Here is a 240,971-nt window from a genome sequence, read left to right on the forward strand (position 1 = left end):
TGAGCTGTAGCTCACAAAAGCTCATGCTCAAATAAATTGGTTAGTCTCTAAGGTGCCACAAGTACTCCTTTTCTTTTTGCAAATACAGACTAACACAGCTGTTACTCTAAAAAACCCAAAGAGGTTTGTGCATATATTGTTTGTTTAGCTGATGGCAACAGCTGATTTCCTTCGTTTTTCTTTCTCAGCTCTTCCTTGGGGGCAGTGAAAGGGCCTGAGGGTACCCCACAGGGAGAGATTCCCAAGTGCACTTTCCTGGGTCCAAAGGGGTTTTTTGCAGTTGAGTGGTGGCAGCATCTACCCACCCAAGGTCAGAGAGAAGCTGTAACCCTTGGGAGCTTAATACAAGTCTGGAGTGGCCAGTATTAATTTTTAGAATCCTTGCGGGCCCCCACCTTCTGCACTCAAAGTGCCAGAGTGGGGAATCAGCCTTGACAGGGCAGTTGGGGTTTTTGGTACCTTGGAGATGTGGGTAAGTATATTTGCTGTGTGTTTCTGCTGCAATCAGCAGCACTGAAGTAGCCAACCATTTATCTATCTTCATGTTTCACAAATGACCTCCGCTCCTATGAATGGAGCAGGCCACACCTCCGAGGTACTGTTTCCTGAGGCTGCAGACAGCCTGAAGACACCACCACATCTTTTCCACTCAGTTCATGTTTTCAAGGTTTTCTTTGCAGTCAGATGATTAGGAACATAGGGCCAGATCCTCAGCACAGGAAAGGGGGGCCATCAGGGTTCTTCCTACACCCCTCTCATTCTCAAACTGGTGCTGCTTCAGCCCTGGAGTAATTTACAGCAGCCTAGAGGAGTTTCTCATTTATGGCTCCTGGCTATATTCTTTGAGTGACCCTAAACCAGTGGAGAACTAGCGGAGCAAAGCTGTGCTTTGTTTCACTCCACTTCACCTTAGTTCCAACACACACCCTTCTGATCAATTACACTCCTCCTCAGTTCAGGTTTCTCTCTCTCTTCGGGCTGGATGTGGTGCCCAGTATCCCATGTGGCCACACTACAGCAAGACAGAGGGTGCCAATTACTTCCCCACTGTGCTGTGTTCTGCCTTTGTGTAAGCAGCTCGTAACAGCACAACCCTCATCAACTGTGTCCCACTCTCTCCTTTCCAGGGAGGGTCTATGGTTGGGATTATTTTCCCCACACATGCACTTGTTGAAATTTACCATCTTATTTTGTTATTCTCCTCTAGTGGGGCCCTATTTGCACCATCCGCACTAGTGCTCACTGAGGCCTCCCCTGCCTCCACTTGTGCAACAACTGCAGCTGAACCAGTGCTAGTTTGTAGTTGGCTTCACTTGGAATGCAGCTGTGTTCAGCTGTCCCTGTTGCTGACACCTGCTGGCAGTAATCGGTAATGGCTGCAGTGTAGACAAGCCAATAGCTGGCACATAGGCCACCCTCTAAGTAACAGACAAAGAGGCAATTGATCCTCTCTGCCAACCAGCTTCCTCAAAACTCTTCTTGACGTCCCAGTATTACAGCCCCCTGCTACCGCAGGAGCCCTTGCCACAACCTTCAGTTGACTCTTGTCACTGAGCTAATGCTGGTCACAAGTGCCGCTGCACGCAGAGCCGTGACGCTGGTGCGAAGGTGGGAGGACTCAATAGAGCACCATGTCATCAGCACTTTCACAACATTTTAATGAAGGCACGAGGTGTTGATGAACAGAATTTAAAAGCACTCTCCTTAACCTGGGACCAGCTGAAGGACTAAGAGTTCATGCTTAAGAACACCTTGGGCTGCTGGCAGTCCAGGGTTAATATAAACCCCAGGGGCAGAAGAGCTTGGCCTGCAGGCAGCCTGCTGCGAACTTCAAACCCATGGGGGAGGAGACTCGCTGGATAGGCCAGTGGAGAAGCATTCAGCCCTCAGGGGTCCTCCGGTCTGGCTCCAGGGCCTTTGGCCTGTATTTTCTCTACAGCAGTGGTGATGATATATCAGAAGTTTGCTTTCTGTTGCCAGCATTCTTTCTGCTTGTGCTGCATCTTGCTTTCCCATTTCTGTGTCTCGCACTTGGAAGAAGCCACTTGTCAGGACTCCATTCCCATGAGCTCCAACAGCTGGAGTTGAGGGCAAGAAGTTTTGTACAAAGGGACCTGGGCTACAAAGTTCCGCTATGGAGCCAGAAATCTCATATAAAGGCCTCTCTCCCTATCTGGAGAGCGCCAGAGATCTGGTATTTGCCCTGTTCTCCCTGGTGTCTCAAAGTTACTGTGTTTCATCCTACCCGAAGAACAGAACCGGCAACATATCAAATGGGTCATTAGCCCCCTTTGGCTTGAGATGTGGTGTCCAGGACCAGTGGCTGAACTCTGAGGTCAAACATCAAGAAGGTACAGTGAGTTCTGGGGGACCCAACTGCTCCTTAGGGAGCTCACCAGAGAGCTGATGAGCTCTGTAAAGTTTGCCACAGTGCTGACCTCACCCACATCCTCCAACTCACCCACTGGAGGGTTTGGTCCCATACAGCTGCAGGTAATGACTCCACATATGTTGTACCTGGAGGAGAGCCTGTCCTGGTAGAGTACCCAAAGGGATTGGTTTTAGTACTCAAGGCATATTCAGGAAGCCAGTTAAGTCCAAAGTTCATCACTTTTGTTCTTTTCATGTGCTAGAGTTGTGATTTTACTCTATGGGGTTTGTACTCATGACACCATAGTGCCGAGATTAATGATACTTGTCTAACTGTTGGTGCCAGTAACCTTCATGAAGAATGGGGAACAAGGGCCCTGGTACATGTGTCTAATCAGAAACTGGTGAAGTCGACTTTCTGTGGGCTCTCCCAGATCAAGGGGAGGGCTGCTAAGGAGATTTGAAAGGCATGGATTTCTAGGGACACAGAGAAAACTGCAGAGAGACAGGGAAACTGTTTATAGCAGGAAGCTTGTGATTTGTGAGCAAGCTATGGGCAGACTTATTTGCAGCAGTATGAGGAACTCACACATCACAGCATGAGGGGGTGGTGCTGCTAAACTCTCAATAACTGCCTAGAGACAGGTGTGAGCCCTGCCTCACTAATGAGCAGAAACAGAATTCTCTCATGAGTTGGATCAAACATCCTGGTAGGGGTGAACTGCAAACCTGACTCACCCAGTGCAGCTAGCAGGACACAACAGGTCAATGCACAACCTACACCACGGTCTCAGGCAGCCCCCTGGGCTAAACCTGTGCAAGCAGAATCACTGCTCTGATGGGGACCAGCACAGAAAAAAAAACAGTTACTGCAGGAAGTGATAGATGGTATCCCTTCCCCTCTGCCCCTATGTTAGCACTACCCCCCACTACCCTAACACTCAGAAAGGGGTACTGTGTGGCTACTACCATCTTTGGGAGGAGCTATAAAACAGGGCTAGAGCAATTATGATCACTGCAGATCCCACAGCACATTTCACAACTGTAGGGAAATTTACTTCTGTAGCCTGGACAAACCCCAGCCTGCGTAACTGCATCCTACCCACCCCTCAGCTACAACTGGGTATTTCCTATCTATCTATAACTATAAAATCATGGGGTCTAAATTAGCTGTTACCACTCAAGAAAGAGATCTTGGAGTCATTGTGGACAGTTCTCTGAAAACATCCACTCAGTGTGCAGCGGCAGTCAAAAAAGTGAACAGAATGTTGGGAATCATAGGAAAGGAACAGATAATAAACCAGAAAAGATCATATTGCCTCTACACAGATCCATGGTATGCCCACATATTGAATACTGCACGCAGATTTGGTCACCCCATCTCAAGAAAGATATATTGGCATTGGAAAAGGTTCAGAAAAGGGCAACAAAAATGATTAGGGGTTTGGAACGGTTGCCATATGAGGAGAGATTAATAAGACTGGGACTTTTCAGCTTGGAAAAAAGAGGACAAAGGGGGGATATGATAGAGGTCTTTTAAATCATAACTGATGTGGAGAAAGTAAATAAGGAAGTGTGATTTACTCTTTCTGATAACACAAGAACTAGGGGATCAGATTTAAAAAAACAAAAGGAAGTATTTTTTCACATAACGAACAGTCAGTCTGTGGAGCTCTTTGCCAGAGGATGTTGTGAAGGCCAAGACTACAACAGGGTTCAAAAAAGAATTAGATAAATTCATGGAGGATAGAGCCAGGATAGGCAGGGATGGTGTCCCTAGCCTCTGTTTGCCAGAAGCTGGGAGTGGACGACAGGGGATGGATCACTGCATGATTACCCGTTCTGTTCATTCCCTCTGGGGCACCTGGCATTTACCACTGTCGGAAGACAGGATACTGGGATAGATGGACCTTTGGTCTGACCCAGTGTGGCCGCTCTTATTTTCTTATCCAAGTTCCTCTGAGTAGCACCATTGTGCACTGCTGAGCAGCCACCGTGGTCCTCCACAGTGGTGGTTCCATTCCAGCGGGGGATGAAGCAGCCCCTACCCACAGGCCAAGACACCCACATTATTTCAATAGGATTTTAAGATATCCAAAGATATGAACGGTTTACCCCATCAAAAGAAAGTTAAAGTGACAGCTGCTATTTTACTGCAACATATAAACAAAGGATAGTTTAATTCCTAAAGAATGTCTTAAGAACCTGTACAACACCAAATTCCTGGGCCTTTCCAATGAGGCCTTGGAAGAATTTGCATCCAGCCGTTTTTAAAACAAGAACATGGCAGGGACTGTTTTAGAGGATACGCAAAATCTTTTATTCGTGTTTTGAAAAAAAGACCCTGTCACCTCAATGGGTCAAACTACAAACTGGAGGGGGTTATTTGCAGCCAGGAGCAGCACCGACCGAGAGAACATTTGTGCAGGCACTTCAGAAATGAAGCTCAGCTTCAAAATACAAAACACAACATTTGGCTTAGACTTTTAATACAAAAACACACCGATGTACGAAAAGGCTAAAATGTGACAAGCCATTGGAAATACTGTGATTAACATTCTTCCTTACACAGTAAAAAAACAAACCCAAACTGCTAAGAAGCATTGAAATGTACATTTTCCTTTCTCACCACACATCAGGCCATTCTCTACTCAAAAATCTTGGTTACAAAAAGCATGGCATCTTCACTAGGAACTTCACTGCAACAGGACTACTCTCGATGGACCAGCACAAATAAGCCCAGTAAAAAGAGGACGGCATACTGAAAAACAAAGCAGCAGGATCACGACTCAGAATGTGCGTTCAGCTCTACAGACTAACCGTAACAATAAACATGCTTAGAAGAGCAGCCACTAAGTACAGTTTAGCTTGTGTGTGTAGAAGCTTCCCCAGCAAACCAACAAGAAAATCATTTCCTAGTGTAATGTGACAAAAATAAATATGTCATACCTTAAATTTTGGGTAATCGTTCATTAGAATAGTCACAATTCCAATGTAGGGGACAAATCTACAAGAGAGAAAAAAAATCACTTATTTCAGACAGTTTCCACTGAAGATTTCACAGGCTAGGTTGTGCCCTGAAATACGCACAAAGAAATTGCCAGACTGGAAGACAGGAGCGCTCCATCAAGCACAGGATACTCTCTATGAACAGTTGCTTCAGTGGAAGATGCAAAGCCTCCCCTAGGGAAAACTTCCCCCTTAACCCTCTTTAGATAAGAGGCTGGGTTAAGCTCTGAAGCAGTCAGGTTTCCTCCCTTCCTAAGTTCTTGGTTTTTGTTTTAAATCCCTGGTATTATATCTTGGGGTATTCTTGTTGTCCATAAATCTCCAACATTTTTTGAATCATGTGAGTTCCTGGCCTCAGTGATATGTTGGGGCAATCAGTTTCTCCAGCTAATTATGCAGTGCTAAAAGAGAATTTTTCTTCAGTTTCAAGTTTGCAGCCTCTCAGTTTCACTGCATGTCCCTGTGTTCTTGTATCATGAGACAGGAAGACAGAGTTCCTCTTCTACTTTCTCTATAGCATTCATCATTTTGTATAACTATCATGCCCCTTCTTATTCTCTTATGCTAAGGTAAGCAACCACAATCTCTGCAGTCTCTTCATATGGGAGTTTTTCCAAGCTTCTAACCATTCTGGTTGCTTTCTGAAGCCCCTCTATTTCCGCTTTCCCCATTGTGATAGAAATCAGTGGTCCACATTCTATAATGTCATTAGAACACAGGCTCTCAAACTACATTGCACTGCGACCCCCTTCTGACAACAAAAATTACTACATGACCCCAGGAAGGGGGACCGAAGCCTGAGCCTGCTTGAGTCCAGCAGCCCCAGGCGGGAGGGCCAGAACCTAAGCCTGAGCCCTACTGCCCTGGGCAGGGGGACCAAAGCCCAGGGGCTTCAGCCTCAGTTGGGGGTCTGTAACCTGTGTCCTGCCACTCAGGGCTGAAGCCCTTGGGCTTTGGCTTCAGCACGGGCTTGGGCCCCAGCAAGTCCTACCGACCCCATTAAAAAGGAGTCCCGACCCACTTTGAAGTCCCAACCCACAGTTTGAGAACTGCTGCATTAGAAGATCTTCATTGTTATTCCCAATCCCCATACATTTGCTTCTCTGACTGCTGCTGTCCATTGAGCAGAGATCTTCACTGAACTGCCCGCAATGATGCACAGGACTTTTCTCTTAGCAGCTGGCTATTTTAGAACCCAACAGGGCATAGGAGTAATTCAGATTATTCCTCGTTATGCACATTACTTGGCATTTGTCAACAATGAATTTCATCTGCTCCAGTGAGCCCATTCACCTCTTCTGGTTGGGTCCTTTTGAAGCCTGAGCTTTGACCAACCTAAATAATTGTATAATCCTGCAAATTCCCACTTTGCTGCATACACATGGGCAAATCTGTACCTAAAGCAACAAAAACGGATGTGTGGTGCACACCAAGTTAGTTATATCAGAAACAACCCACGCCACTTGCACTGTGAGCTGAGTGACATGGTTATCAGTACCCTGTTCACAATGAAAGTACTCCTCGATATACAAAGGGACGCACTACTTGTGGAGGGCATAAGGAGTGCAACGTCACACCCTCCTCCTGAATGTTCTGCGAGAGACTTGGACACTGCCCATGGCGGAGGCAGTACATTTAAAATCCCTGTTCGTCTCTGGTCACGCCCCCTTTTATAGCTTTGCAACTTGATGCCATTCAGAGGTGTCGTAGCAAGATTCGGGGTTCCTGGTCCCCGGGTGCCTGAAACACGTTGGGGTGTAGGACTGCTAACAGAATGCAGGTAGCAGTATCTGTTAAAGTGTAGGTGTCTTGGCATTTAGCCACCAATGCCATGAGGCAGTGTGCCTCAGTTTCCCCTTATACACAGTAGCGTAGGCCTGTTATGCTTTTGCTGCTGTGCCAAGCTTCCAGCCTGTTTACAGGTATAAGCTGAAAAGTAACGTGCTTGTGGGACTGTCTTGTCACCATCTCTAGCACGTACAGAAGTTTTTCCCAAAAATTAGGTATGTCACACATCTTCAAAGCGTTTACCATTAGTATTAACTCCTTCGTCCTGACCCATAGGTGGAGTAACAAAAGATACAAGATAACCAGCCACTTTATGGCAGACAGACTCTGTTCACCCAGTCTGGTTTGTTCAGTGTCTACTGCATTTTTCAATTCCTTTGTGTACCATAGTAGGCATTCAGATACAGATTCTCCTGTCTCTTTGGAGAAGGCTCTTAATTCAGGTATGTGTGTGGGGTTTTGGCAAGGAAAGGGTGCACTGCAACCATGCCTGCCCTCGGCCCCTCCCTCTAGAATCTCTGTGTCGGGCCCCATCTGCTCGTGAAGCTTCCCAAATGCAACTTCCTCCTGCTGTGAAGAGACAATGTTATGTCTTGCAAGCATAGCAGGAACAGCATCCTTCAATGGAGTGCTTTGGATTGGTAAGATCCCCCCAGTCACCCCACTCTCTGTTCCCAAAAGGTCAGCTGGGTGGACTCTCCTGTGTCCCCCAAAAGGGAAGGTGACTCTGATCCAGCTGTAGCTGTGAGCCCACCAGCCATGACAGACCCTTCCACCGGCCAGGAAAATCCGCCCCCTTTCACTCAGGTCGAGCTTGCTTCCAGGTACATTCCCCTCCCCCAGGGAGATGATCACAGGACAGGCGCTGGCTCTACCCACCCCCTCCTGCAGGGTCCTGCCTTGAGCCCCAGGGCTACAGGAACTGGCCTCGACCATCCCTGCCCCCAATGGCCCATTTTCCACTGCTACCGAGGAATTAAAGAGACACTCTCCTATTTTTCCAGCAGCACATGTGACTTCACCCTCCCCTCTGGGACTTTCAGCACAAGATTCCTTCTTGCTGCTAACGAACCTAAAAAGATCTATCTGGCTTTAACATTAAACCCAATAAGTTTATGGAGGAGATGGTATGATGGGATAACATGGTTTTGGTAATTAAATATTCATGGTAAACAGGCCCAGTGGCCTGTGATGGGATATTAGATGGGGTGGGAATTGAGTTACCCAGGAAAGAATTTTCTGTAGTATCTGGCTGGTGAATCTTGTCCATATGCTCAGGGTTTAGCTGATCGTCATATTTGGGGTCGGGAAGGAATTTTCCTCCAGGGCAGATTGGAAGAGGCCCTGGAGGTTTTTTGCCTTCCTCTGTAGCATGGGGCACGGGTCACTTGCTGGAGGATTCTCTGCTCCTTGAAGTCTTTAAACCACGATTTGAGGACTTCAATAGCTCAGACATAGGTGAGAGGTTTTTCGCAGGAGTGGTGGGTGAAATTCTGTGGCCTGCGTTGTGCAGGAGGTCAGACTAGATGATCATAATGGTCCCTTCTGACCTAAATATCTATGAATCTATGAAACCCTGGGACTGATTCTGCCACATCAAAAAAATCATTCCCTAGTAGAAACGGTGCAAAATTGTGTGCCACCGCTGCAACAGTTAGTGCAGCCCGCAAATCACCAGTTTCCATGTGTATCTTAACCAAAGGTCCAAGGACCTTATAACCTCCCACCAATTCTAATTCTGCCATTTTTTCCTGGTAACAAATCCTTCTCCTGGATCAGGTCCCTCCTGACCACAGAAATCTCTACACCAGTATCCCTCCAACCTTGGAGCACTGTGCCATTAAGCTTAACAGCATGCATATGCTCACTGCTTGGTTGTGTAGAAGCAACCTTTACAAATCCTGTGTGGAAAGAGGCAGTAGCCTGGGATACCACTGTGCTCCGAGAAGCAGCAGCTTCATGTGTTACCTGCTGCCTGTTTCCACTCAGCCAAGGACACTTATTCCTCAGGTGCTCAGTCAACTTACAATGATAGCACCTTCTGGGCTCCTCCGCTTGTACAGGAGACTTGGGACGAGTAACAGGAGAATGGGGAGGCGAACGCCCCGCCTCCTTTTTCCCAGGGGTAAAACGGTGATTCTGTTTTCCACCAACCCTCTACCCCTTTGTCAGTGGTTTATGTTTAATTGCAGCTTGTGATTGCTCATAAGAGTCTGCAAACCCAGCTAATTCCCCCACTGCATCCACCTTTTTGTCCCACAAATACTGTTTTACATCATCACTGCCCATATTCAGGACCTGTTCTTGAGTAACCAAATCACCCATTTCTTCAAAGCTTGTAATGCCTTTTCCCCTCATCCACTTGTCTAACAAATCTCTCATTTCATCTACATAGGCCACATTACTTAATCCAGATCCCCTCTTAAGACTCCTGAATTTTACCCTGTAGGTTTCAGGTGTAATCTGAAAATGTTTCAAAACCACTTGCTTAAATTTACCACAGTTTGAAGCATTAGCAATAGGCATCTTATTGAATACATCCAGAACTCTCCCAATCAATTTTGCAATCAAAGTAGTCATTTTTTGATCCTCAGGAATCGCATGGAGAGTGCACAGTCTCTCAGATGTGATGAAATATTTGGCAATATCACTGGATTCCTCATATTGCAGGCATAACCGTTCCCATTTGTGGATTTTTGCGGAAGTGGAGCTAGCTGCCGAAGAGTTTTGTCTCTTCCACTCCATTACAGCCAGTTCATGCTTCTGGGTTTCAATTTCGGCAGGTCTCTGGGCCTCAATTTCTTTGTCTTTCAACTCCCCCAGGGCTAGCTGCCTCTCTCTTTCCTTCTCCTGAGCTTGCTGCCTCTTTCTTTTATCTCCAGTTCTTTCAGTTGCAATAATCTCTGGTGCTCTCTCTTCTTTTCTGCAACTTGCAGCCTAAAAAGTTCCAACTTTGCAATCGCTTCACTGCTTTCACTCATTTTTCTGTTCCTACTTCCCTTTCCCAAAATAAAGGAACAGAAAACAACAAACCAGTAACCACTTTGTCTGTTCTCCAGCCACCACACTTAAAACTCACTTAAAATCACTACCAGTGTCTCAAAGCAATCAGATGGAACAAAGTAAGTCACCAAGCAAAATAAAGCAAAAACATGCAAGTCTAAGCCTAATACATTAAACTGATTACAGGTAAAATCTCACCCTCAGAAAAGTTCCAATAAGCATCCTTCACAGACTAGACTCCTTCCTAGTCCTGGCCCATTCCTTTCCTCTGGTACAGTCGTTGTTTGTTTCGGCAGACATCTTAGATGGAAAGCAGGGGTGTTCTCATGACGGGGTGTTCTCATGACTGGCAGCTCCCTTTGTTCTATTCCACCCCCTTTTATAGCTTTGGCATAAGGCGGGAATCTTTTGTCTCTCTTGGTCCCCCCCTTTGGGAAGTACCAGATTTAAGATGGATTCCAGTGTCAGGTGACATGATCACATGACCTGAGAGACCCCAGCTTCCATTCTTCCTGGGCTGGCCCACAGGTACACAAGAAGGTTGGTAAGTAAACAGAGCCATTTACAACCAATTGTCCTAGTCAATGGAAGCCATCAAGATTCTAAACCACGATTAATGGCCCACACTTTGCATAATTACAACAGGGCCTCAGAGTTGTACTTCATATTTCTAGCTTCAGATACAAGAATGATACATACATACAAATGGGAGGAATATATTCAGTAGGTTATAACCTTTGTTATGATACCTTACAAGAGACCTTTCGCATAAAGCATATTCCAGTTACATCATATTCACACTCATAAGCATATTTCCATAAAACATATGGAGTGTAACATTACACTACTATGAAGTGAGTCTAAGACACCAGGAAGTTTTGAGACAGATGGACTCTACATAGATTTGACACCAGAAGTAGAGCCAGCGTTTGCCATTTTGGGGTGGGCCTGTGAAATGAACTTTCTGCCCCTATTGTCCCCTGGGACACAAAAGACAGGACTGAAGATTTTAGAGCTCTAGCAAGGAGATTCTTTGGGGGACACCCAAACTTTAACTAGCTCTTCAGGTCACCATCTGGGTCCAGCTGTAGGAGAAGTGAAGCCTAAGGCCTGTGCTGCGGGTCGTGCATACTTTAATATTTAGACTGGCTCTGTAAGGGACAATTATCCAGGTAAGGCAGGGATCTGAGGACAATGCACTCCAATCTGCCAGACAGTTGAGGTGAACATTCAGGTAAAGTTTAGCACTTACAGCTGGCCCCGGCATGATCCGACACACCGGCCGCTGTTGGCACAGACCCCGGGGTGGCCCTGGAGCCAGCATCACCGGCCACTGCTGATGTGGCCCTGGAGCCAACTGCTCAGATGGCTGCTAGGGCAGCACTGGGGGCACCGGAGCAGCAGCAGTCCCAAGGGCCACCCCGGAGGCCGTGGGAGCAGTGGTTCCCAAGGGCCACATAGAAGCAAGTGGTGGGAGGCAGTCAGCCCCCGCCGCCAGAGCAGGGGCCAGCTGTTGGCCCCATAACTCCCCCAGATCAGAGGTGTCCCAGGGCCCCAGGAGCTGTGAAGTTTGAGTCAGGGGTATTTATAGTGAAAGCCATGGACAGGTCACAGGCCGTGAATGTTTGTTTATTGCCCATGATCTGTCCATGACTTTTACTAAAAATACCCATGACTAAATCTTAGCCTTAATTATGCCTTCCAAAGTTCAGTCAGCCAATCATTTCTTTTAATCAAGCTAAAATGATTAATTTGATAGGAAAATATAAACACTCTTCAATACACCAGTTCAGCGTATGCTTTTCCTGAAAGCAACAAAAAGCTTTTAGTATTTAGCATCAACAAGTCGTTAAGCTATTTTGATCTTCAACTCCAATCAAAAGATAGTTTTTCTACTCCTCTTTGAAAATTTTCATCCAAGTACTACTGACATTAACTTGAAAGTGATTTTCTTTTGTTTCTTTTTAAATGTTAAGCTTGTGCCTTTACTTGATTCTTTATGGTGGGTAAAAGAAGCCTGAAAGCTTTCTATTGTAATTATCAAAAATATTCAGTTATGGATCCCTAGTTTTTCTGAGAACGTCTTTGGGCTCTCAGGGATGTTTCTTGAGCTCTTGTACCTTAACTGAAAGAAGCATTGAACCTTTAGCAGAGATGGCCTTTCTCCCAACTGTTCATTAAGCCGTAGAGTTAAACAGACATTAACTTTAAGCAGTCTGACTAAAAAATCCCCGCCATCTTCAGTTGCTGAACTTTCATTGTCTTAGCATTTGTGCCAAAACTGCACCAGGTCCCAAGTCACCAGGCAGGCAATACCTGAATTTTGAATGTAAAAAGCCTTTCCAGCCTTCTTTATCCATTATAAAGCAGTGAAAGGGTACGCTCCCACTGCAGATCAGCTTTAATCGAGTTCCAGAAGGGGCTACATGACAACTCATCCACCTCCAAGACAGGAAATGAGCAGAATCCTGGAGGACAGTTCACACATGGCTACCTTTGGTCAAGGCAAGCCAAGAAGTGAACTTGCCTTTGTTACTCAATTCCACACATTACCTGCTGACACGCCACTTTAATCAGAAACTCCAACAGGGAAGAACTCAACAGAAGAAAGCATTTTCCAGTTCACACTGGAGACAAGCACTGGTCAGAGCACACCCTCCTCTGCTGGATAGCTTTACTTACCCTCTCGCTCGCCCCACCACGTCTTTCTTCTCCAGCCAGTGCTGCCCTTGTTTGTACAGCCCTCTGTCATCAACAGCATTGTTGTCTCCCTTTGTCAAAAATTTGATGTCTCCATTTTGCCTTACAAAGAAAAGAGACCACAGGTCACAGATGAGCCACTAACAGATATTCTAAGCAAGCACAATGACTTCAGGGACTAAGATACACAAACATTTCAAACACACAGGTTTGTCAGAGGTCCCAGTCAAGAGGAGCCCTCCCCCTTCAAAGCATTTTTGGAAGGGCAGATTAAATATTTAGAAACATTTAAAACACGAGAGAGAGCGAGCGCTCCTGGCCCCACTAATTCCAAAACATTGATGTTCTTTCCTAGGAGTTTCTGGATGGCACTGATGGGATGTGTGATTGCTTCTCTCTTGGTAATTCTCTCTCCTGCTTCTGATCCTTTTTGCCTCCCTTTCCACCTGCAGTGTCTCCTGATACTTCCTTCCACCTTTCTAGAGCTCCCAAGTGATGCATATTTCCAAGTGGCATCCACAAAATGGTGCTACCAACTGGTCTTCAGTGCATTCCAATCACTTGTGAATGGTCCCTTGAAAGCATGTGCCAACTGGAGCTGCTCTTATAGCTTGGTTCAGCATGTCATGAGCTTCCCAGTCTGCAGGCCTACTGTCAAATCAATCGCCTGAAGGAAAGGACGTGGAAGCTTTTCATTGTGTGCACTCCCTCCACTGCACTCGAGCCTATGGGTGCTCTGACACAGTCTGCAGCCAATAAGCAGAAAGTCCAAGAGGAACACAGAGCCAGCTGCATTAGAGTAGCAGCAGGAGTGTCCTTAAAGTGTCTTAGATAAAGACGGCCTTGTCACAGGTACAGTACATGAAGCCTGCCTCAGACAGCTTATTGCTGCAATTCAGCAACAAGTGAGAATGTCAAAATAGGAGTGTACAGTGCAGGTCTGCTACTCTCAAAAAGGATTCGCAAAAAGAAAAGGAGTACTTGTGGCACCTTAGAGACTAACCAATTTATTTGAGCATAAGCTTTCGTGAGCTACAGCTCACTTCATCGGATGCAAAAGGATTATGCAACAGTGGCTTCTTCTTGCAGTGCAGATCTGAACCCTGGAGATACTAGCTATCAGAATAAGCAGGTGACCTGAGTGCCAAACATAAGTTGCCACTCCTTCTCATCCTTATTAGCCCTGCAGAGTCCCCAAGCTCTGGGAGGGGGAAACTGGATTCTAACCTGTCTCACAAAGTGACAGAACTGTTAGAATTTACTTGACAGCAGAATCTTTACCTCTGGAGGTAGAGAATGAATCCAGTTTAGTTCTTAGTCCAGAAGCACTTTGTAGGGCTGATGGGTAGAACACACTTTCCTTTATAAACAAAGGAGATTTGATCTGGAGTCAGAGGAAAATATGAATCTGCGCATTTTTGGTTTTCAATAGGCTACAGAGTCTCATACGGACAGCCCATTACTACACAATGGAAATTGTAAATCAGGAAGCTAGAGGTTTTGGCCACTGGGTAGAGAACAGCTGAGCGTTTTGGTATCCAGGGAGAAACAGGAGGCAGCTTAAGTCTAGGGTAAATACTCAAACTCGCTGCTGGTGATGGCAGAAATGTCAAAAATTAAGCAGTTATCTTTATATGTCAGAGTTAACACCCATTGAAATGAATGTGGCAGGTCAGACCTCAGACCTGTTGCTTCAGGCTGTCTGCTCTGCTTCACACTGCTCATGGTTTTAAAGGTTATCTTTACAAACAGGAGGACTAGATTTAATACTAAATGTAACCTGAGATTCTGGGAAAGACGGTGGATTCCACAGAATGCAAAGCACAAGGCCTTGCCTATAGTCCATTCATCCCTGGCCATCTCAACACTCAGCAACAGCTGAACAGATTCATATAATTCTTTAAAAAAAGTTTAGCTCTGAGGTAAAGCCAAGGATGGGAAGTTTGGGAAGGAAGAGGAAAGTTTAGTAAAGAATCCACATCTCAGCCTTAGCGACACCTGAACTGGTTGCATGCAGGAGAAGACTGGATGACCTCACAGGTTTTTTCTCTTCTAGCAACTATCTGTCAAGGCAGTGCAAAAATCTAGTAGTATGTATTAATAAAAGAAAAAAGAATGAGAAGGACCTCTTATGTGGGTAAATTTCACAGATTAATCTTAAAATACTGTACATGCAATGTGACATTGGAACCACCAAGACATCCATATTTCCCTATTTTATTTTTAAATTCAGGATGTCCAAGTGCAGTTCTACTCTGAGAAGAGACTAAAAATATCACAATGGGTTTTCTTTATTGATCAAGATTTGTGTATAAATAAATAAATAGCAAAGAGACTGGTCCTATTAACTAGCAGATCTGGAACCCACCCTGAAAGGAGAGTGAAGCGGGGCTGCCCAAGGACAGCAGCTGGCTGAAACTGAAGTCTGGCAAGACAGATCACGCTGGTGGGGAGGGAAGCACTTTGTAGAACTCATCACGACTAACATCACCCCCACCATTGAAGCATCCTACCCTCCAGATGTTGAGATGATTCACAACTTTGGGGTCATTCTACACCCCAGTTTCTAGGTACCAACATAGCTGTAGCTACTAGAATTGCATTGAGGCTGAAGGTGAAAAGCCACGCTATCTATCAAAGCGATTTGGCTGTGGTAATCCTCGCACATGTGACTTCTACACTCCATTACTACAATTCATTGTGTCTAGGAATGACTCCATCAGTCCTGATAAAAGCTCCAGGTTATGTAGCACCACCACCTACTGGGAGCCCATCACCTCTAGACACCACTCTCTGCCTTGGCTCTCCATGGAATATAGGATCCAATTTAAGAGTCTCAAATCCCTCTACGGGACTGTCCCAAATTAGCTGAGGAACTGCCCCCATGTGTGACCACCACCACATGCCACTGGAAACATGGAAGAGGGAGTCTCATGAACACAGGATGGAGTTTTCTTGGAAGCTGGCTCAGAACTGCAGAACTTGCTCAAGGAAAAAATCAGAATGACCATCTCACCCACTTCAGAACAAAACGCAAGACTCACTCTGGCTCTAGGTTTATAGACAAGGAATGATACAGTCCAGGTAACCAGGACTTCCTAAGGTAGATATACCCTGTCCCAGAATGAGAACAAGAGAACTGGCATATTAAAAACCAACACGTTTTAAATTAACACCCTACATATATCTAAAGGATCCCAAAATGTTAAATATATAGAAGTCACTTCACTCACCACTGAAATGCAATCACCTCTGGGGCTATATAACAGAGATATGAACCCTATCCAGCAGTATGGGACAGGAAATGAACAGTACTGTATTCCAGTAACGTTGCAGAGGAAGTTAAGGGAGGCAGAATTGCCCATAGTTGGTCAGGACTCCAGGATTAGCCCCGAACTTGTGAAAAATGGCAAGAGATCTTTAGCACAAGTTATAAGGACCTGACAGTAATTCACCTGAAGACCATTCCAGCAGCACGCTATTTCCTGGCACTCTGGTAGGACACTGGGTGAGTGCTGAGGTAAGAGCCTTCACAGCACTTCCTGCAGAACCCAGGCTTTCCTTGATGTCTCCCATCCACTTACCAACCAGACTATTTTTTGAGATAAGCACAGCCCAAGGTACATGGCTATAGACATTTGCTATACAATTACCCCAGACGCGATACGTACTTTTCATGAATTTTCAAGACTCGATGAACTATTGGAATTTCCCTTCCTTCTATCCTAAAGACCACAATTTCTCCCACCCTGATGGGATCTTCAATTCGGTTGGTTAAGAACAGGAGATCTCCTCTGTAAAAAGCAGTCTCCATGCTGCCACTGAAAGACAAGGAAAATAGAAATTATGAAACAAGGGCATTTGAAAAACTAGAATCAGTGTTTGAAATCTATATGGTTTCAAGTAAACCCCAGGAAATCCTCCCTTAGGAAAGAGCCCCTGAGGAAAACAATCAAAATATTGAAATCACTGAGATGCTTTGATATAGACAAAGTAATCCCATAGTTGTAAGACAATCAAGACAAATATATACAGAGGATCATTAAATTACATCCCCTCTCCTCCACTTGGCCCTCCTTTCTATTCTCTTAAGACTTTATCCCTTCCTTTCCCTACAAAACATACAGCTTCACCCCAAAAAAACAAAAGGTTAATAGGAATCATTACAAATGTACACACGCCTTGTTAAGGTCATGTTTAAATAATTTTGGAAAAAAGGGAATGTTAATGATAAAACAAGATATGATCAATATACAATATGTTACTTAACACAGTTAATCTGGTATGAAGATATGCACCTATATATCAAGACAATGTAATTGTAATATCTTATGGCTCATCACCCAAAGTATCCATAGTCTACCCCCTCGCTCCCCCCTCAAAACTAAGAGTCCCTGAGGAAAGCAGTTGAAGCCAAGACATTTCAGTTTCACCCACACTCTGCTTTGATTTCCCACCACTGGCAGCCATCAGCTTTACCACCACCATGCCAACCAGGCAAGGCTCTCTGGTATCCAGACTGACTCTTAGTGGTAAAGAGACTAGTGGCCACCAGCAACTTGTTTCCCCGCACTGCTAGAGCTGCACCAGGACTACTGCAATGGTGGGAAATTTTCGGCCATGTCTGTGCTACAGACTTTGATTGATGCAAGTTTTGTCTGCATGCAGTAGCTGAAATTAGCACATTGCTTTGGTGTGGGCATACTTGGCTGCTTCCATTGGCGCTACGCATATTCACCCAGAAAACTTGTGCAAAGTGCAATGCAGTGCACCACAAGTATGTATCCAGTGTGCCATCTGCTGCAATGCCTTTTGGGGGATTTTTGCAATGTGTTGTAGGATAGTAATGACTCACCCAAGGATCTGCAGGAGCTAGCAGTTTTCAGCATGCAACTTTCTCCATCCCATAATGTCATCCATATCCCACAATTTTCTCACCTTTGTAAAAAATCCCACTCTGACAGAAGCACAGAGCCTGCAGAACTCTGCACTGTTCTCCCAAATGTTGCAAACTCAAGATGTGCGATTCTCCTGTACTTGCAGACCCACAGAAAGTACAGCAACAACGGTGGACACGAGGATTTCTTTGAGAACAGTTTGCTGAGCAACATTGCAAAGAATAGTTCAAGGTTGTTGGTGACATTCATGGAGCAGCTGCAGATGGTGGAGAGCAACTTTTGGGCCCCCAAAAGGAGCACTGACTGGTGGGATCACATCTTAATGCAGCTTTGGGACAATGAGCATTAGCTGCAGAACTTTTGGGTATGCAAGGCCACATTCTTGGATCCGTGTGCCAAGCTCATCCCAGAGCTCCAGTGCATGGACAACAGAATGAGAGCTGCATTGACAATAGAGAAGCAAGTGGCAATCATGCCCTGGAAGTCTGCAATGTTGGATTACTACTGGTCAGTGGGAAATCATTTTGGAATTGGGAAATCCAGTGGGGGCTGTTGTGATGCAAGTGTGCAGGGCTATTAATAGTCTTCTGCTATGCAGGACGGTGACTCTCAGCACTGTGAAGGACATAGTGGATGGATCTGCAGCAATGGGATTCCTGAACTGCCCGGGGGCGGCAGACGGCATGCACATCCCTATTTTGGTACCAGCTCGCCTTGCCCCCGAGTACAGCAACAGAAAGGGCTACTTTTCTATGATTATGCAAGCGCTGGTGGATCATCAGGGATGCTTCACAGATATCAATTTGGGCTGGTCAGAGAAGGTGCATGATTTCTCCCATCTTGACGAAAACAGGACTTTTGCAAAAACTGCAACCAAGGACATTCTTTCTTGACCATTGGATTACCATTTGGCACTACTGAAATGCCAACAGTGATTCTGAGGAACCCAGCCTATCCCTTGCTCCACTGGCTCATGAAGTTGTCCACTGGGCATGGGGACAGCACCAAGGAAATATTCAACTACCATCTCAGCAGATGCAGAATGACAACTGAAGGGGCACTGGTGGTGTTTACCCAACAGATTGGGATATTTTTCTCATGGAAAACCCATTATTATAGCTGCCAGTTGTGTTCTGCACAGTATCTGTGGGGCAAAGGGAGAAAAAAAGCTTCCATCAGAGTGGAGAGCAGGCTGTCTACTGACTTTGAAGAGCCCAACAACATGGAGGTATGCAGTTGAGGGAGGCTTTGAAAATTCACTTTAGTGGTCAGTTACAGCAGTGTTTTGTGTGGAAGCGTTCTCTGGGCCTGGAGCTTTGGGTGCTGCAAAGAATTGCATAGTGCTTGCTGTACATTTATAACTATGACTGTTCATTTTACTGAAGCTATGAGTTCTGTGGTGCTTGGTTTGCATTTACAAATATTGTTTGCTTTGACTACCACTATGCATTCTGCATTTGTGAACTAAGATAATTTGGTTCTCCATAAACAAAACTTTGAATGGGAATAAATAGTGCAGAAAATCAATGTGCAAAAACACCCCACAGGCAATGTTATACAGATTTTTAACCTAACTTAAAGGGGTGAAAATTTAAAATTATAAACTAAGTAAACACACGTCCACTTGAGTGCACAAATGTTGTTCATTGTGGGCCCACATACACCAGCCGTTGTTCTTGCAGGTCAGTATGTGAGGCTGTGGTCTTCTCTGTTGTCTCCCAGGGTGGAGTGGTAGGCATGTGCCCTCATGATGCCATGAGTATGTTGGAGGGTGTAGGGAGCAGCAATCACGGAGTTCTCCAAGTACTGCAAAGGATAGAGTGTCCAGGAGTTATGGACCAGTAGTCTTTACATTTGCTACCTGAGAAGACCCATAATGTCTTGGAGTATTTTCCCCACTCCTTGTCTTGCTGGGACTCTTGGGCCTTCCTACTGTCCCCTGTCCTTTTCCATGCTGTTCATATTGGCCCTCCAAGCCTATTGTTCCTTGTCTGATGCAACACTGGCTTGTAGGACTTCATTGGACATGTCCTCCATAGTCCTCTTCTTTCACCTCGTCCTCGGGGTCAGGCATTCTGCGGGTGTAGAGGGCACATCCTTCAAGGCTGCCATGACAGAAGCTACTGATAAAAAACACAGATGTGACATTGGATTTACAGGCACATCCATTATTCACATAAGCCCTTAAGAAATGCTTATTAACACTTCAGCTTTGGATCACCTTGGTACAGCACCACTTTCCGGCCCCAGCCACAATAAATATTATCACCAGGTGTGGGGAGAAGAATCTTCTGTTGTATGAAGATATAAAAGTTCATTCCCTATCCCATCAGTATGAGTATAGGGCAGGGGTTCTCAAACTTCATTGTACCACGACCCCCTTCTGACAATAAAAATTACTACACTGACCTCAGGACGGGGGACCGAAGCCTGAGCCTGACCAAGCCCCGCTGCCCTGGGTGGGGAAAAGTCAAAGCCACTGCCCCAGGCAGGGAGCCAAAGCCCAAGGTCTTCAGGCTCGGGTTTGGAGGGGGGCTGGTAACCTGAGCCCCACCACCCACGGTGGAAGCCTTTGGCCTTTGGCCCCAGGCAGGGGGCTTGGGCTTCAGCCCCGGGCCCCAACAAGTTTGACACCAGCCCTGGTGACCCCATTAATATGGGGTCCCAACCCACAGTTTGAGAACTGCTGGCATAGGGCAATGGTACTGAACACTGGCACTGTTTTCCACAGGCAGTGGTAATTTTAGCTGATCTCCCCCAAGGCTCACAAAGGCACAGAGAACACAGCTGCTAATGGCATCCTAAAACCACACTGGCCTATATTCTGCTAGCCTGTTTACTACAAAGGTACGAGCCAATCTCATCGAAGAGCAACTTGGGAAAGCATCCTACCTTGGAGGAAGGAATAAAGCAGCCATTCCTAGAAATCTCTGGGAGAAGACTGCAGAGTATCTCCATGAAAGTTTCATTGAAATCTTTCCAGAGGACAAAAGGGACATCCCTATGCACATAAAGCATGCTGCATGGCCCACCCACCATCTAACCCACCGGGGAATGAAAGACAGATGACAACACTACCTCCTCTTGTAGGAAAAGTTGTTCCTTTTGCCTTTCTTCTTAACTTGGGGATGGGCCAGGCACCGTCCTTACATTTAAACATTGCAAGGAAAGGTATGCACACACTTATCCGAGTTCCCTTTCCCTTCATCAGGCTCATCCACACTTGCCAGGAGGGACTGTGGCGGAGTCTCAAGCAGTTCCTGGTTTGTAGCATGGCCAAAGTCCTGGCTGTGTGTCGTCATCCTCACTTTGCACAGTTGTGGTCGGTCTCAGACTTTTCCAATGTATCCGCAATGGTGTGCGGGGTGCTGGTGGGGTCTCTGCCAGGTATGGCATGCAGTCTTTGAAGAAGCGGCAGATCTACCGCACAACACCTGGTCCATTGTTGTGCTCCCTGGTCTCGTGGTATCCCTGGCAAAATTCCTTAACTTTCACACAGCTGCCGATTCCAGTCGTACCTTTTGCCTGCGTTCCCCATGCAAGCTGCCTGTAGATGTCCATAGCTGTGCTTGCACAGCCTCTTCTTCCCACAGGCCTGTGAGATCCAATACTTCCCCTCTACTCCACGCAGGAGCACATCTAGTACTCCTGTGTGCATGAAGCAGACACAGTTAGTTGGGCACCTGCACACAAGGGTGAGCTGCTAGGTGTGCTTGCCAAGGTGGGCAATCAGGAAAAGGGATTTCAAAAATATGCAGGGGGTTTTAAGGAGGAGATGATTCTGGTCTCTGTTAGCCCTGCCCAGTGGAGTTTAAAATTGTGACCAGAGCAGTCACTGTCACAGGGAATGGGGCATTGTGGGACAGCTGCTGGAGGACTGTTAGGGTTAACACAGGTCATGCAGCATCTACACTTGCACAGTGTTGACCTCAGAGGTGGTTTTACTGCATGAGTAAACAGCGTGCTTACGTTGACCAGAAAATTTGCGTAGTAGATACGTACACAAATAGGTCAATGCAACGTAACTTACGTCAACTTAACTTCGTAGCGCAGACCAGGCCTTAAGGTCAGTTTAGACACATTCTTTGTGAATCCACATTATGCTCAAAATAGAAGGGCTCTCAAGTTCCCAGACAGACTGTGCTGGAGATCGGTTCTTGTGATTCAGCATGTCTCCTCAAACAATCTCACTGCAAGCACTCCTACTCAAATTTTTTCTTGTAAATGGCAGAACATTACAGCATCCCTAACCTTTTTAATTGCAAATAAAATCATCATATAAGGAAATGAACTTCAAGCACTACATGTATTCCCATTGTGCCTGGAGATACTAGGCGAAGGTTGCTTGTCAGAAGAGAACATAATTTCACTGAAAAGGGAAAGTGAGTTTATGGCCTCCCATCTTACTCAATGGGAAGTGGGTGAAGTGCCTCTCATCAGCACTCTGAGGAATCAGCAGTAAGAGAGAAGTTTCACTAGTTTGTTTTCAAAAGTGACGTGATGAAAAAGAATGACAAGCTGCATAGCCAATGTCCCCAGAGACCTGGACCTGTGAAGTCAGTACATGTACATTCTGGGGAAGCCAGTACCTGCAATAGGTACAGTAGAACCTCAGTTACGAACACCTCGGGAATTGAGGTTGTTCATAACTCTGAAATGTTCGTAACTCTGGTTACGTCATGGTTGTTCTTTCAGAAATTCACAACTGAATATTGACTTAATACAGCTTTAAAACTATGATACAGAAGAAAAATGCTGCTTTTAACCATCTTCATTCAAATGAAACAAGTACAGAAACAATTTCTTTTCCTTGTCAAATATTTTTTAAACCCCCCACCCTTTTCTTTTTTTAAGTAGTTTACGTTTAACACAGTACTGTGCTGTATTTGTTTGGTCTCTGCTGCCACCTGATCGCGTACTTCCCATTTCAAATGAGGTGTGTGGTTGACTGGTCAGTTCGTAACTCTGGTGTTCGTAACTCTGAGATTCTATTTTATAGCCACTGCCGCAGGAATTTCAGCAACAGGAAGCTATTTCAAGTCATAACTTGCTGACACCAGCCCCACTCATTTCCTATTGCATTTCTTAGCTCACACAGATGCCATGTGAAAGAATTTCCCATTGAGTCATATGCACAGTGTTCAGCAAAATCTATGGAAGTGGGAAGGACAACTTGCCGAGTAGTCTTAGAGCTCATCAGATGGCCAGAAAATAGATCTCTGGGCATGGAACAGAGTGGTCAGCACACTCCTAGCCTTGTTACAAGAAAGCAGCACAACACGTTCAATCGCAAGCCAAGACACTAAACAATTCTGTTCACATTTGTTATACTCATAGCAATCATAAGTTTCCCTGCTGAGTGTCTCCATCTGTTACATTGACTTCCTCACGATATCAATTTCACTGCCATTAAGAGCTCGTCATGTACTTTAAATATACATGTAGCAGCAAGATGGAAAACAATGAAGACGGGGGAAATAATGCATTTATATTTTCTGTTGTATTCCACAATTTAGTTTCAGTTCAAGTTGCTATCCTTTTGAGAAGATAATCTTTATAACATAAATAGATGCACCGCTGTAATGGTAACCCAATCTTGCTGAGAATCAATAGACACCCCCCACCCCCTCTACTTTACCTATGACCTCCCTCCTTCGTCACTTCTTCCAGACATCTTCATGCTCACTTCTATGCTATCCCTTAGGCCTGGAATGTCTGCACTGAACCCATCCATAAGGCCACTACACTTTCTTCCTTCCGTGGCCCACAAAGTCACAAGACCTCCTTGTCATCCCCCAGATCAACCTAAGGAAGCTCAACGATGGTGGTGGGTGATCTGCAACTCTGGGGCCTGCATCCACTGGCTTCTTGGACTCCTCTGAAGAGCAGTGGGCTGGAAGAACAAGAACTAGACTAAAAGAAAGTCTGGCTAAAAATATACAGGAGATGCTGAACATTCAAACAATATATGAATGAATACTTCTCAGCCAAGCCATCTTTAAGCCAGTGTTGCTGAAATTCTATAAAGACTGAATCATTTGTGTTCCTTCCCTGAATGGAAATGTTCAGCCTCCCCTCCTCTCAAAGCCAGATCCACGTCATGCCCCATTAGCCGCACTTCATGAGAAATCTGAAAGTCAAACGATTTTTACCTGAGTACCACTACAATGGGACTTTCACTTCCTGTAACCACCATTAGCCCCTTCCAGATCATTAAAGCTGAGGAGACAATCATCCCAAAGTTCAGCACCTGATAGTACAGCTGCAATAAGAAAAAGACACTAGGTTAAGGGAGCACAAACATGGACATGTAGTAACCTTATAGGGGTGATGTTGTGGAGAATGAGGAAAACAGATTTCCAACAAGTGAGTGACTATGAGGCAATGCCTTTGTAAGTGTGCTAGGTCTGAAGCAGTGGCAGATTTACTGTGAAACAGTATGTGCCCTGGCTCGGGTCTCGCGGGCCAGGCACTTGGGCAGCCCGCTCCATGGGGGGAACTGCAGGGGCAGAAGCTGTGGGAGGCAGTAGAACAGGGAGGGAGGGAGACTCACCCGCAGCCTCAGGGGAGCAGGCGGGAGGTGCGGATGGCGATGAGAGATGCAAACACACGCCAGAGGATGCAGGAAGAGTACAGGGTTGCCGCACAGCTGGCCGGAGAGAAGCGGCTGTTTGGAGGTGAAACTGCCGCTTCTCTCCAGCTGCGTGGCTGCCCCCTGCTCCTCCTGCCCATGTTCGCGCTGCTCGCCGCTGCCTGGTGAGTGGTGGCTGGGCGCAGCCCACCGCAGGGGGGAAAGGCCAGGGGATGGGCGATGTTCCGGCTCTCCTCCCGACCAGACAGGAGAGCTGACAAAGCACGAAAGGGGGGGGGGGGGGGGAATTTGCACTCTTTCAAAGGCTGCAGTAAATGACTTCCCTCCAAAGTTGTGGGCAAGAGAGCAGTGAGAATCTGAGTCCAACTCAGTTCCACTCAGGGCTTGTCATGGGTGTACAGCTGCATGCTGCCTGTTACTCAGAGATAAATGCACAATCAATCACGAGCTAGCCTCAGACGGTAAGCTCTTTTGGCACAAGGATGTAGGCTTAATATATTTTTGTGTAGTGCCATGTCCTGTATGGCACTTTATAACTAATGAACATGAACTATAGGATGCATATATACCACTTTTAAGCAATCATACAGAGATTTAGGTAATTGGAGCATTTAAATCCTGAGCTAAAAGGTTTTGATCTGGAATTTCCCAAAGCATAGCACAGAGTCAGTTAATATAATGTTTTCGTCTAAGCTTTGGCCCTTCAGTTGTGGTGTAGTCTTTTTGTGCTCTGCTAAATAGCTGCTGTGTTCTACCACAGAGGTAGCTACCTTTCAGGAGTGGCGAAGTGATTTCTCTATACTCCTTATCCACCCAACAAGAATATTCAGAGGATTGATTTAGTTAAATTTAAAGCAATTTCTGATCATCAGAAAATAAATATTTTGAAAAACCTTCCCCTTGGAGTCTGGCATGATTAGGAGGACAGACAGTTTATAGTTAACCTTAAACTTCTGAAAAAAAGAATGAGGGGGGGAGGGGAGATAATAGAGAATGTTCTTTTTCTTGGCTTCAGAGGAACAGCCGTGTTAGTCTGTATTCGCAAAAAGAAAAGGAGTACTTGTGGCACCTTAGAGACTAACCAATTTATTTGAGCATGAGCTTTCGTGAGCTACAGCAAGGTGCCACAAGTACTCCTTTTCTTTTTTCTTGGCTGCGTCCCGGGAGAGCGGGGGGCAAAAATGAAGCTGAGCACAGGGCCCCACTAACTCTAAATCTGCCACTGGTCTGAAGCCCAAGAACGGGATGCTCCTCCACTAATGGGCCACTCGATAGACAAAGGAGTCAGAGCAGGGGGGCAGCGCGCTGCAGCGACACTCAGAACGAATCCGTGCGACCCCCCAGGGCCACTGCCAACCTGCTCAGGCCTGGGGACGAGCGTCGGGGACTCCAAGGCTAGTCACTGCGGTTCCTCACCGGCCACACGAGCCAAAGCCCGTCCCCACGCCCCTCACCCGGCTCAGCTCCGTGGGCGGGCGGACTGAGACGCTGGCCGGAAGGAAGAGGAGGCGCCGGCTCTTACTCCCCCCCCAGACCGCCGGGCTCCCATGGGCCATGCTGGGCAGCTCCACGGCCTGCGGCAACAGGACGCCCCAGGCCAGGGCTCCCCACGGGCGCCTGGTCCGGGCCTGCAGGGCAGGCTGCGCGTGACCAGAGCCCAGAGCCCCGCCAGGCCCGGGCGCTCCGAGGGGGGAGGGGAGCAGCAGGAGCGGCCAGGCCACGCCAGCCCCAGCGCTGGGGGCCTCACCTGCCGCTTGTTCATGCGCCGCACATCGTCCAGAAAGTCCAGGGAGAGCATCGCCGGAGCCTCCGGCACCGGCCGCCAGCGCGCCACTTCCGCTTCCGGTCTACGGCCCCGCTTCCGGCGGCGGCTGCCCCAGACCCCGCCCACAAAGCGCTTTGCCGCCACTGGCCCCGCCTCCGTCATCACCCCGACCTCCCCCCTCCAGCCCCGCCCACATCCCTTCATCACCCAACCCTGCCCCCCGCCCAGCCCCCCAGCCTTCATCTCCCCTTCTCTCTCAGGAGCATCTTACCGAACTTTCACGGTAGAAACGTGCAGGACCCCCAGACAGGGGGTAGCTAAACACATGAGAATTATTTTCTTCCCTCTTGCACCCTTGAAGGTATTCGCTATAGCAGGTTTAAGGCTTGGGGTGTAAACTACTGCAGACTAGATAGAACATCTGCCTTTAACAATCACTTTTCTAAAAATCTTCAGTCATGCTGTAGGGAACCCATCATCAAAAGAAGAGACCATGAGAAGCCTCTGGGGTGAGAAAGCAAGCCCTAGAGCAGATGATCTCAAATGCGGTTGGGATCCCAAAGTGGGTCACAACTCTGTTTTAATGGGGTGACCGTGGCTGGCTTAGACTTGCGGGGACCCAGGGTCAAAGCCCAACTGCCCGGGGCCTAAGAGCTTCAGCCCTAGACAGCATGGCTCAGGTTACAGGCCCCCTGCCTGGGGCTGAAGCCCTTGGGCTTCAGCTTTGACACCCCCCAGGCTGGTGGGGCTGGGCTTTGGGGCAGTGGGACTCAGGTGGGCTCAGGTTTCCGTCCCCGCCACCTGGGGTCATGTAGTATTTTTTGTTGCCAGAAGGGAGTCACAGTGCAATGAAATTTGAGAACCCCTGCACTAGAGTATGTGTTAGGAAATGCCTGAGGGGCAAGCTGGCCCATGTACCTTGCACTGGCTTACCCACCCTGCTTAGAATAGAATGGAGCCTATCCGCATGTTCTTGGATGCTTTTATTTGAAATAGTTTGAAGTAAACATTATAGCAAGGCACAAATGCCACTGCAGATTAAATAGATATGTGATGGTTTGGGAGTGACCCCTGCTATTGTTACTCTACATAGGCTACCTTGTAAAACATTCCCTAGGCTAATGTACACAGTATCAAAAAATACAAAGAGTTCCAAACTGGTTGTATCAAAACACATCAAGACAAGAAAGTAAGCAATTCAAATCCAATAAGATAAATAGTTTTTAAATTAGTTAAACGTCATAGTGAACAATAATGAGCGGGATTTTGTCTCAACATAAAAAGTGTATTGAAGTAATTATATTACACAAAGCATGTGAAGAGAACAAATAAGGAAACAGCACGGAAACAGTGAAGAGTCAATATGACTATACGGAAATAAAAAGTCTCCAAAGTAATTTATAAAATTGAGTAAAGATGGGAGATCTGCTATCAAAGGAGCTAGAGTACTGGAAGCATTACAGTATGGTGCTCTCTCAGTTCAAACACCTTTATGGATGCTACTCTCTTCCTTGCCTCATCATGTGTCTGGAACATTCCATGCTACTGGAACGGCTGCTAGTAGTGCTAGGAGTCTGATTTAGTTATATGCTGCACAGAAGGATACACACACTGGTGTTAGACTAACTTTTCTTACTGTAATCACAGTATCTGCTTCAGTATCTTTTTCTCCCAAACAAGGAGCTAACAACCTACAGCAGATTAAGTACATTTCTCTTGCAGAGTTTCTCATTCCTGTGATTGAAAGTATATAGTCTGTACCACTCCAGCTGATACAGCAACAGGCAGGTTCTATTTGTCTATCCTGGGAATTTCAGCTGTCCCTGGAGTACTGGTGCATCCTCCCTAGTGCAGACAAGCAAAGCTCTTATGTGCTGCAATATGCACTGTGCAGATTATTCTTGTCTGAAACCGGGACAAACTGCACAGGTGCTAACTGAATCTTATACTGGCTCTGTCTTCAGCGGGGTTTGCAGCAGTGCAGCTACATTGGTGTCTGGCCACCAAAGGCTTTAACTGTGGCAACTCCCCAGTTGATGGCCTTTGTTGGTGTGTGAGATGTTGTGCTTTGTAAATCACTTACAAGTATAGATGATTTAGCAATATTTATATAAACAATTAAAAAGATGACTGAGGCTGCAAAATAAATCTCTTCTATGGTGATTTAAATTTATAACACAACTTGATTCAATAACATTCATGGAAAGACTAGAAGATGAACCTGGCATACTTCTAGGGCAAAGGTGGGCAAACTACAGCCCGGGGGCCATATCTGGCCCTCCAGAAGTTTTAATCCAGCCCTTGAGCTCCCGCCAGTAAGTGGGGTCTGGGGCTTGCCCCGCTCTGGCGCTCCAGCTGGGGAGCAGGCTCGGGGTCTTGGTCCACTCTGCATGGCTCCCGGAGGCAGCGGCATATCCCTACTCCGGCTCCTATGCATAGGGGCAGCCAGAGGGCTCCACACGCTGCCTCCACCTGAAGCGCCACCCCCCACAGCTCCCATTGACCAGGAACCACAGCCACTGGGAGCTGCAGGGGCAGTGCCTGTGGACAGGGCAGCACACAGAACTGCCAGGCCACACCTCCACATAGGAGCTGGAGCGGGGACATGCTGCTGTTTCTGGGAGCTGCTTGAGGAAAGTGCCATCCAGAGCCTGCCACCCTGACTCCCTCCCATGCCCCAAGCCCCTGCCTCAGCAATGATCCCCCTCCCGCCCTCTGAACCGCTCGGTCCCAGCCCGGAGCACCCTCCTGCACCCCCAACGCTCATCGCTAGCCCCACTCCAGAGCCCACACCCAAGCTGGAGCCCTCCCATACCCTAACCCCCAATTTCGTGAGCATTCATGGCCTGCCCTATAATTTCCATATCCAGATGTGGCCCTCGGGCCAAAAAGTTTGCCCACCCCTGTTCTAGGGCAATGAAAAAGCCATGGTTTGCATCTGCTGCATGATGGAAGAGTATTTAACGTAGGTTTGTACTGTCCTGACAAGTGTATTTGGTTGACACACAGTCTTATGGATTTGAGTGATAAAGCAGAAGGTTGGAAGGGGAATTTAAATATTAGAAGAAAACTAAAAGAAAGGAGGCAAGGCTAGCGCTCCAGGCAGAGGCAGTACATACTCAAGGAAGAGAGCTCATTTTCAGAAAGAAAACTGCAGCTTCAGAAAGTGCTCCTGCATCCTTAGGAGTCAGACAAGTTCCAGTGGGGATTCTTGTCCTGCTTTCTCTTTTCACCTCTGATCTGGCAGAGATTCAGTGCTATGGAGGTGGAAGCAGTTTTTATTTCCCTTACAAATTAAAAAAGTTAATGGAAAGCACAGTCCAGCCCAAGAAATAAACAGGATATTTCAAAGATCTGCTTGATTTCCACCCAATATTTTGAGTAAAAATTTTTCTTTTCTTAAATCTTAGTAGCATTTGAATGATTGTTCTGAGAATTGCTACTGGAATCCTCCATGCCACACCTCTGACTGTGTGCACAAAGCACTGAGTCACTCTTGCACATTTTGCATTTCAAACTATTTTCTTCTTCCACTGTAGTGTTCATTTCTCTATTATACTCTTCATGTCCATTCTCATTTGTCTCTGTCTGTAACTTTTCCCTTTCCTCTTCCTCCTCCTCCTCCTCTTCTTCTACTGGATCTTTTACTTTATGAACAATAAAGAGGTGCCTGTTCAGAGAGATGTGAGATGTATAACACAAGCCACAGAGCAAGCATTGAGCAGTGGAGTTGTCCGCCTTGTGCTGAGGTATGTGTTCCTGAAATTCAGTACTGATATCTGTTGCAAATCCACATTTAGCACATTTCCAATGTGCCTTCAGTTTTTTGGCTGGTGGAACTTCAGTGGTTTCCATCTGTCCTGGAGCATCTGCAGACACTCTCTTTGGAGATTTTGCCTAAAAAAATGTTAAAAACGTCTTTATTATTATATCCACTTAAGAGCAAGAACTTTGGCTTGCTGAATTGACTGACATGGCTACAACAATACTGGTACCTTTCCCAGACCCAAAGAAGGACTCTGTGTAGCACAAAAGCTTGTCTCTCTCACCAATAGAAGTTGGACCAATAAAAGATATTACCTCACCCACCTTTTCACAGTTAGAATTAAACAGACACCATACAGTTTAAAGGAACATGAAGGACAGGTTAAAGGCTCTCTGGAATTATCTGAAGGAGATGTAGCGGTGTGGTGCACCAGGGCAGTGAGTTCTATGCACATGGGTAGAACAGAAGATGCAAAGATGAAAGTGGGAGAAGGACACAGGAAACAGCTGCTTGAGGTAGAAGTGCAGGCTTAAGGAAGGCTTGGGAGGAGTTAGAAGGAGAGTAAAGAGAAATGAGAACAGGGATGGAAGACAGGTCTAGAGCTCTGAAGGGGGAAGAATTTGAACTTGATGTGGAAGACAAAGGGGTTTGAAAAGGAATGTAACGTGATCAGAGGAGGGGGGAGGTATGTTATTTTATCGATAGCATGTGGGATAGACTAGCAGGGTGAGAGGTAGAGAGGACCATGGAGGAGGCTGAAACAGCTGAGGAAAGGGATGATCAAGGCATGGAGAAGGGGTTTGGTCAAAGGGCTTCTCTAGAGACATTGTTAAGGAAAAAACAGCCTGATTTGACCAGCTGGACTGGGAAAGGGAAGAAGCTGAAGATGGCAAAGATGAATGGAAATAGGTAAGGCTGCAGAGGAGACTGGAATGTAGTCCCACTGAATGCCTGCTAGAATCATTCTCTCCTCAGCGTGTGATCTTAGGGAAGAAAAACTGCTGGAAGCTCAGCCAGCAGGAGCAAAGACAAGCAGCTGAAGCAGAGAACTTGAGATGTGATGACATCATTCGCTCCTGGCAGCTTTTTACAATTTTTACTCTGGACATTTTCTTCCCTCTGCTGATCGGCTGTTTGCTCCAGCTCCTTCTCAGCCTCTCCACTTCAGCCTCCCTCCCTACTCCTCTCCCCCTCTCATCTCTCTCAGCAGCTAATCCCCTCCCAACAAAACCCCACATGGCAAAATTATAAACAAAAGCAAAAGGAACCAACAAAATAACTCGCACTATCATGTCATTTGCATACTATCACAATGTTCATTCCGCTTGTATATTACATCCTTTCCACCCAACCTTTTGTCTGACTTATCTATTTAGATCTTAATCTCTTCGGGACAGGGACTGTCTCTTATTCTGCACTGGTACTGTACCTAGTACACTAGAGGTCTGGATCTGGGTTGCAGTCCCTAAGCACTACCCCAATGCAAATAAAAGAAACAACTGCAACTACAGCTCAGCACAAATCTACCCCACTTTTTAAGACTGTAACAGTTAAAAAAATATAATGAAATTGGTTGAATAATTTATACAACAAATATAACTTACCCAGCTCTAACTAGGGGAAAGAAGCAGCCCTCTTTCTCCTATTGCAGGGATATTAAAAGTATTTCAATAGGAAAAAATAGTCCTTTTAAAAATGGAAGTGATGAGAGAAGAAAATAATGAAAAAATTCAAGCTAAGTTATGTTTGGGGAAATAATTTAGAATACAAATATTTAATGGAAGGGAGAAATTTGTGTGTGACAACAAAGTAAATTGGACCTGAGACTGCAGTGCAATATGGTTGTGCAAAATAAAATAAAAAATTCCTGGACTGTGTTTGTTATAGACTAGAAGGTGTAGACATTAAGGAGACGGTATTATTTAGAGTGTACATAGCTATAACTAAGAGTAATGAGATAAAATACAGAGAATCTTTAGGCAGAGATCTGTGGTTCAGGAGGGGGAGTGCTCCACAATCAAATTCCTGGACTGTGTGAGTGTGTACAAGAGAGGTGCACAGGCGTTGAGGGGGTTTTGGTGTCTTCTGTTGGCTTCTTAATTGAGCGTTCAAGCCAGAAAACACTGAGTTTGTACATTCTAAATACAGAGACCTCAGGAAGTGAAAAAGTTAAGGCTCGTATATCATTCTTAATTCACCCATAGGGCACATACATTTGATATTTTGGATTATTGATTAGACTGTTAAATATTAATTTACTATACAGCAATGGTTCCCAAACTAGGGGTGCTGCTTGTTCAGTGAAAGCCCCTGATGGGCTGGGCCGGTTTGTTTACCTGCCGCGTCCCCAGGTTCGGCCAATCGCAGGTCCCAGTGGCCGCGGTTCGCTGCTCCAGGCCAAGGGGGGCTGCGGGAAGCGGTGGCAGCACATCCCTCGGCCCGCGCCGTTTCCTGCGGCTCCCATTGGCGGAAAACGGCGAACTACGGCCACTGGGAGCTGTGATCGGCTGAACCTGCGGATGCGGCAGGTAAACAAACGGCCCGGCCCGCCAGGGGCTTTCCGTGAACAAGCGGTGCCCCTAGTTTGGGAACCATGCTATACAGCGTATTCCATGTGGGAGAGTCATTACCACTATAAATCCATTAATATTTGCTTCCAAAGTTTGAGGTTTTAAAGATCAGCCATTTTTAAGGTGTGACCCATCCCACCTACCAAAAAACAAAAAGGAAAACCAAATGTGAATAATTGTTTATAAGGTGAGAAAAGGTATTTTACTTACCCACTAACTTGATTGCTCCTTAACAATAATTTTAAAACGGCTGAACAGAAACTTTCCAGAAAAATTCTACTTTTGGCAAAGCCCCAGTATGGAAAGTTACAGCAGTAAAGCAGAATTCTGTTTTTTCCATTAAAATTATGTAAGAGTGAAAACGGCGGTATAAATTTTGCCTCCCTAACTCTGAGTTTTGGTTCAAACACAATACTTCTGGTTGTTCTCTGACCTACACTGTTAACTAAGACAATACTCTTGTAAATAACCCTGGCTGCATACACTAGTTTCTAGGATATAGCTCAAAAAACCCTGTAAGTATATATAGAGGTGGCCAAACTTAATAACCCTCCAAGCTGCATAAGATAATCTTCAAAAGTTTGAGAGCCACAAGACATGCCCAACCTGCCCCAGAGGGCAGTGCCTGTTGGGGCGCAGTTCTTGTGCCCTGATGCCCCCTGCGAGGCTAAAGCCCCGAGTACCACCACCCTGCTGTAGGATATAAACCCCAACCTCCCCCGCAGTCTGGTAGGTGGATAATGTGGGGGCGGAGGGGGGTAGAGGACTTCACAAGCCACTATTTATTTTTCAGTATAACCATGTAAATTACTTTTGTTGAGTCACACTCTGGAGCTTTTGCTTTGGACATCTGGGACAGGTCTGGGTTTTTGATGCCATGCATAAGGCTGATGTGATTCTCCAGCATGGAAGGCTGAGGAAATGTCCGATTTTCATCTGTGCAGAACCTTAAAAACATAAAGGAAGAAAGTTACTAGCGAAGTGAAAAGCACATTTCTGCTGATTTAATTGTAGGCAGCCTGTTGGTAATGCAGAATTGTGAGTCAGTAAGAAATGTCACTGGCTACAGATAAAGGTGTTTTTAGTCTCCGAATTCTGACTGATTAGATCATCTCAGAAGATGCAGGAGTGCTCCCTACACTACATAGCATTTTATTATTTATTAGTATTTCTGACAAAATACTTCATCTACTTAAAGTTACGTTTGCTACAGTAAGTAACCAGCAAGATTCCCAAGTATGAAAGGTACTGAAATGACAAATAATGAGTATCAGAGAGTAGCGGTGTTAGTCTGTATCCAAAAAGCATCAAGGAGTGTGGTGGCACGATAATCCGTTCTTTTATATTCCAGTAGCAAACTAGAGGCCCCAACTGAGATCAGGGCCCCACTGTGCTAGGTCCTGTACAAACAGTCCCTGCCTCAAAGCATTTACAATGGATAATGATTGGCTGCCATGATGAATTGAAGGAACCATCTGTGGGCAGGGTGTATTGTGATGTGAAAATACATGGCTTGGAGGTCGAGGACTGAGAATCAGTCTCCCCGTTCCAGTGCTAGGATAATGGTGGAGAGGGTAACCATCTTGAAGTGTAGCAGTTTGACAAATTTGTTTAGGTTTCAAAGGTCTAGGATCGGTCTTCACCCACCAGATTTCTTTTGGATCAGAAAATAATGGGGATAAAAACCCTACCGCCTGTGCTGAGATAGGACTGGCTCTATGTCTCCCAGTTGCAGAAGGTGGTTTATTTCTTCTTGTAGAATGCATACATGAGAAGGGTCCCTGAAGAGGGACAGGAAGGGAGCAAGGGTGGGTGGGATAGATAGGAATGGGATGGACAATCCTTCCTTGATGATCTTTAGAACGCACTTGTTGGAGGTAATTAGCTGCCATGATGGAAAGAAAGGGTCTAGATGGTCACCAAACTGGTGGGATGTTGGAGACAGTTTTTGTGACTGGACCAGGGGGAGGGTTCTCAGGGCCTCAACCACACCTTCAAAATTGTTTGACCAAAGATGTGTGAGAGGTAGCCCCTTGAGGAGTTGTATGTCTATGCTTGGTAGGGGATTTCTGTCGTACTGTTGATAGGGAGTGTACTGTGGTGGTCAGGATTGCAGGCAGGTTGATATTTCCCCGGTTGTCTCTTCAGCGCTAGTGGGTAAATGTTGAGAGAGTGGAGAGTTGCTAGAGAGCCCTTAAGTGAGTGTAGGGATTCATTCATATGCACTGCAAATAATTTTGGGCTCTCAAAGGTAGGTTCTCGATGATGGTTTATACCTTCTTAGGGAGGCTGGACATGTGCAAGCAGGATGCCTGCCTCAGGACTACGGCAGTTGCAATGGAATGGGCAGCAGGATCTGTGAAGTCCAAGAAAGTCTGTAAAGCTCTATGGCCCAAATGGTATCCTTTGGATATGAGTGTCTGGAGTTGCTCCTTTTTGTCATCAGGAAAGTCTTGGCAGAGTTTCTGTATTTTGGAGTAATTGAGATAATTGTATTTGGCCATGAGAGCCTCTTAGTTGTATATTCAGAATTGGAGCATAGCAGATGAATAAGCTTTGCAGCCAAATAGAACCAATTGCTTCCAATCCCTGTCATAAGGGGTGGATCGAGGTTGGCATTGACAAGTAAGGAATCTGGAGCGGGGCGAGAAAAAAGAAATTCCATGTCCTTTGCAGGACCATAATATTTTTTTGTCTGCCCACTTGCAGGTTGGTGGGATGGACGCTGGGTCTGTCATACCACCTTGGCAGGATCGAGAAGGGCCTCATTAACTGGGAGGGCTATTTTGAAGGAGGAGGATGTCTGCGGGACGTCGAGCAGTTTATACTGTTGCTCTTTCACTTCCTCCAAAGGAATCTGGAGGGAGTCTGCTATCCTGCGAAACAGCTCCTGAATGTGTTTAAAGTTGTTGGCTGACGTAGGGGGTGGAGCCAGGATAGCCTCATCAGGGGAAGAGGGGGAGAAATGGAGTGGCAGTGGAACTTCTTCCTCTGTTTTTTCTTCCTCGTCCACTATAAGGAGAGGCTCAGTCTTTGGTGGTCGAGAGACCGATGGAGATGCCCAATGTGTAGGCCTTTGGCTTTGCTCCATGGGAGGCCTCTCAAACTGTGCTCTGTACATGGCCCACGGATCCCAGTATGGCCAATGTCAAGGGAGTGGCACATGGGGTTACATCCATGGCAGGCCATACCAGGGCCCTAGTCCGGTTGTGGGGATGTATAGAGGACTCCTTTTCTGTCTGTCCCGAGTATGAGGGTGGGACGGAGTACTTATTAATTAACCCAGAGTATGTAGTAATACTTGGGGGTGGGGTGGGGGGAATAGCTGTGCATCTCTCTCTATCAGTGTTACAGAGGGCGAACAATTTATGAGTTTACCCTGTATAAGCTTTATACAGGGTAAAATGGATTTATTTAGGGTTTGGACCCCATTGGGAGTTGGGCATCTGAGTGTTAAAGGGAGGAACACTTCTTAAGTTGCTTTCAGTTAAGTCTGCAGCTTTGGGGTATGTGGTTCAGACCCTGGGTCTGTGTTGCAGCAGAGTAGCGTGTCTGGCTCAGCAAGACAGGGTGCTGGAGTCCCAAGCTGGCAGGGAAAGCAGGGGCAGTATTAGTCTTGGCACAGTTGGCAGTCCCAAGGGGGTTTCTGTGATCCAACTCATCACAGTGGCGTAGAATATAAATTGTTCGCCCTCTATAACACTGATAGAGAGGTATGCACAGTTGTTTGCCCCCCATCCCCCAGGGATTAATATATACTCTGGGTTAATTAATAAGTAAAAAGTGATTATATTAAATACAGAAAGTAGGATTAAAGTGGTTCCAAGTAGTAACACAGAACAAAGTGAACTACCAAGCAAAACAAAATAGAACACGCAAGTCTATGTCTAAGAAAACTGAATACAGATAAAAACCTCACCCAGTAAGCTTCCTTTTACAGACTAGTCTCCTTCTAGTCTGGGTCCAGCAGTCACTCACACCCCCTGTAGTTACTGTCCTTTGTTCCAGTTTCTTTCAGGTATCCTTAGGGGTGGAGAGGCTATCTCCTTAGCCAGCAGAAGACAAAATGGAGGGGTCTCCCAGGGGTTTATATAGACTTTCTCCTGTAGGTGGACACCCTCCTCTCCCCCTGTGTAGAATCCAGCTACAAAATGGAGTTTTGGAGTCATGGACAAGTCACATGTCCATGTATGACTGAGTTTCTTACCAGCCAAGCCACATGCCTGGGAAAGCTCACATGTGGATTGGCATCTTCAAGATCCATTGTCCATTAAGTGCTTCTTGACTGGCCATTTAACTTGCACGTTCCTTTCTCGAGAGACTGACCAAATGCTTACTAAGGCTACTTAGAAATAAAGCCAGTACACAGCCAATATTCATAACTTTGAATACAAAAATGATACACGCATACAAATAGGATATATAGATTCAGTAGATCATAACCTTCACAGAGATATGTTACATGGCAAATGTAGCATAAAACATATTCCAGTTATATTATTCATATATACACACACACACACATTCATAAGCATATTTCCATAAAGCCTTATGGGGGGCACCATCACAATAGCATTTTACACAGACTTCACACTGATTTTCCACAAGTGTACCTGAGTACACAAGGTGCAAGGCCACGAAGTGTTAGCCAACATTCATGTTTGGTTAGTCTATACCATATTATATGAATCCCTGGTTAGCTGTAAGAGCTAAACTGACTTATTTTTCCTGAATTCTGTTCACTCATGCTAAGCTGCATCCCACAATACGCTGCAATAGTACAACTGACCATAAACATATAATAAATTCTATGTCTTAGTACAAGCTAGGGAGGTACCTTCACAGACCAGTACCTGGAATTGTAGTGTCCAAAACAAAAATAAAGAAAGGTACAGAACAAGTTAAGGAAATGGGATAAAATGATGGGCTGGATTTTAATGATAGGTAAAGGGTTTTGTAACTTGTAAAATCATCCTATAAATACTCCTAGCTGAAATGTGTAACTTTGGGAGCACTTTGTCTGTGTAAGATGAAGGTAACAGCACTGCACAAGACAGCTTCCCAGAGACTGGTATCACATTGAAACTTTTCCCTGTACTATAGCATTATTGAGTTTTAGTCATAAACCTGACTGATACTGGCTATTTTGTCTCTTGAATATCAGGGTGGATAAAAATCAATGATTTAAAAAAAAATCAGATGTTTTTAATTTAAATTGGATTTTTTTGATAAAATGCTTTTTGAGGGAAAAACCTATCTATAGTTTTAATTAAGATACATTATAGCTCAAAGATATCTCATCACGGAATAGGGATTATAAATTCTAATTCTATAGTATGAGACAATATATTCATGTAATGTTTAAGAAAAGTTTTGTAAATGAGTTCTAATAATTCACCGATTAGAGACCCAATCTTAATGGGGTTCCAGGGGCTTCGGTATAGATTATTTAAGTTACTCTATCTACCCAAAGGGACTCAGTGTTCAGTCTAGAAGATACCATCAGAGATGCTTAGTTTTGCAGTTCTCAAACCATGGATGTGTGTCTCCAGAGATAACGTGCTTGTTAACAGCAAAAATGTTTTTAAATAAATACATAATATATAGAGGTGAGAAATGACAGACCTCAACCCTACTGACCCTCTGCAAATTTGTGTATACAGAGTTAATCCCTTACCTCTCTCTAAAAGTGCAAAGTTTCAAAAAGTTCAATGAATAGAAGATTGTTGGGGACGGAATAGATCTGGACAAGGAGAAGAAGTCTGGAGATGAATGTGAGAAGGGAAGGAGAGGCAGGAGAAACAAAAGTGAAACTGTTTGAGCAGCATATTCCAGAAGTCTTGAGGTCTTTCTGAGTGCAGCCTTCCTTGATTTGAAATCTACCATACCATTCTCTCACTAGAAGGGAAAACCTATAATGGCAGCAGGCCATAAAAGAGACCCAGTTTGGGAATATTTTAATGAAGTTCATCTACCTGTGGGTAAGACAGACATGTGTGAAAAATGAAACCAGTGCAACAAAGAAATGCAAGGCCTGGTTGCCCAAATGAAACATCATCATGAGAAGCGTTCCTTCTCAGGAGGAAGTTGCGTTGAAGATGATGAAAGGAACATGTCTGAACATGCAGAATCTTCAGGTTGGTAAACTTTTTTATTTTATCCTTCTTTCTTAAGGACTGCCTGTCTTCCTTCTGGACTATTCTTCAATTCTCATGTTTGAGCAAAAAATATAGGTGTTACTCTATGGTACTATCATTTTAGATACAGTTGTGATAAAAAATAAATAGCTGAAATAGGCAGATCTTCCTTTTACAATTTCACCTTTAAAGTAGTACTGAGCGTCAGGGAATGCAATGAGCAGTACTAAATGAGCAGTATGGTAATAATAATTAAATAACTGCATTGACTTAGGAGACTCTATCCTCAACATACAGGATTCTGAAGACTATCCACCTTCAAGATCACCATCATTTTCTATAGTTGCAGAGTTATCTGCCAATGATAGTGTTTCAGTCACATCATGTATGTCACATAGCCACAATATATCACCTGTAGTAAAAAGGAAAAAAAATCTCCGTCATCCAGAAACAACCACAGATAAGTTGGTGATAAGAACCGGCACATTACAAAAAAAGATAATTGTTGAAAAAATTGCCCGGTTTCTTTATGCAACAAACTCTCCTTTCCGTATGATTGAGAACCCACACTTCATTAACATGGTTCAGTCATTAAGACCAGGATACAGTCCACCCAACAGAGCAAATGTCACAGGCAAATTGCTGGATAAAGTGTATGAAAGAGAAATTGAGCAGTGTGCAAAAGGTCTAGAGGGTAAAATTGTTAACCTGAGTCTTGACGGGTGGAGCAATGTCCACAATGATCCTGTTGTATGTGCTTGTGGGACAACAGAAGAAGGAAACGTCTTCCTTACAGATACAATTGATACATCAGGAAATCCACACACAGCAGAATATTTACAAGAAGTAGCAGTAAAAGCTATAACAAACTGTGAAAAAAAATTCAAATTTCTATTACGCAGCTTGGTCACAGACAATGCTGCAAATGTATCCAAGATGAGAAGAAATTAGTTAGAAGAGAGTGAAGAGCGTCCCAAGTTAATAACATACAGTTCCGGTGCTCATTTGATGCACCTCCTAGCCAAAGACTTCAGTGTTCCAGAAATAAAGGCTAATGTTGTTGAAATTGCAAAATACTTCCGTAACAACCACTTTGCAGCAGCTGCTCTGAAAAAAGTGGGAGGAACCAAGCTAACTCTCCCCCAAGACGTGCGATGGAACAAGAACTGGCCTAAACTGATGACAGTTTGTGAACAAAATCATGAAAAAATAGATGGCACTGTCACAGCCAAAGTGCTCAACGTTGGGCTTAAGAGAAATGTTGAACACATGCTGAGTATCCTGAAGCCTATTTCTGTAGCCTTGAACAAAATGCAGGGAAACAGCTGTTTTATTGCTGATGCTGCTGAAATTTGGAAGGAACTGAGAGAGATCTTTTAAAAAGATGACAGAGTTAAATTACAAGCATTAAAAAAACAAATGGGACAAGCACTGTCTCCAGCTCATTCTCTTGCAAATATTCTCAATACTCAGTACCAGGGTCAAACCTTAACTGCTGAAGAACAGGAGTTGGCTATGACACTGACATCTGGCAATCATCCCTCCGTAATGCCAACTATAATAAACTTCAAAGCTAAGGGTGAACCATTCAAGAAAGTTTGCTGATGATGTTTTAAAGGAAGTCACACCAGTGAACAGGTGGATGTCACTTAAGCACTTGGATTCAGAGACTGTTGAAGTGATAATCTCACTTTTAACAGCAGTAGCTTCTTCTGCTGGCGCAGAAAGAATATTTTCTTCTTTAGGAAGAATTCATTCCAAGTTGAGAAATCATTGGGGACCCGAAAAAGCAGGAAAGCTTGTTTTCTTTTCCAGATTATGAACAAACAGGAAAACGAAGGTGAAGACGACAGACTTAGCTGCAGAAGCCAATATTTTAAGTTCCTCATGTTGACCTGGCTGACATAGTCAATTTAATTTTTTTTAAAAAATATTTCATTTAACTATTTTAGCTACAAACAATTTTAAGAAAAACAAACCTGATTTTAAAAAACTTGAATGTTTAACTCAATTCAAAAAATCATATGCTTGTTTTGTTAAAATATTACATGTTTGCTGTTGAAGAAAAAAATCCAGAACATTGATGTTTTAGTTAAATAAAACTATTTAAATGTCTGTCTGGTGATGTTCTCCTCCTAATACAGCATGGCAAGAAAATCCTCCAAATATTAACGAGTAAGCTGTTGAATTGGAGATAGTTCACCTCCCAATGACTTCATAAATATCTGCTTCAATTACTTTTGGTAAATGAAATAACCAATCGTTCATTTTCTGTTATAGCTGTAAAACTAATCTGAAAAGTTTTCAAAATAAATCACTTTAAAAATGTATAGTGTGTACCTTCTAAAAATGAAACCTACATCTATCTCTGAGTTGTGAAGAATATGTATTAAGGTAACAATCAACAGCAGTGCACTTTTATGTAGAAATCCATGATTAAAGCAAGTTTTCCTGACTAGTGATTTAAATCGTGATTTAAATCAATTTGATTTAAATCAAATCCACTCTGTTGAATACATTTCAGAATGAACCAAAGGGTGGCCAAGCAACTGACCATACAATTTATCAACAGGAGAATCAGGCCCAGTGTTTCACTGGCCATTCTGCAGGTGTGTGAGACTGTACTCATAGATACATCTGTAGAACTCAGTTTTAAACCTCACCCCAAGTCTCCAGGAACACTGCAATCAAAACGAAAGACCTATCTTAGCGAAAAAGTCACTCATGTCTAACCTTTTCCTCTTCTTACTCTTCCACAGTGTAATTGGAGAAAGTACAAGGAAGTGTTATTTACTCCTTCTCATAACACAAGAACTGGGGGTCACTAAATGAAATTAATAGGCAGCAGGTTTAAAATGAACAAAAGGAAGCATTTCTTCACACAATGCACAGTCAACCTGTGGAACTCTTTGCCAGAGGATGTTGTGAAGGCCAAGACTATAACAGGGTTCAAAAAAGAACTAGATAAATTAATGAAGGATAAGTCCATCAATGGCTATTAGCCAGGATGGGCAGGGATGGTGTCCCTAGCCTCTGTTTGCCCAAAGATGGGAATGGGCGACAGAGGATGTACCACTTAATGACTACCTGTTTTGTTCATCCCCTCTGGGGCACCTGGCACTGGCCACTGTCAGAAGACAGGATACTGGGGTAGATGGACCTTTGGTCTGATCCAATAGGGCCGTTCTTATATTATGTTCTTATGTAATTTACATTCTAGAGTAGACAGGAGAAGACATGATCTATTACAAAGGGCTTTTAAACATGAAAGATGAATTAATCTGTGGGAAAGCTTGGAAAGCAGTGTTAGGTACTCACCAGCAAGTGTAAACTTTCTTTGCTGTGTCATGGTTATTGCGAATATGTCTGCCCAGACTGCTGAAGTCGTTGAACGAATGCTCACACTGCCGACAGGGATATCTCTTCACAGACTAGCAGAAGAACAGAAACATCTTTTAACAACTGAAGCCAGCTAGCTCCTTTTGTCTACTTGACTCAAATGAAGGGATGAATAGCAAGGGAGACGCACAGTGCCTACACCCAGAGAGAAACACCTTTAACTGAGGTACCTCAAAAGAACAATTTCAAGATTTTTGGGATCCCCAAGTTAGCCAGCCTGAAAGTGGGCTGTCCTCATTGATCTCACCTTTAAACAGGTAAAGATCAGAAGCAGCTCAAGAACAATCTGACTTTAAAAAAAAAGTATTATTAATTACTTCTGCTACTGGGTACTGATTTAACTCTCTTCACTTATTGGTGACAAGAAGAAACCTCCTCATGCTCCTGAAGAGAGGGGGGAATTGATGAGAGTTTCCTCCTTAACAACAGAAGACCACCCTTACTGCTGAAGGAAGAAGATCTGGTTTAACTAGAAGACCTGTAGGGATAGGACACCATTATCTGCAAGCCCAGACAGCCACCTTGGAGTCAAGAGATAAGGTCCTTGATAGAAAAAGAGGCTGACTTCACTATAGGATTCTACGTGAAATTAATCCACTGACCACCACCGCACTCCTGTGCCCATCCTACACCCAGTCCTCTCAGAACTATGTGCTTCTCTGGTCCGCACCAGCTCTTTGTGCTAATGCTGGCAGGGGAGAGGGAAAAGTATCACCTTCTCCTGTCTCCTCCCTTCTCAGAGAAAGGGATGAAAGCAGGCACTGGCAAGACTCAAAACCACCTACCCATTCTCTTCTCCCAACAGCAGCACCAGGAAAAACAGCAGGCCCAAGGTAGCATTAGCATCACACTATGAGCCATATCCATTAATGACTCCAAATCCCCCTATACATTTGTTTTCTATCTGGCATCCTTCACGGTGTAAATCTGTTTGGGATTACACCCTTGTTATCATCTGCATTTGCCAGAGTTAAATCTCATCACATATATTAGCTCATTTCTAAAAAAACAAAAACAAAAAAATCTTCAATACTTAATGAGGATTTCCATTCCCCACGTTGTGTTTATCAAATGGGACAATCCACCACTCCCATCTTTCCCCTTCTTGTATTTATGAATTGGGACAATCCAGACCTTCTTGGTCGCTGTTCACAGGGCTCCAGTTACGTGTGACGCAGCACATTAATGACTCAGTACATTTACCTTGAGGTATTAAGAGTTTGGCTGTACACGAAAACCTGGCCTATGTTTCGTCAATGAGCTGGTGCTAGCCCTGAAATGCCCATTCTAACACTAATCTGTGTAAAAACCCATGTCAATAGAACACAAGATTTTAGGCACACAAAAGTGAGAAAATTCAGATTTATGGTTCCTAAAGCAACCTCACCTCTGCACCTTGCACAAATTCATTACAACAGAGTCTCTCAGGGTTAGATACCTAAGAGCAGACAATTCCCCATACTGTTTAGCAAATAATAAAATATATTGAGGAAGTGCCTTTTCCTCTTCATCTTTAAATGCATATATAGATGGAGGACAGTCTCCATCTGAACAACAATGTTGCTTCCAATTACTTTTACTCAAATTGCTATCTATGTTGTGCTGAGTTGATTAGCAGAGTGGAACTGCTATTGTCATGGACAGATCACAGTGCTAAGCGAAGAGTATTGGCAGCTGCTGAGGGAAATCGCAAACACAAGCCAACAGCAATCAATACAAAACCTGGAATCCCAGCCAGTGGAGCTGTCAGACCAGTGACTAGAACAGATACAGCTCTCCATTCATTTACCAAAGTATGTGAAAAAGGAAACTGGATGTGACATGCAGTGAGGGAAGGAGCAGAGGAAAGGGTGACATGCCAAAGTATAGATCATACTATTCAAATAGACCCAATATGCTGACAGCAGGTCAGGTCAATGTTTTGTTTCTGGCTATACTTTCACTCCAACAGTGCTGGTGAACAGCTACTGGGTTTCCATTTGATCAAAATATTAATGACTAGTAGTTCCATTGCCAAAAGCTTATAAACAGGAAGAAACATGCCTGAAATACTTAGTCCTGCCTTGAAATGCAGGGGACTAGACTAGATGACCTCTTGAGGTCCCTTCCAGTTCTATGATTCTATGAAAGGTATCATTTGGCTCCTTACCTTTCCATGGCTTTTCTTCATATGGGACACATAGTTTTCCCGATCAGGGTTCCATTGTGAACACTCTCTACAAGTCCAACCAACACTTTTCAAGATGGGTTTTGATTCTGAGTTGTTTTCCACTCTTGTGTCCTTCCTTGGCAAAGCAGTGTGGGAAGTACCATTGGCTACTGACAACTCCTTTGGTGGTGCAAGAACTTGGCTGCTGGACGTTGTCTGAGGCTTCTGTCGAAGGTTAGAGACATCCTCAGGATATGGGGGGACCCCATGAACAGCCTGATTAGTAATAAGGGAATTGAGCATCAGAATCAAAAACAGTTTAAATAACATAGCACTGAGGTACTCCTAAATCCCCACCAAGCTTCTGCCCCTGAAATAGGCTGGAAAGTTCTGCCTGACAGAAGAGTTGTTCGAGTAGCATTGCTAATAATTTACAAAAATACAACACTTCTATATTTGGCTCCGCATCTTGAGATCGTAACGTGCCTTATGAGCATGAATAAATTAATCCCCACTACCCTGCTAGGTAGGTCAGTGTTGTTAAACCATTTTTAATATGAGGAAATTCAGGCACATGGAAGTGCAGTGACTAGAGCGCAGAGCCAGTAAAAGAACCCGGATCTCATAATTCCCAGTCTTGTGCCTTAATCTATTCATTCAAAGGCACAAAAGGTCTTCAAATAATTGGTTCCATTTTCTAATCAGCAAGCAAAAGCACTTTACAATAGTTAGCTAACGGTACAAACAACATTTGGAAGATCATTAAGTGGTCCACCGAGACCCTCAGCAGTTTTCAAGTGGTGCGTGGAAAAAAAGTTTGAGAACCACTGCAATACAGTATGAACAACTTGCCAGGTGCATTATGGGGATGGGGATTTGCCACTCCCCATGTAATGTGATGAACCAATACAAACAAAATAGGATGAACCAAACCCCTTCTTTTTATATAAATGTAATGTACAAGGAAAGTAATCACAGAAAATATGAAATACCAGTAGAAACAGAAATGTTTCTAAATGGAATAGGTTTCCCACTTTTCAATCTGTCCTCATCAGCTCTTTAAAATCTTCCCTCTTAGTTACACGTGAAATATTTAAAACATTTGTGCTTTTTTTTTTGCTTCAATATAAAACAACTGCCAGTCAACCTGTGACATTACTGACATAACCTGTGACCGTATAGATCATTGTTGCAACCACTGTTATATATCTGCAGCAAATATTGTACAAAGGTTGTCGTGTAAGGTGTCTATGGAAAGGTTATGATTTGCTGGGCATGATTATGCTGTCTGTATGTGTGTATCATTTTTGTAGCTGAAGTTATGAATATTGGCTATGTACTTGTATCTCAATGTGTTTTCATTCTAAGTAACCTCAGTGAAGCACTTGGTCAGCTTCTTGAGAATATTCTCAGTAAGTGCCCAATCAAAAAACACTTAATTAACAATGGACTTTGGGAGACGCCACATCTGAGCTTTCCTGGGAACGTTCAAACTAACATGTAAACAATGGAGTTGGCCTGTAAAGAACCGAGTCATGCATGGACATGTGACTTGCCCATGTGACTCCAAACTCCATCTTGCTGCTGTGATCTTCCACGGGCAGAGAATATAAAAGGCCTTGAAAACCGCCCCGTGTTGTCTTCAATCCTGCTTCTGACCTCTAGAGAGACTTTGCTACAATCTGAAGCTCTGAACAAAGGACTGAATGATCCATCCCAGCTGTGGATGTACTCCAGAGACTTGATTTGAACCTGCAGTTTACTCCATCACTGCTACAAGCCTGAACCAAGAACTTTGCCATTACGGTTTGTAATTGATTCCATTTAGCCAATTCTAGCGCTCATCTATCTCTTTTTCATTTTATGAATAAACCTTTGGGGCTTGGTCCTTTGGGATTGAGAGAACCTTTTTTCTTTTACTGGTGTATTGTTTTTAATAACCAGTCATCCCCATAGCAAGTGGCACTGGTGGTGATACTGGAAAACTGGAGTGTCTAAGGGAATTGCTTGTGTGACTTATGGTTAGCCAGTGGGGTAAAACCAAAGTCCTTTCTGTTTGGCTGGTTTGGTTTGCTTTAATAGTAAAGGAACTCCAGCTTTAGGCTGTAACTGCCCTGCTCTAAGCAATTTGTCCTGAATTGACACTCTCAAGGAGTGTCCCACCAAAGGCAGCATTGTTTTTTTTTTTTTTAAATACCGTCTCAAGAGATAGAACAAACAACAGATGAGATACCTGGCTGTATCATTACCTGATCTACCTAAAAATGTCAGTGCTGTAAAAAGAGAGGTTACTGATCTTGTCTAGTAACTGGAGTTCTTTGAGATGTGTGATCCCTGGGTAGTATTCCACTGTGAGGGTATGCATGTCTTCCATGCACCTGAGACAGGAAGATTTTTGCATGAAGTGTCTGTTAGGCTTTGTCTACACTGGCAAGTGAAAGGCAAAACTTTTCTTTTTCAGGAGGTGTTAAACACACACAAAAACAAAAGTTCTGTCGACGACAAGCACTGGTGTGAATAGCGCTTTGTCAGCAGGACCGCTCTCTTGCCAACAATGCTAATGCCGCTCGTTGGGGGTGGAAGTTTTTGTCGTTAAGAGAGCTCTTTCCTGCCGACAAGCAGCAGCTACTCCATGCGCCTTTTAGCAGCATGGCTGTAGCGGCACAGCCATGTCACTAAAAGTTGCGTAGTGTAGACATAGCCTTAGTCTGTACCCGCGCTCCTCCTCTCCTCATGCTCCGGACTGAGGGCAGAAGGGGTGATGTGGACCAACAGCCAAGAGGTTCTTTCTCTACCACAAGTAATAAGTACAGAATCTGAAGCAGAGAGAAAGAAGGGCGGATAGTGGAATACAGATAGTGACCACAGAACTCAAAAACTCCACTTGCTATAAAAGGTAAATAATGCTGCTTCTGTGAGTGCTGGTTCCTATGTGTATTCCACTGTGGGTGACTGAGAAGCAAAGCCCATTTAGGAGAAGGGTGAGAGAACCTACATGGTATTGATGACTCAAGTACCATCAATCTAAAGGATGCATTTGCTGCAGAGGCTTGAATAGTGAATAATGTCTTGTGAAGGCAAGTATAGAGCTCTATACTATTGCCTTACAGATATCAATAAGAGGCACTTCATGAAGTGAGGCTAGGGAAGCTGCCTTGACTCTGGTAGAGTGGGCCCTCACACCTTGAAGGGGAGAGCTATCAGCTGACTGACAGAGCAGAATACAGCTTGAAATCCACTTGGAAAATCTCGGAGAAGAGATCGCTTGTCCCTTCATCCATTCTGCCAATCCAGGCAATTTCCTAAATGAATTTGTTCTTTGTAAGTAAATGCCAATGCCCAGCACACACCCAGGGAAAAGAGGCTCTTCTCCTCCCTTCATTAGTCACACGTGGCTTCGGCAAAGAAAGGTGTATTGTCTGGTTTAGATGAAAGGCGGAAGAATTTTGGGTGTAGTCTCCATGAACCTTTTCCTTATGGAAAATTGTATAAGCTAGAGTAGCCATTAGGTCTCCTAGTTCTCGAACCCTTCTAGGTGACCTGATGGCCCCTAGAAGGGAGAATTTCATAGATAGATAGAACAGCAAACATGTCAGCAATGGTTCAAATAGTTACTCAAATAACGCTGAGAGTACTAAGTTAAGATCCCATGTGGGAGCGTGTTTAGTTTCAGGAGGGAAGGTTCTAATGTGATGCTTTAGAAAATGTACAGCTGCTGGATGGGTGAAAATGAATGGTTATCAAGGGAAGTGGCAGGCACTAACTTCAGTTAAGTGCAATCATAGGGAGCTAAGGGAAAGACCTGAGGTCTTCAGGGTCAGCAGATAGTCCAGTTCTTCTGGAGACATCTGTTGATGCTGAACCCAAATAGAAAATCTCTGCTTAGCAAAGCAGAATTTTTTGGTGGATTCCTTCCTGCTATTATGAAAGATGGCTTGAATTGCTACTGAACATGTCTGCTGTAGGTTCAATGCCCATCCAAGTACCAAGTCTTGAGGTAGAGAGACTCCAGATTAGGATGTCTGATCTTGCCCCTGTCTGTGTCAAGAGGTCTGGGAAAGATTGGATATTGATGGGTGGATGTGCTGATGGCTGGAGAAAGTTGGGGAACGAATACTGTCTAGGCCATTTGGGAACAATAAAGATGACCACTGCCCTATTCTGCAGAATCTTCCTGAGGGCTCGAGATAAGAGAGGAATGGTGGGAAAGGCATACCTTAAGGGTCCCATCAACAAGATTAGAAAGGCATCCTCTTTGGAGTCCTGACCTTGCGCCCCTTTGGCGCACTATATCTTGGATTTCCTGTTTTCTCATGACTGTGATCCTAACAGCACCCCAGTGCAAGAGACTCACATATCTGGCAGTGAGTTTCAGCTGGCCTGACCAGTTCAGTGTACCCCAACTCATTAATATCATAATCTATATTTAAAAGGAGTCACGTAATATATCAATAGGAAGCTAATAACATACTTATTAATACTATTGTGTGGTGTATTGGGAATTATGTTCTTAAAGTGTCTCTGCTAGGCAGTGCTGAAGTTACCCCACCCTAGATAAACAAATGTGGTTCTGCCACCTTGAAGGTACTTCCAAGGTACATTGACAGACAATGGGAATGTATTTACATAAAAGGAAAACAAAACCATGAAGTCAACAAGGGGAGGAGATAACCACTCAGCTTCATGGCAGGGGGAGGAGATTGCAGGAACAGATCAATTTGTGTTTTAGAAAACACCAGTGCAGGAAGAAACCAGCATGGAATTTCCTTTACCATGAGACTCCAAATCTCCTTCCTCACAGCTTGAATGAACTTTACTTTGGGGGGTAACTTTCAGAAGAATCCATTACAAAGGTGCGCTGGAGTATGAAAGAGAAAGGCAAAGAACTCCAAGGTATCTTTTATCTAAGGAGACAAAAAGAACCAAGCACTCTGGACTTTGTGGGAGAAGTAATTGTAAACAGGGAACAGTCATAAAGTGTTTCCAGTGGGGTCATTCAGGGTTCAGTTCTTGGCCATATATTATTTAATATTTTTTTCAGTGACCTGGAAGAAAATTAAATCATCACTGATAAAGTTTGCAGATGACACAAAAATCGGAAGAGTGATAAATAATGAAGAGGACAGGTCACTGATTCAGAATGATCTGGATCCCCTTGTAAACTGGGTGCAAGCAAACAATATACCCTGTAATACGGCTAAATATAAATGTATACATCTAGGAGCAATGAATGTAGGCCATATTTACAGAATGGGAAGCAGTGACTCTGAAAAAGATTTGGTTTTGTGGTGGATAATCAGCTGAACATGAGCTCCCAGTGTGATACTGTGGCCCAATAGCTAATGCAAACCTGGGCTGGATAGACAGGGGAATCTGCAGTAGGAATAGAAAGGTTATTTTACTTCTGTGTTTGGCACTGGTGCAAAAGCTGCTGGAATACTGTGTCCAGTTCTGGTGCCCACAATTTAAGAAGGATGTTAATAAGTTGGAGAGGGTTCAGAGAAGAGCCACGAGTACAAAGCCTGCTATGTAGTGATTGAATTCCTAGAGTCTATCTATCTTGACAAAGAGAAGGTGACTTGATTACAGTCTCTGGGCACCTACGTGAGGAACAATTATTTAATAACAAGCACTTCAATCTTGCAGAAAAAGCTCTAACATGATCCAATGGCTGGAAATTTAAGCTAGACAAATTCAACCTGGAAATAAGGTGTAAATTTTTAACAGTGAGAGTAACTAACCATTGGAACAATACATTAAATGTCATGGTAGATTCTCTATCACTGACCGTTTTAAAATCAAGATTGGATGTTTTTCTAAAAGATTGATCTAGGAATTATTTTGGAGAAATTCTATGGTCTGTGTTATACAGGAGGTCAGACAAGATGGGCACAATGGTCCCTTCTGGCCTTGGACCCTTGGAATCTATGGAGATGATGATACTCCTATCGGCCCTGGCAATACTGCTAGATCTGGCTCTTCCTCCTCCTCTTCCATGGGCTGCTGAGGGGGCTCTGGCTGATCTCTGGGGGGAAGAAAGGGAGAGAGGGATGGTGAGATTCCCAATGAAAGTGGACTGATTCAGGATATTGTAATATGGATCCCATAGTCCCTTGTAAAACCAGTAAGAGGGATCCAATATAGGTTGAGGAGATCTTCAAGGCACAGTTTAAAAACAGTCCTGGGGGGAAGGGTATCCCATCTTAGGAGGTCATGGCAGTGCCTAGAGGATCCAGAACCTTCTATCGGGGATGACATCTCCTAGTGGAAGTGATGTCAGTCCTTCCCCCATGTCAAATTCCCTGGAAGAGGAAAATATGGGCTCCAGTTCCAGTGGCTGTGCTGCCAGTACCATGACTAAAGAAATGCCCCAACTGGTAGGAAGAACTTCTCTCATAGCATTCATGGACTAATGGTGTCAGAATCTACCTTGTAAGGACCAGGCCCAATAGGAGGCAATGTTCTGGATCTAGAAGGATGATGATATCCTCTGAAGTGAAGTATCTATTGCCACTCATCGGTGTGAAGAGTCTTCTTCCTATGTTCCTTTGGAGCTGGCATGGAAAGACTCTTGGAAGCCAGTGTTTCATTATGCAAGCTTGTGGATAAAAATGGAGCAAGAGGTTCTCAGGTGTCCCTTGCCAGTACTGGTGGTTGTCCAAGCCTTGACTCCCGTCTCTCCTTGCTCGGTACCGGTGGTTCTGCTCCTGTCAACAGTGCCAATGCAGGGGCACCCTTATTTTTCAAAACCTCTGGGTTGTTACCGTGACCCCTATGGGCTCTTGAGCCTCCTGGGATCCAGAACATTGTCATTGTGAAGTGTCACCTGATTGAGAAAGTGTTGGGTAAGCAGCCCTCCTCTTAGAGTGGGATTTCTCTTTAGGCTTCTGAAAGTGCTCCCTACCTTCATGGTAAGCCTGGGAAGAGTCTTGGCGCTACCTTTCCTTGCCCCTGTATTAGATGTGCGAGAGCTAGGCCTTGCCCAGTATACAAGATGGTGTATGCCTGGTCTGAATTGAACTGAAGCCTCATAGTATTGTCCACTAGATGTCTCCTACATCTGAACTTCTATTGATTGGGAAAGGAGCGGAAGATATAGCATTCAGGTATGAGCTTTTCCAAGACAGAAGAGGCTCCCCTCAAGGTCATCATTTACCAAGAAGGACTGGGGCAGGAGATGCCATTCCTGAAGGTCAGATTCCTGGGCATAATCTGCATTCCATACCTGGAGTGGGAGGAGGTAAAAGGGGGCAGAAGGGACTTGTTCAAAATTCTAACTAACCAAAATAACTCAAACTAATACTTAACTAACAAAAGGTTTTATTTTACAATATTTACAGATTCAAAGTTGGAGGGACAGTTCTGGGGACACTGGAGGGTTCCATCTCAGATCATGTGGTGGCAGAAAGGAACTGGCAGTCAGGCCCCACTTAGACCAGAGCACAAGGAGAGAAAAAGCACAGGTGTGGACCAAAGACAAATCCCACCAACAGCAAGTAAAGGGCTTCAGTTTCAGATGCATGGAGCACATGTGTAGCCCACAGTGGAATATACAAAAGGATCAGCATGTGAAGGAGTACTGTGTCCAGTTCTGGGTGCCACACTTCAGGAAAGGTGTGGACAAATTGGAGAGTCCAGAGGAGAGCAACAAAAACGATAAAAGCTTTAGAAAACCTGACCTACTAGGAAAGGTTGAAAAACTGGGCATGCTTAGTCTTGAGAAAAGAAGTCTGAGAGGGGACCTGATGAGTCTTCAAATATGTTAAAGGCGGTTATAAAGAGGATGGTGATCAACTGTTCTGCACGTTCACTGAAGGTAGAGTAGGATGTAATGGGCTTAATCTGCAACAAGGGAGATTTAGGTTAGATATTAGGAAAAACTTTCTAACTCTAAGGAGAGTTAAGCACTGGAACAGGCTTCAAAGGAAGGTTGTAGAATCCCTATCCTGGAGGTTTTAAAGAACAAGTTGGACAAATACCTGCCAGAGACGGTCTAGGTTTACTTGTTCCTGCCTCAGCACAGGGGGCTGGACTTGATGACCCCTCAAGTTCCCTTCTAACCCTACCTTTCTATGATTATATAACATCACTACTACATATTTTTGTTATAAAGTGAAATTTACTAGTGTTACCCAAACTTGCATAGTGAAATTTTACCTTACACCACAATGCCCCCTGGCAAAAATTAATTACATACATAAAATAAAACCCCACCACTTCCTTCCATCTCCTGCCCTCAGAGTCACTTCTGCCTGTATACAGACACACACAAAAAGGGCTCTGTGCTATCAGTAAGTCAGATTCAGCTACCTACCTTGACATGCTGCATTAATTGTTGTTTCTGCATATACACTAATTGACACTGCGGACACTTAAATACTCCCACCAACAGCTTGTTGGCATTCTGTTGGAAGTGCTCCTGGAGCAGCTTCTTCTTGTTAAAGACAGTCTCACAAGAACATTTGTAGATAACCCTGGAACAATTTAAAAAAAATAAAATTCATGCTCAGTATATTGACTATTTTGAAAAGACACTAGATAGAAGAAAACTCTATGATTTAGTCTTAGAAAGGGAAGTTACTTATTAGTGAATGGAGTTCTTTCAATGTGCTGCCTGCACATACCCATGCTTTTTGGTTATACCCCAAACAAGCTGCACAGGCCCCAGAACCGTTTGAAGCAATTAGCTGGAGGGGCTGAATGCATCAGGCACATATTGAGTGTTCTAAAAAGAGGATCCATTAAGCCCTGGATAGATTGGGAGGGTAACCATGGATATACAGAGGTAATTCATTCAGAGAACACCAGCTACCTGTTACTTTCAACCCAATCCAATTCCCCCCACCCATGCACCCACAAGCTCTTTCAGCCATGGCTAGAGGGGAAAAAGAAGAGGTTGCAGAGTGGAGAACACAAGACAATTTCTCCAGCTTCTTTAGGCAATGGCACCCCGAACATCCAGAAGCCAGAGGAGGCAGTTGTAGTGCAAAGTCCTTGTCAGTAGATGCCACTCTTACTCATGGGCAGGCAGGGTGTTGCAGCTGAGACTCCTCGCTGCAGCTGCTCAGCTCCCTCCCTATCTCTCCACCCCCAATCTTATGAGGCTCTGAGTTCAGGGCAGGGAACTTTGGCTTGGCAGAGACTAAGCCCCTGGCAAACAGCAAAAGCAGCAGCTTTTCCTCTTCCTCCTCTGACAGAGACAGGCAAAGGAAGGAGATGTGGGGGTGTGGAGGTGGGAGGGAATGTCAGTTCCAGAGCGATCCAGTGGCTAACACAGTTTACACAAAACATTGGGCAAACAGTGTAAATGCTTCCAAACGCTAAGGGCACTTACTGAGTAGTTTTGTGAGGCTCTTCTGGGTGCTGGCTAGTAATATGGGCAGTGGTACTGTCCGCAGATTTGAAAGCCATTGGACAAAAAGAACATTTGTGGAAGACTTCGCAGTGTTTCTCGTGAATGTGCACTTTCAGCATAGCTAGCGACATAAAGACAACTCCACAGTGGATACACCTGGAAGGCAGAGGGGAAAAAAATCTGCATTAAAATACACCAAGCACTGCCTCTCTTCAACTTCCAAAGGGAAACACAAAAGTGAAGAGTGGAGGACACCAGAGCATGGTGTTAGCTCTCACTTGACCCCCTCAGTAGTGATCTGGAAGAGGCAAAAAGCAGAATGTTAATGGAATTAATGAATCTTAAGGCTTTGCCCATGCATTGAGGCATGGAAAGTAAGGGGTTAACTGATGCCGCTCCAAAATCATCACAGGCATTGGCTAGCACCAGCTCATTAGTCTCCCCCTTCAATCTAATCCCCAGCTCCCCGTTTCATGTTCAAATATTCTAAGCAGATGGGAGAGAGCTCTCCCATCAACTTACTTCAGCCCCCATGAGTGGTGGTAGCTATGTCGGCAGGAGAAGCTCTCCTGCTGACATGGTGCCATCCACACTGGTGCTTAGGTTGCTGAAACTTACGTCACTCAGAGGGGTTGCTTATTCAGACCCCTGAGCAACATAACTTATACCAACCTAAACTGTAGTGCGTACATAGCCTAAAACAAAGGGAAGGGACAGTAGGGGCAGCCAAGGTCCTATAGGCAAGGTTCTCCCAAACTTTCATCATTTCATCCATTCAGTCAGTCTCTCCTCGCAATTACAGAGACCTAGAAATACTGCCCCCAGTGAGCTGGCAACAACTGCTTGCACTTAACCTTCTTTCCATCCATCCCACCTTTTTTCTTATTCAAAACACACAAAAACACTATTCTGTGTATCAGTTAAGGGTGCTCTACACATAACATGCCTATGACAAAACCTCAAAAGCAAGGAAAGGAAAAGGTAAGCCCTTTAACAGCACATGCCCTCTCCTCCTCCACCCAGATATATGCACCTGGCACAAACAACTATACACCACAACCTTAGGGCTTGTCTACACTGACAGCACTCCTTCAGTGCAGATACTCTGCTGTAGCGCTTAGTGAAGAGGCTACTTATACCAATGGGAGAACTTCTCCCATTGGTGTAGGTATTCCACTTCCCTGAGAGGTGGCAGTTATGTAAATGGAGAAGCCCTACCATTGACATAGCTCCGTTTACACCAGGAGTTAGGTCGTTATAACTGCGTTGCTGAGGGGTGCTGATTTTCCATGCCTCTGAGCGACATAGTTAAACTGACATAAGTTGGTAGTGTGGATCAAGTCTAATTCTGAGGCTAGGATGCCAGCCCTCCAGCAATCCTTCTCCAAACTCCTACCACCACAAATAAACCAGACTATCCCATTCTCAACTGTCCCTTCTGCACTGTTCTGGGAAACGACATTCACTCAGATTTGGGATCTGAGGTTGTGCATCAGATATGTTATGTGTAGACCCTGAATCTAACAGTGTTTGTGTGTAGATTTCCCAGTTTTCTTAGTTTTAGAAAGGATCTCTGACATACCAGCAGCTGTCTTGAAACAGGATCTTCATGACAGTAACCAGCCACTCAGGAGCTTGTGAAAATAGCTTTCCTCAAAGCTCCTCCTCTCCAGTGCACAAGAATGCTGCTGGAGTAGATCTCTTAAGCAGCTGGTGTGCTGTGACCACTGCTTTCCATGCTGGACAGTTTGGGCTCATTGCTTCTCTGTGCTCCTCTTTCGTTGTATCCATCTGTTGTCTTTTGTCTTGTATTTAGATTTTTAGCTCCCTGGGGCAGGGAGTGTCTTTTTGTTCTTGTGTGGTGTGTACAATGCCCAGCACAGTGCAGCCCTGGTTTATGATTGAGGTTCTTAGCTGCTACCACAATACAAATAAATAATAAAAAATAATCCCAACACCAAAGAAGAGGAAGGGATATTGACAGAACTAACAGTGACTACTGTGGCCACACCGCTCCCCTTCTCCTACAGCCAACTAGGCACTTCACAAAAATCCTGTCCTTTGTAAAAGGAGCTGCCACTTTGTCAAAGATCCTCCCCATGACACAACACAAGTGATGCTGAAGTACAAAACTCCCTTCCTCTTGACTATGGTAAGCCCTGACGTGGGGATATTACCATGGAGCATCTAACAAAAGGTAGGTGCTCTCCTAAAGCGTTCAGGATATATTCCAAATGTCACACTGGAGAATGGAGGCAGGGGATGAAACATGTTATTTGACAGCTCTCTGTTCCAAGTTTTCAGTTATGAGAAAAATGCCAATTATTTTTTCCTTTTTGTTAATGAATTTGAAAATTTTTACCAGTACCCTGTGAATTCTGCAGCCATGAAAACTGCAGCAGATTTCACCCCGCCTCAGAATTGTGATCCAGAATCTCAGATTTCATGTAAAGTTTCTAACCCTCATGGTTAGAAGAAAAAGCTTGAAAGAGTAATCTGAGTGAAACAAATGCAGTGATGGCTGCCTGAGTTTGCAGGCAGCCTGAAACGTTATCTCTGAGAAAAGGAACCGAGTCATTCATCTTAATGGGCTGTTAACGCTGAAACTTAAAGATGGTGGCATATTGCTGAAAACTAGAGTGTAGGGACAGCAAAAAAATAAAGTGAATTTAATATGAAAACAAACAATAGAGGAATGCAATGAATGTACTATTTATTTTTATATTTAATTCAATAAAAATCTCCATTTTATAAATGTATTGGAAACAGCTACAGAATTTCCAGAGTGCTGCAGAATCTAAGGACGTTGTCAGAGAATTTAGGTCCATCTTGCCATTGAGCACATGGGGCCTTGTATTATTGCAAGACACACTACATCTCACAGAGCAAGACTTTCTACTGTATTCCAGCAACCCAAAGGGACTAAAAAGCTGTCAGGTTTGTCCAGCTGAGAATTCTTCCAGTGTGAGGGAGCTTCCAGCTGGCATGAAGATGTATAGCTGGTTCCTATGTGAACCACTCACCCCACATGCAAGAAAGGAGGTAGAGGAGAGCATAGCTGGGATACTGCTGCACTCTGGCATTCTGTGGTCTGTTGGGGACCACAGTTAGCGGTCTTAAGTTTGACCAGCCCTTAGATTACTCTAACCTATGCCAGGGCCAGTACAAATATGCAAGGAGAATCTGGGTATGTCTGCACAGCAAAGAAAAACCTGCAGCTGGCTTGTGCCAGCAGACTTGGGCTGTAGACTTCTGGGTTTGGACTGGATGGGACGGTCCCAGACTATAGGCTCCAGAATAAGCCTGGAAGTCTACACAGCAATGAAACAGACCTACAGCCAGAGACGGCTGTCACGGGGCAGCCAGGTGATTTTCTTTGCTGTGTAGACATACCCTCAGGGAGCTATAACCAGCTCCTGGATATGCACTTCATTGCACCAAATAGCTTTTATAATCTTGCAAAGATCTATATACTACCCTATCTTAAAAGCAGAATTTTCCTGCAGATTTGTGGGATCTCTCCATTTTGGAGAGCGTGGATGTGGTGTTAACTTTCCTAGAGATCAACAATAGGACCTGGGTAAGGCACTTATCGTTCTAAATAGAAAGCTGACAGTAAAAATAAATCTAAGCTTGAGTGGGTATAAAACTGGAAAGATTTCAGGGCCAATATTTTCAAAAGTCACTAATAATTTTGGGTGCCCAACTTGAAGTTTATACAAATTGGCCAATTTCTTTTCTTTTCTTCTTCTTCTTTTTTTTTTTTTAAAAAAGTGAGCTCAAATTCATTTGAGCACTCAGAAATGCTTTCTAATAGTTTTTATTTACTGTAATCTTCTTCTTGTTACATTAAATATTTTTAAATCTGCTTTGCTGTTCCAGAATGCTTTCCTTCATTGGGATGTGTGAGCAATTATCAACCCAAATAAATAGACTTTATCCATTTCTCAAACTGCGAGGTGGAAGTGATTTTTATGCTATCAATATATTTAAAACAATCTTTCAGTGGGACTTTGGATTCAGCCCTTGCACCTCAATCTGCCAAATTTTCTGTAACAGGTAATAAAAAAATCTGTCTTTTTTCCCCCAAGAGCTGAAATAGTCCCCCATTCTTCCTCACATCCCCAGACAGACCCTTATAAACAGCACAAACCTGTATCCAACTTTGCGAGAGTAATGTAGGCAATTTTCCTTGACATGGGTTTGGAAATGGGCTGATCGGCAAAGTATCCCGCACTCTGGGCAGCAGTAAGGGGACTTGTGAGTATGGATTCTTTGATGAGCACAGTAGCAGCATTGGTTAGGCAGCATCATCTGGCACACTTGACAAGTCTAGAGAAAGAAAAAAAGAAATCACATTAACCATTTATTCTACACATTTTTTTCTTAAGTGACCTAATTTCATCCTAGAATCATTCAGATTGGAAGAGACCTAAACAATGCCTGGTTTTGCCTACTATCTCTCTATTGATGGAGATTCCACAGCACCTTGGCAGCTTCTTCCACTGGTGAACTCTTAAAAATTCTGAAGTTAGGAACTATTACAGTGGGACCATGTCTTGTGTCACTCATAGTTCTTTTAAAAACTTTCACCTATTCGTCTGAAATTTTCTATATTTGGTCTCTTCCTCAAAGTAAATTGTTCTGGAAAACTTCAGCAAAAACCCTTCAGTCATTTTTTTGCGTAGGAGGCAAGAGGGAGTAAAATAATTAATGTTTCCCATTATAAAAAACCCTTGCTTTTAAAAACACCTTTACTGCTGAAGTCACTCTGGTAAAATGTTGGAATTTGGTAGAGAAGTAGCCTGCACGGAGAAGTGCATTTGAGTGTCCCTTGGAAAACTGCTTTTGACTTTGACCAAGTTATGACCCTTCAAAACTTACATGCAACCCGTGCTGTACATTTTGCAAGGTTTTTCTTGCTAATCTTGTATAGTATGAAACTAAGGAAGGCAAGAATACACACACATAATTTGGCTACACTTTGAAGGAGCTCCTTTCTCAGTTTCTGCAGACCTTATGGAGTCCAGCACTCCTGCCCGTGCAACTGGAAGGAAAGGCCACTACTGTGTGTTGTAGAAGTATAGGTTTGTAGGGAAAATGTCATGAACATGGTATGTAAATTTTCTACATGAACATGGTTTCAACTCCGATGGCTCCAAAACCCCGGCCCCCAGGCTCCAGCAACCCCAACTCCTCTCACTTCCCCCAACAGATTCAAGAGATGTCTGACAATCTAAGGAGAACAGTAGGGAAATGCCTGAGCAGGTGTACAGCTGCGGTAGACATCTGCTGTGCAGAGCCCTGTTCTGCTATGTTTAGTGGCTCTCTATGCATATACTCCCCAGCTCTTGTTTCACGGGTGAAAGACCCCCTCATAATGTGCTTGGGAGTGTTCTGATTGAATCCAGCTAAACTGCTCCAGATCAGGGAATTCTTATGTACTAACCTTTTTCTTACAAAAGCCTTGATAACCTCATTCAAGAAAAAAGTGACATTAAGAGGGCACAATGAAACTCTTATAAGTAGGCCTGGCAGAATTCAGTATTTGTTTTTTTATAATTTCAACAGATAATTTTGACACATTGTTTCTATTTTTACCAATTTAAATTTTCAAAGTTGAGCAAAATTATGGGTTTTAACCTTTTTAAAATTTTTATCTATTTAAATTTTCACAGTGGTGGGAAACGTGGAGGGATGAGAGAAAAATTATTTAACAACAGTAGACATAGAGGTTCAAAAAATTAAAGCTTTATGACCATTAACACAAATTATCAACAGTACATGTCAAAATACATAAGTAAATATCCTTAAATCAAAGTTCTCAAGCAGCATTTTTCTTACTTTGCCTGTCTGTAAATTACAAAGATCATCAATGGAAATATTTTTTGTTGGATTTGTGTGTAAACTGAAATTTTCTTTTACCAACATTTACGAATAAAAACTGAATCCTTCTAAGCCTAGTTATAAGTCAGTGTCCAGATCAAGTTAAGGCTGCACACACTACCTTATCCATGCCTCCTTGTGGATGGGTATGGATCTGTACTTATACCACATGCTATTTCTACAGTACAACATACAATAGTTATTTCCTACATCCTTAGTCCTGGTCTACACTATGAGTTTAGGTCGAATTTAGCAGCGTTGGATCAATTTAACCTTGCACCCATCCACATGACGAAGTTTTTTTTTTTTTTTTTTTTTTTTTTTACTTAAAGGGCTCTTAAAATCAATTTCTGTACTCCTCCCCGATGAGGGGATTAGCGCTGAAATTGACCTTGCTGGTTCGAATTTGGGGTAGTGTGGTCACGATTCGACGGTATTGGCCTCCGGGAGCTATCTCAGAGTGCTCCATTGTGACCGCTCTGGACAGCACTCTCAACTCAGATGTACTGGCCAGGTAGACAGGAAAAGGCCCGCGAACTTTTGAATCTCATTTCCTGTTTGGCCAGCGTGGCAAGCTGCAGGTGAATGCAGATCTCATCAGCAGAGGTGACCATGATGGAGTCCCAGAATTGCAAAAGAGCTCCAATATGGACTGAAGGGAGGTACAGGATCTGATTGCTGTATGGGGAGACGAATCCGTGCTATCAGAACTCCGTTCCAAAAGACGAAATGCCCAAACATTTGAAAAAATCTCCAAGCACATGAAGGACAGAGGCTATAACAGGGACCCGCAGAAGTGCCGCGTGAAACTTAAGGAGCTCAGGCAAACCTACCAAAAAGACAGAGAGGCAAACGGCCGCTCGGGGTCAGAGCCCCGGATATGCCGCTTCTATGATGAGCTGCATACCATTCTAGGGGGTGCAGCCACCACTACCCCACCCCTGTGCTTTGACTCCATAAATGGATTATCACACAATAAGGATGTGCATTTTGGGGACGAGGAAGATGATGATGAGGAAATTGAAGATCGCTTGCTTGCTGTGCGCTGAGAAACCATTTTCCCCGAGATCCAGTTTCTCACCCTGGGCTGGAGCCAGTACTCCCCGAACCCACCCAAGGTAGGCTCCTGGACCCACCAGGCGGAGAAGGAACCTCTGGTGAGTGTACCTTTGTAAATATAATACACGGTTTAAAAGCAAGCGTGTTGAACGATTAATTTGCCCTGAAGACTTGGGATGCAGTCGCGGCCAGTACAGCTACTGGAAAAGTCTATTAATGCGTCTGGGGATGGAGCGGAAATCCTCCAGGCACATCTCCATAAAGCTCTTCTGGATGGTCACCTGGTTGAAATAGGGTAATTTTATTAAGGGGACATTTAGAGGTGGCCGTTCCTGCTGGGCTGCATGCCTGTGGCTGAAAAGAAATATGCCCCGCTGTTATCCATGCAGTGGGGGGAGGGGTGAAGCAATCATCCCAGAGAATTGGGGGGGTGTTGGGGGGGGTTAGTTGGGTTTCTGCTACACAGTAACCCGAAAACCACAGCCCCTCCTTTTAAATTGCCAACCCATTTTAAATGGCCAACCCAAAGGCTGCTTGGTATGGGAAATAAGGGGGCTGCTGTTTGAAACCATTCCCACATGTTATGAAGGTTAAAGAAGCCAAAAGGAGGGGGAGGGATAGCTCAGTGGTTTGAGCACTGGCCTGCTAAACCCAGGCTTGTGAGTTCAATCCTTGAGGCAGCCATTTAGGGATCTGGGGCAAAAATTGGGGATTGGTCCTGCTTTGAGCAGGGGGTTGGACTAGATGACCTCCTGAGGTCCTTTCCAACCCTGATATTCTATGAAAAGACTGTGGCTTACCATGGCTGCCTGCAAGCTGAATTCGGTTGCCCGGCCCTGTGTGTGTGTGATCTCTCACACCAAACCGGAAGACCCTCAATATAAGACGCAAAACGCAACCTGGTACTGAAAGAACATGTGCTATGTAATGTTAACAGCAAGGCTCACTGTGAAAGAGTCTACACATTGTTCTCTAAAATGTGTCTTTTAACTACTACTCTCCCTTTTTTTCCCCTCCCGCAGCTGCAAATGTTTCAACGCTCACACTATCATCTCCATCCCAGAGGCTAGTGAAGATTAGAAGGCGAAAAAAAAGCACTCATGATGAAATGTTCTCTGAGCTCATGCAGTCCTCCCACACTGAAAGATCCCAGCAGAATGCATGAAGGCAAGCAATGTCAGAGTCCAGGAAAGCACAATATGAATGCAAGGACAGGTGGCGGGTTGAAGATGATAGATGGTGTCAGCTTGCTGACAGAAGGCAGGAGGCAATGCTGAGGCTACTGGAGGAGCAAACGGATATGCTCCAGCATATGGTTGAGCTGCAGGAAAGGCAGGAGCTACAGCCCCTGTGTAACCAACCGCCCTCATCCCCAAGTTCCATAGCCTCCTCACCCAGACACCCAAGAATGCAGTGGAGGGGGCGGCCTCCGGGCACCCAAGCACTCCACCCCAGAGGGCTGCCCAAGCAACAGAAAGCTGGCATTCAATAAGTTTTAAAGTGCAGTGTGGCCTTGTCTTTCGCACCCCAACCAGTGCTTCCCTCCTCACCCACCCCTCCTGGGCTACCTTGGCAGTTATCCCCCTATTAGTGTGATGACTTAATAAAGAATGCATGAATTTGAAACAATGATTTTATTGCCTCTGCAAGAGGTGATCAAAGGGGGGGAGGGGAGGGCGGTTGGCTCACAGGGAAGTAGAGTGAACCAAGGGGGCAGATTCTCATAAAAGGAGAAACATACGTAACTGTCACACCGTAGCCTGGCCAGTCATGAAACTGGTTTTCAAAGCGTCTCTGATGCGCACCGTGCCCTCCGGTACTCTTCTAACCGCGTTGGTGTCTGGCTGCGCATAATCAGCAGCCAGGCGATTTGCCTCAACCTCCCACGCCGCCATAAACATCTCCCCCTTACTCTCACAGATATTGTGGAGCACACAGCAAGCAGTAATAACAATGGGAATATTGGTTTCATTGAGGTCTAACCGAGTCAGTAAACTGCGCCAGCGCGCTTTTAAATGTCCAAATGCACATTCTACCACCATTCTGCACTTGCGCAGCCTATAGTTGAACAGCTCCTCACTACTGTTCAGGCTGCCTGTTTATAGCTTCATGAGCCATGGGAGCAAGGGGTAGGCTGGGTCCCCAAGGATACATGTAGGCATTTCAACATCCCCAACAGTTATTTTCTGGTCTGGGAAGAAAGTCCCTTGCTGCAGACCAGAGTTCCTGAAGATGCAAGCATCATGTACCTTTCCCAGCCATCCCACGTTGATACTGGTGAAACATCCCTTGTGATCCACCAGTGCTTGCAGCACCATTGAAAAGTACCCCTTGCGGTTTACGTACTCGCTGCCTCGGCGGTCCAGTGCCAAGATAGGGATATGGATTCGGTCTATCGCCCCACCACAGTTTGGGAAATGTGCAGGTCATAGTGGATGGCTTTGCTGCAATGGGATTCCCTGAGTACTACCCTTGATAGCAGCAGCTCAGTGATTGTGTTGGCTACTTGCATCACAGCAGCCCCCACAGTAGATTTTCCCACTCCAAATTGATTCCCGACTGACCGATAGCTGTCTGGTGTTGCAAGCTTCCACAGGGCTATTGCCACTCGCTTGTGAACTGTGAGGGCTGCTCTCATCTTGGTATTCTTGCGCTTCAGAGCAGGGGAAAGCAAGTCACAAAGTTCCATGAAAGTGCCCTTACACATGCAAAAGTTTCAAAGCCACTGGGAATCGTCCCAGAGCTGCAACGCTATGCAGTTCCACCAGTCTGTGCTTGTTTCCAGGGCCCAGAATTGGCATTCCATGGCATGAACCTGCCCCATTACCACCATGATGTCCAAATTGCCAGGGTCCGTACTTTGAAAGAAGTCTGTGTCCATGTCCTCATCACTCTTGTCACTGCGCTGCCGTTGTCTCCTTGTCTGCTCTTGCAGGTTCTGATTCTGCATATACTGCTGTATAGCACAGGTGGTGTTTACAACGCTCATAACTGCTGCGGTCATCTGAGCGGGCTCCATGCTTACCGTGGTATGGCGTCTGTAGGAGAGCAGAGTGGCAGCAGAAGTGGCGGGTGGATGACGACACTGACAGCAACATGGCGCCCACATGGAAAAAGGTGCGAAACTATTGTTGGCCGTTGCTTTCATGGAGGGAAGGAGGGGGGAGCAAGGGGTAGGCTGGCAGAAGACGATGCAGTATGACTGCTAGCCATTGTGGTCTTCTGGGTGCTCGCCAGGAGACAGTGCAGAACAACTGTAGCTGTCATCGTTTCCAGGCAGACTGAATCGCCATGAGATGAAACTTAAATGGGAGTGAATCTAGGTCATTCTCTTATGTCCAGGCACCCCTGACAGACCTGCCAGGAGCACCCATGTCTGCCCAAGTGCCCCGACCGACCTCACCGAGTTCGTCCAAGAGCACCCAGGAGACGACGACGGCTACCAGTCGTACTGCACCGTCTGCTGCCACAAAGCAATGAGCTGCTGCAGTGTAGCAATGCAGTACCGCGTCTGCCAGCATCCAGGACACGTACAGTGACATGCTTGCCGTGGTATGGCGTCTGCATGGGTAACCCAGGAAAAAAGGCACAAAACGATTGTCTGCCATTGCTTTCACGGGGTGCAGGGTGGGAGGGCTGACGACATGTACCAAGACCCACCCACGACAATGTTTTTACCTCATCAGGCATTGGGATCTCAACCCAGAATTCCAATTGGCGGCGGAGACTGCAGGAACTGTGGGATAGCTAGCAACAGTGCAGTGCTCCGGAAGTCGATGCTAGCCTCAGTATTGTGGATGCACTCCGCCGACTTAATGGTCTTAAGTGGGGACACACACAATCGACTGTATAAAATCGATTTCTAAAAAATCGACTTCTAAAATTAGACCTAATTTTGTAGTGTAAACATACCCTTAGATACATATGCGTAACATTAGCATTGTGCACTATGCTGTGTGTATGCCAGAGTCCTTGAAAGTGATTTATGTGAGAAGTATACAGTAAGCCACATTTACCTACCATGACAGGTTTCACAATAACAGCTGTGTTAGTCTGTATTTGCAAAAAGAAAAAAGAAAAGGAGTACTTTTGGCACCTTTTCTATTTACCTACCATATTTCAGATTAAGTATAAACTATAGCAATAGTGAAAATGAACTGGTATATACAGTCCACCTAAATTGATAGCTATGTTAGTGTCATAATTAGCTGCCTCACCTCTTGAACTGCACCAAAGGAAGGCTGTACTATATGGCAAGCTCTCTAGAGTAGCTCACAAGCATGAGTGCCAACCTCAGGGTAGACTGTCAAGGAACAGGGCAAAAACCACAAACTGGTTGTATGTTCTATAATTAGATTTCACCAACCAAGTATAAAGTGTGAATGTCTCAAGCACTATAACAGCTTTAACATGGAGGCAGTCCCCTTGGGCACTCCGGTCTATCTTGCCACCCAGGCAAGTCTGCCTTTGCAATAGATGGTCCCTTACACTAAAAGTCTCAACAATATTCAGGTTACTACACCTAGTCTCAAAGCTAAATTGTACCTCAGAGATCTTTCTCCAAGGATAACACTTGCAGTCAATCCTGAAATAAACTAAAGATTTATTAACTAGGAAAAAGAGTTATTTGCAAGGTTAAAGCAGGTAAATACACACACACGAGTTACAGTCTTAGGTTTCAAAAGGAAATAGACACTGCTGTAATATGTAAGCTGTGTGTGTCCTTTAGGGCTAACTCAAGTTAAGCAGCTTGGGGATCCCTTGCTTATGCTTAGAAATATTGCTCTCTCTGAATTTCAAGCAGCATAGAAAGAACCATTTTTCTTGACAGGGATTTTTATCCCCCTCACTCAGAGCTCAAGCTGATGGGACGAGGGTTTGCGCATGACTCCACTTCATGGGTGCGGGGGGAGCAATCAACAAAGTCTTTCATCCACAGATGTTCCACAACGGCTTGTCTGATGTCAATAGGCTCTCTTTTGTTGGGCAGAAGATGAACCCTTTCATGGTAAACTCGTATTTCACACTTGATAGTGCTTTTCTCCTGACAGTGAGGGTTTACAGTTTTAGAGCAAATACTTTTTTAGTTACAAAGCAAACACTTAAATATTACCTTATGACATAGGATACAGATTTATAAGTGAGATTAATGCATGCAGCAACTTAGAAGCATTTCATAAAGTTTAAACACAGTATTATTTTAACAATACTAACACACAGGTGAATCAGACTGGTTTCCAGCTCTGCATTTATTTGTCAGTGTTCAGTGATGCCTAGGGGCTTTGGCATAAGCTGGCACCTGGCGTGCCAGCACCACACACACACATATAGTATGGGGTTAGTGACAAAATAATTAAATACATACAGTAGACAACAATGTATCATATAAAAAGTTTAACTCAGAAAGATATTAGATCATTACAATAATGAAATTACTGTAAACTTAACAGAATGAAAGAACATTACAAGATGCTGTACATACATATGTAAAGTTATAAACAACTTTTAAATATTATATCATAGTTGAGAAATAGCATGAACTTATGTAATTAAATACGGTCTCACATGGCACAAGGAGGTAGAGATAAAATTGTTCTATCATTTTCTGACTTTTGAGGCCTTAAACGTGCACCTTTAAAATACTCTTATGTAGTTTTAGTTAATGGAATTAATAGCGCTATAGTTAAGGCCTAACATTTTCCATTAAATGACCCTTGTTTTCAGTTGCTCATAACTGAAACTAATTGTTAGGGCTGAAATTTTCTACGTTTAGTCTTGGACTCAGGTTAGATTGGTTAGGAAAGTTTGAGGAAAAAATGGTGCAGCTGTTTTCAAGAATGTTAAAAGAAACTGACTGCCTCCCCCCCCCCCTCATCATCCCCAACTGCAGACCCTCCATAATTGGATAGTGAATTTGCAGTGGGAAAGTGCATAGTCCCTAGGACTTCAGCAACATGCAGAGTACTTTGGCTCTGATCCAATAAAACAATTTTAAGCACAAGATTGGACCCACTGAATGGGCTATTCACGTGCTTAAAGTTAAGCATGTGCTATGTGCTTTGTTGGATCAGTGTCAGAGCACTCTACACGCTGCAGGATTAAGCAGAAACTCACCATTTGCATATGTACAGCAGAACTTGCTCAGCACTGCTCTCTTAATATTTTTAATGTTCCAACTGAACTGGCCTGGCCATCCCTCTTACATTTACATATTAACATGTAAACTGTTCCTGCTCATCAACAAAAATAGCCTTTGGCCTATCAGAGAGGGCACTGGGCTGGGAGTCAAGGAGACCAAAATGGCCTGAGAGGTTCCACCAGATGATTTTTGTCAGAGGTTTGGAACAAAACGCATGTCTGTAATAAAGCTGCACTAAGTCTTATCCACATGGTCACAATACTTCTCAGAATAAATATGCCAAATCTATGTGCTTAGTTATGGAGAAATGGTATCCTGTCTGACAGTGTCTGATACCAGATGCTTCAGAGGAAGGTGAAAAAAACCTTTAAGTTGTCAATGATGTAGTAACTTCCCCAATGATTCCTCAAAGCTTCGGTCAGAAATTGGCTTATGCCCTAACTTTGTTTTCGTTCATTTGTTTTAATATTATTATTGTAACTTTGAGTGCTCTCATTATCTATATAAATGTCTAGCCCATTTTTTAACCTCAATGTATGGCAGTGAGTTTCACAGGCTAATTGCCCTTTCTGTTAAAACTCGTAAAAATACTTTTTTAAACCTGCCGCTTTTCAGTTGCATTACATATCCCTTTACAGAGTTACACTTACATAGATCCTAACACCAAAAGGGCCAATCATAATCATCTAATCTGATCTCCTCCACAACACAGGTCATAGAATTTTGCCTAATTCCAGCATCAAGCCCAACAAGAATTTATGATTGAACTCCAGTATATCTTTTAGAAAGACAATCAATCATGATTTAAAGACTTCAAGTGAAAAAGAATTTATCAAGAATTTAAGTTCTTCCAATGAGTTATTATGCACCACATTGTCCACACTAGACTTTTTACTGAGTTAATGGATTGCCAACTGCTTGTAAAAGACAGTGTTGATATTCCTCAGACATTAGTTTGTTACCTTAGGAAATGGACTGCATGCAGCTTATTATAACTATTTCGGTTAGGAGGGTGTGACTTTTTGATGGAAATACTTGTACACCATTTAGAGTGAACACAGTTTTATCAGGATAAAGGTGCCTCGTGCTTCTATAAATTAATCCCCTTCCCATATGGGAATAAGCACTTTTATACAGGTGTAACTGCACCTACACTAGGGGGAACATATCAATTTGAAGTGGTACAATTTATGTGGAGACAAGGCATGGGGCAAAGAACAAATGTTTATTTCCTAGAACAAATATTTGGGGAACGTTCACACTAGCCTTTAAAGATTCATAGATACTAAGGTCAGAAAGGATCATTATGATCACTTAGTCCAACCTCCTGCACAACGCAGACCACAAAATCTCACCCACCAACTCCTGTGAAAAACCTCTCACCTATGTCTGAGCTATTATCTACCTTTAGTTAACTGGCAATCAATCAATTTGAGTTAAAAAGTGTAGATAAACCCACTGTTAAAAAGGTGTGTCTTATTTCCAGTCTGAATTTGTCTAACTTCAAACTCCAGCCATCGGATCTTGTTTTGCCAGTTCTCATTCAGCCAGTTCTGCTCTCACCCAGCTCTCTTCCCCTTCTGGAATGCCAGCCCCAGGGCTACTTCCCTTGTTCCAGGCACCCACCACCAGAGTTAGTGCCACTCCTCTGTAGTTCCACTTCCCAGGCACAGCCTGCACAATCACTCCTCTTCCCCCCCCCATGGCAAAGCAGACTTGACTGCATCGTCTATAGCTGCCACCAACTATAATCCCTAAATACCTAGCATTTTATATTCTCTCGTTCTGCCCTGCGTCTTTCAGGTAATGCAACAACACCTTCCTAATACCACACTTTTCCCCAATATTTTTACTAAATTACAAAGTTACCTTATGCCATTTAAATTCCTCAAACAGCTTTTCCCTTTCTTTCTCAAAGCCCTTACATACCCATAACAGGTAATCAATTGTTTCTTCTACCAGACAGCATGCACATAGTCCATCTTTGTGTTTACTGATTTGATTAAGATTTTCATTAAAATCATAATGGCCAGTGAGTATTCTAAACAAAATCACTTCATTTTTCCTATCCGGGCCCCGAAGCATAGCATTATCTTCAACTCTAGTAGAGCACAATTCAAAAAAATAATCCCCCTCATTTTTCGTTGATCTAAATTTGCCATTCCTCTTTTAAATTTTGTGTACTAGGCTTTCGAATTCCTGTTTACTCAACGGCATTTCTATTGAATCTCTCTATTTCTTACAGCGCTTTTAGCTGCTTTTTGAGCCAATTTGTTCCATTATCCTGATACGTGCTGGGATCCAAGCTAATGCTACATGTATCCCCATCTGTACTAACTTATTAGAAATATAATTTCATTGATTAAATCACTTCTACTTATAGATGCACCCTTTTTATTGCCATATGATCTGATTGAGTCTGAAAAAATGACCCTCGCTCCAGTTTAAAACTGGCATTATTGCTACTAGTTTGGCTGTCATGACAGCTACAAAATTGGATATTCTTTTACATGCACTAATTCCAAATTTTGGTATACAATATGCTCTCCCTATTCTTCCTATTTTTTTTTCTTTTTTGGACTTATCGGTATACATTTTCAAAAACAACTCCACTTTTCCTCTATATATCGGAACACTTCATTTTTTATACCTATAGTCTACTTTTTAACTCTTACGTTTATAAAATAACTCGAAATCCATATTTGGACCTGTGCTTTCATCCATAACTAATTTTCCCATGACTAAAAGTTTTGAGTTCATTTAGCTTTTCCTTATCTTTCAGCTCATGCATCCACATTTTAACTCGAATGGCAGGCATATGGAGTTCTAACACTGCGTGCCTATGAATGTCCAACAACCCTCATAAATTTGGGTGGTACTTTCATCATTGCAATTCCCTTTAACTTTGGCCCAGGAAGTTAGGTCCACTAGTTTCAATCGTAGTGTTACTGGCATTTCACTAGCAGCTCTGTGTAGCGCGCCTATGGGTGTTGTAATAAAGGCACCTCACACGACTTTTAGTGCCTGTGCATATACTAAGTCTAATTTTGTAAGTTTGAATTTGGTGCTGACCCAAAAGCTTGCCAGCCATAGTTGATAACTGGTATGATTAAGGCTCTCTCTGTATACTTTTCCTATTAGCCCCCCAATTAGTCCCAACAATATTTTTAAAGCAGGTTGATCCTTCCTTTGCATTTATCTTTAACATAGTCTGTATAACAGTGTGGATAAAAATCAATGATTAAAAAACAAAATCAGATTTTTTGGATACTTTTTTTCCCCTCAAAAAACATTTTAACTAAAGATAGCTTTAATTAAGATACATTATAGCTCAAAGATATCTCAACATGGAATAGGGATTATAAATTCTAATTCTATAGCATGAGACAATATATTCATTTAATGTTCAAGAAAAAAGTTTTGTAAATGAGTTCCAATAGTTCATGGAACTATTTTATGGGGTTCCAGGGGCTTCTGTATAGATTATTTAGGTTAATCCTTCTATCTACCCAATGGGGCTCAGTCTAGAAGATACCATCAGAGATGCTTAGTTTTGCAGTTCTCAAACTGTGGATTTGTATCTCCAGAGATAACAGCAAAAATGTTTTTAAATAAATAAATACATAATATATAGAGGTGAGAAATAAGACCTCAACCCTATTGTCCCTCTGCAAATTTGTGTACACAGAGTCAATCCCTTACCTAGCTCTAAAAGTACAAAGTTTCAGAAAGTTCAATGGCTAGAAGATTGGTGGGGGTGGAATAGATCTGGACAAGGAGAAGAAGTCTGGAGATAAATGTGAGAAGGGCGGGACAGGCAGGAGAAACAAAAGTGAAACTGTTTGAGCAGCATATTCCAGAAGTCTTGAGGTCTTTCTGAGTGTAGCCTTCATTGATTTGAGATCTACCATACCATTCTCTCACTAGAAGGGAAAATCTATAACGGCAGCAGGCTGTAAAAGACCCAGTTTGGGAATAAGAACCATTCAAGAAATACATGTTTGCTGATGATGTTTTAAAGAAAGTCACACCAGTGAACTGGTGGAAGTCACTTAAGCACTTGGATTCAAAGACTGTTGAAGTGATGATCTCACTTTTAACAGCAGTAGCTCCTTCTGCTGGCGTAGAAAGAATATTTTCTTCCTTAGGAAGAATTCCTTCCAAATTGAGAAATCATTTGGGACCTGAAAAGCAGGAAAGCTTGTTTCTCTTTTCCAGGTTATGAACAAACAGGAAAACAAAGGAGAAGACGACTGAGTTAGCTACAGAAGCCAATAATTTAAGTTTCTTATGTTCACCTGGCTGACGTAGTCTATTTAATTTTTGGGTTTTTTTTTTAATATTTCATTTAAGTATTTTAGTTAAAAACAATTTTAAGAAAAACAAATCTGATTTTAAAAAACTTGAATGTTTAACTAAATTCAAAAATTCATGTGCTTGTTTTGTTAAAATATGTTTGCTGTTGAAGAAAAAAATCCAGAATACAGAACGTTGTTGTTTTAGTTAAATAAAACTATTTAAATGTCTGTCTGGTGATGTTCTCCTAATACAGCATGGCAAGAAAATCCTCCAAATATTAATGAGTAACCTGTTGAATTGGAGATATTTAGGAAGTCATTGGGAGGTAAACTATCTGCTTCAATTATCTTTGGTAAATGAAAAACATTCATTTTCTGATATAGCTGTAAAACTATTCTGAAAAGTTTTCAAAATTAATCACTTTAAAAATCTATAGTGTGTACCTTCTAAAAATGAAACCTACATCTATCTCTGAGTTCTGAAGAATATGTATTAAGGTTATAACAACCAACAAGAAGGCACTTCTATGTAGAAATCCATGAGGAAGAGTCAATTTAATCACGGATTAGTCACTGAGTCATCTATCTGCCGCCCTGACCGGGAAAACCGAGAAGTCTGCTGCTTGCCAGGGGCTAAGATTCGCGATGTGACGGAGAGACTACCGAGACTCATCAAGCCCTCGGATCACTACCCCTTCCTGCTTCTCCACGTGGGCACCAATGATACTGCCAAGAATGACCTTGAGCGGATCACTGCGGACTACGTGGCTCCGGGAAGAAGGATAAAGGAGTTTGAGGCGCAAGTGGTGTTCTCGTCCATCCTCCCCGTGGAAGGAAAAGGCCTGGGTAGGGACCGTCGAATCGTGGAAGTCAACGAATGGCTACGCAGGTGGTGTCGGAGAGAAGGCTTTGGATTCTCTGATCATGGGATGGTGTTCCATGAAGGAGGAGTGCTGGGCAGAGACGGGCTCCATCTTACGAAGAGAGGGAAGAGCATCTTTGTGAGCAGGCTGGCTAACCTAGTGAGGAGGGCTTTAAACTAGGTTCACCAGGGGAAGGAGACCAAAGCCCTGAGGTAAGTGGGAAAGCGGGATACCAGGAGGAAGCACAGGCAGGAACGTCTGTGTGGGGAGGGCTCCTGACTCATACTGAGAATGAGGGGCGATCAGCAGGTTCTCTCAAGTGCTTATATATGAATGCACAAAGCCTTGGAAACAAGCAGGGAAAACTGGAGGTCCTGGTGATGTCAAGGAATTATGATGTGATTGGAATAACAGAGACTTGGTGGGATAACTCACACGACTGGAGTACTGTCATAGATGGTTATAAACTGTTCAGGAAGGACAGGCAGGGCAGAAAAGGTGGGGGAGTAGCACTGTATATAAGGGAGCAGTATGACTGCTCAGAGCTCCGGTACGAAACTGCAGAAAAACCTGAGTGTCTCTGGATTAAGTTTAGAGGTGTGAGCAACAAGAGATGTAGTGGTGGGAGTCTGCTATAGACCACCGGACCAGGAGGATGAGGTGGATGAGGCTTTTTTCCGGCAACTCGCAGAAGCTACTAGATCGCATGCCCTGGTTCTCATGGGTGACTTTAATTTTCCTGATATCTGCTGGGAGAGCAATACAGCGGTGCATAGACAATCCAGGAAGTTTTTGGAAAGCATAGGGGACAATTTCCTGGTGCAAGTGCTAGAGGAGCCAACTCAGGGGGGAGCTTTTCTTGCTGCTCAGAAACTGGGAAGAATTAGTGGGGGAAGCAAAAGTGGATGGGAATCTGGGAGGCAGTGACCATGAGTTGGTTGAGTTCAGGATCCTGACACAGGGAAGTAAGGTAAGCAGCAGGATACGGACCCTGGACTTCAGGAAAGCAGACTTCGACTCCCTCAGGGAACAGATGGGTAGGATCCCCTGGGGGACTAACATGAAGGGGAAAGGAGTCCAGGAGAGCTGGCTGTATTTCAAGGAATCCCTGTTGAGGTTACAGAGACAAACCATCCCGATGAGTCGAAAGAATAGTAAATATGGCAGGCAACCAGCTTGGCTTAACGGTGAAATCCTAGCGGAACATAAAAAAGAAGCTTACAAGAAGTGGAAGGTTGGACATGTGACCAGGGAAGAGTATAAAAATATTGCTCGGGCATTTAGGAATGAAATCAGGAGGGCCAAATCGCACCTGGAGCTGCAGCTAGCAAGAGATGTCAAGAGTAACAAGAAGGGTTTCTTCAGGTATGTTAGCAGCAAGAAGAAAGCCAAGGAAAGTGTGGGCCCCTTACCCAATGAGGGAGGCAACCTAGTGACAGAGGATGTGGAAAAAGCTAATGTACTCAATGCTTTTTTTGCCTCTGTCTTCACTAACAAGGTCAGCTCCCAGACTGCTGCGCTGGGCATCACAACATGGGGAGTAGATGTCCAGCCCTCTGTGGAGAAAAAGGTGGTTAGGGACTATTTAGAAAAGCTGGACGTGCACAAGTCCATGGGGCCGGACGAGTTGCATCCGAGAGTGCTAAAGGAATTAGCGGCTGTGATTGCAGAGCCATTGGCCATTATCTTTGAAAACTCGTTGCGAACGGGGGAAGTCCCAGATGACTGGAAAAAGGCTAATGTTGTGCCAATCTTTAAAAAAGGGAAGAAGGAGGATCCTGGGAACTACAGGCCAGTCAGCCTCACCTCAGTCTCCAGAAACATCATGGAGCAGGTCCTCAAAGACTCAATCCTGAAGCACTTACATGAGAGGAAAGTGATCAGGAACAGTCAGCATGGATTCACCAAGGGAAGGTCATGCCTGACTAATCTAATCGCCTTCTATGATGAGATTACTGGTTCTGTGGATGAAGGGAAAGCAGTGGATGTATTGTTTCTTGACTTCAGCAAAGCTTTTGACACGGTCTCCCACAGTATTCTTGTCATCAAGTTAAAGAAGTATGGGCTGGATGAATGCACTATAAGGTGGGTAGAAAGTTGGCTAGATTGTCGGGCTCAACAGGTAGTGATCAATGGCTCCATGTCTAGTTTGGCAACTGGTGTCAAGTGGAGTGCCCCAGGGGTCGGTCCTGGGGCCAGTTTGTTCAATATCTTCATAAATGATCTGGAGGATGGTGTGGATTGCACTCTCAGTAAATTTGCGGATGATACTAAACTAGGAGGAGTGGTAGATACGCTGGAGGGCAGGGATAGGATACAGAGGGACCTAGACAAATTGGAGGATTGGGCCAAAAGAAATCTGATGAGGTTCAATAAGGATAAGTGCAGGGTCCGGCACTTAAGATGGAAGAATCCAATGCACAGCTACAGAGTAGGGACCGAATGGCTAGGCAGCAGTTCTGCGGAAAAGGACCTAGGAGTGACAGTGGACAAGAAGCTGGATATGAGTCAGCAGTGTGCCATTGTTGCCAAGAAGGCCAATGGCATTTTGGGATGTATAAGTAGGGGCATAGCGAGCAGATCGAGGGACGTGATCGTTCCCCTCTATTCGACATTGGTGAGGCCTCATCTGGAGTACTGTGTCCAGTTTTGGGCCCCACACTACAAGAAGGATGTGGATAAATTGGAGAGAGTCCAGCAAAGGGCAACAAAAATGATTAGGGGTCTGGAACACATGACTTATGAGGAGAGGCTGAGGGAACTGGGATTGTTTAGTCTGCAGAAGAGAAGAATGAGAGGGAATTTGACAGCTGCTTTCAACTACCTGAGAGGTGGTTCCAGAGAGGATGGTTCTAGACTATTCTCAGTGGTAGAAGAGGACAGGACAAGGAGTAATGGTCTCAAGTTGCAGTGGGGGAGGTTTAGGTTGGATATTAGGAAAAACTTTTTCACTAGGAGGGTGGTGAAACACTGGAATGCGTTGCCTAGGGAGGTGGTGGAATCTCCTTCCTTAGAAGTTTTTAAGGTCAGGCTTGACAAAGCCCTAGCTGGGATGATTTAATTGGGGATTGAGCACGGGGTTGGACTAAATGACCTCCTGAGGTCCCTTCCAACCCTGATATTCTATGACACTTCCCTGAAGTGTACCATTTTTATTATATTTATTGGGCATAACATTCCCAACTCTGACCTACGTGGTCCATTTACTCAAAAATTCTCTAATCCATCCATTCTTCTCCTTATCAATATTGTACCTTCTTTGTACAATATGCCTTCCCTCCACAATACATTATACGCTTCTCCAATATCTAGGACAGCTAACATGAAACCTTTGTTTCTCATACTTTTTTGTATTTCATTTCCATGGTCGATGGTTCCTCTTTCTCTCCTAAAGCCATGCTGCACCATATGCCATTGTTTTCCAAATAGGCAAACAATCTTTCATTCACAATTCTCTCTATAATTTTACTGAGACAGGGCATAATGGCAATTGGTCTATAGGTATTCACTTTTGCAGACAGTTTGTCTGATTTTCTTACTGGAATTACTGGAACTTCATGTTTCCACCCTACCAGTATCACTCCTTGTTTCCATACATTATAATATAATTCCAAAAGAACCATCAAACTGCCGTCAGGAAGGTATCTAAACATTATATTACATATATTATCTTTACCTGGAGATGTATTTTTGGTTATATCAATACCTTTCTCAAGTTCCTGCATATAAAACCTTTAATTCAATACAGTATCTTCATGTTGTCACAAATTACATAATAGTTCATGCCCCTCTTCAATGAATTGTCTTTTAATCTGGCAAAAAACTGCACTTTGTTTTTTAACATTACTCACCTCTCAGAAAGTTTCTGCTTTCTTGTTATCAGAACTTCTAACTATTTTGTCAATCCCAGTAAGACCTGGCATGGAACTACTCTTATTCTGAATTCCATGCATTCTTCTAATTTGCCTGTATATTTCTGATGTTTGGGTATCTTTATTTAACCTCCCACAATACTTCTTCCAACTCTTCCCTTGTTTTTTTCATAACTCTTTGTACTATTGCCTTAATTCTTTTATATTTCATGAAAAATACAATGAATAGTGAAGATTTAATTTTCTTATAGGCTTTGTTCCTTTCTTGAACTACCATTTTCCATTCCTCATTCCACCACGGAAGTCAGTTTTTAGTTTGGGGGTACTTCAATAGCTTAGTATAGCTACAATGGTTGCAGCTATTACCCTCTTTATTACGTTGTTGCTGTAATTCTCTATGTCCTCACTCACACAGTGTTCATTCACAAATTCAGCACAATTACTTGTCAACCAGTCCCAGTTAGCTTTCTTAAAATTCCAGGTGGATAATCTTCCATTATCTTCAACCTTAACTTGCCCTTGAAAAGTAGAAAGTAGAGTATAAGGAAATGATTTCTCCCCAGTCCTTCTTCCTTATATATATTTCCCAGATGCATTTTCTCGCAATATCTGCCATTATAATTCCCACATCTAAGCAAGAAAACCTACCATCCGCTACAATTGGGGTGCCATCATTTAAAACACTAGATTATCAACACCTATGAACCTTTCTAGGCATGTTGTTGTTCTTTCCCACAGCTTCTTATGGCTGTTAAAGTCAACACATATAAAAATGGTCTTTCAGTGTTCTTCACTATGTTTTGTAATTCTGAGCTTTCTAATTTCCCACACGAGTTACAGAGATTATAAATTCTTAAAGAAATATTTCTCTTTTGTATTGGAATTTCAACAGCATTATATTCAAGACATACTTCTTCATTCTCTACTTCTATGTAGTTTAATGTTTCCCTTAGGAAAATACAAACACCTCTTCATCCACACAGTTTTTGGTCTTGCCTACAGGCAATACACCCTGGAATTTCAAAACCAAGATTTTCAACCAACCATGTTTCATGGATATATATATCTGGTTTAGTTCTCATTTCCAGTATATTTTCTTTTAGTTCTTGACCATGTGCTCTCAAACTGCGTGCATTCCAATAAAAGATTTTGGTTCCCATGTGTATCATATTTCTCCACTACCCTCATTCAAGATTGCTAGCATACAAGTATTTTTCCACTGCCCTTGCTATCATTTTTTCAGATTTTTTCTGTTTGATGTGCAGTTTATAACTTCTGTCATAAATGCAATAACACTTTTTTTAACTACTAATGTATCACCTATTCCTTGTGCAGTGTTTCTCATATTTTTTTTTTAATAGAAGGAGCCTGTAGCTGCAATTCCCCTTTTCCTGTGTTGCTTTTCTCTTCCATTTCCGCCTGAGGTTTTGAGAGTCTCCTAAGAGTATCCGCATAAGGCAGGTTATTAATGATTTTTATCTTTTGTATGTCTTTAGCTTGTCTTGCCGCAATAAATTCTCTGTATGCTGGACTATGACTCCCACCGCAGTTACAACACTTGACCTGGGTCCTTTCTATACAATTTTCATATGAGTGTTCACCCCCACATTTATCGCATCTCATTTTCCCTTTACAAACATGCTACATGCCCATACCACTGGCACTTAGAACACCTCAGAGGAGAGGGATATATCACTTGGTTCTAAATATCTGATACCCTAGTATTACTTTTTTAGATAAAGTCCTTACTTAAATGTAATCCGTACAGTTGCTGTACGGCGTATTTCCTCCTCCTTTTACTAATCAGCCACTTACTAATACTGTATCTTCACCTATGCTTTGTGTTCTCTCAGCATTAGTCAACTCCAATCGTACCTCTGATATTGCCCCCTTTGTTTCAGGCAAATACTTTGGAAGCTGGCAACTGTCTTAACTTTTATTGAAGTTTTACTTTTTAGCAGTTTATCAATCTGCTCCTTGTTTTTACACTCAAATATAAAGAGTCCCATCTTGCAACTTCCTGGCTCTTACTATATCTCCTATGATTTTTTTTTTAAATCCAGTCAGTTACTTTCACAGGATTAATGCCACTTAATTTTTAAGGGGGAAGTGGGTGTGGAGGGGCTTGGGATTTCACAATTATAACATTCTAATATATTTCCTTCCTCAGCTTTGCTTATTTTACTGATATCATCTGACTACACCTCTACTTTTTTATTCTCCCCTCTCCCTTGCATCCATTCCCTATCTCTAATAGGCTTTGCTTTAGTTTCCAGGGTGACTTCATTTGGGGTCAGAAAATCCTCCATTTCTCCCCCCCAAAAAACAATGCTTTTTTGTCTACTGCTGCTCCTGCCTGCCTCTGCCCTCTGACAGGTCTTTATAGCCCCAGGTGTAGTAGCCCTGCCCCCTTTAATTGGCTCAGGTGGACACACTTGCTCTGGACTTCGTCTACTCAAAGGGACTAGCTACCTGTGATAATAGGGAAGGAAAACAGTCTAGTGCATAGCCACTATCCTGAGACTCCTGGAAAAGGCTTCCTGTGTGATCTTGGGCAAGTCATTTAATCTCTCTCCATCTCAGATCCTCACCTGTAAACTGGGAATAACATTTCCCTACTTCAGAGGGGCGTTGTGAGGATAAAATCCATTAAAGATTGGGAAGCACTCTCATACTATAGTAACAAGGGACATATAAGTACCTAAGACAGACAAATCAACTAGATTTCAAATCGTGATATTACTCTGACATATTTTCCATGAAAACATAATGGTTGGTATTGATATCTCTCTGTTTTCGGTTCTTCCAGTAGGGTCTTGTATTAGACATTTAATTATTTTGCCTGAGATCAGCGTCAAGCTGAGTTACAATTACTCTTTTAAAATACTGGCACGATACTGACTTTTTCCAATCTTCTGAAACTTCCCCAGTTCTCCCAGCTTTATTAAAGATTAACATTACCAGTCAAGAGAGCTTCTTAGCCAAATCTTTTAAATCTCTCATAAGAACATAAGAATGGCCATATTGGGTCAGACCAAAGGTCCCTCTAGCCCAGTATCCTGTCGTCCGACAGTGGCCAATACCAGGTGTCCTAGAGGGAATGAACTGAACAGGTAATCATCAAGTGATCCATCCCCTGTTGCCATTCCCAGCTCTCTGGTTAGATTTTCAAACCTTTTCCACTTCTATTTAGGCACTGGCAACAAGAGGGTTAATGAGAATCTGTGGGCCCAATCGGCCACACTCCACTACACCTGCAGCAAATGTTAGGCATCAAGAAGGGAATTAAAAGGAGATCTAGCCCAGCCCAGGAAGGAGAGCAGAGCTTTGCTGCTCCTGATGTGACTGAAGATTAGCTGCAGCCCACAAACTGAGCTGAATTACCAGCTGGATGAGACCAGAGACTGAGCTGGCTCACCAGCTGGATACGCCCCTGCTAGGAGGGATGACCAGATTCTGGGGGCTTTAGCTAAAATATGGGACAGGGAGAAGGCAAGCTCTGAACAGAAGGGTGGGTTCCACCAAGAATTCATTGGATAACCTCGCTGTCAGCTTTTTTGTGTTAATTTGTGTGTGGAGTGGGGGAGGTTGTTCCTCATTTCCTTTCAGACAATAGTACCCCACAAGAGATAGCACTGAAGTGTTCCATGGCCAGAGGGCCAAAGCACCACTACCTTGGACCTCAGAGAGACCATGGCTGGGAGAGTTGTGCCCTAATGGCCACAAGGAGATGCCACAGATGGAACCTGGTCACAAATTTGGTCTTGAATGTGGGCATAGATCTAACTCCCCCCTTGAAGGGAGCAGGTCAGAACTTCACACACACACACAGAGAAAGGAGCACCATGGCAGCACAGACATGGAGGAACTGCTGAAATGGATGGTGGAGCAGAACACCCAACAGCAGCTCCTACAGCTGATGGCCACCAGCAACTGATCTGAAATTTAGCTGCTCAACAGCAACAACAGTTGTTGCAACAGGTCATGACCCTACTGTAACCTCCCACAACAGCTGTGTCCTTCACTATGGCACAAGTCCAGCAATGCCTACTGGGCCAGTCAGACTCTCAGAGATGGAGCCTAGAGATGATCCAGACCCCTTTCTTGAAACTTTTGAACAGATGGCAGCTGCAGTAACATCCAGGGATAGGCTCCCTAGAGCTCAGGGGTCACCTCTAGGGGACTGAAAACTTGCCTAGGGTGGCTGACGTCCCGAAGACCCCCTTGCCTGGAAAATCATGGTGGTCAACCCTATCTCAGAGCAGGAACTGCCACAGCCCAGGCTGGTTCTAGGATTCTCGAGCTATGATCTAATAAGGGCAACCCCTGGCAGCTGGAATGGAGATGGCATACACAGAAGGGTCTATCTAGGGACAGGTCCCAATAGCAGCCACCAGGCTCATAATGTCTGTGTTTCCTGTGGCCAATCTGGGCACAGGTATGGGGACCATCCATTCATGGAATCTGGTTATGGGCAAATCTGGACTGCGGAGGCCTGAACACACCAACCAAGGCCACTTAAGTTGACTATCCCTGTTAAAGTAAACAGCATAGAATGATGGCCCACTAGACTCAAGGTGTGGCCAAACCCTTCTAAGGGACTCTTTGGTACTGACTCCAGGAGCTCCCTGGGACATTATCTAAATACAACGGGTGTTAGGGAACCAGCTTTACATCACACTAGATTAACACACATACTAGAGGAGATGTTCATATTATAAAAGTCTCTCTGAATTGCCATCTACCATTCCCAACTGGTGGGTTGGTAGAGTGCTTCAAAACACATTAAAGAAGCTTGTTTCCACAGACCCCCATGACTGTGACCAGTTACTGCTCCCCCCTCCTGTTTATGCTGTGTGAGGTGCTGCAGTCATCTATGGACTTTTCCCCCACTTGAATTGCTGTGTGGGAGGCAGCCTTGGGGGATGCTGGATTTAGTATAGGAAATGGGGGAGGAGCAACCTCCCTGGGCTGAACACATTTAATAATTTTATTAAGATGTTAAAATAAAAAAAATGGTACAGAGTTTAAGCGTAGAAGTTTCTGGTTATCAGAGAATAAGGTACAGATCATCAAGCGGTGCAAAGTTCAGTTTAGGATCGGATGTACAGTCGTTCTCACCCACTGCAAGAAGCTAACAACCTAAGGCACCTTTGCAAGGGAAAAATCATCTGAATGCCCAGAGTGCTCAAGAGACTGCCTGCAACAAAAGGGGCCCACCTGGGAGTGTTCAAACCCAGGGATCAGGTGCCTGTTACTCCCTAGTTTGGAATCAAAACTCTTGGCCCATTGGCTGGGCCCTTCCAAAATAATTCACTAAGTAGGGCCGGTAAATTATGAAATTAGCCTGACAAAAGAAAAAACAAGTTTATCATGTCAATCTTTTAAGGCCACAGAAAGCCCAGGAGGGCCTATCTATAGCTCTCTAACCTCTGGAACCAGAGTTAGGACACAGCTATCCAGCATCTTAGGCTCCAGAGCAGTCTGTATTGGAGACAATCTCACACCGCACAACAGAAACTCAACAACTGATAGCCACATTCTCTATTTTCTCTACCTGGCCAGGATGAACCCACCTCACCTCCCCCCACATACAAATTGAGCCTGGACACTGTGCCAGAGAGACCCTGTGGCATCTTCCACAGAAGATGGGAGAAATTATGAAGCAAGAACACCAATCTATGCTGGACCCTGAGGTGTTTGAAGAATCCCACAGCAACTAGAAGAGTCCAGTTGTGTTGGTCCCTAAGCCGGATGGGACCACCTGATTTTTCACTCACTTTGTAAAAGTCAACCAATGCTGTCTCAAAGTTTGACCCAAACCTCATGCCTTGTGGATCAACTGGATAAGGCAAATCCCACTCAGTCTGGAGCAGCAGTTCTCAAACTATGGGGCGGGCCTCCCAAGGGAGGCACAGAAATCTGTCATGGGAGACGTGAGCTGGGTGCTTTTGGGGGTTGGGAGAGGAAGAGCTGTGGCTGTCAGCCCTGGGTGGTGGGGCTCGGGCCGAAGGGCCATCCAAACCTGGGAGGCGAGGATAAAGGGGACAGCCAGAGCCCTGCCATTCAGGCTCAGGCTCTCCCCCTGCACCCTCCCCATCCTCACTGGAAGGGAGTCCAGGATCAGGCTCTCCTTCCCCTCTGCTTCCCGCCACCCTCACCTGGAGATGGCGGGGCTCCAGCTGTCGGCAGCAGTGCAGAAGTAGGGGTGGTAATGGGGCACTAAGTCTGTTGTGAAAAGTGATATTGAGGAATATCATTTTTCACATTGCCACCCTTACTTCTGAGCTACTGCTGATGCAGCTGTGCCTTTAGAGCTGGGTGCCTGGCAAGCACCTGCTGCTCTGCTTTCTGTCGTCAGAGCTGGGTGGTGGTATAGGTATTGCGGCGGGGAGGGCGCTAAACAACTACAGACACAAAGAAGGGAGGCCGGATCAAATAAGTGAGAACCACTGCTCTGGAGTCCCCCCCACAAACCAAAAATAAAAATAAAAAATAAAAATAAAAAAAAATCAGCCTTTGACACCCCTATGGCCTACAGAAGTTCTAGAGTATACTGTTTGGCTTATATGGGGCTCCAGCAACACTGCAACAGCAAATGGACCAGGTCCTCTAGCCCCTCAGCAGTTATGTGAGGCCTCTCTCACCAATCTCCTCAAGAACAGCAGCCCAAGAAAGATCCATTGGATGGAAGCTACTGAGGCCATTCAGACACTAAAGGCTCACCTCCATAGGGGACCCATTTTATACAGCCTGGACTCCACCAAGGAATTCCTCATACAAACTGATGCCTCTGAAGCTGTGTTGGGAGCTGTCTTCACCCAGGTGGTCAATGGCAGGGAACATCCTGTCCTCTAAGGTGCAAACTGTTCCCAAGAGAGAAGGCCTATTCCATTATAGAAAAAGAGGGCTTAGCAGTGAAAGGGGTCATGAAGGCAGCCTTGGGGGATGGTATTACCTTCTCAACAATAAATCCACTCTGGTCACAGATCACACACTTCTATGATGGCTCCATGCCATGACGGACACCCCCAAGTCATGAGGTGGTACCTGTCCGTCCCTCCAGCCCTTCTTGTTCAGTGTCCAACATAGAGCTGGGAGCATTCCCTAAAATGCAGACTTTTCTCTCAAAATTGAGGTGAGCTGGTGGGGGAAGACTAGTGTCCCAACTAAGCACCTGACAGAGAGAATGTGTGATGGGTCAGATAAGCCCCACCACTAGCAACAAGCGGGGTAATGAGAGCCTGTGGAGCCAATTGGCCCTGCCCTGCTACACCTGTTGCAAATATCAGGCATAGAGAGGGGAATTTAAAAGGAAATCTAGCCCAGTTCAGGGATGCCCAGGAAGAAGTGCAGAGGTCTCCTGCTCCTGTTCTGAGACACATCTGCTTGCAGCTCAAAGACTGGGAAGGCTTACAGATTGGAGCAGCCACTGCTATAAGGGATGACCAGATTCTGGCGGCTTCAGATGAAGCATATACTGTGTGAAGACAAGCCCTGAATAGGTGGTGGCAGATGACAGAACCAGGAGCAATGGTCTCAAGTTGCAGTCTAGGCTGGATATTAGGAAACACTATTTCACTAGGAGGGTGGTGAAGCACTGGAATGGGTTACCTAGGGAAGTGGTGAGTTTTGCTCTGATGGTCCATATGGGGGCATTACAGAGGCAACTCAGTCACCTAAATGAAGTGGCCAGATTTTCAGAAGCACTCAACAACTTCCATTGTTCTCATTAAGTTTAGGAGGATTCAGTGAGAATAATGGGAGCTTCTGGGTGCTGAACAATTTCAAAAATCTAGCCCAGTTGGGAGCTGGCTCTGTGGCTGCAAGTCACTGTTTAATTTTAACAGATGCTGTTTAACATCCTCCTTAATTACTGTTGGAATAGAAAGTATTTCATTGTTATAGGATATCAATCATCCAGCTTTGCTCCAAATACAGAGTAGAAATATATAAAACTCTTCTGCATTATTGACAACTGTAACACCAAATGTAGATACGGATCTAGACCAGGGGTAATCAATTATTTTGTGTCAAGGTCCAGATGGCAGAGAAAAATACAAAAATAATGATAAGTAAATAAGATTTTGCGGTCCATTCTAAAGCATCTGGCGATCCGGATTTGGCCCGCAGTCCATCTATTGACTACACCGATCTAGACCAATGTTCGGATTCTTTTTGTTCCTGATATATATTTAAAATACCTTTTTTAATCATAGAATATCAGGGTTGGAAGGGACCTCAGGAGGTCATCTAGTCCAACCCCCTGCTCAAAGCAGGACTGATCCCCGACTAAATCATCCCAGCCAGGGCTTTGTCAAGCCTGACCTTAAAAACTTCTCGGGAAGAAGATTCCATCACCTCCCTAGGTAACGCATTCCAGTGTTTCACCACCCTCCTAGTGAAAAAGTTTTTCCTAATATCCAACCTAAACCTCCCCCACTGCAACTTGAGACCATTACTCCTTGTTCTGTCATCTGCTACCACTGAGAACAGTCTAGATCCATCCTCTTTCGAACCCCTTTCAGGTAGCTGAAAGCAGCTATCAAATCCCCCCTCATTCTTCTCTTCCGCAGACTAAACAATCCCAGTTCCCTCAGCCTCTCGTCATAAGTCACGTGTTCCAGACCCCTAATCATTTTTGTTGCCCTCCGCTGGACGCTTTCCAATTTTTCCACATCCTTCTTGTAGTGTGGGGCCCAAAACTGGACACAGTACTCCAGATGAGGCCTCACCAATGTTGAACAGAGGGCAACAATCACGTCCCTCGATCTGCTGGCAATGCCCCTATGTACACATCCCAAAATGCCATTGGCCTTCTTGGCAACAAGGGCACACTGTTGACTCAGATCCAGCTTCTCGTCCACTGTAACCCCTAGGTCCTTTTCTGCAGAACTGTTGCCAAGCCATTCGGTCCCTAGTCTGTAGCGGTGCATGGGATTCTTCCATCCTAAGTGCAGGACTCTGCACTTGTCCTTGTTGAACCTCATCAGATTTCTTTTGGCCCAATCCTCCAATATTTGTCTAGGGCCCTCTGTATCCTATCCCTCCCCTCCAGCGTATCTACCACTCGTCCCAGTTTAGTATCATCCGCAAAATTGCTGAGAGTGCAATCCACACCATCCTCCAGATCATTTATGAAGATATTGAACAAAACCGGCCCCAGGACCAACCCTTTGGGCACTCCACTTGATACCAGCTGCCAACTAGACATGGAGCCATTGATCACTATCCGTTGAGCCCGACAATCTAACCAACTCTCTATCCACCTTATAGTCCATTCATCCAGTCCATACTTCAACTTGCTGGCAAGAATACTGTGGGAGACAGTGTCAAAAGCTTTGCTAAAGTCAAGGAACACCACGTCCACTACTTTCCCCTCATCCACAGAGGGAGTTATCTCATCACAGAAGGCAATTAGATTAGTCAGGCATGACTTGCCCTTGGTGAATCCATGCTGACTGTTCCTGATCACTTTCCTCTCGTCAAAGTGCTTCAGAATTGATTCCTCGAGGGCTTGCTCCATGATTTTTCCAGGGACTAGAGGTGAGGCTGACTGGCCTGTAGTTCCCAGGATCCTCCTTCTTCCCTTTTGTAAAGATGGGCACTACATTAGCCTTTTTGCAGTCGTCCGGGACTTCCCCTGATCGCCATGAGTTTTCAAAGATAATGGCCAATGGCTCTGCAATCACATCCGCCAACTCTTTTATCACTCTAGGATGCAGCACATCCGGCCCCATGGACTTGTGCTCCTCCAGCTTTTCTAAATAGTCCCGAACCACTTCTTTCTCCACAGAGGGCTGGTCACCTCCTCCCCATGCTGTGCTGCCCAGTGCAGTAGTCTGGGAGCTGACCTTGTTCGTGAAGACAGAGGCAAAAAAAAGCATTGAGTACATTAGCTTTTTCCACATCCTCTGTCGCTAGGTTGCTTCCCTCATTCAGTAAGGGGCCCACACTTTCCTTGACTTTCTTCTTGTTGCTAACATACCTGAAGAAACCCTTCTTGTTACTCTTAACATCTCTTGCTAGCTGCAACTCTAGGTGTGATTTGGCCTTCCTGATTTCACTCCTGCATGCCTGAGCAATATTTTTATACTCTTCCGTGGTCATTTGTCCAACCTTTCACTTCTTGTAAGCTTCTTTTTTGTGTTTAAGATCAGCTAGGATTTCACTGTTAAGCCAAGCCATATTTACTATTCTTTCTACACATCGGGATGGTTTGTCCCTGAAACCTCAATAAGGATTCTTTAAAATACAGCCAACTTTCCTGGACTCCTTTCCCCATCATGTTATTCTTCCAGGGGATCCTGCCCATCAGTTCCCTGTGGGAGTCAAAGTCTGCTTTTCTGAAGTCCAGGGTCTGTATTTTCTTTAATCTTATTGGTCACAGATATTTAATCAATACCTTTAAAGTTCCCTTATCAACTACCTGCATTTAAAAAAACCTTCTAATTCATGTTATTTACTATCAATTTTCTTTTTCTATTTGTTTATATATTTACTGCTGTTTCTACACACTCAATCTTTTTTTTTTTTTTACCAAAGTAACTTTCTGTAACTGAAGAATTGTGGCTATTTGGGAATCTAATATGGTGTTAAACTTTTTTTTGTTCACACTTCTGTTTTTAAAATTTTTGCTCCTAATCAGTTTTGATCATAATCTATTTTTAGTTTTGATAGATGGGCCTTTTAAAGCATCAAGTATATATTTCACTGGCTGGGAGTGTATTTTGCTTACAAAAACAAATGTAACCAGGGCATGGTCAGTTGTACCTAGGCAACCACTAAATTCAGTGATTAATTTCTCTCTATCCATCGGAATGAGGTCTAATAGTGAATTACTCCATGTTGGTTGTAATAATTTTCTAATATAAAAAGGGTCTATAATTTGTAGAAAATTCTTTGTTCTTGTATTAAAAAGGAAAGATAGATATACCTCCTCTAACCATTCTTTATTCTGTTTATTTTTAACGTGTACACTTTTACTTGTCTCCTATGTAAACTAAACACACTCAGTCTTTCAAAGTGTTCCTATGGAAGTCTGTTCATGTCTCTGTTCATGCTTGTTTGTAAACCCACTCTACTGGGGATATTTTATTTATATATAAATAAAATTTATATAAAAATAGGCAATAGAATTGCCTAATAAGATTGCCTGACACTTCTCATTAAGACACTGTTTTCAGATGCTTTTAACTTTGCCAAATTGTAACTATTTGGACTGAAATTTTCCATGCTGCGTCTGCCTTAGAATGATTATTTTTCTAAAACTTAGGACAAAGCTGTTCAGTCACTTCCGAGAATGACACTAGGGAAAAACAGCCAATGTTGTTATTACATTCTACTGGCCTTTACTTTGAAAGGCTCTAGTGCCACCATGCTTTGGAGGAATGGAGAACCACTTTGACACTTCAGTTTTTCACAATCAGCAATCAGGGCTTGCAGCAGGTCACTTACTCTTCTGGCAGATGTTATGGTTATAATTAAGGCTGTAAGAAAAAATCACAGGCTGCAATTTTGTTGCAGAAACCATAACTTTTAAACACACACTGCAACTTTTCATAGTTGCCACAACTTTGAGAGGTGTTGCGCCCTGGCACATTGGCCCACACCAAAACTGCAACTTTAGCAAACTGTAGCCATAACTTTTGAACCATACAATCACTACTTTCTCACAGCCTTAGCTTATTGTTTTTATTGACAGGTGAAACAGCAAACATTTGTTTAGAGGCTCAAAAGGAGAAACTGAGTAAAAACTAGGTTAAGATCCCATTATAGAGCTGTACCTTTGACTGGTGGATAGATATCCACTAGATCCTTAAATCTCTTTACTGTGTCATAAGCAAATAAAGTTCCATTATCAATTAGCACGTGATAAGCAGATGTAGCTACTAAATAAACTTTCACAGACAAAGGCAAGACCATAAAGTTTCAGGTGAAGCATGCATTCAAGTATACACTGGACTAGAGCTGAGGTTGGGACTAGGATACTCAGACTTGAAACTTTTTCCCTAAGATCACAGTATTTGTGAATGGATTGCTTCCTGAAATTTATCAAGACATGTTGCACTTCCAGTGAACAGGATGTCTCTAGATCTGTCAGAAGCCTATGAAGATCTAGGTGATAATTCTGGCTGTTCTGAGACAACAGGTCTATGCTCACAGAGTGAGGTCAATGCTCCTCTCTAGAGGCATGCAGGTCTGGAAATCAGAAGCAACCAAAATTATTTTGGCTTTGCCTTGTTTTAGATCTATTTTATTACTCTTTGGATGAGAGTAAATGGAAGAAAAGCACAGAGGAAACCTACTCCCCAGTTAAGTAGGACCTGGGAATGGGCTGACTGTCTGCTACTGCTCTTGAGCAGAACCTCAGGCATTTGAATTTTTGGACTTAATTCAATTTTTTTTGTTAACTCCTGAGAGAAAATATCTTGTCCATCACCGATACCTTTAGAGGCCATTCAGGCTCTTCCCTTCCATCCATGCTCAGTTGATTTGGTAGGTTGTTGTTTTGACCATCAGACGCAGGGCAACGAGGTAAATGTGATTAATACGTCAGTCCCTTAGCACCACAGCTTCCTTGCCCTGCTAAGTGAAATGAGCTCCTCTTTGCTTGTCCATAGCACATGGCTTGTGTTGTCCATAACAACTTGAACTGCGTCATGTTGCAAATAAGGAAAGAAAGGCTTGAGAACCCAGCGAAATGCCCTCAGTTCTTCAGAGTATCAGCAAGGATAGTTGCTGATAGAGCTGGGGGGGGTTGAATGTTACTCATTTCAGGACATTGTGACTCTGTATCCACCATGAGAGGGATAGGAGTAACTTCTCTTGGAGGAGTCAATTTCAAGCCCATGTCTGAACTTGGCTAGCAAAACACTATCTGCCAATGCTGGAGATCTCTCATCTTAAGCCAAGCATACAGTGTCACGTAGGCAGCTGAGGCCATGAGGCTCAGTCTGAGGAAGAGGATGACTGTCTCGTTGGAGTTCTGCCCCCTTTGTTGACTTTAAATTCCCTGTAGGCCACCCGCGCTCCTGCCTTCAATCATAGCTTGCTTGCAAAGGAAATAAAGTCACTATCATTTAAAAAAACATGTATTCTTTACTAATTGATTATAAAAATAGGGAGATAACTCACAAGGTAGCCTGGGTGGGGTGTGGGAGGAGGGTAGAAGGGAAGGAAAAGGCCACTTTAAAACTTGTTGAATGACAGCCTTCTGTTGCTTGGGCTATCCACTCGGGTGGAATGGTTGGATGCCCGGAGCCTCCCGCACCCCCGCGTTCTTGGGCATCTGGTTGAGGAGGCTATGGAACTTGGGGAGGAGGGAGGGCGGTTAAACAGGAGCTGCAGCAGCAGTCTGTGATCCTGCTGCTGTTCCTGAACCTCCACCAGATGCTGGAGCATGTCCGTTTGATCCCGCAGTAGCCCCAGCATTGCCTCATGCCTCCTCTGATCTTCCTGCCACCACCTCTCCTCATGTTCATCAGCCACTTTCCTGTACTCTGCTATTGTGTCCCTCCACATATTCTGCTGAGCTCTGTCAGTGCCAGAAAACTGCATGAGCTCAGAGAACATTTCATCGTGTGTGCGTTTTTTTCGCTGCCTTATCTGAGATAGCCTTTGGGACAGAGGAGGGAGGCCTGAAACATTTGCAGCTGCTGGAGGAAAAAAAAAGGGAGTGAAGATACATTTTACAGAACAATGGCTATACTCTTTCACGGTGAACAACACTATTCACATTACATAGCACATGTGATTTTGGAACAAGGTAGCATTTTGCATCTTATATTGAGTGCCTGCAGCTTTGGTGTTAGAGATCACACACGCAGTGCCGCGCAACAGATTTCGGCTTGCGGGCGGCCATGGTAAGCCATAGTATTTCGGCTTCTGCAATCTTCATAACAGCAGCGCCTTTCTCTCCCATACCCAGCAAAGCCCATTGAGTTGGCCATTTAGTGCTGCGGTTTTCCTGTTAATGTGCAGCAGCAGAAACCAAACTAACCACCCCCTGTCCCCCACCCACCCCCTGGCAATCCAATTCTCTGGGATAATTGCCTTACCCCTCACCCCACCGCGTGGCTGGTATCAGGGAAGATCCCTGCTAGCCAAACGCAAACATCTCAGCACCAATGCCCCTCCCCCTGCCCCCCACGACGTGGCTAACTGCAGGGAGGATTTCTTTTCAGCCACAGGCAAACAGCCCAGTAGGAACGGACACCTCTGAATGTCCCCTTAAGTTAAATTCCCCTATTTCAACCAGGTTACCATGAACGATTTCACTCTCCTGAGGATAACACAGAGAGATAAAGAACGGATGTTGCTTGAATACCAGCAAACACCGGGACCATACGCTGCCAGGCTTTGTCATGCAATGATACCAGATTATTTGCTACTAGCATGGCGTGGTAAAGTGTCCTACCATGGAGGACGGAATAAGGCTGCTCTCCCCAGAAACCTTCTGCAAAGGCTTTTAGAGTACCTCCAGGAGAACTTCATGGAGATGTCCCTGGAGGATTTCCGCTCCATCCCCAGACATGTTAACAGACTTTCCAGTAGCTGTACTGGCCACGAATGCATCCCAAGTCCTCAGGACTACTTGATCATTAAAAAACGTTGGCTTTTATAACATGTATTCTATTTTAAAAAGGTACACTCACCAGAGGTCCCCTCTCCGACTTCGTTGGGTTGGGAGGATATTTCAGTCAGGGAAGATAAAAAGATCCTGGCTGTCAGGGAGAATGGTGTGCTGTGTGCTCTCCTCAAGCTTCTCCTCCTCTTCCTCCTCCTCCTCCTCCTCATCTTCCCCGTCCACAAAATCCTCAGGCATGGCAGAGAGTACCCCATCATCGGAGTCCACAGACAGGGGTGGTGGTGGCGGCCCCCCCTAAAATTGCATGCAGCTCAGCGTAGAAGCGGCATATCTAGGGCTCTGTCCTGGAGCATCCGTTTGATTCTTTGGTTTTCTAGTACGCTTGTCTGAGCTCTTTAAGTTTCAAGCGGCACTGTGTTGCGTCCCTGCTGTAGCCTCTGTCCCTCATGGCCTTTGAGATTTTTTGAAATGTTCTGGCATTTCGTCTTTTGGAATGTAGTTCTGTTAGCACGGATTCCTCTCCCCATACAGTGATCAGATCCAGTACCTCCCGTTTGGTCCATGCTGGAGCTCTTTTTTGATTCTGAAACTGCATGGTCACCTGTGCTGATGAGCTCGCCTGGCCAAACAGGAAATGAGATTCAAAAGTTCCCGGGCCTTATCCTGTACACCTGGCCAGTGCATCTGAGTTCAGAGTGCTGTCCAGAGCGGTCACAATGATGCACTGTGGGATAGCTCCCGGAGGCCAATACCTTCGAATTGCGTCCACACTAACCCTAATTCGAAATGGCAATGTCAATTTCAGCGCTAATCCCCTAGTTGGGTGGAGTACAGAAATCGGTTTTAAGAGCCCTTTATGTCAAAAAAATGGCTTTGTTGTGTGGACGGGTGCATGGTTAATTTGATTTAATGCTGCTAAATCCGACAAACTCTTAATGTACACCAGGCCTTAGTCTTGCCCAGAGGGAGGCACCTATCTCCACTTGGGATTCACAGCTGAGTCTCCTCTCCTGGAGTTAGGTGCCTGAACCAGGTCAGTACTTTTCCAAGGGGGGGAGGGGGTGGAAGGAGGTAATGGTGTCAGTGCCACCCCCAGGCCCATAACCTTTAGCCCAGTGGCATTCACCAAGGTTGATATCTTTTATTTATAGAGTTTATTTTTAAAAATAAATATTTAAATAAAAATATTTAAAATGAAATTATGACAATATATGTTAAGGCCTATGATGAACCATTTCAATGATTTATTAAAATTAGGGCTGTCAAGCAATTTAAAAAAATTAATCGCTCTGTTAAACAATAGAATACAAATTTAAATATTTTTGGACATTTTCATATATATTGATTTCAATTACAACACAGAATACAAAGTGTACAGTGCTCACTTTATTTTGTTACAAATATTTGCACTGTAAAAAATAGTATTTTTCAATTCACCTAATACAAGTACTGTAATGCAATCTCTATCAAAGCTGAACTTACAAATGTAGAATTATGTACAAAAAAACTGCATTCAAAAAACAAATGTAAAACTTTGGATTGTAGGCTCTAATCAGTCCTACCTCTTGTTCAGCCAATTGCTCAGACAAACAAGTTTGAGTTTACATTTGCAGAAGTTAATGCTGCTTGTTTCTTGTTTACAATTGTCACCTGAAAGTGAGAACAGGTGTTTGTATAGCACTGTTGTAGCTAGTGTCGCAAAATATTTACATCTCAGATGCACTAAAGATTCATATGTCCCTTCATGCTTCAACCACCATTCCAGGGGACGTGTGCCCATGCTGATGACAGGTTCTGCTTAATAAGCATCCAAAGCAGTGTAGACCAACATGTTCATTTTCATCATCATGAGTCAGATGTCACCAGCAGAAGGTTGATTTTCCTTTTTGGTGGTTTGGGTTCTGTAGCTTCTGCATCAGAGTGTTGCTCTTTTAAGACTTCTGAAAGCATTCTCCACACCTCATCTGTCACAGATTTTGGAAGGCACTTCAGATTCTTAAACCTTGGGTCGAGTGCTGTAGCTATCTTTAGAAATTTCACATTGGCATCTTCTTTGCATTTTGTCAAATTTGCAGTGAAAGTGTTCTTAAAACGAACAACATGTGCTGGGTCATCATCTGAGACTGCCATAACATGAAATATATGGCAGAATGCGGATAAAGCAGAACAGGAGACATACAATTCTCCCCCAAGGAGTTCACTCACAAATTTAATTAACACTTTTTTTTTTAAACAAGTGTCATCAGCATGGAAGCATGTCCATTGGAACGATGGCCAAAGCACAAAGAGACATATGAATCTTTAGCACATAAGTAGCTGGCATCACAAGAGATAACAGTGCCATGCTCTCTCACTTTCAGGTGACATTGTAATTAAGAAGTGGGTAGCATTATCTCCCGTAATGCAAACAAAACTTATTTCTCTTAGAAATTGGCTGTACAAGAAGTCGGACTGAATGGACTTGTAGGCTCTAAAGCTTTATATTGTTCTGTTTTTGAGTGCAGTTATGGAACAAAACCCCCTACATTTGTAAGTTGCATTTTCATGATAAAGAGATTGCACAACAATACTTGTATGAGAAGAATTGAAAAATGTTTATCATTTTTACAGTGCAAAAATTTGTAATAAAAAATAAAGTGAGCACTGTATACTTTGTATTCTATGTTGTAATTGAAATAGATATATTTGAAAATGTAGAAAAACATCCAAAATATTTAATAAATTTCAGTTCATATTCTATTGTTTAACAATGTGATAAACCCAGATTAATTTTTTTAATCACATGAGTTAACTGATTAAATCAACAGTTCTAATTAAAATAATTTATTTTAAAATAATTAAGCAGTACTTGTTTGCTGCCAAAGTTTTAAAAAAAAGTAAATCCACTGAACTGGAAATCACTGTCTAAGTACCTGGAACCAGAGTTTGCTGAGGTGTTAAACCAGCTTTTGACAACAGTAGCCTCTTCTGCAGGTGCAGCTTTCAATATTCCTCATGGTTGTAAACATCACCTTGAGAATGTGAACTTACTGTAACCAATACAGTCATAGCTGCCTGATAGTAAATGTGATAAAATATTCTAGAGTGGAGGTTTGAATGCTTGATAGTTGTGGTGTGATCTGTGGAGTCCAGTTGTTAGGATAGTGGTAAGGTGCCTGTGCGTGGGGGAAGAGATATGTAGTAGGTAGATTTTGACACTTCCTGGCCTTTGTGACTGTGTCTCACATATGTTGTGTTCAGCAACCTAGTTTCATTTGTTTTTTGTGTAAAATTTTCTAGTTTTTTTTGTAATACACAAGTACCTGTTGTCTCACCTACATGCTGGGGGATATGGGTGGGCCCAGAAACGTCACTGAAATAGACGTAACTTAGATCTACTCACCACAGCGTCTTCACTGTGGTGAGTCGACAGCTGACACTCTCCGGTCGACTCTGCCTGCGCCTCTTGCTCCGGTGGAGTACCGGAGTCGACGGGAGAGTGGTCGGCAGTCGATTTATCATGACTAGACGTGATAAGTTGACCCCACTGGATTGATCGCTGCCCGTTGATCCTGCAGGTTATGTAGGCAAGCCCAGGAGTTGAAAAACACTGAGTATCAGTAAAACTCTCCCCCCAGGAAAAAAGTTTTAAACACAGCACATCTTGTTTCAGCAACTCCTCAGTTTCCTCCACTCCCAAGACCCCTCAACAAATCTCCATTTTCTGGTTTAAGCTGCAGACAGGTGTGTTCTCAAGCCACTGCCCCTTCCTCGTTGCTTGTCCAGTTTTCTTCTTTACAGTGTTGTTATAGCTGTGTTGGTCTCAGGACAAGACCAACACAAGCTTCTCCCTCCCACCAACAGAAATTGGTCCAATAAAAGGTATTACCTCATCTACCTTCCACCCTCTTTTGAATGGGCAGTCCATCTGGTGATATTTCTGATATAATTGTCTTTTTCCTCCGCCTGCAATTTTGCATGAGAGCCAGAGTGTTGGAAGTGAGTCACTCAGGGATCAGCAAGCTATGTGTCCACAAAAAGATGTTCCTTTACGTAGGATCTCAAGTCACTGTGCTCCTTTTAAATTAATCTTTCTCATCACCTCTTTGTTCATAGGGTTCATTATACAATTAACTAAACATTCTTCTAGAAAACCAGAATTCAAATGTTCTGAGTTTGATCTGTGTCCTTTTTAAGTGTCCAGCTCTCACATCCATACAGGAGAGTTGACCATATGTAGCCCTTCAGCAATTAAGTGCAAATATTCAGTTTTGACTTTCAACAATGCAGGAGCCTTTGAAAATTACTGAATACATTTTTAGAAGCTTGATTACTGTGTCATCTCTTTCATCTGATGTTGTTAGACTCCCTAAACAGGGATATCTATTCGCTTGTTCCACCATTCAATGGCCAAGGTATAGGTGTTACCTAATTTGTGCATCACTATGTTTACTTATTATCATTATCATACTTCCTCACTCCATATTTCCTGCTGATACTGTTCATGGCAATAAGCATGTTCTGTTTTGCATTGCTTCAACTAGGGAAGATCTTCAGATTATTCATGTATCTGTTGTTGATTTGTAGACTTGTATGTCCAGATAGGTGTCTTCTGGACCTCATTATACCTTCCTACCTATATATTAAACAGTTGGAGACAAAGTGCAACCTTGATGCTGCAGTAGTCAGATGATTTCATTCATTCACATTGCTGCTTTCTGTCCCCAAATACAGGATTTTTATCTTGAGATCAGTTACATTCTCAAGAATCAGAGTAGCAGCTGTGTTAGTCTGTATTCGCAAAAAGAAAAGGAGGACTTGGGGTACCTTAGAGACTAACAAATTTATTTGAGCATAAGATTTCATGAGCTACAGCTCACTTCATCGGATGCATTCAGTGGAAAATACAGCGAGGAGATTTATACACACACAGAACATGAAAAAAATGGGTGTTACCATACACACTGTAACGAGAGTGATCACTTAAGGTGAGCTATTAACAGCAGGAGAGCGGGGGAGGGAGGGCTTTTTGTAGTGATAATCAAGGTGGGCTATTTCCAACAGTTGACAAGAACGTCTGAGGAACAGTGAGGAGGAACAAACAAGTGAGGGGGAATAAACAAGGGGAAATAGTTTTACTTTGTGTAATGACCCATCCACTCCAAGTCTCTATTCAAGCCTAAGTTAATTGTATCCAGTTTGCAAATTAATTCCAATTCAGCAGTCTCTCGTCGGGAGTCTGTTTTTGAAGATTTTTTGTGGAAGAATTGCAACCTTTAGGTCTGTAATTGAGTGACCAAAGAGATTGAAGTGTTCTCCAACTGGCTTTTGAATGTTATAATTCTTGACGTCTGATTTGTGTCCATTTATTCTTTTACGTAGAGACTGTCCAGTTTGACCAATGTACATGGCAGAGGGGCATTGCTGGCACATGATGGCATATATCACATTGGTAGATGTGCAGGTGAATGAGCCTCTGATAGTGTGGCTGATGTGATTAGGCCCTATGATGGTGTCCCCTGAATAGATATGTGGGCACAGTTGGCAACGGGCTTTGTTGCAAGGATAGGTTCCTGGGTTAGTGGTTCTGTTGTGTGGTGTGAGGTTGCTGGTGAGTATTTGCTTCAGGTTGGGGGGCTGTCTGTAAGCAAGGACTGGCCTGTCTCCCAAGATCTGCGAGAGTGATGGGTTGTCCTTCAGGATAGGTTGTAGATCCTTGATGATGTGTTGGAGAGGTTTCAGTTGGGGGCTGAAGGTGATAGCTAGTGGCATTCTGTTATTTTCTTTGTTGGGCCGGTCCTGTAGTAGGTGACTTCTGGGTATTCTTCTGGCTCTGTCAATCTGTTTCTTCACTTCAGCAGGTGGGTAATGTAGTTGTAAGAATGCTTGATAGAGATCTTGTAGGCATTTGTCTCTGTCTGAGGAGTTGGAGCAAATGCGGTTGTATCGTAGAGCTTGGCTGTAGACAATGGATCATGTGGTAACACCCATTGTTTCATGTTCTTTATGTATATAAATCTCCCCACTGTATTTTCCACTGAATGCATCCGATGAAGTGAGCTGTAGCTCACGAAAGCTTATGCTCAAACAAATTTGTTAGTCTCTAAGGTGCCACAAGTAATCCTTTCCTTTACTCTCACGAATGGGTGGTATCCTGTGTTGGATTTTATCAAATGCTGTCTCGCAATCTACAAACCATATATAAAATTTCCCTTTGCACTTTTATCACATGCCTGCATAAGATCCTCAGGGCAAAGATTGCCACTCTGGTTTCTACTTCAGTGAGGAAACCAAACCGACAACACTTTTCAACAAAACTTTACATGAGTGTCTTATCAGATCTACAGTTCAATGTTGTTCACAGTCTCTGGCATTACTAACCTTCAATACAGGAATAGAGACTAACCTTTTAAAATACTCCAGAAGTTCTCCTTGTGTTCATATCTGATTACAATTTTTAGCACACCCTACTTTTTCAGATTAACACTTTAACATTCATTACCATGTAGATAATTTTTTTTTTCCATTTTCATTGTTTAATACATTTAACAAGTGGATGGAGTGTAACCAACGCAGTGTTGAAGCACTGGACTTCCCCCTCCAGTCTCATTTCCCCACATCCAACCTTTTGCACACATTCCTCTTCTACCCACTACTACCCCTTCACTCACCTCCTCTGCCTCACCAACAGCTATTCATCTCACAGAGCAAGGAATGAGTGGGGATCGGGGAAGTGATGAGTCACAGTAGGATCAGGGTGGTGACCATTGTCAAGGTTTTCTTCACAATCGTTGAGGACCAGCCACTAGAAGGCATGCAACACACTCTCTCCAAACAGTTTGTACAACTGTTTCCTATGACAGCAGGAGAACAGTGGTAACAGGATTCCTTGATTCTGCTCCTAGCTCTTAGAAGAGAGTATGGTCTAGAGGTTAGAGCAAGGCCTGAAAGGATTTCGAAGTTGCTATTTGCTTGATGATATCTGCATTTAAAGTATACATTAATGTTTTCAAAAGGCTTTGTGAAGGTGGGTAGCCCCATTTTAAAGATGCACAGGCAAGCTCACATTTGTCATTCCTTCTGTGAGGCAGTATAGATAAGTGTCATTCAGTTAGGTCTGCTACATTACAGACCTGGGTTGTATTTCTTACTCTGCCAGAAATGATTAAAAAAAACAAACAACAACAACGTGTCTCAGATCCTCAGTTACCTCATCCGTAACATGTTGGGGGAAACAATACTTGACTGACCTCCTGAGGTCAGGCTATGAAACCTTCCTCTCTACACAGAAGGGCACAGATTTATCATCATCAGTGACACAGGTAAGACGAGAACTCAGCCTCCTAGCCTAGGCCAAGAGGGCCTATTTAGTCAGTGTTCCAACTACTGCTCCAGCTCTATGTCGGTCACATGCATACAATGCAGAAGGGATAAAGTGGAACATAAGCATTATGCTGCCCCTCTGCACAGAAGTGAATTTCACCCTAGAGCCTCCATGGTTTTTTTTCTTTCCAAGACCTTTTAAAAAAAATAAAGACCAAGAGATTGAAATTAATTCCCAAATGCCCTTTTCATTTCTCCAATATACACCCAGTTTGAAAAGTCATGACAAAGATCTGGCAGCAGTTTAAGATATTCATTTGTCAGTAATTTCTGATGCACATGACTGAGAGCTGCTACCTTATATATGGTCAAGTTTCCTACATATTCCCCTACCTGCTCTTTATCAATAAGATTTTTTAAACAAACCAGTACTTAATTGTCCATAATGCTTTATTTTTCTTTCTAAAGACAGATTACAAAAAGCAGATGAGTAGCGCAGTCCTTTTAGAATCATGAATTTTATCCTCCTTTACTTATTAGTTTCCCAGAGAAACAAAAACCTCACTGAGCTAGAGTTAAGGTCAAAAATAAATATTACCTGTAAAACCTTATCAGATGTGGCCCTGTGGTTGTAAGGGTGTTTGCAAGTCAGGAAATCGAAGGCTAAAGTATAGTTCCACTCTGAAAAGTGGCAGTGTAAAAATGGCATCATTGGGCTTCCTGTTTCAATAAAACAATTGTCAAAATGACTCAGTATCAGAAGAAAGAAGATAGTTTTACTAACTGTCAGCTCTGCAAAGAGCTTTGGAACAGTCAGACCAGGTTCTTTCCTACTCACCCATCACCATCAGCTTCCTGTAGGCCACACAAAGCCCTCAGTGTCTATAAGCATGTGGGGCATGGTCTTCGTTGATACACAACTGAAGTTTCAAAATTATTTAATGATGATGATATGCGATTAAGTAATTGCAATGCTTTTTTTTTATAAACAGAACCTCTTTAGTACTGCAGGACCTTTAGAAGGTACTGTTAAAATTAACATTGACCCTGGCACCTGTCCACTGATAACCAGTAGCTGTATGTATAGAACACTTGTACAAACTGTACCAAAGTGACAGCAGAAGATGAAGGTATATGCTAACTATAAAGGGCAGTGTGACGTTACACTCTATGTTTATGGAAATATGCTTATGAGTATAAATATGACATAACTGGAATATGGTTTGTGCTAGATATGTCATGTAACATAACTTTTCAAAGGTTATGATCTACTGAATATATTCATCCTATTTGTATGCATATATAATTTTTATATCTGAAGTTATGAGTGTTGGCTCTATGCTTGTATTTGAAGTGTTTGCTGAAGGAAACACATAAGGGAGGTTTGGCCAATATATTGTGACGGGTCTATTCAAGTAACTGGGAGTACTTAACTAACAATGCACTTTTGGAGACGCCAATCCACATCTGAGCTTTCCTGGGAACGTTCAAACTAACATGTAAACAATGGCATTGGCCTGCAAAGAGCTGAATCATTCATGGACATGTAACCTGCCCAGGTGGCTACAAACTCCATCTTGTTGCTGTGATTTTGCACAGAACAACGAAGGGATTTCTGCCCACAAGAGAGAGAATATAAAAGGACCGGGAAGCCTCTCCATTTTGTCTTCAGCTGGCTCAAGAGATGGCCTCTCCACCCCAAAAAGATGCCTGAAAGAAACTGGAACAAAGGACTGTAACTACAGGGGTGTGAGTGATTGCTGGACCCAGACCATAAACTACAACGTTGGTCTGAAAAGGATTGTACACAAGAGAACATCTAGGGTGAGAAGTTAGTATTTGTAACTAGATCCTTAGTGTATTAAGTTAGCCTTGCATATTTTGTTTTATTTTGCTTGGTAACTTACTTTGTTCTGTCCGTTATTACTTGAAACCACTTAAATCCCACTTTTTATATTTAATAAAATCACTTTTGTTTATGAATTAACCCAGAGTAAGTGATTAATACCTGGGGGACCAAACAGCTGTGCATCTCTCTCTAATAGTGTTATAGAGGGCAGACAATTTACGAGTTCACCCTGTATAAACTTTATACAGACTAAAATGAATTTATTTGGGATTTGGATCCCATTGGGAGCTGAGTGTCTGAGCACTGGAGCACTTCTTAAGCTGTTTTCAGGTAAGTCTGCAGCTTTGGGGGTATGGTTCAGACCCTGGGTCTATGTTGCACCAGGCTTGTGTATCTGGCTCAACAAGACAGGGTTCTGGAGGCCCAAACTGGCACAGAAAACAGGCTCAGAGGTAGTCTCAGCACATCAGGTGACAGTCCCAGCTACAGGCATTTCTACTGCTTCAACAACCTTAATTCTGAATTTCCTGCTAAATCCTCTTCTTCCTCTCCTCACAATCCTCCACCCTTACTGGATTCCATGATGTCCCTTCTGACCCTTTAGCTTCCCACCACCCTGAAACCTGGGTCAACAATTCTGTTTGCTAAAATAACCACTCATTTGACCATATTCACCAAACTCTGCTTCTCTAACCTCTCCATTTCCACATTCCCTCTCTGCTCACCACCTCCATCCTCTTTAGCTATGCCTCAAATCTGCCCCTTTGTGACCGTCAATCCATTTACTCTATGCCACTCAGTAGGTTCCTACCCACACTTTCTTCTGCTGACTGTTCTGAATCCTTCCATTCCACACTTTCCTCCACCCTCCTGTTTTTTTATTCTTCTGTCCAATTGCAGAGTTCATCTTAAGACCTCCCAAACCTAGCTCATTCTAAACTTCCAGTTCCTCTGCTCCTGATCCCTGAGTGCCTCTGAGGAAACTCCCAAGACCATACAAGCTCTCTTTCAGTTTGGATATATTCCTCACTAAACAGCACTATTTCTGCACCTTTATAAGCGCCCACACCCAATACCCCAAACCCAGCCAGAGGCCCAGTAGTGGTATGGGTTGATTCCTGGTTCCCAATAGGTAGTGGCAATCGTGCTGTGAAGCTTGTTCCCTTTCCTGCAAATAGGTTCCTTCTTCAAAACTATTCAATCCACAAGCCTATGCAAATAGCCAAGGGACTCCCAGAAACATCCAAAAAGGGGTAGCAAACTCACCCCATTAAGATGACCCAATCAAAAGACAAATTGAGTTATGTCCACTTCTTTCTATTTCTGGAATCTCTCAGCTCACTGTTATTCCAACCTGTGTCCACAGCAGAAACTTGAAGACCTCTAGTCAGTTTTCTTAGCTCAATACACATCCATTTGGTAGCAGTCTGCCTATTGTTTATTTTATATAACAGGCCAAACTGGATTTGTTATCTTTGACATACTTTGGACAACTTCGGACACAGGCTTTTGCATATATTAGCTCAGTGGTTTGCGCATTGGCCTGCTAAACCCAGGGTTGTGAGTTCAATCCTTGAGGGGGCCCTTTAGGGATGTGGGGCAAAAATTGGGGACTGGTCCTGCTTTGAGCAGAGGGTTGGACTAGATGACCTCCTGAGGTCCCTTCCAACCCTGATATTCTATGAAAATATTTTTCCATCAACCTCAACATGTCATAAAAATGCTTGATCATTTCTCCACAAACCTCTCCAACTCCCCACTTTTAGTCAGCCTATAAGATGGGAGTTCTCAGACTCCTCTCTCATTTTCTCTAATAATCCAAGCTGTATCCAAATCCTGCTGCTGCTGCTTCCAGAACTGTTAAGGTCCTGTTTTTTATTTTTGGTCCACACAGATGAGACTCATTTAGGCCCTCATGATTTATCTGGATGGGTTTTTCCAAGTTTACCCATCATTGTAGTATTAGAGCAGAGGTGGGCAAACTACGGCCTGCGGGACCGTCCTGCCCAGCCAGAGCTCCCAGCCATGGAGGCTAGTCCCCAGCCTCTCCCCCGCTATTGCCTTTCCCCTGCAGCCATGCTGCTGCGTGGGAAGCATGGCTTGCACCCGCCCACCTTCCAGGCTTTCCAATAAGCCTGTCCTGCTGCTCTCAGTGGTATGGTAAGGGGGAGGAGGGATTGGATATGGGGTAGGAGCTCCCGGGGTGGGGGGGGCAGACAGGGGGCAGTTGGATGGTGCGGAGGTGGCAGTCAGGAAACAGGGAGGGTTGGATGGGGGTGGGGTTCTGGGGGGACAGGGGTCCCAGGAGGGGGCGGTCAGGGGACATGGGGGGGGTGTGGATAGGGGTTGGGGCAGTCAGGGGATAGGGAGCGGGGGGGGGGCGGTGGAGGAAGGGAGGATTGGATGGCTTGAGGGTTCTGAGGGGGGGCACTCAGGGGGCAGGAAGTGGGATAGGCCCTCCATACCATTTTGCAACCCCGATGTGGCCCTCAGGCCAAAAATTTTGCCCACCCCTGTATTAGAGTATCTTCCACAAAGAAGTTAACACAAGTCTCTTCCACACCTACCAGTTATTGCCTTTTTTAGAAAAAATAGGCTATATGAGATGCAAGTATGCTGCTGCATTATGATTGTTACCACAAGAAAGCCAAATTGAAGTGAGGGGTATTGCATTTAGTTCTGAACTTGGAGAGGGCAGAGTTAATTCTTTTTTAGTCTGTAAACAAGCTCCACAGCCTTCACCTGGCTCCTGTAAGAGCTCTTTCTCCTGAAGATCGGAGTCTTTTCCAATTTGGAAACAGTTCCATTTTTCCAATTATGTGAAGCCATCAGGTTCATCACCACAGAAAAAGGCAGCTCTAACTACCTGAGAGATCACCAACACCAAGCAGGGCTTTAAAAGTCAGTACAGTGAAAATGAACTGAACTGTGTCCAACGGAGAACCAGAGTGGGAAGCTATGAATTAGGATGATGTGTTCTTGGTAATCTGCATTACCGAAGAGACAATCATTATATTCTAGACCAATTTAGCCTCCTCAGGGTATTGAATTTTACTGCTAAGTATAGAAAATTGCAATAATCACGCCATCTTGATTACTGTAATCCTTTCTGGCAACTCTGACATCCACATCATTCTCCTCCAACAGCTACTAAGGCCAGGTCTACATCAGAAGAAGCTTGGCAGTAAAGCTATATCAGCAAAACTTCTGAGTGTACACAGAGCTTATACCAGCTACAGAGTGCTTATACGGTTTGGCAACATAAGCTATACTGGCAAAGGCACTTTTACGCCAGAATCACCGCATTTGCAGTCTGGCTCTTGCTGGTATACAACTATCACCACTCTCACGCCTCACAAAAAAACCCACCCCAACCAACACTGCAATACCAGCAAAGTTTCTAGTGTACAACGGGCCTATGACCATCTTCTTTGTTCATCTCTCTAGCCATACCTGCCTTGTTCTGTTTCAATCCATTCATCAACTCCTTTTATTATCTCATATTCATGCAGAGGTGTGGGAAAGTATCCAACTGCAAAGGAAGAAATAAGGCTGCCATCCCTAGAAACCTGAAGAGGAGGATTGCAGAGGACCTCCATGAAAATTTCACTGGCATCTATCAGGAGGATTCTAGGGATGTCGCTGTGTACAGAAACAAACTGCTCTGTATAACTCTTCAGAGGAATGAAAAGCAGATACCTATCTGTGTCTCAGATATTCACCAAACTCTGCACTCTGACCCTGCCGAGGTATCCACCATGGCCTAGGTGGTGGTGGGGTTTCTGCCAAGTATTTCATGTAGTTCTTGGTAAAAGCAGCAGGTCCATGGCTTAACATTGGATTGATTGTTGGCATCCATGGCCTTCTGGTGTGCCAACCACAGTTCCTTGGCTTTCAGATGGCACTGCTGCTGATCCCTGTCGTACCCCTTCTCCTGAATCCCCCATGCAATCTGCTCATAGATGTCCACATTTCTATAGCTGGACCATAGCTATGCCTGTACAGCCTCTTCTCCCCACAGTCCCAGGAGATTTGGTATTTCCTGTCTACTCCAGGTCAGAGCGTATCTGGGATGCATAGCCGGAATGGTTGGCTGGGCAGTTGCACACAACAAGAGAGAGATGCTAGGTGTGCACACCAAGCTGGACAATCAGGAAAAGGTATTGCAAAAAAATTGCTGGATTTTTAAGTGGCGAGGGGCAGCTTCTGGTCTCCGTGACCCCTGAGCAGTGGAGTTAACAACTGTGACCAGAATGAGCCATTTCCTTCACCCCTGGTGGGCCATACTCACTATGGCTGGTGCTATGCACAAACACTCCCAAGCAGAATGGTCAATAAGCACATTTTATTTCAAACTTTAGGGGAGCAATGGAAGGGAGTTTTGAACCTTAACTTTTGCTTTCCATTGCAACTACACTGACAATGGTACCTCTGTGTTTTATCTCTAGCTGTTGCCACTGCAACCATGACAGATAAGGAGAAGAAAGAAGAGGACTGAAGATAACATGTTCAGCAAGGCCATGCAAGCAAGTGCTGCATCAGACCATGAGCAGAAGGGCTTGGAGGGTGAATACTGCAGACTGTGTGGGAAAGAAAGAGCAGACAGGACCAGGAGAAAGGCCCACGAGTCAAAGCAGGAAAAGGAAAGGGAGTTGCACCCATACATAATGGGTCTTCTCTAGAAGCAAACAGATGCTGCAGACTCTTGTGGAACCTACAGGTTCAACAATCAAAGGCTTCCCTCCCTTTGCTATCCATGGAGAACTCCAGTTTAGCACCTCCTTACACATACAATCAATGTTCCACATGGCACCACATTACCCCTCAGGGTGGATAAAAATCAATGATTTTTTTTAATCGGATTTTTAAAATTTAAATTGGATTTTTTTGATAAAATGCTTTGAGGGAAAAACCTATCTCATCATGGAATAGGGATTATAAATTCTAATTCCATAGCATGAGACTATATATTCATGTAAAGTTTAAGAAAAGTTTTGTAAATGAGTTCCAACAGTTCATAGTTTAGGGACCCAATCTTATGGGGTTCCAGAAGCTTCTGTACAGATTTACGTTAATCTTTCTATCTACCCGATGGGGCTCAGTGCTCAGTCTAGAAGATACCATCAGAGATGATTAGTTTTGCAGTTCTCAAACTGTGGATGTGTGTCTCCAGAGATAACATGCTTGTTAACTGCAAAAATGTTTTAAAATAATTAAATATATAGAGGTGAGAAATAACAGATCTCAACCCTATTGTCCCTCTGCAAATCTGTACAGAGTCAATCCCTTACCTCTCTCTAAAAGTGCAAAGTTTCAAAAAATTCAATGAATAGAAGATTGTTGGGAGCAAAATAGATCTGGACAACGAGAAGTCTGGAGATAACTGTGAGAAGGGAAGGACAGGCAGGAGAAACAAAAGTAAAACTGTTTGAGCAGAAGTCTTGAGATCTTTCTGAGAGTAGCCTTCATTGATTTGAGATCTACCATACCATTCTCTCACTAGAAGGGAAAACCTATAACGGCAGCAGGCCATAAAAGAGACCCAGTTTGGGAATATTTTAATGAAGTTCCTCAACCTGTGGGTAAGACAGGCATGCGTGAAAAATGCAACCAGTACAACAAAGAAATGCAAGGCCTGGTTGCCCAAATGAAACATCATGAGAAGTGTTCCTTCTCAGGAGGAAGCTGCATTGAAGATGATGAAAGGAACATGTCTGAACATGCAGGATCTTCACGTTGGTTTTTATTTCATCCTTCTTTCTTAAGGACTGCCTGTCTTCCTTCTGGACTATTCTTGAATTCTGTTTCAGCAAAAAATATAGGTGTTACTCTATGGTACTATCATTTTAGATGCAGTTGTACAATTTCACCTTTAAAGTAGTACAGGTACTGAGCGTCAGGGAATGCAATGAGCAGTACTAAATGAGCAGTATGGTAATAATAATAATTAAATAACTGCATTGACTTAGGAGACTCTATCCTCAACATACAGGATTCTGAAGACTATCCACCTTCAAGATCACCATCATTTTCTATAGTTGCAGAGTTATCTGCCAATGATAGTGTTTCAGTCACATCATGTATGTCACATAGCCACAATATAATCACCTGTAGTAAAAAGGAAAAAAAATCTCCGTCATCCAGAAACAACCACAGATAAGTTGGTGATAAGAACCGGCACATTACAAAAAGAGATAATTGTTGAAAAAATTGCCCGGTTTCTTTATGCAACGAACTCTCCTTTCCATATGATTGAGAACCCACACTTCATTAACATGGTTCAGTCATTAAGACCAGGATACAGTCCACCCAACAGAGCAAATGTCACAGGCAAATTGCTGGATAAAGTGTATGAAAGAGAAATTGAGCAGTGTGCAAAAGGTCTAGAGGGTAAAATTGTTAACCTGAGTCTTGACGGGTGGAGCAATGTCCATAATGATCCTGTTGTATGTGCTTGTGGGACAACAGAAGGAGGAAACGTCTTCCTTACAGATACAATTGATACATCAGGAAATCCACACACAGCAGAATATTTACAAGAAGTAGCAGTAAAAGCTATAACAAACTGTGAAAAAAAATTCAAATTTCTATTACGCAGCTTGGTCACAGACAATGCTGCAAATGTATCCAAGATGAGAAGAAATTAGTTAGAAGAGAGTGAAGAGCGTCCCAAGTTAATAACATACAGTTCCGGTGCTCATTTGATGCACCTCCTAGCCAAAGACTTCAGTGTTCCAGAAATAAAGGCTAATGTTGTTGAAATTGCAAAATACTTCCGTAACAACCACTTTGCAGCAGCTGCTCTGAAAAAAGTGGGAGGAACCAAGCTAACTCTCCCCCAAGACGTGCGATGGAACTCAGGAGTGGACTGTTTTGAGCACTATATCAAGAACTGGCCTAAACTGACGACAGTTTGTGAACAAAATCATGAAAAAATAGATGGCCCTGTCACAGCCAAAGTTGCTCAACATTGGGCTTAAGAGAAATGTTGAACACATGCTGAGTATCCTAAAGCCTATTTCTGTAGCCTTGAACAAAATGCAGGGAAACAGCTGTTTTATTGCTGATGCTGCTGAAATTTGGAAGGAACTGAGAGAGATCTTTTAAAAAGATGACAGAGTTAAATTACAAGCATTAAAAAAACAAATGGGACAAGCACTGTCTCCAGCTCATTCTCTTGCAAATATTCTCAATACTCAGTACCAGGGTCAAACCTTAACTGCTGAAGAACAGGAGTTGGCTATGACACTGACATCTGGCAATCATCCCTCCGTAATGCCAACTATAATAAACTTCAGAGCTAAGGGTGAACCATTCAAGGAAGTTTGCTCATGATGTTTTAAAGGAAGTCACACCAGTGAACTGGTGGATGTCACTTAAGCACTTGGATTCAGAGACTGTTGAAGTGATAATCTCACTTTTAACAGCAGTAGCTTCTTCTGCCGGTGTAGAAAGAATATTTTCTTCCTTAGGAAGAATTCATTCCAAGTTGAGAAATCATTGGGGACCCGAAAAAGCAGGAAAGCTTGTTTTCTTTTCCAGATTATGAACAAACAGGAAAACGAAGGTGAAGACGACAGACTTAGCTGCAGAAGCCAATATTTTAAGTTCCTCATGTTGACCTGGCTGACATAGTCAATTTAATTTTTTTAAAAAAAATATTTCATTTAACTATTTTAGCTACAAACAATTTAAAGAAAAACAAACCTGATTTTAAAAAACTTGAATGTTTAACTCAATTCAAAAAATCATATGCTTGTTTTGTTAAAATATTATTTGTTTGCTGTTGAAGAAAAAAAATCCAGAATATATAACATTGATGTTTTAGTTAAATAAAACTATTTAAATGTCTGTCTAGTGATGTTCTCCTCCTAAGACAGCATGGCAAGAAAATCCTCCAAATATTAATGGGTAAGCTGTTGAATTGGAGATAGTTCACCTCCCAATGACTTCATAAATATCTGCTTCAATTACCTTTGGTAAATGAAGTAACCAAACCACCATCCATTTTCTGATATAGTTGTAAAACTAATCTGAAAAGTTTTCAAAATAAATCACTAAAAATGTATAGTGTGTACCTTCTAAAAATGAAACCTACATCTATCTCCAAGTTGTGAAGAATATGTATTAAGGTTATAACAACCAACAAAAATGCACTTTTATGTAATAATCCATGATTAAATTGAGTCTTCCTGAATAGTGATTTAAATCAAATCCACGCTGCTACTCCTACCATTCCACACCAGGATAAAGTAAGGACAACTACAGCTTCATATACACTGACCTGTGAGAGCCACATTTGTTGTATGAGTAGCCAAAATGGACATTAATGGAACAGAACTTAACAAGAGGAAAGAACATTCATTTATTAAGTTTTTAAATGTATTAGCTTTTAACTTGTACAGATTTTTTGGCACACTGGTTATGTTACTCATAATTATATTTTTTGGAAAATAATTCATCTTTAATTCCCAACATACACTGCAGAATGCCAAGTGGTACTGAAAGCACCCACTTACTTGTTACTGTACAGTGTGACAGCTCATAGGATTAGTGACAGATAGTGTAATATTTCTAAATGTACAGCAAGCACCAGAAAATTAATAGGTGCACTGACATTGTATATTCATAGACATACACCAAAACACCCCTCTGTTACGATATAGGTATTCAAGCCTGTCTGTAAAGACCTATACTTTAAGAATTTAGGTATATGTTTATCATTTAGCTAGTTATAGAGGTATAAAAGAAAGAATCTGTTTAAGGGCCTTCTCTCACTGTGACAGTCTGAGGCCCTGTTCTTAGGCGAAGGCCTTTGGCTAAGCAGCAGAGGCAGCCATAAGCTGGGAAGCATATGATCACATCCTCACATTCCAAACTCGTCATATTGAAATAAGGCAATCTGGGGCTGTTGAAAAGATGATCCCTTGCTATGGAGGTAATAGATCGGAAGAGCCTAGAAGATGTAAAAGGAAATTTACTTTGATAGTTTTCTGTCTGGTAAGAACTCAATCTATCAATAGACAGAGGTGGGAAACCCTTTTGTCTTTATAAATGTAGTTGTGAAATCCTCACTTCTGTAATGTTTTGTCATAATAGTTCCTCCTTTATGACTGTTTATTTGCATGGTCTCTGTCTGGTTCTGTGATTGTTTCTGTCTGCTGTATTAATTTTGCTGGGTGTAAATTAACAAGGTGGTAGGATATAATTGGTTAGCTAATCATGTTACAATATGTTAGGATTAGTTAGGTAAATTTCAGTAGAATGATTGGTTACGGTATAGCTAAGAATATTACTATATAAATTAGGGGCAAACAGGAAGTAAGTTGAAAGAAGAAAAGGAGTACTTGTGGCACCTTAGAGACTAACCAATTTATTTGAGCATAAGCTTTCGTGAGCTACAGCTCATTTGTGTAGCTGTAGCTCACGAAAGCTTATGCTCAAATAAATTGGTTAGTCTCTAAGGAGCCACAAGTACTCCTTTTCTTTTTGTGAATACAGACTAACACGGCTGCTACTCTGAAACAGGAAGTAAGTTGGGATTTGAAAATAAGGAAAAAGGAACTTGGATTTAAGCTTGCTGGAAGTTCACCCCAATAAACATTGAATTGTTTGTACCTTCAGACTTCGGGTACTGTTTCGCTCTGTTCATACAAGAAGGAGCAGGGAAGTGGGAGGGTGAAGGAATAAGCTCTCTAACACCCTCTATTCCTAATAGGCCTCAGAATTGCAGGGCAAGGAGGAACAGTTCACCAAAACACTTTACTGGGGCTCACTATTATAGTGCTTTCTCAAGGCCTTCCTCAGCCATATATCTCCACGTTGAGCTCATTTAATACCCCTTGTGTCTGACTGTTCAAACCCAGCAGATAGCCAGTCCACCTCCATGTTCCACCCCGCCAGCAACTTTTCTCCCTTTGCCTCACAGATCCTATACAGGATACAGCAGGCAGCTATAATTATGGAGATATTTTTCTCAGAGATCCAATCTTGTGAGTAAACAATGCCATACTTCTTTTAGCCCACCCAAAAAGCACATTTAACTGTCATTCAACTACAGGATCAATAGGTGAAGAATCTTTCCTTGATGCTGTCAAGCTGGCCACTATACAGCTTCATAAGCCAAGGGTAGGCTGAGCTCCACAGGATCATTACTGGCATTTCAATATTCTCAATGGTAATCCACATGTCAGGAAAGAAAGTTCCTGCTTGTAGCTTTCTGAACAGTCTTGTGTTCTTAAAGATGTGAGCATCATGCACCTTCCCTGACCAGCCCACACTGACGTCGGTAAAGAGTCCCTGGTGATCCACTTGCATAACCACAGAAAAAGTAGCCTTTTCTGTTGATGTACTGTGGGGCAAGATGAGCTGGTTGCCAAAATAGGGATATGCATGCTATCTTTCACAGTGCTGCAGTTTGGGAACCCCATTACTGCAAATCCATCCACTATGTCTGGCACAGTGCCAAGCGTCAGTACTGCGTACCACGAGATGAATAACAGCCCTGCACATTTGCATGACAGCAGCCCCCACAGCGGCTTTTCCAACTCCAAAAATGATTTCCCACTAATGGGAAACAATCCGGCGTTGCAATCACCACTCACTTCTCCACCGCCAGTGCAGCTCTCATACTAGTGTCCTTGCGCTGGAGAGCTGGGGTGAGCTCAGCACACAGATCCAGGAATGTGGCCTTTCATGTCTGAAAGTTCTGCAGCCAATGCTTGTCATCCCAAAACATGTACAGCAGAACCTCAGTTATTAACACCAGAGTTACAAACTGACCAGTCAACCGCACACCTTATTTGGAACTGGAAGTATGCAATCATGCGGCAGCAGAGAGAAAAAAGCAAAGACAGTACAGTACTGTGTTAAACGTAAACTACTAAAAAAAATAAAGGGAAAGCAGCATTTTTCTTCTACAGAATAAAGTTTCAAAGCTGTATTAAGTCAATGTTTAGTTGTAAACTTTTGAAAGAACCACCATAATGTTTTGTTCAGAGTTACAAACATTTCACAGTATGAACAATCTCCATTCCCAAGGTGTTCGTAACTCTGAGGTTCTGCTGTATTATGATGCAATCCCACCAGTCAGTAATCCTTTCTTGGGCACAGAAGCCCACCAGCTCCAGCACCACCACCAGCCACCTTGAATTGGTTTTCACTACGCCCCCACAGCAATCTGTCCTCCATGAAACCATCATGCTCTCCACTGATGCGGTTCTTCTTGTGACTCTGCAAATACCAGAGGATCATGCATCCTGTGCTTGCAATGCTCAGAATAATAGCACAGAGCCGTGCAGGTTCCATGCTTCTGTCAGAGATGACTGATAGCGGGGAGGGCAGAGCATATTCACGCAATTTTTTTTTTAAAAAGGCACTAAAATTACAGACCTTGAATGACATTATGGGATGGAGAAAGTTGCATGCTGGTACGCTGACCCCTTGCACCACTTGTTTCTGCCCCACGATATATTACCAAAATTTCCCAAAACACAGTGCGCTGGACAGTCGCAATCTGCATACCGGGATATCTACTCATGGTGCACCGCACTATGCATTGACAAAAGCATCTTAGGTAGTATATGCAACGCTAATGCAAGGATCCAAGTGTGCACATGTACAAGCAATATACTAAATGCAGCAACTTTATACCAACGTAACGTGCGTTAGCAAAATGTGTAGTATAGACAGCTTATGTCCACAGAAGAATGCTTCCATCAATGTAACTAACTTTGTTTGGAGAGGTGATGTTCTTATACTAATGGAAAAACCTCTTCCATCAATAAAGGCTATATCTACAATGCAGGGTTATGCTGGCATAGCTACATCAGTATAGCTATTTTGGTATAGTCTCAGCAAAGTAGACATCCCCTTAGTGCTAACTGCAGAAAAGAGCTGTTAAGCTTCAGCAACTCTCCAAAAAAAGGAAAGTCATCCCTCAGAAGTGTGAATAACTGAATTATTTAAACATGCTTTATTAGAATCAACTCTCCAATCACGAAAGAAGGTTTCGTGAGGAGGTGAAAGAAGCAATAAGATATAAAATGGGGAAGCTGACAGCAAAGGATACAAATTTGCATTTCCTGACTGGTGACAACTGATAGGGATGCTAAAGGCAGCAACAACAAAAAGGCAAAGACCAGCAGGGTTAAGGACAATAAGAAGGAATTCCTGAAATATATTAGGAACGAACAAAATCATAATGATATACGTCCAAGACTAGATAAGGATAACTGCCAAGTCATGATGCAGAATAGGCAGAAATTAATATTTCTGTTCTGTATTTGGATACAAGCAGGATGATATTTATATCAGACACTGATAATGAAATATTTTCCATTCCATCAATAACTATGGGCCATGACAAACAGCAACTATTAAAATTAAACATTTTAAAATCTGGAGAACCCAATAATTTGCATCCAAGAGTATTAGAGGAATTGGATGAAGAGCTCCCTGAATCATTAATGTTAATTAATGGTCCTAGAATACTGGAGAAGCTCCAAAGGACTGGAAAAAAACTAATATTGTCCCAGTGTTTAAAAAGGAGTAAAATGGCATGTTCTACAAAGTATATGCTAGTTAGTCTGATGTCATTCCTGGACAAAATAATGGAAAGGTTGATCTGGAATGCAATCAGTAAAGAATTAAAGAACAGTGGTATAATTACTTCCAAACAACATGGTTTTACACTAAATAGGTCTTATCAAACAAAAAATTCTGAAAAGTTTGGTAAGTACACAAGTTTGGTTGATAAAGGTAACTAAGTTAATATACTTGGACTTCTGTACGGCATTTGACCGGCATTTTGATATAAAACTAACACTATATAAAAATCAATGTAGCCATATTAAATGGCTAAGGACTAGTTAGCTGACAGATCTCATAAAAAGTAAGTGTACACAGAAAAACAACACTCAACAAGAGAGTGTTTCTAATGTGGTTCCACAGGGATCTGTTCTTGCCACCAATACTATTAAATATCAATGATCTGGAAGAAAATACAAGATCATTGCTGGTAAAACCTGCAGATGACAAATTGGTGGAGTGGTAAATAAAGATAGGGCCTGGTCAGTTACATACCCCGAAGTTGATCACTTGGTAAAGTGAACTCATTCAAACTAACATCATTCATTTCAAACACAGCCAAAAGCAAGATCATACATCTAGGAACAAGGACCATAGGTCGTACAAGATGGAGGACCATATCCTGGAATGCAGTGACATTGACTAGGACTTGGGGATAACAGCGGATAACCAATTGAACATGAGCTCCCACCTGTGCTATGCTGTAGCTAAGAGGGCAAACACAACCCTTGGATGTATAAGCAAGGAAATATCAAGGAGTAGGGAGGTACTGTTACCTCTTTATACAGCATTAGTGAGACTATTACTGGAATACTTCGTCCAGTTCCTGTGTCCACACATCAAAAGGACATGGAAAAATTACAAAGAAAAATGCTACAAGATTGATTTGAAGCCCAGAGACCATAATTTATAACAAAAGGCTTAAGCAGCTCAGTCTGTGTAAGCTTACCCAAGAAAAGGTTAAAAGGTGACCTGATCATCATCCACAAGTACTTACATATGTAAGAGATTTCTGGTAGTAGATGGCTCTTTAATCCAATGGTTGGAAGTTGAAGTTAGAGAAATTCAGAATAGAAATAATGCAAAAAATTTAAGTCAGGATAACTTATCAGTAGAACAATTTACCTAGGGATAGAGTGGATTCTTCATCACCTGAAGCTTTTAAATCAAGAGTTCCTATCTTTCTAGAATATATGTTCTCGCTCAAATCCAAGTTACGGGTTTGAGGCAGATTTTACCAACTGAGGTTCTTTGGCTTGTGTTATGCAGGTCAGATTAGACAATTTTAAGGGTCCCTTCTGGCCTTAAAAATCAATGAATCTTTGTCTAAGATTAGAATACTGGATCAAGTAATCCATTCCCTGCATGCAATAGAGGTACTGAAGAGAGAAGAGAAAACAGAAGAAAGAAATTATGGCACCTATACTGGGCCAGAGCAAGTCTGAAACTCAATCTTAGTGCTCCCAATATTTGTTTAAATTAAATACAGTTCTAGGTGGAACACTCTAGTGAGAGATTTGTAGCTGTATACTCCAGATCATTCAATGTGTCCATGCTAAGAATGGTCAGCCATGCTTCCAGAGCCTCCTGTCAGCTTGTAGTCTTTGTTTATGGATCTAATTAAGGGAATTATATCTGGGGCCTGCCAGCACATACAACTTAATAAATAATTTTGGCAGCCAAAAATACATGGAAGGCTTTGCCTTTTTCTAAAGAGTAAGCGAGGAAAGATCTCTCCTTCTATTCAACTATGGCTGTTTGAGTATTTAATAAGGATGTTGTATGATCGATCAGACCCTCAAAGAATCAGATGGCATGATCTTAGTGTGCAAGAATGGAATGTCCCCCTCTCCTTCATACCTATGGGGAGGGCAGGCAAAGGAGAGGTAGAACTGCATAGATTCTCAGGGTGGCATTCCTTAGAATTGGAGATCAGTGCTCACTCAGAGGGAAGAAACCCAGGAGAAAAGCAGCAGGGCAGTAGCTTCTTCAATTACATAGGAAACTGAGTCCCTTGCTGACGAGCAGACTGCACTGAAGTGCTAAGCCACTTCTTTAATGTCCCACCAGAAGCCCTAGCCAGGCATGGGCCTCATCACAAGACAGCCAAGAAGAGGCTGTCACAACTGTCAGACTGATGCTATTGCAGATACTGCACCTGCCTCTCAGGGTATGTGTACGCTGCAATTAGACACCAGCAAATGGCCCGTGCCAGCGGACTCAGACTCACAGGACTCAGGCTAAGGGTTGTTTAATTCTGGTGTAAATGTTTGGGCTCAAGCTGCAGCCCAAACTCTGGGACCAGCTCAGGCAGGGTCCTCAAGCCCAGGCTCCAGCCTGAATGCCTATACCACAATTAAACAGCCCCTTAGCCAGAGCCCCATGGGCCAGCTGCAGGTTTTGAATTGCAGTGTGGACATATCCCCAGTCTCTCCTTTTCTATTTATGCCTTGCTGGGCTGCATGTGTTACCAGGGTCCCAGAGTTCAAAATGCTGCACAAACAAAACCCACCTCAAAACGTTACAAAAACCAGAAATTAAATACGATCACATGACTCCCAACCTGGTTCTGAATTTAAAACCCTGTTAGAATTCAAAATGATCTTGACAAATTAGAAAAGAGCTCTGAAATCAAGATGATGAAATTCAGTACAGACAAGTTCAAAGTACTTCACTTAGGACAAATCAAATGCACAACTACAAAATGGGGAATAACTGGCTATACGCTAGTACTGCTGAAAAGACTCTGAGAGGCTATAATAGATCACAAATTGAATGAGTCAACAATGTGATGCAGATGTAAAAAAGGCTAATATTTTGAAGTGTATTAACGGTGTTGTATTTCAGACACAGAAGGTAATTGCACCACTCGGCACTGGTAAGAACTCAGCAGAAATACAGCATCCAGTTCTGGGTGCTACACTTGAAGGAATATGTGGATGAACTGGAGAGAGTCCAGAGGAGAGCAAAACAATGATAAAAGGTTTAAAAACCTGATCTATGAGGAAAGGCTAAAAAAACAGGGCATGTTTAGTCTTGAGAATAGAAGACTGAGGGGGCACCTGACAACAGTCTTCAAACATGTTAAGGGATGTTATAAAGAGGAAGGTGATCAATTGTTCTCCATGTCCACAGAAGGCAGGACAAGTAGTAATGGCTTAATTTGCAGCAACAGAGATTTAGTTTAGATATGAGGAAAAACTGTCTAACTCTAAGGATAGTTAAGCACTGGACCAGGTTACCAAGGGAGGTTGTGGAATCCCCATCTTTGGAGGTTTTTATAAACAGGTTGGACAAACATCAGTAAGGAATGGTCTAGGTTTACTTGGTCCTGCCACAGTGAGGGGACTGGACTAGATGACCTCTCTATGTCCTTACCAGCACTACATTTCCAGGATTCTAATTAATCTGTGTAATTCATCCTATAGTTTACACTCTCATCCTTCAAAGCATAGACAGTGAGTAACTAGTCAATAGGTCTGGTATTCATGTGCTCAGAACTGAAGACCAAACTTGAGAGCAATCTCCCCAGAGCCACAGAAAAAATCACCATCTTTGCAGTCCATGGCGCAGTGCTGTTGCATACCTAGCCCAAAACTTCACTGGCAGCTGCTTTCTATTTTACTTTCCACCATCATCCCTACAATTATGACACAAGATACACTGACATACAGACCCCAATACAAAATTGAAGCTTAAATAATTCACTTCCACCATGATGTCTAGTCTCTTTCTTTTTCAAATGGTAGTTACATTTCTATTGGGTTTAAAGGAGTTAAGATTTTAAAGAATTACTTACCAGTCCCTCATTATCTTCCGAGGTTCTCTGGAAGTGTGCTGCTAGAGCAACATAATCCTGTGCCTGCTTGTTACATTCAAGACACTTTAGTCCATGACGGATTAGTCTCAATGGGTCTGCATACAGAGGCATGGCTGGGTGAGTGTTGATAGAGGTTCCTGTCCCACTTCCTGATGTGGCACTGGGTTTACATGAAGGAGCTGGGAAATGCAAAGTCTGAGGGGCCAAAGACACTGAAGAGTTTGTAGGAGAAGGTGAAAACATTTCATCTAAGGAAATTGGTTTCATTAACAGCTGAGAACATTGCATAATCAATCCTTTGCTCTTGTGCTCTCTCGCATGTTTAAGCAAACTACACTTGTTAAAGAACAGCAGCAGAGTTGAACACTGAGTACACATGACTTCAATGTGGACACTTCGCCTACTATAGTGTTGAGTTAGGCTTTTTTCTAAGGCAAATGAATCTCCACATTCAAGGCAACAATACCCAGATGCAGGTAACTGAATATTACTGTCAGGTGGTGGGCTGAGGTTTGGAGAATACACTGACACAAGATTGTTACTGTTTAGTACTTTATTAAATTCCTCCACAATTACAGGAGCAGCTTTCTTTACTTGATGCACCAGTGGCACTGACATCTGGGTTAGCTGAGGCTGACTTCGCCTTTGCACAGACGATTTTGCTGTGACAGAAGCAGCAACACTGTGTGGAACTAAATTGAGATTTGCTAGATGTACGGCTTTGGGAAGGAGGCTGGAAGTGGTGGGGTTAGATGGCTGCGTCACAATACCCTGATGCTGCCTCTTGTTGGGCTGCTGCCCTACATTACCTATTTTTGTGCCATCACTGCCACAGTTTGGCAGTGGAGACGAAGACACTTTGGGTGTGCTGTTGTCAGCAGTCTCTGTTTTCATATCATCTATACAGGGGCTTGCAACATTTGACACTTGAATAGCTGTGGCAGCTGCATTTTTGGTGGAACCCTTGCTTGCCTCATTTTCCATGACTGCACTAGTATCAGGTGAAGGGAAGGACTTAGTACACTCTTCTGCGGCCAAACCTTCTGCAGAAGACTCCTCAGGAGATTTGCCCAACTCTTCTGCTTCTGGCAAGATTCTAGTTACAGTTCTTTTAATTTCACCAGAAGACATCTTAATAGTTTTTATTCTAACTTTGGGAATAGCTGGTGGAGAGCCAGCTGCCACGGATGGAGAGCCTTTTCCACTACTATCACTGCACACACTCCGAGGACTCTCAGGCTGCTTGTTGGCCTTTTTTACCACCTCTAGGGGGCTTCTTGGGCTCTTTGGTGACTTAGGCATTTTGGGGCTTCCTTTCATGCCATCTTTCAAATGGCCAGAAGGTTCTTTTGTAAGGCTTGTTTGATCTTCTTTTGGAATACATGCAACTTTTTTGGCCTGAAGAGCTACTAATGCAGCAACACAAGATGACAATTTTGAGTGAGCTGGCTTTAGACGTTGGCGAGGTGGGATTGATGAAGAAAAGTTCACCTCAGGCATAGACCCTCTGCTTTCCTTCAAGTTATTGTCGTGGAAGCTTCCAAACGCCAAGCCTTCTCCAAGGAAGTTGTTGGTATCTACTAGATCTTTGCTGGATTCTACTAACTTCTCTGCTACTCTGTCTTGTTCTTTTCTGCTCAATTCCAGCCTATTTTCTTGCTGGCTATGAATCTCCATCTTTTGTTCTTTTTTACAATATTGATCAAACATACTCAATTCTGGCTCTGGTACCTTCCTAAGTGAATCTAGAACTGAAGCCGCAGATGGAATATACATTGGAGTTGGTGGGAAATATGGAGTTTGGGCATGTTTTGGTTTATTGTCAATACTGTTTTCTTTGAAAGCATCCTCCGGTTCAGGGCTGGAGATAGGGCTGAACTGACTGAATGTGGGTAAAGGTTCTGACTTCGACTGGTCCAGTTTTTCAGAATAGTTTTTCAAACTATCACCATTAATAAAAGCAGAATCAAATTTCCCATAATTGTGCACTAAGTTGTGAGCCTCTGATGGCAGATCAGACCCACGGAACCCATTGTGTAACAGACCAGTTCCAAGGTGATTCCCCTCCTTCTCTGCTTCAAAGGACTCCTGACGACTTGTGTTCTTCACAATAACACTCACAACAGGGATATCAGGAGCCGGCACTGATTGGGACAAGGACACATTTTCATCTATACAAATTCCTGATGGCTTTAAGTGATTTTCGTTCTCTTCACCAGTTGACTGTATGGTCTCCTTGGCATCAAGGCTAGTTGGGTCTGGGATGTCAAAAGCAGCCAAAAGGTCATCGAAGTCTGGGGTTTTCATGTCCCCCATGATGAAAGCTGCAATTAAAAGCGAAACACACTATCAAAGTTTGTCTCTGGGAAAAAAATCTATTAAACTCTTACTTGGATTTACTCTAACTAATGAAGAAAAAAATTAGGACTCTAGCCACTACAGGGAAGCTAGGATGGGAAGTTTCAACATGCTATCACTTAAACTTCCAGTTTAAACACTGTGGGATTTTATTGTTCATTTGTAGATGGACTAACTCAGTGCCATTCAGCCTTTCTGGCCCCAGGGCCTAATGTGTTACCTTAAAAGGCCAAGGAGCTGCAATCAAGACTCTGGGGCAGATCCTCTACTGTTCTGCTCCCTATAGACTGCTCAGGCAGCACAAGCCACCTGCAAATACCCTGTTGTGGATTCCTAACATAGAGTAGCCTCCAGTCGGCATCCAGCTGTCTCCTACACTCCCCTAGCACAGCTGTGCCAGGCTGGGAGGGGATTAGCTGCAATGTGCTGTGCTCTGGCTACCCCACTTGGTGCATGGTTCCTTGGGACTACTGGCAGCTGGTGCAAGTTAGAACAGCTGGAAGTCTACCTTAACCTGGGCTGGGAGAAGAATCAGGGAGCTGTAAGTTAGTAGTTGTTCTCAGTTTCTCTTCGTGCCCCATTCCTATACTGCCCTGGGTGGCTATGTAGAAGAGGGGCACATCCTTTCCTAGGTGCCCTCTACATTCAGCCAAAGTCAGTCAAATTCCAACCCTGCTCTCCCTAGAGCTCCCATAGCCTGAAGGGGAAGCAGGTAATGAAGCAATTGATGCTACTCTCCCCTCCCTCCTGTGCAACCCAACAGGGAGCCAGTGGGGTAACTGCAGCAGCTGCTGCTCCTGGAGCTACAGGGAAAGCTGTGGAAGGCAGTGCCCCCTACCTCCTCCTTCCATAGGTACAGGGCTGATCCAAACACTTCAGTGTAAAAAATAAAAATCACAGGGCATGGCTCAGGGAGCACTCTTCAATTGACCAAACAGAGTCACGCTGAAGGACCACCAACATAAGGCCTCAAGGATCACAGAATGGATACCTCTGGACAAACTCAAAAGTGAAACTAGTATGATCTGCAAATAACAGAAGCTGTTACTTCCTGGAAAGGTTTCAGAGTAGCAGCCATGTTAGTCTGTATCCGCAAAAAGAAAAGGAGGACTTGTGGCACCTTAGAGACTAACAAATTTATTTGAGCATAAGCTTTTGTGAGCTACAACTCACTTCATCGGATGCATGCAGCAGAAAATACAGTGGGAAGAATTTATATACATAGAGAACATGAAACAATGGGTGTGACCATACACACTGTAACAAGAGTGATCAGGTACAGAAAGCTATTACCAGCGGGGGGGGGGGGGGGGAGGATGGATGGACGGACGACGGGACTCCTTTGTAGTGATAATCAAGGTGGGCCATTTCCAGCAGTTGACAAGAACGTGTGAGGAACAGTGGGGGGGGGGGGAGAGGAGAGGAGAGGAGGAATAAACATGGGGAAATAGTTTTACTTTGTGTAATGACACATCCATTTCCCTGGAAAGGGTACAGTGTAGCCAGACCTCAACTATTTAGTACTGTCAATCACCTGGAGAAAAGCCAGAAGCAATTGGCCAGCCCAAGAGAAACAGCATTGAAAAACGAGGTTCCAGGTTTCTGCCAAAGCAACCTAAATAATAAAAAAGTCTTTACCAAATATTTTAGTATGTTGTGTACAGCACCTGGAGCACTCAGTTGTGGATTACTGTATAAGAGGGCTGATCCTATAGTCCTTAATTAGCTAATAAAATCACTGAAGAGTTTTGCCAGAGCACAGAATAAAGAATCATGCCTAAAAATCATAATCCAAACCAAAAGTTTCTGAGCATTTCTTTGGTTATAACTGTCTACAAAGGAAGGTAAAGATTACACAGGCACTGACTGCAGCTTCACAGTTAACATTATAATTGAGTTTTCATTATACACCTTCTCCAACACAGAAAAGAGATTTGTTATTACTGTAAAGGACTATATCCTCCCCCAATAGTTGTACATAAATTCATGAAATATTTAAATTATACCATAAAAGGAGACCTTTTTGAAATTTTTAAGACAACTCATGTTTTTTCAGCCACATCTAACTTGAAAATGGCAAGTTTATGAATCCAGAACTGGTACATACTGTATGCACAACAACACTTATGCAGAGTTCTTTTGCCCCGGGGGGGGGGGGGGGGGGGGGGGGGAGGAGAGAGAGATGGGTAAATTAAACAAAGAGATTGTTTCTATTTTTCATTACTAATGACTAACACCTTCTCATAGAAGCCACCACTTAACATTTTAACAGTTGAAAGTCACATTTAAAATATATTTCCTTCCAGAAAGCTGCTACAAGGAACAACTTCTATGTGAACTGACAACTAAACACTACACTTTGTTACAAAACAATGGAACATACCGAATGGTCTCTGCTCTCTATTCGCCCCACTCTATCACTTCTGTACTAAGAAGAAACTAAGTTAATCATTAATCACATTAATTATTGCGGGGCCTCAGGACCAATCAAGAATTGGTCCTCTTTGTGCTAGACTCTGTACAAACACTGAGTAGCAGATGGTCCCTGCCCCAAAGTTCTAAAAACTAAATAGACACGAGACACAGACTGGGCAGAGGTGGGGGTGAGGAAGGGATATCACACAGAAGCAGAGTGAACAATATGATAATGGAAAACGTCATTTTAGTGTCAGGATTTTTTGGCTACAGTCCTCTTTCCACACTACCTAACTGGTTGCTCCTCAAGCACAGTTACAAAATTTACGGCTTGTCTACAAACAAAGAGCACTGGTTTAATTAAAAGGTTTTAAAATGTAGTTTAAGCCAGTGAAAAGGCTTTATGGATACTTCTTTTGCTTTAAGAATGGCTAACTTCGGGTTAGATTAAACCTGTTCTAATTGACCTAAACTAAACCAAAATAAGAGCATCTACACAGGGGTTTGTACCAGTTTAAGACCATACCTTTAGTTAAATCAGTGTAATTCTGTATTTAGACAAGCCCTTGAAAGTTCAGAAGATGATCCATAAAGTGCTTAAGAAGAGTGCCAGTCTATGGAGAGTTATCATGCACCATAAGGACTACAGCTGCTGGCAAGAAGCATCGATGTAGGACCTTCCACTTACTTTTGGAGAGAAAAGTCTGTGCCAGCTGGAAGAGAAGACTAGACATCCTTCATTTTCTGGCACACAAGTAATTATACAACGAAGACTGTTCATTCCTTACAGCAGAGATCGGCAACCTTTGGCATGCGGCCCACCGGGCCGGTTTGTTTACCTGCCACATCCGCAGGTTCGGCCAATCACAGCTCCGACTGGCCGCGGTACACCGCTCCAGGCCAATGGGGGCTGTGGGAAGCGGTGGCCAGCACATCCCTCGGCACGCGCCTCTTACCGCAGCCCTCATTAGCCTGGAGCGGCGAAACGCGGCCAGCCGAACCCGCAGACGCGGCAGGTAAGTAAACTGGCCCAGCCCGCCAGGGGGCTTATGCTGGCGAACCACATGCCAAAGGTTGCTGATCCCTGCCTTACAGCATAATGCCCATGTCTTTATGCACAGAAGGTAGATCACCACATTATTTTAGGCACATAAAATTTCTATGATTAAAAGATTTCGGTGCACCAAGACTTATATACAGAATGCTTTAAACAAAAAATTTCATGAACAGCATGGTACGCAGTCCAACCTGTTACATCTCCTTTTCCTAGCCTCAGCTAAATCTGCAGATTGCAGTCCACCAATTTATACTGAGAACTGGAATGTTTCAGAGCACTGAATTTGGCTCCATACGAGTCAGAAGCACCACACAGACTGGGCTCACTAATAAGCAATGCAGACAAAGATTAGCTGAAAATAAGTCTGCAGAGAGGGGACCAAGGGCCAGACTTTTTAAAAGGATTTAGGTGCCTAGTAGGATTTCCAAAAGCACTTTAAAAGCTTTTGGAAATGTCCCTAGGCAGATAAAGAGGCAGATAGGTGCTGGCGTACTTTTAAAAATTTGGTCCTAGATAACTACAGTAGGACAAGAACTGGGACTCCTCACCACATAAAGCTTTATGGGAAATAGTCCAGTGTTTGCAGGACAGTCTGTGTACATATTTAAGTCCCACAGCAGCTTAATTTATGTACTCTCTCTGTTGTACAGAGTATAAGTCTCTCCTTTGCTCATATTGCAATATTTCTTCATAAAAGTTTATTTTAAGATGATATAAAGTTATATTTTCTCAGAGTAAAGCAGAATCAGACTCAGGATCTGGAGAAAACTCTACAAACATTTCCAGTTAAAAAGATTTTAAAATAACCAAAATTTTAAAGAGAAGTCAATTGTCGAATATTTCTGTGTATTCCTAAATATTGAAAAGAGAATCAAGTTATAATTCAATGTATTGAAGTTTCTATTGTACCTTCTGCATTATAGAAAAATAAACATTTGTCATTCTTATATAATGTGAATGTTTGTCACTGGAGTGAGTGAAAAAAGTATGGGTACAGACAAATTTTTAAATTACAACTTAAAAAAAAATTGAAGAAGTTGAAATTTGCAAAGTGTAACAGGTCATCAAACAGGCTGATAAATGACAATTACTTGCACAATAACCAAGTATGTATATGTTTTGTTGGCCAAAAACCAACCAAGCAAGAATATACATTTCAACAAGAAGGCACAGGGGAATGAAAGGAGACAAAGATCTTAGCTCTTAACTCTCTAGGGCACTGAAGGAACTGTGGGCCAGGTAGAACTGTAAACTCACAAGGCCCTTTGCTACATCTACGCTCCAAGACACACTGAATTCCAAAGGAGTTACTGTAATATCAATGCCCCACATGCACACTACATTCACTTTTCATTGGGAGTATTATTTCTGTGGACTTTTTGAGATCTGCAATAGGTCCAGTAGACTTTACAACAACATGAAACATTCTGTTCAAAGAAGAAGTTCAAGATTGCCATCTAATATTAGAGTATGAAAACACAGTTATACAAAGGTCAGTTACAGTCCTAAAAAGCTAAGTATTTAGAAGTATGCAAGTGAAGGGACAATAGAAAAATACCCCAAAAGCCAGGCTTAATTTTTAGACAGGACAGCGTGGGAAAGCAAAATCTCTTTGCCAGCAGAGTACTTTCAGAGAACTTGAAGATCAGGCTCATGGACTTAGTAAACACAGAAAGTGTACAACAACTGGCAGTAAAAGATGAAGCTGAGTTTGTCGAAGGAGACATTTGTCTAGGGAATGTCAGGAGAGAGTGGGTTTTGGGATGCTAAAGGGACAGAAAGATTAGCCAGCTAGGAGAATAAATTGGAGGCTTCCACAACACATAGGGGTGGATTCAGGCTTCAAAGTTTTAACATACAGTAAAGTACAGGAAACACAGAGTAGAAGAACAGAGTAGGCAGGTCCCAAAACAAACTCCGTGGACAACTTAATTTACATGGCTTGGTGTGAATGTGGCCTGTTGATTTACTGTACAGGCTGGGTAGACAGTTGTGCTCTAGGTCAGCAGTTCTCAAACTAGGGTCCAGGAACCCCAGGGGTCCTTAGAAACTGCACATGGGGTCTGCAAAATGTCAACCATCAAGCCAAGGATAGACAGATTCTCCAATAAGAAGCAGGTACACCCACCTCACTGACATCTGTAAATGCTCTTATACTTTTTTCTTAAAGCATTACTAACAGTACGTGTATATGAAGTACACATATACCTTTGTCAATCAGTTTCTCAGTCGTAGGTCCGTGATTAACATTGCATTTGAAAAGGGGTCCATCCACAAAAAAAAGTTTGAGAACCTCTGCTCTAGGTAACCAAACTTTGGGCTGGAAGTGGCAATTTCTGGGCTCTATCCCTTACTCTGCCAGTGACTTGCTGTGTGCCTTTGGGCAAGTCACTAAAACTACTCTGTGCCTCTGTTTCCCCACTATGAAGCAGGAACCTCCCACTTACCTATCTTCATCAAGAGCTTCAAGATCAAAAGAAAAAAGAGAGACTAACCCCCAGAGCAATACTGTTAGGCTAAAGCCAACCCCCAGGATCCAGACGGGCCATCCCGGAGGGAAGGCCACACACACTGCTCAGTGGCCTTCGTCCCAGGCGGTGAGGGAGAGGGGAGAAGTCTTCTGCCCCCAGCTGGCAGCAGTGCCTGTCCCACCGGCAAGGGAAGATCTCTGTGGGGCCAGGCAGGCCAGGGTACAGTCACAGCCATTCCCTGGGGCGGGAGGTGCAGTCAGTCCGCCCGCCCGCCCGCCCCATAGCGTGGGCAGGGCAGGCTGTCTCCTGTCCATGGGGCTGGAAGTGCTTTGTGGGGCTGGCGGGAGCCGGCCTGTCTATGCGGCCCCATGGGGCAGGCAGGAGAGTCACGTCAGTCTGTCTGTCTGTCTGCTCACCCAAGGGGTCGGCAGGGGGGTGTCAGCCTGCACCGCGGACTGGGGGAGGGGAGCGGGCAGTAGTGAGCCCCACGGGGGGGTACTGGAGTCCGGCTGTCAGAGCAGGGAGCTGTGCGTCTGAGCGGGACTCGGTCCGTCCGCGGGGGTCAGTGGCCGGCCCGGCCGAGCCGCACTTACCAGCGCAGGCAGCTCCTCCAGGGCCCGCACAGGCCTCACCCAGCGCCGGGCAGCAACGGCCGCAACATGGCGGCGGCGGGGCGGGGCCGGGCCTGGGAAGACCTGCCCCGCTCCGCCCCTTTGGCCCCGACTCCGCTCCCTGCCGCGCCCCCAGGGACCGCCCCGCTCGCGGCTCTCTGCTTTGCCCCGCCTCCCCCCGGAAACCGCCCCGCCCCCTTGGCCCCACCCCGCCCCCAGGGACCGCCCCGCTCGGCCGCCTGCGACGCGGTGCCCGTTCCCGCCCCGCCCGCCCCTGCGCGCGCCGCCCAGGCCCAGCTCTCGCTGCGCTCCTCGGCGCGCTCCCGCTGCTGCGCAGCCCTGGAGCCCTGTCCTCCGCGCCCACCTCTCGCGCGCGCCCGGGCCCCGCCGCCCGCGCTCGAGCCGCTCCGGGGCGTTACACGGGCCGTGAGAGGCCCAGGCGGAGGCCCGGGTGCGGAGATTCACACCATCATTCCGCGGGCGCGCTTGCTGCCACGGGCGGTCCCGCGCCAAAGGGGCGCCCGGCGAGCTGGGCTTGGGCCTGGGGGCGAGTCCCGGAGCACGGCTCCCTCGTGCTGGGGTAACGGCTCCGGCGTTAGGAGCGGGGCGCTCGCTGATCGCGGGGTTGGGCTGGGAAAGCTGTGTGCCCTGCCCCGGCCCGCGCTGCTGTGGCACGGAGCCTGGTGCTGTGTCTGCGCTGGCCGAGCGGTGTGCGGGCCTCGAGAGCCGTTCCCGGGGCTAGGTGCCTGGCTGAGAAAGCCGAGAGGAGGTAAGGCACAGGTGGTTTGTGTACCGCCTCCTCCCCCCAGCTGGCGGTCACCCCGGGGAAAACCACAGGGCCTTGTCTCCAGCAGCCTGTCACAAGAGAACTACTCAGCTGTGCGGCCTCCCTGGAAATACACACCTTTGTGGCACTGAAGACAGCGCCTCAGTCTTCAGCGGGGAACAATAGGCACAATCCCCCAGTCAGTCAACACCATTGCTGGGTATATTTGTGCCCTGAAGACGGGTTGAATATAGGACCCTGAGACTGCAGTTCAGGCGAGGGGTGGGTGCTTTTGCTGGAGCTCTTGAAGGCACTGTGGTGACATAATGAGGTGCCAGCCTCAGAGGGTGCAGACCTTCATATTACGATCATCCTTCTTTTTTTCTTGTGTGCTTTAAAAATGACCTGCAACACTGTTGAATCTTTCTCGCAGCCTTCGCTTGTTATTAGCAGGTAGGTTTTTAAGACCTCCTAATAATTAAAACAGCAAAAAAACAACCTTCTGTCTTTTATTTCTCTTTGTAATTTGCCTTTTGGATGCACCCTGTCCCATCAGCAACTCATGTAATTTCTGTGAAATAGTGACATCGCAAATCTGAGTTCCTACTAGTGTGAATTTTGTGCCCTCCCATGTTTTCTGGACCAGGACACAACAATGTAGCAATGTATAGGTGTGATAGGTTTCCCCTGGGGTGCCACTTTGAACTGGGGTACTACTGAGGCCGCGTGACCCATGAGCCTGGGCTCCCTTTAACTGTACTGCTGTGACAAGCTGCAGACCTGCTCCTGATCTCTCACTTTCACCAGCCTACATAAGGGTAGGGACACACCCAGCTGTAATAACAGGCTTTCTGACTAGCCCCCTGCATGGGAAGGCTTCAGCTAAGGAAGTGCTCAGATACTCAAGTGCACACCCCCCTCTGGAGTGCAAATCCAATATAGTATTGTCTTGTGCTGCACAGAGAACTATACAGCATATGTGATGTTGCACTCCATATCTTTATGGAAATATGCTTATGAGTGTAAATATAATATAACTGGAATATGCTTTATGCAAAAGGTCTCTTGTAAGGTATCATTGCAAAGCTTATCTACTGAGTGTGTTCATCCTATTTATATGAATGTATCATTCTTGTATCTGAAGCTAGAAATATAAAGTATTACTCTGAAGTTCTATTGTAACTATGCAAAGTGTGGGCCATTAATGGTGGCTTGGAATCTTGATGGCTTCCATTAACTAGTACAATTGGTTGTAAATGGCTCCTTTTCTTTTTGGGAATACAGACTAACACGGCTGCTACTCTGAAATCTGTTTACTTGTAAGCCTTCCTGTATACCTGGGTGCTAGCCAGTGAGTAATGAAGTCTCACAGGACATGTGAACATGTCACATGATACTGGAATCCATCTTAAACCTGGTGCTTTTCCATTTAGAAGGAAGGGTGGGAACCCAGAGAGAGAGAGACAAAGGATTCTCGCCTTGTGCCAAAGATATAAAAGGGGGTGGAACAGAACAAAGGGGGCTGCCAGTCATGGAAATCCCCTAGTTACCACCTGAGCTGGAACTAACAAGAACAGGGGAAAGGATTGGGCCCAGACTAAGAAGGAGTCTAGTCTGTGAAAGAAGCTTATTGGAACATCTGAGGGTGAGATTTACCTGTATTCAGTTTCTTAAATGTATTAGGCTTAGACTTGTGTGTTTTGTTTTATTTTGCTTGGTAACTTACTTTGTTCTGTTTGTTTTTACTTGAAACAACTTAAATCCTATTTTTTATACTTAGTACAATCACTTTTGTTTATTAATTAACCCAGAGTAAGTGATTAATACCTGGTGGAGCAAACAGCTGTGCATATCTCTGTGATGGGTTGGATCACAGAAACCCCTTGGGAGCTGCCACCTGATGTGCCAAGACTACTTCTGCCCCCGCTTTCCCTGCCAGCTTAGGACTCCAGCACCCTGTCTTGCTAAGCCAGACACACCAGTCTGTTCCCAACACAGATCCACGGTCTGAACCACGTACCCCAAAGCTACAGACTTAACTGAAAGCAAGTTAAAAAGTGTTCCTGCCTTTAATACTCAGATGCCCAACTCCCAATGGGATCCAAAGCCTAAATAAATATGTTTTACCCTGTATAAAGCTTATACAGGGTAAAGTCATGAATTGTTCGCCCTCTCTGACACTGATAGAGAGATATGCACAGCTGTTTTCCCTCCCCGCCCCCAAGTATTAATACATACTCTGGGTTAATTAATAAGTAAAAAGTGATTTTATTAAATACAGAAAGTAGGATTTCATAGAATCATAGAATATCAGGGTTGAAAGGGAACTCAGGAGGTCATCTAGTCCAACCCCCTGCTCAAAGCAGGACCAATCCCCAACTAAATCATCCCAGCCAGGGCTTTGTCAAGCCTGACCTTAAAAACCTCAAACGAAGGGGATTCCACCACCTCCCTAGGTAACACATTCCAGTGTTTCACCACCCTCCTAGTGAAAAAGTTTTTCCTAATGTCCAATCTAAACCTCCCCCACTGCAACTTGAGACCATTACTCCTTATTCTGTCATCTACTACCACTGAGAACAGTCTAGATCCATCCTCTTTGGAACCCCCTTTCAGGTAGTTGAAAGCAGCTATCAAATCCCCCCTCATTCTTCTCTTCCGCAGACTAAACAATCCCAGTTCCTTCAGCCTCTCCTCATAAGTCATGTGTTCCAGTCCCCTAATCAGTTTTGTTGCCCTCCGCTGGACACTTTCCAATTTTTCCACATCCTTCTTGTAGTGTGGGGCCCAACACTGGACACAGTACTCCGGATGAGGCCTCACCAATGTCAAATAGAGGGGAACGATCACGTCCTTCGATCTGCTGGCAGTGCCCCTACTTATATAGCCCAAAATGCTGTTAGCCTTCTTGGCAACTGTTGACTCATATCCAAAGCAGATTTAATTGGTTCCAAGTAGTAACAGACAGAACAAACAATTACCAAGCAAAATAAAATAAAACATGCAAGTCTATGCCTAGTACAGTAATAAAACTGAATACAGATAAAAACCTCACCAGTTCCAGCAAGCTTTCTTTTACAGACTAGTCTCCTTCTAGTCTGGGTCCAGCAATCACTCACACCCGCTGTAGTTACTGTCCTTTGTTCCAGTTTCTTTCAGGTATCTTTGGGGGTGGAGAGGCTCTCTCTTTAGCCAGCTGAAGACAAAATGGAGGGGTCTCCCAGGGGTTTAAATAGGCTCTCTCGTGGGGGGAGACCCCCTCCTCTCTCCTATGCAAAGTCCAGCTACAAAATGGAGTGTTGGAGTCACCTGGGCAAGTCACATGTCCATGAATGACTGAGTTCCTTACCAGCCAAGCCACATCCCTGGGAAAGCCCAGATGTGGATTGGCGTCTCCAAGTTCATTTTTGGCTTAAGGGCTTCTTGATTGGGCGCTTACTGGGAATAGTCTTTTCTCAGGAAGCTGACCAACTGCTTCACTAAAACCTACTCAGAATCAAACAAATATGCAGCCAATATTCATAACTTCAAATACAAAAATGGTACTTGCATACAAATAGGAGTAATAGATTCAGTAGATCATAACCTTTACAGGGATATGTTACATGGCATATGTAGCATAAAACACATTCCAGTTATGTCATATATACATTCATAAGTATATTTCCATAAAGCTTTATGGGGGGCACCATCACAATCTCTTTGAGTGTTATGGAGGGTGGACAATTTACGAGTTTACCCTGTATAAGCTTTATGCAGAGTAAAACTGATTTATTTGGATCCCATTGAGAGCTGGGTGACTGGGTGCTGGAGATAGGTGACTTGCTGAGCAGTTTTTGGTTAAAGTCTTCAATTTTCAGGGCATGGACCAGACCTGGATCTGTGTTGCAGCAGACTAGCATGTCTGGCTCAACAAGGCAGGGTTCTGGATTCCCAAGTTGGCAGTGGAAAACGGGCTCAGAGGTAATTCCAGTACATTAGGTGACAGCCTCAAGGGGGGTCTCTGTGACTGAACCCGTCACAGCGTAAGCTCATTGAAATTCACCCCCTCCCTCAGTGTGGAGGAAGATATGCACAGCTTTTTGCCCCCCCCGTCCCCATTATGAATTCCACAGACTGGTTTTAGAGACAACAAATACAAGTTTATTCGCTACAAAAGATAGATTTTAAGTGATTATAAGAGTTAGCAAACAGATCAAAGCAGATTACCATAGGAAATAAACAAAACCACAAACTAAGCTTAAGATACTAACAAAACTGGTTACAAGTAACAAATTCTCACCCTAAATGTTGTTTTAGGCAGATTGTAGAGTTTCTTGAAGGCAAGCTGCTCTTGCTTACAGCTTAAAACTCCATGTATTTCTTTCACAGGCCCCACCCCCTCTAGCCTTGGGTTCAATCCTTCCCCCCCCCCACTCTTTGTCTTTGTTTCTTATGTTTTCAGCAGTCATCCTGGGTGGGGATTCAGTGAAGAAGGAATCCTGATTATGGCACTCCTCTGCCTTAAATAGGTTTTTCGTATGGCTGGAATCTTTTGTTTTCCAGTATGTCGTTCCCCGCTGCCACCAGTGGAAAAATACTGGTATTCTATCATGGAATCCAGGACCAGATGACTTGATCACATGACCCTGCAGTGTCAAAGGAGCCATGAGGCAGAGGCTGTTTGTAACATCCCAGGAAAACTTCTCAGGAAAGTGGGAGATTAGTATCTTCAAAGACCTATTGTTTTCCCTAATGGTCCATTGACTTGTTTCCAGCTAGCCAGCCAGACAGATTGCATTTGTCTGGTGGGCGTTTCCCAGGTGCAAACACTTTTGTAGTATAGATATATAGTCAATATTCCTAACTTTAGATACAAAAAAGATACATGCATAAAAATAGGATAATCATAGTCAGTAAATCATACCCTTTCGAATGATACCTCACATGATCTATCTTGCATAAAATACATGATAATTATGACATAATCATATAATATTACTATGAAAATATGGCAAGCAGTGTAACAATAGGTAAAGTGATAGAGGGGAGAATGCTGTTTGTTTCTGCTTGGCATGCAGATAGCAGTGATGTTGGCAGGGCAGAATAATTTTTTAGAGAAAGGCAGAGCTAATATTTTTCATAAAAATAAAACAGGGATTTTGACAAAAAAGCAGAAATTGATCTTCACGAACCATGGGCACCTGCAACGGTTTGTCCAGTGGTGAGAGCACCACACAGGGTGAGATCCACACACTGTTCCTTCTCTCCCACAAACAGCCTGTGTCACCTTGGGCAAGTCACTCAGGGCTAAATCAACAGAAGTACTTCAGTGTTCATTGGTGCAGGGACTTAAGTTTCTTATATCCCAGCTGAGTACCCTAATCGCTGGGCAGTAGTTAGTCTCTCTCTCTGGCCCACTGAATATTTTTTTATACAAAGTATAAAGCTTCAACAGGAGAGATTGAGAGAGCCTAACCCAGAATACCCCAAAAGCATACTGGTGGGGGCACTCCCCTGGGATATAGGAAACCTGGGTTCAGACCCATTCTTCCGATCAGGCAGAGCGGAGATTTGAACTTGTGTCTGCTAAAGCCTAAGTAAGTGCATGAGGCGCACACACATACCCACCCTGAAAATTCATGACCTGCTTCCCCATGGCTGCCTTGTGTTTTAAACATGGTCTGAGAATGCCTATGGGATCAGACTCCACTGGCAAGATAGGTGGAGGGAATGCGTAGTTTGAGGGGGCCACCAGCCCTTTATTGAGGGCTTCAAGAGCTTGTTAGTTATCTGGCAGTGTTAGCATTTAGGTGGCTTTGCACACATGTACTGGTGGAAGAATAGGCACCTACAGCCACTGAGTGGTGGTTTTGAGAATGTCAGTGGCACCTAAATGTTGGACTTAGGCACATAAGTAACTTCGTGGATCTAGCCTTTCATCTCTCTGTGCCTCAGTTCCCCCTCAGTAAATGGGTATAACAGTATTTCCCTATCTCACAAACATGTTCTTGGGATAAATACATTAAAGATTGTGAGATGCTCAAATACTGTGGCGATGGGGGCCAAATAAGTACCAAAACTAGATAGAGTCCCAAGCTGAAAAAGTGAACAAACGCAAAAGCTTTGCAGATCACCTTGAGAGTATGTCTTCACTGAAGTTAACTTGTGTGATTGACACTTGGGTTGGCCTAGCCCAGATGTAAGCAGATAGGCTGCAAAGCCCTTCCCGGATGACTGTGTTCTGACAAGTGTTGCATTCTCCAGGTGTGTGTCGCTAGGACTTACGGGGGCATAGCCTATGGTTTTTTGTGGTGCAGTAAACTGAGCTGCTCTATGATTCTTTTGCAGTGAATTGTGAGAGAACTTGTCTGTCCTTCTGGGCAAATGGGGGGAGAGGGAATCATGAGACACTGGAACACTATCAGCACCTGAGTGATGTGGCCTCCTCCAAAATGGGTGGGTTAGCCAGCCAACTGAAAGCAGCATCCAGACTTTAGCCTACAGCCCCACCCAAGACAGGTGGCTGGAGCTGATAACATCACTAAATTGGGGTCACAGTTTTCATAGAATGTGAGGCCAGAAGGGACCATTAGATCATCTAGTCTGAACTACTGTATAACACAGGCCATTAAATTTCACCCAGTTACCCTTGTGTTGAGCCTAATAACTATAGTTAGACCAAAACATTTTAGTCCTTAAGAACATTGGTCAGACCAATGATCCATCTAGCCCAATATCCTGTCTTCCAACAGTGGCCAACACCCGGTGCTTCAGAGGGAACAAACAGAACAGATAATCATCGGGTGGTCCATCCCCCGCCATCCACTCCCAGCTTCTGGCAGTCAGAGACTAGGGACACCCAGAGCATGGTTTTACATCCCTGACCATCTTGGCTAATAGCTAGGACCCTACCAAATGCATGGCCCATTTTGGTCAATTTCACAGTCAGGATTTTGAACATCGTAAATGTTATGATTTAAGCTATTTAAATATGAAATTTCACAGTGTTGTAATCGTAGGGGTCCTGACCCAAAAAGAAGTTGTGGGCGTGGTTTCACGGTTGTGGTACTGCTACCCTTACTTCTGTGCTGCTGCTCGTGGTGACGGTGCTTTCAGAGCTGGGCAGCTGGAGAGCAGTGGTTGCTGGCTGGTAGCCCAACTCTGAAGGCAGAGCTGCTGCCAGCAGCAGCACAGAAGTAAAGATGGCATGGTATGGTATTGCCACCCTTCCTTCTGCGCTGCTGCCTGCTGAGCTGGGCCCTCAGTCAGCAGCCACCACTCTCCAGCCCCCAGCTCTGAAGGCAGCAGGGCAAAAGTAAGAGTTTCATGGTAGGGTATTGCCACACTTACTTCTGCGCTGCTGCTGGTGAGGTGCTGCCTTCAGAGCTGGGTGCCCGGCCACCAGCCACCGCTCTCCAGCCACCCATCTCTGAAGGCAACACAGAAATAACGGTGGCAATACTGCAGCCTCACTAAAAACATTGCAAGCTCCCTGCAACTCCCTTTTGGGTCAGGACCCCCAATTTGAGAAATACTGGTCTCCCATGAAATCGCTATAAGATAGGGTAAAAGCACTCAAAAGACCAGATTTCATGGTGGGAGACCAGATTTCATAATCCATGATGCATTTTTCATAGCTGTGAATTTGATAGGGCCCTACTAATATCCATTGATGGACCTATCCTCCATAAACTTATCTACTTCTTTTTTGAACCCCGTTATGCTTTCAGCTTTCATGACATCCCCTAGCAATGAAGGCTAAACTGTTGTGAGCCACAGGCAGAGAACAGGAGATCCCAAAGTGCCACCAATGTCTGAGTCCCCTGTAATGGCAAGGAATTAGGTAGGGTACACCCAGATGTTTCTAGCAGACAATCTATGCCCCATGTTGCAAAGGAGGGCAAAAACCCTCCAAGGTGCCTGCCAATCTAGCCTGGGGGAAAATTCCTTCCTGACCCCTAATCTGGTGATCAGTTTGACCCTGACCATGTGACCAAGACCCACTACCTCTGCATCTAAGAATAAGGATTCTCTCTACCACCTCAGCACTGGTCCACCCCATCTAGCGTCCCACTGCCAGCCACAAACAATCAGACAAACACCTGAATACATCCAGCCGATGTGGGGGGAGGGGAGGAAGGGGGAGAAGTCAGTGATGGGTTGAATCTCTGAAGCATGAGATTGGATTATAGTCATTGTATTAATACAGAACTGCAAATGTCATGACCATGTGGAGAGCAATGCAAGCGCTCCTATTCTCTGCATAACCCTTGAAGGAAGGGGTTGAACCGGGATGCATAGATTCCAAGGCCAGAAGGGACCACTATGACTGCCAGTCTATAGTTGCATGGGTCATCCCATTTTATATATTGGACCTACTGTTTTCCATGGGACCCCTGTATAGAATGGACAGTGAACAAGACAGGGTTTTGTATGGAGTCAGATGGGATCTGGAGGAGGGGGAAAAAATGCCAAAAACTTGATCTCGTCTAGTCCTCAAGGCTAAGATAGTCTGAACGTTGTGTTAATTTACATAGTAGGTAAACCTCAGACAATTAATTCAAATTGCCAGGAGTCAAATGTAATATAGCCACAAAATCAGGAGTGTTGGTGGTTTTTGCTAGCAGACCAGAAAAGGAAAAGGCCAAAACTCAAGAATTTAGGATGCCTGGGCAACCTTTATTTGGCCCCCTGGTGCATATGCATAATGATACACTATTACATGATCACACAATATTTTTTCTACAGGACCCCACCTCATTCAGTGCACAGGATGGACAGTGAATGAAGTCGGGGCTGCAAAAAGGAAAGATACTCTTGTGCCTCAGGCACTGTAGCAGAACCAAGAAGAGTTTGGTTATCTCTGGCTCTACCACTGATTCCCTATGTGACATGACACAAGGCATCAAACAAGTATTCTGAGGAGATGCTAATTATCAGTGCCCAGCTGGACACACCTAGGGCCAAGTTTTCAGAAGGGTCAACTCCTGCTGAAGTCATTGGGCGCTGTGGGTGCTCAGCACAATTTAAAAAGACTTCAGGTGTTAGGTTTGACACCTGCTTATTGAGGCATTCAAAATTAGTGGACATTTTTGAAAAGATTGTCTGTAATCTCCCTGTGCCTCATTTGACATTAATAAAATGGGAGTGCTGTGAAGATAAGTCCATTCATGTTTGAGAGGTGCTCAGACACTGTGATGAGGGGCACCAGAGACAATTAATCATTCTGTATTCAGGACAAAGTTTGAATCTTGTGCAGTAAATAAGACCTGGACCAATCAGTGAATTTTGGGGAGAAAAAGAAGCAGAAGGAGGAGTGCCTCATTCTTTGAGCACCATCCATCTTGAGGAAGGGTTCTTGTGGAACAAAAATGTGTCTCAGTCTCACACTAATGAATATTTTCAGCCCCTCAGCAAGGATTTATTTATGCCCCTGTGGTGCACCCATCACTGTGGTATCCAAGTACTTGTTTTACTAGGGCCTTATCCCAAGGAAAGATGACACAAATTCAGAAGAAAATGAAAAAAAATTCTTCTCTACCATAGCTCCAACTAATAATGAATAAAAAGGGAATTATCTTGATCTCATCTTCCTGTCTCCCATGACTTCATCTAAAAATTAATTAATGCCCCGTGTTTGCTTTCACAGCCTGTTCCATTTCTTCCAGAGTTGTTCTTTTCTCAGTTTAGCAAGTGACTTGCTGCTGTATGATTGATGCTGCTGCATAGACAAGCTATTGCAGCCTCTGTGTCTATCACCACATCTGATCCCTCCTTCCGACAAGCTGCAGAGCTTTGATTTCCACATAGTCACGCCATTCTGATCAGACAGGCATACTAGTATTGGGAGAAGAGCTTTATCATAGACCCTCAGCAACCCTTCATGGGAACAGATCAGCTCCACAGCAATTCACAGATGGTGCATGCTGTCAGGAGAAGGTGAGTATTTAACAACATTCATTACTTCCCTAAAGAGGTAATAGCTTTCAGTAACACCTGGGATTCCTCTAACTCCTAGGATGAAACATTATTGGTCCATGGACTCAGCAGCTTGTGATTCCAAAAGCTGCTTTCTGTTTTAACAATGACTTTCTCTTAAATATTCTCCTGACCCCCAAAGAGAACCCTAAAAGTTTATATTCTCCCTCTCTTCCCCATCTGTGCTTGGGTCCTATCCTACGCACATCAGGGCTTCAAATGGAAAAATATGCTGGCATGCTCTCCAACCCTTACTACAGGGATAGGAAGCCTGGACATCCTAGTGTATCCCCTCCTTCGATGACAATCTTTCCCCCACTTTCCATCTCTCCAGGGACTAATGCTAGATACCCAATCCATGGTCAGTACATAAACAAAAGTTTTTATTCCCAACTCTGGAATTCAGCAACTACCTTTAGGTATTTACATTTGAAAATATTTCCTATAGTTTTAAGTTTAAAAGTGGCCAAATAAATTTTGTGTGATTTCTGACTCCCTTCAAGTCTTGTGAATTTGAGATGGAGCTGTGGACCAGAACATTTTCAGCCTTACATTCCCCAGATCTGGATAAAATTTGCCTTTACTTCCTGGTAAAACGTGAATATCCTGGTGTCAAAAGATACTTCCTTCTCTTATGGCAGAATGTGTCTCGTTAGATTTCTAGCCCACACAAATGGCTGGTGGTGTTAATGGGGGAGAGAAAGTGGAACAGAGAATCAAGGCACACAATCTCAGTAAAAGCTGCAAGGGAGAAATACCATTTTTTAATACCAAACTCCAGGATAAAAGAAAGAAAAGACATTACAAGGGCTGTGGAAAAAAGGTCTTTCAGGTAAAACAAAATACAGGGCTTATTATGAAGAATTCTTTTTCCCAGGAAAAATGTTAGGGGATGTGACGATGAGAACAGGAAAGGGCTGTACAAGTGAAATCAAAAGCCTTTTGGAAAGATAGTGGTGACAAATCGGCAAACTGTGGAATACTAACTGTGGATGTGAGAGTGTTTTCCTCCCTTTTTTTATACTGCTAGGCACTCACTTGCCATCAGTTATGCTGTCCTACCAGTCATAGTACTACTGTGTTGTGCTGTGGCTGCTCTGAAGTGCCAACATAAGATATTAAACTGTAGGACAAACAAATATCAGCTTTTAAATGCTGCATGCTTTCTGACTCATGCAGTCACGTTATATATGCATAATGTTTTAATTAGTAGCTTGCAAGATGTCCTAAAATATATTTCCCTAACCAGCCTGCTTGCAAAAACCTGGGCTTTCCAAGCTGTGTCTTAGAAAAAAAGCATGTACCACTTATTTTCAGAGCAGTACAGCTGTTGAAGAGCGAGGTCATAGTGACAAAGAGAAAGTAGCTAGAAATTGTTTGACACTCATTTCACTGTTAGGTGAGAACCTCCATACAACGAATGCCAGTGACAACAAATAGAAAGGCTGATTACCATATTGCAGCCAAGGGCTTAGTATAGGTCAGGGTGAGCAAACTTTTTGGCCTGAGGGCCACATTGGGGTGCAAAACTGTATGGAGGGCTGGGTAGGGAAGGTGGTGCCCCCCAAACAGCCTGGCCCCTGCCCCCTATTCACCCTCTCACACTTCTCGCCCCCTGACTGTTCCCCTCAGAACTCCTGACCCATCCAATCCCCCCTGCTCCTTGTTCCCTGATTGCCCCCTCCTGAGACCCCTCCACCCCAAACTGCCCCCCCGGGATCCCACCCCCTATCCAACCCCGTTCCCTGACCGCCCCAGAGCCTCCGTCCTATCCAACCGCCCCCTGCTCCCTGTCCCCTGACTGCCCCCCAGAGCCCCCCGCCCCTAGCCACCTGCTGCTCCCGACTGCCCCCTGAGCCCCCTATCTACCCAACCCCCCACGCCGCTGCGTGCGCTGTCACCATCCCCTTACCATGCCGCTCACAGCGGCAGGAGCTCACAGTCCTGGCTGCCCGCGTGGCAGCAAGGGAGGGGGGACGGGGGAGAGGGGCTGGGGGCTAGCCTCCCAGACCAGGAGCTATGGGGCTGGGCAGGACGGTCCCGCGGGTGATAGTTTGCCCACCTCTGGTATAGGTAGATGCCAAAAGGGACTAGTGAATTATATCTATAAACAACATCCACCGTTACATTAGATAGGATACAATAATAAGCCTTCTCCTTCAGCGTATGAGCCAGACTCTAAATTTTCCCTTGGGAAGGTTTTTCCATAACTTCTTCTTGCACCTTTCTCTGAAGCATCTGGTACTGGTCACTGTCAGAGGTAGGATACTGAGCTAGATGGCCCTCTGCTTTTATCCTCCTTGGCATTTTCTATGTTCTTGTATTCCCTCTCCTGATGGTGATGTTCGCAGAGTAGTTTGTAAGTGTCATAATGCAATGTTCGTCAGTCTCTAATATGGCAACGGGTGTTCCCATTTCTTTAAAGAAGTATCACACTTTCTGGCCATCTTGAGAGCTTTTCCAGCTCCATAATATTTTAAGCTGTCTACACAAGTTAAGATTTTTTTTTCCCCCTCAGAGTGTCCACTGTAATGTAACAGAAATAAAACAATGGGAATTCAGAGGCACTTTCTGGCAATGGTGCTGGGACTATGGCTGCAGTGTATTCAGCGTAGGGCTCCAAACCTTGAGTTTCTCTGCTATCCCAGATACTGCACACCTGGTTATAAAAACTCACGCTGAGCCTGCTTCACTCAGACTTCATACTGCTCTTGGTGTCTAAGCACTTCTCCCTAGAGAAACACCTCTAGAGAGAACACTGATTAAAACATCAGTAATAAAACAAACTACCTGATTCAAACTCTCGTTCATCACAAATTGAAGAATAGCAGGTGAATCTAACGCATCATATGGCATCTTGTCAGTGGGTATTTACCACAACATTCTATGCAATGCCTTATGAAGTGTTCCTCACAAAGCATTACATCATCATCATCATCGCCCCTAGGACTCCAGTAATAGAGTTTAAGGCCAGAAGGGACCAGTAGATCATATAGTCTGACCTGTATCTCACAGGCCACCAACACCACCTTATGATAAACCCAACAACCAAAATGAGACCAAAGTAAATAAGACCCACAGGAGACTAGACTATTATGTGCCACAGGCAGAGAATAGGAGGAACCAAGATCAACCAGTGCTCAAGGTCCCTCTAGTGACAGACAAATGATTAAATGAGATATACGCAGATAATCCTGGCAAGTGACCCACACCCACATGCTGCAAAAGGTGGTTAAAAAAAAAAAAAACAAATCAAGGTCAATGCCAATCTGATGTGGGGAAAATTCTTTCCCAACCCCATATGGCAATCAGTTAGACCCTGAGCAAGAACCAGCCAGCCAAGGACCTGAGAGAGAATGCTCATTGCCACCTCAGAGACCTTGCCTAGTATCCCATCTCCAGCCATGGTGTCAAGGCTAATTCCCCGCTCCTACACTTGAACATAGGACATAAACCAGAGTGAGCCCCAGGGCTGTTGAGTCTACTCCTGACTATTGCAAGCAACTCTGTCATACAATCACACTCAAATCTGTCCAGCTCTCTCAAAGTAATTAAGTTGCTTGCCTCCACAACTCCTATTGGGAGGCTGTTCCAGAACCTCACTCCTCTGATGATTACAAACCTCCTTCTAATATCCAGACTGACTTTGTTCATGGCCAATTTATACACATTTGTTCTTGTGCCAAGAAGGAGATTAGGATGACCATGAACCTCAGCATCTTCAGAACAAATTGCAAAACCCACTTCCTTGTCCTGCCTTCCCATATAACAAAACCCCATATAGTGAAACAGCAACAAATTCTGACTACAGAGTGGGGAAACGAGAGGGAGAGAGAGACATAGGGAACCTCTTTTTATCACCTGAATTTGTCAGGTGTCTATCACCCAGCACCATGTAATTTAGATAGATCTAAAACTGATCCTTGCCGAACCCACAAGATACCCATCATTGTCACTGGTCTGAAGATGCAGAGGTTCATGGTCATCCTAATCTTCTCCAGCACTGAGCTCTAGATTCCCAGGCTGAGTGCCAAGACACAATTGTCTCCCGCACACCCGAATCTCAGTCTTGAGGGTGACATTTTCATTGTTCCCAGGGACTGTAGCTGCCATGGAAGGTCACGATCAAGCATGGAGAAGCCATCCTGTGGTAAACTTGGGAATAGAAGGCTTTAAAGACAGGACCAAACCTTTCAATTTCACCAAATACTCAACGAGGAGCTAGTGTAGCGAGCAGAGCACAAATCACAAATTTATGGTCCAGTCTGGATAAGTCTGAATCTGACCGAAGGGTTGCAGTCTCCTGCCCAGTAGTAGGTGGCAAAGGACATTTTGCATCCAGGCCTGTTTGGTTATCAAACCTTTTTATTAATGATCTGGAAGAGGGAGAAAACAGAACATTAACAATTCTACAACACTAAATTGTGAGGAGTTTGGAACACCAGGGAGGACAGAGAAATAATACATTAGAAATGAGATGGAGGTCTTTAATACCTAGTTTGCTTCAGTCTTCACTAAAAAGGTGAATGGTGACTAGACACTCAACAAAACTAATATTAACAACAAGGGGGAAGGAATGCAAGCCAAACTGGGGAAAGAACAGGTTAAAGAATATTTAGATAAATTTGCTGTCCAACTAGAAGTGGGTATCTAGTGTGGTCCCACAGGAGTCAGTCCTAGGGCTGGTACTAGTCAATATTTTCATTAATGACTTGGATAATGGAGTGGAGAGTAGGGTTATAAAATTTGCAGATGACACCAACCCGGAAGGAGTTGCAAGCACTTTAGAGGACAGGATCAGAATTCAAAACAACCTAGCCAAATTGGAGAATTGGTCTGAAATCAACAAGATGAAATTCAATAAAAACAAGTTCAAAGTACTTCACATAGGAAGGAAAAAATCTGATGCACAACTACAAAATAGGAAATAATTGGCTATGCAGCAGTACTGCTGAAAAGGGTCTAGAGGTTATAGTGGATCACAAATTGAATATGAATCAACAATGAGATGCAGTTGTGAAAAAGGCAATACCATGCTGGGGTGTATTAACAGGAGCGTTGTATGTAAGACATGGGAAGGAATTGTCCCACTCTACTTGGCACTGGTGAGTTGGAGTCCTGTGTCCAGTTCTTGGTGCCATACTTGAAGGAAAATTTGGACAAACAGGAGAGAGTCCAGAGGACAGCAACAAAAACAACAGATTTGGAAAACCTAGCCTATGAGGAAACGTTAAAAAACCTGGTCATGTTAGATCTTGAAGAATAGGGCGGGCTAATAAGAGTCTTCAAATATGTTAAGGGCTGTTATAGAGTGGACAAGTAATGGTCTTAATCTGCAGCAAGGGAGATTTATATTAGATATTAGGAAAAGCTTTCAAACTATAAGGGTAGTGAATCTCTGGAATAGGCTTCCAAGGGAGGTTGTGGAATCACCATCACTAAGGGTTTTTAAGAACAAGTTGGACAAATACCTCTCAGGGATGGTCTAGGTGTACTTCTTATGTTCTTATGTCCTGCCACTATGCAGAGGGCGGGACTAAATTACTTCTCAAGGTCCCTTCCAGCCCTACGATTCTATGATTAAAGAGACCTTGCTGAGATGAGGGCAATGACTTTTTGAGAGCCAATAGTGTGCTTAGTGAGGTACTGAAAAGAGATGAAGACAGAATGAAATAGTCAGGCCAGGAAAACTAAGAGGTTTGCCATCCATCAGCTAGTTTACAATCTAAGAAGTAGGATGTTGGGATGACATTAGAGAAGGGAAGAGTAGGTGTTTGATAGTGAGATGTATTAGGTTTTGTTTGGCATTGCCTCCAAAGGAAAGTGATGAAAGTATCCTCCTTAAGACATTTCATATGATATTGGACAAAGCACTAAAACCAGAAGGTAGGAATCAATCCTGCAGTGGCCTCCAGGGGTGGCCTAACTGCCCCTTTACAGCTCTGACTCCTACAGGTTACCATGATGGGAAGTCCCTTCAGCTGTCCTCATTCCTGGCTCAGATTTCTCTTGCCTGTGTACCAGCCTAGAATTCTCTCCCATTTATTCCTCCAAACTCTTTACATCAGAAATGCTACTCAGGAATCAGAGGCAATAAAATGTTCCAAGCCACATAGGCCCCCTGGCCTTACTCTGTCTGCACCACTGTTTGTCTTGCACCTTTTATTTTGAGTCTTTGTCCTACCCTCCTTTTCATCTACCTTCAGGAAGCAAATGATTCCAAATGAGAGGGAAAGACAGTAGATGGGGAATAAAGGACGAGAGGAGGTGGGGACATCAGGCAGGGAATGGCGTCGGAGGAGGAGACCCTGGCACATGCAGTTCTCCTTGGTTATTAAGGAAGATCTGTGCTGACAACACATGCTCTTTAAATTTGATTTTTGAAGGGATAAATTTGCTAAACTGTCTTCTATTCTAGGAATGGTTAGAAAACAATTACATCAATATGGGGGGAGGGTGACTTTCTTGAGGTTCTTGCCCCCTAAATGATTCTAAGATTCCTGCACTGAGACACAGTACTATTGGATTATGCTGGGCTACTGTCTACTTTGTTTCCATTTAAAGTAAACATGGATGTGTGTTAGGCACCATTTATTCACTGCTGCCTTGTGGTGCAAAGGGCAAATCTAGGCCAGCCACTTCACAAAGTGCTGGCATTTCCTCTAAGGCTAAGATTTTTCAAAGGAGTCCAAGCGAGTCAGGCATCCAGGTCCTATTGATATTCTCTGGGAGTTGGGTACCTAGAACGTAAAAAGACTTCTTTGAAAATACCAACGTATGGGTAAACATTTATAAAGTGCCTAAGTCCCTTAGGAGCCCATGGCTTATTGACTTTCTGAAGATCTTAAACTCCTTGGAAGTTGATCGACAAAGAGGACATACACTCTGCATTGCAGTACCTAACTTTAGGCACTCTGCCACGCAGGGGATTTCACAGCCTTGGGTTAGGTACCTAGGCTCCCTAGAAAATTAATGGGGAGAGTTAGGCACCTAAGAATGGGATCCTTAAAAGCCAGCAAGCTGAGCAGTGAATTGCCCAAGCTAGCCAATAGGAAATGCCAAGGAGAGGGGTGGGGACTAAGCACCTATCTCCATTCAGGATTCACATCTATGAGTTTTCCTGCAGTTAGGTGTCTAAGCCATGCGAGGGTGAGCTATGTACTCCAATGGGCAGGGCACTTACCTGGGCTGTAGTATACTTGGGTTGAGATCCCCCTGCTGCTTAGTTCAGATCAGGGGCTGGAACCCAGGTTTCCCACTTCCCAGCAGAGTGCCCTAACAAAGAGTATAATGGGATGGGGCTTTCTTAATTTCTCCTGTTGAAGCTGTTCCACTTTCTATATATTTAAATATTCATTGACCCAGAGAGAGAGAGAAACAGGGTCAATGAATCAGGGAAGTCTATGATTCTGGCACTCACCTAGCATGTGAGACTCACGTTTTTCCTGCAGAGTAGGCAGAGCAGGAAGCTGAAGGCCAGCCCCACCCAGACCAATGCCCAAGCCACTGGGCTGTTCTACAGCAAGACTTTCCCAGTCTCTCCTGATCACACAGTTCCCCTTTGTATGAAATATTCATTCATCAGAGAGAGTGAGAGAGTCTGACTCTGTAGCCCAGTAGTTAGTACAGCCTCTCGGGAGACCTAGGTTCCAATCCCTGCTCCAATATATAAGAAACAATCTGTGTTTAGGGAAGACAATATTCTCCACGTCCACAGTCTGAGCATAGGACTCTCTCTTCCTAGCACTAAGGCATATGAATGTAGCAGGAGTGTTCCACATCAGGGTGAAGCCCTGTGTGCCTAGAGATGAGTGTCGGTGAGATTTTCATACTTCTGTTTGAGCTCTCCTTTTCTGTAAGGGCGCACAAAAAGGCTCTTCCCAGATAGTGCAAGGACTGTGGCTAGATAGGGATTTGGGGCCATTGTTTTTCATCAATGTTTCTGTTAAGTCTAATAATCTTTGTGTCTGTGTAAATATTCATCAGGCTCTGCAGAGGGACTGATGGGCATGATTGTAGTGAAGGGCCCTTTTCTCCATATCTGGAATAAAATAGTCTGTATTTGGTCTGTGCTTTTTTCTGAAGGTAAAGAAGGATGTGCGTCTCTCACCCCCTTGCAGCACTCACATTAGATCTACCAAAGAGACAATGGCATGTTATTAGGCATCAGCGGCTGTTTCACTCCAACATACTAGGATAGGTGTGTTAGGACCAACAAGTGCATCAGGCAAAAAGTGTGCCAAGCAGAAGGATTATATGACTGTGGGGCTAGCTGACCAGAGAGACCAGCCTTATGAGTCTATGGAACACAGAATATGAGTTTAGAAAACCCAGGGATCATTGCAGGCCTGATCCACAGCCAGCTGAAAGCAATGGAAAGACTTCCCTCGTCAACAAGAGACTTGGAGACAGACACTTAAGGATTGGAGAGTTCTCTTTTGTTTGTAAGGCCTTCTGAACATAGTGTGTCTGTTACTGGTCTCATGGACAACAGGGATGTCATTGTGGAATATTTGTTATGGGGTAAGTTAATGAGCATGAAGGAGCCTGTCTGCAAATCCTGGAGCAGCTAATATGATTGGACCTGAAGTAAACTCCAGTTATGCACAGGCCTTGAGGAGGGTTGTGACATATAGGCCTGTGTTATTGGTGAGACCCCCATCCTGTATGTTAGGGGTTGGATATAGAGTACACTTCCAAGTCACTAGGAGGTTATAGCCAACTTCAGACTTGCTGCCTGTTTTTCTGTGTTGCTTATTATTAAATCAGATAAATACCTTTGGCCTTTCTGAATGATAAGAAAATACATTTTTTCTACCTCCTCAAATGCTGTTGTTTTCCCTGGAAATGCTAATGGCATTATGTAAAAGGTTATTTCATCCTTCTTAATCTGAAGACATAGTGGCACAGTTGTGATGCCCTTTGTTTATGCCTTTTTAATGATGGCTTTTATCTCTGAGAATCTGAGGCCTCACTTACAGACTTTGGGGCTTTGTATCTTCAAAGCCTCTCACTTCAGGTTTCTCATTCAGTCTTATCAAGTACCCTTTGGTGAGGCTATAATCGATGTTAATGAGCTTCTAGAAGCAGCTGGCAGCTTCTTTATGAGTTGGGAAGATTCTTCTCTCTGAAGTGTTGCTTTGTGTTTTATCAGTTCAGTTTGCATAGCACAAGAGGCTGAGAGATTGGGGTCCTTTCCTTCAAGAAAAGATATATGCATCCTCACCTTCACATTTAAAACTTGAACTCCGGTGAATCAGAGATATTTGGGAGGTGTTGATAGCACTGAGCTCCTGGGACATAGGAAGAATTTAGTGTGTTTGTGTGTCTGTATATGTGTGGTGTATGCCCATCTTTGTATAAATATAGGCGCATGACTGTATGTTTATACAAGCTGTGTATTTATGTAGGTGTATGTGCATATAGTGTGTGTCTGTGTCCATGGGGGGTGGCAGTACCTATTTGTCTGTGGCCATGTGTGTCTACGTGCATGTGTGTGTGAATGCACAGAATTCTTTTTATTAAAAGAATGTGTGAAATTGTCCACACGCATCCTCTCAGTGATGCAGAGCCAGAAATAACAGTAGTGATAGTGCCCATAGCCAGCATGCCATGTATAGCTGCTGTGGAATCCACCCCTTACTGAGGAATTGTGCCCCAGAGCCCAAGATGTCATTTACAATATGTTTCTGGCCTTTATGGCAGTGAAGCAGACCTTGAAAATGTGAGCTGAGTGTAAGAGATGCAGACTTGTCTTCCCAACTTTGCAAAAAAGCCTGGAACAATGGGTTAACTCTGAAAAGTAAAGATTAAATGTCATTGTTAACTATTTCATGACTGCTCATTCTATCAGAGAGACAAGGTGGGTGGGATAATGTCTTTTATTGAACCAGCTTCTGTTGGTGAGAGAGAAGCTTTCATACCTCACCCACCTTGTCTCTCTAGTATTCTGGGACTGACAGGGCTACAACTACACTGCATACAACATTTTATCAGAAACACTCAACTAGTGGGTTCATCCTACAATCCCAAGCCCTCCTGTGCTGCCAGAGGTGCCATACACTCTAACTGCCCTCTAACCCACTGCCACAATCTCCAGTGGCCTTTCAATGGGATGCTCGTGAGCGTGCAGTTAAGAATGTGCTAAAGTGCTTTGAATCGGTTGCCATCTTAACTATGGAAAGGGATTGCTGCCTCTCCATAATAAAGCACTGTCATGGGAGCCAAGAGATAGTGGTGGGTGTTGAGGCCAGTCCCATAGCAGTACAGCAGCTATGTCAGTGCCTCAGCTGTTGTGTACATGCCTCATTTTTCCCCCCAATCTTCAGCCAGAACAGAAAATTTCTTTCTGCTAGCTGCATCTCCCACAGTTCTTGACCTCTAGGCTGCCCTCCTCTTTCTGCAGCTCAAGGAGGCAGATTAGAGTTTTGCAGCCTCATGGTCTGGTCTTGTCCCACCAGCTGCTGCTTACTTCCACGATTCTCCTCTGGCTGGTCACTTTGGTCAATTCAAGATCCAGGCTCTGGTGTCGAGGAGTTTCTGGTGGCTGGCTCTCCATGCTTCGGTTGTGACCTCTGTGCCCAGACCAAAACCCTCCCTGTGAAACTGCTGGGCCTCCTTCAGCTCTTGCCCACACCACCTCAGCCTTGGGCCATTGTGCTGATGAACGCCACATGGAGCTACCACCTCTCAAGGTTACACCATGATACTAGTAGTAGTTGATCTCCTGATGACAATGGTGCATCTGATATCATCCCACTGCCTCCCCACTGCTCAGAAAATATCTGTCACTTTCATGGGTTGCCCACAAGCATAGTATCCAACTGGAGGTCCTAGTTCATTTCCCACTTTGGAGGGAATTTCTGCACCTCCTAGGTACCTCAACTGCTTACCACCCTAGCACCAATGGTCAGGCAAAGAGGGTCAGATCCTGGAGCAAAATCAACAGTGCTTCCTAAATTACCACCAGGACAATTAGCTGGCACTTTTTCCCCATGCCGAATTTGCCTACAAGTCCACACGCCATGACCCAGTGGACCCCTTTTTTGCTTGCTCTGATGATTTTTTAGTGTGGTTTGGGTGGGTGGGGTTTTTTGCTCACTTAGGCAGTGTATGAGCTCTGTCACGGCTCTGGTGAGACCTTGTGTGGCTAGCCTTGCTGAGGGCCTGAAATCCTCTCGTGGGATCTCTTTCTGACTCCTCGCCTGCAGTTTCAGATTCCCCATGGGAGTCAGGAGGGGAAACACATTCAGGGCCCCACTGTTCAAACTGGGAAGGAGTGTGGGCTGGCTTATGAGACCTGCTTCTTCCCCTAGGGTGTTCAGGATCCATTTTAGGATTTGTGACTCCACAAGGCTGCCTCTCTGTTTTCCAGGGTCTCCTTGAGACTTACTTTGAGTCAGCTGATTGGAGGTCTTCCTTGTCCTTGGAGCCACTCCTTGTTCTGCCCTGAGACTTCCGGTTCATTTTTCCACATTGGAGTTACAGCTGCTCTGGTGGGTAGGGGATGCCACTTTCCTGTCCAACTCATAGCCCCGGGACCTAAAAGAGTCAGGGATGGGAGGCTGGGTGCAGGCTGGGCACAAGTTACCCACTGTCTGTTGAGCCTAAGAGTGCAGTTTCACAGATGGAGTAACATTTGATTTCATTCAGTGCTTTTTAGGTTGCTCTGCCATGCTTGGCTGGAAGGTGCAGAGGAGCCAGCAGAGAGGCACTGCAGCTGAGGCTCCAGGGAGTTCCAGAAATGGCATGAGGCAGAGCTTTCGGGGAGATCACTGCTCACCACTGCCCCAAAGTTTGACAAAAAACCCCATCTTAGGCAGATATGAAGGTGGGAGTTGTAAAAACTGCTACCCACACACTGGAAGCAAGCAGGAGCTGAGGGGACATGGTCAGATCATGTGGCTCAAACTCTTGATCTGCCGCCCTAAGCTGTAGAGAGAGGAGACACGCCCAAATGTCAATAATTGTGGGAGACACTGGGCTGCAGAAATGCAGTAATTTATTAGTCCGTTCTTTGATTCAAGGTTCTGGAAAGTCATAGCCAAAATCTCTACCTTGCCTCTTCAATCACTGTTTATTTGTAATGTTTAATAACAAATCTGTTTCATCAGCTTGACACTGTGGCAAGAAACTCAAACTCAGCAAAGGCAGAATTATCAAAGAGATTTTAGTTCTTAATCATGGTGAGAAGTCATGCCAGTGCTTTTTGTGCGTGTGGAGTTTGGTCGATAACTTCAAAGGGTGTCTTCATCCTTTGTCAAGATGTAAGATGACCATTATATTTGAAATTGTCATTGATAAGGAATAAAATTGTCTACATCTAGAAGATGAGAGAAAAATCTCAGTGTTTCATGATGTCTCATCTTTTTGCAAAATACTTTTCTGAGACCCAATATCACTGAGGTAATTTCAAGTGATTAATAACGGCAGAACGGGATGTGAAATGACTGTTTAAAGAAGTTAAGAATAGTGGAACCATATAAAGATACAGCGATATCAATAAATTTCATTTCTGTTCATTAATAAAACATAAGTTACGTGATTCAACATGGCACAAACACTGCTTCTGTCTCTGTGTATTTAGACTGGCATATGCCCCTCAATAGTGTAGGAGCTGCTTGCTGGAGCGTACTTTGGTAGGATTGCATTTCAGTTCCCTCTCATTTCTAACCATGCTGACTTTCATGATTCCCCCCCGCCCCCCTTTTCTAAACCCACTGTCAGCTTTAGTTTGGTATAACTTCAAAAAGATCCCTTTGGTTGTTTTCATTTTTGATGAGAACAGAAATATTTGGCATTTCCAAAGCTCCTTGCAGTGCCAGGGCTAAACAGAATGCCCATACATTAGCAAACTAGGCAAGAATGCATAAACATATCCTTTTGCTGGGTCTTCATGTGCAAATGTGATGGATGAAGGTCCACCTTTTATAGTTCCATACTTTATAGACCTTTGGCTCTGTGTGTCCACAGAGAATAATTTACCATTACCTGGTATTTCAGTGTGTTCAAATCCATTCTCAAGTATCAAGAAAAATTTTAGGAACATAAGAACTGCCATGTCAGATCAACCCAATGGTCCATCTTGTCCAATACCTTGTCTCTGAGGAAGGCATGAGAACTCCCAGTAATTTTATAGCTTGCTCAGAGAAGAAATTTCTCCCAGCCCTACAAATTAGTGGTTGACTTGAATCATAATCATCCTAAATAATTTTATCCTATTGGTATATGTAAAAAATTACATTAAAAAAACTGTTAAAATGCTATATCAAGATGCAAAGGGGTCGGCACCTGCCTTTCGCAAGTGCCCCCTTCCCTGGCTGATAGTGCCTGCAATCACAGTTCTTTTGACCAGGTCTTCAGCAACTCAGCCCTCTGGCTAAGCTTCATTTACTATCCCCCCTTCCAGAGTATACAGTCTCAGGTTCTTTTCCCAGTCCTGGTGTGGGGCTCTAAGGCTTCTTTCCATTGGCCCTGCCTTCATAAACAACCCAAACAAGGCCCATCTCAGTACCTGCAGCTGTGGTCCTTTCAACAGTCCTCCCTGGGCTCAGTCTGCAACCAGACCAGCTGGGCCCATCCTGGTGCCCTTGGCTGGTCAGGCCAGGTTCTGGGCTCAGGCTGCCCACCTTGACCTGTCCACAGTCCTGCTACTCAGCCAGGCACCTGGTCCTTCCTCTTCAAGCTCCAGGCAGGAACTGAACTCTCTGCTCTGCTGCTTGTCTTTTATATAGCCCTTCTGGCCCCTGATTGGTTGCTTCTCTGCAGCCACTCTAGGCTGCCTGGAGGACTTCTTTGCTACTCTGTTTTGGGGTGGCCTTCATTGTCCTTATCCTGAGAAATGTTCTGACCAGCACAGGGCAGAGAGTGGGACCCAGATGGCATTGCCAAGTCTACCAGCTCCAGCTAACTCCCAAACACCACCTGAGATGTGAGACTTTGGTTCACGTTATCATCACCCGCCTCTCCGCCACTCCCATGTGTGTCCTTCGGCAACTTATTTCTTCTCTTTCCTATTCCTCTCCTTTTGCCTCCTGCAGTGGTTCCCAAACTTGTTCCGCTGCTTGTGCAGGGAAAGCCCCTGGTGGGCCGGCCGGTTTGTTTACCTGCCACGTCCGTAGATTCACCCGATTGTGGCTCCCAGTGGCCGCAGTTTGCTGCTGCAGGCCAATGGGAGCTGCTGTTTAATGAGAGTCTGGATTAACTGGCCAAGGCTACATATTTTGCTACACTGCTGGGAGCCTGTCATCAGAAAGGCAGCTAAAAGCAATGTCCTAAACAGCTAGACATTGGTACAAGTTTGGTATATCTTGGGAGTGGCTAATCAGACCATGTGCTGTGCTGGAGTTCCTCCAGCAGAGTCGTTACAAGTGAGGGTCAACACCAGAGACAGAAGCTGCATTTTCTCTCTTTGCTGTTCTTTTCTCTTCCCTTTTGTATATGTTCATCTTGTAGGATACACCATTGACTTTAACAACAGCAGCAACATCTCCAGCTCCTGCCCTCTACAGGAGGTCAGACTAGATTATCATAATAGTCCCTCTGGCCTTGGATTCTATTAATCTGTGAATAATCTCAACTACATTTCCTCTTTTCCCCAAAAAGGACTGTTGTTACCGTCTTTAATATCATCTAAAAGATGGTCAGACAGTGGTGTTTTCCTTCTAAAAATTATCTGTGGCTAAAGGGAAAGGAAATAAAGGATATTGTTAAAATGATAGTCTTGCTACTTTACATTTCAAATGCTTTAACTGTTTTGAGATCTTTTTCTGTACCTTTAATAAAAGGTTAGAAAGATTTTTAATGGTGTGTTTGCCAGGGGACTAAGCAGGTCGAGCTCTCTGTATTCTTGAACCTTAACTCTTTAGTGTTTTAAAGTGACAGGGTCATGTTTGAGTTTCTGGATCCGTTTGTTATTCCATCAAAACTAAAACAATATCCTATCTGGGAAGATAGGCCCACATCGGACTTAAATGAAATATGGTTTTAAATTAAATTTGGATATTAGCATGATTGATAGGCCAAGACATGTGACCACAAAGAATGCGATCAGGAGAAAGAAGAGTTGTTTGTGTTAAACTTGTGGTGACCTTTGAAATACCAGTGTTAGCTTATTTAAGGTTTGGGCTGACATAATAGAAATAAAGAAAACAAGGTGCCAGGTGCAGGTTATATACGTTTGTTTAACTTACTATAAAGAAATGCTTAGTACTTAGTGTCAGGGCCGAGACATTGATGGCCGGGTCTAGAGGTTGGAGTAGGAGTCAGAGTTGGGAATCAAGCCAAGGGAGCTGGAATAAGAGTTAGAGAGTTCCACCAAGGATCAGAGACAGATTCAGAGACCGGGGCAAGGATCAGGAACAACTCAGGAAAGCAGGAACCAGGAGCAAGGCAGGAAAGCAGGACTCAGGAGTGAGGCAAGACAACAGGGTTCAAAGTAGCAGCCATAGAGAGCCCAGTTTTGTGGAGTGACCTAGCAGATCACCGGTCCAGATAACACCAGGGGAACGTCACAATGAGCCACTCACTTTGTTGATGGGTTTCAAAGGTGTTTGCTGACAGCAGAGGAAGGGTGAGACTCAGGAATCCTGGGTTCAGTACCAGTTTCTGGAGGGCAAAGTGCTGTAGTAGGATAGACGCTTTAGTCCATGTACCTTCAGCCCATGCATGTCCCCTTGGGTCCTGGCCCACTCTCCTTCTGCTCCTATGGAACCCCCACCTTCATCCTGACTCCTGCCTGTCTGCTGCTATCCAACCCTTTCCCCAGCCTTTGAATTCTGCCTTCCTGCATTGGTTCTATCCCTCTCACCCTCTGGCTCAGAGGCGGTGGAGGGGGTGCTGAGGTTTAGGACTAAGGGGTGTACATCAGGCACAGAGGGAGCTCTGGCAGTGATGGAGGATGAGAGGACAGGCACTTGACTTGGAGATACACGGCAGGCTGAGGAAGCGGCATGCTCAGGGTAGCTATGGTGGCATGATGTTCCACTCCCATGGGTGGCACGTGAACTCCTCCTTCGAGGAGGCTAACCCCACAGCCACGGCCCTTCTTCCGCCCTTCCCCCCCCCCCCCCCGCCACTCGCTGGAGTCCCAAGCCCCTCACTGTGGCTGGAGGAGCTCCAACCGGGCTTCCCCGAGCACCGGTCCACCTGCCCCAGCCACCGTAGGTCACTGGCTGGCCCGCCCCAGCTGCCCTGTCTCCTGGGCTGCCAGCTGGCCCAAGTCAGCCCAAGCACCAGCCCACCCCGCCCCAACTGCCCCAAACCACCAGTGGTCAACCCCAGCTGCAGAATTTTAAAATACTGTGCGCAGAATTTTTAATTTTTTGGTGCAGAATTCCCTCCGGAGTAACTAGCGTTTCTCAATGAAACAGTTGTAAGAATTGTTTTTTTAACATAGACAAAACATTGTATTTTTCCCTAATTTCTTTCTTGGAAATGACTGCATTGGTTTAGCTTAAAGTAAAAAAAATTATCCCAATGCAGAAACCCTGCATAGAAAATTTCAGTTCAGAAGGTTAAAGTTTGGCAAAGTGATAAGCAAATGAAAACAGGGTCTTATAATGGGACGTGTCAGGCTACCTTAACAATAATTCAGACACTCTCGACCCCAGGAAACATTGCACCTTTAGCACAGAGTCATAGGGCCAGGTTCTGTTAATTTTCGTTATGGGAGTTTAATGAATGTTTTAAACTTACTATTAGTTTGGTGTCTGACAAGCAAAACTGAGTCACCGGCAAAAGAACTCCAAGCCCCAATTACCATTAATGTCATGTGACCTACAACATCCTGCAACCCTATCCAACCTGCCCAATAATTCCTTGGGCTTTTCATGCTCTGGTATGTAAGCAGCAGATGTTGGCACAGAGCTTGCTGTGGCCCAACATATCTAATCAGCCTTCAGATCCCAAGGAACTACACCAGATAGACAGACATGCCTGCCCACCCAATGGTATTGTGATGTGCTGAGCTGCTTTCCAGGATGCCATCCACACGTTACAAAGTCACTGTCACATGCTGCAGGAGACAGCCCCTTGAAGGCCCACGTTCAGACTTGGCGGGGGGTGAGGAGGGGGACTTGGTGGCTGCCATCACCCTGGTAAGACATGACTGTACGCTGTGGCAAGCATTGTGCATGATGCTCTGAGTGTGCGCTTCAGCAGAGCTCCCTCTCTCACCACCGCTGCTCAGTGCACAAAGGCTGGTTTCTGTCTCTCTTCTCAGCACACAGACTTCAGTGGAGCTATATAGCAGCTGAACATCCACCCCTCATTCTTCTGCAGAGAGGCAGCACAAGGCCTATGGATCTCTTCAGCCCTCAAAATAGGATTTACATGAAATTTAACTGGTATCTTCAGTCTGTGACAGCCATTGCACAGGGGAGCTTCCCGCTAGGTGAATCATTTGCTACAGCCGTGCAATCTACACTGGAAGGGTCCTTCATTTCTTCAAAAAGAAAACACCAAGCAATTCCCACACGAGGAAAACTGACAATTTACAGTTAAGGCTGCAGTCATGTTATCTAAGTACTAGAAAGAAAATCCACACCTTAATACACAGGTTCGCAGTCACAAAGGGGAATAGTTAGATATTCAGTGGGCCAGAGAGTGAGAATGATTTCATAGCCCAGTAGCTATAGCACCTACCTGGGAAGAGGGAGACCCACATGCCAGGCCCTTATTCCAAAGAATATTTAATAGAAAGCACACTCTGTATGCCTGCCCACCCACTAAAATGTAGGCACCTTAGGGACTTTGGCAATGGACACCCCAGGGTTAGGTGGTAGCTGAGAAGAAGTTTTGTGAATGCCAGTGGTGCCTAAATGTTGGACCTACGCACCTGTAGTGGCAATTAGATGTCTAAATCCCCCTTGTGAATCTCACCCACAGATGCCCAAAACCACTCAGACACTAGAGAACACTAGGTTAAAGCATCCAGCTACATCAGACGCATCCCACAAACACTGTCATTTAGAATATAACAAAACCTTTAACTCTGACCCACGTTAGAACCAGGGGAAAAACAATGTAATAAATATGTTAAAATACATTAAAATTATGTGCATTTGCAAAATGATATCAGAAGGTGGTTTAGAGAAAAATGAACATAATCCCAAATACAAAGATCAAATATATCCTTTAGAAACACAAATATACGTTATTGTACAATTGTTTGTTGCATGTTCCTATTAGATAGAAAAGCCTAACACCATTTCAGCATCACATACTGAACACAGCTACACAGTCATATAATTTTACTTTTGTCATTTGTTAATTCTTTGTAATATTTATACAGAGTTGAGAGAACTGTTTACTTTTTTAATTGTATCTGTGGTTGTATCAGACATGCCTGCAAGGTCCTTGGGTCTCTTCACTTACCATTTCTTACAGTTTTGTCAGTGCTTGATATAGACATTTGTATATTAAAGTGTGACTCTCCAAGCAGCTCAGTTGCCAACACTGGCTGTAAATGAATGACATTTGCTGTTCGGGAATGTGATGACTCATGTCAGTCACACTGTCTAGTGGACAGTAAAATCACCCATCTGCAGAACGCCCTTGTTTTAAACAGCTTATAGCTTTGCCTGTGAATCAGGTAAAGCTCACTAGGACTCCCTGCTAATGGGATGAGAGGAGAAACCCTTTCAACAGCAGCCTTGACCATCTGGTTGTGATCCACGCCAGACTGGAGAAGAGCTCAGACTAGAATACAGATTATGGGAGTTGTCTGGTTTGTAACTTGAAATACAGTCTGCTGATAGTGAGATGAACTCACCCCACGTCAAGGACAATCCTGCCTTGGGCCAGTCCTTTGTAGTGCTGAGCAGAGGCTGCTCAGGTCACTCTCATCGTTTTCCTCCGGCTCGCTGCATATGTTTGACTGGCTGCTACATTGCCAGCTGTGTCTGGGCTCTGCTGTCAGAGAGGTGGGGCCCTCATGGGCTACAGTCACAGCAGGGGCATCCTTGGGGCACATGGTGGCAGCAGCCTCTTGGCCCGCCATGCTGGATGGGTTTGCAGAGCTTTTCGGGCTGAACAGTTTTGCTAGCAGAGATTTCTGGAGGATTTTCTGCAGACTCTCGCAAGCCCTCTGCTTGGTGCCCAGCTGGGTGTAATGCAAATCCAGCTGCAGCAGCACATCAGTCTGGGGAAAGAGCAGAAGACTCAGAATGAATCAGAGATGAAAACCTAAAGCAGGCTTCACTTCAACCACCACCAACGGACCAAGGGCTGGACTGGGTGCTCTTGGGAGCTCACTGCCCCCAAACACTGTCTGCAGCACGTAACTCTGGCCAGGAGACCCAGGTCACTGACAAACTTCACCGGGACACATTCACAACTAGCTAACTGTGTTATTGTATCTGCTTACACCAGCAGTGAATCTGGCCCATTGTCTACCTACTGGACTTCCTGGTTTCCATTGAAATGAGCTCTCTTGGCGACAGGATAAGCTGTGCTTGGGATGTACCCTTTGTCACTGGTGACATCGCAGGAGTTTGGCTAAGTGGAGCCAGGGGCTCTGTGGGAGGCTGCTCCTCTTATGGTGAGGATTGCGATTTCTTATAAAAGTGTTGCAATGTTGTTGTTTTGAATCAGTCATCTTGGCCATAGGTTTAGGCCCAGGGAAGGCACCAGGGAAGGCAGGTCTGGCATTAGGGCTCAAAATGAATTCAGTTCGGCACATTCTGGGGATTAAAAGCTGACTGACCTCAAAATGTAGTTGTTAATGGGGAACTGTCAACGAATAGGGGTGTGTAGGGAGCCAGGGTGGCTCCTCTCCGAACCAGAGGGTAAAGAGCCACCCTCTCAGCCTGGGTGGGCGGGGCCAGACCAAGCTTCTGCCAATCCCCGGAAGGGGAAGGGTGGGACAGGAAGTACAAAGGGCGGGGCCCTCTGCCCAGTGAGGAGAGCACCAGGGAGGGAGACAGACACAGGCTGCTCCCTCGCGATCCTGCTGCTGACCCAGGCGAAGCCCTGGGCAAGGAGGAGCCTGAACGGGAGGAAGGCCTGTGGCAACCAGGACTGCCAGCTGCTGAATACCCAGAGGTCCTGGAGGGACCTGACCGCAGCCCGGGCCAGCGTGAGTCCGATACAGAGGGGGAGCGGGAGTGGCCCGCGGCGGAATACTCGGACGAGATGGAGGGACCGGAGCTGCCCGCAGCGGAATATCCGGATGAGATGGAGGGACCGGAGCGACCCGCCTGAGAGACCGGGTAGGAAGTAGCCCAGGGGCCGAACTGCACCGTGGGCTGGGTGTGTTTGGTCAGCGGGCGCGGATGGCCCCGCTGACCCAGCGGCGGGACTTTTGCCTCCCGCCACTGTCAGGGCCCTGGGTTGGAACGCAGTGGAGTTGGGTGGGCCTGTGTTCCCCTACCCCGGCCAACCTGCCCGAGGGGCGCGCTGCTGACTCGTGCCGGCACTCCCCTGCCTGAAGGGGGCGCTACTGAGTCCGGCCGGCACACCTTCCCCGCTAATTCCCCAACGCCCGGAAGGTGTGGCTGAGGCCTGCCAGTTAGACCATAGCTCTCCATCGCCCCTAGGGGCTTGGAGGACCGACCGAAACCTGTCACAAGTGGTGGAGAATGTGGGCATAGATCCCAACCCCTGCCGAAAGGGGTTAGTGCGAGGGCGCCTCTGAAGCTCCCCTACTGGAAAGATGGAGATGGAAAGGCTTATCAAGTTCCTCGCTGAGAGCCAGCAACAGCAGCAGCACCAACTCGTGCAGCAGCTGGGCGCCCACCAGCAGCAGTTGCTTCAAACCCTGGGGGCCCAGCACCAGGAACAACAAACCCAGTGCTTCCAGCAGCTTGCAACCCTGTGGCCGGGCCAGGGTGGTGCTCAACCGGAGCGGGCAGCCACCCCGACCCCTCCCGCCCCACCAATCCATCTGGCCAAGATGGGGCCTGAGGATGACCCGGAAGCCTACCTAGTGACCTTCGAGTGGGTTGCCTCAGTGGCTGGTTGGGCGCCTGACCAATGGGTGACACTCCTCGCCCCATATCTGACGGGGCTAGCCCAGAAGGCTTACCGTGGGCTCCCAGATGATGAGGCCCACATTTATGCTCGAGTGAAAGCAACTATCTTGGATGCCTTCGACATTACCGCAGAAACCTTTTGGCAATGGTTTCGGGAAAAGGTCTACCCACCGGGCGCCAGACCCCAGGCGGTGGCCCAGGAACTGAAGGACGTGGGTACCCAATGGCTCCAACCTGAGCATCGAACCGCAGCTGAGGTGACGGAACAGGTCATCCTTGAACAATTCGTGCACATCCTCCCACCCCAGGGGAGGGCTTGGGTGTTACGGCACCGGCCACAAAGTCTGAGCACGGCCGTTGCGCTTATGGAGGACTTTCTCGAGGCTGAGTCCCCGATAGGACCGGCTGCCTGCCCCAGAAAACCCTGAACTCAATGCACAGAAACTTGAACGGAGGGAGCGCACCTCCCAAACCAACGCACCCCACCATACCGGACGACCAGAAGGCGGCAGGGCTGAGTTTTCCCGACAGCCCGAGTCAACACCAGTCTCCGGCCCTGGATGCTTAACCTGACCACCAGGCCCCAGCCCACTCTGCGGCCCCACTGGTGCCCCCATGTGGCCGGCGCGCCCAGAGGTAGGACCTTGTTTCCGATGTGGTGAGTATGGGCATCTGCAACAGGGCTGTCCTGCAATGGATTGCAACTTTGGCCTGGTGTGCGCCAGGGAGTGACGGGCCCATCTGCCCTCCGTGGCCAAACTGACAGCTCCCATGGAAGTCGCCGGGGTCCCCGTGGTGGGTCTAATCGATTTGGACTATGGGCAGACCCTTGTCCGCCAGGCGCTCTTCTTGGACACCAAGCGGACCGTCAGGGAAGTACGGATTCAGTGCATCCACGGAGACGTAAAATCGTACCCCATGGTGCGGGTCCCCATCACGGTGCACAGAGTAACTCAGTTAATGAATGTGGCGGCGGCATCCCTCGCCTATCCAGTGATCCTGGGCCGTGACTGGCCAGACTTCGTCGAGGTGCTCCAATCCCTACCCACCAAAGAGGCGTTCGAGGGAGCCCCGCCTGAGAAGAAGACAGGACCTGACTCAAGCTCCGACTCTGGAGCTGAACCAGGCCCCGCCCCCGGGCAGGATGGCCTGGAAATGGCGGGTCACCCTCCTGACCTGGTGGACTTTAGCCGAGATCAAAGGGAGGATCCTATGCTCCGGTTTGCCTATGAGCAGCTGGCCCGGGTGGATGGTGAGGTCGTGGAGGCGCAGCGCACCACCCAATGGCCCAGGTTTGAACTCAACCACGAGCGGCTCTACCGCCTTGACCGAAACCCCCAGACCCAAGAGGTCCGGACCCAACTCATGGTCCCCCGCATCCATCGTCGGGCTGTCCTGAAGCTGGCCCATGACATCCCGGCGGCCGGCCATTTAGGGCAGGAAAAAACTGCGGCCAGGGTCCTGGCCAGGTTCTTCTGGCCCGGCGTCCACTGTGAGGTGAAGGAGTATTGTGCGTCGTGCCCGGACTGCCAACATGCAGCCCCGGCCGGGGTCAGAAGGCCCCCCTGGTCCCGTTACCAGTCGTAGGTGTGCCATTTGAGTGGGTAGCAATGGACCTGGTTGGGCCTTTCCCAAAAAGCAAGGCGGGCCATCAATACATCCTCGTCCTGATGGACTACGCCACCCGCTTCCCGGAGGCCATCCCCTTAAGAAGTATCACCGCCTGCACTATCACTGCGGAGCGCGTGAAGATCTTCGCAAGGGTGGGCCTCCCACGGGAGATACTCACTGATCAAGGGACCAACTTCATGTCTAAGTTGTTCCGCCAGGTATGCGCCCTATTGGGGATTAAGAAATTGCAGACCTCGGTCTACCATCCCCAGACTGACGGATTGGTTGAGCGGTTTAACCAGACCCTGAAGGGAATGTTGTGGCGTTTCCCCACCCAGGACCTCCGCCAGTGGGACCAGCTGCTCTCTCCTTTACTACTGGCGATTCGAGAAGTCCCACAGGCGTCCACGAAGTTCTCCCCGTTTGAGCTCCTCTATAGGCGGCGACCCCGCGGGGTGTTGGACCTCTTGAGGGAGACTTGGGAACACAACCCGTCCGCAACACAGGGTCTCTTGCAATATGTCTTACAACTGCAGGGGCGGCTGGTGTGGGCGGGCGAGCTCGCGAGGGAGAACTTAAACACTGCCCAAAGAGCCCAGGAGCAGCACTACAATTGGGGTGCCCAGGCTCGATCATTCGGGCCAGGGGACCGAGTACTCCGCCTGCTCCCCTCGGAGGAATCAAAGCTTTTTGCCCGCTGGCAGGGTCCGTATGAGGTCCTCCGCCAGGTAGGGCCGGTAACCTATGAGATTCGGCAATCTGGTCGCCGTAAGGAAAAGCAGATTTATCATGTAAACCTCTTAAAACCTTGGCAGGACCGGGAAGGGCTCCTAGTGGCCCCCTATCCCCCCGAACCGGAACTGGGGCCCCAACCACCCGAGGAGTCAGATAATGGTGAACCCCAGCTAGCAGAGACACTCACCGTCGAGCAGCGAGAACAGGCACTCTGCTTAGTGAGAGCATTCCCCAAGACGTTCACCACGAAACCCAGGCGGACTACACTCACCTACCATGTGATCCAGACAGAACCCGGGGTGGTGGTCCAAGAGACAACCCGGCCATTGCCTAGGTGAATGCGGGAGGCCGTAGAGGAGGAAGTCCAGGCGATGTTGGAGTTGGGTGTTGTTGAGCCCTCCCAGAGTGAGTGGCAGAGCCCCATCGTCCTCGTACCGAAGCCCGATGGGAGCCAGCGGTTTTGCATTGACTTCCGGAGGGTAAAGGCCATCTCAAAATTTGACGCCTATCCGATGCCCCGCGTCGATGAGCTCCTCGACCGGCTCGGGGAGGCCTGTTATATCACCACTTTAGATCTCACCAAAGGGTACTGGCAGATCCCCCTGGATCCCAGGTCCAAGGAGAAGACCGCGTTTGCCACCGCTTCAGGGTTATACCATTTCACCCGGATGCCTTTCGGCCTACATGGGGCCCCGGCAACCTTCCAGCGTTTGATGGACCAGGTGTTGCAACCACACACGAAATACGCGGTGGCCTACCTAGATGATGTGGTCATCTATGGCAATAACTGGGAGGAACATCATAACCAAGTAGTGGCAGTCCTCTGGGACCTCCGCGCAGCCGGGCTTACGGCCAACTCGAAAAAATGCCGAATCAGGCGGGAGGAAACCACTTACCTGGGGTACACCTTGGGCCGGGGACAGGTCCGCCCCCTCATCGGGAAGGTCCAAGCACTCCAGGAATGTCCGGTGCCGACCACGAAGAGGCAAGTACGTCAATTTTTGGGCTTAGCTGGTTATTATCGGCGGTTTGTACCCCACTTCGCAAGCATTACGGCCCCGCTAACAGAGCTCTTGACCAAGGACAGTCCCCGCCGGGTGCATTGGTCCAACGAGTGCGAGACGGCCTTTCAAACTATCAAAGAACGGCTGTGTAGCAATCCAATACTCTTCAGCCCTGACTTTCATCGTGACTTTATTGTCCAGACAGATGCCTCAGGCGTTGGGCTTGGGGCGGTCCTCTCGCAGAAGGTGGATGGGGAGGAACACCCGATTGTTTACCTCAGTCGGAAGCTGTTCCCCAGAGAACGGAACTACTCCGTCGTGGAGAAAGAGGCCCTAGCCGTTAAGTGGGCAGTCGATGCTCTCCGCTACTACCTCCTCGGGGCCCCCTTTATACTGGTTATGGACCACGCACCCCTGAAGTGGCTTAATAAGATGAAGGACAATAATGCCAGGCTGATGCGATGGTATATCGCTGTGCAGCCCTATGCCTTCACGATTCACCATCGGGCGGGACGAGACAACGCCAATGCGGATTTCCTGTCCCACCTCGGAGAAGGTGAGAACGCCAGCTCCGAAGATTGGGAGCTGGATTTGAGGGGTGGGGTATGTAGGGAGCCAGGGTGGCTCCCCTCCGAACCAGAGGGTAAAGAGCCACCCTCTCAGCCTGGGTGGGCGGGGCCAGACCAAGCTTCCGCCAATCCCTGGAAGGGGAAGGGTGGGACAGGAAGTACAAAGGGCGGGGCCCTCTGCCCAGTGAGGAGAGCACCAGGGAAGGAGACAGACACAGGTTACTGGCTGCTCCCTCACAATCCTGCTGCTGACCCAGGCGAAGCCCTGGGCAAGGAGGAGCCTGACCGGGAGGAAGGCCTGTGGCAACCAGGACTGCCAGCTGCTGAATACCCAGAGGACCTGGAGGGGCCTGACTGCAGCCCAGGCCAGCGTGAGTCCGATACAGAGGGGGAGCAGGAGCGGCCCACGGCGGAATACTCGGACGAGATCGAGGGACCGGAGCTGCCCGCAGCGGAATACCCGGATGAGATGGAGGGACCGGAGCGACCCGCCTGAAAGACCGGGTAGGAAGTAGCCCAGGCGCCGAACTGCACCGTGGGCTGGGTGTGTTTGGTCAGCGGGTGCGGATGGCCCCGCTGACCCAGCGGCGGGACTTTCGCCTCCCGCCACTGTCAGGGCCCTGGGCTGCAACGCAGTGGAGTTGGGTGGGCCTGTGTTCCCCTACCCCGGCCAACCTGCCCGAGGGGCGCGCTGCTGACTCGTGCCGGCGCTCCCCTGCCCGAGGGGCGCGCTGCTGACTCGTGCCGGCGCTCCCCTGCCCGAGGGGCGCGCTGCTGACTCGTGCCGGCGCTCCCCTGCCCGAGGGGCGCGCTGCTGACTCGTGCCGGCGCTCCCCTGCCCGAGGGGCGCGCTGCTGACTCGTGCCGGCGCTCCCCTGCCCGAGGGGCGCGCTGCTGACTCGTGCCGGCGCTCCCCTGCCCGAGGGGCGCGCTGCTGACTCGTGCCGGCGCTCCCCTGCCCGAGGGGCGCGCTGCTGACTCGTGCCGGCGCTCCCCTGCCCGAGGGGCGCGCTGCTGACTCGTGCCGGCGCTCCCCTGCCCGAGGGGCGCGCTGCTGACTCGTGCCGGCGCTCCCCTGCCCGAGGGGCGCGCTGCTGACTCGTGCCGGCGCTCCCCTGCCCGAGGGGCGCGCTGCTGACTCGTGCCGGCGCTCCCCTGCCCGAGGGGCGCGCTGCTGACTCGTGCCGGCGCTCCCCTGCCCGAGGGGCGCGCTGCTGACTCGTGCCGGCGCTCCCCTGCCCGAGGGGCGCGCTGCTGACTCGTGCCGGCGCTCCCCTGCCCGAGGGGCGCGCTGCTGACTCGTGCCGGCGCTCCCCTGCCCGAGGGGCGCGCTGCTGACTCGTGCCGGCGCTCCCCTGCCCGAGGGGCGCGCTGCTGACTCCGGCTGGCACACCTTCCCTGCTAATTCCCCAACTCCCGGAAGGTGTGGCTGAGGCCTGCCAGTGAGACCATAGCTCTCCATCGCCCCTAGGGGCTCGGAGGACCAACCGAAACCTGTCACAGGGTGTTTCTAGTGGGATCTGTTCTTGGCCCATTGCTATTCAATATTTTTACCAATGATCTGGAAGAAAATATAAAATCATGGCTGGTAAGTCTGCAGATGACACAAACTGGGGAAGTGATAAGTAAGTAAGCAAGAACAGATCACTGACACAGAGCAATCTGGATCACTTCGTAAACTGGATGCAATGAAACAACATGCATGTAATACAGTCAAATATAAGATCATTTGTCTAGGAAGAAAGAATGTATGGCACACTTACAGAATAGGCGACTGTATCCTGGAAAGCAGCGACTCTGAAGAGGACTTAGGAGTTATGACAGATAAACAATTGATAAACAAAAGTGAAATGCTGTGGCTGAGAGAGCATATAGAGTCCTTGGATGTATAAGTAGATCACTGAAGAGGAGTGGGGGAATGGTAGTACATCTGTATAAGGCATTAGCAAGACCATTATTGCAATATTGTGTCCAGTTCTGGTATCCACACTTAAAACAGATGTTGACCAATTGGAAAGGTTTTGAAGCAAGGGATAAGAGGTGATTTGATCGCAGTTTATAAGGAGCTTGTGACAAAGTGCTGAGGTCTAATAGATGGGCCAGCACTCTGATCACTGTACCTGCACTTAGTTTCTCCAGCGATGGTCGATTGAGGAAATAGGGAGGAATTAACTAATGAGACAGGGAAGCAGGGTGAGTTAAGGGACTAATTGGCCCATCATTTGACTAGCTTGATAAAAGACAGGGTTAGCAGGGAAAAAGGAGAGGACAGAGCTAGCTGTGCGCAGATTGAAGGTAATCCCAAGGAAGAGAGATCTCTTTTCCTCCCAGGGCCCTGATGAACAGAGGTTGATTGTTCTAGGGTCATAGGTATTAGAATTGTGGCATTGCCCTGTATAGGTGTTGGTGGAGGGGACTTGAATAAATTACATGGAGTAGACACTAAAAGAAGAGACTGTGAGCAGTTTCTGCAGTGATCAAGGACTGGGGGGATCTACGCCCCACTACAAGTGTGGGTTTGTCTGGGATATGGATTCCCCTGCAGGGGTGACTGAAAATTTGTCGGGGGGAGTTGGTGTGAAGGCTCAGCATCCAGACACAGCAGACTCTGCCGTGGTTGGCTGAGGAGCAGAAAGAGCTGCAAAACACTATGCATTCCAGCAATCCCACCGATTTGAACGTCCATCCCTGCTGGTGTGGCAAGCGAAGCAGCAGAAAAGCCTCCAGGAATTAGTCAGTTGTTACAGAAGTTAGTGAGTCCTAGTGCAGAGACTGGGAGTCATACACCGGGAGTGACTTTATGCAAAGCAGGCCCAACTGATGATCTTGACTCATTCCTGGTAACATTTGAGAGGGTAGCCACAGGCGCCAGATGGGGTAAAGAAATTTGGGCCCTCCAGGTGGCACTCTAGCTCACTGGGAAAACTCTGTGGCTTACTGGCCCTGAATAAGGAACAGGCCCAGAACTAAGATGTTATGAAGCCCACCATTTTAGACTGGGTAGAGCTGTCTGTTGAAAAATACCAGCAGAAATTTTGGGCCACTAGAGGGGTAGGACCCAGGGCATATGCACAAAAGCTGACAGCCTGGGCGGCCCACTGGCTGAAGCCAGGTATTGGATCTGTGGGGGAAATTACAGATCTGGTAGTACTGGACCAATTTCTCCTGAGCCTCCCAGAGAATACCAGAATCTGGGTGAGGCAGCACCAGCCCAGCATCCTAGAGGTCACAATTTAACTCTCCAAAGAGTTTGCAGAAACCAATTTTCCCAGAAGAGTGGTCCAGCGACTTATGGGTCTGGAGCCAAGGGGGCTGGGGGTGGGAGCGGGAACTGAAAAGCCCCAAGAAGAAAAGTGAGGAAGCAAAAGGAACTCTTTCAGGGAATCGGGAACTAGTATGCTTACAATGTGGAAGGTCAGGACATATTAAGCGGGACTGCCCCAGGATGCAATGCAGGTTCCCAGAGTTCTGTGGATGGACTGGGACTGCCGGGGGGAAGGAAAAGGAAAATGCCTATCATCCCTATAAAGATGGGAATAAGGGGGATTGTGGACACTGCCTCAGGATGCTCATTGATCTGGGGGGATTTAGTGAAGCCCCACTGGAGGCTCCCAAGGGAGAAGGGAGAGTTAACATGCATTCAAGGGGAGAAGAACATGCCCAATGGCAGAGGTATCCCTAGCGGTAAAGGGGAAATGCAGATGGAAGCAGGTGGGAGTAATGGAGAGGCTACCCCATCTGGCTATAGAGGGTACGGACTGAGCCCCTTCCCCTATAGAAAGAAAGCGAGTGGCCATGGCCCCACATGCTAGAAAAAGGAGCAAATGAGGAATGGCCTGAGTTAACAGAATCAGAACACCCTAGGCAGAATGATACAAGCCAAGGTGAAAATTGAACTGCTCCAGCAGAAAAGAGGGAGAAAAAGGAAAAGGTAGAACTAGGTTCAGGGGAGAAGAACAGCCCAAGAGTTGGACAGTCCCAGGTCACTGCATGGCAGAAAGGGTGAGGGGAGGAACCCAGGGGCCAGTTCGTGGGACTGGGAGAACCAGAGGCCTTAGAGAAGGAAGAGAAAGGGGGACAACCCGGAGACAAGAAGGAAGAAGATAAGGAGAGTGGACCTGTAGGTGTGAAGCTCTGTGGGTTAAGACTGAATTATGGGAGCAATTTTTGCAGGTGGAGGATGGAATGACCCAGAAAAGGGATCCTACAAGACCAACCTGGGGCAAATGGGAATGTATAGAGGCAAGAACCTCCTACAAGGAGGGAAAGGTGCAAAAAAACCCCAAACCCACTCTTAGGTAGAGGAGGGATGTGTGTGACAGAGTGCTGAGGTCTAACAGATGAGTCAGAACTCTGCTCGCTGCAGCCTTAGTGAGTTTCCCCAGTGATGGTCGATGGGGGGAGCTGGATAAGGAACTAATTGGCCCATCAGCTGACTAGCTTGATAAAAGGCAGGGTTAGCAGGGAAAAGGGGAGAGGACAGAGCTACTTGTGCTCAGACTGAAGCCAAGCCCAAAGAAGGGAGATCTCTTTTCCTTCCAGGGCCTGGATAAACAGGGGCTGACGGTCATAGCATAATAGGGAATTAGAATTGTTATATTGCATTTTATAGGTGTTAATGGGGGGCACTTGAATACATTATATGGAATAAACACTAAAAACCTGAGACTGAGCAGGTTTTGTGGTGATCAAGGATAGGGGGACACACGCCCCTTTACATTCCTATGCAGAGAAGGGACATCTGATGTAGGGGGCTTTTTAATCTAGCTGATAAAGGAATAAGAAGATCCTGTGACTTGGAAGTTGGGTCCTAAAAATTCAAATTAGAAATAAGGTGCAATTTTGTAACAATGAGGCGATTATCCATTGGCACCAGGTTATGGACGGATTTCATGGATTCTCCATTTCCTGGAGTTTTCACCCCAAGTCTGGATGCTTTTGTGAGGATATGCTGTGGCTAAGCTGCAAAGTATTGGGCCCCCAGGTAGCAGGGAAGAACCAGTCCCAGCACCGCAGGGCTGACTGACTGAGGGTCTCTAGCCTATGCTAGACAGCAGGTCAGACTAGATAACCATAATGATCCCTCCTTCTGGCCTTGCAGTTTATTACTCATCCGCTCTGAATGAGCAGCCTTGTCTATCTATGGGATAGGTAAGTGTCTCTTGATGGAATTAAATTTTTTTGTAAGCCCCTGGAGATGGGCCTGGTCTTTGCTTGTGGCCCGGCCATCTGTCTGAAACCGAAAGGACTGGGGAAAACATGCTCTCTAGTCTCAGGGGCTAGAAAGGAAGTTTGAGCAAAGGGGACAGCTCTTTTGTGCCCCAACAGTGATTTGCCCTGATAGCAGCAGTGTTGGCTTCGTCATTAATCTGCCACAGGAGAGTTCAAGGCCCAGGGAGAGGCCGCAGCACCATGGCCATATCTGAGCCAGTGTTTCCCTTCACAGCCAGGAACATGGGTCAGGAATGCTTGAGGATGATGTATGTCTCCTGCAAGGATGGTCTGGGAGGCACCAGCTGCTCTCTGGGGCAGTAAAGCCAGCAGTGAAGTTTCCACAGAGGATGGCTTTTTTACCTGAATTTTCTGTAGGCCACAGAGCCGGAGCACACAGTCCAATTCCTCTTGCTCATACAGTGAGACAAGGAGTGACACCATCCGGTCAGACTGGCAGTCACTCAGCATGGCCAGTTCTTGCACCTCCTGGAGCAGACAGACAAGAATAAACAAAAAAGCATTCTCAGCACAAGCCAAAGAAGCCAGAGAGCTCTGGTTAAGGTAAATACTGCATTTTCTAATACAAATGCTACAAAAGGGAAATGTAAGAACACAGGGACAGTTTCTGAGCATTCACTTTTGTGCTGTTCTGGTGGCACAAAGCAGCCAGAGAACTGTAGGGCTTTTGCCAGCATAAATATAGTAAAAACAAATGTAAAGGAGTACTTGTAGCACCTTAGAGACTAACCAATTTATTTGAGCATAAGCTTTCATGAGCTACAGCTCACTTCATCGGATGCATACCGTGGAAACTGCAGCAGACTTTATATATACACAGAGAATATGAAACAATACCTCCTCCCACCCCACTGTCCTGCTGGTAATAGCTTATCTAAAGTGATCATCAGGTGGGCCATTTCCAGCACAAATCCAGGTTTTTCTCACCCTCCACCCCCCACACAAATTCACTCTCCTGCTGGTGATAGCCCATCCAAATGTACATCCCTACTTGATGTTACCTGCCCTCGCTTAACAGGGAGTCTGTAATACGCTGGCCTGCTTATGTGGGATCATGAGGCCCTCTAGTGGCGCATTCCAGCAACTACAACAGCCCTTCCAAATTCATGGGTAATGTCTACGCAGCCCATCAGCAAGCCTCCCAGCCCAGGTTAGCAGGGCTTGCGCTGGTGCGCTAAAAATAGCTGTGTAGACAGTGCTTTGATGTTGCAGCTTGGTCTGAAGCCCACCCCACTCCCTAGGTTTCAGAGCCTGACCTCCAGCCCAAGTCACAACTTCAAAGCGCTGTCTGAAGAGCTATTTTTAGAGAACTAGTGTGAGCCCCGCTAACCCGAGTCTGTCGACCTGGGCTGGGAAGCTCACTGACATGGGCTGGGTAAAGTAGAGGTACCCTAAAAGACTTGGCCAGATCCTTAGGTGTTCTGGCTAGTGCTCGCTGGCTGCAAGAGCTGCCAAATGGCTCGGGAGCCTCCTCTGAGCCAAGTGTGAACTGCTGTGGCATACAGCTGGTGTTCGGGCTTGTTCCCCACAAAATCCCCCTGCAGTCAGCGTACGAGGACAGGACTGACGCTGCACTGACCCCAGGCTAGCTGTTCAATGCCATCTGGCCATTGCAGGCAGGTGTAATGCAGTACAGCCCTCAGAATGGAGCACTGTTTGTAAGAAGTGATACTAGCAGCAAGACAGACCAGTGGGCATGTCACACCAACTTTCACATCTGCTCTGATCTCCCATCTGTGCATGTGGGGAGGTTTGGAGTCTTGGCACAAGCTTGGTGCACTGGTGCTGAAGCTCCTGAGTTCAGTCCCTGCTGCCAACAGGCATGTCTGTACATGAAGGGCTAGTGACAGCAGGAGGGTTTGCTGCATGAACAGAAGCAATCGGTGACCTAGCTCCTGTTATCGCGATTCAGGCTTCATTTTGGAGGAACTGGATAAATGCAAATACCTTGGAGATTGGAGTATTTTTGTACAAACCAACCTGACCTGAAGATGCGTCTGTTTCCAAGTACTTGGTGCATCAGAGAGATGCAGATGGGAGGGAGCTCGGAAAAGAGCAACAATGGTTGAGGCAAAGAGTTAGGAGGAAACATTAAAGGGCAGCATTCTTGCTGCTGAGGGTAGAACATATCATTGTAAAGGGGTGGAGTTCCACACCCAGTCCAACCCCCTGGTCAGTTACTTCAAACCATCTGAAATTGTTCCTCGGGGCTGCACTGTTCTGTGTTGGCCTCAGGTGGAAGGTGACTAGGCTACGTCTTCTCTACTGAATTAGCTCGAGTTAACTCTTTGAGTTAGCTTTGCTCAAGTGAGAGCAGCCACACTGTGACCCAGCACTGGAGCTGCACAGAGAGCCTGGATTAGCAACACAGTATTTATATGACAAGCATAGAGTAGCTGCGTCTGCACTGCATTAGTAGCTCCAATCCCCAACCCCTGATGGGCTAGCTCACGCGAGTGTAAAGCGCCATTAAACTCAAGCTAGAGATTTGTCTATGTGCATGGGAGTTTGGTTGGGGTAACAGCAGAGTTATACCTGGTGCTAACTCTGCTGTGAAGACAGGCTGTTGGTCTGGAACAGAACAAAAGGAATATTCCACCCCATGTGTTCTCCTTGGATCACAGCCCATTTGAACTTCACAGCCACTACTTCCACCTCCCTCCCTCACACTGAATCCCCATCCTTAAGCTGCTCTTGCCCAGGTCTCTAATGATCAGTTTCTGGTCAAATCTCAAGACCTCTGCGCCACCTTCACCTCAACTTCGCTGTTGCTTTTGACACGTTATCATAGAATCATAGAATATCAGGGTTGGAAGGGACCTCAGGAGGTCATCTACTCCAACCCCCTGCTCAAAGCAGGACCAATCCCCAACTAGATCACCCCAGCCAGGGCTTTGTCAAGCCTGACCTTAAAAATATCTAAGGAAGGAGATTCCACCACTTCCCTAGGTAATGCATTCCAGTGTTTCACCACCCTCCTAGTGAAAAAGTTTTTCCTAATATCCAACCTAAACCTCCCCCACTGCAACTTGAGACCATTACTCCTTGTTCTGTCATCAGCTACCACTGAGAACAGTCTAGATCCATCCTCTTTGGAACCCCCTTTCAGGTAGTTGAAAGCAGCTATCAAAACCCCCCTCATTCTTCTCTTCCACAGACTAAACAATCCCAGTTCCCTCAGCCTCTTCTCATAAGTCATGTGTTCCAGTCCCCTAATCATTTTTGTTGCCCTCCACTGGACACTTTCCAATTTTTCCACAATTTTTCATCTTCTCTTCTCTTCCCGTTTGTAATCCTGTCTTCTCCTGGCTCACTGCCCTCCTCCCTCCCCACCAGCATTTCCTTCAGTGTCTCTCCAGGCAGCTCCTCCCCTGCCATTCCCTTGCTGCCTGCAGCATTCATTCTCCTCCCTTGTGGCATGCATTACCCAGTCTGTAATGTTTGGCTTTGCAATCTCATGAACACCCTTAGCAGACAGCCTCGCTGTACATCATAAATCTTCCAGCTGTTAAAAATGGTGATACTCTATCCCCAAGACATAAACAATCACAACCTTGACCCCCATACTTACATGATGCACCTCTTCTCCCTATCCTCTGTCTGCCTGTCTGTCGCCTCTCGTGGGGAAGGCTTGTCCCTCATTTTGTGTTTGTAAAGTGCCCAACAGATGGCCCAGTGGGTAGGATCCCAGTCTAGGACTAAAGACACCATCATTCAATCCCCTGTTCTCCTACAGACTTCCTGTGTGCCCGTGGGCAAGCCACTTAGTCTCTCTGTACATTGGGGAAAGCAGCACTGCCTTAACCCACTGCAAGGATAACTGCTTTAAAGATTATGATGTGCTTTGAGAGCGACTGATGAAAAGGGCTAAGTATTATTATACTGTGGGCACTGCTAGAATCTATATAACCAGATTCCAGAATTTGTCTGCGAGTCACTCTGAAGCCGCAAATGGCTGAGTCAGTGCGGAGTGATGGAAACGATTGCAGGCATGGTTGTGTTGACTAACGTATGCTGGCTACCATATTAATAACATGTATCATCCACACCATATACATATAAGTATACATTAAGCACAAACATTGTAACAGTGAGATAGCCTAAACTGGCCAATACTATAATCCTGTTCACTTATGCTAAGTATCCCATAACACCTTGCATTAGCTGAAGTAAGCTTTGGCTTAAGTAGACAGGAAAACTGTCAGTATCAGGACATATCATTGTTCCCTCATTGCAACAGAAAGTGAGTTACCCTATTTATAACCAAACCTATTTATCCTGCTACACAGGTGCAAGAAGCAGGAGGGCAGATGCCCTGTCCCGCATGGATGAACTTGCTGGGTCATGCACAACACCGCATTCAACCATCCTTATGCCATCACCCTTTGTCCTGGGATCAGTGGACAGGGACCTGGTGTCACTCATTCAATCGCTGCTGCTTCACAACCCCTTTGCCACCCAGACCTGCCAGAGCCTGGGTGATGCGGACCACAGGTTGGTTCAGAGTTGCGATTGCAGAATGGAATTCTATACTGCGGACAACGCATTTCTGTTCCGGACTGCCAGCCTAGATGCAAGGGTCTCGAAGGACGTTATGAGTCCCAGCTCGCCAGCCATTTTGGCCAAACTAAAACCAGGAACTTGGTTTTGTGAAATTTCTGGTTGCCTGGTATACACACATATATCAGGAAATACACTGACTCCTGCTGTGATCGGTGTTCCCGGGCCAAGAACCCTTGTGTTCTCCTTCAGTCCATATACACCCTCTCTCAGCCCTGGTCTACTGTGTCCCTGGATTTTATAGTAGAACTACCCCACTCCCAGGGATATACAATTGGGTTGGTTGCTGTTGATTACTTGCCCAAGGTGGCCCATTTGATCCTCTCTTGTGCAGTTCTCGCTGCCCTGGAAAACACCCACCTCTTTCTTGAACACATCTTTTGGCTCCACAGACTATTGACTGGCATTGTGGCAGACCAAGTCCCACAGTTTGTCTCCCATGTCTGATGAGAGCTCAATAATCCCTTGGGGGTAGAAAGCCCTGAACCGCCCTACTCTCCTGGCTGATGTAATAGCTATTGCAAATGCTACCTTTGTTGAAATGTGTAACAGAGAGCAAGTTGCTAGACGCTCAAAATGGGGGATCCATCGGCTTTGATAAAACTGAATTCAGACGTCAGTGTGGAATAGGACTCCATACCTGCAGAAACACCCTGTCCAACCCCCTCAAAAACCTTATGACCAACGGGCTGGAAAAAAGGGAGCGGTTATCCACCGGAAGGTGAAATGTCAATATAGCTGCTAGCTGTGTCCTAATTAAGCTAATCGCTAATCCTTGATGTTTCAGGTACAAAATATAGTCCTTCACATGCTGAACAGAAGCAAGGATGGGGAAGACCCTGCCCCCCACTTCAGCCTCCATCAGATGGAAAATCTTTTCCATTCAGCCAGGACGGGTCAACCTTGTTGATGGCTTTCTACTATTCAGCACTACCTCCTGCATCTCTCTTGAGTAGGACTCCTCTGCTGATGTTAGCCATGAAGCCTCCAGGCCAACAGGTGGAGAGCTTCGAGGCTGGGGTAGAGGAGACAGCTATGATTCTGCAAAACTAGGTCTGTGGGAAGTGGGAGCAATAGCGGGAGACTGATAGGTCCAAAAGCTGAGAAAAACAGTGTTGATGGGTAGAGTTGCCAGGCGTCTGGTTTTCAATTGGAATGCCCGGCCAAAAAGGGACCCTGGCAGCTCCAGTCAGCACAGCCGACCAGGCCATTAGAAGTCCAGTTGGTGGTGCTGCGGGTCTAAGGCAGACTAGTCCCTTCCTGTCCTGGCACCACGCTGCGCCCCGGAAGCTGCCAGCAAGTCCGGCTCCTGGGGGGAGGAGGGGTGGGGCTCCATGTGCTGTCCCCATGCCAAGCACCCGCTCCACACTCCTATTGGCTGAGAACAGTTGCAAATGAGAGCTGGGGGGGTGGTGCCTGCAGGCAAGAGCAGCGCACTGAGCCTCCTGGCACCCCCACCTAGAAGCCAGACCCGCTGGCCACTTCCGGGGTACAGCTCAGTGCCAGGATTGGCAGGGAGTGTGCCTTAGCCATGCAGCACCACTGACTGGGAGCCGCCTGAGCTAAGCCCTCACCTCAACCCCGATCCCCACCCCCTTCCCCAGCCCTGAGCTCCCCCAAACCCAGAGCCCCCTTCTGCACCCCAAACTCTTCATCCCTGGGCCCACACCAGAGCCTGCACCCACAGCTGGAGCCCCCACACCCTCTGCACCTCAACCCCCTGCCCCAGCCCAGAGCCCCTTCCCAAACCCTGAACCCCTCATGCCTGACCCCATCCCAGAGTCTGCACCACCAGCCCAGAGCCCATACCCCCTCCCAGAGCCCACTCCCCTGCCTCAGCCTGTAGCCCTCTCCCACATTCCGAATCCCTTGGCCCCATTCCCCAGCCTGGAGCTCCCTCCTGCACCCCAAGCCCCTCAGCCCCAGCCCCACCCCCAGCCGGAGCCCTCATCCCCTCCCACACCCTGAACCCCTCATTTCTGGCCCCACCCCAGAGCCTGGACCCCCAGTTAGAGCCCTTACCCCCTCCTGCACCCCAACCCCCTGTCCCAGCCCAGTGAAAGTGAATGAAGGTGGGAGAGAACAAGCCACTGAGGGATGGGGAATGTAGTCAGTGGGGGCGGGTTCCTGGGGAAGGGGTGGGGCTAGGGTGTTCCATTTTGTGCGATTAGAAAGTTGGCAACCCTACTGATGGGACCAAGCTGGGTTGATCAGTATAAGATTGGCTTTGTCCTGCTTGACCTGGCACAGAACTTTGAAAAGAAGAGGAATGGGGGAAAAGGATCCATCAACAAACCCAGCTGTGTCCTGCTCCGGAACAGAGCTAGTGACATTTTGGTTGTCCCTTGTTACAAGCAAATCCACTTGGGGAGTTCCCGAGAGCTGGAAAATGGACCTTACTATATCTGGGCAAAGGGACCCCCGTGGAGATTGATAAACAACTTGCTTAGGTGGTTTGCCGGCATATTCTGAGCCCTCGCAGAGACAGCCAGTTCTATTATTCTAGATACGCATCTTTATTTGGCAAATCATTGAACAAAACCTCCAAACTGCTGAGAAAAAATTCTTTTATATATTCCCCATCTGTAAATGGCTTTCAGTTTTTTGCAATGCACTGTGCAATCTTGTAACTTCCTTCTGGGGCTTGATTTTTACTTACACTTAAGCATTTAGACACACTGCTTTGCTTCTCATATCCTGCTACTGCCTTTTTGATCAATTCAGTCTTGTCTGCTTCGTCAAGAAAGGTTTTCTCATGGTTCATTGGAAAATGTTGTCAAATAGCTGATGTGCGACAAACAACACTTTCACAACAGAAAGCACAAACAGCATGGTCCTTTTGAATAAATCCAAATGTGTCTGTCCAAGGAAGCTGAAATAAACGGACATTTAACTTTGCTTTCTTAGGAGCTGACATTTTGTCAAATGTACCCCTCAACTTACAGTGGGAAAAAAAATGGCGACAGACAGCACGCACGTCAAATGCAATGAGCTCTTTCCATGTGATGTGATAGTGATGTAAGGACTTAAAAATATCCCAGTACAGTGGCTCTGGAACAATTTTTAAGGTGGGGGTGCTGAGCTGTGCCCCCTCTTGCCCCTGTCTGCACCTCTCACTGCCCCAGGACACTCTGCAGTACCGAGGAATGAAGAGATGTTGATGCAAGTCCATCGGGAGCCGGTCTCAACAGGCCCCGTTGGGCTCTGGAGTCAATGAACTCCCCTAGTTACAGGTGTGCTGTGGAGAGTGCTTCCTCTTAGAACACCTTCCCAAGTCCTTAGCAGAGTCAACCTCTTTGAATCCCTCAATGACCCTGGTATTGAATCCAATTTCCGATGCCTCTTCTTCGGTACTGGAGATGCTGATCTGCCCCTCACTACCAGTAGCACCAGAGGTGTGCTACTGACCGATGCCGAGGTGCTCAAAGCCCAGAGTAGAGGTCTCAAATGTAGGCTGCAGCACCTACTCCAAGAGCAGATATTTTAATCTGGCTGCTCTTTTTTTTTTCCAACTGGGCCTACATCTCTTGCAAAATGCCCTTGCATTTAAGGGAGCTGGGGTGTGGCTCACTATTCAGGATGGCCTTGCCACAAGAGTGTCAGGGCTTGAAACCCCGAGAGCGTGGCTTACATCTGGTACTGGGGCGAGTCCCCAACACTGCGTGCTGGAACCCACACAAACAACAAAAACAATTTTTTGTTTACTAAGAAACTAACTGACTGACTTAACTACTCATACGATACACAGGTGCTATAAACAGATAACAGGAAAGATTTGCAGAAGCAAGGCCAGGAAGCTCCAACAACCATCAGTGGTGACAGGAAGGAACTGAGGAGGGTCTGGAGTTGCTCAGCCCTTTGTGCCTACACGATGTGTGTGAGGCAGCAGAGGGCACTCAAGCTGTCCCAACAAGTCCTGCTAAAGGTAAAAACTCTCTGACAACTGTGCACGGGAGCACAGAAAGCCCTACTGTGGAATGGACATGTGCGATCACTTGAAGAAGAATGTGATTTCCCCTGCTTGAATGTGACCCCGAGGTAAATCAAGAGACATTGGAAACACATTTACATAAAAGGTAAACAAAGCCTTGGCATGGCACATCGCCTCTGCATTTAGAACGTTTGTTCTGTAGCCTGGACTGATGGAACCCTGAACAGCCTCAGGGGGATGCCCTGAATCACCAGTCCTGATTGCTGCCAGGAGCCGAGGGCCATCCCTCCCAGTAGGTGTGAAATGGGCCCATGGTGGTGCCGGTTGTGCCTGCTGTTGCCTAGCGCCTCCCGTAAGAGGAGCACACTCCTGGGAAATGCTCCCCACACAGCACTTCAGCCCCTGCTCATGCTCTGCCACTCAGCCCACACAAGCTCTTCCCTCTGGGAAGGGCATTGCACTGAGCTGTCTCCAGCAGCATCTGACATCCCTCCAGTGTCTCTGTCTCCAGGCTACAGCAAGCCAGCCTGTGGTGCTCTGTCCCCAGGCTGGAGCATGTAGGGTCCAGCATGGCTGATTCCTGCTGGCTACAGGATCCCAGGCAGGACTCTCTTCCTCACTGAGTGAGAATCCTTGGGCAGAGCAAAGACCTCCAGATCCCCCACTTTATGATGGTCAGAAATGCAGTTCCCCAGAGAGCTGCCAGACAAACACCCTAGAAACACAGTGATATGCCCATTCTACAGCTCATCCCCAACGCGCCTTTCAACATTCACTGCCCTTGCCTGGCCCCTGAACACACCTACCCCAACAGCACTACCCCAGGCTTCCACCCACCCACCCAAACATTCCCAGCTCCCCTCCCCACCATCCCAAATGTACATCCCTCCTTCTCTACACACTGAGCCCCTCAGCCTCTCCTGGACATATACCCCCTCCCAAACCTTGCACACACCCCACTCACACTATACACACACCACCCACACTACACAACCCCCACCTGCACACTGTCCCTCCTTCCTGCCCAACCACTGGCATTACTATTTCTGCTGCCTTTTCAATCCTGCTGAGAAAAGGGGCTGAAGGGAAGTTCAGGACACTAGCCTGAGGTCCCCAGCCAAAGGCATGATGGAGCTCACCGCAGGTCTGCAGAGCAAGAGTCGGATGTCGGTGACGTGCGGAGGAGGAGCCTGCAGCTTTGCACTCACGTGCATTACGTTAGAGAAAACCACCTGGAAGCGTAGTTCCACTTGGATGCCACATGGAAAAGTCAGTGTCTCCTTCAGCAACTCTGTAAGTGAAATCAGAGGAAGAGTCATGGCAGAGGCCAGAATGCACAGCACACCAAGCGCTCTCTGTCTCATTGCTGTGCCCTGTCAGCAGATGGGAATGATTCATAGATTCTACTGGACCACTGTGATCACCTAGGCTGACCGTCATAACACCAGCCAGAGAACTGCCCCACAATAATTCCTAGAGCAGACCTAACATCCTCCCTTGACTGAAAAATTGTCAGTGATGGAAAATCCACCATGACCCTTGGTAAATTGTTCCAGTGGTTAATTACTCTCACTGTTAAAAATGTATGTAGTATTTCCGGTTTGAATCTCTCCAGCTTCAACTTCCAGCCATTGGCTTGTGTTAGACCTTTCTCTGCTGGATTGAAGAGACCATCATTAACTATTTGTTCCCCAAGTAGGTACTGTTTTAGGGTAAATTCGTAGGCCTCATTACCACTTGTGAGTTCAACTGTAAGAAGTGAGCATAAGTTCATAAGATGTCACAGTAACCTGGAACAGCCAATGTTGGTGGGAAAAGGCATGAAAGGGAGACAAAAAGACTGAGCTAGTCCAAACAAAAAGGCCTTCTGATATAACTCAAGGATTGTGTTAAGATCATTTTTGGTTTACCAAGCATGATTTTAACATAGTCCTTGAGTGTGAAACCAGAAATTAGTGAACCAAAGTTGGTGCTTCGGAAACAAGGCCTAATTAGTGGACAAAATAATGAGGGGATGAGCTATTCTGCCCATCACTCCCTTTTGGGGTCCTTGAAGAAAAGAGACTTTGGGAGAAAAATTGGCTACTGGGATGAGATTCACAATTATGACTGCCACCCCCACCATCTCCTGGGACCCCAGGCCTTCATCATCCTGATCCTGAGAGATGTCCTGACTGGAAAGGGCCAGAGAAAAGGACCCAGATGACCTCACCACATCCACCAGCTCCAGCTGATTCCCAACCATCACCTGGGATGAAACAGGATTGGACCTTAATAATAAAGAGAGCTGCAGCCCATCTCAACTAACTTCTTCTCTGTTCTCCAAAAGGACAGTTATTACCAGCTTTGATACCATCTTAGAGACTGTCAGACACAGGGATTCTTCCTTCTAAAAACTCTCTCCAGCTAACAAGAAAGGGAACAAGGTATGCTGTTAAAATGAAAGCCTTATTTAATACTTTATATTGTAAAGGCTTTAACTGTGTTCCCCTCTTTTCTTTATCTTTAATAAAAGGTTAAAAGGATTTTTAATGGTGTGTTTGCCATGGGACTAAGTAGGCTGAAGTCTCTGTAGACCAAACCCCAAGCCTTAACACTGTTTAATACTGGACAGTGGCTAGGTTATGTTAATGCCTTTACATCTAAATGAATACAACAGTGCTTACAGACTCTTATCAAGTCACCCCTTAAGTATCTCTTTTTTAAGTTAAATAGATTGAGCTCCTTCCATCTATCGATATAAGACATGTTTTCTAACCCTTCTTGAACTGTGAACACCAGAACTGGATGCAGTATTCCAGCAGCGGTTACTCCAGCGCCAAATACAGAGGTAAAATAACCTCTTTACTCCAGTTTATGCGTCCAAGGATTGCATTAGCCCTTTTGGTCACTATGTTGCCCCAGCTGATTATCCCACCACGACCCTCAAATCTTTTTCAGAATCCCTACTTCCCAGGATAGAATCCCCCATCCTGTAAGTATGGCCTACATTCTTTGTTCCTAGATATGTGTGACAGAATATACCTAGGTGTTCACACCCTACATGTTATTGCCATAATTTTTGTACAAGATATGCCTTATAAGGTATCATCTGAAAACTCATAATTTACTGGTCAGTATGGTCCTGATAAAATTTGTGTGGCAACATTGTACGTAAAGTTATAACATTTCCCTGTATGATGTTATTAACACATGTTCCAAACCCCACAGCCCTGCTCAAACAGAGGTTGGCAAACAGTCTGTCCTAAACAAAGGAATGTGTGCTCTGCTTAATTTACCTTAAGCAGTAAACAGAGTCATCAAGACGAAGGAAAACAAAGGATGCTCACTGATGAGAAAAGGGGAACATCCTTCCACATAGACTTTCTGCCTTCTAGTGCCCAGCTGGAAATGTTTTTCAAGAGAGGGACTGAAACTTTAAAAAGAAGGGACAAATACCCCAAGGCACCCACTCTCTCTCTGCCTGCCCATCACATTCACTGCAACTGAAGCAACAAAGGAAGCAGTCATTGGACTCTGGGGGATGGGTACTGGTCAGTAAGACTGCTGAAAGAAAGCACATGGTGAGAAATTTTGCTTGAATCTGATATAGTTTAAGTTAGGTATTAGTAAACATTTTATGTTTATTTTCCTTGTTACCATTTCTGATTTTTATGCCTCATGACTTGTACTCACTTAAAATCTCTCTCTTTGTAGTTAACAAACTTGTTTTACTGTTTTATCTAATTCAATGTGTTTAAACTGAAGTGTCTGAATAACTATTTGAGATAATAACCCTGCACATTATTCCCTTTAAGGAATAACAGACTTAAAATATTTTGTACTGTCCCCGAGAGGTCTAGGCAGAACACGACATACATTTCTGGGGGGAAATCTGGGTCTGGGGGTGTGTTGGGGTCACCCTGCAGTATAACCCAGGCTGGTGAGAGTTAGAGTATAACCCAAGTATGGCTGACAGGCTGCAGTCACACACAGACACTCTGGGTGTAACTTCCATGCTGGTGGCTGTTTGTGAGCAGCCCAGGTGGGAGATACTTTATCAAGGCATTGTAAGAATGGAAGAACGGCTATACTGGGTCAGACCAAACGTCCATCTAGCCCAGTATCCTGTCTTCTGACAGTGGCCAATGCCAGGTGCACCAGAGAGAATGAACGGGACAAGTAATCATGAAGTGATCCAACCCCTGTCACCCATTTCAGCTTCTGGAAAACAGAGGCACCCAAGGTTGCAGGGCAGGGGTGACACAGCTGCTCATTAGTCTTGATTGTACCCTGGTATGTCACAATATGCATTTACATTTAGCTGTAATAAAATGCACATTGGTTGCTTGTGCCCAGTTTACCAAGTGACCCAGATCACTCTGTACCAGAGACCTGTCCTCTTCATTATTTACCACTCCCACAATTTTTGTGCCATCTGCAAACTTTATCAATGTTTTCTTCCAGGTCATTAATAAACATATTACATAGCGTAGGGCGAAGAACTGATCCCTGTGGAACCCCACTAAAACCACACCCATTTGATGACGATTCTCTGTTTACAGTTACATTTTGAGAGGGTGCCCCTCCTGTCCCAGCCGTTATTTTCTCCGCCTGCAGTGCTTGAGTTACCCCTGCAGTGTGGGAAGGTATGTATAGTTGTTGTAAATTGCTGGCCCATGGCTGGGCAGTGATCCCTGGGATACTCCTTGTGACCTGCCCTGGCCCAGGCTGCTACCCTGGATACCAGTGGATTGATCTCCTCTTTGAGCCTGCCACTGCCATTCTGCAAATTCCCTGCTGCTGCTGTTCTCTTTGCCTCATCCCATTATTTCCACTATAATTCCTTGGACAGGAATCGCTTCAGTGTTCAGCCAGCAGCTGAGTCATCTCCTCACTGGCCCCACTTCTTCAAGCCTGCTGGCTTATAGATTCATAGATTCATAGATATTTAGGTCAGAAGGGACCATTATGATCATCTAGTCTGACCTCCTGCACAATGCAGGCCACAGAACTTCACCCACCACTCCTAAAAAAGACCTCACACCTATATCTGTGCTATTGAAGTCCTCAAATTGTAGTTTGAAGACCTCAAGGAGCAGAGAATCCTCCAGCAAGTGACCCATGCCCCATGCTACAGAGGAAGGCGAAAAACCTCCAGGGCCTTCCAATCTGCCCTGGAGGAAAATTCCTTCCCGACCCCTTGCAAGCTTCCTGCTCCAATCCCAGCAGGGCCTGAACCTGCCAGGAAAAGCCTCTTGCTCGACAGTGGCAGCGGGACCTCCCTCTATTTGCTGCTCCCCACTCTCTGGGTGCTGCCACTGCTTCTCCCCCATCTGACTCTTATGGCAAGAGACCCTTAGGCCCCCACCCCATTCTGTGCCGTATGCCCAGACCCCAGCAGCAGCCCCCTCTGGATTCACCCACCCCAACCTCTTCCCAAAATGGTTCCCACAGCTCTGCTAGCCCTCTCCATGGCCTGGACCACTTCCTGGAGGGGGTGGCAGAGAAGCAGCACCCTGAGGCGCCCCCTTATGGGGGGGCAGTGTAGCTGTGAACAGGGCGCAGCGTGAAGCAGGAGCAGTGAAACCCAAATACAACATTGTGCACTATTGATGTTAGACATATTTAAGAGCCAGATGCTAATGTACCTTGCCTGGGACCCCCAGGGCCGGGGCTGAGACAGCGTGGCTAAGGGCTCTGCACTGGTCTCTTACCATGGCTGTGTCCCCATAGCTCTGCAGTCGGCCCAGTGGTGCAGATGGGGTCTGTCAGCGCCCGGGCTTCCTTCAGAGTGTGCTTGATCTCCATCACCTGCTTTCCAGTTACCAAGGGGTCCCGACCAATGTCTGGGGGAGAAAGAGCTGCCTGAGGAATGGTTCAAAGGGATAAGGCGCAAAGGGTGCTGAGGCAGCCAGCTCCCACTGAGAGTCAGTGGGGTTTGGGCGCCCACTTCCTTTTTGTGCCTTTGAATTTTCCCCCTAAATTGGGGGCCTGGCTCACACCGTGCCTGCAGCCATTCCAGTCTCTCCACATACAGTTCCTACTGTGCCTGGCCCAACTCGGAACCCCCCACTGTATATTCTATGAGCTACTGAGCAGTACTGCACCCATGAGCCAAGCGAAGGGTGGAATATTAGGGTGTTGGAATATTCACCATCCCATTCCTTACGCATCCTAATATCTTGTTTGGTTTCTGAACCGCGCCTACACACTGAGCAGAGGTTTCACACAGCTGCCTGCAGCAACCCCCAGGTCCCTGTCCCGAGTGAGTACAGTCCATTGAGAACCCAGCAATGTGAATGAAGAGTTCAGATCACTCCTCACCTCGCATTTGTCGCACTGGATTTCAACTGCCAATGAGTCATCAGTAAACATTGCCACCTCACTTCTCCAGATTATTCACAAATATGACAAACAGCACCAGACTTAGTATGGGGACCCTACTGCTTCCCTTGTGCCTTGAGGAACTCTAACCATTCCTTTCTACACTTTGCTTCTGTCTCAGCCCGTTTCTGACTTGTCACATCTACACACAACTAATTCATTTCCTTAATAACCTCTCGCGAGGGCCTTTGCCAAGGATTTTTGAAGGACTGGGTAAATGCTATCAGCTGGTTCTCCTGTCGCCCCTGCTTTGTTGTTGCCATGATTAGAGAATTGTAGTAGATGGCAAAGGCAGGATTTTTGTTCGCAGAAGCTGTGCTGGTTTATACCCAGCATGCCAATTTCACCCAGGTGGTTTGTTATTCTAATGAAACCAGTGTACTTTGCTCTGATGTGAGGCTTCGGGGCCTCTAATGCCCAGGATCACATCTAGAGCCTTTTGTAAAGAAAGATACAATGGCCATCCCCCTCCGTATTCACTGATTTTAACAAGAGATGGATTTTATTACTCTGATGCTCTTGGACACACTGTCTGGGCCTGGAGACTCATTGGCCTTTCATTTGTCTGTTTGTTCCATCTCCCCTTCCTTTGAATCCTTGATCAATGACTGCACCTCAACTTTACTACCTGGAACAAGTAGCTTCCAGCTTTAACTAAACAACTTCCGGTGCAATATTTACCCTCCAACACATCCTCCAGTACATGGGTCACTTTCTTTTCCTGCAGAATGTGCTTTTTCAGATACTTCATGAAGATCCCAGAACTGAACTCCCCATCCTGAACTTCATAGGCTTCTGCATCTTCACTCCTTCGAAGGCAAGCACATGACCCTCAGCTGCTTGCCACACAGACATGGCACAGGAGCACCCATAAACCCCAGAGACACACTTTGATTCAGGATTTCCTTTCTATTGGCCTAGTTATTGCTTTGGCCATATTAAGAGAGACCCTGGAAAGTCAGTTGCCAATTCTGGGGGAATAATACAGAATCCTTGCAAACTCAAGGGGCTGAAAAATTGGAGTATTATATGCTGCTCATTTGGATGAAGGAACATGAGCACCTGTATTTGCTTCAGAGTATTGGTCCTCTAATTATAAGGTTGCATTGAACTGATGGCCTTTCTGTAGTTTCTGTTGCTGTTTGCATTGTGAGCCACTGGGCGTATCTGCAGCATTTTAGTGCAATACAGAGGCTTGTTTTAATGAAAATTAAACTGCATTGTATTGTTTCAGGGGCAGAGTTATGACAGCTCAGCACATCTGAAAATCTCTTTCACAATGATCTCCTGGCCGTGGAAAAAGTTCTGTGACTCATGGGGTGCCCTGTGCACTGCCCCAGGGTGTGTCAATTGAATTATCCAATTGTAGCCCTGAAGGAGGTGCTGCCATCCAGAACAGCCAGCTCTGTATCTAACTATAGGATCCTTCAGCTCAGGCTGGATGTGTCCTGGCTTGTTGGCGAGAGACTCCATTACAAATACTCACTGATATTAGGCCACAAAAGGGTGCTACAATCTTAACTGTGGATCAGCCACAGCTGCCAGCACAGGGCTGTAGGGAGAGATGAGGGTACACATCAGGAAAGCCAGGGAGAAAGTGTGAGAACCAGAGATCTGAGACAGGCCCGGCCTGCACTAGGGATGTCCAGCGGCAGCAGTACTAGCTGGCAAATGGAGACAGGGCCGTTGCAGCTTCTGGCAGTCTCAGCACCTCCCCCTGTCACTGACACTTGATCTGATGGCCAGAGTTCCAGCCCTGCAGAAGCAAGAGCCTCAAGCCTCAAGCACAGCCACTGGGAATGCCAAAGGTCTCCAGTCACCAGCAATCAGCAGATACTTACGTGGCATAGCCATAAACCGTATTCCCCCAGGGCTCCAGCGGCTGCACCTGCGACAGCGCACACTGTGGGTTGTACCTAGAGATGAAAGGATGTAACAGGTGAACTGGGTGAAGGGGGATTTGCTTTCATACATGTACAGGATGGCCCCATCCCTGGGCACAAACAGAACCCATATATCCAACGCAATGATGTCTGCTGCGTGACAGCAATGCACTCGACAATTACATCAAACCCAATTTCTAAACACTTACCTACAAGGAAAGCCATGGAGGATGGTGTAGCAATGGCCACGGGGTCTTTTCAACAGCTGAGAGCTCCCCCAGCCCAGCCAGACTCTGGGCAATTTGTGCTGCTGGGGCTGAGCAAAGGGGAAAATGTCTGTCTGAAATCTGTAGAGCTGACTCCTTTGTGGAGCTGAGGGTGCAGCTGGAAAGGAGCCATCTGGGGCTCTGATCCTGGGACTGATTTTCCACCAGCATAGTGGAGAGCTGCATCAGGACTCATAACAGCTCATACACTGGTTCATACTGCCCCCACGGGACTACTACACTGGAGAGGATTGCTGGAGCACACAGCTCTTCCCTTCCCCAGGGAGCTGGCTAGGCCAGCCAGCCCTCTGCAATGTCAGAGGAATCCCCCACTGCCCTGTTAGGGCAGCTTTAGTGAAGAGTGGCCTTGCTGTGGCCAAGGAGTTGGCCCATAATTTCCAAGATCAGGTAAAGGGTGTCAGGGCTGATTTGGTGTGAAAGGCTTGACTTCCACCACAAAATACCTGAGAGATCCTTTGTGCATGGCCTTAGTCACTGGGTCTGCATAGGAGGTGGCTATCTGCAGCCTACCGGGGAAGAATCAGCTTTGCACAATATCTCTGGGCACTGAAGATACCTGGGCATAGGGAGGGCCAGAGTCTCTCTCATTTACACCAGGTTTACACCAGTGCAGCGGAGTCACTCCCAGTTTGCACATGTGGAACTGAGGTCAAAGCCAGGCCCAGAGTATCGTCCGCAGCAGTGTTATCTGCTCCGTTGTGGTCTGGCCTGCTGAGGAGGAAGTACAGGATGTCCCTGTTTCACAGAGTCAGCAGCAGATAGCAGGCTGTTTGTTTATAACTTGTGACCAGGAACCAGGGGGCCACTGGATGGCAATGTTTGTCTGGCTTGCACCTACCTTTCAAACACACCCAGAAGTCACAATGACAGGCATGAGGTACGTTTCTAAATAAAATCAATGAATGAATAGATTTATCTGCCCTCAGCTGCTCCAGACAAACACATGAGCAGCTAGAGGATTCCAGACACGAGGAACAACAAGACGTCATATCCCAGAATAGGCTAGAGCCCTCACTGGCCCCACACAGCGCGCAATGTGCATCTAATCCGTGGGCTACGCTCAGCTGCTTTGGTGCAGACACACACACACAGCGACAGAACAGCCAGCCTAGCACAAGGAGTGGAAAAATCGGTTCGGGTTTGTTTGCCTTGACTGAGGTCAAGGCTCAGCTGGAACATGTTTTCAGAGCATGATGGAGCAGAGACATCCTTGGCAATGGAAATGATGAGCAGGGTTAGCGCCCAGACACTGGGCCTGATTCTCATCTCATTTACATCACTGTAGCTCACTGGGTTCAATTATTTACGTGCCATGTAGGTGGGAGGAGATTTATGTCCATTTGTCTTAGGCGACATGCCCTAGAAATGCCAACAAGACAATAAGCTTGATTGTGTAAACCAGGAGCAATTCCACTGAATTCAATGACGTGATACCTGTGTAAAGCAGGTGCAAGTACAACTGGAATCTGGGACAAGGTAGCCCAATAATGACAGCCCCAGACACAGATCACTTTGTCCTGGTCCTCATAGTCCCAAGATCCCAAAGTGCTCAGACATCTCAGTGATGCGTACAGGCTAAAAACCTAAATAGAACAGAAAATGGGAACAGCATCTACCAAATGGCTAGTTTTAATGCACTATGTATGGTGCTGCTACGCATAGGAGGAGGGCTTCAGCTTCAAAAACGTTGCAGAAATCCAATGTGTGAGCAAGTAAGGGAGGCAGGGTGGGGGCCCACTCCTTAGTTTCTGTCCTGGGCTCCAGCGAGTCTAATGCTGGCCCTGCTAGGGAGCATGCTCAGTGCAGATGGAATGATCACAGATTTGAGCAACAAGCCTCTAACAAGCTCTACTTCAAATGTGCAAGTGGTGATTTTCTGCAGCTTACAACTTGGCCATATCTGGATAAATTTCCACGGAGACAACAAAAGACTCTTCTTTAACCCCAGGACCACTCCCTTGCCAAATTTCATGTTTCTGCTCCAAAACATGAAGGCACTAAAGCTCTTCACAGGTAATCAAGGGCCCCTACAAGTACGCATACCAATGGGACACTAATTTTTACATTTGCTGTATCAGGTCTCATGACTGGGGAAATTCACAGGTATTATCAGTGTGGGCACTGGTAATCCTGTTTTACCCTGTTCTGTTTCCTGTTTAATATAATTACTGTGTTGAAGATATTGTGTGTGCTTGTGTTATTTCTTGGGAGTTTCCAACTCTCTGGCAAGTAAGTGGAGGTTACGCTGTGGTTATAATTTTCCTCTGCCACAGTCCAGGGGAGGATGGTAGGGCTTGGGACACCCATGGGAGGACTACAGCTCCCCCCCCCCCCCCAGCACCTGCCCTCACAGAATGCTCAGGCAAGGGGTCTGCTCAAATGAGGCACTCTCCAACTTACTCTCCTGCTGAAGAGCGTTCATGCCAGAGGTGTCTGTGGGCCCCAATGGGCCTGGAGTTAAGCTCACTGTCATTATCTCTTAATTAAGGCCTTGATTCAGCATGGCAGTTGGGTGTGCGTAGCTTTAGTCACATGAACAGAGCCTTAGAAGCCAATGGCCACCTCTCACACCATGAACTTTAGGCCTGTGCCAAAGGAGCCAGCTGAACTGAGCCAAAGTCAGGGGTTCTTTCCCTGTCTCCCCTCTGGGTCGTGAAAGCAACTACTGCTAACCCCACTGTCCTTGGGAGGTGGGGGAAAGGAACAGAACCTACCATTTCCTGCAGGTGTCCAGCAGGATGAGGTTGAGGGCTGTCTGCCTCTGCTGCATCTTCTGGAGGATCCTCTGCACGCTGATGCAGTTCTCGGGGGCGTAGGGCTGTGGGGCATCAATGGGGACCATGTAGTTTCTCCCAGAATGTTCATATCCATGCCCAGCATAGTAGAATATGGCTGCAAACCATGGACAAGAGAGGGAGAGTTATGGGAAGAGGCCAGGCTTTGCGCCGAGAGGCATGGAAAACACAGGGTGCTGTTTGTTACCAGGGCAACTGCTCCAATGTCCAGCACGCCTCCCTTCCCCCACCATATAGCAGATGTGTTACACCACAGCCCGTTCCCCTCCTCATGGGATCCTGTATCGTCTCAGAGCAGGTGTGTAACATCCCAGCCCACCTCCTCCTTCCGGGCACTATGACACCTCAGAGCAGGTGTGTTACACCACAGCCCATCCCCTGGTCCTGGGTGCTACAAAACCACAGAGCAGGCGTGTGGCACCACATCCCACCTCCTCCTCCTGGGTGCTGCGACACCTCAGAATGGGTATGTGGCAACACAACTCACCCCCCTCCTCACAGGTTCTGTGAGGCCTCAAAGCAGGTGTGTTGTTCCCCCCATTCATGGTGGGGACACCTCACTATGCAGGCAATAACCTGGCCGTCATTTGATTGTCGGTCTAACCTAATCTGCTCCCCCACCATCACCTGGCCAGTAGTCCTAAGTCCTACAACTCTGAGAGAAGCCCTTTCTAGTATCAGCCTAAACCTGTCCTCCTCACAGCCTCTGCTGACATATAGAATCACAGAATTAAGGGACCATTATGATCATCTAGTCTGACCTTCTGCACAACGCAGGCCACAGAATCTCACCCATCCACTCCTGTAACAAACCCCTAACTTATGTCTGAGCTATTGAAGTCCTCAAATTGTGGTTTAAAGACTTCAAGATGCAGAGAATCCTCCAGCAAGTGACCCGTGCCACACGCTGCAGAAGGAGGCGAAAAACCCCCAGGGCCTCTGCCAATCTGCCCTGGGCAAAATTCCTTCCTGACCCCAAATATGGCGATCAGCTAAACCCTAAGCATGTGGGCAAGACTCACCAGCCAGACACCCAGGAAAGAATTATCTGTGGTAACTCAGATCCCACCCCATCTAACATCCCATCACAGGCCATTGAGCATATCTACTACTAGTAGTCGAAGATCAATTAATTGCCAAAATTAGACCTTCATCATGGCTCCTCCTGACTGGACAAATCCATCCATGGATTTCAGCTCCCTACTGGGGACCTGAGCACCTGAAAGCAGTCACCTCTCATCACTTCATTCCTCAGTTCAGTAGAACTTCTGGAGCTGCAGGGGTGGGGCTGGAGTAGCCGCACCTGGGAATCAGGGAGCTGTAACCAGTTCATGCATGGCGCCTTCCTCACCTCTTGTGCTGAGTGGATCTTGGTGGAGGAGAGAAACTAGCACATCAGCTCTTCTAACCTTTGCCTTTAAGTGAGGGTCACTGTATCATGCAGCAAATTGGAACTAAATTAATTTTGCATCCTTAATGTTTCTTTAATACAGCTCTGTGTATCTGATAATAGTCAGCACTGCCAACAGTTATGGTTGCCCAACACTTCCCATGATAAGAACCTGTTTTCAGTTGCTTATAACTTTGCCAATAACTGGGCTAAAATATTCCATGCCAAGTGTTTGCTTCAAGCTGAATATTTCCGGGAAGATTCAGCTAAAATGGTTCAGCTGTTTCTGAGAATGAGGCTGCAGAAAAATACATTGTTTTCCCCACATTAAAAAAAATGATTACAACCATTTCATTGAGGAGTTCTAGCAGCTCTCTGCTTTGGAGCAGGGCCTTGACATTTGGCACATGGTCACCTTGGTGTTAGGGAGGTGCTGTTTGCTGCCCTCATGAGAATCTACCCACATTTGTTTAGTTTAAGTGTCTGAAAAATCAGTTTGCACGTACCAAAGATTCTGTCTGCCTGGAAGATAGATTCGTAGATTCCAAGGCCAGAAGGGACTGTTGTGATCACCTAGTCTGCCCTCCTGCATAGCACAGGCCAGAGAACTTCCCCAAGTAATCCTAGCTCATACTCCAGCCTGTCACAGCGTCTACATGCCAACCAGATGGCAAATGCCCCTTCCTCACAGAGCGACTGAGACGGTGCCATGCCGGGGCTGAGCTGGACTTTCCCTACAATTGCTCCTCCCAGCTTGCGGGGAGGGGGTGGGTGCTGTGACAGAAGGCACTACAACTGAGAGCAGAGAGACCACTTCCTATCCTCTCAGTGCTCTGCCTGCTGGCCCCCAGGCAGCAGGGAGGAGGAGGAAGTCCTCTGACTTAAACACAAGAGGAGTGAGGTCAGGGGGAGGTGAGGAGGGGGAACAGTTGCAGCAATGGAGGGAGGGCAGAAACAAGCTGGGGAAAGAGGAGGGTTAGAAGCTGGAGCTGGAGGGTGGGGAGGGAGCAGTGGGGATGGTGGAATAGGGCCAGAAAGGGAGAGGAAGAGGCTGGAGATGCAGGGGCAGAAGGGTCTGTAACCATGCAGGGTTGCCAACAATTTTGTATTATAAGGGTTGGCCCTTATTTAAATAAAAACATTGCCTGGCCTGTACTAAATTGGTTTGGGATGCCTTTTATCCCACATTTCCACCAGGGGTGTAATGCTGCCAGAGTGGTCTGGAGCATTGTTCTGGCACCTGAACCCCTGACAGAGTGGGGCTCGAGCACGTCTCTTTGCAAAGTGCTGCCAGTTGGCCACTTGACCTGGCACATGGGATTGCAATGCCACTCAGATTTGGCCCAGCTCCCCCTCCAGCTCTAGGCCCTGCTGAAAGTTGCACACCTCCCCCCATTGAAATCTGAACTGGTGCCCCTACTGGTTGCAGCGAAGCCTTCTCTAGGTGTACCTTCCAAGTCCACACCCATTCTTGCAGTCCCTACCCCGGCAGCGCATGGCACTGCAGCAGCTGGAAACCAGCAACTGCAGCTGCTGACTCAGTTTGCGCCCCATACAGAATGTGAACAGGACCCACAATGGCTGCCCAGCCCAGTACCTGAGGCCCTGAGTTCTCTGCAGCGCCAGAGCTAGAGAGAGAGATCCCCTAGGACGGACAAGGGAGGAGAAGAACTCACCCCTAAGGTTCAAGTTAAGACTGGGGACAGCTGAGGTCTGTCCTGTATTTCTGAAATACAGCAACTCCTAGCTTAACGTTGCAGTTATGTTCCTGAAAAATGCAACTTTAAGGGAAATGATGTTAAGCGAATCCCATTTCCCCATAAGAATTAATGTAAATAGAGGGGGTTAGGTTTTTATACACACACACACACACACACACACACACACACACAGAGTATAAGTTTTAAACAAACAATTTAATACTGTACACAGCAATGATGATTGTGAAGCTTGGTTGAGGTGGTGGAGTCAGAGGGTGGGATGCCTTACTGCTAAACGATGAACTAGCACTCAGCTGAGCCCTCAAGGGTTAACACATTGTTGTAAATGTAGCCTCACACTCTACAAGGCAGCACAAATGGAGGGAGGGGAGACAGCATGGCAGAGAGAGACAGAGACACACACTGTGTGTGTGTGTGTGTGAGAGAGAGAGAGACGCATTGCCCCTTTAAGTACGCTGACTGCACTCTAAGTACATTGCCTTTTTAAGTAGATCAGCAAGTTGAGACAGCAGCTGCTGCCCGCAAGCTCCCTCCATCCTGAGCCCTGTCGTGTCCCCCCCGCTTTATGGAGATGGGGTAAGCGGGGAGCAGGAGCAGTGGGAGCGGGACACCCTGACATTAGCCCCTTCTTCTCCCCCCCCCGCGCACAGCAAGCAGGAGGCTCCCTGGAGCAGCTCCAAGGCAGAGGGCAGGAGCAGCACAAGGCAGTGCGGGGAGGGACAGCTGAACTGCCGGCAACTGATAGCCTGCTGGGTGGCTGCTGCACAGGGAACTTAGGGGAGCTGATGTGGGGCTGCCAGTCCACCTTGGTTCCAAGCGCCCACCACTGGCTCCAATGGGCTGCTCTTCCTGCAAGCAGTGGACAAAGCAGGTGGCTGCCAAACAACGTTATAAGGGATCATTGCGCAACTTTAAACAAGCATGTTCCCTAATTGATCAGCAAGTAACAATGTTAACCGGGATGACTTTAAATGAGGAGTTACTGTACAATGTTGTCAACCGTATTAACCACTATAGAACACTGCACTAACTGGAACTGAACCTATTAGTCCTGAGTCTCAGCATATAGCTGTGAAGCCCACCAGCAAAACATGTCTTCACCCCTCTCCAGTGGCTGCTCCACAGAAAAGATAAAAGCCTTCTACTGCTCCCAGTTACTCCATTAGCTCTAGTGAAGGAGAACTGTGCTTTGGATCTCAAGATCCTAACCCTGCTGATGACCCAGTGAGAGGGTCAGCATCGTTCCACGGGCTGGCATTTTTGTTTTCAATTTTTACGTTTCTAAAAAACGTAGACAATTATATAAAAAACTGTGTTAAAAGAACATTATTAAAGTTTGGCAAGTCAAACACTCAAAAGCTAGGAAATGCCAGAATTAAGCTTGCCTGTGTAACTTTAATTCACCTCCCCTGTGCATATGCATGATGGTATAGTCTATAATTACACACTCACATACAATTTTTTCCATAGGACCCCTGCACCATTTTTCCTCATTCCCACTGCCACTGTTGTCTATAGGACCCTGCCTCAGTTGTTGCTGAAGTTGAAAGGTGCGTAGTGAATGAGGCAGGGGACTGCAGAAAGGATGAGCTCGTAGTTAGGACAGTTGAATGCTGCCCTGGAGAATTGGATTCTATTGCCACCTGTCCCCACAGAATTCCTACCTGGTGCCAGGCAAGTCACTTAAACCACAATTTTCACAGGTGGCCTCTGTGTGTTTCTCATTTTCTGGGTACCCAACTTGAGACACTGGTGGTTTGATTTGTAGAGGTATCAAACACTCACAACTGTAACTGAAGTCAATGTGAGTTGTGCAATGATTATGTGAAGTGATATAAAATGCTACATAAGGCTGTAGGCTTCTCAAATTCGGCACCCAAAATTAGTTGACAATTTTTTCCTTTAATTTCTGTGCTTCAGTTCCTCATGTATAAAATGGGGATAATACCAGTCCCTCACTTCACAGGAGTGTTGTGAAGATAAATGCATTATGTTTGTAAAGAATTCAGAGACCATGAGAGCACCACAGGATAGCCCATGAGGAAACGAATAATTCTGTATGCAGTACTTGTGGCACCTTAGAGACTAACCAATTTATTTGAGCATTATTTAGTCTCTAAGGTGCCACAAGTCCTCCTTTTCTTTTTGCGAATACAGACTAACACGGCTGCTACTCTGAAATCTGTATGCAGTGCAAGCTTTGGATTGGGTGCAGTAAATAAGGAAGGGGCCCACAAACTGAATATGAGGTTAAACAGAGATATTGAATTATCCATTCAGTAAGCACCGTCCATCCTGTGCACTGAATGAGGCAGGGGTGCTGTGGAAAACATAGTACATGATCATGTAATTAAAGACTGTACCACAATGCATATGTACAAGGGATGAATTAAATTTTCACAGGCAACCTGGACTCTGCCACTTCCTAACTTCTGAGTGCTTGCTTTTGCAACCTTAACATTAATGTGTTTTAATATAATATATAAATATAAACTACATTAAAATAATGGTATTAAAGTTGCAAAATCAGCCTTATGCCAGATTTATAAGCAGCTGTAATTTAGCCCCCTTGTGTGTATGCATTATGTGAGGCAGATATGCCTGCCTATAAAAATTGAACCCCAAAATTGTGAGTTTAGAAAGAAAATACCTTTTTACTCTACCCAAGTTAAAGACTACCCTTTCGCCCAGATTTTGTGTGGCAAACAAATGCTGTTCAAAGATGAGCTGCTGAGTACCAAAATATAAAGGGGAAGCTACAAGCATCTGTTTGTAAAACAGGAACTGCCCCTCTCTGGCCACAGCTGAGTATATGTGTGCGTGGTGCATTCCTGTATTATCACTTACAACATTTTGCTATCTTTGTATTTCTGAAATTATCTTTGAGTTGGGACTTTTTTTATGAGGGCTGAGATAACGCCTATGGACTGGGCAATGACCTCAAACATCTCAAAATACCTACACACCTGCTGATTGACTGACTGATGGTAGATTTTTGGTCTGTGGATTTTCCAAGCCCAGAGTTACTGGAATGAGGGGTTTCAGAGTAACAGCCGTGTTAGTCTGTATTCGCAAAAAGAAAAGGAGTACTTATGGCACCTTAGAGACTAACCAATTTATTAGAGCATGAGCTTTCGTGAGCTACAGCTCACTTCATCGGATGCATACTGTGGAAAATACAGAAGATGTTTTTATACACACAAATCATGAAAAAATGGGTGTTTATCACTACAAAGGTTTTCTCTCCCCCCACCCCACTCTCCTGCTGGTAATAGCTTATGTAAAGTGATCACTCTCCTTACAATGTGTATGATAATCAAGGTGGGCCATTTCCAGCACAAATCCAGGCTTTCTCCCCCCACAACCCCCCAAACAAACCCACTCTCCTGTTGGTAATAGCTTATCTAAAGTGACCACTCTCCTTACAGATGTGTATGATAATCAAGGTGGGCCATTTCCAGCACAAATCCAGGGTTTAACAGGAACATCTGAGGAAGGGGGGGGGTTAGGAAAACAAGGGGAAGTAGGTTACCTTGCATAATGACTTAGCCACTCCCAGTCTCTATTCAAGCCTAAGTTAACTGTATCCAATTTGCAAATGAATTCCAATTCAGCAGTCTCTTGCTGGAGTCTGGATTTGAAGTTTTTCTGTTGTAATATCGCAACTTTCATGTCTGTAATCGCATGACCAGAGAGATTGAAGTGTTCTCCGACTGGTTTATGAATGTTATAATTCTTGATATCTGATTTGTGTCCATTTATTCTTTTACGTAGAGACTGTCCAGTTTGACCAATGTACATGGCAGAGGGGCATTGCTGGCACATGATGGCATATATCACATTGGTAGATGTGCAGGTGAACGAGCCTCTGATAGTGTGGCTGATGTTATTAGGCCCTGTGATGGTGTCCCCTGAATAGATATGTGGGCACAGTTGGCAACGGGCTTTGTTGCAAGGATAGGTTCCTGGATTAGTGGTTCTGTTGTGTGGTATGTGGTTGCTGGTAGGTATTCGCTTCAGGTTGCGGGGCTGTCTGTAGGCAAGGACTGGCATGTCTCCCAAGATTTGTGAGAGTGTTGGGTCATCCTTCAGGATAGGTTGTAGATCCTTGATAATGCGTTGGAGGGGTTTTAGTTGGGGGCTGAAGGTGACAGCTAGTGGCGTTCTGTTATTTTCTTTGTTGGGCCTGTCCTGTAGTAGGTGACTTCTGGGAACTCTTCTGGCTCTATCAATCTGTTTCTTCACTTCCGCAGGTGGGTATTGTAGTTGTAAAAATGCTTGATAGAGATCTTGTAGGTGTTTGTCTCTGTCTGAGGGGTTGGAGCAAATGCGGTTGTATCGTAGAGCTTGGCTGTAGACAATGGATCGTGTGGTGTGGTCAGGGTGAAAGCTGGAGGCGTGTAGGTAGGAATAGCGGTCAGTAGGTTTCCGGTATAGGGTGGTGTTTATGTGACCATCGTTTATTAGCACTGTAGTGTCCAGGAAGTGGATCTCTTGTGTGGACTGGACCAGGCTGAGGTTGATGGTGGGATGGAAATTGTTGAAATCATGGTGGAATTCCTCAAGAGTTTCTTTTCCATGGGTCCAGACGATGAAGATGTCATCAATATAGCGCATGTAGAGTAGGGGCGTTAGGGGACGAGAGCTGAGGAAGCGTTGTTTTAAGTCAGCCATAAAAATGTTGGCATACTGTGGGGCCATGTGAGTACCCATAGCAGTGCCGCTGATTTGAAGGTATACATTGTCCCCAAATGTAAAATAGTTATGGGTAAGGACAAAGTCACAAAGTTCAGCCACCAGGTTAGCTGTGACATTATCGGGGATCAGTGTTCTTGACGGCTTGTAGTCCATCTTTGTGTGGAATGTTGGTGTAGAGAGCTTCTGGATTTGTGCTGGAAATGGCCCACCTTGATTATCATACACATTGTAAGGAGAGTGATCACTTTACATAAGCTATTACCAGCAGGAGAGTGGGGTGGGGGGGAGAGAAAACCTTTTGTAGTGATAAACACCCATTTTTTCATGATTTGTGTGTATAAAAACATCTTCTGTATTTTCCACAGTATGCATCCGATGAAGTGAGCTGTAGCTCACGAAAGCTTATGCTCAGATAAATTGGTTAGTCTCTAAGGTGCCACAAGTCCTCCTTTTCTTTTTGGAATGGGGAGATTCCTCATTTGCAGCAAGGGGACCTAATCAGACCCCACTGAGTGATTCCAGTCACCACAGAAGAGGAGGTCCCATTCTGATTCTCCAAGAAGTTTCTGAGAGGAGTTTCAAGGGGGAGGAACCAGCCAGGCCATCTTCAAAAACTGAATGAAAAGAAGAAGCCCTGATGCTGCTGCTGGCTCGTTTCTGGCTTCTGTTGGATGCTGGCCACTGGCCTCTGGCTAGGCAACGGGACCACACATGACTAAGAAACCTGTGCTTTCTCCATCCCTCCATGGATATGAGTCCAGCAACATGCAACAGCTAAGATTTGACAACTACAAGCAAATGACCTCTAACTAGCCAACAAGTCTGCTGACATTAAACATTGGAGCCAATCAGACCACCGGGCTGATCTTTTCAAACACGCACTGGCTTCCTAACGCTGATTGAAACCACAAGTCATGAAACCATTCTGCATAAGTATCAACCTTCTGGGTTTAGTTTTATTTCACATTTGCTGTAGCGGGATGCCTCTACCTCAGCATTTTTGCACTTGTTTTTAAACTCCAGCAGATGGTTAGTAGTGAGCATTGCATATGGCTAGAACCCATAGAATCTATTTGAGAATGGAGCCTATAGAATAGTTCCTCAGATACCTAACAGCCCTAGGTTAAACAACCTTGCTGCCTAAAAGATCACACATCCATAAATTTCAGGGGTTAGGAGTTGTATATTTAATCCTGAGAAATCATGTTATTTTCACCTAAATTTGTCATTTGAACATTATATGTAACAAGCCGAGTCATCTTGAATTGTATTGGAATATTTCATTGTAACCTTATGTTGTATGTGGGGAGAATGGATAGCCAATAATTTGGGCAGGCAACCTTAATTGGCATCAGAATTGCAGGGATTTTACCCTCCTTGTATTAGCTATTCAGCTGGAACCTAAATACAGTAACACCTCACTTAACGTTGTAGTTATGTTCCGGAAAAATGCGACTTTAAGAGAAATTATGTTAAGCAAATCCAATTTCCCCATAAGAATTAATGTAAATAGGGGGGGGGTTAGGTTCCAGGGACATTTTTTTCGCCAGACAAAAGACTATATTATATGGACAGTATAAGTTTTAAACAATTAAATACTGTACACAGCAATGATGATTGTGAAGCTTGGTTGAGGTGGTGGAGTCAGAGGGTAGAAGAGGGTAGGATATTTCCCAGGGAGTGCCTTACTGCTGAATGATGAACTAGCACTCCGCTGAGCCCTCAAGGGTTAACACATTGTTGTAAATGTAGCCTCACACTCTACAAGGCAGCACAAATGGAAGGAGGGGAGACAGGAAGGCAGACAGAAACACACGCCCTGTGTGTGGGAGAGAGATGCACATTGCCCCTTTAAGTACGCTGACTGCACTCTAAGTACATTGCCTTTTTAAGTAGATCAGGAAGTTGAGACAGCTGCTGCTACCAGCAAGCTCCCTCCCTACTGAGTCCTGTTGTGTTCCCCCCCACCACACAAACTCTATGGAGATGTGGTAAGCAGAATGCAGGAGAAGGGGGGAGTGGGACACCCTGACATTAGCACCCCTCTTCCCCCTACCTCCGCACAGCAAGCAGGAGGCTCTGGAGAGCAGCTCCAAGGCAGAGAGCAGGAGCAGCACATGGCAGTGCGGGGAGGGGCAGCTGAACTGCCGGCAGGTGGTAGCCTGCTGGGTGGCTGCCGCACAGGGAACTTAGAGGAGCGGGGAGCTGATGAGGGGCTGCTGGTCCACTCTGGTTCCAAGCCCCCCCCACTAGCTCCAGCAGGCTGCTCTTTCTGCAAGCAGTGGACAAAGTAGGTGGCTGCCAAATGACGGTATCAGAGAGCACTGCGCAAGTTTAAACGAGCATGTTCCCTAATTGATCAGCAACGTAACAACGTTAACCGGGACGACTTTAAGTGAGGAGTTCCTGTATATTGATTGGCACTGAGACTGATAATGCCCTGTTACTTTGGAGCTGATAGTTAAACCAGACTGTGGCCTCTCCAAATTATGACACAGAGTTTATAAGTAATTGTGTATGTCACATGGTTTAAGCAACCTGATAATTAGATTAATTTGATATGAGTTAACTCACATTCTTGTAATTTGATTGGTTTGTATGTATTTTATGCTATTGCTAAGTTATTTAGTTTAGTTAATAAAACACATAAAACTGGGATGTTTGGTTTGGATGTTTCCTTTTCAGAAATCAGATTGTAAAGCGGAGGTAACTCTGTGACCTCCCTGGTGGCGGTCCATGGAACTGCTTCTATGGCCTGACCATAGCTGGTACCTGAACTGGAACACTGCTGTTTTTTGAGGGGAAGTTCATTTTTGTATTGATCATTTCTTTTGGTCAGCACCATGGGTTCCAGAATCTTGGAGGGCAGTGGATATGAGCCAGTCAACCTAAAGGTTGATCCGTTCCCCAGAATAAGTCTATGCTCCTCTCAGTTATGATGCAGACTTTAATTACATGATCACGGCAATGGACTAGAGCTGTTCTGTAGTAACTGATGAATACTGTATGTTGAGCTGGTTATTGGCAGTGGTGAGCTGGAGCCGGTTCGCACCAGTTCGCGCGAACCAGTTGTTAAATTTTGAAGCAGTTTTAGAACCGGTTGTTAACCCGCTTCCCTGCACGGGGAGTTGAGGCTTTGATGGGCTCTGGCCAGGAAGTGATGAAATTCCTCTTCCCGCCACTGGGGGCGCTGCACTGTGGGAGCCATGTGGGCTGCCACCTGGCCCTGGACATGAGCCCTGTTGCTGCTGCTGCTCCCCCGACCCCTGGCCCTGGGGCTCCCGCTGCTGCCTGGTGGGTCCCCGGCTGCTCTGCTGGGCCTGGGCTGCGTCCTGCTGCTCTCCCCGTGAGCACCCACCACCCTGCCCGCAGCCAGCCCCTGCCTCCAGCCCCCCGCCACACCCCCTGCCCGCAGCCAGCCCCTGCCCGCAGCCCCTGCCCTGTCCCACGCCCCTGTCTCCAGCTAGCCCTGTCCCACGCCCCTGTCTCCAGCTAGCCCCACGTCCACTAGTGCCCTACAGTTCCCACGGCAGTAACCCTGCACACCTGCTTCAATGAGGGGGGCAGGGAGCAGCTGGGACCCACACATGTGCACACCCTAGGGTGACCAAACAGCAAGTGTGAAAAATCAAGACGGGGTGGGGGGTAATAGGAGCCTATACAAGAAAAAGACCCCCAAACCGGGACTGTCCCTATAAAATTGGGACATCTGGTCACCCTAGCACACCCCCAGGGCGTGGCGGGGCCCCACACATGTGAAACGGAGCTCATTTCTAGTTCAGGCCCATTTTTTTAAAAAAGAACTTTAGGCAGGGTTAACATACAGCCATATTTTCCCAGACAGGTCAGGCTTTTTGGTTCTTAAATCGCCGTCTGGGAGGAATTTTTAAATTTCTCCCGGGAAAATACGGACATATGGTAACCCAGCTGATACAAAAAATACATACTGGGGCACATCCCTTAAATCAGAACTTTTTATAGGGAACCAGTTGTTAAGATTTTGGCAGCTCATTACTGGTTATTGGGATGTTACAATATGACTGTATTGGTACAATGATTAGTGTAATGGGCTGCAAGGAAAAAAAAAAAGCAGGCAGAGAAATGAGTAACTCAAGATAAGCGACCCCTTAGCCAACACGAGTAGATTTATCATTGACAAAGCCTGAACTATGAGCGTGAAGATTTTTCCTCCTCCCCAACCAACCTGAAAAACTAGTTTTGTCCAGAAGGGCCAAAATCTGGGAAGTCAGAAAAATAATGGAACTCTTGCAGCTTAAAAAGGATCTCTGTCTCAAGGTAGGGGGAAAACCAGACAGAGACACAGGGACCTACTGAGGATGGGAAGCCTCTAGGTAAGATAGAGATGTTTAGATGGTTTATTGTTTTATAATCCTTTTGCTCTAAATGCTTTGTTCATATTGTTAAACTAAACACCACTGTGGTATAAGCAGATTGTCTGGTCACTGGTTACAGACTCCCAAAGGGAAGAACTGCAAGTGCAAACCCAGTCCAACCTACTGGGTAAGCCTCTGTAGCCCGGGGCCCAGACAGATTGGGAGAACTGCCCCAGGAGAGGTGCAGGCAGGAGGCCTGACACATGACCGGGTGCACTCAGGGAAAGCTGGCAGAGGACAGTGCTTCAGCTAGCCCTGTAACTATGGCAATCACATACTACCCATTCCACACAACTGCGTCCTCATTCAGTGCACAGGACGGACAGGGCTCAGGGAACGAGACAGCTGTTCAATATTTCTTTTATCCTCAACATTTAATACACCTCTACCCCGATATAACGTGATCCGATATAACACGAATTCGGATACAACGCGGTAAAGCAAAAATGGTTTTCTGTCTCTTCTACAACATTGGTTCTAAAACTGGGGGTTGCAACCCGGTTATGTGGGGGGTCACAAGCCCTGACCTCAGCGTGTGGCTGCAAGTTGCAAGCCCCGACCCCTGCGCCAGACTGTGAGCCCCGACAGTGACACATGGCTGTGAGCCCCGACCCCTGTGTGGAGCTGCGGGGCTATGAGCCCTGGCGCATGACTGTGAGTCCCAACCCTGACCCCCTGCGCCGGGCTGTGAGCCCTGACCCTGACAGGGACATGTGGCTGCGAGCCCTGAACCCAGTGCGGGCTGTGAGCCCTGAACCCGACAGGGACACGTGGCTGTGAGCCCCAACCCCAACAGGGACGCGTGGCTACAAGCCCTGAACCCGGTGTGCGGCTGCGAGCCCCAACCCCACTGCCGGGCTGTGAGCCCCGACCGCGGGCTGTGAGCCCCGACCCCGACAGGGACGTGTGGCTGCAAGCCCTGACCCCGGGCTTGATGTGAAGGACAACATCAGATGCGCCCTTTCTAAAACAACACCAAGAATAAAACTTCTTGTGTCAAATACTGTATTAATAACAGAAATGCTCGAGGCCAAAGCAAGTTCGAAATAAGGCAGTTTCACCGATAACACGGTAAGATTTTTTGGCTCCTGAGGACCACGTTATATCGGGATAGAGGTGTATGTGGCCCAACTTTATTTACTGCACACCCTGCAAACCCTGCACTGAATATGGAATGATAAGCTGCTTCATGGGCCTTTCTCTGGTGCTCATCACCACAGTGACAGCCCCACAAACATAAATAAATTTATCTTCACTGCCCTTACCTGAGATAACAGAGCATGAATTTACATATGTGGAACTGAGGCACAGAGGGGTTAAAGCCAAAATTGTCAAAAGTGCCCACTAATTTTGGGTTCCCAAACGGAGAAGGACTGCATTTTCTGAGGTCTGAGCATTTCTGTAGTACTTTACAGCTTGAAAGAGCAGCTCCAGTTGACTTCAATTGCAGCACTTCTGCAAACCAAAAGCCAGGTGTCTCAAGGTGGCACCCAGAAAAGGAGGAACTGACAATTAGTGTCCAGCTGTGAAAACCGTGGTTTAAATGAGTTCCTCGCACCACTCAGGAGCTCTGTGGTAGAGCTGGCAATAGATCCCAGTTCTTCTGGGTAGCAGTTACACCTTAGCTACATTCACTACACACCTTCCAACTTCTGCAACCAATGAGGCAGGGATCCTACAGTCAACAGCCTCCTTCATTACACTGCCCTGATTCATCCCCAGAGCAGCTCCAGCCTGTTGAAAAAACTAGTCTGTGATAATATATTTAGAAACTGTATCATCATGCATGCACACAAGGGGGCTGAGTCCATAGATTCCAAGGCCAGAAGGGACCACTGTGATTATCTTGTCTGACCTCCTGTACAGCACAACACATACCCCCTCTATTATCAGCAGCATTTGCTCCCCCAACTTTCCACACAGAGCTGGATGACTTGAGCTAAGGGGCTACCTCCATCACCAAGCTGCAGACGGCTATTCTACTATGTGCACCAGCCACTGGTGGAGGAAGCATAACACATTGACACAGTGGGTTAAATATGCACGCTTAGCCCTGTTTTGCTGACAGTATAGCCAAGTGCAAAAATGGGGCTAAGAGTTGCGGCGACCATAGGAGAACTGGTTCTCTTCCCAGCTCATGTAACTTCTCAATGGCATAGGTTTGTGAAGGGCAGTGATGAAGTGGGGGATTTTTTTTAAATGGTTTGCATGTGTGCTGCATGTTTAATGAGGTGGCGGGAGAGGGTGTTTGTTGTTGCAGAGGACCAGGTGTGACCTCACCTTGCAGCCTGGATCACAGACAACAGCCTGGACACAGTGGTACATAGTAACTGGTGACCCAGAGACCCACCCCAGCTTGGAAGCCAGCTGGTTCTGGACAGTGGGAGGACAAAGGGCAGAGGAGAGAGGGCCCAAGTGATCTGTTTGTCTAGGAAAGAAGACAAAGGACCGAGGAGAAGCTGTTGGGGAGCTGATGTAGGATAGTTGACTGAAAGGAGGTTGCTTCTGGACTGGGGACAAAGAGCAGCCTGAGCCCACCTGGACTGGGATAGACTCAGTTGGACGGTGCTGGAACTTTCTAGGCTCAACAGCCCTGAGAACTTCCTGTGCTGTGTTCAGATGTTCAATAAACTCTTCAGTTTCACGCTGGCTGAGAGTCACTGCAGTCTAGAGATCAGGGTTGCATTGCTCCCTGTGGGTGTGGAGAACCCAGGGGCCAAGAGCGAGAGGACTCCCTGAAGGTACTCACAGAGAGAGACAGACATGCTGAAGGCTCAGAGAGGTGCAGCTCCAGGAGGTGGTGGAGCCCAGGGCTTAACCCCCCGAGAGTGAGAATGACCCCTGACAAGGGCTGTCACACTGAAGGGGATGCCTCCAGGGACCATACAGAGTTGAGAGAGCACGGGGCCTGTGAGTGCGTGACAAGGCACAATGATTAACACCAATCTGTAGAAGAATTGTGATTTCTTGGTCTCCTGCTTCCCTGCCCAATGCATCTTCCCCTGGGCTGAAGGGTATTTTGATGGGAGAAAGTCCTGCTGCAAACCATAGAGGATCTAGAGCTTTAAAAACCAAACCAAAAACCCCCGCCAAACAAACAAAAAGCACCCAACAATCAGAACAATTTGATAAAGAAAATGTAAGGCAACCTTAACACAGGGCTCACTGCCACACCCCCTGAAATACTAATGACCACTGCTAACTGCTCTCTGGTTTGCTGCCTGGGGGGCTCTCTGCTTGGCCTGTATTCTGGTGAAGGTGGCTTTGGAGAGCTTCTCAGGTTGCAACATACCATAGACTCCTTTCCCCAGGAGTTGCAGGAACTGATTGACAGCTATCAGCATCTCTGTCTTGTTCAGGTCCAGGAGGGAGACCACCCGGAATCCCAGTCGCTTTAGGAGAAGGCTGAGTTCAAACACATCAGTGATGGGAGCCATCAGGTGCGGATGATTCCAGTAATGGTTGTTGCCCACCAAAAGTGCGACCTTGTCTGTTGCTGGCAGAAATATCAAGTGACAAGCAAAGATGTAAGTGTCTAAGCAAGGAGCAAGGTCCTTGATTGATCTACCAGCATCCAAACCTCCTGGAATGGGTTCTGCTGGTTACTCAAGGTTATACATAAACTGCAGGACTCCTCAAGGCTGTTTGATCAGGAAGCAGCCCAGGAAGGGGGGCGGGGGAGGCAGAGGTCTGATTCCTCATTGTTGGGGACACGTTCTGCCCCGTGCCAGTAAGGGTTGAACAGGGACAGTCCCACTACATGAGGAGGGTAGGATTTGGTACATTGAACTCTCCACATGGCCCAGAACTCTCCTCCCTGCAAGGCAGCACATAGTGTGGAACAAGGCCACAGAAGCCACAGAAAGGCGAGGGCACAAAGGCCACAGACTGGGCTCTACCGGAGAAAGACTCCTGCACCCTGCCCCATGCATCTACCCCAGGGCCTGACCCACCTAGTTTGGCTGGCCATTGTGCTCTGGATTTGCCCCAGAGGGGCATTAAAAACCGTTATTAACCTGTTCTGTAATTGTTATTCTTTGAGATGTGTTGCATGTGTCCATTCCACTTCAGGTGCGTGCACGCCCAGTGCACCAGAGTCAGAGATTTTTCCCTTAGCAGTACCTGTCAGGGCAGTGCATGTGCCCTCAACCTCCTCGTCCTGGTGTGGGTGGAGCCACCCTGGACCTTCCTCAGTTCCTTCTTACCAGACAGATTCCAACAGAGAGAGGGAGGAGAGTGGGTCATAGAATGGACGTGGACAGCAGTTACAGAAGAACAGCAATTACAGAACAAGTTAATAACCATTTTTTCCTTCTTTGAGTGATTGTCCCTGTCCATTCCACTTCAGTTCAACCTGCAGGTGGGTTTCAGAGTCGACCTGAACAATGACTGAAGATCTACACATCCTGGCATTGTCTCTGGAATGCTGAGATACAGCACAGTGAGTAGTTCCGGTATGTACCAACGACCAAGTTGCAGATCTACAAATGTCTGCTCTAGGTACTTGGTCCAAAAAAGCTGCGGAAGCTGCCTGACATTTTGCAGAGTGCTGCCACACTGCATGGAGAGGGCACCTTGGCAAGGTTATAGTGCAGGTGTACGCAGGATAAAATCCTCTGTGTCGAGCCTGGAGGGCCTTTCTTCCTGGCCATGACGACACAAACAGGTGGGATGATGATCTAAAAGGCCTAGTTCTGTCCAAGTAAAAAGCTAACACCCTTCTAACACCCAAGCTATGGAGCTTCTCCTCATCCTTGTGAGGACAGGGCTTAGGAAAGAAAGTCAGTAAGCATATGCCTTGAGTGAGGTGGAATTCTGATGCTACTTAGTCAGGAAATTCAAGTGTGGATATACATACAACTTGTCCCTATAAAAAACTGTGTAAGGAGGGTCAGTTGCCAATGCTTGTAACTCCAGCAGCTTTCTCACGGAGGTAATAGCTACCAAAAATGCTGCTTTCTTAGAAAGATCCAGTAAAGAGGACATAGCCGTTGGTTCAAAGGATGGACCCACCAACCTTGTTAGCACCAGATCTAGGTCCCAGGGATGGGTGGGATCCATGACATGGGGATATAACCTGTCTAGACCCTTTAAGAATCTGACTGACACAGGATTAGAAAACACTGGGTGGTCTGCAGTTGGTGGGTAGAAAACGGAGACTGCTGCCTGGTGAACTCCAGATGGAACTAGTCAATAGGTCTTGTTGTTTCAAGTGGAACAAACAGTCTAAACCATGTTGGCTAGAAGAGGCTCGTTTCCACTTGAACAAGTGAGTGTACCTCGTAGATGGCTTCCTGCTGCTCAGGAGAACGTTTTGCATGTTCCACAAACACTCCACCTCCTGTGGCATTAACCACAGAGCATCCAGGCTGTAACTTGGAGAGTGGCTGGACTGGGATGTAGCAGGTGACCTGGGTCCTGAGAGATCAGGTTGGGATCTGTGGGGAGTCTCACCACTGTGCCCTTTTTTGTTTAGGGTTTGAAGTCCCTGCAAATCTGGCAGTGGTCTTGAATATGACCCTCACTGAGGCACTTCAAGTAGGTGGAACGTGGGAGAAGGCTCCACACGTGCACCACAATTGAGGCATATCCTGGTACAAGGCATCAGTACCCTGTGAGTAAGGGGGAACCCATGCTCCAAGAAAAAATAACTCAGAAAACCTACACTAATCTAACACTAATGAATACCGCTAACTTATAAAGGGAGAAACTTGCAGTAGCAAGCCCATGGGCTCCGACTACTGATCATGAGCGGGGAGAAGGAACTTAGGGTGGTCAGAGGCAGCTCCACCCTTTATACCACTGTGCAACAGCATAAGATTGCGGAGGACACATGTGCCACCTTGATGGGTACAGCTAAGGGAAAAACCTCTGACCCTGGTTCACAGGGAGTACGCACACCAGCAGTGGAATGGACACGTACAATCACTCAAAGAACTGATGTTTCCTATTTTACCTGTGAGACCATGGTGTGAGATGGTACATGCTGGTCATGGGGGAGGGGTGCCTTGCATGGTCTGTTTGTACAGCTGTATTTGACAAATGTGCCAAGGCGCTGTTAGAGCAGAGGACAGGTGCTGGGTCCTCTGGAAGGAGTGTGTCAATCAAAATAAGTTACAGCTTCATTGCACTTTGGACACAGGTTTGTTTTGACAGGAAGAGACAAACATAGCACTCACCAAAAAACGGATCTGCCAGACACGTACCTGCAAAATGACAGGGAGGAAATCAACCCCCAAGCACACACCCTGGATCCCAAGTGCTAACTCAGGTCAGTTGTCTGACACCAACAGTCCCTGATTAAACAGGTCTTCCCCCCACCCCCCAATATAACGGCTGAATCTAACAGCTCCACACTCTACTCTGACACAGAACAGCAGAGGGGGTGAGAAGCCCAAGGCCAGGGTGGAGGCATTGATCTTTCATGTTACACAGGAGTAAGTCAGTGATGCCTGCTACTGTGCACCAAGGGGACGAGCGGGGCGGGGCCCAGCTTTACCCCCCAATACGTCAGCCGGCATAGCTCTGAGTTGCTGGGATCACCGAACATTACTACCCCCGGCACAAGAGGCAGGCAGGCGGAACTGTGCCCCCCAGGAGCACCATTCCTTCCCTGCCCTGCCCCTGGGGTAGCAGCTACTTGCTGCCCCATGCATAGGCCCGCTAGCAAACCAGCCTCACCCTAAAGATATTGGCCTAGCTTCTCAAAAGGAACTGGGCATTTTGGGTATTCAGCAGATACCCCTGAAAGGGGCTTGGTTCCCAGCAAGGGCCGAGTACCCACTCCTCAAAAACCAGTCCCCTCTATGGTGTGTGAGGCAAAGTGAGGAAGTGAGGGTGGGAAGGTGCATGGCAGCTGAATTCCCCCCAAGACAAAGGTCAGGGATGGACTGGCAAGGAAGGCAGAGAAGCAGGGTCAGACTCCAAAAGGGAGGGAGACAAGGAGGAGTCCAGGGGTTGATAGCAGCAGCCTGGAAGTCTGATGGAATGAAGGTCAGAGGAGGGGCAGGAGGGGGCTGATGGTGGAAGGCTGGAAATGGTAGAGGGGCAGGTGGCAGGATGAAGGGGAGGAGCCAAATGCCACCAGCCTGTCTCTTCTTGTTCCTGATGTAGTCTAGCGCTTCTCCATATTCAGGGCATCCTGCTAGGAACTGCCCCTGCCCATGGGCTTCTACTCTCTGCCTGTGCAACTATCTGCTCCCCGAATGGCAAAGGAAAAGAAAAACAAAATCAAAATCTCCAATCACATCAGCCTCCAGCCCAAATCGCTCAGGCCAGCAGTTCTCAGCCTTTTCAGGCTGGCAACCCCTAATTCAAAGTCAAAAACGTGCCTGACCTCCTCACATTTATTACAAAATGCAGGAAAAAGGGGGGCCAGTGCTAACAAGGATAAACCTAGATAACTGAGTGGTGTGTGTGTTTTGAGAGGCTGATGGAGAGCACTCGACCATGCAGGGTAAGGGGGGGCAGAGAGCGGGAGAGTAAGATTTTCTTTGCTTTAGATTTGTGCCCTCCCCCCCCACCGCAACTGCCTTTAGTGACCCACCTGGGGTGTGACCCACTGGTTGACAAATACTGGCCTGCCTATTTGGTGACCCATCTTACTTGCCATGTGGTTTGGAATGATTATCTGAACCCAGCAGGACAGCACACCTCACTCGCTGACACACACCAGTGAGCTATTAGTTTTCAAATGATACCTCACGAGGCATATTTTGTACAGAGATTATTACCATAGCATGTAGGATGTGAATACAGGGGTGCGTTCAGTCACCACCACATTTATTATTTTGTAAATTATTTTATAAGTGATTTTTAAGCCAATCTCATGATTTGGCGGGGGTGGGGGTTGGAGCTGACTCATGAGTTTGAACATGTCGGGTGGTGACTCTTCCAATTCTATATGGGGAGAGGGGACCGACCCTGTCCACTTCCCTCGGAAATAGCCCATTTGTCCCCATCTCCCTCTGGCCGTCTGTATCTTGTGGGCACTGGCTCTGTCGTGTAGGTTAGGGCAGCTGTTACTTGTTTCAGTTTGTTTGAATTTGTGCAGTGCTCTGTTTCACCACATCCTGCACCCTGTGACGGCTCCACCAGTTACTGAGAAGGTGGAGATACTGGGCTAGCTTCCATAGACTGCCCATTTGCATTGCAAAGGGGCTGTAAAGCTAGCTGAACAGACTAGCGAAGGACTCCCCCAGCATGGGAGAGTCCCGAGCCAGTGCAGATCTGGCATAGCCATCCTTATGGCACCACTGCCTCAAACCCCAGACAAAAGGCATGGCCAGCATCAGGTGTGTGGCTAGGGCATGGCCAGTTCAGTGGTGAGGATGCTCTGAGTTACACTGGATACAAACTAGTTCCTGGACTTCTCCACAATTGGGGAGCTACCCAACAGCAATGGAACCTTGGTGGAAGAGGGGGGCCCATGAGGACCCGCCCCTCTCTGTGGCCCACCCATGCTCCTTCTCTTCCCCCCAAGGCTCCACTCCTGCTCCTCGTCTTCCCTTGAGGCCCCAACCATTTCCATGGCCCCACCCCCTGTTCCTCCTCTTCCCCCTGAGGCCCTGTTATGGGGCGGTGACACAGACCAGGGGCTGCTCTCGGCACACTAGCACCCCACCCAGGACAGGTGGAAGGTCCAGGGCTCCCCACAGTGGCCTGGGCTCCCTAGGTAGCTCTTACCCTGCTCGGCTCCAGCTTGCGGCCTGGCCAGGGGTCAGGGCCTCAGGGGGAAGAGGACGAGCAGGGGTGGGGCCACGGAGAGGGACCAGGCCTCATGGTGAGGAGGGGCTAAGACCCACCTCAGCCCCCCCCTTCACCAGGAAGAGACTGGGGCCACTGGCAGCGGGGAGAGCTGATCACTTTATCAGCTCCCCTGCCATGAAGCACAGCTTCTGCTGGTGCCACTCTGTGCCTGCCCGAGGCTTGCCATTTGGAGGGGCAATGCAGCCCCCTGCCTGCCAAACTATGCTCATGTTAAAAGATGCATGGGCATGGCCCTCCTGGTCCCCCCCAGTTCCAGCGCCCCTGCCTTTGCCCCACCCTCCCGGGTTCCAAGACAAGCACATCTCGGCCAGTCCCAGAAATCGGGCCTACTGACTTCCATGTCCCTATAGCATATGTATCCCTGACATTTTTACCAGCTCTGTGTGTTCAGCATTTGCTAGTGTGGTATGCTAGATTCCTAAGATTAGTTCCTGCAGTGCAAACACAATCCTTCTCATCCAAGATTATTCTGGATAAGAGCTGTGAAATCTACATCTCCGCAGCCCAAGAATGCCAAAGTGAGAATCTTGCAGCACATTATAATGCAACAGCTTTTCGATGACACTGCTGAGGATTCCTTAGAAACCATTCATTGTTTTAATCTGATACTGACAGAAAACACATGGCCAAGCTCTTAGCGTTCAGCTGTGCTCCAGAACCTGAGCTCTCTGGGCAGAGTAGATCTGCAGGGCTAGTGAATGAATTGCTTAGACCCAGCTCAGTTCTCTGGTTAATTCGACAATGTCACAGCCTCTCTGGGGTTACCAAGGAATTTCATGTGACTGCTGTATGTAACTCTGAGCCTTGCAGGATAAAAGCGGAGGGCAACCCTTTGCATTTCGATCTTTTTGTTACGGGAAAAGAGCCACACTCCTTGTCTTAGTGGCAGCACAGACATTATTCACCCCCCCCCTTATAATTATAGATTCCACTTCCTGGGCTAAATTTAAAACTCTCCCCTTCTCATGGAATTCCAGGAATGCCATTATCGCTGCTCTGAGCCGGGGCTGGTAGACAGCTACTTTCTCAGCTCAAGTGAGCTGGCGCTGCTCCACTGAGGCCACTGCTTCAAGTCAAGGTTTTTACTGGGCATGAGAAACCATTCTACAGGCTGTCTTTGTGACAGGCGTTGCCAGGACACCTCCGAATTCTCTGCGGCCTATGGGACGTCGAGTTGCTACAACTACAAAGAGCATTCTCGGTTCAGCAAGAGTTGCCCCTGATATTACTCCAAACCCTGCCTCATCCGCCCAGGACCGCAGGAGTAGATAGGCATCGCACGCATTTCTCAGATCAGGAACTGAGTCAGAGAAGTTAAACGCCAAAGTTTTGACAGTGGCCGCTGATTTCTGGGATGCCTGTTTTCAGGTGTGCATAAAGAGTCTAAAGTTGGACTCACAGAATTACCAGTCCCTTTTGCTGATGTTAGCTGAACTGGCTCACCCAAGGCCAGAGAGGGAGTCAGTGTCAAAGCCCACATGCTGGATCACCCAACCCCATGGTGCTCAGTCCTACACTTACCCACATAGGCCACACTGACGCTGGCCCAGAGATAACACCATGGCACTCGCCCCCCCATCCCCACCCCGAGGTTACTGCTCTGACATCCAGCCTCTCCTAATATCTTTCAAACTGAACACCCATTTGTAACACAGCAGGCTGTGAATTAGATCTGCTCACCTATGTGAATCTCCACGGCATCAGTCCAGTGTTCCCCTTGGCCATTGGCTGCACAGCAAAGGTACGTGCCAGAGTCGCTCAGCTTCGCAGAGTTGATCTGAAGAGATTGATAGTAACATCAAATCGTTTTCACCTGGATTTTGTGTCCCCAGATTACAGCTGCCAAGTACCCATTGCCCCAAAGCCTCTCACAATTACTTATCAGGCCTCACCGTTAAGGCCACATTTTAGTCACGGGTATTTTTAGTAAAGTCACGGACAGGTCACAGACAGTAAACAAAAATTCACGGCCCGTGACCTGTCCATGACTTTTACTAAAAATACCAGTGAATAAAACTTTTTTTTTTGGGGGGGGGGGGAGGGGGGAGCTGCCCAGGGGCCCCACGGGTGCTAGGGGAGCGCAGCCGGGGCTGGGGGGAAGGGAGGCCATCCGGTGGTGCACAGTTCAAGACCCCTGTGGGTGCTGGCGCAGACACCTGCAGGCACCGCCCCCGCAGCTCCCATTGGCCACGGATCCGGCCAATGGGAGCTGTGAAGCCAGTGCTCTGGGTGGAGGCAGCATGCAGAGCTGCCTGGCCACGCCTCCACCTAGCAGCTGAGCAAGGGGGATGTCGCCGCTTCCAGGGAGCCCCCCAGGTAGTGCCGCCCAGAGCCCGCCTCACCCCATCCCATGCCCCAACCCCCTGCCCCCTCTCACACCCAAACTCTGCTGCTGGGGGGGTGCCACGGGGGCCCGAGACTGCCCCATCAGCACCGGTGTCCCTGGTGTAGGGGCTGCCTGAGCTGCCCCTGAGCCAGGTGCACCGGCCGTTGCAGAAGTCACGGAGGTCATGGAAAGTCACGGAATCTGTGACTCCCATGACCTTCATGACAAACTCGCAGCCTTACTCATAGTGTATGAGTCCCAAAGAGCTTGCAGTCCATATAGACAAGGACCACAGAGATTTGGCCGCGTCCATACAGGGAGTCTATGGCAGAACCAGGGAGTGAATGCAGATCTCCGCACTAACGCCTCAAATGAAGCCCATCCTGCCCCGCTAAGACCCACGATCACAGCCACATTCTGCAGGGGGAAGCATAGGTGGGGGAACTAGGGATGTGGGGGATGCTGCAGGTTTTACACGGGGCTCTGCTCCGAGCCCCACACCTGGGATCCTGACTGCTGGTCCCACGCCCAGGGCTCTGCTCCCAGCCTCACATGTGGGGTCCCAGCTCCTGGCCCCATGCCCAAGGCTTTGCTCCTGGGCCCACACCTGGGGCCCCACTGCCGGTCCCACACCCAGGGCTCTGCTTCTGGCGCTGTACCCAGGGCTCTGCTCCTGGCCCCGCATGCAGGTTCCTGGCCCCATGCCTAAGGCTCTGCTCCCAGCCCTGTGCCCAGAGTCCCAGCTGCCAGCTCCGCCCCTGCCCCCCTTGGCTCCCTTACCCTGTCTGAATTCCCCCCTCCCACAGCCCTGGCCCTTTTCCCAGCTCGAGCTTTAGAGGCGGGGCGTGGGAGGGAGGGGTACAGACAGGGGTAAGGCGGGGGGGCGCGAGGTAAAAACTTTGGGGACCGCTGCTTTGCAGTTTTGCTGACTTCCAGCATCCCCACTATAAAAAGTGTTCCAGGGCCACTGGTAGGGAGATTCGTGCATATCTGCAAGCTTTAATGACAGGAGGTTTCCTGCTCAGACTCGAAGGACAATGAGGTGCATTGACGGCCTGATCCTAAACCTGTACTACATGGAATAGACAGAATACCCAGGAGACCAACCTACTTGCCAGAGGTGCTGAACACCCACAGCTCCTGGCTGCTCAGGACCTCCCAAAATCAGGCCCAAAATGTCTCTTAAATTGGGCATGCAGTAACTGAGTCACCCCAAAATAGTGGCGACTTCTGCTTATCTGTCGAGAGAGCCTGGTTCCAAAAGGGTTAAAGAAAGGATAGTGTCCTGCCCTGTGATGCAGTGTTCACCCCACACTTGCCCTGAAGGAGTTAATGTAGGCTAAGAAGGGGCTAATTAACCAGACAGGCTACAACTGAGGTGAATCAAGTGGCTTAAGTAATCCCAACCGAATAATGAGGGGGCCCAGCTGAGGAGGAATTAGCTGGGTGGGGTTTATAAAGACAGGAAGCTGGCAGCTGAGAGGAAACCAGAGGCTGTAGTCACTCTCTGGAAGAAGGGAGACTGTTGTTTGGGAGCTATAGCGCCAAAGTAGCCTACACTCATTCCTTGGGAGGAGGGAGTTTTGGGGCTGGCAACCACAAGGGGGGGAGGGGGAGAGTGAGCCAGCAGGTTAGGAAAGAAGCAGTAAGGGCCAGAATAGAACAGACCATGGCTGCTGATTAGAAGGTCCCTAAGATGGAGTAGAAGGCAGGCCTGGGTTCCCCTGCCAGCTACTGGAGAAGTGAGACTGGCTGGGCAGTGAATGGGCAGGCTGCCTGAGCCTGCTCATAAGAAGAAACTTTGACACTCTGGAAGGCGAGAACATGTGACTTGGCCAGAGGGCTAAACCACAAACACAGAGCATCTTGCCCCTCTGAGAGCCAGGAAGAGAAGGCAGGGTGTGCGGCAAGAGGCGGAATGGAGGCATCAGACTGGGAATCAGCTAATCCCCAGAGTGACCAGGAGGAGGTGCAGCAGCAGACCCCGTGCAGCACCCCCATGCTCAGATTCTCCATGTACAGGAGTGGTTTGGGGGCAAGTTCGTGCCAATGTGTCCTGTTTAAAGTGGCCATTTCTATTGCTCCCCTGGGAGGGCTGTGCATTGTCGCCTCGGTGTCTGGCAAAGTCCTTCATTCCTTTCTAGGATTCTCCTGTACTCACACACAGCCTCTGCCAAGTCACAGCCACCCAAGAGATAGAGGGGGTACCTGGGCTCTGCTCACCCAACCGCAGAGACCCAAACAGTGCAAAGAGCTTACAGCCTGCTTTGCAGGGAAACCTGACTCAATTCAAGATGGTTTCTCTAAGGTCAAAGAAGCAGGGAGTAGTGACATTGCATGTAATTTTGCTTGACTGCATAAACTAAAGCCCTGGAAGCTATGAGGAATGTCCCACATGGCTGGAGAAAAGCAGAGTCACCTGTGGCTCCAGTAACCAAGGTGATAATGACACTAGGATATCCGTCACTCACAGGTCTTTCATGCCTATTCCAAGCCAGCAGTAGATGAAATGCCAAGAACCACACCTGCTTTCTGGTGGCTGACTGGGATGGGGGCAGTTCTCTCATGCTCAAAGCCCAGTCATAAACACCCTCTTCCCCTCCCGGCACCATTACACTGAGCCAAAGCTTATGAACTGCCTAAAGACAACATTACCAAGAGTTTCTTCTTCTTCTGATGCTTCATGGGGGTCCCATTGTGGTACCACTGGTAGTGTGGGGCTGGCACCCCCAGAGCGGCACACTGCAGCTGGAGTGGCTTGCCCACCTGTACCTCTGGCGCAGTGGGATTGAGGACTATGACGGGTTCTCCTTGCCACAGCTCAGGGAGCAGGCCTGGCAAGCAACATTACAACTGAATTAGAGCACATTTCTTTGCCACAGCATGATGAAAGAGGATGAATGGCTCCTCAGAGCAAGAGTCTGAGCTAAAACCCAGAAGTGTGAACTCTCCCCATGTGTTTCCCTTCCCCTCTAAGGCATGCCAGGCCTCTCAAATTCACTAGCTATCCCATAGCAAGCCCTCTCCGTCCACCATGCAGTTTCTGGAATTACACCTTCTACCCCACCCCACCTTCCCAAAACAGCTCATGGCACAGTCTGCAACACCCACCTTCCATCAAGATAAACACACCACCACCTTCAGTGGTACCCCAGGCTCTAAGTCATGCTCATCTTCCACACAAAATTTAAAGGCAACTATGCCTGGGATTCATAGATTCCAAGGGCAGAAGGGACTACTGTGGTTATCTAGTCTGACCTCCTATTGAGCACAGGCCAAAGAACTGCTCCTAAATAATCCCTACAGCAGATCTTTTAGAAAAATAGCCAGTCTTGATTGAAAAATTGCCAGTGATGGAGAATCCACCATGACCCTTGGTAAATTGTTCCAATGGTTAATTACCCTCCCTGTTAAAAATTCACTAAGGCTGTCAATTAATCACAGTTAACACCTGCAATTAACTGAAAACAAAATTAATGGGTTAATCGCACAGATCTGGGTGAGGAGGGAGGCATCTGGGGGGAGGGCTGAAGCACCAACCAGGAGCCCTCTGCCCCAAGGGTAGCAGGAGCTTGCTGGGAGCCTGGAGCCTATAGGGAAGCTAAAAGTAGGAGGTCACAATTCTTTTTTAAGTACAAATGGGGTCACCAGCACAAAAAGTTTGAGAAACACTGCTATAGAGAATAGGGGCCTGGTGAGCTCAGTCTCCCTGCACCCACCTCTCCTCCCCTGCTTCAGGCCAAGTCCCTGAGGTAAAATCCACCCTCCCTTGCAAACAGGGGCTCACTCAGCTGAAGGGAGTTATGTAAAAATAATAATAATTCTACTTTTGTAAATTCAACTTGCATGAAAGAGATTGCACTACAGTACTTGTGTAAGGTGAATTGAAAGGCTATTTTTTACAGTGTAAATATTTGTCATCAAAAATAAAGTGACACTGTACACTTTGTAGTCTGTTGTGATTGAAATTAATATTTGAAAGTATAGAACACATCCAAAATATTTAAATAAATGATATTCTATTATTGTTTAACAGTGCAATTAAAATGGATTAATTGCAATTTTTTTAATTTCATGATTAATCACTATTAATTTTTTTTAATTGCTTGACAGCCCTAAAATTTACCCCTTATTTCTAGCCTGAATTTGTCTAGCTTCAACTGCCAGCCATTGGATGGTATTAGATCTTTCTCTGATAGACTGAAGAGCCTATTAGTAAATATTTGTTCCCTATGTAGATACTTAGACTGTATTAAGTCACCCCTTAACCTTCTCTTTGTTAAACTAAATAGATCAAGCTACAGTCTACCACTATGCAGTGTGTTTGTTAATCAGAGTCTGCAGTCTTTGCTCCTAGATGTAAACGTTTACATTTAGCCTTATTAAATTGCATATTGTTTGCTTGTGTCCAGTTTACCAAGCAATCCAGATCAGTCTGAATTACTCACCTGTCCTCTTCATTATTTACCATTCCCCCAGTTTTTGTATCAGCTACAAACTTTATCGGTGGTGGGTTTTTTTCTGCCCAGAGAGTGATAAAAATGTTAAATAGCATAGGCCAAGAACCAATCCTGGCAGGACCCCCCTCGAAACACATCCCTTCAATGACAATTCCCCATTTACAGTTACATTTTGAGACCTACCAGTCAGCCAGTTTTTATCCATTTAATGTGTGCCATGTTAATTTTATATTCTACTTTTTTAATCAAAATGTCAGGTGGTACCAAGTCAAATGCTTTACAGAAGTCTTTTATGTCAACGTTATTATCTTTAACAACCAAACTTTTGCATTAATTACATTACCCTCCTTTAATTCCTTATTAGGCGTTCTGTATCAGCTGCTCCATTATCTTGCCTGGGATCGACATCAGGCTGACAGGTCTGTAATTACCCAGGTCATCCTATTTACCTTTTTTAATAATTGACACAACATTCACTTTCTTCCAGTCTTCTGGAACTTTCCCAGTGCTCCAGGACAATGAAAAATCAACATTAATGGTCCAGCAAGCTCCTTGGCTAGCTCTTTTAAAACTCTTGGTTGCAAGTTATCTGGACATGCTAATTTTAAAATATCTAACTTTAGTAGCTTCTGTCTAACATCCTCCTGAGATACCTGTGGAATGGAAAGTGTGTTCTCATGGCCATATGACCAGACTGCGTCAACTGTTTTTTCCCCAAATACAGAATAGAAGTATTTATTGAACACTTCGGCCTTTTCAGCATTATTATTGAGAATTCTATCAGTTCCAGCTAGCACTCGACCAATAGCACTTTCAGGATTCATTTTGTTCCTAATATATTTTTAAAACTCCTTCTTACTCTTTTTAACTCTGCTGGCCATAAATTTCTCCTTGTGTCCTCTTGCTTCCTATTTGGTTTTCCACAATTTCCAACTTCTGATTTATACTCATTGCTATCAGTTTCCTCTTTCTTCCATTTGTTACATATTAACTTATTTTTTACAGTTGCCTTCACTTCCCTTTAAACCAGGCTGATACTGCCTTCTTCCTCACTTGTGGGATTATGGCTTTTGGGGGATTTAGTAAGGTTTTCTCAATGATTCCCAACTATCATTCACATTTTTCTGATTAAATTCTTCCTCCCAGCTCATTTGGCTCATAATTGTTTTCAGCTTTGGGAAATTGGCCCAAGCACCAAATATATATATTACTGGTCTGGACTTTACTCTGTTTGCACATTATAAATGTGATCAAGTCATGAACACGTGTACCTAAGCTATCATTAATTTTTAGTCCTGTGATCATCTCCTCTTTATCTGTTACAACGAGGTCCAATAAAGAACTCCGTCCTCTTGGCTGCAATGCTTTTTGAGTTAGGAAATTGTCATCTCTTATATTTTGAAATTCCAGGGATGTTTTAGTCCTGGCAGCATATGTGCCTCAAATTAAAGTCCCCCATGATTACATGGCTTTTTTCCCTATACATGGTTCATAGATGTGTAAGGAGCCAACCATCCTGTTCACTATTGTGATCTGGCAGACACTAACTAGTAACCCATTTGTGCTTTATCTGTGAGTTCAGAGTGTTAATTTTGCTCCCTCTCTCATAGCTTCAGAGACTTCCTATTATCCAAGTCCCTTTGATGAACACAGGCACAAAGCCCAGTGGGTAACACTGTCTGGGAGTGCTGGCATGAGTGTTATAAACAGGAGACATGGAGATCCAGAGCCCCACACTCAGGGGATAAGGACACTGATTTAAATGGTTTGGGAGCACAGAGACAGCTGTCTGACTTGGACACATTGGCAGGATCACATTGCTAGAGCCTGCTTTCCCTTGATATCAAGTGATGGACTGGCCTAGAATGCTTCCACTGAGGATATCCTCTGGAGGGTCTCTGTGTTCTAAGGGAAGGTGAGCACTCACTAGAGGGATGCGGGCTGTGTGGGGGAAGGAAAAGTGTGTACCTTTGGTAATACGCTGATGGACCTCTACTCTCACCCAGTTAGAGAAGGTGACGTTTTTGTGCAGGTCATTGATTCGGCAGATGTACAGTCGGGTTTCCCTTGCAGTGATGAGCAAATCTGGCTCCGTGGCCCCCACAATCTGGCAGCAAGCAGACTGAAAAGAAAATGCAACTTGTGGACATGGCACAAAGTCCTTTCTCTTCACCAGTACGTTTGTAACCCAAAGGCACCAGCAGGCTCTTGGAGAGAGACACTACCACAGAGACTGGGAGAACCTCCTTGCTTCAAGCCCTGTTAACCAGACTGATGGATGATGCAGAGATGGGTACAGGGGAGAGGAGCTCATTTGACAACTCCCAGCAACAACTTGCCATTGATGCACCATGGGTCTGAATAAGCAAACACATCCCACTTCCCCTCATTCTCTTTGTTTTTGGTTTCCTAGCCTCCTGGTTCCAAACCTGGCCAGCTCCAGAATGGACCCAGCTCTATTACACCATGGCTGTGTAAGCAGTAGGGCAGGCTGAAGCAGCCCTGTCCTGGTGACAGAATGGATCAGAATGAGCCAGAAGGCGGAGCATGCAGTCAGGTATCACCAGGTAGGAAAATGGAGCTGAGATTCCCAGGCTGCATGGATGCATCCTGCTGGTTGCACTGCTGTGAATGCAAAGACGGGGGCTCCTATTCCAGCTCTCCTGTGTGTGTCTGTCGAACCTGTCCTAGCAGCAGGATTCGTCCCAGCAAAGATGACTGAGACAAACTGCCCCATTTAACTGGGTTTCTTTCCTGCACCAAGATGAGCATTTGGGGTGAGCAGGGGACTGCACAACAAGCCTGCCTGAGATGGATGTGAATGCCAAAGAAGGGAAAGGTGTGTGTGTGCACGTCTGCATGTTGGTGGAGGGGGTTCGCAGGGAGAATGGCTGTTTCCAATGTTTTAATCTGAAATCAGATGTTAATGGCAAGTGTGGCAGAGCAGCCCATGGGGAGGGTGGAGCAGGCCCAGGCCCAAGGGGATGCAGTGCCGCTATTCCACCTTGTTCTCAGCATCTGTGCCGGGCTCTGCTTTATCAACATTGCAGGCCTGATTTTCTGCTATCTGGTCCCTTGTCACCTGCTGCCTGTGCAGACTCAGAGTCAGGCTCTTACCCCTGTGGCAGTGAGCAGCGGGGTGCCTGGGTGCAGCACTGACTTCAGATGCCCGGCAATGGAGAATCAGGCCCTGAGAGCAGAGACTCCTGGTCTCCCATTGCATGCCCAAGAAAAGAGGCTGCCATCCTGCACAGTCACTTGGCCAACCAATGAACCTTACTGTGCCTTGTCTCATACCCTCCTGCTTCCCTGCACGCACCTTTCCCTCCTCTAAGCTGGCTTGGTCCAGCTCTCGCTGCCCTCTCCCTTGGAGGGCTATAACTTGTCCCCCTGGCTCCTCCTCCCTAAGTGACTTCACAGGCCCTGCTTACAGTCCTTCCAGCTCTGCTGCCTCCCTTCCTCTCCCTGCTTCCTTGTTTGACCACAATTACTGGGCCAATGCGTTTATCCCTCCCAAGACACAGGCAACCCTGCCACCCCCACACTCTGTTCTCCCAGTGCCTGCATTCCTTCTCATCCCTCAGTGCCACTCATTCCTCTTCAGCCCCTCCCTCTGTCACAACCCACCAGTCTCTCCCTTGCTTTGACTCCTCCTTCAACCACACTGGCCTCTCTTGCTCTTGTTGACTCCATGGTCTCCTCCCCACCCCCAGGCTTTTACTCTCACCGGGCAAGCGCCTCTCCCTGAGCTGAGCACCTCTGGAAAAAAGCCAGCAGCTGGGGATTTCCCTCTCTGCTCTTTTTCCTCCAGGTCTGCTGCCTTCCTTGCTAAACAAATCTATTTCTCATTAAACTGCTCCTGCACCTCCCCCCACACTGTTTCTTCTACCTTCAGCTCTCCCGCTAACCCTCTGCCCCTCTCTGTTCTCTACCAGCTTCTTTACAGACAGTGCTAGCATGAACGATCAGCAGGCTGCCCTGTCACACACCAGTCTGAGTGGCAACTGCTGCTCCTACCATCTTCCTTCAGCCCATGCAGATGGCCCCCGGATCCAGCCCACTCCCCACTCATGGCCACTCAGCCTTTCAGACATGGCAGCTTTGCACTGACAGGGCTAAGGGCGGTTCTCTGCCCATCCCCGGAACTGATGCGTGTGGCACAGTGGCTGGGGTGGGGAGGGGAGCTTCTGTCTTGCAGTCGCAGATATACTTTCCCCTGGCCTTACCTGGCACTGGTAGAACCACTGGTACTGTGGGGAGGTGCAGGCTGTGGCCCTACATCGCAGCGTGAGGGAGTAACCGACAGGGACGGAGGTGGAGGCCGGCTGCTCAGTGATCACAATAGCTAGAGAGAAGCAGATGCAGAGTGGTAATGGCAACCAAGGGATCAGAGAGAGGAGCAGCAAAGTGGCCTGATGCTCTGGGCCCTAAATATTCAACCTGTTTCCCCTTGAGTTGGATGGCCAGATGGTCCAGTATGATGCAGGGCGTTCTTTTGCCAGGCCAATCTGTAGAGCTAGATTGAGCCCTGGCCCTGCAAGGGCTGGAAGGGAAGGGTGGTGACTGGAGCCCTCCCTCATCTTGTGCCCCAAGCAGTTCTTGAGCTTGAGACACCATAGACTCCTGGTGAGAAGCCACCTCCATGGGGGCAGGCTGGGCCCTGGGCTCATCCCTCTCTGTGCCACTTCACTCAGCTGGCCAGACACATGATGCTGCACCATCCAAAGGGTGCTCCTGCCCTGTGCTGAGAAGCTCTGGAAGGGGATGTGTCCATCTGCTCAGGCTGATGCTACTCACCTGTAGAACTGCTGGGCATGCCTCCTCAGCGGCTGGGGTCTAGCATGCTGCCATCACTACTTTTACAGTGTTTAAACTTATGGGCTACAGCACCCAGAGCTGTACAATTTGTATATTGATCGTTTGAACAGTAGCAACTGCACATCTGGTGTCATTAATAAAGATGGCCTGCAGAAATGCTCCATTACACCTGGCTAATGAGCAGAGCACCATACACCAGCTCTTCTGGAAGCACCAATGGTGGCTCCATCATTAAGGGTCAGTTAAGTTTTGGGAGAAAAATAACAGTAGTGTCAACCCCAAACATTAAAAAAAGTGAGTCAAGCCCTGGAAAACATGAGATGATTTTAAATATTGTGAGATTTCAACAAAACACATTGTGTTATTTTTCTTTGCTTTCTGGTGTTGGAGGGTTCCTGGCACGCATTGCCCAGGTTTTCTCTGCAAACCAAGGGGGTAGAAACTTGGTTTCTTATTTAAAATGGAAGCTGAGATTCTCCCGTAATCACATGATTCCAGCAGCTGGGGCTTTGGGAAAAGCACCAAAGAGTGAGACCCATAGTTGTGTGCCACACCTGCAGCACGGCAATACAGATGTGTATTTAAACTCATCTGTTACGCTTTGGGGGTGGGCAGAAGAGAGAAATAGCTACTATGGATCATAGTGAAGGGAGCCCTATCCCCTCAACATGGCTGAGTGCTGCTCACCTTTTGGCATTGCTTAATCAGCAGCTTGGTCTTCTATGGGCATAGGCGTCAGCAATTGAGTGCCTCGCTCCCTGGCCACTCTCCCTCTAGGAAGCAGCACCTCCCTGGAAAGAGGCAGAGGGTCTTTGTGAGAAAGGAAACTTCTGGCCCACATGCCAGCATACCAAAGCAGAGAGGCAGCTGGCTGTTGCCATGTTACTCAGCATAAAGGGCCCACAAGCCAACTGCGCACCATGGGTCCTTACTAACTGGCACATAGATTGTTCCTTTGGTGGCCTGTTGCTGCAGCAGCATGCTGGGGTAACAAAAGCAGACACATGCTCCCTCTACCCTCACCCCCCAGGCAGGAGAAAGTAGAAGAGGGGCAGGTGAGGGGCACTGCAGGATGTCAGGGGCCTTAGCTTTCCTGGGTAAGGAGTGTGCTGTGCTTGGAGGATGGGGCAAAGGGATGAGTCTGAAATGTGCCAGGGTGGGGAACTGGGGAACCCAGAAATGCAGGGGTTGAGAGCAGCCAGGGCTCCCCAGAACTGTGCCAGGCTTGGAGGTGGAGGGGACACCACAGCTGTGCAGAGGGAGCAGGGCCTGTGCTCTCCAATGGGAGTGGGGAGGCTGCCTGATATCGGCCAAGGGGAGCATGGGGGCAGATGCTAAAGGAGGGTTGGTAGTTCTGGAGCTTGGACAGAGGGACATCAGGGAACCATCCAAACAAGTGGACTGGGTAGTCAGGGCTTCTTTCCCCCTGCTCATCCCCCCCATAGCCTTGCTTCTATCCCCATTTCGCTCCTCACAATCTCTGCCCTGCTCCCCTCTCCCCACCCAGCTCCATCCCTCTGCCATTCAAAAACCTCAACAGGGCAAGCCCTGGAGGACTGGGAGCCAGGACTCCCTGCTGCCCCACCTGTTCCCCTCCCCCCTTTGTTTCCTCCACCCTGCAATATAGGGTCAGAATCCAGCTGAGAGGGATGGGGGACTGCAAAGGAGTCAGATGCACTCCCCAGTCCCAGGTCTGTTTTGTCTGATCTGTGGAGGAGTTCTCTGCACCGGCACTTTGGCCACATCCCTGACACACTCGCTGCGCCGGGGTGTCTGCTGCTGGCAGATCTCCTGGCTTACCCACAACACATACTGCCATGAGGACACAGTTTGCGTGGCAAGTGAGGGCTGGTCGGATATGGTAGCAGTGATAACAGCTTCCAGGAAGATGCAGTGGAGTGGGGAACTCCCTGGTTGCAGGGGAAGCTCTTCAGGGAAGAGCGCGGCTCCGTGTGACATGAGCAGCAATGTGACAACAACAGTGGTTGCTGCCGGTAGCACCACAGATCCACGTGGCATGTCCCCAGAATAGAAACACACAGAAATCTCTTATTCATTGATGATTTCTGTACATTTCTGAGAGCTCCCCTTTGGCCCACCCCGACACATCCCGGCAGCAGGGATAAATTGTGAGTGCTGCCCCAACCTCTCTAGGTGGATCCCTTCCACCAACATTCCGGGGGGGTGGGGTGGGGGTTGAGGACCCCAGCATAGACTCTGAGCCGCAGCCTCACTTTCACATTTGAATCTTACTGAAGTCCAGCCCCCAGCTGTGCTCAGCACTGCATCCATAGGAAGCAAATCCTCTGTCATTGGCATCATGCCTTTTAACATATGAACTTTACCAGGAGAACTGTAAGCCTCACTGTAGGATAAGTCTTGCCACGGGCATCACTGCATTAAGGTACTCAGATGCTATGGTGATGGGCCCACAACAAGTACCTAGCCAGATCACACATGCACATGAAACAAACGATGGCCCTGATTCTGCAAATATTAAGGCATGTGAATAACTTGACACACTGGAATAGTCTCAATGAACTCAAAGGGATGATGCACATCAGTGGTTCCCAAACTTTAACAGCCTGTGCACCCCTTTCACTAAATTGTGAAATCTCGTGAACCTCCTCCTAAAAATGAATATTTCCAGGGATTTAAGTTTAAATTTCCTCCGCACTCCGTGGGGCTCCTGCTCCTGGACCCCATTGACTGCCCCGGTCAACTGAGCTCCACTGAGCTCGGGCTGCAGATCCCGCTGACCACCAGGGCTCGGGCTGCCAGCCCAACTACCGGACCCTGCTCTCCCTGGGGCTCGGGCTGCCAGCCCTGGGCGGAGCGCTGGGGTTCGGGCGGCCAGCTCCCCTGCTGATGGGGGCAGGGCTTGGGCTGCCAGCCTCAACTGCCTGGCCCCGCTCTTCCTGGGGCTCGGGCTGCCAGCCCCAACTGCCTGGCCCCGCTCTCCCTGGGGCTCGGGCTGCCAGCCCCAACTGCCTGGCCCTGCTCTCCCTGGGGCTCGGGCTGTCTGCCCTGCAACCGGATCCCACCTGCTGCCTCCAATGCCCGGAGTCCTCTGGCCGCCATTAGTGAATTTTTTCTTGCAAACCCCCTGTAACGTTCTAAGAACCCCCAGGGGTTCACAAACCCCAGTTTGGGAACCACTGATGTACATGTACATGAAGTTACTGATGTGCCTACAAGTTTGCAGGGTTGTGGCCTATGGATGAGCTTTACTCAAGCTGCTTTTTGAACCTCTACAACTCTTTTGTGTATGTTGAGAAAATAAAATCTTTCGTTTCAATGACAGGTGGTGTTTGGGATCCTTCTAATCTGTAGGAACATTACTTTACCACTCCTTGTAATTTGCTCTAGACAATGCCAGGTGACATAGATAGCTGAAAGTAACATTCCTTTAGCTAGTTAGAAAATCCTAAGAATAATATTTAAAACCAGACCTGTAGCTTTCACCCTGCCTCAGGCCCCGGCAGAGCATGTGTGACTGCGGTTCCACCCGATAAATGAAAGTATCATTTCTCACATATTAATGCTTTCACATCCCTTTTAAAGCTCAGAAGATACCAGCATTCTTCAGCCTCCTGTTAGATGTGCAGCTTCAAAACTTTGCCCAGAGGCCCCATTCAGCCCCTTGGTAGAAAGATAGAGTCTTGTGACTGTCACCAAAGCAAACTCCAGCTTAGCTGGCAATTTCCAGGCTGGCAGGCTGCATGGGGGATCAAAGAAGCCTCCTTTGTGCCTCTTTCTACCTTCACCACAAAAGAAAATAAAAAGAGCAACAGATGTCAGAAAGGGCGGTGATTCCCCTGGGGAAAACGCCAGGTAACTTACCAGGTGTTCGGCTTTGTAACCTGCGGGAGAGTCACTTTTTGCAACCTGCTGCTCGGACAGTTCCTGGGTGTACAGTGATCCAGCACTTCCTCATTTCTGCAGTGGTTTGATGAGGAGTCTCACACCAGCACAACAGGCTGAGTCACTAGCCAATCCCAAAACAAGTCCAAGCCCTGAAAGTGAAACTGGGGAAAAACTTCTCTGAGTGCAAGTGTGTCTCCTCCCTCCTGGTGAGACACACGTTAGCCGAGGAAACAGATCTGCTACCAGCACTGGTCCCACGCAAGCAGAGATCATAGACAAAGTGAACAAATTTTCCTGCCAAAGGCTTCCCTGGAAGGGGACTTCCCAGACAGCAGTACAGCCTGCCTATGAATCAGCTCTCAGATTTCCTTCCAGAACTCAGTATTTCTTAAAGGAGCAATAGCAGCCATTAGTCATAGTACTGCTCCTTTCTCTCCACAACTCCTACAAGTTCATCCTCTCTGCTGTCCCTGCCCACCACAAACAGCTGCCGTGCCTTCTAGCTAAGCCAGCATTGCTGCCAGATAATAAGGTTAAACAGGGGAGAAACTGTCATCTCTCTTTTTAAAGTACTTTTATTTTGCAACTTTTTGACTGTGTGGATTCAGAAAAGGGATGGGAGAGCCAAGCAAGAAAAACAACCAGAGACAACTGCATCACACTTTGCCCTAAGAATCATGGGAACAACAAAGGGAAGCGTGAATCACCAGAATCTGGAGATGATTCAGGAACTGGTTGTGACTAGGGCTAGTTTAAAGCAATCTGGGGCCTTAGGGTCCTCCAAAAATGGGATGCCCCATAGCTCTGCTCCTCCAGCCCAGACTTCGTTGTGGTCTCACACACCTCCTTTGGAGGGCTGGTGGAAGGGGACCTCCTTCCCCCAAGAGAAACAGAGGCAGCAGCAGGGGAGGCCGTCAGTGTTTATTCCAGCCGCCAGGGCATATCTGCTGGGGTGGATGGGCCATCTGCTGCGCTCTTTCTCTCCTGCCACACAGAGTCTTGTGTTGGGGTGATGCTGCTGGTGGGGCTGTCCAGAGCAGCAGGCCTCAGAGTTAACACCCCATTGAGATGAATGGGGCAGACCCCCCTCAGCGCTATTGTTTCAAGCTCTCTGCAGACTCGGCAGTTACCTTCAAGTCATGTTTTCTAATAGTCTTTCCCAACCATGGGCGCTAGGAACTATTAAAAACTGAAACTGAGATGATCATGTCACTCCATGAGCTAGGGCCCTAGTTATGCTTTAATCCAGAGGTGGCCAAGCTATGGCTCGGGGGCCACATCCGGCCCTCCAGATATTTTAATCAGGGCCTTGCGCTCCCTCTTGGAAGTGGGGTCTGGGGCTTGCCCGTCAGGGTCTTGCTCCACTCCGCACGGCTCCTGGAAGCAGCGGCACATCCCCGCTCCAGCTCCTATGTGTAGGGGCAGCAAGGGGGCTCCACACGGTGCCCCCACCCCAAACGCCATCCCCTGCAGCTCCCATTGGCCAGGAACCACAGCCAATGGGAACTGCAGGGGCAGCACCTGGAGACAGGGCAGCACCTGGAGACAGGAAAGCACGCAAAGCCGCCTGGCCACGCCTCCATATAAGAGCTGGAGAGGGGACATGTTGCTGTGTCTGGGAGCTGCTTGAGGTAAGCATCACCCAGAGCCTGCCACCCTGACTCCCTCCTGTGCCCCAAACCCGCGTCCCAGCCCTGATCCCCCTCCCGCCCTCTGAACCCCTCGGTCCCAGCCCAGAGCACCCTCCTACAGCCCCAACCCCTCATCCTTAGCCCCAGCCCAAAGCCCACAGCCCCAGCTGGAGCCCTCCCGCATCCCAACCCCCAATTTTGTGAGCATTCATGGCCCGCCATACAATTTCCATACCCAGATGTGGCGGGCCAAAAAGTTTGCCCATCCCTTCCTTAATCTGACCCTGGACTCAACCTAATAGTTAAGGGTGAGTTGAGTTGTTCAATTAAAGCAGGGATTCAACCTCTTAGCTATGTAGGAAGACTACAAAGTATCCTCCTAAAATCCCAGCATTCACTCTTTGGGCACAGAATGAATTGTCTGAGAATTTACAGGTTAATTAGCTAATTCATTTAGGAATTACATTTCATTCTTAAATGGGTCTATAAGGGAATTTAGCTCTCCATGTCAGTCTATTTTTTGTCCCAAATGATCCTAATAGCAGAATAGCCAACTCCTCACACTTCCCTTGTAGTTACTGAAACTCTCTGAAATCCTGCCTGTAGGCTGTATCTGAAGAAACTTGATTGGAGTCATACTAAGATATTCACGCTGGCTGTATCTCATAGCTCGGACCGTAGCCTAGAGCCAGGGCTCTATCAATAGCTCAGGTCTAGCTAATTTGCACACGGCAGTTCAATAAATTGAAATGAGTCAGCTCCGTGAGCAGATCAGAGTTGGGTTACTTGGCCCAAGCTGTCACCACTCCCAACAGTGCTTGGCCACATGCTGGCTTCTGTAGCCCATCAGACAGAGTCCTGGTCTGAGGGGCTGGATCAGGTTAACTGGAGTGGGACTCTTCTGGGCAAGCTGAACAGCACTCTCGGACCATAGAGACATCAACGAGGGGCCATGAGTGGGAGGATATGGGTGCCCCCACTATGCCCTAATCTTTCAGCAATTCTGGGGAGACCATTCTGGTCCATCACTTTTTTGAGCAAGTCCCTTCTCTGCCCGTCTCATGATGACATCGTGCAATGTAAGGACTGCCTGCAAAGGTGCCCATGAAATTAATAACCTGCACCCTTCAAACCCCTAGCCCCCTACCCATGTAACGCCCCCAAACCCTGCTGCCCACATCTTGCTTCCAAGTTCAAAATCCCTAGCCCAAACCACAAGCCCTGCTCCCTACGCCCATCCACCACACCAACAGCAGAAGTTCTCATGCAAAGGGGAAGTAAGGTGGAAAATGCCTTGTCAGATCCAAGCTCTCCCCAGACTGGAGGAGACCATGCAAATGGTATTCCAAATCTGAGGGGAATGTAACATTTTCTCATTATTGCCATGGAGACTTGAATTACTATAATAACTCCTTGTTCTGTTTCTCAGCTCCCCCAGATCCTGCACCTGACACCCCACGCACCTGACAGCCCCAGCTTACAGCAGTCTCTGCTTTCACTCTGCCTCACTGCCCAGCCACGTGCTCCAAGATGAATTCCAAGCAGGGTACGGCCAATCTATCTAGACATCAGAAAAGCATTTGATACAGCGCCAGAAGGGAACCAGTTTTAGTTAAGATAGAGACTATGGGGATTAGTACAAGAATTGGAAAGTGGGTATGGAACTGGCTAAAAGGGCGATGACAATGGGTTGTGCTGAAAGGGAAATGATCAAGCTGCAGGGAGGTTACTAGTGGAGCCCCTCACTGCACTAATCTTCGGACGGATCTTATTTAATATTTTCATTAGTGACCTTGGCACAAAAAGCAGAAGTATGCTAATGAAATTTGCTGATGACACATGGTGGGGAGGTGTTATCAACACAGAGAAGGATCATACAAGAAGAACTGGATGACCTAGAGGACAGAAATAAAAGAAACAAGATGAATTGTAATAGAAGAAAGTACAAGGTAATGCACTTAGAGACTAGTACCAATAATTTTTGCTAGAAGCTGGGAGCTCATCAGTTGGAAATGACAGAGGAGAAGAAAAACCTGGGCGTATTAGTCGATGGCAGGATGATGATGAGTGAGGCTCAGATTTTGTCAGCGTTATTTTTAGTTGAAGTCATGGACGGATCACGGGCAATAAACAAAAATTCACAGCCAGTGACCTGTCCCTGATTTTAGGGGCTGCAGGGTACTGGTTCTAGCCCCAGTTGCAGGGCAGGTGCGCACAGTCCTGCCTCCAGCCCTGGCTTCAGCTGCTGACACGTCACGGAGGTCTGGTAAAGTCATGGAATCTGTGACTGCTGTGCCCTCCATGACTAAATCGTAGCCTTAATGATGAGTCACCAATTCATGGGGCAGTGAAAGAAGCAAATGTAATCCTAAAATGTATCAGGCAAGATATTTCCAGTGGAGATAGGAAAGTGTTATTACCATTGTACAAGGTAAGATCTCATCTGGAATTCTGTGTGCAATTCTGATCACCCATGTTCAAGAAAGGTTTCAGAGTAACAGCCGTGTTAGTCTGTATTCGCAAAAAGAAAAGGAGTACTTGTGGGAGAGTGAATTTGTGTGGGGGGTGGAGGGTGAGAAAACCTGGATTTGTGCTGGAAATGGCCCAACTTGATGATCACTTTAGATAAGCTATTACCAGCAGGACAGTGGGGTGGGAAGGGGTATTGTTTCATATTCTCTGTGTGTATATAAAGTCTGCTGCAGTTTCCACGGTATGCATCCGATGAAGTGAGCTGTAGCTCACGAAAGCTCATGCTCAAATAAATTGGTTAGTCTCTAAGGTGCCACAAGTACTCCTTTTCTTCATGTTCAAGAAAGTTGATTTTAAACTGAAACAGGTGCAGAGAAGGGCTGCTAGGATGATCAGGGGAATGAAGAATCTATATTATCAGAGGAGGCTAAAAGAGCTGAAATTGGTTTAGCCTAGCAAAACAAAAGCTGAGAAGAGATCTGATTGATCTCTATGAATACATCAGGAGGAAACACCAGGGACGGAGATGAGCTACCGAAACTAAAGGACAACATTAGCACAAGAACAAATGCATATAAACTGGTCATGGATAAACTGAGGCTGGAAATTAGAAGGTTTCTAACCATCAGAGTAGTGAGGTTCTGGAACAGCCTCCCAATAGGAGTAGTGAGGGCAAGAAAACTGACTGGTTTTTAAATGGAGCTTGACAAGGTTCTAAACAGGATTACATGACGGATTGCCTGTGGGATTCAGTGAGCCATGAGGTCCCTTCCAGTTTGGTGTTCTGATGTTCTTATTTCACATGGGCAAGCCGTGATGTAGTCATGCAAATTGCATTGTATGTATTATTACAAGTCAAACAACCACAGCAAATGCAGGAATCAGGGTGGCCTGCACAAGCAGGACTGCAGCAGGCATCTATATGTGTGTGATACGTCTCACCCTGGCACTAGCAACACTGTATATTCTGCTGCCCTGACATGATGTCCTGGGAGGTGTGCTGCCTGCCCGGTGCCCACGTCCAAGATGTTACGGAAAGGTTGCCAAGGCTTATCCAGCCCTCTGACCTCTACTCCACACTGACATGGGCACTAATGGTATTGTCATGTATGACGCTGAGAAGATCAATAGTGACTACAGGGCTCTGGGTGCAAAAGTGAAGGATTGGGGGTGCAGATTATGTTCTCATCCATCCTTCCAGTTGAAGGTAAGTTCCCAGGCAGAGACACACACATCCTGGAGATGCATGCATAGCTGTGCACATGGTATCAATGGGAGGGCTTCGGTTTCCTTGACACAGGATGCTGTTCTGGGAAGAAGGTCTGCTGGGAAGAGTTGGGGTCCACCAGACCAAAAACGGGAACAGCATCTTTGCACAACCTAGCGAGGAGGGTTTTAAACTAGGTTCAAAGGTGGCAGGTGACAAAAGCCCATAGGTAAGCATTAAAAAAGACAACCTTCATACAGGGATAGATGTTGGAGGTTCATGGAAAACCCTAAACTTAGGGCGTGGAACCGTACCCTTAAAAAGCTTAAGAGTCGGGAGCACTACCTATAGGAATCCTAAACCTAGGGCAGTGATCCGTGCCCATAGGAACTGCAACCCTAGGGCAGGGAGCCCTACCCCTAGGAACCCTAACCCTAGGGTGGGAAGCCTTATCCATAGAAACCCGAACCTTAGGGCAAAGCGCCCTACCCATAGGAACCCTAACCCTAGAGTGGGGAGTCCTAACCGTAAGAACCCTAATCCTAACTCCAAGAGGCCTACTCATGGGAACCCTAATGCTAGGGCAGAGAGCCGTACCAATAGGAATCTTAAACTTTACTCCAAGTGGCCTACCGATAGGAACCCTAACCATAACTCCAAAGCTGCCTACCCATAGGAACCCTAACCCTAGGTGGGAGAGCCCTACCCATGGGAACCTTAACCCTGGGAATCGCAGCCTTACCCATAGGAAACCTAATCCTAACTCCAAGTGGCCTACTCATAGGAACCCTAACCCTAGGGCAGCAAGCCCTACGCATGAGAACCCTAACCTTATGGCGGGGAGCACTCCACATGGGAACCCTAACCCTAACTCCAAGTGGTCTACCCATGGAATCCTAACCCTAACTCCAAGTGGCCTAACCATAGGAACCCTAACCTTAGGGCAGGGAGCCCTACACATGGGAACCCTAACCTTATGGTGGGGAGCCCTACCCCTGGGAACCCTAACTCCAAGAGGCCTACCCATAGGAACCCTAATATTGGGGAAGGGAGTCATACCAATAGGAACCTTAAACTTTACTCCAACTTGCCTCCCCACAGGAACCCTAACCCTAGGGCGGACAGCCCTACCCATGGGAGACCTAACCTTAGAGTGGGGACCCCTACCCATGGGAAGGCCAACCCTAGAATGGGGAGCCTTATCAATAGGAACCCTAACTCTAGGGCAGGGAGCCCTAACGATAGGAACCCTAACCCCAACTCCAAGTGGCCTACCCATAGGAATGCTAACCTGAACTCTTAAGTGGCGTAGGCATAGGAATCCTAACCCTTGGGCGGGGAGCCCTATGTATGGGAACCCAAACCTTAGGGCATAGAGCCCTACCCATAGGAACCCTAACCCTAGGGCAGTGAGCCCTACCTATAGGAACTCAAACCGTAACTCCATGTGCCCTATCTATAGGAACCCTAATGCTAGGGAGGGGAGCCGTACCAATAGGAACCTTAAACTTTACTCCAAGTGGCCTACACATAGGAATACTAACCATAACTCCAAGCTGCCTACCCATAAGAACCCTAACTGTAGGGCGGGGAACACTACCCATAGGAACCCTAACCCTAGGGCGGGGAGCCCTACACATAGGAACCTGTAGCAGGGTGAGTACCCACTCCAGCTCTGAAGGGGTTAGAAAAGCCCTGCAGAGGGCTAGGGGCTAGGGCTAGGGAAGGGAGCAAAACCCTGGCTGACTGGGGGAAGTGGTGGCAGCTGTGGACCACACCCCAATCAGGGCCCAGCTGGCTCTATAAAGGCTTTGAGCCAGATGCTCCCGTAGAGATGCTCTCTAGCTTGGAGAGAGAGGGACCTGACTGCAAGGACTGAGAAAGTACCTAGACTGGGAGCAGGGCTGGGGAAGGCCAAGGGAGCTGGGAAAACCCCAGGCTTCAGACCTGGGAAGGTCTATTAGGTATGGGGGTTGCAGGGGCAGCCATGGGTAGGCAGAGACAGCAGGTCCAAACGCCCTTGCCTGAGATCAGTGGTGTATACTGCAGTCTGCCCCAGGGAGCGGTGGCTAGTTGGTGACTGGCAGTAGCCTAAGACTGAAGTGAGGTGGGGATAGTGGGTGGGGGTTCCCCTGGGAGGGGGAGACCCAGAACTGTGGGGGTACTGCTGGGGGCAGCACCCATGACTAGAGCACCAGGGTCCAGGAGGGATATGGGGGCCAAGGGTGGTGAGAGACTGGCCTGAAGGTGGTGCTCTGGAGGCTGGATGCTAATTCCCTGAGATGACCAGCAGGAGGTGCTGCTGGGTGAGTCTGTACCCTGTGACAGAACCCTTACTCTAATTCAAATGTTCCACCCCATAGGAACCCTAAATCTAGGATGGGGAGCTCTACCAATGGGCCTCCTAAACCTATCTCCAAGGGGCCTAACCATAGGAATGCTAACCCTAGGGCCAGGGCCACCCTTAAGATTTATGGGGCCCTATGCAGTATTATTAAACTGGTGTCAGACACAGGGGCAGCAGCCTGGGCTCATAGCCCAGGGGAGGGGGGTAGGAGGGACAAGGCAGCAAGTATACCGAGCCGCCTGGCCTGCCTCATGGCGGTGGAGTGTTACAGTTCCCCACAGAGACCCTCTCCCTCACGCAGAACGTGTGGCCCTGGTGCATTTGGCTCTGTGAACACGGCCCCTGCCTAAGGAGACTGCAGCGCATGCTGGGTGTGTGGGAGCTGACCCGCTCTTACCTGCTGTCCTGGGCGATGGGTAAAGCTGCCGCTTGGGGAGGCTAGCTCCCCAGCCCACCACTTCTGCCTGTGGCTCTGCCCATACTCCCCTCCTGCTCTGCCTCAGGCCCTGCCCCCACAGCCCACTGTCTCCCTCTTCTCTCTCCCCCCCCCCCCCCCCGGCCTCACCTCTTTCTAGCCAGGTCCCTGAACCCAAATGAAGCAAATGACATTTGAAAAAAACACTCTTCTGCAATTTCTTTCTCAAGAAAATGGAGCATGTTTTCCACTGTATGGCAGATGGTGAAGACTGGACATGCAGAAGGTACCTAATTAAAAGCCCTAAACTTGAGAATAAAAAATGTCAGTCACAGGTTTTTTGATATACCCTGAAGTTTGTCAGATTTATTTGCAAAACTTTGTAGTAAGGGCAAGTCAGCTGTCCTGCTGAATACAACATGAAATATTATGGAATACATGATGCAGCTCTTCTCAGTTTTATGTTTTCTTAATCAGTATTTCTAAGCTGATTTTATATTGTACTCTTAAGCCTTCATAAAGTAATCACTCCAGTTTACTACATATTTAACTCACTGAAACAAAGACATTATTTTAAATTCATCAGTCATAGAGGTTTAGTGTGTTCATAACAATGTTCACTGCTTTTAGAAAAAGGGAACACTAATTTACTTTGTGAGAGCTCCATAACAATAGACATGTTTATGAAATTTCACCAATTTTAAAAAATATATTTCCAAAGATTTTTAGGCATAACAAAGGATTTTATATCTTACTAAGGTACTGATTTTGCTTGCGGGTTCTCCTAAAACTAGTTCATTAAATAGTCAGAAGTAAAGAAAGGGAAACTTGTTTGTCCAGCTATCTGGAAGGAAAGGGGTGTTGTCCTTTGAAGGGCTCGCTTAAACAGGGGGGTGAAGAGAGAAAGGGATGGACAGAGACTTTGGAAACAAGTTTTTTGTACTATAGTAGTGTCATAAATATAAAGGGACGGGTAAACCCCTTTGAAATCCCTCCTGGCCAGGGGAAAGCTCCTCTCACCTGTAAAGGGTTAAGAAGCTAAAGGTAACCTCGCTGGCACCTGACCAAAATGACCAATGAGGAGACAAGATACTTTCAAAAGCTGGGAGGAGGGAGAGAAACAAAGGGTCTGTGTCTGTCTCTAGTCGTTTTTACCGGGGATAGACTAGGAATGGAGTCTTAGAACTTTTAGTAAGTAATCTAGCTAGGTATGTGTTAGATTATGATTTCTTTAAATGGCTGGGAAAAGAATTGTGCTGAATAGAATAACTATTTCTGTCTGTGCATCTTTTTTGTAACTTAAGGTTTTGCCTAGAGGGGTTCTCTATGTTTTGAATCTAATTACCCTGTAAGATATCTACCATCCTGATTTTACAGGGGGGATTTCTTTATTTCTATTTACTTCTATTTTTTATTAAAAGTCTTCTTGTAAAAACTGAATGCTTTTTCATTGTTCTCAGATCCAAGGGTTTGGGTCTGTGGTCACCTATGCAAATTGGTGAGGCTTTTTATCCAACATTTCCCAGGAAAGTGGGGGTGCAAGTGTTGGGAGGATTGTTCATTGTTCTTAAGATCCAAGGGTCTGGGTCTGTAGTCACCTAGGCAAATTGGTGAGGCTTTTTACCAAACCTTGTCCAGGAAGTGGGGTGCAGGGTTTTGGGAAGTATTTTGGGGGGAAAGACGCGTCCAAACAGCTCTTCCCCAGTAACCAGTATTAGTTTGGTGGTGGTAGCGGCCAGTCCAAGGACAACGGGGGGAATATTTTGTACCTTGGGGAAGTTGTGACCTAAGCTGGTAAAGATAAGCTTAGGAGGTTTTTCATGCAGGTCCCCACATCTGTACCCTAGAGTTCAGAGTGGGGGAGGAACCTTGACATGGTGGCATAGTGGTGGGATTAACCTGAAAACTGGATCTCAAAATGATTTCAGGTTAATCCCACCACTATGCCACCATGTCAAGGTTCCTCCCCCACTCTGAACTCTAGGGTACAGATGTGGGGACCTGCATGAAAAACCTCCTAAGCTTATCTTTACCAGCTTAGGTCACAACTTCCCCAAGGTACAAAATATTCCCCCCGTTGTCCTTGGACTGGCCGCTACCACCACCAAACTAATACTGGTTACTGGGGAAGAGCTGTTTGGACGCGTCTTTCCCCCCAAAATACTTCCCAAAACCCTGCACCCCACTTCCTGGACAAGGTTTGGTAAAAAGCCTCACCAATTTGCCTAGGTGACTACAGACCCAGACCCTTGGATCTTAAGAACAATGAACAATCCTCCCAACACTTGCACCCCCACTTTCCTGGGAAATGTTGGATAAAAAGCCTCACCAATTTGCATAGGTGACCACAGACCCAAACCCTTGGATCTGAGAACAATGAAAAAGCATTCAGTTTTTACAAGAAGACTTTTAATAAAAAATAGAAGTAAATAGAAATAAAGAAATCCCCCCTGTAAAATCAGGATGGTAGATATCTTACAGGGTAATTAGATTCAAAACATAGAGAACCCCTCTAGGCAAAACCTTAAGTTACAAAAAAGATGCACAGACAGAAATAGTTATTCTATTCAGCACAATTCTTTTCCCAGCCATTTAAAGAAATCATAATCTAACACATACCTAGCTAGATTACTTACTAAAAGTTCTAAGACTCCATTCCTAGTCTATCCCCGGTAAAAACGACTAGAGACAGACACAGACCCTTTGTTTCTCTCCCTCCTCCCAGCTTTTGAAAGTATCTTGTCTCCTCATTGGTCATTTTGGTCAGGTGCCAGCGAGGTTACCTTTAGCTTCTTAACCCTTTACAGGTGAGAGGAGCTTTCCCCTGGCCAGGAGGGATTTCAAAGGGGTTTACCCTTCCCTTTATATTTATGACAAGTAGTTAAAATTAAAATGTGTATTTTAGATAAATGTGGTCTTCTGAAAGATTTATTTTAAAAACTAGATGTCCGAAGATCCAAGCATTTAAGACTAAAGATGAATACTCAGATTGTGCATCTAAAAATCTATGCGAGGATTTTTTTAGAGATGTGATTTTATAATCTTTAGCAACACAATGAAGTATTTTTAAAGCAAATTTTAAATTAAGATCCTGTAGACTAACATGTTCTGAGTAAATATTACAATAATGCACAACTGTTTTTGTCAGTAAATTAAGAAACTGACAGTATATACCCAGGGGTTGGCAAATGCCTGTTTGGATTCATTACCACTTGAATGGTTCTTTAACAGTTTTAAGGTTGTGCTAATAGGTCTAGCGGGCTGGAAGCCTTTTTCACTTTTAAGTTACTAGATCCCCTTCAGAGGAAGACTCCCCAGGCTGCAGCAGCCAGCTGTGGTGGGAGCCTGCAGGAAGTGTTAAAACAGGAATAGGAAGAGGCGGGAGGATACACATGAAGACGCAGGGGTGCCCCCAAATTATCAGGTGCTCTACACAGCCGAGTATGCCTTAGGACGGCCCTGCCTAGGGCAGGGAGCCCAACCCATAGAAACCCTAAGCCTGACTCCAAGAAGCCTACCCATGGAAACTGTAACCCCAGGGTGGGGAGCACTATCCAGGAGAAACCTAACCCTGTGGCAGGGAGCCCTCCTCATAGGAACATGAACCCTAGGGCAGGGAGCCCTTCCCATAGGAACTCTAAGTCCAAGTGGTGTAACCATAACCCTAACTCCAAGTGCCCTACCCATGGGAACCCTAATTCTAGGGCAGGGAGCCAAACCCTTTAGGGTCATAGGAGCAACAAGAGGGAAATGAGGGAGGGAATCTATTCAACTTCTTAGATGTCTATATACAAATGCAAGATATTTGGGGAATAAAGTGGAAGAACTGGAAGTATTAGTACATAAGCTAAAGTGTGACTGAATTGGCATCACAGAGACTTGGTGGGAAAAGTCTCATGACTGGAATATTGATATAGAGGGGTATAGGATGGACAAGGAGGAGGTGTTACATTATTCATTAAAAACATATACACCTGTTCTGAGGTCCAGAAGGCGGTGGGAGGCAGGCCAGCTCCAAGTCTCTGCGTAAAGATGAAGGGGGTAAAAAATAGGGGTGAGTAGGGGTTCTACTATACACCACCAAATCTGGCAGGCTCCCTACCCAGCTCCATGTGTTCCTGCAGCTCCTAGGTGGCAGAGGGGCCACGAGGCTCTGCGCAGCTCCCATTGGCTGGGAACTCTGCCTAGGAGCTGCAGGGCCATGCCACTGGGAACAAGGGAGCCCCCACCCCGAGGTAAGCGATTCTCCCTCCCACCCTCAACTGCTGAGCCAGCCCCCTTCCACACACCCAAACTTGCTGCTGGCCCCTGCAGAAGTCACGGAGGTCAAGGAAAGTCATGGAATCCGTGACAGACTCGCAGCCTTAACCATGGGATGTGTGCCCAGAAATCTTAGCACCACATCTGAATGGACACATTGCCAGTGTGGGCACGAGACATTGCAGCAATGCCCACAGCATCAACTGTTAGTCTGTAGTGTGGCCACTTACCCTTGGGTAAGCAGGGGATTTGTCCCACTGTAGTAGGGGACTTTCTCTATGCACACTGTACCCCCAGCTGAACAGAGTGAAAAAAGGATCCGAGTCCCTGCCCTGATTCACTTCACCCCGGTACCTGCCCACCTTGACCTTCCCTCCCAACCCACCTGTGAGCAGAACTCACACAGGGAAAACTGAGACCAGGGGCTCCTGGGTGTTTACCTCAATCTCTCTGTGAGCAACTCTGGGCAGGGACGAGGTTGCTCTTCAGGATATGCCTAACTCGCTTGTCACCCTATTAACCTGCAATCACTGCAATTCACTTAAATATACATACAATGTATTTACACCAAAACTGTTTCTTTGGGGATTAAAGAACGCTTCACGGTGTCAGGCCTGTGAGGAAATTACTTGGGTGCAGTTCAATGCAGCAGTCTCTAAAGTGCAATACACTTACGGTTACAATACATTTACGAGTCTGCTGTCTCTTTCCTGGACAGGATGTGCTGCTGTGATGCTGCTGATGGCACTCTCCCAGGATGGGTTTGGGCTCTAGGTGACAGGACCCGTTCTCCACCTTCAGTTCTGGCCCTCCTGTCAGGCCACCTCCCTCCCTGGGTCTGGCACTTAATGCCCTCCCAATTGGCAATGTCCCACTCTGGGTCCGGCTCTTAACACCCTCTCCACAGACTTTGAGAAAGGGGCCTGTCTCTCCCCATCTCCCATGACCAGTGCACATGATCCTGCTGCGACAGCAGGAGACTCATCCCACCACTATCACTACAATGCTTCTCTGGCTCCGGCTATTGATCTGGGCTGCTGCCCTCTCCCCAACTCACCTCTGGCTCTGGGTTGCTGCCCTCTCCCCTGCTCAGCTCCAGCCCGGCTGCACTCTCTCTCACTCTGCTTTACTCTGCCCTGACAGGCCCAGCAGCAGCTCACGCAGAGCTCTGGACTCTTGATTTCCTCATTGGCTTGCCCACCCTGTCAATCAGCTGACTTGGAGTGCTGGCCTTCCCCCGTTGGCCTGGGGACCTGTCAGCCCTGGGATCCTGGCTCCTCTTTGGCCCTCCCCTTTCTCCTGGTATTGGGAGAGGGCAAACCGAAAACCCCCTAGATTTCAGGAAGTGTCCAACATCCCCTTACCTTTGTGATACCTCCTGTATGCGAGCCTAAGGCAAGACTCGAGTGAATGTGGCCCTGGCCCCTCAGCGTGCTCCTGTGCTGACAGAGGCAATGCCCTGACAACGGAAACTGGTGCCCCACGCACCCGCCCCAGCTGAGGGGTCCAGGTTGATGGAGGACCAGGCCGGCCCAGTGTTTTCCCCAGGAATTGAAATTAGGGGGGTGTTCAAAAATACAGGGGTGAGGTGAGGACCAATGAGGGGTGAGACTGTTAGGGTGAAGGTGGGCTGTATGACAGCATAGTAAAAACTGAAAAATGTTTCACGACCATTTTATTAGATTTAAATCATCACACAAATTTAAGTTGGCTACACTTAACACTTAACCTACTATCTGCATTCTTCTTGGTTTCTTGTTGTAATTTTGTACAACTCTGTTAATTAACTTCTCAAATGCAGTGCATTCATTTTTGATGGCTTCTCATGTGTCCGGTACTTCCAGTCCTTCATGATATGCTCATGATCACGCAGAAAGCGACTTCTTTCAGAACACAAAATTCTATTGAATGAGGAAAAAGAACACTCAACTGTAGCTGTTGTAACTGGGGCTAGAAAGAGATGAATTTCTACTTCTTTCATGTCAGGAAACATAGAACAAAAATTGAGTCAAACCACTAGTGATGATAAAAAAAATTGAAGTCAAATCTTCATTTGTTCATCATATGATATTCCATTCTGTGTTCAAATTCTCTATTCTGTCCTGATCACATGGCAGCCCCATTGCTGGTAGTGCCTCACTCCACTCATCTGTCAGTGTTTTATAAGACAGGCACCTGTAAAAGCTACGTAGAGGTTGATAGAATCCAGAAGTTGGTGTTGTACAGATGTAAGAATCAAGTCTGTGTACTTTACTTTTTCAGCTGGCTTAACAAAAACTTTTTGTCCCCTTCATTTAAGTGTAAGCAGAGTCAGGATGAGCTCCACCCTGACATCTGGTGGTGAGGTGTGGCTAGTTGTGGAAAAGAACTTCAGGGGCTGATCTCATTTGCATAGGCACACCCACCCCGCCCAGAATGAGGCCACAGCTGCCCAAATGGTCAATTTGGCTGCTGTGGGATTCCCAGTGTCTCTGTTATTGGGGCAGGAAGAATAAAATGTTATTACCCTGACTATGGGAATCAAGGACAGTGGAACTGCACTTTGCCTTTTGTTATGATGGAAGGATTCGCCATCAACTAAGTAGCACTCGCTAGGCAAGGGACATGGGTTCCAAAACTCTGTGAATTGAGAGAGGCTGGGGACAGGCATTAATACCTGGTGGTATAGGCCTTACATGCTAATCGCACTTCCTTCTCTCTCCACTGTGGAATACCAGAGCTAATTTTGATTCTACTAGGAGTCTAGCTATAGGCTGCTGAGCTGAATTCCCTTTGGGCTAATGGTGCACCAGCACTGAGGCTCCCCTACTACAAGCTGAAATCACAAAAGAGCTGAACTTACTAAGAGCTGAAATCACTGAGCGTTGTGTTAAGTAGTGGGGGAGCCTGAAGATATATGGTGGAGCAGTTTGCGGGATGGCGAGCAGAGCGGCTGGTGGAGCAGAGCCGTTTGTTGGATGTCTAGAGCAGCCCATGGGGTGGCTGGCAGAGCGGAGCCCCATGGAGAGGTGGGGCCATCAGCTTTAGACCATGTAAGGTGCCCCTTACTCCCCCCCCCCAAATCTCCACCCAGGTTGGGAGGTAAAACTCCGCAGATAAACTTTTGAACTCTGGGGCTGCCCTGACCAGGGACAGAGACTTTTGGGACTTTAGGTGATTTGGGTTGCTGGACTCAAGAACCAAAGGGAAAGGACATGCCTCAATTTGCTTGGGATGGGATTTTTGCTCATGGGTTGTGTTATGAATCCTGTTGGTGGTGTTTCCCCAACATAATGCCACATTGTTTCTCTCTGTTATTAAAAGGCTTTTTGCTACACTCAGACTGTGTGCTTGCGAGAGGGGAAGTATTGCCTCTTGGAGGCACCCAGCGGGGGTGGTATATATTTGTCCCAGGTCACTGGGTGGGGGCTCGAGCCGGTTTTGCATTGTGTTATTGGAATGGAACCCCTAGATACTGAACCCGGCCCTTGTTGCTACCAACTCTGACAGGCAGAAGGGTTACATAAGGAGCCAATATAAATGCTCTAATTAGTCAACTTCTGAACTGAAGTCTGTCTTCCAGTACATTTTCAATGGATATCCCTCTGATTGATCCAAGTGTAGCTTCCATTCCTGGACAGAAATCTACTACTGTTGTAGCAGATACTTGGATGGCATTGTTTAATGACCCAAGTGGTTTCAACAGTAGACTTACAAGAGAGAACGGTGATTGTCTTCTCTGAACTTGGTAGCAAAAGTAGTCCACCAGCCTCACTACTTAGATCCGTCCCATCTCGGTAGATACTTTCCAAAGCCAATAATAATGGTTGCAGTAATTTTAAGACAACAGCCAAGGATTGCTTATGGTTTTCCAGGTTGGACTACTTTGAACTTCAGTCCCAGTGCATCTTCTATATTTTCCAAGATGTTCAGTCCTTTTGGACTCTAGCTGAAAAAAAAAGTATAATGAAGACATTAAATTTATAGCTTTTAAAATGCCCTTTGAAAATTCTGCAGCTCTAATAGGAAAATAGAGCTAGCTGGAGTAGATGGCCTCTGCAGTGTGTATAGGAGAGATTAGAGTTACACTTTTTTCTGAGCAAAGCTTGTACTCCACTATGTTTTCCAGAGAAGTTTGCAGCTCCATCAAATGCACAAGCAGCCATCTGTTTGGGGTTCAATTTACAAGCATTTAACTCTTCTAAGGGTATGTCTACACTACGGAATAAGGTCGAATTTATAGAAGTCGGTTTTTTAGAAATCGGTTTTATATATTCGAGTGTGTGTGTCCCCACAGAAAATGCTCTAAGTGCATTAAGTGCATTAACTCGGCGGAGCGCTTCCACAGTACCGAGGTTAGAGTCGACTTCCGGAGCGTTGCACTGTGGGTAGCTATCCCACAGTTCCCGCAGTCTCCGCTGCCCATTGGAATTCTGGGTTGAGATCCCAATGCCTGATGGGGCTAAAACATTGTCGCGGGTGGTTCTGGGTACGTATCGTCAGGCCCCCGTTCCCTCCCTCCCTCCGTGAAAGCAAGGGCAGACAATCATTTCGCGCCTTTTTTCCTGAGTTACCTGTGCAGACGCCATACCACGGCAAGCATGGAGCCCGCTCAGGTAACCGTCACCCTATGTCTCCTGGGTGCTGGCAGACGCGGTACGGCTTTGCTGCACAGTAGCAGCAACCCATTGCCTTCTGGCAGCAGACGGTGCAATATGACTGGTAGTCGTCCTCGTCGTGTCCGAGGTGCTCCTGGCCACGTCGGCTGGGAGTGCCTGGGCAGACATGGGTGCAGGGACTAAATTTGGAGTGACTTGACCAGGTCATTCTCTTTAGTCCTGCAGTCAGTCCTATTGAACCGTCTTATGTGAGCGGGCAGGCGATACGGACTGCTAGCAGTCGTACTGTACCATCTTCTGCCAGGCAGGCAAGAGATGAGGATTGCTAGTAGTCGTATTGTACCATCTTCTGCCAGGCAGGCAAGAGATGAGGATGGCTAGCAGTCGTACTGTACCATCTTCTGCCGAGCAGCCATGAGATGTGGATGGCATTCTGCACCGTCTGCTGCCAGCCAAAGATGTAAAAGATAGATGGAGTGGGTCAAAACAAGAAATAGACCAGATTTGTTTTGTACTCATTTGCCTCCTCCCCTGTCTAGGGGACTCATTCCTCTAGGTCACACTGCAGTCACTCACAGAGAAGGTGCAGCGAGGTAAATCTAGCCATGTATCAATCAGAGGCCAGGCTAACCTCCTTGTTCCAATAAGAACGATAACTTAGGTGCACCATTTCTTATTGGAACCCTCCGTGAAGTCCTGCCTGAAATACTCCTTGATGTACAGACACCCCCTTTGTTGATTTTAGCTCCCTGAAGCCAACCCTGTAAGCCGTGTCGTCAGTCGCCCCTCCCTCCGTCAGAGCAACGGCAGACAATCGTTCCGCGCCTTTTTTCTGTGCGGACGCCATACCAAGGCAAGCATGGAGGCCGCTCAGCTCACTTTGGCAATTAGGAGCACATTAAACACCACACGCATTATCCAGCAGTATATGCAGCACCAGAACCTGGCAAAGCGATACCGGGCGAGGAGGCGACGTCAGCGCGGTCACGTGAGTGATCAGGACATGGACACAGATTTCTCTGAAAGCATGGGCCCTGCCAATGCATGCATCATGGTACTAATGGGGCAGGTTCATGCTGTGGAATGCCGATTCTGGGCTCGGGAAACAAGCACAGACTGGTGGGACCGCATAGTGTTGCAGGTCTGGGACGATTCCCAGTGGCTGCAAAACTTTCGCATGCGTAAGGGCACTTTCATGGAACTTTGTGACTTGCTTTCCCCTGCCCTGAGGCGCATGAATACCAAGATGAGAGCAGCCCTCACAGTTGAGAAGCGAGTGGCGATAGCCCTGTGGAAGCTTGCAACGCCAGACAGCTACCGGTCAGTTGGGAATCAATTTGGAGTGGGCAAATCTACTGTGGGGGCTGCTGTGATGCAAGTAGCCCACGCAATCAAAGATCTGCTGATATCAAGGGTAGTGACCCTGGGAAATGTGCAGGTAATAGTGGATGGCTTTGCTGCAATGGGATTCCCTAACTGTGGTGGGGCTATAGACGGAACCCATATCCCTATCTTGGCACCGGAGCACCAAGCCGCCGAGTACATAAACCGCAAGCGGTACTTTTCGATAGTGCTGCAAGCTCTGGTGGATCACAAGGGACGTTTCACCAACATCAACGTGGGATGGCCGGGAAAGGTGCATGATGCTCGCATCTTCAGGAACTCTGGTCTGTTTCAAAAGCTGCAGGAAGGGACTTTATTCCCAGACCAGAAAATAACTGTTGGGGATGTTGAAATGCCTACATGTATCCTTGGGGACCCAGCCTACCCCTTAATGCCATGGCTCATGAAGCCGTACACAGGCAGCCTGGACAGTAGTCAGGAGCTGTTCAACTACAGGCTGAGCAAGTGCAGAATGGTGGTAGAATGTGCATTTGGACGTTTAAAGGCACGCTGGCGCAGTTTACTGACTCGCTTAGACCTCAGCGAAACCAATATTCCCACTGTTATTACTGCTTGCTGTGTGCTCCACAATATCTGTGAGAGTAAGGGGGAGACGTTTATGGCGGGGTGGGAGGTTGAGGCAAATCGCCTGGCTGCTGGTTACGCGCAGCCAGACACCAGGGCGGTTAGAAGAGCACAGGAGGGCACGGTACGCATCAGAGAAGCTTTGAAAACCAGTTTCATGACTGGCCAGGCTACGGTGTGAAAGTTCTGTTTGTTTCTCCTTGATGAAACCCCCCGCCACTTGGTTCACTCTACTTCCCTGTAAGCTAACCACCCGCCCCTCCTCCCTTCAATCACCGCT

At 46.3% G+C, this 240,971-nt stretch overlaps 3 protein-coding genes and 1 long non-coding RNA gene across 12 annotated transcripts; 1 reads left to right on the top strand and 3 right to left on the bottom strand.

Moving 5' to 3' along the window:
- Window positions 1–4,842: 4,842 nt before the first annotated feature.
- SEC11A (SEC11 homolog A, signal peptidase complex subunit) lies at window positions 4,843–26,229 on the bottom strand. Of its 4 annotated transcripts, none has more exons than XM_073363246.1 (6): window positions 26,108–26,229; window positions 23,921–24,030; window positions 16,542–16,691; window positions 12,853–12,972; window positions 5,320–5,377; window positions 4,843–5,131 (listed from the first exon to the last, which is right to left on the bottom strand). In XM_073363246.1, the coding sequence occupies exons 1-6, from the start codon at window positions 26,156–26,158 to the stop codon at window positions 5,081–5,083; spliced, it is 540 nt and encodes a 179-aa protein (XP_073219347.1). In that variant the 5' UTR covers window positions 26,159–26,229; the 3' UTR covers window positions 4,843–5,080. The 4 variants fall into 4 exon arrangements, with proteins under 4 accessions (XP_073219347.1, XP_073219348.1, XP_073219345.1 ...); XM_073363247.1 differs by lacking the exon at window positions 26,108–26,229 and adding an exon at window positions 25,777–25,912; XM_073363244.1 differs by lacking the exons at window positions 23,921–24,030; window positions 26,108–26,229 and adding an exon at window positions 17,809–18,032.
- A 2,667-nt stretch (window positions 26,230–28,896) lies between these two features.
- On the bottom strand, window positions 28,897–124,761 carry ZNF592 (zinc finger protein 592). 6 transcript variants are annotated; one of them, XM_073363249.1, is made up of 9 exons: window positions 124,662–124,761; window positions 115,747–118,091; window positions 57,655–57,833; window positions 53,481–53,657; window positions 52,461–52,620; window positions 44,147–44,422; window positions 41,917–42,029; window positions 33,273–33,408; window positions 28,897–30,022 (listed from the first exon to the last, which is right to left on the bottom strand). In XM_073363249.1, exons 2-9 carry the CDS (start codon window positions 118,081–118,083, stop codon window positions 29,525–29,527), a joined length of 3,876 nt encoding a protein of 1,291 aa, XP_073219350.1. In that variant the 5' UTR covers window positions 118,084–118,091; window positions 124,662–124,761; the 3' UTR covers window positions 28,897–29,524. The 6 variants fall into 6 exon arrangements, with proteins under 6 accessions (XP_073219350.1, XP_073219352.1, XP_073219353.1 ...); XM_073363251.1 differs by lacking the exon at window positions 124,662–124,761 and adding an exon at window positions 124,485–124,505; XM_073363252.1 differs by lacking the exon at window positions 124,662–124,761 and adding an exon at window positions 124,093–124,386.
- Window positions 124,762–124,978: 217 nt separating this feature from the next.
- LOC140918548 (uncharacterized) lies at window positions 124,979–171,352 on the top strand. Its single transcript, XR_012161224.1, has 3 exons — window positions 124,979–125,898; window positions 169,818–170,022; window positions 170,876–171,352. It is a non-coding gene; the product is annotated as an uncharacterized lncRNA (long non-coding RNA).
- On the bottom strand, window positions 152,954–222,057 carry LOC140918547 (mucosa-associated lymphoid tissue lymphoma translocation protein 1-like). Its single transcript, XM_073363254.1, has 15 exons — window positions 221,770–222,057; window positions 218,614–218,717; window positions 217,335–217,453; window positions 215,077–215,230; window positions 211,304–211,482; window positions 208,003–208,099; window positions 203,733–203,759; window positions 200,846–201,049; window positions 185,270–185,447; window positions 182,227–182,301; window positions 181,067–181,194; window positions 179,716–179,847; window positions 175,159–175,310; window positions 165,871–165,996; window positions 152,954–154,546 (listed from the first exon to the last, which is right to left on the bottom strand). The coding sequence occupies exons 2-15, from the start codon at window positions 218,621–218,623 to the stop codon at window positions 154,184–154,186; spliced, it is 1,944 nt and encodes a 647-aa protein (XP_073219355.1). The 5' UTR covers window positions 218,624–218,717; window positions 221,770–222,057; the 3' UTR covers window positions 152,954–154,183.
- Between the last annotated feature and the right edge of the window lie 18,914 nt (window positions 222,058–240,971).

The sequence above is a fragment of the Lepidochelys kempii genome, chromosome 10 (genome assembly GCF_965140265.1).
Source record: "Lepidochelys kempii isolate rLepKem1 chromosome 10, rLepKem1.hap2, whole genome shotgun sequence".
Classification (NCBI taxonomy): domain Eukaryota; kingdom Metazoa; phylum Chordata; order Testudines; family Cheloniidae; genus Lepidochelys; species Lepidochelys kempii.

Bases quoted from the DNA above. Each gene is read 5' to 3' on its own strand.
- ZNF592 (XM_073363248.1), bottom strand. The intron at 52,621-53,480 runs GTAAGTGCCCTT...AAATTGTTCCAG, and splicing joins GAGCCTCACAAAACTACTCA to GGTTATCTACAAATGTTCTT. The intron at 42,030-44,146 runs GTAAGGAGCCAA...TTCTTCTGCTAG, and splicing joins TGAAGAAAAGCCATGGAAAG to TCTGTGAAGAGATATCCCTG.
- SEC11A (XM_073363244.1), bottom strand. From the start codon at position 18,017: ATGAATGTCACCAACAACCTTGAACTATTCTTTGCAATGTTGCTCAGC. The intron at 16,692-17,808 runs GTGAGAAAATTG...CTTGTCTTTCAG, and splicing joins GAGTGGGATTTTTTACAAAG to TGGCAGCATGGAGACTGCTT. The intron at 5,132-5,319 runs GTATGACATATT...TTTGTTTTTCAG, and splicing joins ACGATTACCCAAAATTTAAG to TATGCCGTCCTCTTTTTACT.
- LOC140918547 (XM_073363254.1), bottom strand. The intron at 182,302-185,269 runs GTAGGTTCTGTT...TTTCATCTCTAG, and splicing joins CTGGACACCTGCAGGAAATG to GTACAACCCACAGTGTGCGC. The intron at 179,848-181,066 runs GTAAATATTGCA...TTTCTCCCCCAG, and splicing joins ACTGGAGGATGTGTTGGAGG to ACATTGGTCGGGACCCCTTG.